The sequence below is a fragment of the Bactrocera tryoni genome, chromosome 4 (genome assembly GCF_016617805.1).
Source record: "Bactrocera tryoni isolate S06 chromosome 4, CSIRO_BtryS06_freeze2, whole genome shotgun sequence".
NCBI classification, from domain to species: domain Eukaryota; kingdom Metazoa; phylum Arthropoda; class Insecta; order Diptera; family Tephritidae; genus Bactrocera; species Bactrocera tryoni.
The window spans coordinates 12,396,663-12,685,020 of NC_052502.1; the positions used below are offsets into that span (position 1 = coordinate 12,396,663).

Below are 288,358 nucleotides of genomic sequence, written 5' to 3' on the forward strand. Positions count from 1 at the left end.
GGACGCCATTTTAAATATTGTTAAAATTTTTTTTTATTTAACAAAAAAATATTTTTGTACTTTTCATAAGTGTATAAATAAACTGTAAAAATTTTAGATCGATTGCTCTTTTTTTAAGCCTTAAACAAAAATCCAGAGAACACCCTTAATTTGAGGATGCTAGACCACCGGGACCCCTTATATCAATATCGAGGTTAGACGGTTGACATTAAACAGCTCCAATGTCAATCGATGGCAGATCCAAGCGCCATATTTTAGCAGCTCGTGATTGGTCGCTGCTTAATAAAAGTTACAGTGAATGCAAAAGCAAATTATTACTGCTGTCATTTTTGGTTCAGAACTTCTTAAGAATATTTGAAGGCTCTGGCCATCGGATTATAAATGTCGTAATGGATCAACTCTTAGAAGTAGGTATAAACAATTATTTTAGCATTTAGAAGCCTTTGGATAAATAAGCGAACATTCACAAATTTTTAGAAAACAAAGCGGCATAGCTAAGCAATTTGTGAAAATAAATAAAAATATATAAAAACATTTTAGTAACAAAAATTATTTTCTTGTGTAGCACAGTGTTGTTTATAGAAAATCTAGGCTTTCGATCAGCAGACAGTTTGTCTGAGTAACTCAGTCGTTGCGGTGCATTGCTACGAGAGAGTCGTTAATTTCAACTAGATCTCGTTTTCGCGAGTTTTCTCAAATAATTTGTGTCTTTGTTGCTTGCTGTTGTATATTAGTGCGAAAACGTGAAGATATAGTTTTGCAAATGTTTGAAGACCTTGAAAACGCACAAACAAAATAGTAATCAAACTTAAAGAAGCACTCATTCACGTCTATAAGTCGAACACTGGCGATCGATATATATAGTATATATGTATATATATATATATAAACAAATGCAAAATATATTCGGTATATTTAGATATACATATATACGAATGAATATACTTTGATTAGCGATGTTCTCCCAGCTTCAATTAATTCATAAAATCTGAGTAGGCGAGCAGACAGATCGCTGACATTGCCGACAGCGTATCTCGCCGCACGATCGCCGCTGGTGTATTGTATTGAACTGAGCATAAATAGAGTAAAAAATAAAAGTGAGCAAAAAATTTGTCTGAAGATCAGATCAGAGCAGATCAGATTGTGTGCAGTCTGTTGTGACAACAAAACTGTCTTGACTCTTGACTTGTCTTTTTGGCTTACTCGCGTGCTTTGTACTTAATTGCTTACTATCAATTAGTGCATTTAAAAAATGTTTACAACGCATAAGCTTTGTTTGGTGTTGAGATTGTGTTTTTGCGCGCATATTGCTCTAACAACATTGTCGCCGACAACCGCTGCCGAAATTGGTAAGTATGTTCAGTCAGAGGGATATGCGACATTATCAAAATATCAAAATCTGCTTTAATTACGCATTCTAGTTAAGGAATCTCTTTCATGCTCTAGATAGCGATCTTTAATCGACTTTTCTTTGTCAGTTTTCATTTCCAAAGTATTTTAAAGCGTCATTCAGACATCGACCTGACAGCCTTTGCTTTAATCACTCCAAGTACTACTATCGGAATTAATTCAAATATACTTAAACACGTGTCTTGTACCTAAATAAATCTGTATGGGTGTGCTACTTGCAGTGACTAAATAAGTGTGTATGTGCTGCCGAGCTGTTCTTGCAGTTATTTTTAAGCTTAAAAATCTATTTAATGAAATTCACTTCATACTACTAAGCAGTTTCCGTAACTCCGCCAAATTAACTAATAAACAGCATTGACGTGATGTGTTAATATGCATTCCATAAGTATATATGTATGTATGTAGATATACTTGTATATACTTGTATTATATTATTTCGACATCACGAACCAATTATGATGCGTTGTGAAATTTTTTTATTTCCTTAAGTTTTAATTGTAATGACGTGTTCTCTATTCATGTGATATGATTTCACGTGATTTTTTTGAAGTGAAGCAGAAATGGCCAACAGCTTGTTCTGTTATGATGAAAAAATGTTATGTGTGAAGTGTGTGTGTTGCCAATTTCTGAATTTGTTGTGATTGATTTGACTTGCTAGTGACATGAACTAATGTGATATAATTAATCTGACTAATGATGTGATGTTCTTAATTTGACTAGTTCTACTTGATATGGCTTGTTCGTAACTTGATGTGCTGTAATTACCTTGACTTGGTGATGAGATGAAGCGATGCGATAGATCTTTATTTTTTGTGACATGAGATGCGATGTAATTAACCGATTTGTGAGCGATGCGATATAATGTGATGTTTGACCGACTTGTAAGCGATGTGATGGATCTGACGTTTGAGTGATATGATGTGATATAATTAATCTGACGTTTGAGTGATATGATATGATGTAATATAATGAATTTAATTTTTTAGTGATATGAAAGTGACTTGTGATCTATATGGTATGATGTGACGTGGTTATCACGCGATATTTTTTTAAGTATAAGAAAGAAGCTACTAAAAACTGTGCTATATGTCAAACACGTGACGTGATGCAAAATTCTTAGAATGACGTGACTTATAATAATGATGTGACATCATCTGCTGATGTGAGCAACTTGGTGTTGTCAGAAACAGTAACAGTTTTTCAATAGAAACGCTACAAAGGACTCCAATAGGAACAGCAAACGACGCCATATTTTTTGCCGCTTTTTTGACATTTCTCTAAGTTTTGCCATTTCATCATGGAAAGATATACGATCAAACAACGAGCCGAAATTATTTAAATTTACTACCGAAATTCGGAGCCAGTGGACTCAACTTTAAGAGCACTACGTCTAATTTATAGTCGTCGTGTTCGTCCTGTCAGATCAAAATATTGAACGTCTAGTGAAAAATTTGAATCCACAGGCACAGTAAAAAATGTTCCCGTGCCAGTGAGACAAAGAAGTGCCCGTAGTGTCACGGATATTGCTGGCTGGCGCATCAATTGAGGAAGACCCAAATCAGTCTCTCGCATGTCGTTCTCAAGCGTTTGGCATCTCTATGACGTCGTTTTGGCGAATTTTGCGAAAAGATATCGGCCACCATCCTTACGAGATCAAATTGACGCAAGAACTGAAGCCACTTGATCACCAAAATTGTTGTTTGTTCGTGAATTGGGCTGAGCAACAAATTGAAAATGATCCAGATTTTCTTCGAATAATCATCTTCATTTCTGGCTGAATGAATCAATAGGTAAAATATGCGTTATTGATCAGGCAGCAATCCACACGTACTTCATGAGTCACCATTGCAAAAATTACGGTTTGGTGCGGCTTATGGGCCGGCGGCATTATAGGGCCGTACTTCTACCATGATGATCAAGACCGGCACGTTACTGTGAATGGCAATCGCTAACGCTCAATGATAACCGAATATTTTTGGCCCGAAGTGGATGATATGGATTTGGACAACATGTGGTTCCAACAGGACGGCGCCACAAGCCACACAGCGAATGTCACAATTGATTGATTGAAAACCAAGTTTAGTGAAAGTGTTATCTCAAGAAATAGCCCAATCAAGTGGCCGCTGAGTCGTGTGATTTAACTCCGTTAGACTGTTTGCTGTGGGGCTACGTCAAGTCTATGGACTATGCCAACAAGCCATTGATGAACATTGATGAATTTCGTACGAATATCGAAAGTGAAATTACAGCAGTATCGGCTGATTTATGCTTGAAAACCGCCGAAAATTGGGTTCAGCGTCTGGACTTCGGCAAGCGTGCACGTGGTGGCCAAGCAAAAGAAATCGAGTTCCATACGTACAGGAATTAAGATTTTCATTGATATTCCAAACCGGCATTGTTTTGTTTAAACTTTTGTAGTGTTTTTATTGAAAACCCGTTACTATTTATTGCGATGATGTGCATAATTTCAAATAACTTCTCTGAGAACATGTTTCTGTATTCATGGTGCCGCGGACAACCGTACTTCTAGACATGTTCTTGTTATGATTTTATCGATTTTTATAAAATCAATTATTATTTGTTACTCACGATTTTTATTTATAGATACACTTATTAAGTGCCTTTGTACATTAAAAAGAATATTTTTAGAAAATATAAGACATTAAAAATAATTCTTTATATGAAACTATGTCACATAACCTCAAAATATTTTCTAAATACAAAAATATATTTTTCCACTTACAGAGGGCAATCCATGTGAAATCAAAGGAGGAGTGTTTGGCAGATGCGCATTACCACGGGATTGTCCTGATATTGCAAAACAAATGCAAAATCTTGGACTTACGAAAGCCGATGTGAAACGATGTGGTTTTACGATTTATGAAGAGATCATCTGTTGTCCCCTGGCAAATGAAAGAAATTTGCTGGGAATTTTCGACACCAAAGAAGATTTCTTAGAAAGTGAAAAAAATTCAAATGATGACAAACGGACACGTGGTGACTTCGACGGTGCGCAGGAACGAAAAGCGAAAAAAGCTTGCCGCTTACTAGATGAATACGCCGAGCCTTACACTGTGCCACATATATTGGGCGGATCGCCGGTGGCCCCGGGCGAATATCCACATATGGCGGCCATCGGCTATGCGTCGATCAATCCACAAAGCTCACCTTATGAGTTTCGTTGTGGCGGCGCTCTGATCGATAAACGTTTTGTGCTCACAGCGGCGCATTGTGTTAATCGACCGGATAGCAAACCGATTATTGTGCGCTTGGGTGTAACGGATTTCAATAATCCCGATCAAATGAAAAACGCCGTGGATGTGCCCATCGAGGTAATATTGTCATGTTCTACCAAAATGTATGTCACAATAATTTTATGGTTTTCCATATTTCAGGCTCTTTACCCACACATGAACTATCGGAATTTGGAAAAGTATGATGATATTGCCATAATAGAGCTGAAAAATGATGTTGAATACTCTTCTCTAGTATTTCCAGTTTGCCTGCACACAGAACTGGCTGATCCGCCACCCACAGCGACGCTCAACGTAACCGGTTGGGGCGTAACGGAGTTGAAAAGTAATTATTGAAAACAGTAATTTCGTTAAATAAATAATGAATTTTTTTCTTTCTTTTCGGGCCATATTCCATATTCCACTCATATCAGCACGTCGGCAATCCAATGTACTACTAAAGGCAAGCGTCAAGGCTATTTCTGCAGAAAATTGCAGAAAGGCTTATGTGCGCGGCGGCGTCTTACCAAGTCGCGGTATTTTACCCACACAAATCTGCGCCAGCGATCCGAATTCCATCAGCGACGCCTGTTGGGGTGACTCGGGTGGTCCGCTAAACCTCATCATTGACGAAGCGTATCGAAAGATGCATGTGATTGGAGTGGTGTCGGCCGGTGATGGCTGCGCCAGCGTCACTCCCAGCCTGTATACTAGGGTTGCGTCTTATCTGGACTTTATTGAGGATATCGTCTGGAAGAATTTGTGACATTCTCAAGGAACTTTTCTACATAAAATATTTGTCGAAGCGCATATAAGTTGTATATATTTTATATATAAATCATACTTTAATCCAGACTGGAAGAGGGTTGCCAACTATCAAAAAATTCTGGAATTATAAACTCAAATCGTAATTAACCCTTTAAATGTAGGAGTATATCAACATCAAAAATCTTTTATATAAAACTTTTTTATTTTAAATTATATAAATTAACAGTTTAGCGTCGCTGTTGTTACGATAAAAATTTTCAGAACTTTCAAATATAGAAATATTTTTATGTAAATAAAACGCTACTATAATTTTTATATGAAACCTTCCTTATAACAATTTATATATTACATTCCCGTTTTCCACTAGAATTCTTAAAGTTGTAGAGAAGGTCTCTCTAGCACTACGTAGGTTATTAGTAGAATCAGCTAGTATTATCTTAAAATCTCACAAAAAGAGCGGGAGACCTCATACACTACTCTCAGTAGACGGTTACACGACTTTCAATTCGGACCCAAGGTTTAAAGAATTAAAACTTTCGGAAGCGCTGTAGGTGGGAAAGATAATTATTCGGCAAACGAAGAAAATAAAGGCTGAAATGTGTACAAGTACATAAGATTTTGTTATCGGGAAAAAGGTTGATCTAAAATGATTCTTCAGCATTCAACACTGATTATACCAATTACCAGACCATGAGAAAAGTTTGGTAAAGACAACGTACATCTCAAAAGATACCATCTTGTATTTTAACCGTTTCTGAGAGCATGAAAAGAATTGTTTTTAAACCGCTCACTCAGAGAATGTTTCTGCAGAAAATATGTGGGCCACTATTTGTTATAATGAACAAGTCAATTGAAAAGTTCACGACCACACCATAGTTATTCACATTTTTTTGGTCAAGTTCGTTTGTTTTTTATTCAACATAGTTCCCTTCAAAAGTGATACACTGATTATAGCGACCTTCCAACTTTTCGATACCATTTGTGTTGCTTCAATATAGACTGCAGTTTTTGAGATCTCTTCTTCCTTCGGTGAAAATTTCTTCCCAGCGAGCATTCTTTTGAGAGCTGTGGACACGAAGTAGCCACTGGAGGCCAGTTTTGTAAAATACCGTGGATGCGGAAGCAAATCGAAGCCCAATTCATGTCAAGTCTTGGTGAAACAGCATTTCTTTTTCTTCAAATGCAGCCGTTTTCGTCGATTTCATGCTTTAAACGATTTAATAACGCTATGTAATACTCGCTGTTGATAGTCCTTCCTTTTGCAAGATAGTCAATAAAAAATTATTTCATGGGCATCCAAAATACAGACGCTATGACAGTCGACTGTTGCGTTTTTCCACGCTTTGGATGGGGTTCATAGTGTGCAGTACACTCGGTTGACTGTCGATTGGACTTCAGAATGAAATGATGTAGCCATGTTGCAACCATTGTCAAATATCGCCGCAAAAACTCGGGTTTATTACATTTTAATATCACCAAACACTGCACCGAATCGTCAAATTGTTTTTGTTTTTAGTTAAAAGTGAGCTCGCGCGGCACCCACTTCCCACAGAGCTTCCTCAGACCCAAATATTCGTGAATGATATGATGAACACGTTTATTTGATATCGTTAGAGTGCTTGCTGTCTAGAACAACTTCACTTTACGGTCATCCGAAGTAATTTTTTGGACTTTTTTGATGTTTTCGTCGCTTACAACTTCTTTCGGAAGTCCACAGCGTTCATCGTCTTCAGTGCTCATTTCACCACGTCTAAACTTAGCAACCCAATCTTTGGTGGTTGACTTTCCCTGGACAGTGTACGGAAACACGTCATCAAGCCAAGTTTTGTCTTCAACTGTCAACTCACGAAATTTCTTTTTTTTCCATTTTTTTTCACAATAACAAACTAATGAGCAGAAATTTATACAAGCGCCTATTCTAGGTTAGGGCTATCAAAAAACCATATGGATTTATTTCTGGTAGTGCCATCTTTCATCATCTGGCCGCTGACTTTTGATTTGACCTATTATTATATGATTCATTGTCAATGACACCCACAAAGCTCAATGATGAGAGCTGTTAGAAACGTCGTACGAATTATTGCAAACTCTCTAAGTCTTGTGCATCTATAACAGCCGAAAGCAACAGTTGAAGAGCACGTATAGTGGTTCAATATCGGCGGTTCCGGCAAATAAGCAGCTTCTTTGAGAGAACATATGCAAAATTTACGATCCATATCCCAAAAGCTGAGAAACTGTTCGCGTATATAGCACAAAGGGATAGACAGAGGAATATGCCTGATATTTTATTTATAAGTATATATTTTAAAGCGCCTCTGACGTTTCTTTCAGAGTATAATAATTTGTACAGGTTGCAAAACAGTTGACGAACTTAAAATTTACTCGAAATGAGCAGTGAATTTTTTGGGTTTTCTATGATGTTATATAATTTTTACATACGGACATACAAGATGGGACACCCTGTATAGTTATAATCATTATACAAATACGAAAATCGTACTTTAGCCAGGTGAAATCCATAATCTCCAATATAAGTGACGTGTTTAAGTTGAAGACCATATCAGCTTGTCAAGTCTCACAAGTACTCACCAACAATAGAATTGCATTTGTAGAATAATACTATATATAGCAAGTTTTGAAAGTTCTCGCCAATAATAATTATATATATTTATATCATAATCTGAGTATGATTACTGTTTTGTTCGACAAGTGCTAATAATACCATCGACTTCAGACAATTATCTAGTTTTAACGCCTGGACTATCTCTAATTACCCTCCAGTTTAGTTGAGCAAATAAGCACATTGTAATTTCAAGTATGCACTACTCGAAAGTACTCGTGTTGCCATATAGGAAGCGGCTGCTAGATATACATACCTACATATTTATATATAGAAGAGGAACTCCAAAAGTCTGTGCGTTGTTATGCATGTATGTAGACAGATGGAGTACGGGCACGACGCCATAAAAGCGATTATCAGCTGTGATAAAGAAATATATTAATTTCTGAATTCAAATTGTAATGAATTGAGTATTTTTGCGTACTTACCGCAAGCGCTGCCGTTGCCAATAAAGTCGTACGACCGTGCCAATATAAAACAAATATTAACTTATTACCGTTTGATAAGAAAGTAATTATAAATTTGCCAAAGATAAGTAGAATCAACTGCGAAATTAGCGTACAAGTTTGTTGTCTAGAAAATATCTACAAACGCCCGAATTCAATAAATTTTCCATTTTTTTTGGTCATAGAACTTCTTTTAATTATAAATTCTGACTGTAATCTCTGGAATACGTCAATTGTTTACTGTCAGAAATAATAAGATTATAGCGAAAAATAGTAAACAACGAATAAAATTTGTCAATTATACCTTCCTCGGCAATAAAGCTCGACCACCGCGTATAATTTCAGAGCAGTTGGCAATTCTGTTGAGGAAATGTGTTATGAAAAATCAGCTTTATATGATAATATTCGGAACAATCTAATGAGCCCGAGATAGAGATAAAGATCGTTCACTAAAACAGATAATCTTACGATCAAAGTTCAATGGACTTTTTCAAAACTGATAGATCGCTTAATCAGTCCGTTAATTTTATGGAACAAGCTTATGAAACCAAACTATAGCATATTGGAAAACATTAGGGTCAATATTAAAGAGCGGGAGAGAGAGATAGATAGTTCTCTAAGCACAAACATCGTATGAACAAAAGTCAATAAATTTTACCAGAATTGATAGAAATAGAGATTGCGAGTGATAATTTTTTGGCGGGTTTTTCGAAGTGCGTTTTACTGAGAAGAACAGTAATTCGAAGTTATTGGCGAAAGAAAGAGAAAGCTTTGTATACAATTACTATGAAACTATGTCAGATGGTTTCGATTTTCGCGTGGTGCGTCGCAATCTTGCCTCTATTATACTTGGACTTTTAGATAAGCCCATATGTATGACTTTCTAAACGAATAATGATAATAAAAAACCAGAGAGGGGATAAAAGGACATATGGTATAAATATCTACGTATATTTATATACTTATCTCTAATCATAATATATACCAGCTTCGTTTTTTTCTCCTCCTTCTTTTTTTACTCCTGAAACATAAATTTCAGGTATTGTTTTTTTTTGGTCAATGTACTCTTAAATTTGATGTTCTACCACCAATAAATTATGAGAGTTGTGGAGGAAAAAAAGCACATAAATGGAATTGCTTAAAAACAAAATTTCAAAAATTCAATTTTGAAAGTTCGATTTCGAAATCGAAATTTTTATTTCGAAATCTCGAATTTGAAAATTTAGTTTCAAAAACTCAATGTCGAAATTTCATTTTCGAAAAGTCGGCTTCGAAAATTTGATTTTGAAAATTCTATTTCATTACTTACATATGTATGTACAATATACATACATACATACGTATGTACATCGCTTTATTAATTTTAGTGTAACTACGTTTAACTAATTGGCATTGTTCGAAAGCGACTGTGATCACAAAAAAAACGAAAATCGATGTTAAAATGTTTATTTCGAATTCTCGAATTTGAAAATTTAGTTTCAAAAATTAAATGTCGAAATTTATTTTCGAAATTCGGCAGTAGTTTTAAGAAAAATTTCAAATATTTAATTTTGAAAAGTAAACGTCGAAATTTTTATTTCGAAATGTTGAACTTAAAAAATCGACTTCGAAAATTCGACGTCGAATTTTTTTTTCGAAATGTCGAATTTGAAAATTACGTCTTTAAGATTCAATGTCGAAATTTCATTTTCGAGAATTCGATTTCGAAAACTCAACTTTGAAAATTCGGTTTCATTACTTGGATTCTATACGTATGCATTTTAGTACATCAATTCCTAACCGATTATCATTATTCAAATGCGTTCGTGATCACCAAACGTGATTATAATTTCATAAGCCGAACAAAAAAGGGAAAAAGTTTTCTGTAATAAATAGCAAGCCAAACCCATTATTATTTATATTATAAATATTGTTATTATTAGAAAATATTGTGGAAAACTCTAAGAACTTAATCTATATTCCAAACTTGTTGCTACGCTCAACGTAGCATCACTATCTTTTATTTCCATTATTTCAATTTTACTTAAAATCACAGTTTTATTAAGTTATCTTTGTTCTCTAAGTTTACCAGAGATAAAAATTTTTGCTCAACAAAAATTATTTCATGTATTCATTTTCAATGTAACGGCACACATTATGTACAGCTAATAACCATAAATGAACATCTCAAACTCGACATAACTTGTCTTATTGCCAGCGATAAGTATCTCACAAAAGGATTTGTTTATGCCGCCATCGACGAAGAAGGAGTCAGCATCTTCTGAGGATACTGCTGCGTAGATGTCCACCTGAGTTATGATATTTGTATCGGTACCCTTGGCTGGATAACGTAGTAGAGCTTCAACATCTTCACCTTTAGTGAATTGCGTTGAGTCCTGGAAGTTGAGTATCAAGCGATCGCCTGTAACGAATATGGTAGAAATCAAAAGTTACAAAAGTCATAAATTTTGGGAAAGCATTTTTAGAGCAAATAATTATAAAAGCTTACTCTCGATCTATCGGCGCTATTGATAGTATTGATAGTTCTATCGTTCACTAAGTAAGCTACTTGATTTTCGACATTTTCTATTGTAACCGTATTGAATTCTCGGGAAGTTACTTGATCTTAAAGTTCTTAACCGATTAGTCGACCCATAATTTATCAATAATAAGGTTTTATCAAGTAGTTTATGAATCTCATTTAATAATATTATTTTTTTATAATAATAAATACTTTGGCATATGCCTTTTGTATAGGAACTGTCTGATATACGTTTTTAAACAATTTTTCAAAATTCATTGTATTTTTATCGAGTGTGAATGATATATTTCGAGTATCGCCGACTGACATATGGAACGACTTGGCGCATTTTACGTCGAGATCTTAAATTGAAAGCGTACAAAATACAGCTACAACTGCAACAACTGAAGCCGCTTGACCATCCCAAGTGAAATCGCCTCAATCTATGGGCTCTAGAAAAGTTCCAAGAAGTTTCGATGTTTTCGAGCCAAATTTTATTCAACGATGAGGCCCATTTCTGGCGCAATTGGCATCTAAAAAGATTCAAAAGCTGCCATTTCATCCAGAAAAAACAATGGTTTGGTGTGGTTCGTGGACAGGGGGAATAATCAGTCGTTTTTTTTATTTTTTTTAAATGATCAGGGTGGGAACGTGACCGTTAATGCCGACCCTAATCGCGCCATGATAACACACACACATCGCATCAATCAATGGATTTATTGAGAGAACACTTCGGTGAGCAGATAATTTCACGTTTTGGGCCGGTTGATTGGTCACCAAGATGGGGTGAAATCTCACAGTTAGCCTTTTTCATGTGGCGATATATAAAGCCTAAAGTCTATACAGACAATCCCGCTTCGCTTCAAGCCTTGAAGCAAAACCTCACGCGTGTAAGTCGAAAGTTAACAGTCGAAATGCTCGAACCAGCGAAAATTGGACTCAACGGATGGACCATCTGAGACACGGCCAACACTTGAAAAACACAATCTCGAAAATAAATGCCACAGAATGTTCTTTCGAATGATAATAAACATTCCTCATTAAATTCGAAGTGTCTGTGTTTTTCTTTAAGAAAGTAGGGAGCCTCGAAATGGATCACTCCTTATATGGTATACTACTCTGATCAAAAATTAAAGGTGATTAACGTAGTGTGGTGTACTGTGAGTTTCTTTCGCCGGGCCAAACTGTCATTAAAGTATATTATCTGTTCGTTATGCGGCATTCCATCAACCTATTCGTCTGAAATGGCCAAAATTGTGAGCTAACAAATATTGGCAACCACCGTCGTCTACCTGATCTAACTCCGTACGTCTTCTGACTATTCAACAAACCCAAAAGGGCAAACCGGGAAGGCCATTTTGACATGATCGAGTAGATAAAAACCGAAGAGAAGGAGGCATTGAAGGCCTTACCAGAAAAAGACCGCTTCAACTGTTTTGAAGATTTGAAAAGCTTAGGCAAAGTGCGTTTTAACGGTCAGAGATCACTTTTAAGGGAATGAAATTGATTCACCTTACTTTTTGCGTTCAGAAAATGACGGAAGTTTTAAAATGTAAAATTTCGAAGATCTGGCGAAGCTATGGTTCGTTGGCTATTTTCGTTTGTCAAAGAATTTGTTTGGGAATTCGTGGGCAGCCAGATATGATATGCAAGATTGAGTGAAAACGCTGAAAAGGCTAAAGGCTATCCTAAAAATGGAGTTAAGAAATATAAAGAAAAGAATTTGATCCTCAAAAAAATTTCTTCGAATGCTTTTTCGCTATTTGTCATAATTTAAAGCCACCAATTTTGGGTGTTCTATGGGATAAAACAGAAAGTCTTGCCTCCAAAAATTTGTTAAGAAAAACACAATATGTATACATTAACTCAAGTGGACTTGAGCTACTTAACACATTGTCACAAAAATACTCGAAAATATGTCAACAACACAACACAATTTTTAGTTCAAATCTGTAACACTTGTATACAATTTCGTTCATTTTAGTTGTTTTAGAGTTGCCATAAAATTTCGGCGCGTAACAACAACCGCAACCAATGACACTCACCTGTGATTCTCTTGCCGGATGTGAAAACATATTGTCCGCCGACGTAATGGTTTTTATTGAACAAAGTCAAAGCGGCATCTGGATTGAGCACAATATAACGCGTTTCATTGTTAACCGTTACTATTTCCGAGTACTGCAAATCGACCGCTAAAGCACAAGTAAAACAGATTAAGACAATAAAGCACTTCCTCGATAGGTCAATCATCTTTGTAATGTTTTTTGTTTTCTGCTTGGGAAGTCGAACACACTTTCAGCACTTAAATTTCTATTTTTTTGGTTTCTAAAGCAATATTCGGTCTGTATGGCAATCGCGTCCGTTGTCGACTAAACGCTTTCCAAATCAATTGCTCCCCGAGTGGCTCTAGTGAGTTTTTATAGCAAAAGCTCACGTAGATAGGCAATTGCTGGGACTCAACCACAAATTTTGCAAATAAATCAACTCTTCTATGAACAGGTAGACCTTGCTCAATACACCTTCATGCATTTACAGTTACATGTATGTATGTACTATATACATATGTATCCATATCATCGCACGTTCTTCTATTATCAAACCACGTTTAGCATTCTACTCTTTATTTCCCACTCTCCATTCAGTGTTATCTTCATGCCATCGACCAGGAGTTTCCAGGTAAATTATTGTGTTATCAACGTGAAAATTATGACTCTCACTAATTTCTCAAATTCGGTACTAAATACAAATAGACGCATCTTGTGTATGTGTTGGTTTGCTGATAAGATAATGAAAATGATAGAAGAACTCTCGCAAGCACAGGTGAAAGCGTCGTTCATTCATCATAGTACGCATCTGTGCTCGAAAGCGGATGCGCTTTGTGGCTCGAATTTCTGCTTCAGTGAAAAATGAAGACGATTTTTCAACTCTTCAGTCTTATAGAAGCCTGAAGGTATCGCATTTGCGACGATAAATTCCAATAACAACATCCAAACCTACAACCAACCTTTAAGAAGCTCCCCATAAATCCCAAAATTCATAAAATAACTGAAATAACTGATTTTGACAACCCATTATTTGAAGCACAGATATTAAGGAAGTTAAACAAAGTCAACGCCATAATCGAAAGAAGAATCACTGAACTCCTAAAAGAGGTTTATATGAATTTTCTAAATTTTAAGCGAGTCAAGAGACCTCGAAGACTACTTAACTTACCTGTCATATAGCAGAGACGCATATCAAAATCAACATGTTTCAGCATTTTAATATGAGAGTATTTCTTCGACTTACATTTTTCCCTCCTCAGACTTTTTTATATTTTTCATACAAGTTCGAAATATAGCTTTAATAAGTAATAAGAACACCCCTAATATTGATTAAATACGAGCAATGATTTCTGTGAAAGCGTGACAAAACATTTTTTGACTTATTATAATCTGTCCATATCTTGTGGTGGAATATTATACGATCTAATTAAAAGATAACAGCATTCTACAGAAATATCAATTAAAGAAAGCGCAGCATTGCTCTTTTCTATTTGCGCAACTTTTTTTTAACTTTCTTTAACTGAAGATTATCTCTGTCAAATGTTGGCCGCGGCTACGTCCCAGATGGTCCAGCATTGAGTCCGATTTTCGATGACTCGTTCGAGCATTTCGACTGGTAACTGGCGAATGGCAAGCGTGATGTTTTGCTCCGAGGACTGCATCGAAGCAGGACTGTCCGCCTTGACTTTCTTCTTCTTCTTAATTGGCGTAGACACCGCTTACGCGATTATAGCCGAGTTAACAACAGCGCGCCAGTCGTTTCTTCTTTTCGCTACGTGGCGCCAGTTCGAATACTTTCAGAGCTGGAGTGTTTTCATCCATCCGGACAACATGACCTAGCCAGCGTAACCGCTGTCTTTTAATTCGCTGAACTATGCCAATGTCGTCGTATATCTCGTACAGCTCATCGTTCCATCGAATGCGTATATTCGCCGTGGCCAATGCGCAAAGGACCATAAATCTTTCGCAGAATTTTTCTCTCGAAAACTCGTAACGTCGACTCATCGGTTGCTGTCATCGCCCAAGCCTCTGCACCATACAGCAGGACGGGAATTATGAGCGACTTATAGAGTTTAGCTTTTGTTCGTCGAGAGAGGACTTTACTTTTCAATTGCCTACTCAGTCCGAAGTAGCACCTGTTGGCAAGAGTTATCCTGCGTTGGATTTCCAGGCTGACATAGTTGGTGGGTTAATTCTGGTTCCTAAATAGACGAAATTATCTACAACTTCATAGTTATAACTGTCAACAGTGACGTGAGAGCCAAGTCGCGAGTGCGACGACTGTTTGTTTGATGACAGGAGATATTTTGTTTTGCCCTCGCTCACTGCCAGACCCATTTTCTGTGCTTCCTTGTCCTTGACTTTAGTCTTTACATATACCCACAGGATATCACACAATCTTTGGTGGCGAAACGACCGGCCCAAAACGTGAAATTATCTGCTCACTTAAGTGTTCACTCAATAAATCCATTGATTGATACGATAAGTGGAAAGTGGTGCCGTCTTGTTGAAACCAAATCTCGCCGAGATCACGAGCTTCAAATTCAAGCATCCAACAGTCGGTAATCATAACTCGACAACGGTTGTTGTAGCGGCATAAAGCATTCCTGAAGTAGTTTCGAGGAATGGTGCCGATTTCACAGTCCTTGGGCGGATAATAATCCGGGTCCGTTCCGGTTACTTGTTTAACTTTATTAAAATTCACGTTCTGTAAAGAATGTGTTTCACGCTCTTTGCTCAACTTCTGGTCCACATAATCGACCTGCTGAGCGTACTATTGGCAACACCATCACCCATCTTGAGACCCAGCATTCATGATTGGATAATATTCGTCCGAATAGACCGCGTCCAGCATGCAGTAAAGAAATATAGCAGCTGTAGTTGAGAGTATACACGAAAACCATTCGACGCCATTTGCAGAAACTCGGACTGACTTATGGAACGACTTGACGCATTTAATGTCGAGATCTTAAATTGAAAACGCGCAAAGTAAAGCTTGTGCAAGAACTGAAGCCGAATGACTTTCCCAAGCGACATCGCCTCGTTCTATGAGTTCTTGAAATGTTCTAAGAAGATCCGACGTTCTCGATCCATTTTTTTTCAGCAATCAGGCCATTTTTTGGCTCAATGGGTAAGTAAACAAGCAAAATTGCCGCATTTGGAACGAGGAGCAACCTAAAGAGATTCAAGAGCTGCCATTTCATCCAGAAAAAAACAAAGACGAACGTGGTCGCTTTGGAAGAGTCGATTGGCCACCAAGATCGTGTGAGATCACACCGTTTGACTTTTTCCTGTGGGGATATTTAAATCCCAAGTTTATGCGGACCATCCCGCTCCGATTCAAATGCCCGAACGAGTAATTGAAAATTGGAATCAACGGATGAACCATATCCATTTGAAAGAAATCATCTTCAAATATTAAATGCCAAAGAATGTTCTTTCGAATAATAATAAACATTATCCAAGAAGTTTCTGTATTTTTTCTTTTAAAAAGTATTGGACCTGGAAATAGATCATCCGTTACATGTATTTTTAGATTCTGTCCAAAGCTGTATGGAGGGAGACAAGATGAAATCAGACAGTTTATTCTCAACTCTACAGCTTTTGCCGTACTGAAGTTTAAATATCTCAGTAGACACGCCTTCTGCGAAAATACCAAAGTGGCTGGGATTGTCATTAACCGTCCAGAGGACCGCTGTCTAATTGGAATGCTGCGTTACTTTTATTGCGTGGTTCAGCCCCACGACCTAACCTATGCCAAGTACTTTAGATTTTTTTTAAGCAGCCACATCTTCCCTACCCTCTTATCATGTCTGACCATATCTTACCTTTTCTACTTGAGATTTCAGAATAACACTTAAATATTTTAAAATTTTATAATCACTTTCAAATAGGGTTGAGCTCTATTGCTGACAAAGCACATGAGCAATTTCCTGCTCTACAATCCAAAAGTAGCGATTTGTCATCTCTTAATTATTTTGGGCGTGCAAGACCTGATACGAGTGGTAATAAATTTTTATCATTTCACGCATGCAACGGACTGCTGATTATCAGTTGGAATCTTAAACCGTGACATTTGGCTGTATATAAATCAATCATTCCTGCCAAATTGACTGCACTTGAAATATTCGAATAGTTTAATTAGAAATTGGCTATAAATAATAATTAAAATAATTTGGCGTGAATTTTTACCGAATTTTTTCTTATCAAATCTGAAGTGAGCACCTATAAATACGTTTTTAAGAAAGCGCTAATAATTATTTTTAGAATATCACCTATATCGGCGTACCCTCTACAAATTATATTGCAGTTTTGGCTCACATACTCCACGTAATCGAATTGGCTTGCGCTTTTGGAAGAGGAAATTTCGGAAATTTCAACAAACTCTCTGTTGAGAGGCACGTACTCAATCTTGAAAGTATAGTATTTGTGGAGGTGACCAAGCCATTTGCGAATCGGATCGGAATATATTAGAAGTATTTCACATTCATCGTAATCTCCAAGTATATCCCCAACAACTTTTTTTTATCTAAAGATTGAAAAAAGCACATCAATATTGAGGTCATTTTTTTCGAAAAAGTTCAATCGTACTACAAAATGGTATCGAAGAGTTGATCTATCGAGGGTGAGGCTGATACCATCGATGATATGCATAATATGAGGTAAGCTGGGATTGTCCAAAAAAAGTTCTAGATGCCATTCACACTAGAAAAAGTTTGTACTCAAATGGTCTATTAAATCGTCGTATTTCCCTCCACAAACGCCAAAACTCATTATTTATTTAATCTTCAATATCAGAAAACTTAAAAGTCAGCACCCAATAATTTGGTTGTGAATATTGACTTGCAATATTTACAGCCGTAGGAACGCAGGTGTGTCGTTCTTTCTCATGAAGATCTTAATCTGCAAAAGATAAAGCACAAGTGTTAGAGAAGATAGTGGCCGCACATTTCGATGACTTTGCATTTCCACGCCCAAAATAAATATGCAATAACACTCGTAAAATGATATATATTTTTATTTGTAAAATTTCCAGAACATTATCATATCATGTATTTGAATTTGAGGTTTAAAAATCGCAAAAACGCGGCATTTCCAGGATTCTGATACGAATTTATACCACTCTCCGAACCGCGATCAAATGCAAGAGCCAGGCTTGAGAGGGATCACTACTACGAAAGCCTTAAAAGATAGTTTTCTGAGTTTGAGCGGTATGTTGTATCTAACTCCCAAACCACTTGATTTAAATCTAGAACCATACATACATATGTACTTGTGACGGGAAATAGGAGGCCTTCCAGAATATGTCATATATCATATGATCAAATTTGATCCGGACTGAAAAAAATGCAGAAGAAATACAAAAAAGATATACTGCTGAATCAATGCAAACAACGCTTAATCCAACTTTCTGTAGACATACATATGTACTATTATAAGTCTCGGCTAAGATGGCCTTCAGATTTTTTCAATTGCGGGCCATTTTTAGAGCGTCATTCGATAAATTGGTGAACATTTTTGACGTCATATTTATAAACTCCCATCTTGTCATCAGTTATGATGTACGAGTAGTTGATGGATGTACGCTTCTCAGCTACGTTATCAAGCATCTCTTTTGCGGTCTCCGCTCTACGTCGTTTTTTGCACTAGATCCAGGGCTTTTGGAAGGCACTCTTGCAACATTTTCGGTTATTTGTAGTCGTGATTACTTGGAAACACAAAACCCCAAACAAGTTCGTTGTTATATTTTTTCTATTATAAAAATCGACAGACAAATTTTTCGCTCCGTAAAAAAAAAAACAGCTGCCAAACCCACAATACTTGGCATTTGGGGATCTAACTTTGAGTGAACATAAAACAGATTATCTCAAGCTAGAAAAATATTTTAAATTAGTTATATGAAAGTCCGCTTCAATCTCTAGAAGAAGCTACATGCTAAGCACGGAAGGTAATGAAAGGCAGACAAGTTCCTCCGTATCAAGGCTCACAACCTTCACACCCTTCGAATAGTCGAGTACGAGTTTTTGGCTGCAATACGTAGGAATTATCTTGATCAGACCTCAGAAGAATGGAAAAAATGTATCAGACTTTAGAGCACACGCTTTTGATAAACTATTCAAAAAACCATAAACCAAACCACCTAATATTGAAATATAACTGTCGATCTGATCAAATATAACTCAGCCTGACAAAAAACAACATTTCCACATATTTTAGTAGACTTTATTATCGCCTTTAAAATAAGCTCAATTTGAGCCAATAGAAGCATGAAAATCGTTAATCCATCATATGGTGCGTCTTTCGCTACATTTTTTAAGTCCGAGTCAAATTTGATCAGTTGGTATATACGCCATTCTGATACTCACAGAGATATATTACATTAAGAGTGTGTTTTATTATCAAAAAATTGTTAAACCAATGATTATGGTTATTACCAGTTCAGCCGGCTATAATCAGTTACCCCAACAGTTATTACTCCTCACAGGTATTTAATACATATACATTGTGAAAAGAACGTACCCGGAAATTGCAAATAAGACGCAAAATATTTAATTATTAATCAATATTTATTTTGTCGCCTTCAAAATAAATTTAAAGATTTTTCCAGTCCTCGAAATACTTTTCATAAGCACTTCAGCGAATTTTTTTTTATCTCATCTATCGACTGAAAACGAGCTCCATGGAGCGGCAATATCAGTTTGTGGAAAAAGAAAAAATCCCACGGAGCCAAATCTGGTGAATACGGTGGTTGATCAATGGTATTCATTGTGTTTTTGGCTTTAAATTCAGTGACAATTATGGCTCGATGCGAGGGTACTTCAACAATACCGGCCGTTTTCAACGGAGGTTCTCACGCAAACGTCTCAATACAGGCAAATAGAGCTTCTTATTGACCATCCGTCCCTCCGGAACAAATTCATGATGCACCAAACCATGAATATCGAAGAAAGCAATGAGCATCATCCTGATTTTTGATTGGCTTTGGCGTGGTTTTTTTGGATTCGGCTCGTTTTTCCCCTCCATTCCGATGATTGTTAACTTGTTTGCATGTCAAAATCATAAACTCATGTCTCATCGGCAGTTATAATACTCTCCATGAATGTGGGATCGGAATTCGCATGATCAAGCATGTTCAAAGAGACCTGTTTACGGTACTCTTTTAAAAAAAAATTCAATTTTATGTGAAAGAGTCAATCAAGTACGCGTTTCATACCCACTAAAATCCTTCGAACGGACTCGCGAGACTTGTCAAGCTCTCTTGCCATTTCTCTAGCACTTGCCCGTCGAGTTTCAAGCACCATTTTTTAATATTTTCATCAGTTGAAGAGTTTGAAGGTCGTCCAGAACGAGTCATGTCAGCAACTATCTCACGGCCCTCTTTGAAGGCTTTGCACCACTCATAGGCTTGTGTTTTTGATATAACTGAATCCCCGTAAGACTTTTCCAACATTTCCAATGATTCCGCAGACGAAATTAGATTAGAAATACAAAATCTGAGACAAATTCTTGGTTCAACAATTTTATCCATTGTAAACTGAACTGAAACTACTGAGATGTGCCGACTTAAGCAGCTGCTGTAAACAAACTGGTTGATAGATCGCGCTCATATTTGACATAGTAGTTAAGGACAGTCCTACCAACTTAGCAGAATACATTTTTTTTAAATATCTTTACCCGAGAATATTTCGGCGTGCTTTTTTGACACATTGTATGAGCGCAGAAACATGTTTCACCTATGGAAACGGCTTATTATAGTTTGTTAGCTTTTATCTACCTTGTTGTTATTTATTTTGCCATTATATTTGCCTTATCGAAAATATTGATTTGGTGAGAACAGATTTCACCGCGCCAACATAACGGTTTTGCATCAAAGATAAATCAAAATTAACTAGTTATAAACGATTTAGTGACGCATAATTTATACATACAAGTATATACAGGCATACAAATAATAAATGTTGTAGCTGAGAGTGTGCTCGAAGACCGTGGAGAGTTGATTCGGCGCGGTCGCAGCAAGTCGGACTAACGTATGGAATGACTTGGCGCATTTCAAGTTGAGATCTTAAATAGAAATACAGCTTGTGCAAGAACTGAAGCCGCTCGACCTTCTCAATCGACATCGATCCGCTCTATAGGCTCTTTGAAAAGTTCCAAGAAGATTCGACGTTTAAGAGTCATATTTTGTTCGGCGACGAGGCACATTTCTGACTCAAGGAGTATGTAAACAAGCAAGATTGCCGCATTTTCTTCGATGAGCAGATAATTTCACGTTTTAGGCCGGTTGTTTGGCACCAAATTATTTGATGATAGTCTTACAGTGTGAGACTTTTTCCTGTGAGCATATGTAAAGTCTAAAGTCTATGCGGACAGTCCCGCTTCGATTAAGGCCTTGGAACAAAACATCACGTGTGTCATTCGTCAGTTACCAGTCGAAATGCTCGAACGAGTCATCGAAAATTGAACTTAACGGATGGACCATCTGCCGCTTCCAACATTTGGAAGAAATAATATTCAAAAAGTAAATGCCAAAGAATTGTAATAAACATTCCTTTCATTAAATTTGAAAATAGAGTGTGGTTTTTCTTCAAAAAAGTAGTGAACCTCGAATGGATCGCCCTTTATAAGCAAATTTAATGCATAATGTTTCTATTACCTAAGCATACTAAGTGTATACCTGTCACGTGGTCTGACGAATTCGCTTCTGGTGAAGTAGTTATTTAATATTTACAAGCCAGATTGTGTTTTTTGAGATTTAATTCATGTGAAACAAATGAAAGAATACTTAGAACCACAGATCGTATATCAGCTAAACATTTTGAATATTTATGGTATCACTTGAAGAAATTAGTATTTTTAGACGTTGAGGAAAAATAACGTTAAAGAAGCACAAGTACTTAACCTCAGTTTTGTGTAGATAACATAAGCAAATAGGTACGTAATCAAATAACTTAGAATGTTACTGAGTTTAATTCATTATGTTTGGCGTCACATTTCATTATTAGAGTCCGCTTAGTTGATAGCAATTTCTTCGAAACACAATCAACGCTGGTTAGTAGGAAGTAGCCTTATCAATAAAAGTGTGCTAATCGCCGCTAACTTACAGCTAATAGTTTCGCTTCCGTTTTCGTCATATTATGGATGAATTCTAAATTTTGTCGTCAAGCTGAATAGTTTGTAGCCTGATGTGGACCTACCGGTGACTGAAAGTATTTTAAATGATTTTTTTCACTTGAAAACATTTTAAGAAGTGGTTATAGATATGAGCAAGGTTTTCTCAGAAATGATAAGCCTTTTAACAGTTGTGGAATATTTCGTATAGACGTTCAAAGCAATGGATATCCGAAAATTACCTTTATAAAAGAAAATATCAACAAATAATTCCAAAAACATATGCATTGCATAACCGTCAGATTGATCGAGTTAGTTAATACTCTATAGATAACTAAGAAACATAACCGATTCAGCATATCACAAATCAAAGAAAGAGATGGAAAAATTTGCTAAATATGCCTCCGAAAATCTAAACATCCATTACATTCTCCGGATCAGACCCCAGCGACTTTTACCTGTTCTCAGACCTAAAGAAAATGTTCACTGGAAAAAAAATAGGTACATACTTTAATTGGTGAAAATGCGATCTCCTTTGAACCAAATATCATATTGCACTTGAAAATGGTATCAAAATGTCGCAAGATAATCAAGAACTTATAATCAACTTGTAACTTGTGTGGGTGTGTGCTTTCACCATTCTTTCCAATATCAAAATAACTTGTCTCGACATAAAATATTAAATAAATTCTGATATATACCAATAAAAGCATACTTTCAGGCTAAGAACAACTTTTACGAGTATGCGCATGTATTGTTTGAAGAATCCGTTTGTCAATCTCTCTACAGTGGCGACCACATTATCAATACACAAGAATTTGCAAGAAAGAAACAAACTGTGGGATAACTTCTGTGAAAACAGACAATTCTCCCACGAGGCGATCTGCTTTACCAAAAACCGTAGTATGTATATGATTTGGTTTATAAAACTTGTGGCATAACATTTTTTATTGTAAATAAATGTTCCCATGAATTTGAAAACAGAGAAACCCCAAAATCATCAACCCCTTAAGTTCGACCTTGAAAATCTATCTGATACATTTTGTAGAATAAAAGGACGGGAGAAATACTTCATAATTGTTATAGAACTAGTATAATTACTAAACGTTTGGAGGTAGTTAACCCTGTATGTTTCATGAGGGACCAACCTCAGACATAAGGATAACTGCCCATAGATTTCGAGACCGGTATGCTTTTAAATCTGCAAAGAAAGACTGCGAGGAAGTTGGAATAGTAGAAGTCAGGAAGGAATAGATTAACTAGAGAAGAGAGGAGCTATTAAACTGAATTCATAAGTACTTATAACGAATATGATCGGAAAAAAGCAGAGCAACGATTAAAATATAATATTCCGATCCACTACGCATAAATTAAACGATCGGTAAATCGAAAAATATGATTTTCATTTTCGTTTCATCAAAAAAGGACACTTTATTCACTTATAATACCCTTCACAGGTGCATTTATAACATAGAAGGATATAAAAAGATATTTAGCTAGATTTTGTTCGGACTACTCGTATTATGTATATGATATAATGACCCGGTCTGAACAATTTTTTCGGAGATTAAAGCGACCCTTTAGAGAATAATCTGTGTCCAATTTCGTATTTGTCAAATAAAAATATTTTTAACCGAAATGGTGGTTTTTATAGTAGATATATCCTATGTAGTCTTGTGTAGTAGTTCACGTAAGTGAGGAAAATTCTGTGAGCACCATTCACTTGGAAGTGACCAAAAACGATTATTTTACATATGGCTCAAGCAGCTCACGGCTTCCGGTCTTAGACAAGTATCCTCTGGGTAGCCAAAGAACAACTGTTTGAAATTAAGCTAAAGAGTGAAGGCAAGCCATCCCTCGCCAGGGTTGTGCGCTGGGTTTGGGACCCGCCAATGACGAATACTCGCGACTTGGCTTTCACGTCACTATTGACAGTCATAACTTCGTAGTCGTATATAATTTCGTCTATCTTGGAAGCAGTATTAACACCTACAACAATGTCAGCCACGAAATCGAACGCAGAATAACTCTTACCAACAGATACTACTTCGGGCTGAATCAGCAATTGAGAAGTAAAGTTCTCTCTGTAAGTCAGTTATTATTCCCGTCCTGCCATGTGAAGGGGCATGGACGATAACAACATCTAATGAGTCGACGTTACAAGTTTTCGAGAGAAAGGTTCTCCGGAAGATTTATAGTCATTTGCGCATTGGCAACTACGAGTACCGCAGTCGATGGAACGATGAGCTGTACGAGATATATGGGGACATTGACATCGTACAGCGAATCAAGAGACAGCTGAGCTGAGCTGAGCTGGCTAGATCATTTTGTCCAGATGGATGAAAACACTCAAGCTCTGAAAGTATTCGACGCAGTACCGACGGGGAAGTAGGGCAAGAAGAAGACTGTTAGAGAGATCAGAAGGAGAAGGACCTGGTGGAGAAAGACTTGGTGGAGAAGGAAACTTTCTATCTCGAATCGGCGCCAAATTGCCAAAAGAAGAAACAACTGGCGCGCTGTTGTTAACTCGGCTATAACCGCGTAATCCGTTTCAAAGCCAGTAAAGAAGAAGAATATCCTATGTTGGTGCGATGTTGACGGCTCCGACAAATGTATAACCTTTTGGTGAGAAAAGGACTGAGGGACTAGTTCCCGTATATACAGATGTATATACAGAAGGTCATGACTAAATCGACTAAGCTCATTATGTCACACTAACCATTTAAATATACATCTTATATAGTCTCCGAAGTGTCCTTCTAGAATCTAGATGTTACAAACTGCTTAACAAACGTAACCTGTTCAAGCAGTACGCTGCAAAAATGACAGGCTTTGTAAAATGATGAACAGCAATACAGGGTGGAACCTCGCCAGGCTTCATGAAGACAGCTGGACAATTAAACGAAGTAAAAATTTACTGTAACGCTTGTAATAATAAGACCTTGAAATAGAGTATACTACACAGAATATAACCCTAATTCATCAGAAAGAGTACCAAAGCCGATTGATATGAGGATCCGAGTGTCAGTATAGTCCGTTATAACCACTTCAGTGTCTTTACGAATAACTTGAAACAAGACATTTAGAATTTGATTCTTTTAATACTTTCATGTATTTGTACAAAGTTTCCGCTTTAAAAAAGTTTATATGAAATTCGTCTAACTTGAGCCATAGAATTGCGCATTGTAGAAGAACGTTTTCGTTGAGGTAGACTCCAATACAATGGAAATAAAACGCTGACCAATACCGCCGGCAACTACGTAAGCATTGCCCTCAGTTGAGTCCGCTTCGCAACGGATTAACACATAGGTGACTATGCTGCCGGTGCCAGCTTGTGGGTAGGTCAATTGGACCGTCACATCCTTCGCATCTTCATAGTTGAAAGCATCGGCGATCTGAGCGACTAAAGTATCGCCTGAAATGTGAGAGAAAGAACCATAATTAATCAAATTGTTGGAAAGGGTTTCCTGCACAGTAAACTTACCTTCTACACGACCGCCTAGTTTATACTCGACTGTGGAGCCGCTTCTCGCCTGGCCACTCACCTTCTTCAATGCGACCAAGGACAAGCCTGGATGATTTTTCTTGAACTCATTGATATCCTTGACCACCGTTATTTGACGCACTTTCTCCGGCGCTATTTCACTGCTGCCATCCTTGACAATACCGGCACTCACAACACTAACAGCCCAAATGGCGCAGAGCGTAAAGCCAGTCAAAGCGTAGAAACGTGGCATTTTCGATAAAAAAAGAAAACTTGTTGAAACTTTTACAGTTACTATCACTGAATGATAAGTTAATGCGGGGAATTCGCCCATTTATACCACATCGATGAAGAGCCTACAATTAAAGCGACAGAAATCTTATCAAATACAACGAATGATAAACAAAAAAAACACCGGCAATAGCGTTGTCAAGTCTTCTGACTGTGCGATTTCGGGATTTATGGGGATTTTTATTGATTTTTTATTGATCGCCAGATTTTTAAGTTCTGGTTCTTTTTGTACGATCCATACACTGAACGATTTTTGGAGAACTAACGAAAAGTTTCTCTAATGGGGTCAGTACGGTAATCTGGCCTGTTTTTTGACATTATTTTCATAGAAATTTTTATTCTACAATAGAATTTTTTTTCACATATCATGAGGTATATCGTGGAATGTATAAACAAATTTTTTCGGAATTTTTTGATGGCATCTGTCGGAGAAATGGCTGGATGAATGAGTTGCGTTTTTTCACTGGCGGACACGATTTCTCATGTTGGGATCATCTGAAACACAAAAACCCAATTTGTTCTTCAAAAGTACGTGAATGGTTATCGTCGCTACTAGAATCATGAAAAAATATTGATAAATAAAAAAGTAATTAAATTTTTTTTTAATTTTTCCCCATATTTTTTACATAAATTTTGTTATAAATTATAAGAAATTATGAATCTAGTATGGCCAATAGCCAGGCGTTTTGTGCACATTAAAAAAAAATTAAGCAAATCGGTTGAGTAGTTCGACCGGAATCATGTCCGCCAGTTGAAAAAAGTGTGTTTTGAAAAAAACGCGTTTAAAGCTTGAGGTGTGCACTCCGAGCGCTCCGAACGTCGAGCGGTATTATTATTTTTGGACCTTTTTCGAAACCTTTCAATGGTAAAGTGGGTTTCTGCATTAATTCTAAGGGTATAAGGGAACAGAAAACACAAAAAAAAGATTGGAAAAATATTACCCTAATGATCCTTTAAAGAGTATTAGCTGGCCAACAGTACGGGAACACATCCCATACTGAGTTTAAGAGAGATCTAGTTCCGCTGATGGATTAGTTATTAGGTTTGCAGGTGTTCAAAGTATATAATAAATTTTCATAGTTAGTCCCGAAAATTCCGAAACTGGTATTTAACGATCTCCAGTTTTTTTGATTTTTAAGATGTTCGAGTTTGACAACCCTAAGTATAACCCAACTGATATGTAAAAAAGAAAGTAGTGAGCAAGACCTAATATAATATGTTTCAGAAATTAGCATTACACAGTCGGAAGTGATACAAATATTCATCTAATATGAGTTAGGGAAATACTATTTACTTAATAGACGAACTAAGATAATATTACCTCAATTTCTTACACATGAAAGTCTCATCTGCATAGTCAGAACAGCCCTGCTGAAAGAGATCTCGGATATGCTATAAGCTCTATACATACATAAGTGATCAACGTGACGAGCTGTATCGATCTCGCCGTGTCCGTCAGTCTGTCCGTATATACGCGAACTAATCCCTCGGTGAGATATCGATTTGAAATTTTTCGCAAGTTCTTTTCTTCCAAAGAGACTGATCATTTGTGGGAACTATCGATATCAAACCACTATAGCATATATGTAGGTGCCATAAAAACTAGCCGATCCAAGTCAAAATCACAGAATTTGGCATGGATTATTGTCCAAGGTAACGCTTCCATATAGCTGTCATTCAAACTGACCGATCAAAATTATTATAAAGCTATTTTTATACCGTATGCTATGATATAAGAGATGCACCTGTGCACTTCAGTACAACCGAAGTCAACGTTTTTTCTTATTTTGTGAAAAATTGTCTGCCTTTAAATCTTCTTCTGATCTCACCGAGTTTATTTGCAATAAAAAAGCTCATTTGATCACTGTGCGAAACTTTGATTGGCAGCTGTTCTGGGTAAATTTAATTTTTCATATCAATTAATAATATGTAACCAATAAAAGGTAATCTTGACCTATCATTGAAATTACTTTGATTTGTTTACGCATAAATGTATGGGGTAATTAAGTATTTCCAATTAGCAAGAACTCTTCGATGCGTAATAGTTTGGCCCAGAAGGGTGTCTTCATCTTACTTGAAAGGTCTAGAATTCGCCTCGGATTATTTTTAGAAATCTATTGAAATGTCATTCCTACGATGACGCATATTTACAATTCTAGGAAATCTTCAACCACCGTTAATCACAGTGAATGACTTTCGATTACCGTTACTGATTTATAGACATTATCTAGCTTATCAAGTGACTCATTACATACAAAGTTTAGTATTTATAAACATATGCACATTTATATATAATTTTAATGTGTACATACATACATACATATATTTAGTATATACAAATACGATCTTATCAATATTTTCGCTTATATTTGCACATAAATATGTACATACATATGTATATCAGTATGTATGTATGTATTTATCAGTTGTCAATATTTTTTATATGAAATGTACTATATAAGCAAGGGTAGATAATTTTTGAAAACAAAAAAAATCACAGTACGATGAAACCCCACGGAAACTAAAGATAATATAACAAATATTAAGGGAAGAATAATTTATGGGCGAACTGTGGGCCGAAAAAGGAAGAGCAGGGGCATGATTTCTACTACAAGTCCCTTAGAAAAAAGTTTTAAGACAATGTTGCAGGTAATGAAAAGATCCATAACCGCCGCCTGGCCACCTGAGGTCGGGAAAAGAAAGGGAAGGAACGGGGTTGAAGCTTAAGAATGATTTATCTCGATTTCTGGCAAAACTACGAGTCCTATAAAAAAAAATAATAAGGCAATGTTGTAGCTAATGGAAAGGTATATAACTTTTGTTTACAAACTTTTTTCACATAACCACAAATTTTCTGCAAAAAATTCAAATAACCAATTTTCTGGGTTTTTTTAAGTATAAAACATTTTTTTCACAAAATTTGGTGGAAACTTACTTTCTTATGTGCCAAATACTGCTAATTTTCATTCGAAAAATCGAATGTAAAAAATTGAGGTTATGTGAAAAAGTCTAGATTTCCATATGACTTACCACTACCTTTCCGTTTTTCCGACCTCAGACCGCTCTTCTTCTCCTTCTTTATTGGCGTAGACACGGCTTACGCGATTATAGCCGAGTTAACAACAGCGCGCCAGTCGTTTCTTCTTTTCGCTACGTGGCGCGAATTGGATATTCCAAGCGAAGCCAGGTCCTTCTACACTTGGTCCTTCCAACGGAATTGAGGTCTTCCTCTTATTCTGCTTCCCCCGGCGGGTACTGCGTCGAATACTTTTAGAGCTGAACTCTCACTCTCTTACTCTTACTTAAATTATTTTTCCTTTAATATTTGTTATTTTACTTTTAGTTTTCGATGGCTTTCAATCTACTATGAATATCTTTTTTTTTATCATTTTCAAGGACTTCTGCACTAGTCTAAAACATGTATGCCTGCCACTCCAGCTCATCAATCAGGCTTTCCGACTACTGTAATGCTTCTGGCAGCGATAATTGATGTCACAGGAACTGTGACATAGCTGACAGACATTGTATGAAGTGCTGTAGATAAACATACATGCTAGAGTTGTCTGTAAACGACGAATAACTTCCGTTCGGCTTCTCAAATGTATCTCAATTTTTAGTATTTAAGTTTTGGGTACTTTGTTTTATGTTACTTTTTTTTTGTATACCCTGAATAGAATATATAAAGTTTTATAACATCCAGAAGAACATGTCGGAGGACCTACTCAACACTCAAAATGAGCCTATAAACTGACCGATCAAAATTAAATTTTTGCATGGTCAACTTTTTCATTTGACGAGATATCTTCTTGAAATTTAGTATGAATTATTGCCTAAAATGATATTAAACTATTATTATTAATTTCCCAACCTCAAAAACAAAAACAATTAAACAAAGAACATACGTTAAAATCATTTATTGCATATTTTTTCAGACTTATATTCTATTTTTGCAATTCCTTTATAAATAAGAAATAAATAAAATTGTTAAAAGTGTGTAAAGAGGTACACACATACATACATAATAATTTATATGAAATATATATTTTCGTTTCAAGAAAAGAACTTTATGTATCACACGAAATATACACAAATATGATATAAATTACAAAGATACAGATTCAATTACATGATTTACTTAAATTATAGTACTGTTCCAGAAACTAACGTCCCATATGCTCTCAGTAATAAATTATAACAATTGGAAGATAAAATTTCTTAAAATTCTCTATGTATAGTTGGCAATGTTGAAGCATTTCATTATGTATCTATAAAAAAGAAAATACCTACATATAAAAAATGTTAGCATAGGCCTTTAGCGCCGAAAAGTCAGCGTGATCTCAAATGTTCAAGGCCATTTTCATATCCATCCACGTCAAAAACCAGTACTTAGTTAAAACTTAATAAACTTGAGCGCGTTAAAACGCTTGGAACGGTTATCGATGCATTGACTTCCACATATACGTACGCATTAATATGATTGTTTTTGTTTTTCTATCGTTTCATAACATAGTTACAGTTATTGCTTGATTTTTGTTTTCGTTTCGTCAGCACTTTTAGCCATAAGAATTAATATCATACTTCGTGTGCCCCCTTCGTAAGCTTCGGTTTTATAATTTTTCATTATAAATTCGCTTACATAACTAAAATTACGAGCAAGCATGCATAAACATACACAAGAGGCCGTACATTTCTATAAGTATGTAATACATACAATCAATCCAATTATAGACAAACTTCACTGCAATTTGCGTCTCTACTCACTTTAAAATCTTAAAAATCTGTTCAAATTCAACAAATACAATTCATAATTTCCTCGTTGCTAATGAAACCCGTGCTGCATTGCTGTTGAGGCATGCCGTTTACCACCTGGGCTTGATTGCTTTGAACCACCACTGCTGATAGCCATCGTTGACGTCGCAATGTGCCAAGAATAGCTGCTGCGATGTCGGATGCACGGCCATGCATTTCTTGTGTGTGCGATGCAGCAAATGCTTGGTGTTCTCATCATAATTCCACGGACCGTCCACTGTGCCCAAACGGCATACAGCTAATTTAATGCCCTGACGATCCGCTTCCACGCAACGCTCACCCACACCCAGTTGCCCGGCGGCATTTAGACGTATCAGTTGATTATTACCACCGCCGTGGCAGTGTGAAAGCGCCATGATGGCAGGTGGCTGATGACCCATCGAATCGAGACAACCATCTGTGGCGACGGAGCGCAATTCGCCCCAATGCAAATTGGCTGGCAGTGCGGGGAATTTGTCGTACACATCGTATGCTATATTATCCATAAACCACTGGAAGGATTTGCAATTGAGACGCTTCTTCAGCGCCAATTGTTCACTAATGTCGCCCATATCGAGATAGCGCGCCAGCGGTTCACGTGTATAGAAGTACTCCTTGTGTGTATCGTCAAACCATGTTTCGATGACGCGTTTGTAATTGATTGTTATCAGTGGTCCTTTCTTGGCTTGCGCCAATTTGCCGAAGTTGTAGGGCATGAAACCGCGATAAACGTGTCCAACGCGCGAGCATGGCACCCATTCAATGCTGCCACCACATTGCCAGATCTTAAAGCTCAATTCGAAGTTTTCACCACCCCAAACCAATAGGCCCGGATCGTATGCTCCCAATTCCAAGAAATATTCACGATTAATGGCAAATAGGCCGCCGGCATGTGTGGGACTGCGATACGGTTCAGAGTTGTGTGCGCGGCGGCGTTGTTCGCGTTTCGGCACTTCGTTCTCCTTATACAACATACCCCATTCGAAAATGCCACGGAAATGCGCATCGCTGCCATAGACTGGCCGATACTCGAAGGTTTTATGATCAATGCCATCAATAATGGGCACAGTCATCACCGTGCGATCACGATAGATGGGCGCCAGCAACGGTGGCAGCCAGTTCGTGTTCACTTCGCAATGTGCATCGAGGAAGACAATAACTTCGCCTGCAAAGCGAAAAGTAAATTGGTTAATATGTGTATTTTCAAAATTAAAACGTTAGCATGCTTAATATTTAGCTTACCACTCGCTTCTTGGGCGCCTCTCGAACGCGTACGAATTAGACCCTCTCGCTCGTCATTGCGTATAAGTTTTACTAAACCATTGAATTGTAGCAAATAGTTATCCAACTTTTCCCGTAAGTCCCGCTTATCCGAAAAATCATCCACTAGCACTATTTCATGTAATATATGCTTAGGCGAGCGATCGATCACCGAATGCACTGTGCGCATGAGAACTGAGAAACCCTCATTGTGGAAAACAATAATAACACTAGTTTTAGGTAAATCATAGGGATAGTCCCAATGCTTGCACTCCTCCAATCGTGAATCCCGCACCGAGCGATGCATTGATATTTCGTCTGAACATGCAATATTCATGCCATACTCCATTTCAGATTCATCTGCGAGATTTTTTTTGTCGGCAGACAGTTGATGTGCATCACCATTCTCGCCGGGTCCGACACGTTCTTCCACATTTTTTGGTTCAAAATTTCCAAGACCTAAAAATAATACGATAGTTAGAATTATATGGAAACAAGAAAAAACAATAAGGTCTAATTAAATATAAAAGCAAGCAGACGAGCGAACAAGAACGCCTGACATTGTATAAATTGTTTTTTTTTTTTTAAGACAATATTTGGCCACGCATTATTTTTGCGAGCACACCTTTTCAATTTCTTTGTGTTTAATTAATTTAATGCATACGTTTCGATAGCGCGTAAAAAAGAAAATTTGCAAAAATTCATTGATTTATTATTTGTTATCATTTGAGCGCTAAAATAGTTTTGGTGTTCGAAAAATTAATTAGTATATTTAAGATTGCTGTATTCTTTGCAACAAATATTGCTCATACGCGGGCACAAACTTGTACTTGTATTTAGTAAAACTGGTTGTTCATTAAGTATTTCCATAAAAAGTTGCATTCAACAATATTCGCCTATTGGGGAAAAGATTATCTACAGCGGCAGAAAATTTACATTTGGTTATAAAAACTGTTGTATGCGCTTCACTCATTATAATACCCAAGCATTGTATTAAAAATAAAACAAGGTCGCAGCTAGTCAATGAACTTTCTACCGGCGAAGTTATAGTAAATAAAACAAGTTTACAAACTAAAATGTTTACAAATTATCTTACCTTCCACCAATTTTGGCACCTCACGCGGCCTTCCCTCCAATCGTAGATGGTTAAATCTGGCGAATTTGCCGTGATAACTGCTTGATCCACGCTTTGTGTCACCCCATGTGACCAGTATAAATATTAGCGGCAATATAATGCAACAGCACAGCGCTATGCGACATAAACGACCTCCACGAATATTACTTACACGCATTTTACAAACAAAAGTTATATTGTAAAATAAATGCTTCCAACTGCTTTAGTACTATGTTACTTGATATGCTACAATTCCACTTTCAGCCGACATTAAAATCTGTCGACGTGTCGCAATAGCGGCTTAAGCTACCTACGATTTTCGCACTGCGGATTAAACTAAAATTAACAATATACGAGTAAAAAACACAACCGAATGCACTAAATTAGTATTTATAAATCGACGTAAACAAAGGGGCTAAAACTACAACTATTTTTTTTGTATTCTTATATAGCAGCAATATAAAAGATTAGTTTTAACAATACACTTGTATATCCATTTCTGTAAGTAAATATGCACAGCTGAATCCGAAATTAATTTCAATCAACATTTTCACCTATAGAATCTAGACAGTGCTCGAACTGTAAAATTATTTTCGGTGGTGAACTAATGTCTGGTAGATTTCCATTAACATGTGTTTATTGCTCAGTTAAATACATTTTTTAGTTTATATGATATAAACTTAAATAAATTATGTTAAAAGTAATTATTATAAATAATTTATTGTAATACGTCATTGATAATATATAATAAAAAATTGTAGATATATTTCTTAGTTTATATTTTTTTATTGTAAAAATCATAACATGGAACAAGGTAGTTACACAATAAGGAATATATTAAAATTACCCATTTCTTGACCAAAAAACTGCATTTCAGCTAATATTATTGCGTTTTGAATTCCCACCACAATTTCAAAGATATGTGTCAATATTATTGAGTTGATTCTCATTGTGAATTTATTTACGCAATTCAACATAGAAGAAGAAAAAACTATTCGAATTTTGTAAAAGCGCTCAATGGCGCAAAAGGAAGCATAAATAAAAATGCGTAAAAATGCGCAACTTCCTCGCACATCCCGAGTTAATGAGAAAATAATCGAATATTACTTAAAATTTGGACAGGATCGCGATTTAGAAAAGTATATGCGTCTATATTCACCATGTGGAAGTCGTAGTGATTGCAAAAGTCGTAGCAGTACAACAACAAATAGCAGTTGCCGTAGTGAAGATGAAGGACGCAGTATGAGACGATTGTTTCATCAAGAAATGGATACGACCATAGAAAGTGATTGTGAGCCGAAAGAATTTATAGTGCCAATAAAAATGCAGACTAATAACACTATTGGAAAGAAGTCGAAAGCGGACGAGGTGAGGCAAACATCAAAAATACCAATTAGTTTTCGACAATTACGTTTTTAATATTTAGTGCACATCATCTGCTCCTGACTTGCATACACCACCACCCAGTAATCATAGGAAAGGTCAAACTAAACAAACACAAACTCCTGAATCCATAGCAAAGTCACACAGACGTCTCGAATGGGATTCTTTAGGCGATGTCGGTTATAAAAAGTCATTATCAACTAGCAATATCAGCATTTTAGAACGTTCTGTGCTTAAAGAATATTTTCAAGAAATTTCATCTATCAGCAGTTCGAAAAAGGAAACCAATACTGTTGAGTGTTCGAAAAAAACGAAAAAACCTGTCGATGAACAAATTCAAACACAAAAACAGGAGAAAAATTCAAAGCCACATATACCCGAAAGTACTACACCGCCTTTAGCTTCCAGCACAATGATGCAATTGGAAAAAGGAAAGAGCAACAAGTCTCTACCGAAATTGGTCTCTAGAAGCACATCAATGTCACTACAAAAGAGATATGATCAATATGCGCAAACTTCTACATATGTACCGCCACAGCACATATCTCGGGAAGTGCAAGTGACATTGTCCAATACACCTTCTGTTACATCTTCGACCGCAGCGGGCACTGCAACTCCGAGCAGTTTCGATTACTATTCATCGCGTTCAGGACGATCCACCACAGACGAAGAAAAACGTTTTAAAAAAAGCGCTTTGAAAATTGTCCATCAAAATGTTGTGAAGTCCAAAGTAAGCGAAGAGTCCGTGCACCCATTCGTAGCTGAAATTAATGAAATGCTATCGTCTTGTAAAATAGCTGACTCGAGAAAACGCAGTACCAAACAAGAGAGTATAGTAGCGGACTTACAAAAAGTGCACGATACTTTGAAAAAAGCTCTGAGTGAAAATAAAGAAAACTCCTCTTCAACTTCGTCGATCGTCAACTCGCCACAACTTGATTTAGGCATCCAACTGCTGTGTTCGCTAATAGATGCACGAAGCTTAAGTCAAAAGCAAAAGAAAAGACTCGTACGAGATATCGTAAAACGCATATCAACTCTCAATGCCGACGACGAAGATGATGCCGCTGAGATTGCTGTCGCACATATTAGCGATGCATTGACGACACAAATGGAGAAATGTGAAACACGAAAGAATGAAAATGAAAATATGGAAGCAACTCCCCAAACAAGTTCTGCGGTTACGGTGGCAAGAACTGGAAAAACTACGATGGACATGAGCGAAATAGTGAGTAATTTACCTTCGAGTACAAGCAGCGAAGGACATGACGAACGTCTTATGCGTGTAGATGGTAATGCAATTGACATTTAAGCAAATTAATTTTTAATTCGCATTATTTTTAAGTTTTAAAGAAATCATCGCTGCCTACAACATCTGCCAAGGCAAGGGCTCAACTGGCCACTGAAAATACCGAGAATGTACAAAAGTTACACATACCGCACACGCGTATAAGTGCTGGCACGCAAGTGGAAGAGGCAGATGTATCACAACCGAAATACAGTAGTATGCAGGAGATTCCCGAAAGTGCTGAAACCCAGAAAAAATCACTGCCGAATGAACCAGTAAATGTAAATAAAGGCACGGACAAAGATTCTTCAGCCTCTAAAGCTAGTTCTACATCTAAAGATGTCACCACACAAAAGGCCTTAATAAATATTGAAAGTGGTGGCGCTTCTGACACAGACGTAGACGTCGCTGCGCATTCTACAATGCGCGAGTGGCTGAATCCTATGACGCAATCTGAAATTGAATATGAACAGAAGAAGTTAGAAATGGCTAAGGTGGCCGTCAAGAGAAATAAACTAGCCAAATGCTTTGCAAGTGAAAAAATCGAGCCGGAACGAAAATCACAACTGCAGTGGATACAATCGGAAATCGAACGTTTAGAAACACTACGCTGTCTCTTGCTAAAGCCGAATATAGAGCGTGAAAATTTTTTGGAAATGCATGAATCGATTCCACTAAATGTGGAAAAATTATACGACACGGTTTTTACGGACACAAAGTTGGCTTCAACGACCAGCTCGACGACAACCAGCGCACATAGCAGTGGAAACGACAATGCGATGCAGGAAATCGAAGTGATTATTGAGGAGTCAAACGAGGATGTTGTTAAATTAGATGAGAAAACGAAATCTACGAAACAACGCAAGCGGGAAACACAAATCATTTACGACAAGCCCGTTGAAACTATAAACACATATGACAACTTAGTGCCGGGCAAAGCGCTTTTCCGCACTATGACGGAGACGGTGACCACTAAAGAAGAACAAGTACTGCCAGCAGCTGTTAAATTAACGGCCGAATCCGCAGCGATTTCAGCTCCACCGAAGCAATTGGCAAGTGCCAAACAACGTCAGCAGCAACGCTCCAAAATTGACACGCCTTCCGGTGATAGTAACGACGGTGAGAGTGTTGGCTCATTCGCACAACAACGCAAGCGCGAGTTTTTAGAGCAATATCGCATGAAAAAACGCAGTCATTACGAGTCATTGCTACACCAGCAACAACAAATGTTAATCCAACAACAACAGCAGATTATACATGAGTTGCAGCAGCGTTGCAACACCATCACGCATACCACAGCAGCGCCAACATATTCGGTGCCCCGTAATATGCCCCCCAATGCCTATTGTCAGTGTGCCTCAACGCAGCATCCAGCGTATCATCAAGCGTATTTTCATCAACAGCACAACAACATGTGTACGGCGCAAGCGCGAACGAATATTAAGTGTTCGCAACCGGCACAACCACCCTGCCCACCGCCCTGTCCACCGCGTGTGCAGTCCCAGCAGGGCGCTGCCATCAATTACTCCCATAAAACACAAACAATTCACAGCGAGCAATCGACTTCGTCAATATTTTGCATTTCATCCGAGGTCTCCATACCGATGGGATCCAGCAGCACAACCAGTTCCACCACGACAACTACACACCAGTATGACGACGTGGCTGCCGTGACTACTGCTGCTCCAGGAGTGGCTATACAAACTGGTGATTCTTTACGTCGCTCACAGCCGATTTTCGGTAGACGCATACAATACAACTCGGCGCATATGAATGTACCACAGTATTTCGCTTATAATCCACAACCCGTTTGCTCTGGCCAATCGATTTGCGTGCAAGTTAAGCCGAAAGCCATTGCATATGTTATACAATTCGAAAAGAAAACTACATCGTCAACAACTACAACAACCACAACAACAACCAGCGCCACATCAATCGCCAGCAACCAATTTACACCGCATCCCAGCAGTGAGTCCAACGATTTGCTACGTGAAGATGCCGAAGCGTGCGCATTGCAGGACTATTTAGTACGTGCCAAACCGCAATTCATTGCGCACACAAAGGAGCGTAAGGCTATACTCAATCAAATACAAATGCTGCGTCAGGAGCGCGGTAAGGAATTGCGCGACATTATTGAGAATGCCAGTGAAAATTCGTTGGAGACGCGTTTGCAACATTTGCCGCCACCCGCAACTAGTAGGTGTCCTAGATGTGCATATAACTTTTTTTTTTTAAATTAATTTGACATTTCACTTTCAGAGCGTTTGCGCATTTTCGCCACGAAAGAGATGAAGGCAATGACACAGCGGCATTGTGAGAATTTGCCAGAGGTCTTGAAGCAGCGGGAGCGCAAACGTGAAGAGCGACGTCGACAAGGCAATCGCCTAATTAGAGATCTCTTTAATCAGGTGATTTTATTTGATTTGTTTACTGTTAATTAATTAATTGTCATTTATTGTTATATTTTTATTTTGTTTATTTTTTTGCAGCGTTTACAACGTCGTGTGCGTACAGGAAAATTGTCATTAAACCATAGTAAAACCGTTATTTAAAAGGAGAGGCCAAACCACACTGCATTTATTTGTTCAAAATATATTTATATAGTGAAATTAAAATTTAGTAAATAAAATATTAAAAAATGCAGTGCACGAACTTGTTGTAATGGAAGAGAAATTAAAATTACCGTTAATTCGTTGTGTTCAAATATTTTGTACAAATAACAAAAAGGGTGCGAAGAAATGCTGCTCTGACTGCTTACACGCGGTAACCAAGGACTTTTGTTAAGTTTCGTCATGGCAATAATAATGTTTCTACGGTTTGATGTTTATAATACCAAAAATTATTAATGCATTTCAAGTGCAAGCGCCCGAATTTTCAAAAATATGTATAACGATTTCAGCGAACTATAGGCGTATCCTGGCGTTTAAACGAAGTAATTTTCCAAAATTGTGAGTTTTTGTTATTTATTTTTGTATTTTGTTATGCAGTAGCATTTGATTATAGATATTTACGTTAGTTGTAAATTTTAATTACATACATATATTGAAATAAGTTGATGTTTTAACATGGTTTATAGGGAAGTCAACAGCATAATAACATTTTTGTTACATTTAGTTTCATTAATTAACTATTTAATACATTTTAACTTTTATGCAAACACTTTTCTCATAAATACCTTATTAAAAACAATACATGGATAAAAACATCCCTACCTTTTGGAGCATTATAACGCTTGCTTTCAAGTAAAATATAAAGCCAAATAACAAATCGCTAGAGCATATAAGCACAAATTATTCGTTTTAGTATTTCTGTCACCAAAAGAAATTATTACAATTAAATTTTTCACTTTCACCATACTATTTCAAAAAATTCTTTTCCTAACCTATAAAAAGTTAAATGTTTCATTTTTTGTTCAAAGCTTAAATAATATTTGCTAATAAAATGTTATTTAAAGGTTTACCATCCAAAAACCTCGCACTCAAACTATAGTCTTATAATAATTCTTAATTTTTGGACTACATGTTATTCTGAGAAATCTACTGCATATAAGTGAACAGTGCGATATTTAAACCTTTAGAACTCATAAATTTTTAGTTCTATTGTTTTGAGTGTAAACAAACTAGATTAGACCTTTAGAATGCATAAATATTTAGTTCTGGTGTTTGAGTGCAAACAAAATAAAATAATCATGCCTGTACTTCCAGCGATTCATCCAGTTTTTTTTTTCTAACAGCTCGCACGCGAGTTGTATAACAATATAAATTATATTTACACCCTATTAATAATATAAGAAATTTTACTACAAAGTGTCGTTGGTTTCCTTAATGCTATTAATTGAGGTTAAGTTTCTGCGGCCCTTGTACCGTAATTAGACATTTATAATAATTAACAGTTTTTATGAAAAAGCAAGCAAGCTATTATAATTTAGCCAATTGTAAAAAACACAAGTAAGCTTTCGTTACATAAAATTAATTTTTATTGCCAATAAATTAATTTCGCGAAATTGTGAATATGACGTGTGCCTTATGTGCAGACATTTTGACACTCATGCGATATTAATGCACTTTGTTTAGCTTTGCTTTGCTGGCAGCAAAATCCAACTGCACTATACAGTTATTCATGTGTATGTCAAAATTCTGTGATTTAAATACTTTTCATGGCTCATTTAGGCTAGCATACAAAGATTTTAGTTTGGAATGTAGGAATTCTGATATATATATATGTATTTTTTTTAACATTAATGCAAACATAACTAATTATAATATTTTAAGGAAATATGTTTGCTAGCGCCAATTGATAGTAGGACGGTTTAAACGATGCAAAGCTAACGATTTTTAAAATTGTGGTTTGGGTTAAATGAAGTATGCTGGTGTGTTTAGTGGAGCAATTTTGCAAAACAAGGGACTTAAATGTGCTAATTCATTAATTATTTAATTAATTTAAATTTTTCTTCTACAATTGCTTATTTTATCAACTATAAATCAATCACATATAAACCGCTGTCCCTTGTGCCAAATATTAGCATTTAATACTTTCACCGTTAATTTAACTATGTTTGTTAAAAAGCCTAGAAATCAATACTAATTTGTTCATGCTAAGCTTTACTCGTTTATACGCTTTATTTTCTTATGTACGGCTCGCTCAATAACCGCCCACCACCGTTGGTCAACAATTGCTTCACTTTTGCAATACTATTTACGCACCATTTTTCAAATTGTTTTGCATGCATATGTGCAGCTCTTTAGCATAATATATAATGTGTAATAAGTTAATTTAATGTTACGCAATTTTTCGTTTTTATATATGTATATATGCATTTTGTTAGTTCATACTTTTAACACAATGTTGTCTTTATATTCAGAAAATATCCTTAAGCTCCACTATCGACATGTTGAATTCCTTTCGTACTAGTTACTGATCCTTGGCCAATCCTAAGAAATTTTCTTCTTCCATTTTTGAGAGGAATTTGATGGCTCTATGCTGTGGTTCCGTTTGTCGCGCCATATCAATCAGACCGAGCAATGTTTTGATGCCAATGAATATCCTATGCAATAGTAAAGCACAAATGGGAATTAGGAAAAAAAAAAACATTTTTCGTTTTTTTACTCACTTTTTGCCAGACATCTTCTTGCCAATAGCTTGCAATTCGCCCTTGCTGAATATCTCGGCATGTTCGAGCACGGCTAATACATGTTCTGGACTAGACAGATTTGGTACATGCAAGATGGAAGTGAACGCCGTCAACATTTCCATTTCCTCCAAAACCGCACTGGATGCAGGATATGCAAAGTACACAATTATTTCAAAAAATATCTTAAGAAATAAACAATTGATGTAGCCTTACCGTCTGCTTGAAGTGACCAAAATGAGCAGTTTCCGTCCTTTTGGCGGCTGCTTCTTTAACAAAACCAACAACGCTTGCAGTGTCAAATTAGAGTAGCGTGGACCAATTGAACCGTAATCTAACAAGCGTTCGACATTGTCGACAACAATGCAGCTTAAAGTGGAACGGTAAGCATCATCGAATATCTATGGTAAAACAGTAGAGTAAAATGTTAAGAAAATATTTGTTTCATGCGATCAGCTGTTTTATATTTACTTTTCGAATGTGTAAGCATTTGGCTGATTCGGTATAGCCGACCATATCTTCGGGTGAGCACACTTTAACGAATGGAAAATCGGACATTTTTGCCAACTTCGCAGCTAATGCGGTTTTGCCAGAATTGGGTGAGCCCTCAATTAGCACGGACACCAAGCCAGAGCTTTCGGTTGCCTTCGCTTGTTGCACATACAGCATGCCGTCTTCAAGTAGACTGGCCACAGGCTGTCCCCAGTTGATTATGCCACGTGATAGCATGTTATCTAATATCTCTTGTGCTGTGCCAAAGGCCTAGTGGGATGCAAAACAATATTAGTTGGTAAAAAGTCTTTTATTTCTATCAGTTGTCAACTTACTGGCTTAATGTCATTCTCTAACGCGTGCAAGAAATCAGAGCGTGTAACTTTAAGCTTCTCCATCGCTTGCGGATCAACATGCACTTTCGCGTCGGCTTTAATCAGACGATTCATAGCGGTAGATTGTGCTGCACGCACTAAACCTTCCAGCTCAGCGCCACTAAAGTTCTTCGTTAGTGTAGCGATTTCCTTCGAGTCAACATCACCGGCAATCTTGTTGAATTCCCGCATACGCTTAGTATGTATATTCAAAATTTGCACACGACCCTCTTCATTGGGCAAACTAATCTCCATTTGTACCTCCAAGCGACCGGGTCGCAGCAAAGCTTCGTCAATCATGTCACGCCTGTTTGTCATGCCGATCACCAAAATGTTGTTCAGTTGTTCGACACCATCGATTTTAGCGAGTAATTGATTTACCACTGTATCGTGTACGCCACTATTGCCAGCGACCGAGCCACGGGCTTTGCAGATCGCATCTATTTCATCGAAAATTATAATATGCAAACCGCTGTTGGGACCAAGCTGCAAGCAAAGAGAAAGCAAAGTGAATTCTATCGGTTTTTTTTATTACAAAGTTTTTTTTTCACTTACCCGCTTTTCCTCTTCCTCAGCCTCGGCGAAAAGACGTCGTATATTGGCCTCTGATTCGCCTACGTATTTGTCCAAAATTTGTGGACCATTAACAATTTTCGGCTCGCGCGCATTTAGCATAGTGCCAATTTGACGTGCCATCAGCGTTTTACCGGTACCAGGTGGGCCATACAAGAGTATGCCTTTAACGTGTTTGCAGCCCAGCTGCTCCACAAGTTCCGGTGGGAAGACACGGGACGCGAAAGCACGTCGGAATATGGCATTGAATTCCTTATCCAAGCCACCGATGCCCATCTTGCCGAAATCCCAATCGGGATTGATAATTGATTGACGTACAATTTTACCCTTGGACTTGCCTTGCAAGTTTAGCGAGGAGTTCTCGGCTTTCTCAAATTGTACGATTGTATTGCCCAGTATGCGGCCAAAGCGTACATTTTTAGTACTCGTTTCTTTACCTTCGCCAAGTGATTTGGGGTCCACAGCTGTAAAGTGAAAAGAAACGTTATAATAATTAACTATTATAATTATCATAAGAAAACATGTATTCCAAATAAGTTGGTCCTACTCGTTTAGTAAATAAGAATTTCATCTTAAATATCGACAACTTTTGTATATTGAAATATTGCTTTCAAACTTACCTTCTAATGTTTTGACGGCAAGTCCTAACAGCTTTTTGCTCTGAAAGTCGAAGACCAAGGTTTGACCAACAGTTAATGGCATGCCAGCAAATTGCATTAAAAACTCTTTAGCCATCTGATCAGAGTCATAGGGTTCCTGGGAGGTACTGCAGATAAAATAATAAAAAAAAAAAATTATTTGTTCTTGTTGACGAAAGAGAACAGTGGATAAATCGATAATGTGAAATATTGCATAAAAACTACTTTACATTTTCTTCTGCAAAAAGTCTGTCTCGAAGGATACAAGTGTTATCACATCGGAATTGGCATCAAAACGATAGGGTCTCACATCGATATCCTGATTGATGGATAGTGTGGCCCATTTTCGTTGCACTAGCGAAAATCCAACATGACCCCGTGCCACCTCGTTGGTATGCAATAGTGCAAATATGTAATGTTGTCCAGGACCAGGCGATATGTCGGCATACCTTGAGAATGTTCCAAATTACCGTTATATACTTTGAAAATGATTGTATGCAGTTTATATATTATTTAAACATTTTTTTTCCATACGTACTTAACATCCTCTGGAAAATCGTTAATATTCACGATGGCCTTGTTTGTTACCGACAATTCGTCTGTGGGACATTTTGTTGCTTTCAAACGCTGTAAAAATAGATGGCAATTAATTTTAACACCGCAATTGACTTATGAAACTGTTATTCAACCTACGTAAGACATTTTGCTATTACACACTGCACAAATAGAATTCAATTATTGACTATCTTCTTAATTGCGAAAGTGTCTAGCCCGACTGCTGCTTTGGAGAAAAAATCCAGGGAAAATAAGGGTAGCTTCTTGTTCTTTCACTTCTATTCCGAATATCGATCCATAAAATGGCATGTATGCATTTACCTGCAAAGTAGAAATTTCTAAATAAACTATTCCACCGTAATTCTTATAATACTTGTTTGCTGATATTTGTTACAAAATGTTAAAATATAATTTCGAGATATTATATAAACGTTTGTAGAATTTTTATACAACATAAGAGCAGCAAAATAATAACGTACAAACTATACTTAATATTTGAATTACGGAAATCCACAATCATGTTTAATGAATATTAGACGGTTGCTTACTTTATAAAATAAATATGTTCGACATAATATTTTTAATTGATAATTATGCAATCTTATATTAAATTTATATAGTTTTAAAGTTTATAAATGTATTTATTTAATTAAAATATATCGTATATTACGTTTACGAAATATGAAGGTATAACATGATATTTGAAAATATAGCATGAAATAATTTTTTTGCATACTGTGTGAACTGTCAAAAGTTTGTTTATGTTTGCATGAAATGCGTCAACTACAAATATAAAAATCCTTTGCAACATGATTTATTCAATGACACACATATTAAAAATAACAAAAATAGCGTCAAAAATATAAAGTTAAAATGCTGACAAACTAGCCGCAATTCCAGCAATTTAGTGCATGAAAGAAGTTACAAAATAATTTTTGTAATAAATACTATGTACTATGTCAGTATTTATGGTAATTTCACAACGCCTATCATTGTTTCTTCACCGGAAGGGATTAGTAATGGTTATTGTACAAATCAGAGGCGGATTTGCTGTTAAAATTTTACTAATTTGCTATATCCCTTTCATCACCGAGTCGGTGCTAACTGCAGCCACGAAGCACTCACTGTTTAGACTCTTGGAAGTACACACAAATTGCAATCGTGTTTTATTACAGCTGCACAATTGTCAGTTTTAACTGTTTTATTTAAATGTCTTACCGCTTTTATATTAATATCATTTATTTTATCTAAATAGATTTTTAGTATTATTATTCACTCCATGAGCACTTTACTAATAATTGAAAACTGATTACGTCTGTATTTGTACGTGCTTTTTGATGACATATGCACATAAAGCTGCCAGATGCCGCAAATCACATTTATAAATAAACTTCTGAACTCGTATTAAGACAAATATAAATATGAGAGTTTTAAACCTCTAATTTCAAATGACCCATGTTTTCGGAAAAAAGGCATTTTACACAATTTTTTTTATATGTTGTATTTATTATATATTTTCCTTAAATGTATCAAATATTCATTACCGGGTTTAGTAGAACTCTTAATCCTTTTAAATCTGCTTTGCATGAATAGTCATTCGCGTTTAATGAGCAAATAAATCACATGTAATTACGTCGAGAATATTGGGAAGTTCCCTGGTATCCGTGCTGTGTACCCCCACCACTTGGTCCAGGTGGCATAGGCGGTTGTACATTTGATGGATAATGTGAATTTGTGTTCAAAGCTGGGCCGCCCCATGGCGCTGCTGGTGGCATATTATATGGTGCTATGGGTGGTGGAAGTGGTGGAGGTACGACATTCGATGGTCCACCAGGACCTGCGTAATTATGTGGTGGCGGTTGAGGTGGAGCAGGAACTTTTGAATTATAAAGCGAATGTATTGGATGTGAAGTTACTGAAGAAGGTATCGGATACATATTGTGATAAGTTGAGGCCATACCGACTGTAGGTATAGCGGCAGGCTCTCCAACTGTGGGTGCAATCGGGCCAGAATTTGCCAGCGATCTTATGGTCTGAATATTACTAAGCTCACTAGCAGCTGGTATCGCGGGTTGCGCATTTGTGACGGAGTTAAAAGTACTAGGTTGTGGTGGCTTTAGTTTTGCCGCGGGTGAACTCGTGTTAGCAGTGGTAATGACAGGTTTGGTTGGTGTTGGACTATCTGCGCGACTAGGTGGTTTTTGTGGTGGACTATTGGATTCAGGTGTCTCTTTCTGATTGGGTTGATATAAGTCTAAAACTTGATGGCATATATCCTCAAGAATCTCCATTGTTACATCTGATACAAACATGTCCCACCAACGGTTATGACTCGGCTGACGTCCAGCCCAGTCGGCGACGGTAAATTTGCTCAGCTTACTAGCAAGATGTATAAGTGCCACTGCGATAATTTCGGGTTCCCATTGCAAGCATACAACCGTGCTAAGGGAGTCATTTACGAAATTCCAAGCCATTTGCACCATTTTTTGTAATTTCACTTGATCGCCACGGAAACATTTCGCATATTTTAAAAGAAATGTGTAGGGGTGTTCCACTTGCAAGTCAAATTTTATAGTTTGCAGCAAAATGCGCTCCAATGTCATAACCTCCTACAAACAAATTTCAGTTACAAACTTCAGTTATTCATTAAACAAAATATAAATAATTTGCGGAACTTACTTCTTTGGGATCTTCTCCGAAGGAGTAAAAATAGTTATCGGACAGCAAAGTTCTTGCTATTTTTATTATGTCGCGACACTTCTTCGGTGTTTCTTCAACTTTACCGGCAAGAAAGAGGCAACAGCAAGCAGTAACATATCTTGGGAAGCTTTTAAAGGAATGGAACATATAAAAGCGATGAAAATACACTACACCGGTAGCCATAGTGTTATGACCTAGTCCCATTTCTGTGCCACAATTCATTATAAAGCGTGCACCTTCCTTTCGGTAGCGGCGTTCAGTCTCAAATGATATTCCATCCAGAATGGAAGGTGTATCACGCAGGTCCTTTTTATCCCAATACCAGCACGGCATATTGTTTATTTTTTTTGTTGCAGGAATATTATAAATTTACACTTTTCACACATAAAATTAGCTAAAACAACTGTTGACGAAATTGACAGCTAAATGTTTTTGATAAGAGTTGCCATTGCCTTTTATTTATTTACGACGTTGTTACAGAGTTGCTTTTGTTATGTTTAAGTTATTCGTAAATTTTGAAATTCATTGAAAATTTACGTGCTTCATTTATAAAGTCTGCTAGTTTCCGGATCCTGGGTGAGTTATGTAAGCAAAATATTTAAAAAAAATTTAAAAACGTGGCATGGCCGTGATAAATGACATTTGTGAAAAATAAATTTTTAACGCGGTTTTTTTATAAGCTTATTAATTCATACATATTTGAAAGTTAGTAATTAAACTATATATAAAAGCATTACCTAACTAATATGCTTAATTAGTGTACAGTGAAAATCTGCAATACGCGTTGCTTCACCAGGGAAATGAACAGTTTATGCCAGTTCGCTATCGTTGAACTATTGGAAGTATCTTGTTCAAATCCAAATATCAAGCACTTAGATTTGCGAAAATTAGATGCTGTGTAAGTAAAAGACGTTTGGATTTTCTTTATTTCGGATTTCATCAATATCTTGCTTTGTTGTTGATTATTTTATTTGTATATAATTTAAATTCATAAAATTGAATATATTAAGTTTAAAATATAAGTAGATGTATAAGTAAAAAAATGTATTCCACATAGCGTTTTCATAGTTGGTATTTCTTCATTCCTTTGTTTCTATAGTTTAGTAAGTTAAGTTACAATAGTTTAGTTAAGTTAGTTTAGTAGAAATGTAACTAGGTTCATTATTCATTAAATCAATATTCCTCTCAGCTTCACCATGTTGTTATATTTTTATGATACATATGATTTATTTTATTTTATTTATGTGTAACCTTATAATTTTTTTTAATGACTTCTCTTAGAAGAGATTGTATTTTAATTTTATTAAAGCCCCAATACGGAATGAATATTTATGCTATATTTTATACTGACTTCATTTGCAACTATATTCTTTTAATCCTCCTTTGTTTTGTATTAGCTAGGTTAATAACTTTTGTTCGTACGCAACTTTGCCCTTAAGGTTTTATTACTAAATTGGAAAGAGTTTGAGAAGTTTGCGTTTGTAGATTTTTAATGATTGACCTTAGAGTATGTTGAATTATGAATTTATTTGTGATGGGAGTAATTTTACATATGTATTTATATTAGTATGTATGTATGTAAACACTTGTAGTACAATACATGTTATGCATATATTATGTAGCTACATAATTGCCATACATAGTGCTCGATATATATAAATATGTAGGTGACGTAAAAGTGCTAATAGGTTTCAGTAGTGAACTTTTATTTAATAGTTTTTGTTTTTCTTTTGAGGAAATCGCCCAGCTAAGGAATCGTGATATTGGTGTTGTAGTTGTTGTTCAATGATACAATGCATGCGTGTACTCTTATATGTTTGCATTTTTATTATCTTATATCATAGACACTTAAAATGTAATTAACATTATCTTGCTTATAAATTACAATTTATATATGTATGTATATATATAATTTAATTATTTTATATATATTTTTATTAACTTTTAGAATTGCTTTAGTAGGCGAATGCTATTTGTAATCTAGGAGTTATTTTTTTAAATAATAATATAAAGGTCAACATTCTGTAAAATCAAAGTGGTAACACTAAAATACAACGGAAAATTGTTAATTATGGATCGTTTAAAATTTAAATTCAAATGTTATTAAATAATAACTTTTATTAAGAACTGCTTAACAAAAAGTATGGAATTAAAAAAAATTAAATTAAGATTATTTTTTGACACTTGCTTTTTCTGTACATTTCTTATTTAATCACTGGTAGTTGAAGTGTTGGTATAGTGAAGTTTTAAATAAAATACATACAAAACTCGTATACACAAATATGGCACGAAGCAGCTGGTTATTTAAGATATAATAGTTTACAAATAGTTGTGACGTAGCAGGAAAGAGTGTAATTTGCAGTGATAGATTGAAATATGAACACAACTTTCTTCAGAGATTTAAACAGTAAAGTTATTTCCACATAGAACAGCGGAAGAAATTTGTATGAGGAATACTTTCGTAGTGTCTTAGTTTGATCATTTACTTTAAGGTTATAGCAAATTTCAATTTCAAATTGTAAACAAATTCAACCTAATTTTTTACGTTGCTAATATATCGGAAAACTCGGTAATTGCTGATGGTTCGGGCCCACATATGTTATAGGTACATTCAAAAGTATGCATGAATAATAAACAATTTTTTTAACAATCTTAATAATAGTCAAAGGAAATTGTGCTAGAAGGTTATGTTATAAAATTAAGAAAATGTGTATTAATTTTGTATGTATTTACGTACATACATATATTTAATGTACATAAGTATTTATAAGTGTTTATAGTATTGTGATTGCGATATCTGTTAGTTTTAGAATTAAATGTGCTTTTGCTATATCTTTAAAATGTCGAATATTACCATTAGTACTAATCAATGATCTCGTTTTGTTAATATAATTTTTTTTTTTGATATTTGGATAATTTCATATGCGGCTTTACGCTAATCACATCTTAACGTCCTTTCAACTGTTGCGAATTTAATTGCTGCTTACGCTAGATTTTTTTTTAAATGTTACAAAGTGCAGTTTTTTTTATTATTTTTTAACAAATCTCTGGCAACAATAAGTGTCAACTCTATTTATATTCCATTTCACATTCTAATTTATATTTCCATTACAATTTCGTAGTGCTTGTACGAGCGTTTAGAAAGGTGAATAATGCTGCTTCAATGGTCACTGTTTAACGTATGGTGTATTTAAATTTTTAAGGAAACTTTACATTGCATATCTATAATTTTTAAAATTTTGATTGTGTACACCTACATATATAAACGTGTATAAACGATATCAGCGTTGGAAAAATGTTGGGCGCGGATCAAAAGTTGAGCGTTAAGCGAATTTTTTTCTTTCCCTGGTATTATTTGTTTGCTTTCACACTTGCAATCTGATATATTATTATTTTTTGCAGTTTCGGCTTAATACTCAATATTGAACAATGGAAATATATTTCAAAACCACTATCTAGTTGTTAGCTTTGTACGCAATCCTACAAACAACTATTCTTTTTAATTTATACCCGCATTTATGTATATTTGTTTTCAGCTTTAACTATTTTTCAAAAACCTATGTATGTCATTTGAAAACAATTGCAATGCGCTGAAGATGCCAATATATTTTTGGTTCAATGTGATTCGATATTTGGTAAAGGATGATTAACTGATGTTTAATTCTTCATAACCGTATGCCATGTCAAAGAAGATTCTATTACTTTTCCCTATTTTGAAAATTATGTTATAAATATTAAAACTCAATGCTGCTATACACATTGAGAGTGCGTAAGAAATAATCGCTAATTAGAAGTGGCACACTTGACACACTGTGTCTCTTTTTGTTCTAATCAGTTTCTCGGTTTTTTAAAGATGTTTTTAAATTTCATCCATTTCAGCTATTCAATTCGCATAATTATCGGCTCTTAATGAGTGTGCGAACAAGTTTGTTTGAAGTGCAGGTTCTACCACGCCAAAACAATTTCAATTTGTTTTCAATTTCAATTTCATTCAAGTTTAACTTCGAAAATCCAATTCTTCAACTCTGTGTTTACACTTTATCTTGTTGTCTCTTCAATTTTTTACTAAATTATGTTTCACTTTTTGAGATATATTATTCATAATTGCTAGTTTATTATTTTTTTTTATTTAGTTTATGCATTTCATATTTCCTATTAAATAAGTACATGTAAATTCATTTATCGAACAAATAATTTAATTATTAAAATTGTAAAAAATTAAATAAGTTACAATTATTCGATTTCATTATTATATAATTATCTATGTTTAAAAATTCTTTTAAAATGGCATAACATAATGACAACAGTAGTTAAAAAAAAGTTTCGTTTAAGCACAGAGTACAGCATTTATTTATATACAATAACATAAAAAATAATTTCATTACTTACACTTAAATAGATATTACAATACATGAAATGCAGTATATATTTTTTCATATATATCTTGTAAGCATTAATTACATTTATGTTGATTTTGTTTCCATGCCATTCCTAGTAGTTTAAAATTCTTTATTTATATTTTTGATTTAATTTCACTTGTTGCTCTTATTTTATTTTCAAATTAAATGCGCTCAAATGCTATTTGCTTTAAACATTAACTATACATTCACATAATTTTAATTAATTTGATTTTGAAATGTAAAAATACTTCTATAATTTGCCATTAAATTGAAGGCAATGTTTATTTGTTATATTGCAAAGGAAAAACACATAAAACCAATGGTGAGTTTAAATATTTAAAATGCATTTTGCAGCGTTATTAAACACACGTTTATATAAATATGTATGTTGCTTCATTTTTAATTTAATTGATTTTAAGTGTTACATTATAATTATTATTTAACATTTTCACGACTTCCATTTTTTACATGATACTTGCACTGGTTGTAACACTGTCGACGTGGAATTTAAATTGCTTTGCAGTTTGGAGAAATTCAGTGTGTATTACATTCATAAACATTTTTGACTTAGTGTTATTTAATAATTATGCTGCTTAATTAGTGCTTAGCAAGCTTGGGACCTTATACTATATGTATTGTATAATTTTTAATTTGATTTGGCATCAAATTTATATTAATCGTAATTATATGAAGTTTTTGTTATTAGCCTTTTGACATGAAACACACTTAAATGTAAATCCGTTTACTTTGATCTTTCGTACAGCTCCTTTTAACTATAATTTAAATATTTATGTGTGGTTTTTTTGTGTTTGTTGTTTTTCTTTTGCGAGTATATGTATATGTTTGCATTGTCATTATACATTGATTATAACATATGTTATGCATTTGTCATTCGCCCGTACGCCGTAACCATTTCATTGAAATATTCATACATACAGAGGTGACATTTGTTGCCGATAGCGCAAGTTGTCAAAGTTTTACTTAAAAATACAAATTTGAAGTTATGAAAGCAAAATTTTACGAGCATTTTCTGAAAATATGTGACCCTTTCTAACTTATAAAAGTGGGGGAAATATGATTGTAAAACTGACATGGTTTGTTTCGCCATCAGCAACGTTATGTTTTAACACCATAAATATTCCAACTATAAGCAGTTTGCTTTGCCAACTTTTCGGCCATTCAATTATGCCACTCACAGTTTTGTCGTTTTACTGAACATAATACATAATTTTTGTAGTTTACACTAAGCTTTTTCTTTGCCCTCTTTGTTGTTTTCTGTATAAAACATATGCAAATATTTTTATGTTACAAGTGGTTTGCAAACATTATAAATAAATATTATATTAAAACGTTCCAGTTCGAATCTAAACGCAACTTCACTTCCTTAATGTTCGGAATGGGCTTGGTGAATATTGAACAAACGATAAAAATGTCACTGGTTTTTAATATGCCCTGTTCCTTTCATTCAAAAGTTGACAGAACATACTTATATCTCTTAAAGAACTTGTACTTGCTCAATACAATACGACTGTTTTTAATACCTAAGCTCCATTATATATTCATCATAATTTTCTATTTGTAACTATTTTAATTTTTTATGTCTTTATCTAAGTTAACAAATTTTCCCCATGTGTGCAATTTATATGTATTTAAAAAGTTCTCCAAAAACTTTCACCAACTTTGCACCCTGCTTTCTTTCCTATGGGGCATTGCAAAAATGTTTTAGTACCAACATACCGTTTATAGAATTCATTATAAATGATCTTGTATTTAATGATGACACCAGAGAACATAACAGCTTGACTGATCTAATCATGCTGTAGAAAGTTGAAATATAGAATGCATATGTTTGTATGGGTTTCACACCAAAAAGAGCCAAAATCAGATATTTGGTGGCTTTCCAAATTCAAAAGTATATCAAGTGAATGGTAGGTAAGATAATGTTGGAGCAGCAAGTTTCAAGGAGCATCACTGGTTTTATATTTTGTGAAAAAATATTTTTTCTGAACAAGTCAAAAAATGTAGATGGAGTACCAAAATGGAATGCCATTTTAAATAAATAAAACTCAAGAAATTTTTACAGGGTCCTTAATTTTTTTTTATATATTTTTAACGTCGCTTATTAAAGTTAATGTATGTTTACATTAAAATGTAGTCCATAACTAAAGATAGTATTATAAAAACAGTAATGACTGGCATATTTTTCTTGCAATTTGTTTTTTCAATATTTTAGAACAACAAAAGTTGTAACTTGCAATAGGTGCTTGGCTTAAATAATGCTTTATTGTTTATTTTATATGTAATTTCTTTCATTAACTTTAAACTTGAATGAATTAATAAATGGTATTTAACATTTTGCATAATTTAATTGCATTGCACATTTTGAACGTATGTAGGTATTACACTTTCAAAGTTTTATGCATCCCTCTACATGTCTCTTACATACATATATCATCTACTATTGTATATGAAATATTCACAACTTACACACTTTAGTCTAATTACCCATTATGCGTAGTTGTGCCTCCTTGACTATTTATATGCTCTTCACTGGGTGTTGGCGGTTGATCTCTCCGCGGCGGCATGCGCTCGTTCACAGCATCCAAGCCCTTGGCTTCGGCAAATGAAGTGATCTTATGATTGGGCGAGAAGCCTTGCATCGCATTCTTCAATGATTGCTTACCACCGGATAGTGCGCCCAAAGGCAGTGCACCGGTTGGTGTGAGTCCCTTCAATTGCAGTACAGATTCAGATTCTTCACGCAACACTGAGAATACACGTGCCATTTTACCGATGGCACGTATCTTATTTCGAATGACTTCCTTGCGTAACGCCGCTTCGTCATCGGACAACGGCTCTTCACTCTCCTCGGTCATGAGTTCATCGTCCGAGCAAATATTCAATACATTCACCAGCATCTCAGTCACTTTCTCGCCTACGAACGGCAACGACCAAGTAAATACATCCATGAAATTGGGAAGCCAGTAAGGATGTGGAGAACAGTTGAACTGTCTGATGTTCATTACATTATTTTCATATTTCAACACCGCCGCTTTGTTGTTGTACACATCCAAATAATTCGGTGCCGAGAAGATGGTAATTAGCGATGGGAACCCAGTGGTTTGACTTTTGCGATACATGCGATAGCCGGCGTCCTGCGCCTCGTGTGCACGTATAATCGATAAAAGATTGTTATTTTGCAAAAAGTCACAGCATGCTGCATAACTGTAGAAATACGAACAGCCACGCACTGAGTTGTGCGAGTAAAAGTCTGAATTTTTCTCGTTACCGAAATCTTCCAAGGGATCTGACCACAACAAATCGCACATAGGTCCGAATGCTGGTGGCTCCTTAAATCTATCCAAACGACGTATATCTTCCAATTCGTGGATTTCCGGTGACAAACCACCATGGACACACAGAAATTGTTGATTCATTAAAGCCGCTAGAGGTAAACAATCGAAAGCATCCATGCATGCATCATAAACACGTTCCGAGTATTTGATCTTACATTCTTGTTTGAAAGTGAAGTACTCTGTTAAATGCCGGCATTCGTGATTGCCACGCAATAAGAATAATGTATTCGGGTATGTGATTTTCAATGACCACAAATACAAAACACACTCAATACTAAAATAACCTCGATCCACATAATCGCCAAGGAAGAGGTATTTAGTAGAGGCTGGTGACCCTCCTACTTCAAATAATTTCATGAGGTCATAAAACTGTCCATGTATATCTCCGCATACGGTCACTGGCGCCTCGATGTCTATCATAGTTTTTTCTTGCCGCAACAAGGCAGCCCCCTCTTGAATAATTCGTAATGCAGGTGCCTCCTCTATGCGACCTTCAAGAATGAAATGCTGTTTTAATATGTCATGATTAGGTTTGCCAGTTCTCAGATCAAACACTTCGGCCATAGTTAACTTATGGCTGGGTGGAAATGGAACATTATCAATAACACGTTCCTTTGTATTAACAGCAGGTGTTTTTGCAACTCGAGTTGGACTATCTGCTGGTCCACCAGCAGTCGTTGTAGTGGTGCTGCCGCCAGCAGCAGATGGAGAGTCCGTTGGAGCATTGCGTTGATCTGAAACCGCACTTGTTGCCCCACTAGCTGCATTTGCAGTATTTGAACTGGGGTTTACACCCTGCGCGGCGGATGATTGATTATTCGAAGACATTTTTTTCTTATACAATTGTTTTTACTTATGAGCCTAAAAATAAATTGCTCAGATTTCGAGCACTTATCTTGATCACTACACCACTATATAGAGGTATTACCTCTGAAATTTTTAATATTATATGGTGCGCGAATTTGTTTGTGATACAATTTACTGTGTCTGCGTAATTTTGATTTTTTCCGTATTTAGTGATGTTTCATTTTTTTCCGCACTGCTTTATTGATATTCCTCTTTCCGTTTCTGTACGTATACTCCTTTTCTAGGTCTCTTTTCAATCACTGTTTTCTTGCACTGTCTCCCTTTTTCACTACTTGCTTGCCTTGTACCTGTTTTGCCTTTTTGACTGCTGCTCGCCACTGCACTACTATTGCTCTTTGCCTTATTTTTTTTTTACCTATCGTTTTCTTGCACTGTGCCCACTGCCAGGTTCTGCAAAAAAATCTATTCCACTGGCTACCTTAGATTCTCTAGCTTTTATGAAAAATTCATCTTTGCATCGTTTGTGTTTAAACTTCACTATTTTATATAATTTTCTCAACGATTTTTATCAACTTTTGTGCTAATTTGCTCAAGTCCTAAATGGTGAAAAAATTTTCATCTCTTTTCTATTTGACAATCCAATATTACAGTGTTGCCTAACTCGCTTTCTTACTACATGGTCGCATGTTAAGGTAGCTTTTTGTTGTAAGGGTGGTTTTACAATAAAAATCGTCAATATAAAAGTATATATCAAAAAGAACAATAACAATTAAAAGATATAAAAATTAATTCATTCATTCATAAGGGGTTCTTATTGTTTCTTAATTATCTGACATTTCAAACATATAAGGAAAATCCAAATTATAAGAGTGTTTAATCAGCTGATCTATGCATATTGCCTATTAAATAATTCAAATTTTTATTTTTGTATATTTTCTCTCATGTTTCTAGTTGTAATTTAATAGATCACCTGAATGCTACTTGTCGAAGTTTTTCATTGACCTTCAAAATTTACTAATTTCGTGAAACCTTGAAAGTTAAAGCTTATGGCAAATATCGTAAAATTAATTCACGTTATCTGAATTTTCCACCGGAAATTACGTGCCTACGAATCTAATTAATAAACGTAGTAATTATAAGGTAAATTTTATTTACAATTGAATCATAAATTAGCTTTATGGCGCAGCATCCAATTGGTTTTTTGTTTCTAAGGCGATAATGAAAATACGTTTTGTTTGACCTAGAATTTATTCATGTGCAATCGTCATGACTCTAATAATAACGAAAAACAAAGCTTTTAACCGCTGAATACTCTAAGAACTTTTATCACTTAATCAAATATTTATTTATTTCTACCTTTTTCTACTCGTTTGAAATGGGAAATAAATTAAATGAATAAATATAGGCACTTTTATACAAATATACGAGCGATTCGGATTACACACCCAGAAATCGGTCAGTTTGTACGAAAGTTAAGCCATAGTGATCCGATCTGAACAATTTCTGCGGAGATGGTAGCATTGTCTTTGGCAATAATCCAAGGCAAGTTTAAGATATCTCGTCAAATAAAAAGTTTCTAATTATCATTTCAGGACCATGGAATATCTATTGAATAATTCTAACATCCAAGTATTGGATGAAGTAAGTTAATTTTGTAACTAGCACTCAGTGAGTCATAGTTTCGGAATCCAAATACGATGAATTTCAGTGTTGCTGCATTTTATTTATTGGCGATCATCACTCAAAGTCCCGATTATGTACATATGTATACCTGGATTAACAAAGCCCGTAACCTTTCGGAAGGTGAACAAAACTGCAGAGACTCGATATTTTCCGAAAGCAACTAGTCGATAACCTCAAGAAATGACAGTGCTACAGTCAAACACTATAAACTCCAAACTATTGTTATACTTACACGTTCCAAACGATTTTTGGGTGCCCTTGTTAATTCACTCAAGTGTGTTTTACAGCAAAATGCTCTAACTGTAGACGTTGCTCCGACTATTAACTGTCTAGTCGGTCACTGACCTTTTATTATCTGAAAAACAACCAGCTGTCAAAGGGAAATTTACAAAAACACATACGACTTGAAATTTTCGAAAATTGAAAATTGTAACAATATTTTAACTTAGAGGTGTAAAAGCGGAAATGCAGTAACGTTAGAGAGTAATGATTGCTAGAGAATATTGCAAAGCAAGTTTAGTTAAAGATTGTATAAAAAGAATTTTAGAATCATCGGAAGAAGTAAACGCCCAAATTTTAGATTAATTTTTTTTTTTAAATAGCTGATATTGCAAGAAACATAAAATAGTTTTAGATATAAAACAATCGTTTGAAAAGAAATAAATAAATGTGCGCATTTTATTTTGAGGATAGGTACTTATATTTTGTTTTGTTTTTTGTTTCTTTTTTTATTGTTATTATTTTTTTGTTTTCAATTTTGTAGTCTGTAAACGTTTGGTTGTTTTTATTATACTTTTTATTTAAATAACATTGATAATTTGGTTTTGTTACTTAAATTTTTAAAAATTTTATAAGGGATTGCATTAAGATTTGTATACCGTTAAAAGGTAATTTCTTGCTCGCAAATATTTTTTTGTTTTCTTTTTTGTTTTCTTTTGGTTTTGCTATTTGTTGTTTTTATAATAATTGTTTATTCCTTTTTGCATGACTTTTTAATGCTTTGCAATATGATTTGGATTGTTATTAAGTTATTTTTGTTTATTTTTTTACGATATACGTAATTAATATGTAACTTTTACAATAAAATTGAAAAATTTTTAAGATTTATCTAGAAATGAAGATGTGCTCTCTGCTACTTTGCAATTTTTGTTTTTTTTTTTATTTATGGCGTTCTCGATTTTATTTTTCTCACAATATATGGGTTCCCTCACTCAAACTACCTTTTTGTGTATAAGTTTTTACGCTTGATGCTTAAGCGACTCTTTTTTCGCAACATTCTCTGACGAATACACACTTTTTCATAATAATTTCCTAATATGTATATTTGTTATATATATGTATGTATGTATGTATGCTATATTTTGATATTATGTGTTTGAATTACTTGTTGTTTTACTTTACTATAGAGACTTTCACAGCTGCTTTTTGCTATAAAAACGGTAAAAAAGAAAAAATATTTGAAAATTAATGAAAATATGTTTTTCCGTTAAATTGGAAACGTAATTAATACAAATGTTAAATTTTGAGGCATTAAATTAGTTAAATATTATTTTATTATTCATATGTAGTGAACAAATGATCCATCATGTGTAAGTAATGTATAGCAGAAAACAAATATAAACTTTTCCTTGGAAATTTTCATTAAATATGCAAAATTACTATATTTACGTAACGAAAATATTGAGATTAGATTTCTTGGAAATGAAATGTAAGAACTCCTTCATGGTACTTTTAAAGATAATATCTTGAAGAAAGGAAATTTATCATCTTTATCACAATATTGTTAAGTTTAAAAACTCGAAATTTCTACTTTCTAACAAATTAAAAAAAATATATTTGTTTTAACCAATTTTAGCTCTGTTCTTTTACTCCTTTTCATAAGTTTTATAATTTACTTTTATTTGACATTGATCATCGATTATCTTATGTACATATGTACAGCGTTAAATTTTCTACTCGCGATCTAAAAAAAATAATAATAAATGTACCAAGAAATGTAGTATCTCTGTCACAATATTGTTAAGTTTTCAAACCCGAAACTTCTACTTTTGAACAAATTAATAAAAATTTTGTCTCAAACAATTTTAGCTCTGTTCTTTTACTGCTGGCTATAAGTTTTTCCATTACTTTTTCGATTCGCAAATCAATTTATTTGAAATTGATCATTGCAGTTTGTTCGCTCATTAGTTAAATCTGAAATGCATCGTTAACTTTTCTACTCGTGATCCAAAAAAAAAAAACAATTTCTAAAGAATTTTTAAATATTTTGAAAAACAAATTACGTTAATTTAGAAAGAAAATAAATAAATAAAACTATTAAAATTACTTTGGCTAAAGTAATTATGTATTCTATTTGGACAGACAAAACTTGCGAAAATTTATTAGTCAATCATCACTGTTCACAAATTGAATTTATAAAATGTTTCTTTGAAAATAAATTGGGCCAATTTAGAAAAAAAAAAATTAATACAAAATTTATTTAAATTTCACTCTCTAAAGCTATTATCAATAACAAAATTCAAAAAAATTTGTATCCAATTATCACTGATCACAACCTAACCTTATACGTAGCTGTGTTATCGCAACAACATTTCTTGCCATATTGCTTTATCAAACTTACGATCAAGATTTATGAGTGCCATCAATTAATATATTCATAAATCAAAACTAATTTAAGTAGCTCGTAAATTAGCAAATTGAAAAATTTTTAATTAAATACATTGCTATTTGTTTAACGAATTGTAAACAAAACAAAAATATTAAAGTCGATAACGATAACTTAACTGCATTCTTTTGCCTGCGTACACCTCGTGATTTTTGACAATAACAAAATAAAAATTTAACAATATTAAACAAAATTTGCGAAAAACCAGACACTTAGATTTTTTTTGTAAACTCAAAAAAAACTTTTTGCAGCGCTTGTATGCCGAAAGTCTCTGGATAATTTTGTGTATTCGTGCAATGGGTTTAAACTGTTATATCTTTGCTGTACTTTGGGCGATATTTAAAGTTATATGTACGTATTTCTATAATGTAAAGTACTTCAAATTGCTATAAGTTTTATATTTATATTTAATAATTATGAATTAATGAAAAAGTATGTATGCATGTATTTTGTTTTTATTAACTTAGCATTTGCTTTGCTGATTGCGTTGATAGTTTCAACATATTCTCTTTGTTTTGCAAATATTTTTTTTTTTTGTATTTTTGTTGTATTTAACTTATTCATTTATTATTTATTTGATTTTATTTATTTATTTAGCTTTAATCTTAATTGTAAATTCACATTTCAGTTATAAGTAAATGTAATATTATTTAAGAAAAATTTCATTAAATTCTTATAGTAGATAGTTACATTTCGCTTACATAGAAAGAAAATTATACAAAACCAAAAATGATAGTCTCTATTCATTGATTAACAATTAACTAAACAGTTTTTAATGCGATCTGCACACAATTGGTTAACAATCATTCTTTATTCATATATTCATATTATGCATAGTATTTGTAAATATTAATTTGTAGATCAATATAGATTACATGTAATCATTATAAAAATACCAAAATAAAAATTGCTAAGCTTTATGATTATTTCGAGATTCTTTTTCGGCTCGGTCTAAGTAATTGAGAGTTAGATAGATACAGAGAGAGAGAGAGAGAGAGAGATAGTGTGTGAGAGTTAGGCAATATGCAGTTATACATGTATAGAGCGTAGTGAGTGCCGTTGGACAAACTTCTTATAACGAGAGTATGCACTGTTTCGCTCCGCAAGCGCTAGAAAGTAGAAAATTTGTATATATGTATCTTATAGATACTACATATATACTACGTATGTATGTATGTAATCAATTTTAGCAACAACATCCCTGCCAGTTTAACGGGGTGTACACATACTATTTCTTTAACTACATGTTAACTAAAATATATATATTTTTTTACAATCAATAAATCGCTTTACAAGTACGTTTATTCTTCTAATTGTTAGGCATTTTTGGAAAATGCATACACATATGACTTAGATAAAATATTTATGTATTTATATGTAGGACCGAGCGAACAGAACGAATAAAGGCAGCAATTACATATGTATGTATGTATGTATGACTATACTGAAGATGGCACGTATAAGACCACAAAACGATCACCAGATGAGTGTGCACGGCGCCGACGCCAACAATGCGTGAAGCTCCCTCCTGCACACACACGCCCTCCTGTCCGAAACAAATACATCCATGCTTATGGCTATGTGTCGGGCGGGCGTGTATGCACTTGAACTGTTCGTATTACATACTAACGGGAAATACAACATATTACCATTATAGCACGGATCACCAATGCAATTGTGCATCGCCGACGCATGCGTTCACAGTTTCAGTTACATTGAAGAAATTAGCGTACGACCGACCGTGCATCGAAAGTAGGACGAGATGAAATAACAACGACGAGATATTTATTAAATTTTCTATGTACTTCTTTCATTTCCTTTTTTCTGCTTTTGTTTTCATTTATATTTAATTTAATTATGTTTAATATTTTCTTCTTCTTCTTTTTCTTCTGTTATACTTTTGACACAACTCCACGCTTCATTCAATTTGTATTTTGATATTTCATTCTTTTCAACTTTTGAATTGTTTCTTAACTTAAGAGTTACGCTCATTTCATCGCTTCTTCAAATATTTGCACCACTCGTGACTGGGTGGCTAGACCGCTCGTTTACTCGTATATATGTATTACCCGTAGTACAACAAACACAATGTTATTATGAAACGTAACGTTGCAATCGGCCGCTTAGGCTAAATACAGACATACATGGCTACTAAAACACTACGGACTTAGAATTATCCATTGATTGCATTCGCATTGGCGTTGGCATTGGCATTCGCCGCTGCTGCAGCGGCAGCCGACAACGACTTTTGTCCCTCCTCGGCGGGCGATGGCGTCGAGTCGCGTCGCGGCGGCATGCGCTCGTTCACAGCATCCAAACCCTTGGCTTCGGCAAACGAAGTGATCTTGTGATTGGGCGAGAAGCCTTGCATCGCATTCTTCAACGACTGCTTGCCACCGGATAGTGCGCCCAAAGGCAGTGCACCGGTTGGTGTGAGTCCCTTCAATTGCAGTACCGACTCAGATTCTTCACGTAACACTGAGAAGACACGTGCCATTTTACCGATGGCACGTATCTTATTTCGAATGACTTCCTTGCGTAACGCCGCTTCGTCATCGGACAACGGCTCTTCACTCTCCTCGGTCATGAGTTCATCGTCCGAGCAAATATTCAATACATTCACCAGCATCTCAGTCACTTTCTCGCCTACGAACGGCAACGACCAAGTAAATACGTCCATGAAATTGGGAAGCCAGTAAGGATGTGGAGAACAATTGAACTGTCTGATGTTCATTACATTATTTTCATATTTCAACACCGCCGCTTTGTTGTTGTACACATCCAAATAATTCGGTGCCGAGAAGATGGTAATTAGCGATGGGAACCCAGTGGTTTGACTTTTGCGATACATGCGATAGCCGGCGTCCTGCGCCTCGTGTGCACGTATAATCGATAAAAGATTGTTATTTTGCAAAAAGTCACAGCATGCTGCATAACTGTAGAAATACGAACAGCCGCGCACGGAGTTGTGCGTATAGAAGTCGGAATTTTTCTCATTTCCAAAATCTTCCAACGGATCTGACCACAACAAATCGCACATAGGTCCGAAAGCTGGTGGCTCCTTAAATCTATCCAAACGACGTATATCCTCGAGTTCGTGGATTTCCGGTGACAAACCACCGTGGACACACAGAAATTGTTGATTCATTAGTGCCGCAAGCGGTAAACAATCGAACGCCTCCATGCATGCATCATAAACACGTTCCGAGTATTTGATCTTACACTCTTGTTTGAAAGTGAAGTACTCTGTTAAATGTCGGCATTCGTGATTGCCACGCAGTAAGAATAATGTATTCGGGTATGTGATTTTCAATGACCACAAATACAAAACACACTCAATACTGAAGTAACCTCGATCCACATAATCGCCCAGGAAGAGATACTTGGTGGAGGCGGGTGAACCGCCGATTTCGAACAACTTCATTAAATCATAGAACTGACCATGTATGTCGCCACACACTGTTACCGGTGCCTCGATATCGATCATGGTCTTCTCTTGGCGCAACAAAGCGGCGCCCTCTTGTATAATACGCAAAGCGGCGGCCTCCTCGATGCGTCCCTCGAGTATGAAATGTTGCTTAAGTACGTCATGTTGTGGCTTACCGGTGCGTGCATCAAATACATCGGCCACTGTTAGTTTGCGACTCGGCGGAAAGGGCACACTGTCAATCACGCGTTCTTTGGTCGAGAGACCTGTCTTTTTGGTGGGGCTTTGTTGTGATGGCGTGTCTGAGTTCGCACCACCAGCGCCATTGCCCGCTGCCCCATTGCCGCCGGCCACTTTGTCGTGTATGTTGTTGTTGGTGGCGGTTGTGCCACCTACGTTGGCTGCATTTGGCTGCTGTTTACCATTCTGTTGCGCCACCGGCTGATTGCCCGTGTGCTGTGTAGCCGAAGACATGTTTGTTGCTTCTATTTAAATTCGCTTTGGTTATACGCTGTGACTTGGTGAGCGATTTGCCAGAAACTGTCTGCGGTGCGGCTACTTTTGGCCGTCGCTAGCAGTGGTAATGCACAATCTGCCTGCAAGTATACAAATTTACATAGTATTTTTAGTTGATATGCTTATGCAAATGCCTGCACACTAAAGTAATATTAAAAAATAAATTAAAAATAAAAATAAAAATTAAAAAAATATTATCTTAAATCGCTTCAGAGAAATTAAATTAAATAACTGTATTATAGAATCATAATTGTATGCAGTGGCTCAGCCAAAGGGGTTTTGTTGAAATGCTGTATGGACGCCTCTCAGTGAGTTTATTGAGGTGATGGTTTTGGTCGCCATTTAGTCTCTCATTTTATTTTTATTTGAACTAAATGAGTAAAAAGTATTTTTTTTTTATTTAAACTCAGAAATTTAACCTTCGAATATAATGCTTGCACATCTATGTTTGCAGAACTTTATATATTATGCTGCCCCTTTCTAAAATCCTGGTGGTGCCTTTGCTTTTGTGTATATTATATGCTTATTATATATGAACAAAAAGCTCTGTTTCAGAGGGACCCATAATTTCTACCTTAAGCGTGTAATTTAAACATTCACCATATGAGTAATAAGCATGTGCAGTATGTATATTTTCTTTTTAATTTTTTATTCAATTTCGATTTAAAGCAATTTACAGATAAAGTTAAGTGCATTTGTGGTTAATAAATAAATCGCAAACAGATGAACTTTTCCAATCACAACGGCTACATTTGTGTACGGATCGCTTTTGTGGTCGCGATGTTGCTGGCTTGGGAGCCAGGCAAGTAAGCAAAGGCTTTTACTAAGTTTGAATCTATAATATAATTTAAATGATTCTTTGTAAAATTTGCTGAATAATTATTATCAGAGAAATTGTGAAACTGATAGAAAATATACATATATATTTCAGAAATGTTCATTAATGTCATCGATCATTGAGGCTAATTATATATTTTGTGTGAGGTTGATATAATTGATGTTCTTATATGGTTTTTAAGTAAGGTTCGAAATTGTCTAAGCTGCAACATAGTATGTACCTTCATCTCATACACCACAAACATTTCAAACATTTTGTTATCCATCAGCTTATTTGATTTTGCAGAGAAAATAGGTCATAGCCCCTATAAATACATTTAACATTTGCCTTCTTATATAAATATAGCGGGCAACGAATAACGGTACCAAAAATAGATAAGAATAGGACTATCGATTCTACTTAGCTCGATATAATGATATAATGATGAAGGATATTTATATGTTTACCTAAAACCAATGGGCAAAACGAAATATCTCCTGTCATCAAACAAACAGTCGTCGTACTCGCGACTTGGCTCTCACGTCACTGTTGACAGTCATAACTTTGAAGTTGTAGATAATTTCGTCAGCCTGGAAATCCAACGCAGGATTGCTCTTGCCAACAGGTGCTACTTCGGACTGAGTAGGCAATTGAAAAGTAAAGTCCTCTCTCGACGAACAAAAGCTAAACTCTATAAGTCGCTCATAATGCCCGTACTGCTATATGGTGCAGAGGCTTGGGCGATGACAGCAACCGATGAGTCGACGTTACGAGTTTTCGAGAGAAAAATTCTGCGAAAGATTTATGGTCCTTTGCGCATTGGCCACGGCGAATATCGCATCCGATGGAACGATGAGCTGTACGAGATATATGATGACATTGACATAGTTCAGCGAATTAAAAGACAGCGGCTACGCTGGCTAGGTCATGTTGTCCGGATGGATGAAAACACTCCAGCTCTGAAAGTATTCGACGCAGTACCCGCCGGGGGAAGCAGAGGAAGAGGAAGACCTCCAGTCCGTTGGAAGGACCAAGTGGAGAAGGGCCTGGCTTCGCTTGGAATATCCAATTGGCGCCACGCAGCGAAAAGAAGAAACGACTGGCGCGCTGTTGTTAACTCGGCTATAATCGCGTAAGCGGTGTCTACGCCAATTAAGAAGAAGAAGAAGAAGAAGAAAACCAATGGGATTTCGTTCGGAAGAATTTTATGGCAAAGATGCATCAGGCTCTAGAAGTCATAGTAGTCTCCAGTGTTATCGATAATACTGACAAAATAATATAAATCGTGGAGTTCGTCCGTCATATAAGCAACGTTTCGATTGCATGAGCGCTAATCACTATAAAATACATTCATTCCCGAAGCTGTTGGTTACTGACGATGAAAAGTCGGTCACTTATGACACTGAAGTTAAAATGGTCGCGATAAGCCGGCGGAAACGGCGATAAGCCAGGATTAATAGTCAGGAAGGTGTGTGTTTAGTGGGATTGGCAGGGAATCATCTACCATGAGCTGCTCCCTATGGCCAAACTCTTAATTTAGATCTGGTTTGTCAGCAATTGGAACGTTTAAAGTAAGTAATCGCCCAGAAGTGGCCAGGTTTGGCCTATAGGAGTGTTCCGTCTGTATAACGCTTGGCCGCACACATCGATATGGACTCGCCAAAAGCTCCGGGAACTGGGTAGGAATAACCTTATGCTTTCATCAAAGGATTACTATATGTTTCTCTTTACGACGCATAACTTTGCTGATGAAAAATTCGACTTAACGGAAGCTTTTGGAAATCAACTTTCCCAATTTTTTGCAGATAGGGATAAAGTTTTATATGCGAGTGACATTATGAAATATCGAACAAAACGGTGCATTTTTCACCTAAATTCGCTAAAACAAACAACTTTTTAGTAGACCTAATATTAATAATTTCGCCTAACAATAATTTTCCGGGCTCTGTCTTTATGATTGCAAAATTAAGTATCTCATAATTATTATAATCGGCGGATTCGTGATAAAATCGGTACCGGCCTTGGAATTTTAAAGCTAATGAGCTTGCGGCAAATGCACAGCGGTTCCTATGTCTTCCTTTGATTTATTTGATTTGCTACTGGGTGGTTAAACCTCACGTGATCTAAGCTACCAGTGGTCAACCGCTACCACACGTCTCAGATGGTCCATCCGTTGAGTCCAATTTTCGATGACTCGTTCGAGAATTTCGACTGGTAACTGGCGAAGTACAAACGTGATGCTCCAAGACCTGAATCGAAGCGAGATTATCCATTCGCTTAGACTTTACACTTTACATATCCCCACAGGAAAAAGTCTAACGGTGTGATATCACACGATCTTGGTGGCCAATCCACCGGCACAAAATGTGAAATTATTCGGTGAGCAACGAAGTATTCTCTTATAAAATCCATGAATTGATGCGATGTGTGGGAAGTGGCGCCATCTTGTTGAAACCAAATGTCGCCGAGATCACGAGCATCAATTTCAGGCATCAAATAGTCGGTTTCATGGCGGGATAACGGTCGCCATGGATGATTACGTTCTCACTGGCATCATTTTTGAAGAAATATGGACCGATGATTCTACCGGCCCACAAATCAGACCAAAACTTTGTTTTTTCTTGACGAAATGGCAGCTTTGGATCGCTTCAGGTTACTTTTCATCTTTTCATCCCAAATGTGGTAAGTTTGCTTGTTTACGTAGCCATTGAACCAGAAATAAGCTTCATCGGTGAACAAAATTTGGTTTGAAAACGTCGGAACTTTTTGTAACCTTAACTTTTTACGAGCCCATTGAGCGAAGCGATTTTGCTTGAGATGGTCGAGCAGTTTCAGTTCTTGCAAAAGCTGTGTTTTGTGTGCTCGAATTAATATGCGCCAAGTCGTTCCTCAGTTCGAGTTGCTGCGAATGGCGCCGAATCGACTCTCCGCGGTCCTCGTGTACGTTTTCAGCTACGGTAAACAATACGGAACAAAAATAACTTGACAGCTTGATACGACTCACACATGATCTGACAAAAAAGTCTTAAAAAGTACTCGTACCTCTTTTAGGTTCACCCTCTAGTGGTCATACAATCAATGCACATGTGAAGGGTTTCTTCTTATTTTGTTATTAATTTGGCAGAGCCGTCGAAATGTTTAGAATTCTTTGTATCCTTTCAATTTTTGACAATTTTTAATGTACCACTTCTCTGAGACATGACACTGTGCATACACTTGACATAAGTTAATTAAATTGGCAACACTGCCTAATATTTAGATGAATTAAAAAGTGTCAGGTGTTTCAAAACAATACAGCAAAGTGATGTCGCAATGACAGTCCCAGTTCCCGTTCACCATTTGTAGTAAAACTCAACGGCGTGCACAACAAATAATAGGATAGATAAGTGGTGCGGGGCGCTGCCCTTGTGCCTTCCTGCCAAAGTTGTTTGCGGCTCATATCCCTTATTAATTCTAATTATTCATTTAAAAACAGCAATTGCAAATATTTCTTTGTTTGATAAATGCACCATCAATTAGGCGACGCTGTGTGCACTGGCGTCGCTAAGCAAACATATTTGCGATATTTCTCATTAAGCGGTCGCTTATGCAGCGCGACGCTGACATTCGGCATATTTACAATGGCAATGCGGTGTCATAGGCGATTGCATTTTAATCCCGCAAATCCTCTTTAAAATTCACACACACACACACAACCGAACAGCGCAACGGTGGGGGGCAAGGGGGTGGTGGAGTGAGGTGAAATGCAGCAATGCATATTCATTTGCACAAGCCCAAGTAAATTATTTCAATTAATTTAGAACGTAATGAGAGAACGATTTGCTAAAGCACACTTTCGCACATACACACACAAACATACATATGTATGTGTATAGATGAGCACATGCATGCAGTTGCACGAAGGCGAGCGCACACTTGTTGGCAAATAATATGCACTGCCTACCAAAGTATACAAACTGCTACATATTAATGGACTTATGTACGCATGTGTGTGTTACTGCTTATTTGCTTGTGTGTCTGTGCGTATGTATGTTTGTATGCAAATGTGTTTCTTTTAAACAAATGTGTATTTGGCACCGTTAGCGTTTGCACCCGCATTTAGCGTGTCTATCTATGCACATATGAAATCTATATGAGTGAGTGTGTGTGTTTGTGTGCATATTACTTATACGACATGTGGCCCGCAGCTGAGTAGAAACTTCCATTGTTGAAATTCTCGCAAAACAATTGTGACTTTGTTCTTCGTGTTTTGGTTTTTTTTTTTAATTTTTTTTGGTTTTCTTACTTTTACCGTATAATTTTAAAATAATTTATTTTACTGTTAGTTTTTGGTGGTGTGTTTTTGTCGGCGACATACCTGTGTGCCGTAAAGCCTAACAAACGATGCGGCAACGACTTTCGAATGCACATACAAAACTACATATGATTACCTTGCATTTTCATATATACTTTTCTAACTTTTCTAGGCCTTTGGTCAAGCTGGTCAGCCAACATTCTTTCCGCGCGTGTTGAAATTACACCACAAATGACTCGTTAAGTCGGCCTGTATGACAAGCAAGATTTTTATGATCACATTACGGTATGATTATGCCCGGTCAGGTGTGTCGGATATATACACATTTTTTTTATTTTTAATATTACTGCCGTTGGGTTTTCAACTCAAATCACAACGTTTGCTTGTCACGCACACGGTTATGACGCTTTAATGCATACATGAGTGTGTTTCATACCTCCAAAAGCCTGTAAATTCATAAATTGTTTATATGTATGCGTATGTATGTCTGTCTGCATGTATCTATGGTGCGTAAGACTGCGGTGGAGACGCATAAAAGGTGCAAGATAAATATTTGCTGCTAATTTATTTGTCTCCGGCACAGAATGCAATGTAAATTTTAAGCAAGCAACCATATATCTGCATATACATACAATAAAAGTGCAATGTAGATGGATTTGACGCACATATTTTCAAGCCTATTTGTATACCAAAACAAATGTGCATATTTTTCTCCATGAAGACGTGTGCAAGAGTGCACAAATTGTTTAACTTTCGCACTATTCAATGTAAAACAAAAGACAACAATATTATTGCACAATATTTGGACTATTCGGCAGCTGCTATATATTTTTTATTGTTTTTATACCCTCAACAGGGTATATTAAATTTGACAAGAAGTTTGTAACACCCAGAGGGAAGCATTGGAGAGCCAAGGAAGTGTGTATTTAAGTGATCAGCGTATCGGGATGCGTCGATTCAGCCATGTCCGTATGTCTGACTGTCCATGCTCATATGCCATGTAATGCCAATATAAAATTTTACACATTTTCTCTCCAAAAAGCTGCTCAGTTGTCGGAACCGCGATTATTGGACTACTATTGAATATAACTGATACAGCTGATCTATCTAATTCAAGTTCTTGTACGCAAAATATTTAATTATTCATCAATATTTACTTTGTCGCCTTCAAAGTAATCCCCACCAGATGTACACTTATGCCAACGATTTTTCCAGTCCTTAAAACACTTTTCATAAGCACTTTTTGGGATGGACTTTAGCTCCTTCAGCGAATTTTGTTTTATCTCTTCGATCGACTGTAAACGGGTTACAAGGAGTGGCAATCTCAGTTTGGGGACTAAGAAAAATCCATCTTTACCTCCAGAACAAATTCATGATGCACCAAACCACGAATATCGAAAAAAAATTATCAAGCATGTCCAAAGAGACCTGTTTACGGTACTTTTATTGAAAAAAATGCATCTTTATCGAAACAAGTCGAGCAAGAACGCGTTTCATACCTAAAATATCAACCAAACTCATTCGAACGGAGTCGCGACAAATGTCGAGCTTTCTAACACTTGCCTGACAATTTTCAAGCACCATCTCGTTCACTTCTTTATAATTTTCATTAGATGAAGAGGTCGAACGTCGTCCAGAATGAGACATGTCTTCAATGACCTCTAGACCGTTTTTGAAGGCTTTGTACCACTCGTAGGCTTGTGTTTTTGAAAGAACTACATAAATCACCGTAGGCCTTTTCCAACATTCGCAATGATACCACACACGAAATTTGGTTAGAAATTCAAAATTCTTTGATAGATATTTTTATCCATTATAAAAATCGCAACGCACTACTGATGTGTACCGACTTACGGGGTTACATGGGTTTCTAAAAATCTAATCATTTTTAATGTCTTATTAAATTTTACAACACTTTTGGAATATTTGTCCAAAATTTTAAGTTGATCCGAGTAATAGTTTCGTAGATACAGCTTTGAGAACTTGTGCGCCGAGGCTAGCTGGGCTAAGTGCGCCGTCTTTAAGCACGTTTTTCTCGAAACTGTGTTTTTGAAGTCGATTGGCAAGATTCCTCGAGAACTACTCAACTGATCTTCATGAAATTTGACTCAGGTCTTTGAGATACAATTCTTAAAGGCTTGGGCGAAGGATACTTTTTCGATTATAACTATTATATTTGAAAAAAAAATGTCGCGAAACTTTCATATTTTTGTAAAAATGTCTGCCTAAAATCCAACGCAGGCGCATATTTTTTCCGAGGGGTCAACGGGAATGGCGTCGTAATGGCTGTGTTTAAAGTATTTTTTCCAAAAGTTTTAGAATTTCTTTGCAATAATAAAGATTCTAATAAAATATTGAATTTTTTATATGAGAAAAAAATTTTGAAAAAATTCTGTTTTTTACTCGGAGAAACCCATGTAACCCCTTAAGCAGCTGCTGTAAACAAACTGGTTGACGGAGAATTTAATTACAATTTTCAGGTGCTTTTTTGTCAAAATATTTATTATTCATACATACAAAATACAAATACATACAAAACTGAAAAACCGATCAAAATTAAGATAAAGAGCTTTTTATGCAATTTTATGACGTGAAGGGTATTATAGTTTAATTTACAATTCTTTCTTCTTTTCTTTAATATAATATTGATATTTAATACATTCATCTCAACTTCCGCTCAAATCAAAATGTCAGGCATTATATTTCCTACCGCTAACCCAATAAAGTGCAAAATAGTTTGTCAAAAATGAAAATAAAAAAAAAATATTTTTGATTTTTTTACAATTTCGTCAATCATAATGTTATTATGTATATACATATACATATTTATATGTATGCATCAGCTTCACATCTCTCGTCTACAATTATTTTAAATTGATTCAGTTAACAATAGTTTCTCAAATTTACTCCTTTCAAAAATGTGCTTGAACATGGAATTCTAGTATTTGCCTTCGAAATAAGCGACTTAAAGAAATCAATTAGAATGCAATGTCATGAATTTGAATTGATTGTTAATTTATGTGTAAACACGTCTGTACATATATGCAAACATATACACAAATACAAATGCATTTACGTATGTGTGAAGTGACTTCAATAAAATCTGAACAGAAGTTAAACAATTCATTTATCATCTTAATAGTTTGATGATTTTAATTTTTTGCACGCGCTTACTTATTCTTCATGTACAGTTGTGGGCATAATTAAGTTTCCGAGGCAAAAGATGGAACAGCATTTATAATTGTCTTTTCGGTATATCAATATAAGAAATATGTATATATAACTAATAAAGAATTAGTTTATCGTCATATATAAGGTGCGTTCCAAAGTAAACAGGACAGAACAAATGGTGTTTTCGGCAAAACCAATTTATTTTATTCAAAATAGTCTCGTTCTGCTCCAATACAGCTCTTTGCACGGTCCAAAAGCATGTCGAACGACTGTTTTAGCTCGTTGGCCGGTATGGCTGCCAGTATGCCGGTGCAAGGCTTTTGAATGGCCTCTACGTCTGCATAACGCTTTCCTTTCATAGGCAAATGCATTTTTCCGAAGAGGAAGAAGTCGCACGGTGTCATATCAGGTGAATACGGGGAGTGGTTAATCGTTAAAATTTGATTTTTGGTCAAATAATCGGTCACATTCGGTACTTCAAATGTTGGATTCTGAGCAATTTTGGGTCGTCAGTCAATTTGTGCGGAACAAACCGTGAACACACCTTTCGTAAGCCCAAATATTCGATAAATCGATGTTTTGGAGATGTTCAATTCCATTTCCATGAATTTCAATAATGATTTCGGCTGACTTTTGATGAATTCACGCACAGTTTCGATGGAATTTCCGGTGATCACGGATTTTGATTGGTCCACATGTTGATCGCCATTTATGTCCTCACGACTACTTTGAAAACGTTGAAACTACTCGTGCAGTCTGCTACGGGGTAGACAATAATCGCCATAAACTTGTTTCATCAATTGAAACATTTCGGTAAAAGTTTTACCAATTTTAAAACAAAATTTAATGTTGGCTCTTTGTTCGAAGCTCATTTTCGCACCAATAACACAAACCTACCGACACTTAAAACGCAATAACTTCACTTCCAATCCATGAAATTCTCCTGGACAATCGATAAAGATAGCAAATTCTAACGCATCAGTCGACATATAGATGGCGCCACCAGGGGGCGCTAGATTCAAAAAGTCCTGTTTACTTTGGAACGCTCCTTGTAGTACTGTCATTTCATTACTAAGAATGTTTTCATCCCTGAATTTGCATGAAAAGTTTTCTCTTTTCATCGTACAATTGTTAAGAGTGCAGAAAAAATGTTTCTCTTGTTATAGAGTAAATTGACTCCTCAGAAAAATGGCAGAGGATTTCAACATCTCTAATGAATTGATTCAATACACTTTGGTTAATGTTTTGGATACGAAGCGTGTTAATAATAGAATCGTGCCAATAGACTACAATGTTTTGCAAGAGCGATGTCGAGTAGAGGTCGTTAAAGAGATGCTTGACCACGTATTTGATAACCCCACATTCATCGAACGCATCCTTACTGAAGACGAGATGTAGGTTTATGAATTTGATGTCGAAACTATCCTACAATCTAGTGAATGGCATTCCAAAAATGCGCCGAAACCGAAATTCGCTGAAGGCATTGATGGCGATCCCAGCCGAGGCTTATAACAATCCTTTGAAAATTTTGATTAAATTTTGACATGCTCAAAAGCCTGAAACCAACAATAAAGATTTGTATTAAAATACTAAAAAATGTGGTCCTTTTTGTTTCTGACCTGATCATATTTGATATATTGTATGTATCATATAATGAAAAGAGAAAATTTTTGGTAAAACTTAGTTTAAGTAAGGTTAAACTGGTAGTCCGATAAGCTACGCATAGATCAGTTTTGGTCCTTTGCAATGCCAGATGGAGTTCAGGTACTAGGTCCAAGAGATGTAGTCATCCATTAGGATACCTGCGCGAATTTTAACAGACTCTGCGGCCTCACACTCGGTACCTCCTCCAGTGTGTCCTACCGTGGAGACCCCAGATGCTTACAGCTTTGTAAAACTTAAACTTAAAGTTTCCATCAGGCGTGCCTTCTTAGTCTTCAAGAATGATTTTATTCAATTTACTTAAACGAAAAAACTTTGAAACTAAAGAAGTGGAAGTCTTTGTTTAGAATTACTATGAACGGTCGACAGTTCCCTCTTTTTACGCTGTGTTTCACAATTACTCTACTCGATTATTTTTGGATGTAACAGACCGGCTGGAGGGTTGGTTTGGTTTCACAAAAAACCACATTATTGTGTGAAATTCGATTTAATTATTCATCATCGTTGTCATCGAAGACTATACGATTATAATACCGATTTGCGATACCGCTTTTGCAGTAGAATTGGAGTTTTACTAAAAAAAGTTTTTGTCTCTGTAATTCTCTGTTATTTCTAGCGTCAAAAGACCAGTTGGCAACTGTACGATGTGTGCTTAAGTTAGTTTTAAAAAGATATTGAATTCAATATTCAAAAAATGCATAAGTTTTTACATAAAAAAGTGTATTATTAAACACCAAACCCACACGGGTTGATGATCAACATGTCCATAAAATAAAGAAATTGGTGCTTGAGAATCGACGATTAACAGTCAGAGATCTTACTGGAACCGATCGTTAGAATATCGGAAAGATCAGTGAAAACTATTTTGAAAGATCAAATTCACTAAAATAACAAATTCAAAAAAAAAAACAAAAACATCGCGTTTACGTCTGATGAAGAATGTTTTCCGACTACCAGGTTTTCATGAAACATATTATTATATTGGCGATGAATGTTGGATCTATGCTTACGACTCGGAAACAGACGACCAATCGGCCGAATATCGTGGCGAAGGTGAACTGAAGCCGAAAAAATACGTTAAATTAGGTAAAAAATCAAGGCTATATGGACAGTTTTCTTCGATTATCGAGCTGTGATGCACTCCAAATTCCTTTCGACCCACCCAACTGTGAACAAGGAATACTATTTGAGTGTTATGTGAAGCTATTCATAAAAAGAGGCCGGAATTATGGGCCAACAACTCTTCTTTTTTGCACCACGATAATGCACCGTCGCATACTGCATTGATTCTTCGTGAGTTTTTCGCCGAATTTTCAACCAATATCATGTCGCAACCACCGTTTTTTCCTGATTTAGCTCGTGTGACTTGTGACTACTCAGTAAACTCTAACGTCAGCTTCGGGGAAACCGTTTTAAGTCAATTGAAGACATTAAAAGTGAATCGCTATTCTGGAAATTAACTTTAACAACTGTTTCGAGGATTGGAAAAAACGTTGGCACAAGTGTATTGCGGCCAAGGGAGACTACTTTGAGGGGGACGACAAAGATTTTGAAGAATATATTAAGAAGTTTAAAATTATGAACAAAGTCTTACTATTTTTTTCTCCTAGTAGTATGTTTGTTTCGGTGCCTTCTGAATGTCATATTACAAAACATGTGTATACGGCTCTCTCGCCGAGAAACAATACGGACTTTCAGCCTTTCAGTTGAACTTTTAATGACAGCTAATTGAACACTTATTCAATATTTATGTCAATTAGCACACAATAAAAAAGAGATTTTAAAATGAGAAGTGTAAATAATTAATATAACTAAATGCTTCAAGGAATTACTCACATCAACGGCACCATTAACTTGAGACGGAGTAAATGTAAATGTTTTAAATTATAAAAATATACGTATGTATACCGGTACATATGTTTCATTTACATACATTTACATACATATGTGCCTTTTTTAATACATTCACATGTGTTATTGATTTAATTACTTCTCAACAAATTAAAACTATTGAAATTCTACAATATTTTATTGCTGTTTTTATTTCGCGTAGTCGCATAAAACTAATTTGCCGCGAAACAAGAATAAATAAACGAAAGCAAAATAAAACTTCCCTCTTGTAAACATAGGTAAGCAGCAGTAGATTTTAGCTCGATCATGCGAAAAAGTCAGCGAAACTAAATATATGTGTATATATAAATAATTTGGCTCCGAAAGACTAAGATGCCAAAGCTAAACAAGAACTAAATTTAAATAATGCTACTCATACATATAAAATAAAGTTTTTGTTTACCATTTCCATTGAAATATGATTTCAACAAGTTGCCACATGTTTGACAGGTGGTATTATATTTTGAACTGACACATGTTCGCCGTGTGGTATGAGTAACTTTCAGAACACTCATGTCTCCGAAAAGTCACAGATTTATAAAAATAGCGAACGCAATTATATACATATAATACAAGGTAACGAAAGATTTGACAGTGAAAACTCGTTGAATAGAATTTGAGTAGGTTCGACAGATTATTCGTTAAGTCTATAGTCACATACACTGTATTTGTACTATGTGTGATATGAACCATTTCCGTTCATTTTCGATACCAAATGTCCATATACCAAGTATAATATTTACATAATATAATATTCATATATTCAGATAATTTTATTCAGATATATTATAAGCCATATATGAGGAAAAGGAAATTTAAAGGCATTGTATTATCCATTATACTTGGACAAAAGTCCCAAGCCTTTTATGTTACCAACTCAGTTTGTTCAAAGCGAAGTATATAACATTTTTTAAGGGGTTACATGGGTTTATGGGTTTCAAAAATCGAACTTTTTTATAGTCTTACTAAATTTTACGACACCGCTATAATATTGTCCTAAATTTTCAAGTTGATCCGTGTAATAGTTTCGAAGATACAGCCTTGAGGACTTGTTCGCTCGAGGCTAACTAGCCTAAGGCGCCATCTTTAAACGCGTTTTTCTTGAAACTGTCTTTTTGAAATCGATTGGCAAGATTTCTCGAGAACTACTCAACCGATCTTCATGAAATTTGACACAGGCCTTTGAGATACAATTTTTAAAGACTTTGACGCTTACAACTTTTTGAAAAAAAAAATTTCGCGATTTTTTTTTTTTGTAAAAATGTCTGTTATAAATTCATATTTCATTTTTTTCCTCCATCTAAGTTATGGTTTTAACCAAACCACGTATTTTTTCACTTCAGAAGATCCTGTAAGGAGTTATTCTTCCAAAGCGGGCGCTCTTTTTTACGAGGGGTCACCGAAAATGGCGTCGCAATGGCCGAGTTTAAAATATTTTTTTCCAAAAAATTACATAATTTATTTGTTAATAGCGTATGTTTGTAAAAATGAAACATTCTAGTAAAATATTTAATTATTTATATGAAAAAAAAAAAAATCAAAAAAGGCTGTCTTATACCCGAGGAAACCCATGTAACCCCTTAACCGTCATATTCAGTACAAATTTAAACAGAAATTAGAGGATCCTCATATTTGATACACGTGTACTAGTTTCTAGTTCGCACCGACTGCGACCATTATTTAACACATATTGAAAAGAAGTCAGTTACACTATTTGTTCGTTGACTTTCGTTATCTTTTGGTGATTTATAACAAAAAAAATTATGTTCTGTGAAAAATAGGCAATGTTATCGTTCATATTTACCCATTGTCTGGACCAAAAATGACAAGTCTCACAAAAAGTGTCGTATAAAATGCAGCAACACTTTGGGATCGCTTAAAAATATTAGTTCCCTTCACCAGAAAGAAAGCGAGATTCCCAAGGAAACAAGATTTTTTGACCTCTGATCATTATATTGAGGTTCCACTGTACAAAGGTGTACAAAGGGTGCGTACTCAGACATATGTAGCACATAACAAGTGGCAATAGCAGCAACGAACTCTGAAGAAGCTTTAGCAATAAAGTTTTTTTTCGGCGTGCATTCCAGCATTTGAGCACTTTTATCTGAGCACGAGTGTAAAGTAGGCAAATAAAGTTTATAAATACATATGTATGTATATGCGCGTATTTGCACAATTAATTTGCACCTACATTGTGCACACACATACACATGCACATGTGGGGGGTCGCAAGTAAACTGCGCCTTCGCGACTACAACGCAAACGATCTTCAATTGCGCACACACAAACATATGCAAACTTCCACAAGTGTATAAATATGTTTGTATGTAAATACATACATATAAGTGTGAGCATACTCTTCTTCGCGCAGCACCATCTCATAAGCAATTTATGTCGCATAAAAGCTCAGGCGTTTGTAAAATACAAATTCTTCAGATATCTAATTATTTTTATTCGCAAATATATAAACATACAACACATACATACATATGTATTTGTATGCACTTTAATTACTCGAACACATGTAAGGAAATACACAATTATCTGCAAGACACCGTTATACGGCCCGCTTATGTGTGTTCGCTGTGCGTGTGTTTGTGTGTGTGTGGGTGCGTGTGCCAACTTATTGTTTAGCTTTTGTACAAACACCTGCAATTTTCTTTTATTTTCATTGTTGCTTTGTTATTATTTTCGCGAGTACACCGCGCATTGGTCAGCAGTTTGGCATTTCCTTCGCTTTCGTCCATCTGTGATTGATCGTATACATATGTATGTATGTATGTACGTATATATACAGCGAGTTTATTAGAACGATCGCATAACCATACAAAATTTTCTTTTGAACACATTATATGCGTATGTGTGTATGTTTCTGCTTGTTCGAACGTCAACTGAGATTAGCTAATCCTGTCATTTTAAAATTAAATAAAGTTGTCAAATAACAATGATGACAAAGGTTGTTTGGCAGCCTATTTACTTGGTAATCGACTTTTTAGCAAAATAACCGAATATTTTTTCTCAGTGATAAATATTTTTTTTATAAACAATTTAAGGCCGAAATTTTGGTCAAAAATCAATTTTGTTTAGAAACCGCCATTTTGTCAAAAAATTTTATTTTTCTTATTCTTTCGTTTAATTACTAGATTTTACATTACTTTAACGAATTCTGTTTGGTTTTTTAATTTCAAAGGATCCAGTTGAGAGATATAATGGTCACCGCAAAACGTCTTTTTTGATAGGAGCTCTGAGAGATCAGCGGTAGTTCCTTTCCAAATAAATATTTTTACCAATACTAGGACTTAAAATACAGTTAAAAGATACCAAAATAATATGTGTACAAATTTTTGGATCAATGAACTTAAAAGTTTTCTCAGAAAAAAATTCTGGAAAATTCGGTCTTCTAATTGCATATGTATAACCCCTTAATGCTTGTTATCTTATCTTTTGTTTTCAATGGGCTTCATCGCACTATGTTTTTTTTTTGTTTTCCACCATGGTCTATAAAAGTAATTCGAAAAACTTTTATCGTACGGATTCTTCTCTGTATACATATTAACAAGGTTGTTTTTTTGCGAGAGCTCAGCTTTAACTGTTGCTTACAGACCGCGGTACTATTTTTCAAGTAAAAGTGATGCCAATAAAATTACCAGTAGATGCACTGTTTCGAAGTGCTGCTTCATTCAGTATACCCCATTTAATCTGAAAGCAGAGCAGCAATGCTGGCCTTGAGCTCACTGGCAGTGCGCTCAATGTTAGTCAATAAATGTCGGACCTCACTACAAAAAGCATCAAGTTACTACAAATTATACAGGTTCGGTTCTGGCCACATCGCAAACACTGAAAGCTACAAAGCTGATGAGCTGAGAAAGAATACACCTACCCCAATCTCATCAGACTGGATCGGTGCATTGCTGAGCTCGCGCATTCCAGCACTGGATTTGTGAACTGTGAGCTCAGTAAGCATTAGTTAGCAAGCAGCATCTGAGCGAAAGCGAGACTTTTCTAGTCCGAAGAGTAAGCTAAGAAATCTTGCTTTTAGAAAGGTTAATTTCAACGCAATGAGAGGAATTCTTATTGGACACTCTCCTAATGTACAGCTGAGGTTAAAGATTTTGGCGAATTATCAAAGCTATATAAAGGAAAGTTAGTTGGAATATTACAGTTATTATCTTCTGCAAAGTAAGGTTGAAGCAACTTGATATTAGCCGTCTCCAGAAATGTGTGACGGGCTCAAGCCGCTTTACCGATATGCGACGGCCGTTTGATCCCAGCGAACCGTTCAAGTGGGATCATTAATAACCAAAGAATATCACATCAATCAATGGATTTATTAAGAGAACAATTCGGTGAGCAGTTAATTTTGCGTTTTGCGCCGGTCGATTGGCATCCAAGACTCTTTCCTTTGGGGATATGTAAAGTCTAAAGTCTAAGTGAACAATCGCTCTCCTATTCCGGCCTTGTAGCAAAGCATCACGCGTGTCATTCGCCATTTACCACTCGAAATGTCCGAACGTGTCATTCAAAATTGGACTCAATGGATGGACCAACTGAGACATAGCCGCGGCCAACATCTGAAAGAGATAATCTTCAAAAAATAAATGTCAAGGAATGTTCTTTCGAATGATAATGAACATTCCCCATTAAATTTAGATTTCCTGTGTTTTTTCTTCAAAAGAGAAGGAAACCTCGAAATAGATCACTCCTTTTGGCTCAATTAATGCCCTTTTAAATTCCCTGACTCCTTGGGACCTTTTTGCCGGTTTAAATTTTTTTTAAAGAACTCGAAATTATTCTTACGAAGTAAAATTTTCGAAATTTTATAAAACTTTTTAGAATAGTGCAAAAACCTTTGAAAATTATAAAAAAAATTTAAAATTTTTAAGGATTTAGAAAAGCTTATCTTGATTTTCGGCGAAACTACGAGGCCTATTGAATTTAGTAATATTGCAATGTTGTAGGTTAGGTAACCTAAAAATTTCTGTTAAAAACTCAATTAAGCAAGATTTTGTGTTTATTTTTTCTAATTGTATCTTGTTCAAAACAAAAAAAAGAACTGTTCAAATAAAAATTGCTCTTAATTGTTTCTCGTATTTTTTTAAAAATGAGTCTTGAAAGGCTAAAAACAATAACAACTACCGCAATCTATTTTCATATCATTCAACAATTTGGATATGTACATATCTACATACATAGGTGACCGAAAGCACATCTCTCTAATTACTTCACAGTCCGTTTTGTTTTAGCGAAAAACTTTTACAGTTGCACACTTTCGGCTTGTTGCTGTTGCTGTTGCTGCTGCTGTCGCTGTCGCTGTTCGCCTGCGCGCTGCAGTGTGCAAATAAAGGAAAAGTGAAAAAACACGAATAACGGCAAACTTGCAAACACTTGCGGGTTGACAGGTGTGGCAACAAAAAGGTGGCGAACATTGTGCCAGGAAAAACAAACGCGTACGCATGGCAGACTTAGCGATTGGTCGCCAGCAGATAGGTAGGCTAGCTAGCAGGCAGACACTTTGTCTAATTTTATCGTTTTTGAAGTAAAGTGTTGCTCTACTGTTGCATGATGACATGAAAGCACACACACACACATACATACAAACACTTGCATAGCTAGTCACATACACACATACACACATATGGATGTATGTTTGTTTCTTACATGCTTCATTGTGTACTCATTTGTTGGTATGTATGTATGTATGTACATCGCCGCTGCTATTTGTATGCATAGAAAGTATATTATATATTCCTTGTGCCTATACTAGTGCGAATATAGTAAGCTACTTGTTTAGCTGTGCTCATTCCAACGCTGACACGTTAGTGGGAAGTTGGGTGGCCAACGTTCTGTGTGCCGCCGACACTCTGGCAAAATATCTGGTACATACAGCACACATGTACGTATGTACATATGTATGTGTGTGTGCGCCTCACTTGCATATGGTGTCACGGTGGCTGTTGTTATGTGCGCGCGTACTGTTTTATACTTATTTTTAAAAAAATAATAACAAAAGCTGTTGGCGCGTTGTAAGACAATTCGAAACGAGACAACAGCGTCAACGCGCAGCGTGTAAGCGTTTATTAGTGGCACACTAGCCGCTTTGTAAAATCGAAATTTTTTTAGTTTAAAACAAAAACTCGCTTATTAGAACAGCTGTAGATAAAAAGTTTTAACTAAACTATTTTTTCAGTATGAAACATGCATACAGCTATTCATATACACACATATTTGCGCATACACACACAAGGTCACTCTAATAAAACTATTTTGCCAGCTTTACCGCTGGCTATTTTGTTAATCGAGTGGCTTTATTCGAAAGTATGAGCCAAAATGGCAGAAGTTTGTCAAAATTGTTTGGAATTTCGCTATTTGCTAGCTAATTATTTCAAGCTTTTTTAGCGTGCTTATCAAATTTCTGCGCTTTTTTCTCTTTGCCTGTTGCTTATTTGTGCAAAAATCAATACGAGACACACTTATCAAAGTAGAAAGCAACAAAAAAGTGTCTAAACGCTTTATTTGCGCTACATCTTCGCTGAGCGTTAATTTTCATATATATTTTTTTAACTAACTTGAAGATTGTTGCGATAAAAATATTAGATAACGCTATTTGTTGAGCGAATTAAGCTAATTGTATTTAACTAAATGAGTTGACTTTGTTTATTTTTTAATTTTTATTTATTGTTTATTTTTTTTTATTTTACCTGCTGAAGAATTTAGTTGTGACATTAGAAATTTGGGGCAACGACCAAAGCTATAATACCCTTTACATGTGCATTTTTTATAGCATAAAAGTGTATAGAAAGCGCTTTATCTTCATTTTGTTCGGTGGGTTTGTATGGCGGCTACATGATATAGTGGTTCGATCTGAACAATTTGCTCGAAGATAGTACCGTTGCCTTAGACAATAATTCATGTCAAATTTCGCCAAGATATCTCGTAAAATAAAAAAGTTTTCCGTATAAAGACTTCATTTTGGTCGAACAGTTTGTATGACAGCTGTATGCTATAATTATCCGATTTGAACAATTTCTTCGGAAATTATGGCATTGCCTTGGACAATAGTTGTTGCGGAATTTCTTAAAGATTTCTTATCAAATAAAAAAGTTTGCCATACAAGTACTTGATTTTGGTCGAACAGTTTGTATGGCAGCTATATGCTATAGTTATGCGATATCAGCGGTTTTACAAATTGGCAGTTTCTTGAGGAGAAAAACATATGTGGGAAATTTCTGATTGATATCTCAAAACCTGACCGACAGATAGAAGGAAATGGCTAAATATACTCAACTCGTCACGCTGATCATTTATTGTTAATATATCTTATGGGGTCTCCGAGCTTGAAAAACCCTTTTCAGGGGTATAAACAGTATAAAAATTTACTCTTCGTATCTCAAATTAAAAACTATACATATGTATGTAACTATATGCGTGTGTACCATCCCATACATTTTTTTAACAAAATATCAACGTATTAACGCTAAAACGTTAATAAATAATACTAAAAAAAAAACTAAGTAAACAACAGAAATCCACACGTTTTCAGAGTAGAGTAGGAATACACGCGCCTATGCCAAGCTAATTTGACAAACTGGTTTCAGTGTTTCATAAATGTTTATCAGTGCGCAGCATAATTATCAAACTTGTTGCTTTCGAACGCGTAAAAATATTCAAAACACATAGCCTATGTACATATGTACATATGTACGCATGTATGTATGTGCACAAGTTTTGAAAATTCGTGTGGATATTCATTGGATATCGAAGCGACTTCAGAGCTGCCGATAAGCTTTTGTATACACACACACATATACATATATATTTACGCCCGACCTTAGCAAATAACTGCGATATTTGCATAGCTGTTGTTGCTTTCAATACTATTTATAGCTATGTACACTTTTTACCTGGAAGCAGCGCGTATGTTGGAATGTGAAGTTATAAAGCATTTGAATTTAAAAAAAGCACGTTACTCCTGTTCTTCTAACGCAAAATTACTATGTAGCGCCATTAATTTGAGCCAAACCGTGTTTGATTTTCTAATGTTCCTGCTATTTTTAGCGTGTTGTAGCAGCAACAGCGTCGGCCACAACGCAGTAAGGTTGAAAAAAATGCTCATTTGTTTTCGTTTTTTGTTGTGTTTTTTTTTTCTTGTATTTTGTTTGAGAAATTTTCACAAGTATTTAGTTTAGTTTTCTAATTTTACTTTACTTTATTTTATTTTTATTTTTTATTTTTAGTGCTGTTGTTAATTTCTTCAATTATTTTACGATACGCTTTGCTTACTTTCTGCTCGCCAATGCCTACTACAGCAGCAGCAGCAGAAGCAGCACATTTGTATTCATGCCAAATTCTCAGCACAGTTACTCGTACCCGCATATGTAGTGCCATACATTTAGCGAAAATGAGTATGTGCGTTTGTGTGTGCACATTAAATGTATATCTACATATTTTTTTGTATTAAAGTATGTACTTTGGGGCCATAAAAGTATTACTTCACCGACATTTTTCGCACATTTGGGTGGCAGCCACTTTTTCAACGCCACAATAACGCAGACACGAGTATATATCCGTATGTAGGCATCTAGGTGCTTAACAGAAATATTTGTAATTAAAATTTTATGAGCCACACACATATGCTTTTACTTATGAATATGAAAAAGTTCGTGCAAAATTATTTGTGCAGCAGTAATAATATTGTATTTGACAACGCGCAGCCGAAACGCACACATTTCAGCCAATTTTTTCCAACTCTAGTGTCCTGCTTTTCAGTGTGTTGCCACATTGTAGCCCCTTAAAACATTATTACCTGTTACCTGCTTGTATTGCCTTACTTTCGTGTCAATATCGGTGCTACTACTATGTACATACCTATGCGGTCAGCCCAGACATTTTTTGCTTCTTGTTTCATTTTTCTTCTATGAGACGTTGTTCGTGCTTGTACTCGTAAACAATAACAAGCACTGCAATAAGTAGCAAAAGTAAAATAAAAAAGAAAAACAGAAACAACACAAGAATATGAAAAGCAAATATAAAGGCAACGGTAATTTGTGCGCATATCGCCATACACCAATATGTACTTCGTCTCCCACTCGCAATATTAAGAACCACATCCAGGTCACTGCATTGCGCGAGTAAAATTTTAATCCTTGCGCTCACTGGGTATGCGCACACAAAATTGGGAAGCATTGAAAAATTCCTGACTGACTAACTCTGCTTTTAACGACCCACCTAGCGCAGCTTACGGGGTGTTCTCCTACTTGCAAACACACAAACAACATACGATTGCTTGCAGCTATGTACATATGTGTGTATGTACTATGTATGTTTGTACATATGTATATGTGAGGCACCACGCAACCCATATTTCATTCGGCAACCACCAAGCAACCGTTGGCTAGCATATTCAGTCGCAGTCGCTACACACCAGTCAACCACCCTACTAAAAGGGGGCGGCGGAGGGCTGTAATTTTCGAAAATGTCCCTTCACACCACCACAGTTAAGTAAAGGAAAATCCAATCTCCTGTCCTAAAATGTATCTTTTGTGTGCTTCTTCTCGTTCACCGTTGCTTTTTCGAACTTCAACTTTCTGCTAATTTTTTCTGGAGCCTGCTGATAAATTTTCATTGCATTTCCTGCAAAATTCAAATCACCAATACACACTTGACCAACTTAAATGTACTCACATTCAACACTGTTAGTTGATTTTATTTAGTTCTTGTTAATTTCCAATTAGAATTTCACAAAACAAAAAACTATCAATTTCACTGCGACCAAAAATTTTCCCCGTCCGCGACAAAATGATGTGAAAGAAAAACTAATATTTTTCGTTCTCTGCTAATACATGACTAGCTCTCCGCGGTGCTGCCAAGTTGAGTTTACAACGAAAAGGCACACAAGATGTCGCCCACTTTGTGTTACGTGTAGCGCATGTCAGGTGCCGCCACTGACGGTGTTGTTGTCTTGAATATGCGAGCGAAGCCTACATTTCCTCTTAAAATTGCCTGAAAAGAAAACGCAAAAATATTTATATTTTTATTAAGCAAATTATATTAATTGTTCATCTAACAAATTTAACTTTCTATTTTTACGAGTAAATATGCATGTTTTGTCATGTGTATTGTACAGTTAAAAAGTATTTTGTTCGTAAATGAATCGAATGAAGATCGTTTTCCGATTTCCCAGCGCTAGCCAGAGAACGTATATTTAAAACGTATATATATAAATATACGTTCTCTGCGCTAGCATTGCCGACCACCGACGGATGTCGCTCATCGTTGCATGCTTGAACATGCTTGAAGCACCTACCAAATAAAAAACAAGAAAAAACAACAATTTTGTTGTGTTATTCACCTCGCTGGTGAATAGATTTGTTAATTCTGTTGTGGAGTGCGGTTGTGTTTTCCGAGCGGCATGTCGCGATTTCTTTGGCATTAAATTTTTGATTATTATTTGCCGTGCGCTTTTGTTGTTGTTGCCTTGTTTGCTGTTAATTAATGCTGATTTTTAAATTAATTTAATCAGTTGCTCTAAGCTTGCCATTGAATGAAATAAAGCGTGCTGTGAAATATGAACGGAATATGTCGGCAAAACACCGGTAAAACGTGATTTATCGCGCACCATCGATCAGTGCAGAGTATTATGCTTGTGTTTGTGCCAAAAATTAGAAAAAAATTTAGAGATAAAGAAATTAACAAATAAATAAGAAGCAGCACATGTAAATAGTGACACAAAAAAAAAAGAAATAAATAAATTACGATTTTGCAAAATAAAAAGTGTGTAAAGAGTGGCGTGACAGAAAAAGAATCGGCAAAATATCTTTTGCTGGCGCATCCAATTGTCTGTTTAATGTGTATCGTGTTTTTGTCTGCTGATTTGTCGATCGGTTTGCGTCTGCCGGTTTGAGTGCTTCTTCGCCTGTTGCGTGCGTGGTTCGCTATTTGCGCGTGTGTTTGTGTTACAGCGTGATAATTATATGCATGTGTGCGTACGTGTGGTGCAACGCGTGGAGCAAGTGGCAAGCTTCATTGCCAGATCAACATCTTGCGCTGGCGTTCACCAAGCTGCAGATACAAAAGTGATAGCGCACACTTTGCTGGCAGCAACAGCAGTTCATCGCCAATAACAGCAGAAAAAAAATTCTACATTCATACATACCCACAGTGCAGCCTTTAATTGTTCCTCGTCAAGATGATGTTTACGCCCAACGTTTGACACCTAACATAGTTACAGTTAGCTAACTATATTGTGCTTTCAAATTGCTGCTGTTGCTCCTTTCCGGTAGCCTCCTTATTGTCCATCCCATCACCATCAAATCAGCTGTTATACTGCAGCACACTGTCGTGCCAATTGGATTTAATTATTTTAAAATTTCACTAAATTGATCATGCGTAGATCAGCGCTTAGCCGAAATCACTACTTCGTATTCGGCATACTCGTGGGTTTGGCGTTGAGTTTCTATTTGCCGGAGGATGTTTGGGATCTGGTGCAAAAAGAGGAATGCCCCCAAGAGGCCGCCGAGAATAGTCTGATAGAAAAATTCGGCGAAGAATTCGAGCCACATTTGAATTTAATTAGCAAACCTTTGGCGGCTAAGAAACCGGTAAGTGTAAGTGTTGAAGATTGGAATTAGAATTTACATAAATTACGTGTTCGTATGTGTAAGATATATATTTAAGTTCAGAGGTTTTTTATGAATATGACACCGTCAAATTAACTACTCGCGCGAAGGCTTTCAAGTTAAGAAAATTTGGTTAAAATTGAAGAATTCCAAGAACGGAATTAAAAGCTTAAATTTTTAACATTTAATTTCCAAAATTAAAAATTCCGGAATTAAAAATTGTTAAATGTTTATGAGGCCCTATGTCCACCTAGGAACTACGGGAAAATATGTACATACATATGTATGTGAAAAATTATGAAATAATTTTTAATTAAAAAATTGGAGTAACAAATAAAAATTTTCAATTCAACACAAAATAAAATAAAAAGATGTAAAGGAAAGATTTACATACCTACATACATACATATTTCTAACTGAAACACTATAATTAAAAGTAATTAAAAATAAATAATGCAAAGAGTGCATTATGTTGAAATTAATTAAAATAAACTTGCCTTTTACAAAAATTACCAAAATAACTATAAGTATTTTAACACGAAGTAGGCAAGCCGGAAATTATTTTAAATTAAAGAAAACCTTATTTATGAATTAAAATTTTAAATCCGGTACTTTGGATTTAATTTTTCATTTGAAATTTTTTAAAGCGATTTTTGCGTTTAAAAATTAATTTTTAATTTCTTTTTCGATGGGTTAAATTTTTTTTTAATTTTTTCGATCAGGTTTTCGGAATTAGCAATTATAATATTATTTTTAATTAATTTTTTTTCGGAATCATAAAAAAAAATTTAATATTTATTCAATTATCTCTTGGACGCGTTATTTAGAACCCTGCTTTTGGGTCGATATTGCAATTACTTCAGCACTCGAACATATTTATTTCCAATTCAATTGAGTATTATAAATATTTACACATAAAATATATAATTAAATGTTTTATTAACATTTTGTCGTGGATTTAGATAATTTCTTGTATTGTCTTACAACTCCTTACTCGCTTTTGTGCTTCTTTATTTCGACTTTACTTTTGTTTTAATGGATTTAATATTAATTGATAAATAAAAGCCACTTAAATATTCATACATAGTTATGTATGCACATAAATACATGTAATTTCTTAACTCACGCTATTAAATTTGCCGTTTGAGTACTTTTCTAATTGACTTGATTTTCTGTTTGTGTGTAAGTATGTATGTCACCATGTGCTTTAGTGCCATTCAGAAGTCTGCCTACACAAATACGAATAGCTATGTGCAGTACTTATGTATGTACATACATGCCATGTACGATTGTAGGTATGTATGTATGAAGGCGAAATGCCACTTGTTCTTCGTCTATTTGTTTACTTTCTTAAAATCTTAAGACAAGCGACTTGGTTGCTCTGCGTTCTGCCCCATTGGTAGACGAAGTACGAGTAAAATATAATATTAATGCTGGTTGTTGTTTTTATTGCAATAATTATAATTTTTTATAATTACTAATTAAGAATATAGAAATATGCCGTGTAAGCGTATAGCAGTTATTCAATTTGCTTAAGTGCCTATTTATGCAAATAACAATTATCCTCCTTGTTAATACCATTTCCGTTATAAATATGAATATTGTGTGTGGTTTGTTGTTAAGAGCATTGCAAATAGAATGACGCCGCTATTTACAACTCTGTAATACACCTGCATATGTACATATGTACATAAGTATGGGTGTGAAGTTCATTAGGCGAAAAGCACGTGTTTTGTTAACAATCCATTACTCGTACTCGGACTACTTGAGAAATACAATGCGGCACCAAAGTTCACAAATATCGACGCATTACTTTTCAGTTGAAACGTTTCACGCCGCGAATGTGTACATGTGTTTCACAAAAAAGTATAGACATAAAAATATCATTTAGAATTTTATTTTTATTATTTAAATTTTTTATTCTCTTTTTTATTTTAATTTTTTTATTTATATTTTTATTTTTATTTTTTTTTTTTTTTTATTTTAATTTTTATTTTTTATTTTAATTTTTTTTAGCTTTTTTATTTTTTTATTTTTTTTTTTTTTTATTTGCTTTTTGACCTTGCGCTTATCTGCCTTATTATTGAACACGTCACACTCCGTCTTCCTTCATCGCTTCATTGCAATTACACATGTACATATGTACGTATGTATGTATGCCTGTGTGTATGTTTGTGCTACACTGTGCCAATTTCCTTTTCAATTCAATTCGCCTGTTGAACGCGTTAATATTTTTATTTTAGCTCTTCGCTAGCTTTTTTAGGTTTTTTTTTTTTTTTTTGGCGGAATAGGTGACTATGAACATGAACTATGAATGCGTATGTGTGTGTGGATATATAGCCAATATTGTGCGCGGTAAAGATAAATACCGCATTGTTCGTTGTGTGGCCAAACGCCATGTAATTATCTATAATGCAAAGCCACCTTTATTTTGTTCTTCGGCTTCCACACAATTTTGCGTTAAAAACGATCACCACGATATATATACATATGTACATACATACATATTTATGTATATAGGCTAGTTAAAGCACTTTTCTTTTATACATTCATACATTCTACATTCCATACATACATGCATACACATGTACATATTCGCACATGGTTACGTCAAAACGCCGCGCATTCATTCATCGCTGTTATCATTGACAGTTCTGCTGTAGATTAATATATGATCATACATACATATGTATGTTCATAGATTATATGGCATATTTTAAACATCGCTAAAACTAATACTTTGTGTTTTATTATTATTAAGTTAAATGCTATAATAAATAACTTTATATTGCTTTTTAGTTAGATTACTCGTATAAATCCATTCTTTTCATTTAATCAAAGCAAAAATAGTTTAGTAAGGTTTTCCCAAGCACACCACCCAATCAAGTGTCGTGATTATGGCAGATTATATAGATTATTGCTTCTTGGTAAGATTAAAGATTTGCCAGCAGACAATATTTTGTGCCAGCTATTTAAATACATACTCAAAATATACAGTGGTGATTGTTTAAACTCAAAATATAGATTGGTGCTTGTTTAATTAGAAACGATGTGCCGGGATCGAAATATCCTCACTGTGTGTCCCTTCAATTGTATGAATACAACCAATAATGGATCCATTTCAATATATCATTTGAACAAATTTGACTCGGAATAAATCAAAAAATCTTAGATTGGGACCTTGTTTTATGTTCGTGTGAAGTTTGATCTCCATATGGCAATTACTGTCTGTTTGGCACCTGTTCGTTTAGAACGCGAAAAGTTTGTCTGATGTATTTTTACTATTTTGATTTCCAATGGAATCACGGCTATCGCTGAAAATGTTGCAGAAGTTTTTTGGGGAGCCTACGTTATTAGCAACACCAATATTTGAGTGTCACAAAGCATTCACCAATGAAAGTTATGAAGCCATAGAAAACTTGCCTCAGGCGAGTCATCCATCCACCTCCGCTAATGGCAATAACTTCGAAAAAGTTAAAGAAACACTGTTTGAAAATTGTGTTGTTGGCATCCGAGAGGTAGCATAGGACGTTAACATTTCTTGTGGATCCACACATTTTGCTTAAAGGGTTACATGGGTTTATTCCTTTTTTCAACAATTTTTTTCTCATATAAAAAATTAAATATTTTATTAAAATTTCTGAAATTTTTGGAAAATAATTTTTTACACTCGACCATTGCGACGCCATTCCCGGTGACTTCTCGGAAAAAAGATAACTTCTTACCGGATTATCTAAAGTGAAAAAATACGTTTTTTAGTTAAAACCTTAACTTTGAACTTGGACGATTCGGATTTAATTAGATTTTTGGCAGACAGTTTTACAAAAAAATTTAAATTTCAGAGAAAATTTAGCGGCATTGTATCTCAAAGACCAGTGTAAAATTTCATGAAAATCGGTTGATTAGTTGTCGAGAAATCTTGCAAATTGGCTTCAAAACACAGTTTCGAGAAAAACGCATTTAAAGACGGGGCAGTTAGCCTAGCTAGCCTCGAACCCACAAGTTCTCAAGACTGTATCCGAGAAACTATTACTCGAATCAACTTGAAGATTTAGGACAATATTCTGGGGGTGTAGTAGAATAAAGAAATAAGACATTAAAAAAAATCGATTTTTTGAAACCCATAAACCCATGTAACCCCTTAATGCTGCGGATGTGGAGCGTTTCAATGCTGAACTCGTATCGCAAACCCTGAATTTTCGCAAACACGTCGCCGGGTAGAGCATCATTACTGGTGACGAGACGTGGATTTTTTAATATGACGTCAAGATTGTCCAATAATCTAGCGATTGAGACTCCAAAACTAAGCCGAAGCCGAAAAAAACCCGAATGTGCCTTCAGCGAACCATCCGATTCGAGGCTTAATTTAATGTAACCGTGTTCTTTCGAGAATATACCGATAATTTACAATTCAAGCATGATATGAGCCTGTTGAAATTTTTGTTTCTGTAGCTGAGCAGCTTAAGATCGCAACGCTTAAAACTCTCTTGCCTTTTGTGACTCGGCTAATTCCGCTCGTTCGCGGATTGCGCCCCTCGCGTCGGTTGGGCGGGAGGAGGGTAATCGTTGGGTATTATAATTATAAATACACTAAGGTTAGAGAAATGTTGCATATGATGTTTTGAACTGGCCTCCACAAAGTCCTGATTTCAAGTCAATTGAAAACACAGGTCCAATTATCAATCCCGACACAGAGGAAAAGTTCCGTAAAAGAATTAGGACTTGTTTCAAGGATTCTGGATATTTGTGTTATCATTCCATAATAAAATTGAAAGTGTATCGAGAAGACTGGCATATATTATGAGAAATATTGGTTATACACCAAAATATCATTGTTTCTAATTATGAGATCAAGCTGTTTTCGGTTTTCTATTATATTTATGTTCAGTTTGTTTTCTTCAATATTTCGCTAGTTTCATGTTTTTTTTTATTATAACATGCTTACTTTTATGCAACTATGTATATCTAAGTTCTAGTTTTATGGTTATGAAACTTTCGATATAAATATGTAAGCCGATAAATAAATGGTTAAGTCTTTCTTAATTATAAGACCACCATTGTATATAATTTTTAGTTCCCTTGTGCCAATAATAACTCTAAGGTTACTATCAATACCTCGACTTATGCCTAAAATGACATTAAATACATTGAAGAGAGCTCAGATTTACTTAGCGGAACTATGGTATTTAATAGTTAAAATATCTCTGTCTCCACTTGACCTATTTCTGTAAAATTGTCTAAATTATAAATAACATTAGCAGTCAAACTAAGTATATTAAGCATATGAATGTGTGTATGTCTGTGCCACCCAGTTGAATTACTGTGAGATTTCCCTCATTGCTGCTCATCTTATACGATCACAGACAGTTGTAGATGTAGCTAAATTCCAGCTTAAATATTTCTTCATCTAAACGCACTCACGCCGAGTAAATCGCTCAAATTTCATTATGTTAAGTGTTGTACGTCTGATTGCTTCATTTACCATAACTATAGCAACTAAACTACATGTGTATGTACTATATACACAGTCTACAAATCGGTATGCCAGCTACTGGCAAGTAACAACCCTAGTCACCGATCTCCTTCCTTGTCGCTTTTCGAGTCAAAGTCCATCATAATTTATGCGCAGTAATTTGGTGTATAACTGGCGTACTAACGACTAGATATAAATAGTGTGACAAAGTTATTTCTGTAAATACATTCGACGCCATTCACATAACTCTATCGCGAAAACACTTCACTATTTACTATTATACATATGTACATATGTATGTGCGTACTTGACTTAGTGAGGAGTAACATCAAAAATACATAGTAACAATGTAGCCGGTAGGGCCATAAGTCATTTATGTCATTACCTCTAACAAAAGGGAAAATGTGGAGTAGCAATTCAAGTTTTGCAATTATGTAAAATAATAATAAAAATGGTTACGTATGCATGTTCTTTATTTAATTAGGAAAGCTATATTCAGATATAAAAAACGTGAAGTTTTTATTATAGTGTTTACTAACTTTTCAATTATTTCAACTGGTTATAAAGGGTGATCCAAGTAGGTATTTTTTTCAACAAGACAGATCTTATGGTCAACATAATCGGTCTACTAAGCGTATTATTCGCAACACCATCAACCATCTTGAGGCCCAGCATTCATTGTTGAATAATTTTCGACCGAATAGACAAGCTGAGAATGTACACGAAGGACGTGGAGAGTCGATTCGTCGTCGTTCGCAGTAAGAGCGCAATCAGCGAATTCCGCAAAACCGCAGCCCGAATCAGCTGATACGACCTATCTTATGAGAGCGCAATGTAAATGATCAGCCAACACCGCTTCTACCGCCCACTTTACCGTAGGATACCGTAGATTTCCACGGTATTTGGATTTTTCCCTTAGAAACGTGTCAGCTGATTGCTCTCTGACAACGCAGGGTTGCCAGTCTCAATATATTGTAGTAATTATAAAAATTGTCTTCAATATGTTTGAAATTTTCTTAAACTAACTCAAAATCAGAGTCGAATGCTATTATTTATAAATATATAAACTATTTTTAATAGTTCAGTTTTTATATTTTATATTATGAAAAATTGTAATTAAAAACTTAGATGTGTACAAAACTATATATGCGTATTGAGCAATGGTAACATTGTTGAAATGAAAACTGAAAAAAGATGTCTGATGTCTGCCGGCTCAACTTTTGACACAATCGAAGAAGGGAGGAGCGGAATTGGCTGTTTCTGCTATAAGTCGGACTGACGTATGGATTTTTTTACGTCGGGATCTTAAATTGAAAGCGTACCAAATACAGCATGTGCAAGAACTGAAGCCGCTCGACCTTCCCAAGCGACATCGTTCCGGTCTATAGGCTCTTGAAAAGTTCCAAGAAAGTCCGACTTTTTCGAGCCAAATTTTGTTCTTGATGAGGCTTATTTCTGGCTCAATGGGTACGAAAACAAACAAAATTGCCGGACATCCAGAAAAAACAACGGTGTGGTGTGATTTGTGGGTCGGTGATCTTTGGTCCATATTTCTTTAAAAATTATTATGCCGGTGCCATGATAACACGCTTATTGATGCTTATAATTTAAGCTCGTGATCTCGGCAACATTTGGTTTCAACAAAACGGCGCCATTTTCTACACATCCTATCAGTCAATGGATTTATTGAGAGAACACTTCGGTGAGCGGATAGTTTCACGTTTAGAGCCAATCGATGGACCACCAAGTTCGTGTGATATCACACCGTTTGCCTTTTTCGTGTGGGGATATATAAAGTCTAAAGTCTATGCAGACAACCCCGCTTCGATTCAGGACTTGGAGTAAAACATTACGCATGTCATGCGCCAGTTACCAGTCGAAATGTTCAAACGAGTCATAAAAAATATCATTATTTTTGCATTTAACTGAAGATTTATATCCAATTTAGATGAAATGGGCATCGTTTTAAAGTTAATTTCATAATGTCACTTTCATAACAACTCTTTCCCTCTTCGCAAAAACTGGGACAATTGATTTTAACAAGCTTTTCTTTCATTCACAATAGACAGAAACAGTTAGTTATCATTTTGTGCTCGATCCTGTGCTTAAGGTAGATTCATATAAAACTTCTCAACCGAGCTCCTGGTGAGTCACTACCGATATGTGTGGCCTACTATTGTGTGAATTGAGCACCATTTCTCTTCTATTGGCCAAAGCTTCACACTTCTGGGCGATTGCCTTCTTCAGCCAGTCCAATTTTTGATACGACAAACACATGAGAGGAGCAGCTTATAATAAATGATACCCTGCCAATGCAACCAAACACTTGGAAAAACCTCGCATGGCATGGACAATGCCATCATATGATTAGTCGACCTTATGAGTGTTCGAGAGAAAAATTTTGCGGAAGATTTATGGACCTTTGCACCTTGGCAACGGCCATACTGCAGTCGTCGGAACGATGAGCTGTACAAGATACGGATATATGGCGACATTGAAATAATTCAGCGAATCAAGAGACAGCGGCTGCGCTGGCTAGGTCATGTCGTCCGGATTGAAGAATATACTTGCAGAAGGACTTGGTGCGCTGTTGAAAACTCGGCTATAATCGTGTAAACGGTGTCTACGCCAGTAAAGAAGAAAAACTATCGTCTTCAGAAGTAGATCGATTTTTCTGCAATTCATCTCCCGTTTTACAGGTTGAAATTCGTGAAGTCTGTTTTTGCATAAACTCTTTGAAACCCATACATTGCACTTCTACTTATACATTATACTGCCTTAGTTATGTATATGGTTCCAAATGGATTTTTATGCAATTTTTAATTCCAAAGCAACCGAATAAGTGATTAGAGGTCGGTCGGACTCTAGATATTTTCAATAATTTGCCTTTCAGAACGTGTCGTATGTAAGCTTATCTTTGATGTAACCAAATTGCACTTATACTTGTATAATATATTTTTGTTTTTATGTACAAGAGAGGCAATATAGTTTACAATTTCGGCATTGAAGCTTTTAACAGTGATCTATACTATTGATCTATAGAATAATAGTATTGATGGGATCAGCACTGCCGGTTACCGATGGTTAGGCTACTTCAAATTCGGTTTGCAATTTTGAAATCATCAATGAAATTTTACAAAATCATAAACGTTTTTGGGGATTTAGAATGTTGCTATGGCCTCATATGATCCATTCTCGATGAAATTCTTTCCAATATTTTTGGACTCATTAGCTTTTCTTTTTGTGCCTTTGATAACTTGCAAAACACTTAAGCACTTGGATATTTCATAACTTCTCCGATCAGAACTGAAATTTTGAAATTGAAGTTTTTCAAAATAAAACATCATTTTCTGGACCTTCTGTAAAACTTATGGACTTTAACATACATACATATGTAGGAATTTTGTATCGATAACTAAACTTTTTTTTACATACATATAGGCGAGTCTTTGAAAAATTACGTCAAGCGCTCAAATGCTCGATTTGCTTCATCAGTTACTAACCACAAACAGTAACAAATCCGATTCAGATTTATTTTAGCAGCAAGATGAGTGTTTGTTGTGCTTTATTGTTTGTTATTATTTCGTGTTTTTGCACACACACACGCATACAAAACTACGCAATTGCATCCATGAATGCCAGAATATTGAGCTTTGTGCACTTCACATAAATGTTTATATGTGTGTGTCGTGCAAAAGCACACCGATCGCAAGTACAAACCGTCGATCGTGTCGCCTCCGGCACTGTGCACTTGCATTCAAACACATACTCATTCACACACAAATCCGTTGGGGATCCGTTGAAGAAGGAAATTGAAATACAGTCGCAAATTGTACGGCATCGGCAGCGTTGACTGGCTTTATGAATGGGTATTCGAATTTTTCAATTACAAACAATTCACGTAGATTACAACTGATTGCTTTGCAGGCTGCACGGATTTCTGTGCCATTGTTTACTTATTTGTTGTTGTTTCGCTGTGTGTGTTTTTTTTTATTTAAGTGGCCGCGATGTGCGAACGAGGCAATTGCTATGCAGCGGTTAATTGATATTTGCATAAGATTTGTAGACTGCAGATCACTTTCTGGCGCGTGTTCTAAATGCAACAATAAAATGTTGCTAAGCGTCGTGTTGCATGCCGCATAAATATATGGTTATTTTAGTTGCAAATTCACGCGTTTATGCGGCAGTCATCAAAGTGTGGCCGTAAAAATAGAAAAAATTCACTAAGAACTATATTTTTAAGTAAAGAAAAATGAATGACTTGATACCGTGGTGTTTATGTATTTTATATGTGTGTATGTATGTACATAGTACATATATGGAATTCACCTTAACCTTGTCCATTGTTTATATGTACACATAGAGGTGTGATAACTAAATTTATGGAATTTGCTCTTTACCCACATTCATACTGCATGGAACTAGTAAGTACACACGTACATAAATACATACATACATATATCGCATTTGTAGAAATTCCTAAATAAAGCGGTTTTCTTTTTGACTGCAGCTGTCTTAGTACTACTTTGTCGATAAGTCGTGCGTTTACTATTTCGTACATTTACACATATGGTCAAAATAATAAGTACATTCCTTTAGGCCGCAGTCATGACTGAATTTTGAATGTTTGGTGAAGTACACGAATACTACTATGGGTTGATTTTATTAATTTCGATATGGTAGTACTTTTTATATTGAAAAGAAAATGCTGAATCCACTCTTTGTAGTGGGCGTGGCAATTGATTGTTGATTCGTTGTTGTCGTTTTCTAAGTGGTCAAAATAATAAGTACACTGTTAATTATTTTCATATTTTCATCAAATCGAGTGATTTATTTTAATGATTTGCTCTTTAGGTTGTATAGCTCCATGTTTAAGACTCATTAAAAACTAAAAAAATGTATATATGGATAGAAAAAAGCATTGCAGGGCGGAGGAAAAGGACATCGTCTTAATCCTTATAAAAGACGGCCAGAGTCTTAGGAATACCGCGCAGAATGCCTTAAGGATGAAAAAGAATGTTGAAACTCGCGGTTGATCAAAAAAGACATAGGACAACCGTATCGTCACTCTTGGTAAAAAGGACCCATTGGTATCTTTAAGGACAATATCAGCCGACATTGGTAGCATAATATCTTCCCGAATGACCCGATGAATACTATATCGAGCTAATTTACCTACCCGGATAGCCAGAAGAATACCATTATTGCAAAAAAAAAAATTACAAATAAGATTACAATTCGCGAAAAATCATGCAAATTGGTCCCGCCCAAGTGGTTAGAAAAAGTGGGCGCAATATCTTGTGGAACGACGAAACAAGAAATTAATTTGTTCGGAAATGATGCCTGAGGAAATGTTCGTCGTCCGAGAGGCAAAGAATTGCATTCACAGTCTACAAAAAAGACCGTTAAACACGGTGATGGCAACATAATGGTCTGGGGCTGCTTTTCGTGGTATGGTGTAGGACCAATACATCGTATTTCGGGCACCATGAATAGGTTTCAATATAAAGATGTCTTGGAAAACACGATGCTGCCATATACTGAGGAAAGTATGCCACTAATATGGAAATTTCAGCAGGATAATGATCCTAATCATACTTCGACGTTGGTAAAAGATTGGTTCCAGGACAATGGTGTGAGTTCTCTTATATGACTATGTCAATCTCCCGACTTGAATCCAATTGAAAACCTTTTGGGGGAGCTAAAGCAACAGATTGGAAAGCAATCGTTCCAAAATAAGGATCAAATCAGAGAGTTTTGTTGAAAAAACCTGGTATGAGATTACAATTGATACGTACCGCAAACTTATCTCCAGTATGCCAAAACGAATCTCAAAAGGAACTGAAAATATGGCAGATATACTAGATACTGATGAAAGAAGTAAATAAAAATCAAATAGGAGACAGAAAACTCAAACTAATACATTTTTTCATTCACATATACCCGATGTACTTATTATTTTGTCCAGCCATTTTTTTAGTCTTTTTTTATTTGCTAGAAATTTAAGTTTATATTTCAACTATTATTACAAATATCTTTATTTTTATTATTTTAGTCATATATGAAATGAAATATGATATTATTTCACTTTAAACATTAATAAAAGAAAATTTATTAGTCATTGAATGCTACACGGACGTATGTACTTATTATTTTGACCATATGTGTATCTATGAAGCACTTTTTATCAGAAAACAGTAGTGTGTGATGCCGGCTTATTATACCGAGCTATCATAGAACTGTAATTAAAGTTATCGTTTGAAAAATACTCACTCCTAACTAATTAAACACACACAGTGCTAACTTATATACATATTTGATATCAGTCAAAATTTTATATATGTACATATGTAATTTGATTCATCTTTTCAGGGTAACGATATTACTAATACAAAATGTTTTCTTTGAGAAAATGGGTTATTTCGCTGTCTCATAAAACTATATTGACATGGACAAAGCGACCACAGTCAATATTTCAAGTAGGCTGAAAAGTTCAGATGAGAGGAAGGCACTAGGTTGATTCCAAATGTTTTGTGTTTAGATCTCCAAAAGACACGTCCATAAATTTCAAGTTTTTGGAAAATTTGTTTTGACATAGAAATAGTTAGAACTTTCGTGAGTAATCAAAACACTTTACATATCCCCACAGAAGAATGTCTAACGGTGTAATATCGCACCATCTTGGTGACCGGCTCAAAACGTGAAGTTATCTGCTCACCGAAGTGTTCTCTCAATAAATCCATTGATTGATGCGATATGTGAAAAGTGGCGCCACCTTGTTGATACAAAATGACGCCGAGATCACGAGCTTCAATTTCAGGCATCAAATAGTCGGTTTCATGGCAGGATAACAGTCGCCTTGGATGATTACGCTCTCACTGGCATCATTTTTGCAGAAATATGGACCGATGATTCCACCGACCCACAAACCACACCAAATTGTCGTTTTTTTTCTGAATGAAATGGCTGCACTTGGATCTCTTCAAGTTGCTTTTCTTCCCAAATGCTGCATTTTGTTTGTCTACATACCCATTGAGCCAGAAATAAGCCTCATAATGAACAAAATTTGGCTCGAAAATGTCGGATCTTTTTGCAACTTTTCAAGAGCACATAGAGCGATATCGCTGGGGAAAGTCGAGCGACTTCAGTTCTTTCACACGCTGCATTTTGTAAGCTTTCAATTTAAGATCTCGACGTAAAATGCGCCAAGTTGTTCCATACGTCAGTCCAAGTTGAGGCGTCGGCGGGAACAAATCGATTATCCATGGTCTTCGTGTACACTCTCATCTACGGCTGCTATATTTTCTTCATTGCGTGTTGAATGTGTTCTATTCGGACGAATATTATCCAATAATGAATGCTAGGTCTCAAGATGGGTGATGGTGTTGCGAATAGTAGGCTCAGTAGGCCGATTATATTGACCGTAAGTTGACACGCCTAACGCGTAATCTATCAAAACAAGGCTATTGAAAAAGTAGCTCTATTGGATCACCCGTTACAAAAGTTTTTTTCAATGGCAGAAAACAAGATTAGTTTTTCCCCTCAATAATTGTTATGCAAATTTATTATTCATTAAATGAATAATTTTCTTAATAAAAAGTTCTTTTACACATGTGTTTCCATATATTTTATAAATAAAATCGAAATGCAAAGTACTTTTATTATATGTATTCTTAGAACTAAAATGTGCAATTTAAAGAGAATTCCCCTCGCAATCTATTCATTGTCTATTTTCTAGTGTGGTACACACATGCAATACATATGTATATATTTGTTTACAAATATAGGTATACTCATGCCAGCAGATACGTAATAGCGCACTTCAGCCTCTACCCGATCAGCGTAATGTCTGCCCCCGTTGCATTAGATTTGTTATCATTGTTCTCAAAATCAATATTGTTTCTTCGATAGTTCTTAATAATCGTTAAGGCTTTCGTGTGTGTTCGTAATCATCTGATTCACAATGCAGCGACTTAAGAAGCTCTTTCAGCAATTATAGCGGCATTTGGTTTTATATTCAATAACTGTATGTTTAAACACTTGAGTGCACTCATACCTCTGTGGACATACGTCAATATTCTCATTTTCTTATACTTAATGGATTAGTATTAAAGTACTTGAAGCCAAAGACACACCTTTTGCTGAGTTAGATTCCGAGTGTGATACCTATTCGTAGCCTTGTAGCCGCGTGTTTGTGTATTTATGGCGTCAGACATGCCGGCAAGAGCCTACGAAGACACTCGTATTTACTCATTGGATATATACCTATGTGCACATGTCATTGAGGTGAAGTGTTTCAGCTGGAATTTTGGCGTCAGACGATTCAATTTCACTTGAGTGGGCACTCTTAAACATTGTTTTCGAAGAAATTTGTTAAAAACTTCAAATTTTTGGGAATATACCTTTATAGCCATATGTTCTTATGTATTTAAGGTTAAGTGGTAAACTCTATCGTATTAATTCGATGAATGGACAAAATTGAAATAAGGCATACCTTAAGAAACATTAATCTGATTAGATGTTCTTTTTTTTTAATTCAATTACTGAAGATTCCGGATAAAAATGGGAAGTAGGTTGATATGGGTTAGATAATGAGAGCATTCTGAGACAAATGGTGACCGATCTTCCTAGTTTTCGCGGATAAATATGGAGATTCCAGTGGATTATTTTGATTTTTTTGCTTTGAGTTATCATCATTGTCTGAAACGCAGTAATTGTAATAGATTATCTTGGTTTCGTTTTGTTCTTTCTTAGAAGCTGAAATAAAGACGTCAGATTGTTAGAAGATAATTTTGGAAACCCACTATATTTTGTCTCCAAATTTGATGGCCGCATAGTTATCGTATTTTGTCATATTGGAAAGGGTTTTAATAGTTCTCTACTTAACCTGCCTCTTACGTTATAATTATGTTAGTCGGTGATCCCTCAATTCTGGTTCTGGAAAGCGATAATTACAAAGTATATGTGTGTCTAGGTGGTTAGAGCTAGAACTTTCCCGAAGTTATCGTGTTTTTCCAAAAAAAAACTAAAGTTGCTTGAAGGATCAATCAAGGCACTAAAAAATAGATGGTAGGAAGACGGTCTTATAAGGGGTCCTGTTGGGCTGGTAAATGTAATTTCTTCTTCTTTATAAGCGTAGACACCGCTTACGCTGTTACAGCTGAGTTTACATACATATACTAGCGCGCCAGTCGTTTTTCTTTTTTGCTGTTTGGCGCCAATTAGAGATTTCAAGAGGAGCCAGATCCTTCGCCACCTGCTCTTTCCAACTTCCTCTTCCTATGCTTCCCCCGGCGGGTACTGCGTCGCATATTGTTAAGAGTGTTTTCATCCATTCGGACGACATGACTTAACCAGCGGAGCCGCTGTCTCTTAATTCGCTGTACTATGCCAATGTCGTCGTATATCTCGTACAGCTCAATGTTCCACCGACTGCGGTATTCACCGTTGTCAACGCACAAGGAACCATAAATTTTCGTCATCGTCCATGCCTCTGCACCATATACTTAGCAGGACGGAAGTCCGAAGTAGCACCTGTTGGCAAGACTTATTCTGCGGTGGATTTCGTTGTTGTTGGTGATAATTCTGCTTCCAGGATGGAAGAAATCATCTACGACTTTGAAGTTATGACTGTCAACAGTAACGTGTGAACCAAGTCGCGAGTGCGACTACAGTTTGTTTGACGACAAGAGATATTTCCTCTTGCCCTCGTTCACTGCCAGATCCTTTTGCTTCGCTCCTTATTCTTCTTCTTCTCTTTTTAATTGGCGTAGATACCGCTTACGCGATTATAGCCGAGTTAACAACAGCGCGCCAGTCGTTTATTCCTTTCGCTACGTGGCGCCAATTGGATATTCAAAGCGAAGCCAGGTCCTTCTCCACTTGGTCCTTCCAACGGAGTGGAGGTCTTCCTCTTCCTCTGCTTCCCCCGGCGGGTACTGCGTCAAATACTTTCAGAGCTGGAGTGTTTTCGTCCATCCGGACAACATGACCTAGCCAGCGTAGCCGCTGTCTTTTAATTCGCTGAACTATATCGATGTCGTCGTATATCTCGTACAGCTCATCGTTCCATCGAATGCGGTATTCGCCGTGGCTAACGCGCAAAGGACCATAAATCTTTCGCAGAACTTTTCTCTCGAAAACTCGCAACGTCGACTCATCAGTTGTTGACATCGTCCAAGACTCTGCACCATATAGCAGGACGGGAATTATGAGTGATTTATAGAGTTTGGTTTTTGTTTGTCGAGAGAGGACTTTGCTTCTCAATTTCCTACTCAGTCCGAAGTAACACCTGTTGGCAAGAGTTATTCTACGTGGGATTTCTAGGCTGACATTGTTGGTGGTGTTTACGCTGGTTCCAAGATAGACGAAATTATCTACAACTTCAAATTTATGACTGTCAACAGTGACGTTAGAGCCAAGTCGCGAGTGCGACGACTGTTTGCTTGATGACAGGAGATATTTCGTCTTGCCCTCGTTCACTGCCAGACCCATTTCTTTTGCTTCTTTGTCCAGCCTGGAGAAAGCAGAACTAACAGCGCGGGTGTTGAGACCGATGATATCAATATCATCGGCATACGCCAGCAGCTTTACACTCTTATAGAAGATGGTACCTTCTCTATTTAGCTCTGCGGCTCGAACTATTTTCTCCAAAAGCAGGTTGAAAAAGTCGCACGATAGAGAATCGCCTTGTCTGAAACCTCGTTTATTATCGAATGGCTCGGAGAGGTCCTTCCCGATCCTGACGGAGCTTTTCGTGTTACTCGTTTTCGCTCCTTATCCAGTCTGGAAAAAGCAGAACTCACGGTGCGCTTGTTGTGGCCAATGTTATTAATATCATTGGCTTATCGGCTGTCATAGATGCGCTGCAATCGCTTCTAGAAGACATTTTTGGTCACATAGTCGTTCTCTTCCGTACGGGGCGTGGACGCAAATCAGCAATATGTTGAAGAACTTCGCAGCGCACAACCCTGTGGAGGATGTTTTTTGGCTACCCAGAGTATACTTGGTGTAAGATCGGAAGTTGTGAGCTGCGTGTGCCATATGTAAAGAATCGTTTCTGGCTAATACCAAGTGAGCGGCAATCAGAGAAATAAATATAAACACAACTCTAGATTAATAAGCCAGCCAGATAAACCAGAAATAATTTAAAAATGCCTTCTACAAATTTTCACCATATTATAATCATATAATAACATAAAATTAGCTATTTATTGCACACCATGAGTATATTTCTTACTTTAATCATCTTTTTTATAACATTAACTATAAATTTTATATAAACTGATCAATTAGCACTTGAAAATTAGCTCAACTTTAATTCAATTTTCTTTCATGGTTTTATTTTATCCTTTTACTTTTTCTTTCTTAGTGTTGCCAGATGTTACTTTGTGTTACTAATTTGTATGCGCACCAGTTTATTTATGAGAGAAATATTTCAAATGTTTATTTTTCAATTGGTTTCAGTTTTGAAAATTTTTGCACTACTATACATGCACACACATATATATTTGTAGAAATATGTAGGTATACTTACTATATAGTACATAAAAATGTTCAACAGTTGTGTACGCATGCGGCGTTTATATGTTTCGAACTCATGATTTTCAATATAAATAAATAAATAATACATAATAAATGGCTAGTATTTGTTGTTCTCCGCAGTAGTATTTTGTATTGTGTATGTATATAAGATGTATGTATATACTATAAATATGTTTATTTGCTTTTAATCAAATGAGTTCACCTCATTTTTTCGCCTTAGATTTATTAGCTTACGCAAATTAGTTTATTTATGCAGTCATTAAGTGGAAAAAGTACAATTGCTGCTAAAAATTACTAATACTCTGCGGCGCTGCTCTTAACCCATGGCTAACACGCGCTTGTGTATTTGTGTACTTATCACATTTCATGCGTCGGCCTTGAGTTATGATTTGGCAATGTGAGTTTTGCAATTGAAAAACATCTCTATTCTTCGATAATGCTGCGATTAATTATGTAGATAATGTTGCATATATATACATACACACACACATATTTACAGACGTCTGTAAATTTTCAGCTAAGTTTTGTTTATCCTTGAAGAAGATTTTGCCCAGAAGCACAAATTCGCCGAACATACATACATACATAGTTGGTCAATTTGCAAATTTTTTATCTTATCTTTATTTATAAATAATAGATATTTCGCATGTTGCTCAGCGAAATTCCACGAAACCCACATTACGAGACTTTGCTCATGTATATTTGCTTTGGACCTACTTTACGTAGCGCGTGTACGAAAGAATCACTTGCGCTCAGGTGGGAAAAATGGAGCAATTGCTGAAAGATGTATGTACATACATATGTACTTACTATGTGCATATCATATATTAATGTACATATGCATGTATATTCTGTTTCAATTTGTGAATTTAGAATACAGTCGTGTTACAAACAATGAAATGTTCAATTTTTCAAAATTTTTTCAGTTATATATTTTTTAAAATAAAATTTGCATATTATACTAACTGTACGCCTTTCTATAATAATTATTATTTTTTATTTTAACAATATTTTGCTTTTGTTGTTTACCGCTTTAAAATTGATTGATCATGACAGTCTTGACATTTGCATACTAACTAGTAAGGCTACTGAGTATACTTGAGAATTGAGCTCTGACTTATTTTTGCGCCAATAAAAGTATACATTGTAACAAAAAAGTATCCGGAAATTGTAAATAAAACGAAAAATATTTAATTATTATTTATTTTGTCGTATTCAAAGTAGTTCCCACCGGATGTACTACACTTATGCCAACGATTTTTCTAGTCCTCGAAACACTTTTTATAAGCACTTTTTGAGATGACCTTCAGCGCCTTCAGCAAATTTTGTTTTATCTCTTTGATCGATCGGTTTGTGGAACAAGAAAAAATCACACGGAGCCAAATCTGGTGTATACGGTGGTGGATCGATGGTATTAATTGGGTTTTGGTTCGATGGTGCATTATCATCGTGTAAGATCCATGAAGTGTTATTCCACAATTCCGGTCGAAATACGGTCAATACGGCCAAATAGAACTACTTTTTGACCGTCCGGGACAAATTCGTGATACACCAAGTGACGAATATCGAAAAGAATAATGAGCATCACCTTGATTTTTGAGCAGCTTTGGCGTAGTTTTTTTAGTTTGGGCTCGATTGTTTTGCCCACCATTCCGATGTTTGTTCACTTATTTGCATGTCAAACTCATAAACTCATGTCTCATCGGCAGGTATAATACTCTCCATGATCAAGCATGTCCAAAGCGACGCGATTCATACCCAAAATTATTCGGACGGACTCGGATGTCGAGCTCTCTTGCCATCTCTTTAACACTTGACTAACGATTTTCAAGCACCATATCCTTCCCTTTTCATCAGTTGGAGGTCGCCTAGACGGAGGCATTTTTTCAACGATCTCTCGACAGTATTGGAAGGCTTTGAACCAGTCGTAAGCTTGTGTTTTTGATAAAACTGAATCACCCTAGGCCTTTTCCAACATTCGCAAAGATTCCGCAGACGAAATTTGATTAGAAATACAAAATTTGAAACAAATTCTTTGTTCGATATTTTTATCCATTGTGAAAATCGCAACGCACTACTGCGCACTTAAGTAGCTGCTGTAAAGAAACTGGTTGACAGTTCACACCCATTTTAAGGACAGTTCTACCAAGTTTGCAGAATACATTTTTTGAAATAACATTTACCCGGGAATTTAATTACAATTTCCGAATGCTTTTTTGTCACAATGTAGATGATAGCGGGCGCTGTGATATAAACAAAAAACAAAAAAATAATTAAATAAAATCTTTCTTAATTTGCTGTAATTTTTATAGCTCCTTATTCTAAAAAAAGTTAAAATTATCCATCACTTTGAAATATGGAAAAAAGTAATTGAAATAGGAAAAAATAAAATTTATAAATGGAGAATTAAAACTGGTTTCATTCATTCATTTTTTATCATCTATATTCATTGATTTATTTTGAAATGAAAAACAGCTTGCTTAGTAGATGATGTCAGGACTTGTTTGTTAATGTAAAGATCCATCAAATATTTCACGTTCTAAGGTGATTAAAATCAGTTTAATTGTAATGCAAAGTCATATTCTACAATTAAAGAACGGGATTTTAACACTCAAAGGTGCTTTCGAAATTGTCACTTCCAAGTGTCATAAGTAGCATTACTAGTCTATAAAGTTTAGCTTGCAAAAGGCAACAAAAATCAAGCGGCATCAACTTGATACCAGTGAAAAATTGATTAGTAATGACAAAAAAATTTGTGGTTTTTGTGTAACCTTTTCATATTCTTGAAAAATATAGCAGTTCCAATTGAGATAAAAAGTTCGTAGTGCCTACTGTCTCAAGTGAGCGAAACTCACCTAGAATTTGCCTGAAAAAATATCTCGGCCTTACCATAAACTAGTCAAATAGTTGTCTTCGGAGCTACCATAGCGGACTGGTGAATGACACGGGGGGTGTTTTACTCCAAGGCCTGAATCGAAGCGGGATTGTCCACACAGACTTCAGACCCAAACGTCGGGACTTCTCGGATCGATGTTGTTTGAGAAGGTCGAGCGCCTTGCACTAGCTGTATTTTGTACGCTTTCAATTTAAGATCTCGACGTAAAATGCGCTAAGTCGTTCCATACGTCAGTCCTAGTTGCTGCGAACGGCATCGAATCGACTATCCACGTCTTCGTGTAGACTTTCAGCTACGGCTATATTTTCTTCATTGCGTGCTAGACGTTGTCTATTCGGTCGAATATTATCCAAAAACGAATGGTACGCCTTAATTCGGGTGATGGTGTTGCGAATAGTACGCTCAGTAGGCCGATCTCACGCGTGATCTGTCAGAAAAAGGTTAATGAAAAAAGTACATTTAGTTGGATCACCAATTATTTGAAACTTGATTCAACGCCACTTTTCCACTTATTTGAATTTCTATTTAAACAGTGCTTCCCAAAAATGTAAACTCAAGGTTGTTATCTTCGTTCTCAAGTTCACTGTCTTCAACCGGAGTAAAAGAGAATAATATAGTTAGTATCCAACAGAAGTATACCAAGAACTATAATCGAGTTTTAGGGGGTGTTATTGAATGCCACTCTTGCATTAGTAAATCTTACTAAATTGTTCATCTTGGTTTGGATATTAATTGCATCGGTATTTTGTAGGCATTCCAGTTCAATCATTCTCTATCAAAATTTTTAAAGGTTCAAAGGTAGAGACATATTTAAGAAGGGTTTCATAGGTATTTCATCACGTAAAAAATTGTGGTCCTTGCTTTGTTGGTGCGTGATCGGTCTGCCTGTTATTAGCGTGATTTTTCCCAATCCCAAAAAACCTTTAAAATGATCTTGATACCAAGCATACCAAACTAACACAAAAATTTCGATGTGCTTAAATACTCTGAGTAACACGTGGCGCGCGGGTATAAATATAAACCAATTAAAAAATTATCTACCTTCAACACTTTTTATAAAAAGCTGCAAATCTACTTATATTATACGTTTGTTTTGTGACATTGCCGGTTATCCCCACAAAAGGCATAAAAATCATTGTATATCTCATTATCATCTGCTTGAAACCAGATCCGTGCAAGTCGGATTATACAGAGATGAGAAGGGCAAGCACTACAGAATTCGTACCAGAATTATTAAGTATGGATTTTTTGATGCTTTGGCACTTTTTATATTCTCCGCTTGAGCGCAATAAATTATAGCGCACTTTTGGTTTTTTCTTACTTTCCAAAGAAGGTACATTATTCTTATATAATTTGATATAGGTATATTCATATATGTCCATTATGTTTACACTTCATTACACATATGTATGCTTTATTAAATAATTATTAATCCACTTACAGGCCACGAATGTCATTCGTCCGCGCTATTACTCCTCCGAGCTGGGTATACGCGAGAAGATCTTCATTGGCGTGATGACGTCACAGGACAACATCAATACTCTAGCGACAGCGATAAATCGCACCACAGCGCACTTGGTGAATAAAATTAAGTTTTTCATTAACGCCGACAATGTGAAAACGAACTATAAACTCAAGAATATTGTCGGCTTCACAGACACACGCGAGAGTCTGCGACCATTCCATGTGATAAAATACATTGCGGATAATTACCTCGATGACTACGATTACTTTCTGATTATGCCAGATACGGTGTACGTGGATGCACGTAAACTGAAAGCGCTGCTCTATCACATCAGCATCACTTTCGATCTATATATGGGTGCCAGACTGGAGCAGAATATCGTGGATGATGGTGACAGTGCGGCGGCGGCTGCGGCTGCGGCTGCGGCGTCCAGACGTATCTCGAATTCCAATGGTGTTGATGATCTCGGCAGTCAAAGTGATCGTAATTACTGTGATTTAAATGCCGGCATTTTGCTCAGCAGCAGCGTCATACGCAAGATGCGCAACAATCTGGATTGGTGTGTGCGTAATGGCGTCAGCAATGTGCATAGCGTCAATATCGGTCGTTGTGTAAAGTATTCAAGTAATTTGTCCGGATGTCAGACAAGCTTTCAGGTGAGCGCATACTTGACTTCAATAGATCTACTAAATAGTAGTAGTTAAGTGAATTTGTAAATATAGTACACATACATATATTATACATGCCTGTTTACCTTTTCCGTAATAATCGTATGTATAACATTATGGCAACTAGCTCGTGATTGAAAATATTGAAAATATTTAAGCAAAATCGGTAGAATTACGAGTATACGAAATGTGCGAAATACTACGCTAAAAATATTAATGTTGATCTTCTGCGCATTGCAATCGAAAATCGGCGATGACATAAACTTCAAAACGTAATTCAAGCATGCAAACGTCGTACTAAGCAGTAACCTTCATAGAACTCAGTGAAGCCAAATTTAGTTGACTACAAGGAATAATTGAATGTTAACACGAGTTAATGATGATTGCAGCAAATACATAAGTACTGAAGACAGGCGTCAGTTAGACAGCCGGAGAATCATAAGTATTTAACTATAAATGCAGACTGCGTTGAAGCGCAGAAGCCTTATGCTATATAATGGGTAGTCAAAAAAGGCGCGAGTTGCTGCGAAAAATATACAATATATCGCAAATATAAATAGAAATATACGTCATAAATATACATGTACATATTAGTTTAATTTCCTTGTCAAAATAATCGATACGCAATTTATTTCAAAGATAATAAGTTGCAATGTCATCTTGTTTCATTTTATATTATTAAGATAACAACTCAACTAATCAACATAATATCAACAAAAATCCTCACATCACTTAGTGGCGCTAGAGTTGCCGAACTAAAAGTTTGATGTCAAAGAGATAGCAGAAAAGTAAATAATTTTCTATTTTTTTGATTTTAAACGCTAATTAGGCCGATACTGTAAATACAGTAGCGTACACTTACTTTTAAGGCTCGCACGTTCAAGTGAAGGTATAATATTGACCCTTAACAATATTCCCACAACACTTGGCGACTTAGCGTCAAGAAAGTCGGGAAATGCACCTTGCTTTTTATAAAGGGTGATAACTTAAATAAAAGAAAAAATCAGAAACTTCAAATTTAATGGAGAATGTTTATTATCATGCGAAAAAACATTCTTTGGCATTTATCTTTTGAAGATTATCTCTTTCAAATGTTGACCGCGGCTACGTCTCAGATGGTCCATTCGTTGAGTCCGATTTTTGGTGACTGATTCGAGCATTTTGATGGTAACTGGCAAATGACTTGCGTGATGTTTTGCTACAAAGCATGAGTCGAAGCGGGATTTTCCGCATAGACTTAAGACTTTCATGACGGTGTGCTATCACACAATCTTGGTGCCCCATCGTCCGGGCCAAAACGTAAAATTATCTGCTCGCTGAAGTGTTCTTTCAATAAATCCAGTTATTGATGCGATATGTAGGAAGTGGCGCCGGTGTGTACCATGGTGGTACGTTAAATACGCCAAGTCGTTCCATACGTCAGGCCGATTTGTGGCGGACCGCGCCGAATTGACTCTCCGCGGTCTTCGTGTACACTCAGCTATGGCTACGGCTGCTATATTTTCTTCACTGCTTGCTGTTCGTAGTCTACTCGGTCGAATATAATTCAATAATGAATGCTGGGTCTGAAGATGAGTAATGTTGTTGCGAATAGTACGCTCAGTAGGAGGATTATGTTGACCATAAGTTAAGCGAAGCCCGCGAAACACATTCGATCAAAGAAAGGCTATTGAAAAAAAGTACCTCCGCTTGCATCATATACTTTTGCATGCGTTTGAACCAATTTTCGAAGCCCTTTTAGCACTCTGATTGCGGTATCTCCAAAACATGCGTTCTGAGCGTATCAACCGCCTCTCAAAAATGCAGTTGTTTCAGTCGATGTGTGAGAGTGAAGAGTGATCCGTCTTCGGTGGTTGATTTTCCTGATTTTTTAAAGACAACTGGCAAACAGATGATTGTGTTTCTTTCAGAGGTTGTTGTTCTGCGTGGTTCTAGTGGTATGGTTGTGATATATCCCGTTGTACCAAAAGGACAACCATTTGCTTCGAAGTGCTTCATACGCGAACAACTTTTGTTGAAGTCGGCTTATCTTGAAACACCTATGCAGTCGACAGATCTTTATTTTCGGGCGTAAATCCACGTCTAATCATCTCTCTCGATGATTAAACGTGTTTCGAAGTGTGGCTATTGTATTTTTTAATATTTCTCCTGACCAATTGTATGGGATCCAACTTAAAAAAAATTGTTTACGTCAAATGTCAGTGCAATATTTAATGTATGCTAGGCCCACTAATGCCTAGTTTAATAGATATATAACATGCTACTGCGATCAAATTGAAAGGTAAATTTTTAATTTATACTTCTCGTGTTTTTCGAATCGTTTTTTTCTGTAAGTTGGTACGGTTAGTGACATCTATGCTGAATTTCACGTCAAAATATTCATTAGCGTCGTTTTGTAATGCTCTAAAAGTGAATTCTTCGATTTTTACTGTTTCCGAATTTACGCGATCATTTCGTCGCATTTTCAACTAATATCGTGCTGCAACTACCGCATTCGCATGACTTACCTTCGTGTAACTTCTGGCTATTCAGCAAATTCACATGGCCACTCCCAGGACACTGTTTTGATTCAATTGAGGATATAAAAACTGATTTGAAGAATGCTCTGATGGCTATCACGACGAAGGATTTTTCCAAGTGCTATGATGACTGGAAAATTCGTTAAGTGTATTGCAGCGGGAGGAGATTACATGGAAGGAGATGAAATGGACAAAATTCACCTTTCGATTTTATCACAGTAATATATATTTTAAAGGGTCACCGACGTTTTCTTCTAAGTGTTACAAACTTAAAATATTCTTCCTTTGGTTCCACGTAATGTCGTTTTTATTGATAGTATACAAAATCACAAAAAAAAAATATATAGACTGAACTTAATAATAAATAATACTGTCTGTCATATTAAAAATAGCAAAGAGTTGGTCTGATAAGAGTGGTGTGACGTTTGAACTGTAATATCGTCACGCGGTAGCCTTGAAGCATTGATTAAGAAATATCACTTTGGCGAACACTTTTAACGTTCTATAGTGTTTCCAATACTGTCATAACGGAACTGTGAAGTAGCCATAAAAAATGTAATTCATATGTTTAGTACGACGGAAGTATAAAATTGCAGGTATTTATAGATTTTCATATATAATTTAATATATGTACCTATAAATCCAGTCATTGTGTATAGATGAAGTGAAAACAAGAAAAACACAACTCTCATAATTGTAGAATTTTTTAATTTTTTTTTTTAAGTTTACCATATTGCCATCAGATTTCGTCGATTTCTGCTGCCAACTTCCTTACCAGCAGATTTTCGGTTTTATTTATCCCCTCATTTGGGCAATGACCTGTTAACCATATTACCACTCAAATTTTTTCATTCAGAATGTTTGAATATTTTTTAAGCAAATATTTTTCTGTTATCTTTTAATCGAAAATAAACGGAATGGGTGAAAAAACTGCCGACATGTTCTCCGCATGGTCATACGCGCAGCCCATTGAAAGGCGTTAATCAAAAAGCTCGATCGGCAATCTTCTGTGTGCCAGCGACTGGAAAGTGTGATGACAGCAGAATTTTGGACGCATGCTCTTGACTTGTGCACATCTACACATTTACATACATACGCCAATGTGATTATGTAAATCTGTGTATATGCTAGGTGTACATTAAAAAGTTGCTCGTGCCACGCTTTTGCGTTTTTTCGTTTATCATCAGCTATATTTCGGTTTTAGTTGCGCTTTAATTCAATTTTATATTTTATTTGTTCTATAAATTATGTGTTGACTTCCCGACTAAGCATACACACGCAAACCAGCAGTGAAATTACACAAGCCTAATCAAACAGTCAGGCGAACAGGCCAATGGACGGGCGCGTAAATCAAGTCATGCCACTTTGCGACCACTCAGTTTAACGTAAATACTAGTACATACATCCGTATATATGCCGTAGTGTGCATAGTATGTACTTATAGTTATGCATATACTGTTAACAGACAAGAAAATCCGATACCGTTCCGAAAATATGAGGTGAGAATTCGTTGGTGATTTTTTATTCGAGTTCATTGATTTATTGCTGACCCTGAAAATATGTAGCAAGAAGCAACGCCACCAAGCATTTCATTACAAAAATAAATATTGCAAGTAAATATATATACGTAAGTACATACATATATAGGTACGAGGGTGGACCAATAAGTACTTATATTCACGACCCGCGCAATTATCATAAGAGATACTGACTATCAGGAAAGGATCCGCTATCTAAATTTCCACAGAAAGAGTTTGCTCATAGTTGTGTACTGTCCACTGGATCGGACTCGGGGTTTTGTTTTGACTTCGGGTCCTTACATTTTAGACGAATTCAAGAAAATTCCATGCGCCAAATCTTGAAAAAGAATCGTGAAAAGAAAATCGACATACACCACCTCTTCGTCGATTTCAAAGCTGTTTTTGACAGCACGAAAAGGATCCGCCTCTGTGCCGCGATGTCTGAATTTGGTATCCTCGCAAAACTAATATGACTCTGTAAACTGACCAAAAGTTCCGTCAGGATCGGGAAGGACCTATCCGAGCTATTCGATGCCAAACGAGGTTTCAGACAAGGCGACTTACTTTCGTGCGACTTCTTCAATCAAATTGGAGAAAATAATTTGAGCTACAGATCTAAATAGAGAAGCTACCATCTTCTATAAGAGTGCCGATGACGTATGCCGATGATTGGATAAGGAAAAAAAGCATATGGGTCTGGCAGTGAACGAGGGCAAGACGGCAGGAGATACATCAAACAAACTGTCGTCGCACTCTCGACTGTTGACAGTCATAACTTCAAAGTCGTGGATAATGTCAGCCTCGAAATCCTACGCAGAATAACTCTTGCCAACAGTTGCTCATTCGGACTGAGTAAGCAATTGAGATCTCGATGAACAAAGACCAAACTCTAAACGTCACCCATCCCCGTCCTGCTATATGATGCAGAAGGATGGACGATTACAACATTTGATGAATCGACGTTACGAGTTTTCGAGAAAAAGGTTCTGCAAAAGATTTATGGTTCTTTGCGCATTGGCAACGGCGAATATCGCTTTCGATGTATGAGATACACGACGCTAGCTAGGTCATGTCGTACATATGGACGAAAACACTCCAGTTCTGAAAGTATTCGACGCAATAACCGTCGGGGGAAGCAGAGGAAGTGGAAGACTTCCACTCCGTTGAAAAGACTAGGCGGAGAAGTACCTGGCATCGCTTGGAATTTCCAATTGGCGCCACGTTTTGAAAAAAAGAAACGACCGGCGCCCTGTTGTTAACGCGGCTATAACCGCGTAAACGGTGTCTACGTCAGTTAAGAAGAACAAGAAGGAAAAGCAATATTGGCCGGTGATTCGATTCTTGTTTTTCGAAGGGGAAGACTAAACGGTCACAGTTTTGGAGAAGAAAAAATTATCTTTCACCTTGACAAACCACCGGATCATACATCCGTCGTTGTCAGAAATCTAAAAACTAGCATTTTTTAAACTTAATTTTGAAAACTTGGACCATCGCCGGGTCAAGTCTATCGAGTTGAAAGAAGAAGACCATCTTAGGCATAAACCACGATTTTTCCCAAACATTTCTTTTTTTCTTTTGCAGACCAAGTATTTATCGCACCGCCCTCGTACGTGCAAACGTACAAATGTATTTATAACAGTAATTTCTTGAAATTGTATCCCAACAGAGTTCCCTACTCATCCACACTGTCGGTACATTAAATTTAGAATTTGATAGCAGAGAATTTTGTGTCTTTCTCCTCTGAATTTCCAAACGGCTCTTAAAGACGGCATAAATCGTTAGGTACTATAAACGACTAGCAGACGCGAGGACAGACTGATAATGTACGATTCAGTCAAGTGCCGGCGGCCGGAGCCGCTCTACTCAACGAATACTTAAATCGAGGCCGACTGGGCATTTGGCTTCGGCTGTTCAATTAAATGTTAGAGTACTTAACTAATTTGCATCTGACGTTTATTATTATTCGTTTTCTTCAGTTATTTCTGTATTTTCAATTAATTTTGATTGCTCGAATTGCCGGCGTTGATAACGGTTTGGTGTACTGCTGCTGCAGTGCTGGTGAGTCAAAAGCGCGGGGCAACATCCTCGGCTGTGGAGGCACGACTGCGCATCTTCCGCGTGTCTCTCGAGTGCGCGCATAGACTGGAGCAATACCGCGCTCTTTTGCGCGTCACTCGCGCTCGGAGCGCAATCGCCAATCGTCTGTCACTCGTTCGCGCATTAGTTAATGGTGTTTGCTTTGGCATTTGACATGCTTAATGTAATTATCGTCAAATGTATTTGCACTCTACAAATTGTTCAAGCGAAATTGCAATGAGCCGTTAGCTGGCGAGCTGGTGCGCTTAATTAAAAAGCAAGCTGCTGATTGCAAGTTTTATTGCAACGATTGTGATCTCTTGAACTGCGCCAACGGCTGCGCGTTCATCGGCAAAGGTCAATGAAATGCATACTCGGCGGCAGTAAATATTGATTACAAAACAATTTGTTTAAAATTCATAATAATTCAACTTAATTGTATTACTACAAGCAAGCTTAGATCGGACTTGATATAAGCGGATAATGAATTTTAATTTATTATTGCACTTAATTCTTGAATCGTTAAATTTTAATGGCGCAAAATTATTGTTTGTCCGAATAGCTCTATACTTTTACGAGCGCATTTACTCGTTGAAATGATTATAGGTATACATATGCATATGTATGTGTATAAAGTATTATTAAATCTTCTACAATTAACGTGTGGATTTGTGCATCTCGAACAAAGTGCGAGACTTCTTTGGATCGCCTTGGAGCACTTAACGCCATTCGGCGCAAGGCGAATGTAATGACCGAGCGTTGACTCTTTACTTGCCCTGGTCGCTGAAAAGAGTTAACCGACACGATTTTGACCTTTTTAATAAAATTTATTCATATACATACTATATGTATATATGTATGTCTCGCATATAAAAAACTTATAAAGTCATGGTAAAGAAAATTTGATATTAGTTCCAATTCCGGATCTTTGGCATTTATTTTTTGAAGATTATTTTTTTCAAATGTTGGCTGCGGCTACATCTCAGATGGTGCATCCGTTAAGTTCAATTTTCGATGACTCTTTCGAGTATTTCGACTGGTAACTGGCGAATGACACGCGTGATTTTTTGCTCCAAGGTCTGTATCGAAGCGGGATTGTCCCCATAGACTTTGGACTTCACTTATCCTCACAGGAAAAAGTCCAACGGTGTGATTTCACACGATCTTGGTGGCGTATCGACCGGCCCAAAACGTGAACTTATCTGCTCACCGAAGTGTTCTCACAATAAATCCATTGATTGATGCGATGTGTGGGAAGTGGCGCTATTTTGTTGAAACCAAATATCGCCGAGAACACGAGCTTTAATTGCAGGCATCAAATAGTCGGTTATCATGGCGCGATGACATTGACGGTTGCGTTCTCACCGGAATCATTTTTGAAGCAATAAAGCCAAGTCGTCCCATACGAGGTCGGAGTTACTGAGACTGTCGCCGAATCGACTCTACGGTCTTCGTGTACACTCTCTGTTATATTTTCTTCAATACTTGCTGGACATCGTCTATTCGGTCGAATATTATCCGAAAATTAATGCTGGTTATCAAGATGGGTAATGGTGTTGTGAATAATACGCTCTGCAGGCCGATTATATGGGCCATTAGTTGAGCGAAGCGCGCGAAACGAATTTGTTCAGGGGTAAGTCTTTCCATGATGCAATTCGAAATAAAACTGAACAAAAATAACATGATAACTTGACACGACTCCCTTGTGATCTCTAAAAAAAAGGCGATTAAAAAGTACATCTTCTTGGATCACCCGTTACCTCCGTAATGTCAAGCTACCAAGAGAGGTATCGTCACGATGCCTCGATTTCTACTGAATTTATCCTACACATGTAAGGTCGAACGAGAGATTGGTCAGTAAAATTTAAAATAACTGCATTCTTCATTTATTTTCAAATAAGAAACCACATTATTTGTAGAAGAACTCATTGTTCTAACAATAGGTTACAATTTTTTGCGGTTAGGGCTCGTTATGTTGGTTGAAAATGTTTACAAATACGCAAAAAAAAAAGTTGCTTTTCCACGGATGGAGAGCTTCGCTTAAAGGGAAGGATAGAAGGGAAGTCAATGAACTTCCAGACCACTTTAGTGTATTTCAAGCAGAAGTGGCAGCAATTGTACTTCACTGAAGTGCGGCTTCTTTTAAGGAGGTTTGCATCCACTCAGACAGCAGAGATCCTATACAGGCCTTGAGCTCGCTGACAGTGAGCTTAAAGCTAGTCAAGGAATACATGACCGCACAAGCCTCAAGATACTTCCATATTAAACGTACATGGTTACCTGGCTGCAGCGGAGTTGTCGGAAACTGTATTCCCGATGAGCTAGTATGAAAGAACACCCTTACCCAAATCCCATCAGGATGGAAACAAGCAGGTATTCCCCTCGCTTCGTGCACTCGGTTGCTAAATATATGGACCTTGCAGAAGCCGTTTGGTCCGGAATCGAGTATGTAAGGTCTATGGAACTACTAACTCTTACTGGTACTCACCGGAGAGACCAAAAATTTTGGAGGACGAAACTTGTCAAAGCTGTCGGGACGAAGGTGAGGTGGAAACATCTAGACACCTTCTCTTCCACTGTACAGCTTTTGCCAGACTACAGTTGAAGCGTCTCGATCGCCATACTTTCTATAAACCCAACGAATTGGTGGGAGTAAGTTCTAGGCACTTTGTCGATATACGACGATGTGTTTAATCCTTAGCTAGGAATTGTGGGCATTGTTGTTGTTGTAACGGTTATCAACTTCTCGTTAGGGGTGTCAGCTGTGTAGGGTTAGCTGGGCATGAAAGAGGTGGTTAGAGTCATGCGGGGACTCGTTGCATGCGGAACATATATTTTGTATGTCATGGTCCATTCTGGATAAATAAGAGTTTAACCTGCTACAGTATCCATAACGAAGCTGCGCAAAGATAACTCCCGATTTTCGCGGCAACTCGAGCTCGTCGTCTGCAATGGGTGGTGGTTTGACTTCAAGTACGTCATACACTGAGAGAGAGTCAGTGAAAGTGTTTATGGCTCCACTGCGAATGGCGGTCAGGGCATGTCCGAAGTTAGTTGCGCCCGAAGCCTGGTCGGCGTATTGTCTTATGTCGTCGACGTAGTTACGAACGTTGCTCCTACGAGGCGGTTCCGCTTCTAGCAAGCGATTACAGGAATGGTTTCTAGGAAATCAGAATGAGAGTCATGCTGGCTGATTGAGCTACTATGGACCGTAGGGGTCTTTTATTGGCCACTCGGGGGGAGTGGCGGCGCAGCATGGGTCCATGTAAATCGTGGTCCACTCCCAGTGTGTCTTAAGGCCTGAGCAGATCTTAAGATGGCTCCATCCATTGCATATATTAAACCTAACCGTGGTGGAGTTTGGATGGAGCCTTTTAGCGCATACGCAGCTGAAAAATTTCTCCAGGGTCCAGTTGGACTCAATGCCAGCACGAGTCAGGAGGATACGGAGCAATCATGCTGCAAGGAGTTACTCCAGTGATGACAAATTTAGTCTAAAACTTACCGATCAAAAGGGGTTGCAACTCTGAAAAAACAGTCCTTGGCTGGAAAAAATCCGTGTCAATTCCGGTAACATAGAACCGGCTGTCGTGGGAACGGGAAGCTCTGGAAGTCACATATAAATACGGATTCCTTACGGTATCTAGGGCAAAAAAGTTATTTTTATTATGCTTCTCACTTAACACACATCCTTGAAAGCATAATAAATGGGTCAGAGTTGCCAAGTCATAATATAAATTCAACATTCGTTCTCCGGTTTGTTAAACTCAAAATTAGTGGCCTTAGACTCACTACTTTTTCAGTGGAAAACAAACAGTAAAAATGCCTGCACGCCACAACCGAAAACAAATATTCAAAAGCAAACACACACGATGCATAATGTTTACCATAAACGCATTTTTATTTGTATTTTTGCAAAATCATAAAGGCTTCCTGCTGACTCATTATTAAAATTTGAAGTTTACGCCTTTTGATATGTCCACTACCCCGCACACCCCTAGCACTGTTATTTGATGATTCAATTCTTCTGCCAAAATGATCACGCACACTCACACTTGCATACATACATACATACATACCCGTGTGTACATGTACATGTGTATGTATGAGTAGATATTTCTTAAGTTATTAGATTCCCAGCATATAACCTAGCGTTCTACTTTGGCTGTCTAAACAATACAACTTCTCTTGCGGAAAATTTATTAAAACACAAATTCGAAATGGTAATATGGAGCTACCAACAACAAGGCCCCCACGTGTGTGCCTAGAATATTGACTTCATAGTTGAGGCATAAACATTTGTAAACAGAAAGCGATTGCTTTTGTTGTTGATTTTGATCTTTCGCGCATCTATTTACTTTATGGCAAGCATAAAATAGCGCGAAAGATGAAATGCGAAGTTGAAGGCACACACACAAATCGTACACAACGCATGAAGATTCTCCAAAAAGCGCTATCGTCAAGCGCAGCAGCAGAAGAAACCACACAAAAAGGAGGATTCTTGGAAATCATTAAAGGTCTGTCGCCTAGTAAAAAGACAGAAGACCAGTGTCGCGGCAGCATTTAACTCAAGGTTAACATAAAATGCTCATAAAGCGTGCACAAAACTCGCAAAAGTTTTCAATTCATTGCTTTAAAGGCGGCTGAGCTGGCGCAGATCTCACCAACCCACTAATAAAGCACAATTGTACTATAGAGAGTGTGGGTATGTATTTGTTTTGAAGCCATATGTAACGCAGATGTATGTACTCACATATGTATGCCTACATTATGTATGTATGTACATATATACTTAGCTCACAAGTACCACAAATTTGTTAAATAATACAATTATAGCATCGGACTGATTTTTTTTTTTTGATAATTGCTACTTAAGTCCAAAGGCGTAAACGAGATCAGCTTATGGCCCTTCACTTTTTTTTTTTAAGTTCTTCCGGTTTTGTTTAAATAGAGCTCACTTCTCAGATCATTCATAAAAAGTGGTTACATGTTACGTCAACAAATAAATAGCTGCTGAATTGAAGCTGGAAAAATTGTAATTTCTTCCCCCTTATCATGATTTAGGTACTATATTAAATGGTATGCAGATTGACAAGATGATTTATATATGTATGTATGTATATGTGATAAATGGTGACCAGATCATATTATTTTGAAAGGATTACCATAACTCAGAATAAGCTTTAAAGGGTTAGGGGTAGTCAGAGGCACGAAAAATGAGAATTTTCAGTATATTTTTTTTGCTATTAAATCGTGTTATTTTACAAAAGTAGTAATTTGGCATTATTGTAGAATGTGTTGACTTGAAGTCACGAAAATTTCAAAAAAAAAAATTATAGTTGTTTGTGTTGACCCAGTTCCAAAAAAGGTACTTGCCATAAGTCCTTGGAGATTCATCTAAAATCAATCGGCCAAAAAAATTTAGTTTCATAAATAGATAAACTCGGGCCTGATCGAAGGATTTTTTTATTTCAAAAATTAACAAAATGGCGGCCTAAGGAAATTTTTGTCTAATTTTTTGTGAAAAAATCAACAGTTAATTTGTCTTAAAAATCGAAATTAAAAAAAAATCCTTCGATCAAGCCCGAGTTTATTATGTATTCTAAAAGCTGTATAAATTTCATTAAAATCTACTGAGCGGTTTTCGAGTTACAGTTGTCACCAGTTCAAAAGACATAGTTTTGAGAAAAACGCGTTTAAGGTTTCACACTAGCGCTTTGAAGTGCCCGAGCTCTCTTTGTTATTTGTCGAATAACTCAAAAACTAATTATCGGATCAACGTGAAATTTTCAGAGAATATTTTTAAGATATTACACTTAACGAAAATGCAAAAAAAAATATAATTTTTTGAAAATTCTGATTACCCCTAACCCCTTAAGCAAAATAGACTTTTTTCTATGTATTGAACCAAGCTATTTTTTTTTTTTTTGTGAAATTGTGTCTTAAGTAAAGGTTGAATTCGAGTGCAACCGAACATTTTATACTCTTGTAACTTGCAAGAATTAAGGCTAGAAAAATACTTTTTGGAAATACTCTTAGCAATTTTACATAAGTATAATTTTACTACATATAAATAACTCATACACTGACCGACATATTCGTCCTAAGATTTGTTAGAAAAACGAAATTATATGTCCTATATAGGAGTAGGAGGTAGTATCGATCCGAGTTTATCTTTTAACTATTATCATGTCACATACTTAAAAATGTTCATAGGATTTCATTAAGGTACCACATACAATTACCAATCACATGAAGTATAGTCAGACGGATGTTCGAAAATCCTGATATTAGTTATAGGTCAAGTCCAATGTTATCTATTTTAGGCCCAAAGATACACTGTTATGAGTAAAACACACACTATAATTTTCATTGAAATAAGTCACATATTGGCCGATGTATGTACATATGTATGCAATATAAAGTCACCTCGAAGTTCGAAAATCTTTATATTAGGTATTTGGGGGCTCAGGGAAGTATTGACCCGATTCAACCCATTTGCGTTACACTGAGATACTATAGACTGGAAAGGATTCTCTCTGAATTTCAATTGTATATTTTGTACATTGATCGATATTTTCGGTCAAAAGTCAACAATTGATACTGGGGTCCACATATTCGGACTCAGAGGCTTTAACGGTTTTGGTTGGAAATTATTAGTGCAAAACTGTATGCCGTTATATTAATTAATTCTTGATTTGTGCACTGGAAAGTCAAAGGAATCAAGTGGAATTTAAAATTGTGTTATGTGGGATGTAGGCGTGGTTGTAGTCCGATTTCGCTCATTTTCGCACTGTGATATAGGAATGTGAGAAAAATGCCGCGTACTAAATTTAGTTTAAATCGGTTCCTGAGATATGTGAGATCACCAAAAATAAACGCTGCCACGCCTATCATCCAATTTTCACACCGCCTCCTATAAAGCCTTCTCATACCATCTCGAAGGTAAAATATAATGTTTCTGGCGTCGTATTTAGTCATTGGTAACAGCACCGTTATATGGGCAGCGAGCGATTTCAACCATTTTCATCTGTCGGTAGGAGTTTTTGTAACATTAGAATATATAACCATTAAACTTATTAGAGGGCGGGGACGCCCACTTATTCAAAATCGACTAAGCTCTTCAAGCTGATAATTTACATATGTACATCCACTAACGTTTCCTTTTGGGTGTAACAATCTGCGTGGCAAACTTAATGTACCCTGTTCGGGATATTATGATAATCCCGAATTTCGAAAGGAGTAAAAAAGTACAAAAGTACAAATTTAGACATGATCCACGATTTCGTCTTTTTTCAATGATGTGTAATATTTTTTGGTCAAGATTATATGATTGATGCTACGAGTATAAGTGGTCAAAGTCGGATCTTCGAAAAAAGTAAAAATTTTATATTTCAAAAATACTGGTGCGATTTTGAAATTTTATATGCAACAGCTGTCATATAGTCTTTACTTTTATAGAAAATTAATTTCTGTATTTTATAATAACGTGTTCAATAAACTAAATTTCGAAATTCAAAGGCAAATATTTCGATTTTGGAAGCTATCTTCGAAAAAGGCGGCATTATTTTTTTCTACCTAAGACTCAATCTCCCGAAATATTGGTTTAGTCCAATAACCACCCTAAGCTATTCGAAAAAAGGCAACAAGAAGTTGATCCATGGCTTCAATTTGCTCCAATCAAATGAAATTAAGCGTGTTGTGTGGGACGGATAACTCATAATTTGCGTCGACTACCGCGGAATCAGCGTACTTAGTATTACATTTAATGTTCTATAGAAACCTAAATACCTATAATTGGTGTCTATACCTTTTTAAGCGCTTTTCCGAGAGTATCAAACGTAGTAGAGTCTAAGAAATTGAGGGACCTACAACATTTTCGGCTACCTTGAAAGGTTACTGAATTTTATTATCGTAGGGAATCGCATTCAGAAAGAAGTAGATCTCGGTTTTAACTATGCATATGGAGATAACCGTTTACGTAAACGTACGTCTAAAGAACGTTCACATCCACACGTTTCAGTATCATCGAATCGCTGTTTGAACTTCGGGTTTTTCAATACGAGCGCTACAAAAGTTTTTTTAAATATAACAAAAACGTTTTGTGATATTCGTGTGAAAGTATATTCCATGCCATTATGCAAGGAACTCGAATCCTTTTGTAGAAGTCCAGACGCTGTAGCCAATTTTCGACGGTTTTCAAGCATAAATCGGCAGATACTGCGCAATTTCAAGTTCGATATTCGTACGAAGTTCATAAATCGTCGCTGGCTTGTTGGCATAGACCATAAATTTGACGTGGAACCACAGGAAATAGTTTAACGTGTCATTTTGCATGACCGTGGCGGCCAATTGACTGAGCCATTACGTCAGATAAGACGTTCACCAAACTTGGTTTTCAATAAATCGATTATGACATTCGCTTTGTTGCTTGTGGCGTCGTCCCGTTTGAACCACATTTTGTCCAAGTCCATATCATGCAATTCGGGCCAAAAATATTCGGTTATCATTGAGCGGTAGCAATTCCCATTAACAGTATCGGTCTTGTTCATCACGGCAGAAGTACGACGCAATGACGCCGCCGGCTCATAAGCCGCACCAAACCTTAATTTTTTCGGGATACAATGGTGACTCATGGAGTACGTGTGGATGGCTGCCTGACCAATAACACATATTTTGCTTGTTGCCATTGTCAGAAATGAGCATCATCGCTGAAGATGATTTTTCGATGAAAATCCGGATCATTTTCAAGTTATTGCTTAGCTCAATTCACGAACTTACGACTATTCTGGTGATCAAGCGGTTTCAGTTCTTGCGTAAATTTGATCTTTTAAGGATGTAGGCCGTGATCTTGTCACCAAATTCGCCACAAGGATGTCAAGGGTGTGGCCAACGCTTGAGAACGGCATATGAGAGACTGATTTACGTTTTCCTCAATTGATGCGCTAGTGGCGGCAATATTCTCGACACTACAGGCACTTCTTTGCCTTACTGGTACGGGAACATTTTGTACTGTGCCAGTGGGTTAAAATTTTTCCACTAGACGTTCAATTGTGGATCTGACAGGACGAATACGACGACCATAAATTGGACGTAGCGCTCCTAAAGTTGAGGCCACTGACTCCGAATTTCGGTAGTAAATTTTAAAAATTTCGACCCGTTGGATCGTATATCTTTCCATGATGAAATGGCAAATCTTATTGAAGAGAAGTGTCAAAAGAACGGGAAAAAATGTGACGTTTTTAGCTGTCCCTATCGGTCCACTTTTGTAGCGTCCCTCTCGAAAATCACTTAAGTCCCTATTCTCCAATAATAAAGAAAGGAAATAAATAATTTAAATTTTGCGAATTACACTGTGCAGAAAAATTCACTGTACAAAAAATTTAAATTTTCCGAAATTCTTAAAATCCAGCTTTTAAAGATTTTATTGCGCGCCAAATTCGAGTCTAAAGCCTAAGTCGCCAGGTAAACTTAACTGTTTTCGGGCTTAACATATATTTTAGTATTAAGTAAAGTTTTAATACAATTTTTTCAGCAATGAGCAATTTAACCACAATTTCACCTAAATTTTTCAGGGTGTACATGAAGACATTTACGGTTTGCAGCCACACGTGAAACTTTTCAAGGATTTAAATATTCTTGCCAGAGACGAAGCCTTCCGAAAAGCGACTGCTGTATACCCGGTGACTTCGATGGACGATTTCTATCGACTGCATGCCTATTATTCGCGGGTAAGCATTCTACTTCACATGATTAAAGCAGCATCAATGTCAACAACGAATATATGTACATATGTGTATACAAAACGGATATAATTTATTTACTTTTTCCAGCATCACTTAGAACTGGTGCAGCAGCGCAGCTTCGATTTGGAGCGCAAATCATATCAAATAGCTAACGGTTCAATATCGAATAACATACTCGAAATACGCTGGCCACTCGGTGTGCCGCTTGGCTCAGCGCCCGAAACGCGGCATGACATCATAACATGGCACCTCATCAACAGCACACACATCTTCCTACCCAACGCCGAAAATATCGTCGAGCCGCTGAGTCACACCGACAAGTTGGATTTCGACAAAGTGCTTGAAATTGCAATTGCCTACGGCAAGCGGAAACATCCACATTTGCAATATGTTGATTTGCATACGGTTTACAGGAAATTCGATGCAACGCGTGGCATGGACTATCAGTTCCATTTAAATATGCGCGACACCACACGCTACTCCGACGAATTGGTGACGCAGAGCTTTCAAGTTGTCAAACCGCTCGGACGCGTCGAGGTGATACCATCACCATATGTCACCGAAAGCACGCGCATCGCCATAATGGTGCCGACTTTCGAACACCAGGCGGCGGATGGTGTGAATTTCATAACGGAATATGAACGCATTTGCATGCAGAATCAAGACAACACATTTCTGCTGATGGTAAGTGTAAAGCGAACGCATTGACTTTGATTGTTGTTGTTGTTGTAACGAGTACATAATACCGTTATGACGGTACTTGACTTTGATAATTATTTACCGCTTTACTTTACAGATTTTCCTTTATCGCTACGACTCCATAAGCAAAGGTGAGCAAGATCCCTTCAAAAGTCTCAAGACGCTCGCCTTGGATCTATCAACAAAGTACAAAAGCGATGGCTCGCGCATAGCTTGGGTGTCCATACGGCTGCCGCCAATGCTTAGTGATAAGCCACCGCCACCGGAGGATATTATGCTCAACTCCATATATGGGCGCAATGATATTTTAAGCGTGGCAGTCGCTGATCTGGCGCTGCCAAAAATCGGCCTAGATAGTCTGGTACTAATGGCCTCCACAGATATTAGCTTCAAAGCGGACTTCTTAAACAGAGTAGGTTTACAGTTACATACCGGTAATTAGTATGCATTACATTAACATTTCCATACTGCCCGCAGGTGCGCATGAATACCATACAGGGTTTCCAAATATACTCACCCATCGGCTTCATGATGTATCCCTGCCGACTGGCGCACTTTTGTAAACAATGCGAGAGCTGTGATGTGAGCCAAAGTTCTGGCTACTTCGACAAGTGGAATTATGATCTAATCGCCTTCTACAGTCGTGATTACGTGCAAGGTATTTTTCATATATAAATACAATAACTCAAAATCACTTATTACCTGCTCTAATGCTTCTAACCATTTCAGCGCGCAAATTGATTGAGTCAACATTGCCCATCACACGCACCGACAATGACATTGAGCTGCTGCTCAGTCGCAGCGATCACAAAATCAACACCATTTTGGATATGTTTGTGGCGTCGCAGCTGTCGGTGCATATACTGCGCGGCACCGAGCCCAATTTGCGTTATGGCTACGCGATCAGGAATCATATAAGTAAAGGTGGCGAGGTGCTAACATGTCCGGCGCTAAAAGCGAATGTCGCCGTATCGCGTAATAAGGAACAACAAGAGTTATACAACGAAATACCACAACGTTACGATGCGTTGCGCGCTGAGCGTGACACGGCGCATGCGTACGGCCTGGACAGTCGCAAATGCATACATTTGGCGTCGCGCAAACAGATCGGCGACGCGATCATACGTTTCGAGGATCGTAGTATTCTGCATAAATAGTTAAATGTACAGTTGCACAAAGCAATAACGGGAATTTTAGCGAGTTAAAGAAAATGCGCACGCACTCATTGTGAATGAGCGTGTGTCTGATTTTATTTTAACTTTATTTTTAATGCCAGCTTGGCTACTGCGCAGTCAAACTGCGCGCGTCAAATGCATGCTAACTCTTTAATGCTCAAACATTTGCATGATTATGTAAATATTAGTTTAATACTTGCAAAGCTTTCGTTTAAGCATATTTTATGTTTATTTTATTAAGCAAGGAAAAAAGTTAGTACTTTTTTATCTTAGTCTACTATGCCAAAATGCTTGCACAATTTTTTTTAAATTATATAACATGTGAGTTGTGTGTGTATTTTAGTTTTAATTAATTTATTATAATTATTATTTTATTTTTCGTATTTAAACGGCTGAGCTACAGTTGATTCCTATCGATTGAATGTAACGAAATGACTTTTTTGTATGTAATTATGTAATTTACCAATACATTAGTGCTAGCATACAAAAATCTAGTGTAAATATGTAGTATGTAGTTTTGTAAGTGGCGCAGGAACTGTTTGTATATATATTTTGTTTGTATAATGGCTGTTGAGTGTGTTTTATCTACGTCAACGAAGTAGAAATATGCCCAAACTTGTCCTTTCCAATTGCAAATATTTATATATTTACATAACTACGCATACATATACATATACGTGATAATTTGTAAGCAAGCATTTTCGAGTAGTTTGGTGTTCAGTTACTAATATGCGACTTCCAAATTGCACCCTATTTGTTAGCCTCTCGCATGTATCCTATCATTTTAGTGCCTTAAGTATTGTATATTCATCTCGCCATGACTGCCAAGTATTCAGTTTGCATGAAACGTGTAATTTTAAAACATATAATGTATGCACATACAAACATACGTATGTATGTTAATATTTTTGTATAACAGTTTGTAATTAAATATTGTACGTAAATGAATTTCATTCCTTATGTAAAATGGAGAGTGCTATATACATACATACAAACTCATGTATGTATTTGCAATTTCCGGTGTATTTAAGTGAATTTCCGTTTCTTTCTACCTCTTTCACATTTTCCATAGGAAACTACAAAAAAAAATATATAAAAAAAACTAAAAAAATAAAGAAATTTGTAAATAGTTGTATGTCTAGTTTTAAAATTGAATATTTTAGATGTTATATGATTAAAGGTGCCAAAGCTTTTAAATTTCGATTAATTTGATATGCGCTAATTTGTTTTAAGAAAATGAACAACGAAATATAAAGTATTATATTTAGTAATAGACGAATTATATTAACAGGGCAGCAAAAGTAAACAAAACTCAAAGATTTCGGGCATAAAATAGTTATATAAATAAATTTTTTTATTTAAAACTCATTTCACATATAAAAGAAAATATATGTAACTTCACATAATGTTTGTGTGCGAATTTTTTCAATATTTCGGCCATCTAATCTACGAAAAGATATTCGATATTTGTTGTGGCAGTTAAAAATATTGTGGCTAAAATTTTTTAGTATAATCTATACGATTTATAAAGAAAAAAAATTATTTATTATAATTTGTACTCATTTTTATGCAAGAAATTACGTGTTAAACGTCTGAAGTCATAATAACTCATAAAATCATATGTAAATGTACATACATATGTATATTGATTTGTCGAAGTTTAATAAATTCATAAATTAGACTTAAACTTAAAAAAAAATAAATAATAAGCTGTTTAAATTATTTTACATGTGTATACCTTTAAAATAAACTTTGTTATACATGCATACATTTGTATGTACATAAAACGCAGCTATAATTTCGATACAAGCTAATAAAATAATATTAAAAACCAACAACGAGCATGTTGAGTAAATGCCTTTTATTTGTCCAATATTGTACGTTAAACATAACAGTTGATAGCAGCAGCACAAATGCAAGAACAATTCATACGTACAATGTCAGTGCGAAACACAAGAAATGCATTAGATGTAAACTCTTCAGTTTGACGTTTAAATTTAATTTAAAAAATAATGTTGCTTACGCCAATACAATTTAAGATTGATTTAAAAGAAAACTCAGGTCGGTGTTTGGTGCAAATTCAACTTGCTCCTTATTGCTGCAAAAGAAAAGTGTAAAAAAGTTAATTTATTTAACTTTACAAAGCTGCAAAAAGATACGTTACTTACGCCATAAACAATTTCGCATTGCGATCGCCTACTAAAACGGCCTTATCACCTTCCACCAACAAAGCGGTGCCCTCGCGTAAGCCCAATACCGGCTTTTTATGGTACTCAATAAATTCGTTAATGCGTTCGTCACGCGTCTCACCTTTATGACGTGTCGCTGCGTCGGGTTCCAGATAATGTGGATTGATGTTGAACGGCACTAGACGTAAAGCGTCAAATGTGGGTGGAAACGCCACAGGCATATCGTTTGTTGTATGTATGGAAAGTGTGGCCACATTAGTGCCGGCACTGGAGCCAATATACGGTATACCCTTTTGGAGTACACGTTCACGTATTATAGGTATTAGATTTTCATCGTAAAGCGCTTTAAGCAATACAAAAGTATTGCCACCACCGATGAACAGCGCCTCCGCCTGCAGCACTGCTTGTATGGGATTCTGTTTAACGTGTAAACCTTCAACTTTAAAACCCCATGGCGAAAGTGTATTTTCGACAAGTTCTGTGTATTTATTGTAGTCGTTCTGTGCGTAAGGCACAAAGAGCACCGTTTTCACATTGCGTCTACACAAAGAGTATGTAAAAATGTATTGGTTAAAATGTATAGCGTGTTATGAACAACTTGTACTTACTTAGTTAGAAATTCCTTTAAATGTTCTTTTGCGTGCTCCAAAAATTCATAACCATGTACGCGTGAAGAGGAGAGCAAGAAAAGCGAACGCGGTGACATTTTTACTAGCAAACTTTCGAAATTTTGGAATTACGATTTGAGACTTCGTGCAGAGCAAGTGCTTTGTGCTGTTTGTACTGGTGTTCGCGAAACAAGTTATTTATGTGCAGACAAGTTTACTATACACCTAATTTACGAGAAATAATAAAAAAATACTTCTAAAGATAAGGCTTATTATCGATTTTGTTTATACGATCAAGAACAACAATTAACAACAAGTGTAGTTGTTAAGGGTTGACGAGTGAAATCAGCTGTTTGCATATCTGAACTGATAAGAGAAAAAACCGATTGTCTGTGCACCCGGTAACCGATGCATTGATCAATGTTGTTTCTTAATTGTTTTTTTTTAGAAAAAATTATCTTTCCAACAAACAAAATATTTCGTTCAAATTTTATATTATTTACAAATAAAATAATTTCTTTAATTTTAATTACTGGGTTTAAGGACAACTATACCATTTTTAACCCTGAAGTCGGATATTATACTTAAGCCGGGACTTAAGTATTAATATTTCGATATTTTTTAATCATAGTATTTTTTTTTGTAAAACAGAACGCTGCCGAAGGTCATTTTTAAAAATTTTCTTTTAGGCCATTGGCATTTTCGTCCTGAAAGCATTGGCTTACAGAAATATACAGAATAACTTATATCTCTTTTAAAAGTTAACTGCAAATGATAGATAAATTTACTATTCGTTTTAATTTTCGTTTTATTATTGACTAATTTCTGCTTTTAACATATATTTTTTATAGTTTTTGCAATAGCACACCTTACTATAACTTTTACCATCAGCTTTTCTTTATATTTTTCTCATCAAAATAAGAGTGCATAATTGACATACATACAAATAGATGTAATAACGATTCAAGCACAAATTTAAACATAAAATTTGCGTAATATTTGTTAAAAGATATATTTTCACAGTACATATCACAAAATTTTAATATAGGTAAACATAGGTAGCGTGTTCAAGCAATACTATGCCTTTATATTCTTTTTTCACCTTAACATTCAAATATATTAGTTCTTCTTTTACGAAAAATATTAATTTGTTTGCACTTTGATTTTGTATTTTAAATACTTTAATGCATATCCTTGCCCTTAATATCATTATCAAATATATGCACACCCAATTCTTTTTCACACCTTTCAATTTGAGTTATATAATCGGCCAACTGTTTTTGTGCATCCACTTGTTCAATAAGGAAATTTGTTTCTAAAAAGTCACTTAAATGTGGATCGTTGTGCTCATTTGCCAATGCATGTAACGCCAACAAGGACTTGACGAAGAAAAATCAAATATTATATTACAAATACTATATGCACAGGTTCAATTAGTATGGGAGCTCACCTCGTTAACCGTCTTTTCCATATCCAAAGCTTCAATTAGCGCCGCTTTGACGGTTGTAAACTTAAACTGCGGCGCTGGTAACTCCTCCAAGCATATGGTGCCGCCTCGTTTGTTCATGTATGTCATCAATTGAGCTGCGTGCTCACGCTCTTCCGAACTAGCAGATTTGAAAAATCCATAAAGTCCAGGTAAAGCGACATCGCTGCGGTCGAAATGGTAAGCCTGTAAAAAATTTATATTTTCATTAAAAAAAAAAAAATTAAATTAAACACTATGCTTACCATAGCCATGTAATCGTAGCTTGACTTTAATTCTAAATGTATTTGTTTGTTAATAGCATTTTCGCATTCGCTGGCAAAATTTTGTCGCACCATCAAACACATGAGACGCCGGAATTGTAAACGTCCGGCAAAATTCATATTTCCAATTGGAGCTCAAATGACAATTTGATTTTCTTACTTTCAAGACAAATGAAGTGAAAATTAAAGTTGATTTTTATAGTTTTCGTATTTTGTAAATTTGTTGGTGCAAATTTCCTGCATATGTATGCAGTTGCATAAAGTGACAGATAATTGACAGGACACGCTGCAGCAGATGCAATGCGCCGGTGCAAATTTTTTTGTTTACGCAAATTTTACAAATAAAAATTTGATTTGCGTGAATGTTTAACATTTTTTACTCCCTTAAAAATAGAACAACTACAGAGTTTGAGGCGATTAGCACACATTTTATTTCAGTTTTTCATGAATTTATGCGCTTAGTATTATTTTACTACGCTGCATCTTTCTTTCGTAAATATGTAGGTATTTTTTTTTTTTGATTATTTGCTTCGATATTATTTTTATTTTCAGCATATACTTGTAGTATTTTATGCGTTTTTATTACGGCATGATTAACAATTTTTTATTAAAATCTAAATAGGCACACTTAATTCTCCAAGATTGAATTTAAAATATTCATAGATCTTTATATTTTATTAATAATATGTTATTGGTGTTTGAATGACAAATCCCTCATCATTACGCATTTTGTTTTTATAAAACATGTATGTTTTTTCTCTTTATAAGACAACAGTTTTCAAAATACTATGTAACAATTATATCTTCACGTCTTACATAATGTAACAACTGATACACTTGTTTCTAAGGCATTATTAGTAAGTATCGTTTTTTTCATTTCGTAATGTAAGCCTTTTATATTTTTTAACTCACTGCGCTAAATTTCTTTAAAGCGTTTATAGGAAAGTTAACTGTTTATTATAAATCGTTTACTTAACCACTATTTGCATTTTTTCTTCAATAATTAATATTTTACAGTTCTGTAAGGAAGTAGCCAATGTACGAACCCATTACTCAGGCAAATCCAATATTCTGGACACAAATTCTGAAATATCCGTGTCGCGTTCTATGTGTTCCTCAATGAATTCGTGTTTCAGCAGCTGTTCGTAATTGGGACGTGCTTTGTAATTTTTCTGCAAGCACTTCACTATAAAGTCTTCGAATTGGGGTGAAAATTTACCAGGTTCGAGACGCGGTGGACTCTCATTCACCACCTGTAATTGTTTCATCAATTTTAAAATTTTATAAAATTTATTTACAAAAACAAAAAAATACCTGTTTCAATTGCTCAAATGGTGTAGTCCAGTGATTGTATGGAAATCTGCCGGTTGCCATTTCAATCATACTGATACCCAGCGACCAGACATCAGAGCGTATATCATATTGAGCAGGATTGCCTTGTGGATCGATGCGCTCGGGTGCCATGTATGGTTTACATCCAGCATCAATCGTTTTTGCAACAGAATCAACCAAGTAACCTTAAGATATAAACATATAGTAAAAATTATTTCAACATATGTGACAATTAGAAGCGTTATATAATTGCTTTCGTTTCAACAATGCTGTAATAATGTAAAACATATTTCGGACCCTTATGGGCAAGAGCATTAATTCCATTAATTTTTTCTGCTTACCTGAGATACCAAAATCACACATTTTTACTTCACCGCTTCGGTTGATCAAAATGTTTGATGGCTTTACATCGCGATGTATAACTTTTAGTTGTGCATGCAGATAATGCAACGCATTCACCACCGACATGGCAATCTATAAGAAAACTTACTAAAGAAAATCTTTTTAACAAAAACGCATTTAAGTACATACCTTTCCCAGCACACTTTCTTCCATGGTTAGATTGTTTCTAAACACCTTTGGGTAAAATTTATCCAAGCTTGTATCCATTACTTCCATACAAATCCAAACGTCACCTTCCCGGAAAAGTGCACCATAAAAATGCACTGTGTAGGGGCAGTCGCTTGAACGCATAGATATGTCCAAGTCCATAAGTAAGCGTTTCTGTTCATTCCGGTTTACTGTCGCTGTTATGCGTTTCACAGCCATTACCGTGCCTGTCTGTTCATGCCTCATTTTTTCCACAATACCATAAGCTCCACGCCCCAAATCGGCAATTTTTTCCAAGCTGTCTGCATTGATTTCAAATTGTTGATTACCTATATTAATTGTGGCACTCGAGTCTAAATTTCTTGGCGGCATACTGCGAGTGAATACATAGATTATAATCAAACATAACAAGATGAAATGAATATAAATAAACATATAACATACATTTCCGGCTCGGGTTCCTTCTGGATAACGAATTTGAAACCAGGTCTTTGCCTTCCAGCCATTTTTTAAGTTATAAACGATTACGGCGTACAGGTAGCCAAATAATTTTTTACCAAGGATGTAGGAATTTCTGCTCAATCGACCTTTTTCGACCTAATGCGAGTTTTGGTTGGACTTTTTGATTTCCAACTATTTTTTCTGTGGTAATTTTTGATGTTTTACCCTCCTAAGCCTATTTTGAGTTTTCCCAAATTTGGAATTTTCGCGGCTCCATACACATTTACCTATTATTTTCTGATTGGCTTTCTACCTCGTTTCGTGTGGGCTCGCGCTCGCAACACATTAACTTACCCCAAATGTCACTTTTCTCCTAATTTGGTAATCTTTTCTAAAACATTTTAAAGTGCAAATATTCGACACACTTTATTATAATATTTTCATTAAAAATTTGCCGCTAATATAAACCGATCAGTATTTCTTAAACTTATCCTTTTCCAATTTTTTCGCCGATTCTCGGTTCCTATCAAATAAAATCTTGCAAAATTTTCTCGTTTTTCGTTTCGTTGTCTCGTTCGATATCTGCTTGACTGCTATTTTCGTGCTGCCATATTACTACGTAGAAAATAAATAAAACAAGGAAAACGACTTTAACCACAAGGGTTAATTCTGAAGAATAAAATTATATCTTTATAGATAAAAATTACACGGAAAATTGTTATTTTATTTGATTAGAAAACATAATAATAAGAAAAAGTAACAGTATATTAAGTCTTATTATAATAAACTCATGGACAAATAATTTACATCTTAAATTCAACTAGTCTGATACCATAAATTTTATATATGTATATATAGACACGGATATAGATTTATGTACTAGCTGATTTTAATTTTAGCTTTTAATGGACAGTCCACTTAAATTTAAATCATCATTATTTTCATCTAAAACAAAGTTAAATTTAAAACCACCGCCAGTTAAATTTAAGTCTTTTGGTATGTTTGAACTGTTTTCGTTTTTGATATCCGTATTGTTTTTGGCACTCGTACTGTTTTCAGCTAATTCAGAAACATCACTACCGTTGGGAGTTGAAAAATTAAAGCGGAACTCCTTCCCCGTTTGGATAATGGCAGCTTTTTTGAGAAAGCTTGACTTATTATTTGCTTCAATGGTTTGTGTAAATTTGATTTGTTTGGCCGCTAAAATAAGAAAAAAACATAAAATAAAGTGCAGAAACATAAATCAAATGTATATTTGCATACCAAGAGCCATCTTTTTTTCTTCTTCTTTCATTTTAGCACGGTAATCTCCCAATGCGGCCTTCATAACCTGGCGCTTTTTAACAAGCGGCGCTGTTGAACTTTTAAGCACCCTTATATTCTTCACCGTGTCGTCGGCTGTGATAGTAATCCAACAATATATTGATATTCATATGTTCTAGACAGATAAATACTGACCTACTTTTTGGGACAGCTTTCCTGAATTAAGTGCATTCTCCAACTGTTGAACACACCAACAAAGTTCCAATTCTATTTGTGCCTCATTTTCCAGTGTATCTCGGCGGGGCGCTACTAATGGAGGAGGCTTTTGGAAAGATTTAGGCTTTTTTATTTTGCTCATCTCTTTATACTTATATTTTTAATAAAATCAAAAGATAATCTTGTTCGAAGTAAATTAGACGACTTGTACGGATATTGTGGAAATCAAAACAAATTATTTTGACGTTTTGTTATGTCCCAACACATGTTGTAAAGAATGTCATTTATTTGTGCTACTCGAACAAATTGCTTAGTTATCGATTTTAGTGGCATATTTTATGCTCTATGCTTATTACCTTGTCTATCATATTGACATACTTTATACAAAAATTTTATTTATTTTTAAATATTATATTACTCTATTTCCGTTTGATTTAACAAAAAAATTATAATTATTATAATCACTTCATCGAAAAGTATTTCAATAGGATTTATATTATTGAAACAAAATACAACCCTGCGGTTGAAGTTTTCCTGACAGCTGTCAACTCAATTTTCCTTCTTTTCTTACAAATCGTCTTTGGAGGTGGGTGCATTTTTCAATTATTCCGAAATAATTCTAAAAATCTAATCAAATTTATTTTAAAATATTTTACAGACATCCATCTGACTTTGTATTCATAACTAGAGATCAGCAAACATGGTTGCCGTAAAGAAACAGGTATAAATTGATTTGCTTATTGACACGTGGTGATCTATCCCTACGCCTTTTTTGAACATAACCTAACAAAGTGCATTTTTCTTCTGTTTACAGAAAAAGGCTTTGGAAAGCACCAATGCCCGTTTGGCTTTGGTAATGAAATCGGGCAAATATTGCTTGGGTTACAAACAAGCTTTGAAGACCTTGCGTCAAGGCAAAGCGAAATTGGTGTTGATTGCCAGCAACACACCAGCGTTGAGGTGAGCCGCACATGCATCCATTTGCAATGTAAAAGTAGAATTACTTGCTGGAGCCATATGGAGTCTTACGAGACTGAGAAGTATGCTCCCACACAAGTTTCCCATATTTATTTGCATTCTTTTAATTATTTGCAATGGAAGCTATGGAGTGGATACTCTCAGACCAATGTTGCATATAAATTTGCGGTTTAAAGCTTGCAATAACACAGACATCCAAATGGTTCCAGCGTGGTAAAACAGGTAATGAAATTTTTTAGTTTCATTAGCTTTTGATTGCTTTTAAATGATGAATGTATTAGAATCAGACCTATTGTGTTGATATACGATTACTACTAGAGACTCTTTCTGAGATGGCTTAATGCTTAACGCTCAGATCAATTGTATATTATATATTTTACAAAGTGAAATTATTTATTTCTTTTAGGAAATCTGAGATTGAATATTACGCTATGTTGGCCAAGACCGAAGTGCAACATTACAGTGGCACCAACATCGAATTGGGTACCGCTTGCGGTAAATACTTCCGTGTGTGCACAATGTCCATCACCGATCCTGGAGATTCGGACATCATCCGCTCATTGCCAGATAACTAAATCCAATGATTGTAGTTTTATAAATTAAAAAATAAAATTTTTAAAACAATTCTGTTTGAAATTTTTTATTGTTGCATGGTTTAGGGTTTCTCTGGATTAGAACTTGGTAGTAAACACAGAAAGTAGTGGATTTCCAATAGCAAATTTTTTGAGTTTTGAAAATGAACGATAATGCAGTGTAATAATTTTAAGTTTTTTTTTACTGTGGTTACTTTATGATCTCGTAACCGGTATTTAAAGGTACCTAAAATGTCTTACTAAAACTACCATATAATTTACATCTGTGTGAATACGTCTATAGGTTTCTATAAAAGTCAGTGCATTTTGATACAACCCTGCGCAAATGTTATTTTATGTCTTCTCCTTGGAAAGCTAAACAACAAAATTTTACAAAATTGTAATAAACAATAAATCGAAAAAGATGTTATGCCGATTGTGCATTAGTGATTGTGATCACAATTCTTTAGAATTATTTGATTCTGGTGGAAAAAATACAACAATTTACAATGTTGTTGCGAAGTATTTTGAAAACGAGGTATGTGCTTGAAAATAATAGTTTCCACTTGTATTAAAATGTTTTTGCAAATAAAATCCATTAGATAAAAAATATGGACGAAGTAAAAGCAGAATTAGATGCTGAACAGCACCAGGGAACGACACAGCATACGTCACAGGTGATTTGCGCGAACTGCTGGCGGCACATAGACGATTTTCATCAATGGCAAAAGGAATTAGTAATCTTAAAAGATGAACGCCTGAAATTACTGCAGCAACCATATCAAAGGGAACTAGTTGAGAGTGTTAAATTGGAAATGGAAATAGATGTAAACAACTTAAATATATATGAAGAATCATTTGCTGATGACACATGTGATAACGACGACTATTTCAATGAAGACACTGAAGATCCTGTAGCTATATGTGAAGCCAAACTCTCAACGGCGCCAAAGAAATTGCCTCCCAATAAAGGTATAGAAAATGTTGCAAATGACGATGATGACAGTCTCTATGACGATATGCCATTGTTAAAAAGAAGGAATTTGAGGCAAACCAAAACATCGGCACCAACTAAGAAAAAGGCCGGAAGGCGGAAAAAATTGAAAAAAGTTGTCAAGAAAACTTCCGATGTAGATACTGATTTGGATTATAATGAGAATGAAGATAAGGATGAAGCTAATAGTGTTGAAAAAGTTAAAGAGAAAAGCTCTAAAACCAAGGAGTTTGATGCCTTTATTGCTCAGCATTTCAAGGATAAGTTACCATGTGAATTGTGCGGTCATCTATCTGCTGATTTTACAGAACTACGCACACATTTCCGCGAAGTGCATAACAGTAATAAAGGCTATGTATTGTGCTGCAAGCACAAATACAGCCAACGGTTTCACTTCGTTGAACATTTGCAAGTGCACTTGAATCCACAAAAGTTTCAGTGCGCCGAATGTGGCAAATGCAGTGCTAATGGCAGAAGTTTAGTGGCGCATATGAATTCTATGCACAAGCCTGAGTCATTAGAACGGCGTTTCGAATGTGAAGTTTGCCATAAAAAATTCGCAAAATTACCTATACTGAAAACTCACATGGAGACACATGCGGAGGGCAATCCCGATCACATTTGCAAGGAATGTGGAAAGGGGTAAAAATATTTACTATTAGTCATTATGTATTTATTTATTATTCGAAATATTCTCTTTTCTGCAGCTTTATTTTAGAGAGCCGTCTTAACATTCACATACGCAATGTGCATAGTACAGCTTATCACAGTGTTTGCGACCAGTGTGGTAAATCTTTCCGTGGACGCTATGCACTGAAATATCATCTGCTAGAGCATGACGGTGCGGGAAAACAACTTTGGCCTTGCGATCAATGTGATGCCAAATTACATTCCAAATTTAGTTTGAAACGACATAAACGCATAACCCATCATGACGGTTCCACCGTGTACGTGTGCGGCGAATGTGGAAAAGTAGCTTTAACCGAGGATGCACTAAAGTCACATAAACGCTACGTACATCAACGGGAGCGTATACACAAATGTACGGTGTGCGATAAAGCGTTTAAGGCCTCAAAAGTGTTAAAAGTATGTACTCGAAATATGTCAATTATTTTTTGTAATTACTAATATTACACTCATATAGGAACATATGACAACGCATACAGGCGAGGACTTGTATCAATGTCCACATTGTCCACGCACATTCAAAGTGAATGCTAATATGCATCACCATCGGAAGAGGAAGCATCCGAAGGAATGGGCGGAAAATCGCAGACACCGACCAATGTCATTCAAACATATGGACCTTAACGCCATTTCGAATGAAGTGGTGCTGTAAACTGAAAAAAAATACAAATTTTGCATTTTCATAAAAAAAAAATATTTTTCTTATCATAATTTTATCAAGATTTCTTATTTAATTATGTAGGTCCGAAAACTTCAAATTGCTGTCAAATTTTCTAATATAATTTATGTATACTATTATGATTTCAAATAAAAATAAACCAAAGTATTTTCATCAACGTAAATCAATAATTAATACAAACAACCATATTTTATTATATTTTATGCTCATTTATGATTTTATGACTATAAAAGAACTTTAAGAAAATAAAATATCCAATATCTCGGGTAAATATGTTTTTTATTTATTATTTTGTACAAAAATTGAACACTAAGGCCTCTATCTTATTGTTGGATATGTTAAGTGCAAATACTTTTGTTTTGTAAAATGATTAAGTACATAAAATGCTTTAGTATAAAGTTTAACAGGTTAAATACTTGTTAATTTTTCATTAAATTTATAAAAATCTTGATTTTTCACTAAAATTTATAAAAACACTTTGCTATAAATTGCTTTGTATAACATTTTAAAACAGTTCTAGAAGCACACACGCACATGTACGTTTAATTTTGCTAATCCACCTTGTAGTAACACTCATGTGCATGTGGCGCGCAATTCTCATACTCCTTGAGCATCACCTCAGTTGTGTCCAAGTCCTTGTCTTGCACACAAGCACAGCGGAAGTTGTTAGCACCAATTTCGAACAACTGTCGTGGATAGCCCACCCATTCACGCTGTTTGCCACCACTAGTTGTAGTGCACCAAACATGTGACCCCCGCTCTACTGACCACTCAATATTGCAGTCTGGATACACTTCGCGCAATTGTTCGGCTTGCGCTTTGGCAGCTTTCGCTTGCTCCAAAAGCATCATGTACTTGTGATTGTATGCCGTTGGTTCACCGTTTTTATCATAAAAGCGTCCTATTAGTTTACCTTTGTATACATATTCTCTCCTGTAAAATTGTTGCCAATTTTCTAGACTGATAAGATCACTGGGTCTTAACGAGACGACGTCATCGGCCTCATCTTCGTCAAACTTTTCGAATTGACCATTTATAAATGACACAGAAGCATCGCGTCCCACGAAAAAATTATATGCACATCCTGGCCCATAATGCTTTGCACCTTTAGTCACGTCGAATACCGTGCCAATTATGGCCAAATATAGTGGTGCGTCATTTTCGCCATTGAATTGTGCCAAATCATCACGCGTGAAAAGCCGCTCACTTAACGTTGCCTCTTCGGGATTTTGGAATTTAATCGCTATACTTTCACTTGCTGAATCCGCATATTTGTTCACCATCCAATTTATAATTTCATTGTAATAAACACCGGTAAAAATGGCGATCACTATTAGTAGGAATTGTAGTTTAAAAAGATGTTTTACAAACTCGAACATTTCCAGCTGGTCCAAATGCAATTTTATTGTTTACGTCCTGAATGTAAATAGTCAATTACAGCGTTGCCATATATATGTAGATGTTTATGCTTTTGTACTTGAACAATTCAAAGACATGCCAGAAATATAATTTTGTAAATAAACTTAATTGAAAATTAAGTAATTGTTGTAAATGACATTACAACAATTATGCTAAAAATTATAAAAATTAAGAAAGAATAGATTTGGCATTAGGAAAAAAAGTCATAAAACAACTAGAGTTGACTCGAAGGTCTCCATAACTCGAACACTTGAATTGGCAATATTACTCTAATTTCATAAAAAAAATTCCTTCCATAACTCGAAGCCTCCCTAACTCTACGAGCTAGGACGGTGTACACCTAGTATCGGAACCCGCGGAACCGCGGTTGGATGTGTGAGCTTGGAGAATCATAATTCTTTTCGATCATCTAAATTTGAAGTTTGATCTTTCAGTTCTGAAGAGATTGAAAATGAAGAGAATATACATATCTCGTTTCATATCAGAGATCAAGGTCCATTCTACGGAGGTCGCATCTTAGCTAGGTCCAACTGATATGCTCCAAAGTATGATCAATTGCACTGATCTTATATATGTATGTATGTAACAGTAGTCTTAAAGAGACTCTTATAACTACTACAATTAACCTCTAGGATCACTATAGGATCTTCGTTTTAGCCGAGTTCGATTTACCCCAGGAAAGAAATAATAGAAATATCGTTTTAGGAAAATATACCTTTTTTTCTTATCGTTAGTTACTCAATCGTGTACGTCATTTCATATTGGGAAAATTTTTATAAAAGAAACTTTGCTGCCAAGAAATTTCGTCGATTTTTTCATTTTCAGTTAATTTAAATAAAATATATTTTAATTGATTTTGCTGTCCAAATTAAACAACATTTTTACCAGTTAGAGCTATTTTTAATTCAATTCTTAGCTGTAGAAACCTTTTCAAATGGATAAACCCCTGAATAAGGTAATTCAGGTAAAATCATATAAAGGCATTTGCCCATCGTCGAAAAGACAACTAGACTACAACTAGTTACGTATTACAGAGCAATGAGTCGAGCATTTCCACCACCGGTACCACGGGTTCACCACAGTTTTCCGACACATTAGAGAACAATGTCAAGTACATGAAGTGAGTAACTGCTGAAACGAATTAATTCCAATTCAAGGGAGCTTACACTCCGTTACACTCTTCTTACAGCTTAAATTTCGTCGACAATTCCGAGTCTTCAAGTCAAGCCAAAGACCAAGGCATTGATTTCCAAAAGTTGCCACGTAAGTTTTCTCCCAATCAACTCTGCATTTTAGCTGTATTCTTCTCGTATTTTACAGAAACCTTCGACGGTGCCGCGTCTAAGGCCGCAAAACCACCACCCAGCAAGATACTGCCGTCCAATATTCCACTACCGGGCAAATTTGAGAGTCAAAAACCGAAAATAGTCTGCACGCTCAAAGAAAAATCTCTACTCGAAATGGGTTTCAAAACAAATGAGATACAGGGCTGGGAAGACATAGTCCAGCCGCCCAAAGAGAATCTCTACAAATTGCTACGTAACATGATTGACAACCACATCAAACCGAATGTGCAGATACGTATTGGTGGTGTGACCTTCAATTGTCACATGATGGTGCTGCAGTGTTACTCGGACTTCTTCATGGAATGCAACAATGAGGTATTGATCCAATTGCCCGAAGAGAAGATAACACCCGGCGCTTTTATGATGGTCTACGATTGGATGTTGGCTGAGGAGCCGTTGGTGCAGCGTGAGGGCATACTGGAATTATTTAATGCGGCCAATTTTCTGCGCATTAAAAATCTGGTGAATCAATGTTGGCTCTGCTTGGACGATGATGTGCGCTTTCGTGAAGATACTGCATTCTTACTCTACCTTGAGGCACGCAATTATGGTCTAGAGAGTTTGGAGCAGCTAATGCTGACACGCATTTGTAAATTTTTCCTGACACTTGTCGCCTCTAAAGAGTACTTGGAGCTGGCGACGAAGGAGATTTGCACGCTTTTGAGTTCCAATACAATTGGCGTGAATTCGGAAATCGAAGTAAGTCCGATGATGTGCCTTATATAGATTTTTAGACTAGGAATTTGTAATATATTTCACGCGACCAAATAACCCCATGTCTAATGAATTTGCTGGAACAGTTCTTCTAGGGTATTCGTGTGCTTTTTAAGCCTTTCAAGTTGAGATCCAAATTAAGGCAAGAATTTTTACGCCAGTGATAGTCAAGAAAGAGCAATTTACCTTATGTGTAGGTCTAGTAAATATTAGGTACAGAACTGAGTACAATAACCATACTATCATCGACAGTCTTCTATTTAATCGGGTCATATTTAAGCTATTAAGTACATGGTGCATGGGGGTTTCTAGGTACTAGACCTTTTATTGGGAACAAACATACTTTCTGCTTTCTTCTGGGACTATTTTTACAATAAATAATAGATTGACTAAGGTTCCAGACAATATTACTGGTAACTGCAGGGCCTTATGAATATATCCTATAAAGCTTCGAATGATCCACGGATTTGTTGCAGCTTTTGTTAAGCTCATCAGGGCTCCAAATTAGTTGAACTTATATAACTTGCCCCAGAAAAACGTGCTAATCATAACTAGATACAACAGTTGTTTAGTTCCGTGATCTTAGCCAAGCCACTAATAACTCCATTTTCCTTTACTCAAGATCTTCATGGCGGTTGTGCGTTGGCTTAACTACAATTGGGATGAACGCGAGGCGGATATGTTGCAAGTTGTCAAGTGCGTACGTTTCAGCTTGATGCCACCGTGGTTCCTGGTGACACTCAACAAAAATATTGACTGCGTAGAGATCGATCGTATTGCCAGTCATCCGGAGGTGAAACGCATGATCAACGACGGCATATCGTAAGTGCGGCCGCCACTGGCACTCATAAACTCCACACAACTTTTTTATGTTCTGCAAACCTTTCCAGTTATACGACTACTCAATTATACTATGGTGAAAATCGTGAAGAGTTCTTGCATTTCCTGGAACGCTACCAGCTCGTTGCACCGGTTCAACGTCAGTGGGTTTTCGACAAAGAATGCAGCTACCATCATCGGCTCGAATGCCCGAATATGCAGTATGTGACATACAAATCGTTTCTGGAGTATCTGGAGATGATCCATACGATTGGCAAGGATTATTGGCGCTCGCTGGAAATGGCTAAGGGTGTGGAGAAGTCGATGCAGTGTTGCGTGCGCTCCGATTGCCGCAAATTGAACGAGCAAAATTTAGTATGTTAATCTATTTTCTAGTCACTTACCAACAACACCAAATCACCTATTTTAGAAGACTACTTACGCGTTTACGAACTAAATATATACAGACTGCAAGTACATATTGTTAGAAGATTTGATTTATGAAAATTTTTGTTGAAATCTGTGATTTGGCATTTATACGAAAATTATTGTGACTCACTTTATATATAATTAAATCGATGAAAAAATTTAAATAAAGACTACTGATGATTAAAATTGAGACCGAGATTTCATTTGCTTCTCTTTTTCTTTTGTCTGCATTCCAGGCCACCGTTTTCACAATGCAATGTCGCGATCAGGGCGTACAAGTTGAGACCAGTTTAAGGCAACGCAAGCCGGTTCTTCGAGGTAAATATCCATAGTTTAATTACATAAGTTTAACTTATTGACGGAAGTATTGAGGAATAATTGTGCAGCCAGAGCTTATGGAAAGTCTTGGAATTAGTAAAGCGGAATTAGCTATGCTCATTGTAAAAATTATATAAAACTTGTATTAATCCATAATCTTCTAAACTTGTCGAATTTGCCTCTACAGAGTAGGTACTTATGAGATACAAATTCTATTCATATCGCACTCCGCACTCTGAACAAGTGAAACGGTTGTAAAGGATAATTCATTTCGAGGTTCCCCACTTTTCTTAAAAAAAAAACACTGAAACTTCGAATTTAATGAAGAAACGTTATTTTCAAAGGAACACTTTTTGGCATTTATTTTTTGAAGATTATCTCTTTCAAACGTTGGCCGCGTCTACGTCTCAGATGATCCATCCATTGAGTCTAATTTACGATGGCTCGTTCGAGCATTTCGACAGGTCACTGGCGAATGACACGCGTGCTGTTTTGCTCCAAGGTCTGTATCGAAGCGGGATTGTCTGCATAGACTTTAGGCTTTACAGGAAAAAGACTAACGGTGTGATATCACATAATCTTGGTGGTCAATCGACCGGCCCAAAACGTGAAATTATGTATCTGTTCACCGAAGTTTTCTCTCAAAAAATCCATTGATTGATGCGATGTGTGATAAGCGGCGCCGTCTTGTTGAAACCAAATGTCGCCGAGATCACGGACTTCAATTTCAGGTATCAAATAGTCGGTTGTGTTGGCGCGATAATGGTTGCCATTGGCGGTTACGTTCGCACCGGCATCATTTGTCATCAAACAGTTGTTTTTTCTGGATGAAATGGCAGCTCTTAAATCTCTTTAGGTTGATCTTCGTCCCAAATGCGGTGATTTTACTTGTTTACATACACATTGAGCCAGAAATGTGCCTCATCGCAGAACAAAATTTGGCTCGAAAACTTCGGATCTCCTTAAAACTTTTCAAGCGCCTATAGAGCGAGCGATGTCGCTTGAGGAGCTCAAGCAGATTCAGTTCTTGCATATTTTATACGCTTTCTATTGGACATCTCTAAGTTCTTCCATACGTCAGTCCGAGTTGCTGCGAACGGCGCCGAACCGACTCTTTACGTACACTCTCAGCTACGGTTGCTATATTTTCTTCACTGCGTGCTGGACGTGATTTATTTGGTGGAAAATTATCCAAATTAATATGGGTGATGGTGTTGCTAATAGTACATTCAGTAGGCCGAATATGTTGAACATAAGTTGAGTACCTCTACTTGGATCACCTGTCATTTATCCAAAATGCTCGTAAAGCTCACTTTGTCTCAAAAAGTACTTTGTCAAAGTTGTTAAACTCCATTCTAGTTTAATTTTCTTAAAGCAAAACTACTCTGAGGTGGTTTCAAACCACAGGGAGCTGATTCTGTCTAAACTAAGGTTTAAGGTGGTTTGGAGACAAAATTTCCAACTTACAGCTCAAAGTCGTTCGTTTTTAGAACGCATTTACATATGTATATTATTGATTTAGGTTAGCTGGCAGTCACGCCATGCATATGCTTACTGGTCCTTAGTAATGCCAGTACCCCCATCTGGCTAATCTAATTTGAGTTAAAGTATTCAACATACACGAGGTCAACGCTTTTTGCAAACCTTTAGAGCGACTTGATAACTAATTTTGATCGAAACTATTGCAATGATCTAGTTTATGCTGTGATTGAATAGGAAAATGGATCTATTTGACTAAGAATATTTAGTTCAGTATTGAAATTTTGAGGGACTTATTAAAGTCAATCCCAAAGATCCATCGATGGCTTAAGCAATGCCTGAAAAAAAACTATAGGCTTCTTACGCTAATCACATCCACACTTCGCCAGAGTTCCAATCTCCTATTTATATGATAAAGTCTCTCATAAGAACTTGAACGACTCTCGCTTTATTGCTCAACAGCTGCTCAAATATGAGAATAAACTCAGCTAAGCATGCAGTAAAGGCCTACTATTCATCTAGAATATACTTCTACACTTTTCAGATCAACGTTGTTTTGGCGACCACATGACCACTATGGTGAATTCGGCAAGTCTGAAAAACCTCAGCAAAATAACCACCAGTCAAGTGTTGCCTTCCACCGCGTCTAGCTGCTATGAGTTTCCCTACAGACTGCAACAGGAACAGCAGCACCACAAACGCCATCGATATCCGCAACGCTATGCACAGTTTCAAGAACTAGATCCACAGCCATTTAAGTACAGTTATCAATGCAGCAATGCAAACAACAACACGAACGAGGACAAAGCAATTCCGAGTGAGTTGCATGAGATGAAATATGACGTTCACCGCACACTGAATGATGATTTCGAACAAAACATTGAAGTACATCATTGTATTGAGGATGGTTGCATGCAACGTGGCGTCAGTACCATCGCCGATGGCACTATCGACGGCCCTAAGACAATGGCACAGACGACGCGTTTGCATACGAGGCGGTCACAAAAGCCTTGCAACAATGGCGGAGACTCGAAGACGACAGTTCTGCCACGGCTAGAATGTCGCAACGAGTCGCCTATGGGGCAGCAGGAGCGGCAGCAACATATGACACAAATAATGCAAGCACCACAGTTTGGTTTGCCCACAGTCGAGGAAGTAGAGTTTAAAGCGTGAGTTCCATGAAGTTCCGAAGTATTGATGTTTTACACAACTATTTTATTTTACTATTTTAAAGCATCAAGGGTCGCAAGCTTCTCATATTTGGTGGCATTGATCCGTACTGTCAGCATTGCCAGCATGACAAAGTTATGGCGCTGCAACAACAGCAACGCAAGCGAATACAGTCGTTGGGTGGCAGCGATGCTGATATTTTGGATCCGTTGCATTACCATAACGGTATGGGCGGTTGTAGCGCTTGCGGCGGTCTTAATCCGCAGATCAATCAGCTGGATAATTTTGGCGATCGTGTGCTGTACTACGATGCTGGCGCTGTGCAGTGGAAACATTTGTGTTACCTGCCCTTTGGTTCACGTCATCATCACTCAGCTGTTGTTTGTAATGGACTCATCTATATTATAGGTGGCACCAAGACGGCGCTAGGTTGCACTAAGAAGTCGGTGAGTTGCATATATTCCGCCTGAATATTCTTATATTTCGGGTGAATTTGTGGAAAGTGGGTTAACGGTGAAAAGCTGTCCGAATCTGATACTGCATAATTTTATGTTCCGTTTGCTCTCAAAAAACTGTGGACTTATCGATATTAGCTTTATTAGATTCCAGTAGAGCAATTCATATCTTTATCTTGAATGTTTTGATTCTGAATCCAAATCTTCAATCAAGATTTGGATGAGCTTTGTGTTCGGAAGGAAAAATAATGGAAATATTGAGTTTGGCTTGATACTGCGACCTTAATTTCTAATGCAACATATGCCTTTCTTATCCATTATTTAAATTCGTCTTTGACGACATGTTTTTCCTGTTATCTCCAAATTGTGCCTTATAGACGGAGTCGTGACCACCGGTTGTATATTTTTCACCGCATCGGAATTTTTTCTAGGAACTATTGAGATGGGGGTGGGATTCTATGATTAATGAAAGAGTAGTCACATTTTTCATATAAGTAGAGTCGCCCGCGGATCCAGTTTGTGCATCCTGCTTTAATCTGATAATTTCTGTCTTTAAAGTATACCACATTTTGATTTTTTATGAACACTTTTAATATCCAGAGTTGGTCGAAAGTACTTTCTACAGGGTTTGTCCAGAATGTAATATGACTGATTTTCTTCCGCAGCGACTGTACTTCCGACTGGAATCAGAAGAAGGCATAGAGCTAACGAACCAGGGGCTGGTCAGTTGTCTCCGAGCACCTAGAGAGTCAGGACAAACATTTTTGAGCGACATATTTCTGTGAGTGTTTCTGTTGAAAATACTGCGTTCGCTGGAGCAGAGGTGCGATTAAATTCTGTATGAAACTCGGTAAATCTGCGACAGAGGCATTTGATATGATCAAGCAGGCTTACCCAGATGTTGCTTTAGTAAGAAGTGGTGTGTTTCGGTGGCGCCAGGCCTTTTGGGTGGCCAGGAAGAGGTCGCTGTTGAAGAACGGAAGAATCAGCATATCCAAAGTGATGCTCTTTGTCTTTTTTAACATCAAAGACATCGTCCACCTTAATTTGTTCCTCCTGGATAAACTGTCAACGCCAAGTTTGACGTTAGACGTTGTTACGTCTTCAAGAGACTTAAGCAAAGGGTCAATCGGATCCGACAAGACATCGTAGCTGATTGGAAGTTGCACCTAAACAACGTCCCGGCTCACACCGCCAACTACCTAATCAAGGCCGGCATCCCAACGCTTCCGCAGCCGCCCTACAGACCAGATGTGGCCCCTCGGACTTTGTTTTTGTTTCTTTGCCTGAAAAGGCCGCTGAAAGGCAAGCATTTTGAGAGGACAGAGTGGATCCAAGCAGCATGCACCTCGGCTCACAAGGATATTCCGGAGAATGCCTTCCGTGACGTCTTCAATGCCTGGAAATCCCGCTGGCAACGCTGCATCGTCGTAAAAGGAGCCTATTTTGAAAGTTTTTAAAGAATTGTAACGATTACGATTGGTTCAACACATTTTTTTAAATTGACTCAGTCCTATTACTTTCCGGACCCTGTATGTTTATCGAATAATATTAGAACTCGCCCGTGATAAAGGACGAATGAGATGAGAAGTTAGTTCGCTGGTGCAACTGATAAAATCCTCTACTTTCTTTAACTAGATTATCTTGAATGATTCCTTAGGGGACTTAAGAGGATACGAAACGTATATATGTATGTAACTGTAACCGAAAAATTGCAGAACTAACCTAAACGTTCGAATTTAATTTTGAATATTCCAAAATCTTTATAATTTTATAGATTTTCGAAAAATCAGTCTGGAGCTTCGATCCGCTGACTCTGAAGTGGACATTCGAGAGCAATTTACCAGAGTTGCGACGCGACTTTGCGGCGATTGTGTCTGATGAGTATTGTGGTGGCGAGGTGGCGTGCGAGCATTGCAAGGGCATAAGAGAACAGCACAAGCAGAGGAATGTCAAAGCAGTTAACGGTTTCTTCGTGATTGGCGGCGAAGGAGTGAATGGCACGGCTTTGCGCACAGTGTGGTACTACAATGTTCTGCGCAAAACATGGAAGAAGGTAAATAAACTATCGAAGTCCCTTTTTTAGTCGAAAAAGAGAAGAACTACTAATAATCATGGAATCATATGTAGAAATATGTAGAATATGCATTGCGACAGGTTGATCTTGTTACTATTTTGCTTCGCTTCCACAGAAAAATACGTTAGTTAGTGACGTCATAAGCGACGTGAAAGCTCTATTTACTTATGCTATGGAAGTTTGACAGTTCGTTCTGCCTATGTTGTGGCATGACGCAATCTTAACTCTATTATTCTTCATAATACTGAAATTAAAAAAATAATAATAACTAAATATTAGGAAAATCATTTTATTTTCGGTGAATGACTTTGAATTACTGAACCCATCAATTGCCATGACAAATAACCTCAATAATTTAATTAAAATACAACCATAATACATATAGACTCTAAATATCGACAAATATACGAGTGTTTGCTCATATCCGGCCCGCTCTTCCGCTCACAGAACACAAACAAACACATATGCACACTGCTTTATAACTGTTTAACTACATTGCCCGTCATTTATGGATTTTAGAAAGCCCCTTTGCATGTGGGTCGCTACGGCTTGATGGCTGCTATGGTGAATAACGAGATTTGGATAGCTGGCGGCATAATCGAAACCAAAACGAGAGCATCCGACAACTATGATGGCTTCGTCGCTACTTCAATGCCGACCGTCGATGGTAATACTCAAGGTGGCAGGGCTGCTGCCATTGATGGTGCCGCTGAAGATGGCGGGGCCAGAGATGACAATGGTAGTGGTGACAGTTTTGCTGTCGAGGCAACAAAAAGTGCAGTCGTGGATGTAATCACCGATACGATGGAGTATTACAGTTTGAAGTGTGCTTACAGCGACGAATACGTTACGGATGTGCCAATGGCTAAAGTCAATGATGTGAATGGTGATGCTGTCGCTGTTGCTGGTGCTGGCGCTCAACCCACTATTGGACGGATGGGTAGAAGCTTTGAGAGTGGACGTTGGATTAAAGCAAAGCAGCGTTTGCGCATACCCCGGTAAGCGGTTTAAATTTCGATTTTACGACAAAATACTCTTGTGGATTTCTGCGAATATTGAGTGGCATTTGCGCTAGATTAACTTTGATGTGAGGTTGGTGGGAGTCATAGAACGGAACGCATTCAATGCTGACATTTGTTCAGAGCGGGAATTGTTGATTTATTGATGACGGGTTGGTTCTGTGAGCGCGTAGGTTTATAAAGATATATATCAGGGGTGAGAGAGAGAGTGGTGGATTAAAAAAGATCTTGACGATATTAAAAAATCTCTGGAGAGGGTCTTCTTTCCATTACATCCATCTTATTAGAATGTTTGATGAAGACAACAAGAAATTATATATAGGATACAGAGTAGAATAGTTCAAGCAAAAAAAAGGGTCGATTACATTTTGTGTTCTAGAAGGAAATTATATTCTGATAAATCGGATTTTTTCCCAGCGACCATTTTTTTGAGATCTGAGCACAAGAAATGTAACTCACATCTAAATATTCAAGAACGATATGCTCAACACTGCACTGGGTGTCTTTAGACTATCAGTTCATTATCAATTATGTCGAAAACGTGGACTTTTTCATCGCCTTCGAGGCTTATGAAATTACGACTAGTACAAGCCATGAGAAGGCTCTAGAGGAGGCGTGGTCAAACTTGGACGATGAACGTGACACCGTAAACTTTCAGGAGAAATCACATATTTCGAGATCTGCTCGACAGATTTCAACAAAATTCAGCAAATTGCATTCCTCTGACATTCCTATGTTACAGTGTGAAGATGAGTGAAATCGGGTTATAACCACGCCTGCTTCCCATATAACACAATTTTAAATTCCATTTGATTCTTTCATTTTCCAGTATACAAATCGAGAAGCAATTAATATATCTCGATAAAACTTGACACGAATAGTGTTTATGACTAAAAATTGTCTAAATCGATCAAAACTACTGTGCAAGCCCTTAGGTATTGAATATGTGAACCCAGTGGTTACAGTTGACTTGTTGCCGAAAAAATCGGTCAGTGTGCGAGGTATATAATTGAAATTTGGAGAGAGCCCTTTCCTGCTCAGGATATGCCTGTGTGTTAAAAATGGGTTTAATACTTCCCTTAGTTCCCTTATACCTAAAATAAAGGTTTTCGAACTTCCGGGTGACTTTATACCGTATATATCGGCCAATATGTAAGTAACCTTAATAATATTCAGAGAGCATGATTTTTATTATAACGGTACCTCTTTGTGGTTAGAAAGAATAAAATAGGGTAAAACTCGCCCTAGACCCCATGTAACTAACAAGCCTTATGTACCTTAGGTACTTTCTGGCTTTAATCCTTGCAAGTTGCAGGATTATGAAACGTTCGGTTATATCGGAACTTAACTCATTCTTCCTAGTTTTTCCTTTATTGGTTATGGTAACGTGAGTCTATGAATATGACGACGAAACTGTCTAAAAATCTAGCGAATGGGGCTCTAAAAATGAAAAAAAAACAAACTTCCCTGCATCGATAATAAAGATTTGTATTCAATACGTGAATATGTTGTCAGTCCGGGTCAAATTTGATCAGATGTTATCTCAAGAACTAACTAACTATTTATCCGAAAGCTGTGAAGTTTGTGTAGGAATGGAAGATTTCGATCACCAATTTGTATTAAATACGTGAATATGTTGTCAGTACGGGTCAAATTTGATTAGATCAGAACTCAACTAATTATCCGAAAGCTGTGAAGTTTGTGTAGGAATGGAATATTTCGACCACCAATAATACTTTAAAATCTTTTAAGGATGGGGTCATGTGTAGAAATTCAAGCAAGTGAGGAAAGTTCTCTGATCGCCATTCACTTGGGAGTGGCCAGAAACGATTCTTTTACATATGACTCAAGCAGCTCACGACTTCCGGTCTCTGACCAAATATCCTCTGGTTAGCCTAAGAACATCCGTTCGAAGGTGAGCTAAAGTGAGAAGGCGAAACATCCCCTGCATAGGGTTGTGCGCTGGGTTTGGGACCCGCTACGTAAAAAGCCTACCCCAATGAACAGTAACAACCAGCCTCGGATGAGAGACCCCCCTTTTGATGACGACCACGGCAAACGAAATAAGGACTACGATTTAAGGGCATGCACCTGGAATGTTCGGTCCCTTAATTGGGAAGGTGCCGCTGCGCTAACTGGTTGGTGTCTCGTGAAAATAATAAAGGCTAACATCACCGCCGTCCAAGAAGATGCGATGGACGGGACAAGGACAAAGAACCAGTAGGTCCTTGCTGGGCATTTACTACAGTGGCCATATAAAGGAGCGCAAGTTTGGTGTGGGATTCGTGGTGGGAGAGAGACTCCGTCGCCGAGTACTATCATTCACTCCGGTGAATGAACGTCTAGCCGCAATCCGCATCAAAGCGAGGTTCTTCAACATATCGCTGATCTGCGCCCACGCTCCGACGGATGAGAAGGACGATGTGACCAAAGATGCCTTTTATGAGCGCTTGGAGCCGCGCTTGAAAGATACCCCGCCACGATGTCAAAATCATTGCTTGGCGACTTTAACGCCAGGGTGGGCAAAGAGAAAGGTATCTTTGGCACTATGGTCGGTAAATTCAGCCTCCACGAGGAAACATCCCCAAATGGGTTGAGGCTGATCGACTTCGCCGGGGCCCGAAATATGGTTATCTGTAGTACTAGATTCCAACATTAAAAAATTCATCAAGCTACCTGGCTGTCTCCGGATCGAAAAACTACCAACCAGATCGATCATGTTGTGATAGACGGAAGACACGTCTCCAGTGTTTTAGATGTGCGTGCGCTCGAGGTCTAACATCGACTCGGACCCACTATCTTGTTGCAGCCAAGATTCGCACCCGCCTCTGTGCGGCAAAAAACGCACGCCAACAAACACAAGGAAGGTTCGACGTCGAGAAGCTGCAATCACAACAGACAGCCGAACGATTTTCTACTCGGCTTGCCTCCTGCTCTCTGAGAGCACTCACTCATCAACAACTCGGTATAAGGAACTGTGGGACGGCATTTCAAACTCCTTACGTACAGCTGCATCCGAAACCATTGGTTTTCGGAAAGTGCAAAGAACAACTGGTACGACGAGGAGTGCCGTGTACCGCAACGGAGAGAAAAACAGGCTGCCTACCTCGCAACGTTACGATCGACCACAACACGTGCGGGATGGGATAATACCGAGAGTTGAAGAGGAGTGAAGGAAGAGACGCATTTGCAGACAGAAAAAGAAAGAGGCGGAAATGCGTGAGTACGAAGAGCTTGATAAGCTGGCCGACAGGGGTAATGCTCGAAAATTCTACGAAAAAATGCGGCGGCTTACAGAAGGTTTCAAGACCGGAGCATACTCTTGTAGAACCCCCAAAGGTGATCCAGTGACCGATGCCCAGAGCATACTTAAATTATGGAGGGAACACTTCTCCAGCCTGCTGAATGGCAGTGAATGCACAACGCCAGGAGAAAGCGAACCCGATTCCCCAATCGATGACGATGGAGCAGACGTTCCATTACCCGACCATGAAGAAGTTCGAATAGCAATTGCCCGCCTGAAGAACAACAAAGCGGCGGGGGCCGACGGATTGCCGGCCGAGCTATTCAAACACGGCGGCGAAGAACTGATAAGGTGCATGCATCAGCTTCTTTGTAAAAATATGGTCGGACAAGAAAGCATGCCCAACGATTGGAGCGATTTAAGTGTGCTATGCCCAATCCATAAAGGGAGACCCCACAATCTGCGCCAACTACCGTGGGATTAGCCTCCCTCAACATCGCATATAAAGGTTCTATCGAGCGTATTGTGTGAAAGATTAAAGCCCACCGTCAACAAACTGATTGGACCTTATCAGTGTGGCTTTAGACCTGGAAAATCAACAACCGACCAGATATTCACCATGCGCCAAATCTTGGAAAAGACCCGTGAAAGGAGAATCGCGACACACACCACCTCTTCGTCGATTTCAAAGCTGCTTTTCGACAGCACGAAAAGGAGCTGCCTTTATGCCGCGATGTCTGAATTTGGTATCCCCGCAAAACTAATACGGCTGTGTAAGCTGACGTTGGTGAGCAACACGAAAGATCTCCGTCAGGATCGGGAAGGACCTCTCCGAGCCGTTCGATACCAAACGAGGTTTCAGACAAGGCGATTCCCTATCGTGCGACTTCTTCAACCTGCTTCTGGAGAAAATAGTTCGAGCAACAGAACTGAATAGAGAAGGTACCATCTTCTATAAGGGTGTACAGCTGCTGGCGTACGCCGATGATATTGATATCATCGGCCTCAACACCCGCGCCGTTAGTTCTGCTTTCTCCAGGCTGGACAAGGAAGCACAGAAAATGGGTCTGGCAGTGAACGAGGGCAAGACGAAATATCTCCTGTCATCAAACAAACAGTCGTCGCACTCGCGACTTGCAGCTCTCGTCACTGTTGACAGTCATAACTTTGAAGTTGTAGATAATTTTGCGTCTATTTAGGAACCAGTATTAACACCACCAACAATGTCAGCCTGGAAATCCAACGCGATTGCTCTTGCCAACAGGTGCTACTTCGGACTGAGTAGGCAATTGAAAGTAAAGTCCTCTCTCGACGAACAAAAGCCAAACTCTATAAGTCGCTCATAATTCCCGTCCTGCTATATGGTGCAGAGGCTTGGACGATGACAACAACTGATGAGTCGACGTTGCGAGTTTTCGAGAGAAAAATTCTGCGAAAAGATTTATGGTCCTTTGCGCGTTGGCCACGGCAAATATCGCGCATTCGATGGAACGATGAGCTGTACGAGATATGCGACGACATTGACATAGTTCAGCGAATTAAAAGACAGCGGCTACGCTGGCTGGTCATGTTGTCCGGATGGACGAAAACACTCCAGCTCTGAAAGTATTCGACGCTGTACCCGCCGCGGGAAGCAGAGGAAGAAAGGAAGACCTCCACTCCGTTGGAAGGACCAAGTGGAGAAGGACCTGGCTACGCTTGGAATATCCAATTGGCGCCACGTAGCGAAAAGGAGAAACGACTGGCGCGCTGTTGTTAACTCGGCTATAATCGCGTAAGCGATGTCTACGCCAATTAAGAAGAAGAAGAAGAAAACCTGTTCAAAAGGAGTCTAAGTCGAAGAGTTGAATACTTCGGCTTACTTTTCCGAAACAAAGTTATGTACCTCTTCTTCTCAATACAGTCGCGATTAGTCAGATCTATTTGGCTTCCGAGAAAAAATAGAAATGTATTCTTATCTAAGGGAAGTAACTATCATATACATTTTTGAAAATATTTGCCATCCCTAATAAAGAAAGAAGATCGTTCGAATGTCAAGAGAAGGTGTAAGCGTTAATGTATTGATAAGAAACTAAAGAAGACCACAGATAAAAACCCGATGACATTTTTCGAAATTAGAATGAACATTTTGAAAATTGATATTCTAGTATAATAGATTGTTGTCTAACTTCAAGTTAGATAGTGACCCTAGTTTATATTTTTGACTTCATAGTCTATTGATAACTCCGTTCTGAATATTATTCGAATTATTTTAGATTATTTGGAAAATTCTGCAGACCTTCGGACAACGAACTCTACCTAGTCGGTGGCATAGGATTTGATTCTAATAATATACTCACATCGTTATCCTCCGTTGACCACTACGACTTTGGCGAAGGTCATTGGCATCATTATGGTGATATTAAATGGGCCAGGTACGTGAAATATAACTAATGAACGGCTTTAATAGGCTTTTGCCTACATAGTAAACGCGGTTATAACCTGTGAGCAGCGTAAGTTGGTCATTAAAAAACAATTAGTTATAAAAGCAGACTTTTACTTCGTTGTTACTTGCGTTTTGTACGAAACACTTACTAACTTTTGTACTTAACTCTTTTTTATTATGCAACAGTCACTTCATTCATTAATATCCGCATTTCCCTAACTTTAGACATGGCCATGATATTGCCACACTTAATGACCGAATTGTTATTGTTGGCGGCGTCTCGACCATCAAGAAGTGCACGCTGACTAAGGTGGAAACGTTTTGCATGAAAACGCGCAGAAGCTTCAAGGATATGCCGGAGTTGCCGTGGCCGTTGTCTGGTTGCGTGGTGCTCGCCTTGGATTAATTATTTTAGTGGAGGGTGTCCAGGCAGATAGAGGGAACGTACTCAATGACACAGCATATTATTGACATACTTTGGTTTTCGAGTTATTTTTTATAAAAATAGATATATTTGCATTTAATTGTTTACAGAAATATATATTACACATGTTCTAAGTTGTATTGGCGGTAGTTTTTCTTAAAAACGGAAGCTTTTCAAGCGTTAACTTTACACAGTAATTAAAAATCTTCAATAAAAATGACAGTAGTCATTGACAGCTCTCAATGGTTCATCGAAAACTGTGTTCGTGAGCTCATTCCGTGGATTGACATGTTAAATATCCAAAAAAAAAAATTAACCATTAATCTATTTTATATAAATTATATGCGTAAAATTTAATACCTTTTACCCCCACTCTCTGAAATTACTGAAGCAATTCGACTCCGATTTAATACTTATTTTTTTATTTCTTGCACGCAATGAAACCGAACTGCTGCCTCATTTATCTTCGCTGTTGCGCCACAATATTTCATGGTGCCTCCTGTTGCCTCACGGCATCAAAGTGCGTTGGTTGTACGCGCCCACGCAGGGCTGTTTTATTTTTACCTCTTATTTGTTAACTTATTCGAGCATACCCTGCAGGGAAATGGAGTGCTGAAACCGATAAAAAACAAATCAAATTGAATATACTGCTGGCTTTCTTCTTCTTCTTGTTTCCTTTTCATTGGTACGGCTTTTTGCGTGGCAAGTCCCAAACCCAGCTCACAGCCCTGAGTAGGGGATGTTTCGCCTTCCCACTTTGGCTCACCTACGACTTGAAGTCGTGACCTGTTTGAGCCATATGGTGCGTATCTTTAAATGGCTCGGGCGGCAAACCATCTGCTTTGTTGTTCCCCAGACGACTAATTGCTATTCAGACTTCTTAATGGTCGGGACAATGGAACGTGTGATCCATCGATAGGGGAATCAAGTCCGCCATCTCCTGATGTTATACCTTCACTGGTATTTAGCAGGCTGGAGAAGTCTTCCCTCCATAATTTTAGTATGCTCTGGGCATCGGTTACTAGATCACCTTGGGGGGTTCTAATAGAGTAGGTGGTGGTGGTGGTCAGTGGCACGAAATTGAGCCATTTTGCATATAACGCTCATAGATATCGGCGGAAGGTGTATGGCCGCAAAAGTTGCTATTAGACTCCGTGAATCTGATTTTCTAAATGAACACATGTCTGATTTTCGGAAATCGTCACATTTTTTGAATTTTCTGATTACATTCCGCATCTTTTGGATCATGGAGAGAAACTCTGTCGGGTATTTCTCTGTTTGAAGGAGTTGTGGAGGGGTAGAAGTCATTGGAGGAGATGGGCAGTGAGTTTATTTACGGATGAGCCAAAGCTTGAAGGACGAAGGAGTTTATATGCAACAACTCGCCATCAACTTCAATTTCAGATTTTCTGACTATTGTAGAGTTTTTAAACGAAGATTGCTGCTATTAAGATATCAGTAGATGTAAAGCTCTGGAGTGTAGCCTCCTTCAGAGAAGTGACTACTCACTCTGATAGCAGAGCGACAATGCCTTGTGCCTACTACCCTTGCGGCAGGCAGGTTAAGGAAAGCCTGACCTCGTTATCAATGACATCGAGTCACTTTGTGATAAGACTGCATGCTAGACCGTAGCAGAATCGCTGTCAACCGTAAAGCTGATGAGTTGGTAATGAAGGGTATCCTAACCCCGCTATCAGTCGAATGGAATGGGTTGGTGCTCCTTTCTCATCATGTGTTCCACTACTGGATAGCTGCGTTTCACGAGAACTTGGCTGCCATAGGTTCATATGCTGTCGCAACATAATTTATCATAAGATGGATCCCAAGAGATCCAGTGAGCTCTTTGCCTTCAGTAAGGCTGGTATCTCCCTAGTTTTGGGCGGTTCTGATTGGTCATTGGCAGTAAGGTTCGTGCAGTAAGGTAGATAATCTTATCGGTCGCCAGCTGCAGAAGCTGTATGGTAGCAGTCGAGGAGGAAATACTTAGGCACTTCCTTCTTGATTTTCCCACATTTGCGAGATTAAGACTTAAACACTTGGGAGCTCATGCCTACAAGGCGCTGAAAGGTATACAAGAGGTGTTTAGCAAACGTTCTAGTAAATCCTAACCTTAAACTCGTCTGTTGCTTACATCGAACAGCGCATTTTCCTTTCGGGTACTTCTGGGAATATTTTTTTTATCTACATATTTACTTATGCAGATACTCAGTTATACATATGTACTTGTAGTATAAGAGCAGCAGCTGTTTGTTAAAGAGGCAGATGAAAAAAATACAACTAACAATGTCAGCATCAGTGTTGCAGCGCGCCGGTAACAGTCGCCGTTTCCGTATCCTTTCGCTTCCGCTTAACACCATGTTGATGATTGTTGCCCTGACAGCATCATTTATTTAAAACACTTTTCAAGTAAAAATGCTAAAATTGACAGCTCTGATGTTGAAGGCGGCAAATATTGGTGGAGGGAGCGAGAAAAAAATACAATAAAAAGTAAATAAAACAGCTGCCAGGAGCAAAAAAGTTACATGCACGAATACATAAATACAAATATTACACTTTGCGCTTGGAAGTGAGAAAGACAAATGTAAATATGTATGATGCCACCTATGTAATATTTATGTACTTATGAATATTATATATATGTATATGTGTAAGTGGTCTATGGAGACTGTGGAGCAGGGGAAGTCCAAATTCTCATGGTCATTTGATTTGACAGATAACAGGAATAAAAGAAAAGTGCCACGCTGAGACAATGAGAAAAGCAAAAAGCTTGTAACAATAATTTGTGTTCATCATCATTAACTAAAATGGCAACAACGTTAACAAAAAGGTGGCAAGATAGTAATGTAGGATGCTTGAATGGAGGAGAGCAGAAAGTAAGAATGTGCACATCAAATAAACGAGCAACTATATGGTTTTTATTGTTAGTATTGACGTCAAGGTGACTAAACTGGTACGAGGAAAGTGCTTTAGATAAGGTGCCAACAATAAAATGAAATTAGAAGGGATGAATTTTGATATTATTCGCTAACTGATAACATCAACTTTTCTTCGGCTCGAAATTATAAACGTCGCTTTTTGGGAGAGAACGAAAAAATAAAAAAAAATATACATACATATATGAAATTGAGACATATTTTTCCGACTAAGAAACGATGACTACCATAAACATCGTATAAGAGTATATCATGTATCCATAGGTGATATGTGAGATACTATCCATTCACTCAAGGTTTTTAGGAACATGAAGGAATATCTAGAAAAGAAATCAATGCCATGATAGTAGAAAGAAATTTGGGAATAAGAAAGGAAAAATCTAAAAATTTGTTCCCAAAATTTATAGAGTTTACAATATTCACATGATTTTTTCAGATATTCTCACTAAATTCATTTTTATTCATGGAACGCCAGTTTAAAACTAGCCCACTGTAAGCTTACCATCTTACTTTGTCAGAAAATTGTGTAGGTGTCCAATTAAATGGAACGAAAAGAAAGCAAACCTCTGAGACGGTCGTTTTTATGGCAATAGCAGTAGCATAGTCATTAATTTTGCAATTGGCTGATGGTGCAGCTATAAACCATGCCGGTCAATATGGTTTCCCTGTGGCAGGAATAGAAAGAAGTTCTCATAAAACCCTTTTGGATAAGAAAATAAAACCGATTATGAAATGGATGCATGGAAATATTAAGTAACAAATAATTGTATCATTATTTTAAAAAAAATTTTCATTGAAGTCAGATTTTTTAATAAGTGGCAGCCCTTAAAAATAATTTTATACAATTATAAGCTTTCATTCATTTAGTTATAAGTTTAGTTTCAAAATTTTTTTTACTAAAATTTTCGAAAAGGTGGCAACCCTTTACAAAAAAAATTCAAATTTTTTATCTGCAGCTTTCTTAGTTATTTTCACATGGTAATGTTTTTCATCCCAGCAGCATTTAAAACTCAGCAGTTTCAAACAGGTGGCAATACCTCCATAAAATTAGTTAAATATTTACATCTACAGATTATTTCGACTTTTCAGTGTGTAAGATATTTATCCAAATATTTTTTATTACTCAGCATTTTCAAATTGATGGCATTATTGACACTATTTTCCTACAAATTATACAGACAATACAACTAAAATTCCTAAAAAGTATACTGAAATCATTTCAGCCATTTTTAAAAATATTGGCAACCCTTCATACAATTATTTTCAGCTTTAATACCTTAGGGAACTTCGTAGTTTGATACCCATTTATTTCATTAATTTATAAGCTTTAAACCTATTTACTTTTTTGTTATTAAAATATACGAAAAGGTGGCAACCCTTTACAAAAATTTAAGTTTTTGATCTGAAGCCTTCTTAGTTATTTTCACTTTGTAATATCTTTCATCCCAGCAGTATTTAAAACTCAACAATTTCAAACAGGTGGTAAATTAAATTTTTTTTATAAGTGGCAACCCTTAAAAATATTTTAAAACAGCTTTAAGTATTTAAACTGCACAATTTCAAACAGGTGGTAAATTCAAATTTTTTTATAAGTGGCAACCCTTAAAAATATTTTAAAACAATTATAAGCTTTAATTCATTTATTTATAAACTCTAACCTTAATTACTTTTTTGGTTTTTTGTTACTTAAATATTCGTAAAGGTGGCAACCCTTTAAAAAAAATTTTAATTTTTAAGCTGAAGCTTACTTAGTTATTTTCACATAGTTATTTTTTCTTCCCAGCAGCATTTAAAACTCGACAATTTCAAACAGGTGGCAACCTTGACACTATTTCACTATGCTTTATCCGGATATTACAACTAACATTTCGAAAAATATATGGAAACTATTTCAGCCTTTCATTTTGACGCTTTGGCTCCTGCCAACGTGACGGAATTTCGTTTCGTAACACGATTACGTTGCAGTTTAAAGAAATTTTGCTTCAAAAATAAATTTTGTTTAACCATTTTTTAAGTAAATACCTCTTCATAAATAATTTCAGAATTTTAATATTCGGTTCTGAAAGTCTCGTTTTCCAATTTCGAATAAAAATTTTTTAGAAGTTAGAAATATAATCTTTTCCTTTTCAAAGTGTACATTATAATTTAAGTCAGCAAGACTTATGCATATGTTTTGTTACGCCACATATAAACATACACATATATATACGCTAAAGATAGCGATTTAACAACTCAAGTCAGAGAAAGGCGAAAGATGAACACAATAAACGGCTGCCATTTTGCACGTGTAACCACTTCAAAGCTTGACCTGCCATCATATGCATAAATATTTACCTAGGAAACAACAAACACATACAAACATAGCTATTACTATGTGAACCAAGAGTTTTTAAGATGTGTGTAAGTTGCTTGTCTAGCAACTCATGAACTGCAAAAATGAGATTAGTTATTTTAGTCGGTTTAACTAGTTTCAAAGTGACAATATTTTCACTGAAAAAAATAATTTTATGAAATATGAAATTTATTGAATGAGTTTTACTGACCTGTTTCATGCTATAACTCATCCAAGAAATTAAATAACAAAAAATCCAAATTGTTATAAAAAATTTGTGTGATATTTTTGCACTAAATTGAATAATTTCCTTTAAAATTCTGAAAAATAATTCGCCAAGCTTAAACTCCACCGGCTGAAACCAGTTGCATTTACTGCAGGATATTTAATCCGATGTCTATATACACACACGTAAACAAGAAAAGCTGTCCTCCGTAGCAGTTGAAGTGCACACATACTCGAACACATATGCGCAACAAAAACAATATTTATTCACATGTATTTATGTATGTACCCATAAATATGTCCAGCACTTTACGCTTGCATACATAAATAAGATTTACTTGCGCTGGAAATTGGTGAACCCTTTTGCTTGCTTATTGTGCGCCAGCAAAATATTCAAGGTCAGTGCTGAAATTAACAGTGAAACGAAAAAGTATGTGCCACAGCAATATTAATGCATTTTATTATACGTACATATGTTTATACATATCTCACATACACGAAAAATGACAAAAACATTTGCTGTCGTTGAGCGAAGGCAAAAATCGATGAATCTTAAGTGCAACCCCTTAAAAAGCTCTCGAAGCACTTCAATGCTTTTGTATAGAAGGAAGTGATTGCTAAAAGCAAATCCACGAGTGCTAGATTGCTCGCTGCAAGTCCTTGTAGCGAAAGTATATGGTTGAAATAAAATTTTTACTGCGACGAAATAATTATTTTTAGTTTAGTTGTTTATACGAGTTGCTAGCATTGATTTTTTGTTAACGAAGGTGCTGGATAAAATAAATATAAGAATTTTTAAGCTTTCACTTACCACCAGCTTTTGTTTTAAGCACTTTGTCGCATTTTGATCCGCCCTAATGTGCATTTACTTGTAACTGGGTAGCCAAGGCAACGCACACCCGAAAACTTTCACTTGTGAAATTAATTAAAATTGTTTGGTGGCTCAAATAGAGGCGATGTCAAAAACAAAAAAATAACAACAAACAAAAGTTGCAGCTGAAATCTAAAATTGCACAAAAAGTTAAAGTTCAAAGAAGCAGAAATAAAAAGAAAAATAAACAAATAAAGTAGGGCAAGATTCGGGCGCAAACGAAATGATTGAGAGATATACAATTTTTGAAATTAATTTCCCATAATTTTACGAGGTTAAGCTTAAAAAATCCGCTTTAATAAAAATATTTTTTAAGGGAGGATGCCACTTGTTTAAAATAGTAAAATTTTTATTTTATCACTGTGTGCAGGGCATAAAGCAGATATATAGCAGAGCTATATTTAACAACAAATAGCTGAAAAAATGTTCAGCCAAGCTTGCCACCTGCTAAAAAAATGGGAATTAATAATGCACTATATCTTTTAAAACAATTTCAATTCAATTCCAAATTGAAAATAATATTAAATGGAATATTTCAGAGCAAATTTTATATGAAAAACATTTCAACCAGAGATGCCACCTTTTTTCAAACACGTTAAATTCAATTCCAAAGAGAAAAGTATGTACATATATCAAGTGGAATATTTTAGACATATTTTTCATGGAAAAATATTTCAAACAGAGATGCCACCTTCTAATGAACATATTTAAGGACTGAAATATGTATGTATATACAATATATAAAATATATGTATGTACATCTGAATATTGGCGTCAAGTACTATAATATGTCCAATTGGCGAAGATTTATGCTAAAGATATTTGGAAACAAAGTTACCACCTTTTCGCTATTAATAAAATGTTGCATTGAAGCGCGGATGCTAGTTGCAAGAATAATATTTTTTTTGTATGTACATATGTATGTATGGTATGGATTTCATATTTCAAATTTAGGAAAGATTTATAATTTTATAGAACAAAAAATATATCAACCAGCAGTTGCCACCTTATGTAGAAAAAATTAAGTGCTAAAAAATAAAATAATGGCATCAAGTTCTATAATATGTATAATTGACAAAACTAAAGCAAAATATTTTTTGAAAGAGGTTGCCATCTATTTAAAAAAATAAAATGAGGTACACTGGGTAAAAATGTTATATATTATATAATATATGTATGGTATGGATATGAATTTGTAAATAGAAAATATTTATAAAATATAGAACAATAAGTATTTCAGACAGAGTTGCCATATTATTAAAAAGACTAAGTGCTAAAGCAAACAATAATGACATCAAGTACTTTAGTATGTTTAACTGACAAAACTAAAGTTAAAAATATTTTGGTAAGAGTTGCCACTTATTTGAAAAAATAAAATGTGGTAAATTGAGTTGTAATTTGTCGAACTTTCATTTAACCACTCATTTTGCCTAACTGTACCTGAACTGTACTGTAATATTTAAACACGAAAAATATTTCAACCAGAGTTGCCATCTTATTAAAAAAATAGTGTTAAAGAGAATAATAATGACGATAAGTTCTAAAATAATATATATATAATTAATAAAAGTGAAGTTCAAGATATTTTCGAAAAAAGTTGCCACCTATATTATAAATTAAAATAAATTAAAATGTGTCAAAATGGGTTGCAATTTGTCGTACTTTCATTTTACTATTCATACTGCTTAACTGTTCGAATTAAATAATTAAACTCACCATTTCCAAACTTTATTTTCTGCGCTTTAGTTCATAACATAAAATTCCCTGCATCTTCCTGGCCAAAGCCTTAAAAATGTCCAAGAAAATATGCGTTGAAAATCTCGTTTTCAGGCAGCTCGCACCAAAAAAGTTGTTAATACTCATTTGAACCGTGTTGTGTTTGGGTATAATAAGCGCAGCCAAACAACGAAACTTGTTGAAAGATGAAAGAGAATTTATTTTTCTACGCCAAGGCAAAGCAATAACAACACACATACGCGTACAATACACGCACCAAGCTCCCGGAAAATAGCGTTAAAAACTTTTTATGGCGAAAATAAATGCAATTAATTTCACGCGCCCAAGTGCGGATGGAATTTTGTATGCACGCAGATATCAGTATATACTTGATGCCTTGTATATGCGTAAGATAATTTATTTGGTATTCGAAAACGAATATTTTTTAATGCGAGTAATAAACAATAGTCGTGCTAACATTAAATAATTAAAAGTTTGAAGAATTATTCTTATAAAAACTGTAACAATTAATTTTATTTTCGTATGAAAACTTCTGAAAACATTTGAAACATTTTTGAAGATCTTTGCAAGTATACCAAATCTCCTACGATTCGTCAACATTTCGGAAATGACGAATCGATCACCCGCTGGCATATATCGAATAGAGCTATGATCACAACCGTTTATGCTACTTGAATAAGCTATACCCAAACTCTCTTGGCTTGCATTCAACAGACTAAAAAAAAAGAGGTTGATATAATTTATGGAGGATATGTGCAGAAGTTCACGAAAGTGAAAATAGTTCTTTTAGCGCCATTCACTTGGGAGTTACCAGAAACGATCCTTTTACTAATGGCTCAAGCAGCTCATGACTCATCCGGGCTTAGACCAAGTATCCTCCGGGTAGTCAAAGAACATCCGTTTGAAGACGAGTTCACTGTGTTCGGGACCCGCCACGTGGAAAAGGGTATTTACCTTGAAAGTTCGGTCTCTTAATTGGGAAGGTGGTGCTACCCAGTTGGTTGATATCCTTGTAAGAGTAAAGACTGATATCACCGCCATCCAAGAAGTGCGATGTACGGTACAAGGACTGAGACGAGTAGGTCTTTGTGGTATTTACTAAAGTGGCTATATAAAGGAGCACAAATTCGGTGTGGTATTCGTAGTGGGAGAGAGATTCCCTCACCGAGTCCACCACGATAGATGAACGTCTAGCCACAATCCGCATCAAAGGTAAGTTCTTTAACGTATCGCTGATTTGCGCCCACGCCCCGACGGAAAAGAAGGATGATGTGATCAAAGATGTCTTCTATGAGCGCTTGGAGCGCACCTTTGAGTGCTGCCTTCGCCACGATGTCAAAAAAAAAGCCAGAGCAGGCAAAGAAGGTATCTTTGGCACAACGGTCGGTAAATTCAGTCTACACGAGGAAACATCCTCAAATGGGTTGAGTCGGATCGACTATGCCGGGGATCGAAATATAGTTGTCTGTAGTAGTAGATTCTAGCATAGAAAATTTAATCAATCCCCTCCCGATCATGAAGCCATCGTTCATGTTGTGATAAACGGATGAGACGTTTCCAGTGTTTTAGATGTACGTACGCTCCGAAATGGGTGGGTACTCCGTGGGTACGAAGGCCGCTGGGCGACAGAGGTAATGCTCGAATATTCTACGAAAAGATGCGGCGACTAGCAGAAGGTTTTAACACCGGAGCATACTCTTGTATAAGCCCCAGAGGGGATCTAGGTACTGATGATCAGAGCATATTGAAATTATGAAGGCAACACTTCTCTAACCTGGTAAATGGCAGTGAAAGCTTAACACCAGAAGATGGTGAACCCGATTTTCCAATCGATGACGCTGGAGCGGACGTTCCATTGCTCGAGCATGAAGAAGTTCGAACAGTAATTACCCGTTTGAAGAACAGGCAAAACTAAGCTGTGTCATAGCTGTGTTCCGTAAAGATCTATTCGTAGCACGTTCCATTTGATGAAATTAATCTGAAACAGAAAGTGATTCACTTTTAAAACGATTGTTGCAAGCAAATGAAGTCGATGGATCCTAACATCCAATAATGCTTCTACAATATGAAAATCTGCGCTTTTAGAGTACCATTGCATTTCTTGCGATACTAATCATAACTTGTATATACGTTTTTATAGACCTAACCCACCCACATCACTACGTTCCATTCCTTTCTCCTGCTTATACGCTTGTTTCATAAGTAAACTTCCGCATTGTATGCTTTTCCAGCAATTATTGCTAGCTTGAACTAACCTCACTTAATTTAACTTTATCTACTTTAATGGTATCATAAGCTAAGAAAGCACAGCTGAGTGCTAGTTCCTTGCTACAAAGTGGAGGCCAACTTTAATACTCTCGATAAAACTACGCAATACTAAAACAATGATTTCGCGGGCACTGCGAATATACTATATACGACTTTGTAGGGGCACAACATATCCATATATACACATGCACACTCGTAACATGGCCATGTATGCGCCTTGCTGCGTGGGCGTTTAGGGTGCATACCATCTCCTGGTAAGGAATTTCCTTCACGCAATTTAACATCCACGGTTAATATCAACTTAGCTTTATGCCTTACACTTACATACATACGCGTAAACACTTCCTGCAATGTTTCGTCCCACATTGCAGCTAAAAACGGCAACAGAATTTCATATCTGCTATTGCAACCAAATTTAAAACGACGCGACGAGCTGCAATGCAGCTTTGCAATTACACGAGCGCATCGCTGTGCGCGGGCGGAATGTGTACGGAGACGATGCGCTTCAAGAGCAGCACGTGGCGCAGCAACAACGTCAACTGTGCGTAGACGAGCCCGGGCAAAGCTCCCAGCATAGAAATGTCAGAGTTCACGTAGCTAAGGCAGAGTGACGGCGAGAGCGGAGAGGGGGTGGTCTGCTGGTGGTAGAGTTGCGTTAGTAGCACCGCTTTGGTATGATGACGCCAACGCGTCCTGTTGCATATCCGTTCGCGTGTCATCCAGTTGACTGACCAAACGGTAGAGTCACCACCGGCCAGTGAGCTCAACAGATATGGTCAACCAGCGGCGCCCAGGTGTATGCTACAACTTCCAATTCACTCAATAAAGGTGGCGGCTTAAGTGCATTACATATATAGCCATACGCAGATGTATATATACATACATAGATGTTTGTATGTTTATACTTCTATGTGTGTTTGTTATATAAAAATGTACACCCTTGCAATAAAATCGTATATTTTGTTGTTGTTCTTTAAAATCTCGGCGTAAAATCACAATCACAGTTGAAGGTCATGCGCAAAATTGCAGCTCGTCGACAGTGACGCCAACAGCGACGTCAGCATCGAGGCACTCTCCTGTGCGGCAAGGCCCTGTTATTGCTCTACTCATTGTCGTCATTATTGCAGTATGCAAATATTTTACGTATACATACAGCTTTGTATATATATATATATATATATATATATATATATACATAGTTATAGTATGTGTGTATATATTCGACTTTGTACATTTACATTGACAATTTTATATACCTAATGTGCCAATATATGTATGTATGCATAAAGTTTGGTGATTATACGTACAAATATTTTAATAATGAATTGTTACAAAATGATAATGGAATATGAAATTTATAAAATAAATTTTGGTTGTAAAATTCTTGCTGTCATAGTAGTTAATATATAATTTTATATGTGTGAGTGCGCTAAAATAGCTTATGGGGTTATATGGGTTTCTTCGGGTAAAAAACAGACTTTTTTCAACAATTTTTCCTCATATAAAAAATTAAATATTTTACTAGAATTTTTTATTGTTAAAAGCATACACTATTCATAAAAAAATTCTGAAATATTTGTAAAAAACTATTTTAAACTCGGCCATTGCGACGCCATTTCCGGTGACCCTCGGGAAAAAGAAGCGCCTGCGTTGTTAGGATAAATCCTTACAGCATCATCTGAAGTGAAAAAATACGTGTTTTAGTTAAAACCTCAACTTAGAACTTGGGCGAAGGAAAAAATAAACTGAAAATTGAATTTTTGGCCGACATTTTTACAAACAAAAAATGAAAACTTCAGCGAAAATTTCTCGACATTTTTTTTAAATAGTTGTAATCGAAGAAATTCCTTTATCTAAGTCTTTAAGAATTGTAACTGTATTTCATGAAGATCGGTTCAGTAGTTCTCGAGAAATGTTGCCAACCGACTTCCAAAACACAGTTTCGAGAAAAACGCGTTTAAAAATGACGCACTGAGCCTAGCTAGCCTTGAGCGCATTAGTTCTCAAGGCTGTATCTCCGACACTATTACTCGGATGAACTTGAAAACTTAAAAAAAATTGATTTTTTGAAACCCGTAAACCCATGTAACTGCTTAACTAAATTTTGTGAAATTTCGAAAATCAGTTTCTTTTACTTTTTTCTAGATAAGAATCAGAGTAAAGCCGGATTTATGACCAACAAAAAATGATCAAACCTTATAACATATAATTTTCTATGTGAATATCAAAAAAATTACGACGAAAAATCAAAGCACCGTTTCTCAGATGCAATATTTGTTGAGTTCGGTTAGTGATGTTGGGCTTGAAATAATTTCTAAAAGCATTAAAATCTGCCGATTCGGTTCATAACACATTTGGATCACCAGCTCCGCATATGAAATAAGCTACTCGATAGCTGGCGATGAGGCTCAAATATTTGTATACTATATAAACCATCCCGTTTTGATTGATATATGTATGTCAAATTAATCACATAAAATACAATATTTTTTGGGCCGTCAAAAGCCGGGAAAATGTATTTAAAGTACATTAAAGTACAGTCATTTCATTGGTGTTCATGAATTTTATCAATATTTACTATATTATGATGATAGAAATACCAACTAATGCCCGCCTTTCATAATGTCAAATTATGTCAAACTAAATGACACTAAATTAATCTTAGTAAAAATGATTGGAATGTAACAAGCTGTCAATTTAATTTTTCTTTCATATTTACATACAACCAACTTGACAAGCAAACAGTGCTGTCACTTCTCGCTTTAGTTTGCCGATTTGACAAGAAAATCATTGTCATTAAATTTGACATTACGAAAACAGCACTTAAATCTGTAACTTTGCAAAAGTGCAAAGGTTTTATTGCATTGGAACATGAAAGACGTTACTATTTTAAGTTCATTTGGAACATTATTCCACATGGTCCCAAAATATGCAAATGTCATTGAAAATTTAGAAACAAATATTTTCAAATGTCATCGTTTTTAAAATGACAATAATGTGTCAAAAATAATTAACAATATAGAAGTGACTTTTCTGGTTGTTGTTAGGTTTGGTACTTCATGGCATTAAAGCTTCAAATTATAGATTTAACCTGACTAATCGTCAAATAAACTAGCCCATGGAAACAAACTTTAAGTTTATAAATAGTTTATTAATTAACTACTTGTTTGACGCGAAACAGATCATCGAATCTCTAGCGAACGTCAAAGTTTGCATATGAAATACTTCTGCCTTTCTATTCTAATATAAAATATCTAGATGTCTTTTGGTTAATTCAAAAGTCAAAAGTGTTGAGTCAAAGGCTGAAAATTTGTAAGTCTCTCACCTGCGCAAGTCCTTAGTAATATTTGTCAATAAAATGACTCTCAAAGTTAAGTATAAATCCTGTACTACCTTGACTCAAACGGTTTCAGCATGTGCGTCGAAATCTGAAAAACTACACCAGTTATAGAGTAAGCATTACAAAACATATATATTTTTCTGAAGTTTGTAATCAAATCATTCATGTAATCAAATATTAAATATAGCAATCTTCTTCATTATTTTCACTCATTTTTGAACAGCTGTAACTTCTCCGAATTTATTTTTTTGTTAAATGAAGCTTAAAATAGCACTGGAGATATACGACTGTAACTATTGACAAAATACGGAAAAACGTTTTCGACTACCTAATATTACACTAGATATGATACTAAAAAGTTTGGTGGGAGTTTTCAGTAATTTTTGTAGAAAAAATTTACGAAACTAATATGGAAGGTGAAAATTTAAAAAAATAAAACTCTGTCACATATATTTCTCTGTTTAAACTGGATGCAGCCTTCTGAGTATGAGGTGCAAGCATTTTGTTATAAACTAAAATTATTCCTATATACCAATTTTTTTATATTTAGAAACTCATGCAGCACATACATTAGAGCGGGTCGATTTAAAAGGAGCCGAAAAAAACGTAAAAATGGCGTAACGGAATATATTCTACGGATCATTCTGAACAACTTTGTCTAAGAGAATGTGGGTCTACAACTGGTTTCGCTTTCGTTGCGTTTATTTAAGGTTTCTATTTTAAGGCTTTCGATTTTTAAGGCGCTTTCTTACAAACTTTTTCTTCAGTTTTTGAGATATCGCACTGAAAGTTGGTATGTAGGTGCACTTTAATATTATATTGGTCATTTGCCAGAATCGGGAACATCGGCAACTATATCACATATCTACCATACAAACCATTATTCAAAATTTTTAAAGTTCGCCTTAAGAATCGCTGGCTTGAAACGGGTTTTCGACCTACACTGCCCTAGGCAAAGTTGTACAGAATGATCCGTAGATCATTACCCGCAAACGCAATTTTATGGTAAACGAAAATGAACCCGCTCTAACCTACATAAATGCAAATATATGCAAAAGCTCCAACGACAGAGAGGAAACATAAAATTTACGTGACGGCAGATTTATTGTGGTTACATGTCACGTGCCACATTTAGGTCAAAATTAAATTATCCTGACCCTGAAAGGCTAACAAGACGAGGCAGCGTAATGTGTTGATGTAGGTGCCTCCCGCATACAATGAAGCAAGCTGAAATTCTAATAAACCAAAACAATGCGCGCACAAACATGTCGCTACAAATTACAATGCAGGCGACGCATACCAAAATGAGCCTTACGCAGCTGAAAACAATAACTCACATCGGAATACAATAACAATTTCGTACTGTTTATTAATAAATTACTTAATGGAGAGGAGCCGTGAGCGGGTAGAAAATAGTCGGGCGGAAAAAATCTAAAATTCATCTAATGAGTTTGGGGGCTAGGAGGGAGGGAAGTGTAGCATCAAATTATGCCAACGACAGCAGCGTACGTGTTCCGCATAAACTCATTAATAATTTGGCAAATAATATTTTTTTTGGAGAATTTATGTGCAGAAAAAATTGATTTCGCAATCTGTGGCGCTCGTGCGAGGCTCGGAATGCGTTGTCAAGCGAGATATAATGCGTTGTGGTGCTATGTATGTGTGTGCTTACACTTGTACGTATATATGAGCTTATATGTATATGTATGTATGTATGTGTATACATATGTATGTATGGTTTGGGAGAGAGAGCTAGAAAAGCTATTCAATTTTTGCGGCCAGTAGAATTTGTAATATATGTTGTTGTTGTAATAATTCCTGGAAATTTTAGCAGCAATGATTTAACCACGAACAGCAAAAAATTTGAAATTGCCAACAGCATTTGTCAATAAAACGCCAATACTACCCAATAATAGCTGTGGTTGTGGTGACACAGCTGCAATTTTCCAATTTTCAATTTACAGTTTTGCTATTTATTTGCTAGAAGTTAAACAGATGCACCAACAAAACAAGCACCGAAATGTAAATGTGAATTGTTGGTTATGGTTGCGGTTGAGGCGCATTTAATAGGATTTATTTTAAATAAAAACTTCAATATATCATGGATTGATTAACAAAGCGTGGTGCTTAGGTAAATGAAATGTAAATTTCATGAATAAATTTATTTGCGGATTTTCTGATTTGGTAGTATGCAAAATATTTTTTTTTTTCAATTGAAACCTAACCTCAATTTTATGAAATATGCAAGATATGTGATTTTTGGTATTTATTATTTTTTAGCTTTTGAATAATTATTTGTTCTATCAAAAGTATAAAAATTGCTGGAAAAATGTAAGTATACTATACATACTTACATATATACCATACCTCATAGTATACCCAAAAATTAATTTTCTCTGCTTACATATAAGCATTTGGTCTTTTCATGATGTCTTCAATGCTTTTCATGTGTTTTCCATTTCACTGATATCTATTTAACTTTGCTTTTCTATCGCCTTTGCAATATGTGTGGGTCGTACAGTGCGTATGAGTGTCATTTTATATGGCCAACATGTGTATTACTCATTAAATATCACTCATACGCCCAGTGCCACTGTATCATTTCAATGTGCACATAAATCGGCAAAATACTTATGTGCGTTTTGTTGGAGCCATTTGTCATTTAGTTGTGCCTTAAGCTGAATGATTTGTTTCTATTGCGGATATCCTGTCCAGCGGCATGAAGTACAGTTATATACAATGCTCGTATGCGAACAAGCGTATAATTGTACATATGACGAGATACTATATTATCACCCAGCAGTAAATTGCTTTAGGTAAGTAGAAATATTAACTGTAATTTGAGTAATCGATAATATTATATACAAATATATTAAATTTTAACAATCGATAATTATAAAAAATATTTTCTTTTGATTAATGGAAAATATTATATAAAATATTTTGCTGTGTGTAATCGATAAAATTAAATACAAATATATTTTCTTTGAATAATCGATAAAAATATATATACTTTTATTAATCGATAATTAAAAATAGCATCGGTAGTAGAAATAGAATAGAGTAATCGAAATTTATTTTGAGATATATTTTCTTTGAGTAATCGATAATATTATATAAAAATATTTCTAAATTTTTGCGGCCAGTAGAATTTTTTTAAATTTTAACAATCGATAATTATTAAATGGAAATATTACATAAAATATGTTTGATTTGAGTAATCGATAAAACTATACAAAAATATTTTAGATTTTAAGAATCGATAATTATAAAATTTTCTTGTGATTAATGGAAAATATTGTATAAAATATGTTTTCTTTGAATAATCAACAAAATTATATAAAAATATTTTTGCTCTTAATAATCGATATTTATGAAAAATTTTTTTTTTAATAATCGATGAAAATTTTAATCGAAATATTATATAAAATATGTTTGCTTTGAATGAATCTAAAATGATGTAAACATATATTTCTTAAATTAATCGATAAATTATATAAAAATCGATTTGCTTTTATTAATCGATAGTTAATAGAAATTGTATGACTAGTCGATTAAGTAAAAAATGCGATTTCTTAAGATTTTAATTTGAATAAATGCCACGTTATGGCTACGTAGACTAGAGATATACATCATTTGATCATAAGAAATGTCAGTTATTATATATTTGATATCAAATTTTCCACATTTTTACAAGAAAATTTGGTCTCGTGGCTTTAAATATTCAATGAAAAAATAAGTAAATTATAAATCTAACATGATTAAATACATACCATGCTTTCAAAACCAAAAGTTAAAAAAAAAATTTATTTAGGGTTGCCAACTAATGTTATTTATGTGCCGATAAATACACAAATTGTCGTTAAAATTTAGGGCTATGCTAACCCAAATTTGAAATAATGCCAAAAAGTTGCTTTAAAAATTTTTGGTTAAATTATAGGGTTACCATGTTTTTCTGATAAAAATTCTGAAGCAATCATAATTTTGACGAAAAAAATAAACAAAGAATATGTTATAAAAATACGCTTGTTTCTTAACATAAGTAAACTTCTATGAACTATTGTAAAAAAATTATTGTAGGGTTGCCAACTGTTTACAAATATTTTTTTATTTTTATTTAATACGTTTTTTTTTTTTGAAATATTACACGTGTAAGGTGTTTCATTTATAACAAGTTATTAAAGATAATTTTGTTAATAGTTTGAAATATTTTATTCAATAATACAAATTGATGCTAGAGTTTATGAACTGTTATGCTATAGAGTAGAGTTTCTATAGTGCTAAAAATAGTTTTTCTAGGCAAACGATTTCACTAAGAATAAACGCCTCCTTAAGATTAAAAATATTTAAGAAAAGGGTTGCCATGTATTAGTATAATAATGTTAATGCCTGCAAGCCATATTGATACTTAGATGAACCGCTATAAATTTTTAAATTTTTGTATAAATAAAAGAGATGAAAATATACGTGAACGAGGGTTGCCAACTGTTCTTTGAACAATATCTTAAAATATAATATTTTTTTTAATATATGCAGTGAACATAATATGTATTTATTACAATAAAAAAAAATTAAGTAAAATTTTTATTGAAAATTTTCTAGTTTTCCTTGCGTTTTAAAAATTAAAAATATTCAAGAAAAGGGTTGCCATTTGTTAATGTTATGGTAATGTTATTACTAGCAACCCATATTGATACTTAGATGGGCCCCTATAAATATTTATATAATTAAAAGAGACGATAATATACGTGAACAGGGCTGCCAACCGTTCATTGAACAGTATTTTAAACTATATTATATATAATATTTTTTATTATAATAAATGCAGTGAACATAACGTTCATCACAATAAAAAAATTAAGATTTAGTGAAAAATTTCCAGTTTTCCCTGCCTGGTATCTATTTGCCAAAACCATATTCATATGTATAGCTCAGTATTCTCGTATTAAGAAAAGTATGTATAGACCAGTTAGCAAAGCAAAAGTGATAATTTTGCAGCAAAGCAGCTAAGCTGACATAGAAAAGAGATAAAGTGCTTTCATTTCCAATTCATTTTCCTGTCAGCATATTTACTAATGTCACCCAACCAACCACTGATTGAATGCTTATGTATAACCAACATTTGTATACACACATAGATACATACATATGTGAGCATATTGTTGCTGGAGCAATTTATCACATACGCTTTGAAGCACTTTTCTATGAATACTCATTTGAGTTATTACTGCTCCTTATGTCGCTAGAGCACGCATAGAAGAAAAAACAAAAATAATACAAAAAAGAAAATAAAATAATAACTAAAAAAAAATAAAAAGGATAAAAAAACGCAAAAGATGAAAACATCGACAAAATTCGCAAAATGAAAGGAAACACATTGAACTGAGTGCCGTTTCTGCTCTCCGTCTCGACTTAATTTTTCTAGCCACCATTGTTGGTGGCCATAGATTATGCTCGATTTTTGTTTCCTACTTATTGTCAACCACTTCTCAAACTGTTTATGGTTAGCACTGCTATTTTATTTTATCCTTCAACATTTTTTTATGTGTTTTTGTTTCTGTTTTTGATTTTTCCAGCGAACCCTTAGTGCTTTGATTCGCCCCAAATATATTCCACTTCATTTCATATTGCCGTTTGTTTCGTTATTGTTTTTTTTTTGTTGCTTTCTTTTATTAACAACAGTTTTTTATGCGAGGGTATTGCTATTTGCCGGACCTTTTCATGATTTTCGATTATGTGGCACAAACCCATTTGACATCAATTCAACTTTGTTTGACTGCTACTTATACTTACACTCTAATGCATTTGCGTTTGTATGTATGTGCCTGTTTGTCTATATGTATGTATGTGGAGTGTATATAGCTTATATACATTCTCATTTATTCAATGAAGTGTGGCAAATTCGCGTCTTAGCGCAGCAATACCATTGGCACAGGGGCTAACTTTTTATTTTACCATTGTTGTTCTTGTTGTTGTTGTTGTATGCATAGTTGAAGTACTTATTGCTTGGTCGTAAAATTTACTGTGCTACTTTTTAAGTAGTAAAGATGCTACAAAACTTATTCGTTCGCTTGGTTGGCTACTGCCAGGCCAGAAATCAATAGTTTACATGGCGTGAGTTCATGTTGGGAGAAAATTTAATCGCTGTTAAAATAGAGATGTTACTATTGAGTGGTTTTCCGACGACAACAGTTTCATAACTACATGAATTCGCAGCGATGACGGACCATCATCGAGCTTTTCAGTTTTTAATTCTCTTTGATTGGCTCTGTAACTAACTTATTGTTGTTGGTAACTTGGGAACGCCAAGCTGAACTCTGGTTCAGACGCTATTTCGCCACAGCAACAATAAAAATAGTTAAATTGATTCTAGTGCTTCTTCTTTTCGTCTATCTAATATTAGAATTCGTCTTCTGTTACCGTCCGTATTTGGGACGAAATGCAACCTGAAAAGATTCTAAAGCTATCATTTCATCCAGAACAAACAACGGTTAGGTCACCATTGGCAACTAAGATCGTGTGATATCACACCGTTATACTTTCCCTGAGGAAATATCTAATGGTTAAATCCTATGCAGACAATCTCGCTTCGATTCAGCCCTTGGAGCAAAGCCTCAATCATGTCATACTCAAGGTAGCCGTCGAAAAGCTCGAACGGTTCATCAAAACTTGTACTCAACGGATGAACCATCTGGAACGAATCTGGAGAAATTTTGACAATTTGCGTCTGACTGGATTTTTAACTTTTGAATGTCTATTGGACAATATCCAGTAAGAATTTCTACAGTTGTGGCAGTATAAACTTTGCTAAGAGGACGTAGTTCAATCGGTTTTCTACGTTTTACTCTTGGCCAGAAAGATTTCGCCGTCGCGCAGAAGCGGGTTGTCAACCGACGACGACTGCTAAGCATACGCGAGGTTCATAGGAGCTCCGCTATCCCAGTGCTATAGCGAAAGATGACAACGGAGATCCATTCGTTCCCACTTCGATGTGAAGGTGGCTTGCTAGCTCTCGGTTATGTATTTTTTAGCGATTCCCTAATGAGTGTGAAGTAGCTATTTCTTTATCTAGAGAGGATAGACACTCTTTGACTCACTTTGAGCGCACAGTTTGCGAGTTCAAGACTAGGGTTGTGGCTCTGCTGTGATAGTGAATGCTTACCTCCGCGAAAGAAGCTGCTCTTCGGAGCCTAAAAACACTATAGCATAAGAGACAGCAGCTACGCTGGCTAGGTCATGTCGTTTGAATGGATGAAAACACTCCAGCTCTGATAGTTCGACGCAGTACCCGCCGGGGAAAAAGAGATAGAGGAAGATCTCCACTCCGTTGGAAAGACCAGAAAGACTTGGAATCTCCAATTGGCGCCAAACACAGAAAAGAATGAACGACTGGGGCGCTGTTATAACCTCAGCTAAGAAGCAATAAAGAAGAAGAAGTTCGGTAGCATAAAGCTAAGCTTGTTGGAGAGCTCCTTAGGGAGACTTCCCTACCAATATTTTCTCTTAACTACGATCCATCCAGCAAAAAGTCCACTGCGCTTCTTCTTCAAGGACTTCTCCAAGTCCAAATATTGCTCGTTGGTTGGCGCGGAGAAACAGCCATCAGCTTCTGCGACGTAGTGGTCCAAGTTTCCAGGAATGAAATTGCTCCAGAGGAAATGGTTTTGAAATTGAGAAATTATGAGAATTTATTTCTATGAAAAGCGTGTAATGATGCCTGGGTCTGACCTTGTAGATGGTCTGATCGGTAGATGAGTCTGAATAGTATTATCCAACTCTAAGCGGTTTTTGTTTTTTTTAGCAAATTTTAGCTGGAATTCAATAGCATTTTAGAATGTTATGTGGAAACTATATATGTATATGAACTTCTTAGGCACTATTATCGGGTTAAGAGTAATTATGCTTTCTACTCACAGGAAATGTCGAAAAAGTTCCTTACTCTCAGAGTCCTTAACTTCACTCGAGTCCGTAAATAGCATGAAGTAGTCAAAGTAGGTTAAGCAACTAAATTCTACTGCCACTCTAAGGATACAGATCACATGCCGCACAACCACTTACGACGACATTTTCGTCCCCAGCTGCGGTAATTTCTGTCATCTGCATAATGTGACAATGTATGTGTGCCAAGGTGTGAAATTCAATGCGCTTTTCAAGCCAGGCACATTACAGCGTCCACGTCAAAAGAACAAATACTACATTGAAATTTTATATTTATGCATATGTATATGTGTAAATGTATACGTGTGTATTGCAGGTGCTTATGTGTGCGTTCTATAAAAGCATATTCTTTAAGGTGTTAATTTCTTTGGTGTTTTGACACAATTTTCTCGTGCTAAAAAACGATTTATTCACTTGAAGGTTGTGAGAGTTGAAAAGAGCAGCACACACACGTAAATACCAAGCTACATACATACATATACACAAACATACTTACATACATATTTCGAGTATGTATGCTTACGCGGTTGTGGGCCAATTGTGGGTGCCAAGTGTATCGAATTCTCAGCTGTTTACATTACACCGCACACACACAAACCTATTTATATACGTTTATATAGTGCATACACGAACCGTAACACATACAAAGTGCTGCTTTTAGTTCCGTTTAAGTGAGTGCATTCGTTACGGTACATTAAGCGTCGTCGTCGCCGTCATCGCCGTCGTCACACAGCACGTCGGCATATCCTGCAGCAGAAGGTGTCTCTAAGCGGCAACTTAACGGCCATGGGAAGTTGAAATTATACAAAGCGACCGACGTTAAAACAAAAGCAAGTAATTTTCCTTAATGTGTCCATAAGTATGTGCTGCTTTCAACTTACGAACTGAGGAATGTCCACAAATATATACAGAGTTGTATATGTATATGTGTGTATATTTATGCTTATTTTTCTCAGTTATTTTAGTTCCATTTTGGCCTAACTTTTTTCTATCCATTTATGATTTTTATTTGTGTTTTAGGCATTCAGTGCAGTCCGCCTTAATTTCCGTTCAATCATTGCGTGCTCACATGAAAATCGGTTGGAAAACGCATTTCTATGCATAATTATACCAAAAATTACCCTAAGGCTTCATATACTATAGTTACTCTATATGTATGTACTACAAATATTTCCATTGTGTGCTGACTGTGTTTCTAGTATTGAATAGTAATTTTCTTAATCGATTTCCATTCGATTTAGGTGGTGCTAATGGTGTTCACATTCCATAAAATGATATTAAGTTAAGTTCAAAGTGTGGTATAGAGGAATCAATATACACTAATTGACGTTAGGAATCGAAGAGTCCAATTTATTATTCAAATTAAATAAAATTAAAAAAATAAATGTCTGTGTTTAATGAAGAACTAACGAATAATACTTCAGTGTCCTTATTACGAACCGCAAACAACTCGAAGCAGTATAAAATCTGTTTATATATTTTAAAATTTTTAGATCTGATTTTCAAAGCTGGATATGCTAGCAAGATAACTGACCAGATATTCACAATGCGCCAAATCTGGGAAAAGACCCGTTAAGAAAAGATCGACACACCACTTCTTCGTGGATTTCAAAGCTGCTTTCGACAGCACGAAAAGGAGCTGCCTTTCTGCCGCGATCTCTGAATTTGGTATTCCCGAAAACTAATACGGCTGTGTAAACTGACGTTCAGCAATACCAAAAGCTCCGTCAGGATCGGGATGGACCTCTCCAAGCCGTTCGATACCAAACGAGGTTTCAGACAAGACGACTTCCTATGCAACTTCTTCAATCTACAGCTGGCGAAATTAATTCGAGCTGCAGAACTTAATCGAGCAGGTATAATCTTTTATAAGAGCGTACAGCTGCTGGCGTAAGCCAACGATATTGATATCATTGGCTTCAACACCTACGCCGTTAGTTCTGATTTCTCCAGACTGGATAAGGAAGCGAAGCAAAGGGGTCTGGTAGTGAACGAGGGCGCAACTTGGAGCACACGACACTGGTGATAGTCATCACTTCGATGTCGTAGATAATTTCGTCTATCCTGGAACCAGCATTAACACCAACAAACGATGTCAGCCTCGAAACCCAACGCAGAATATCTCTTGGCAACAGGTGATACTTCGGACTGAGTAGACAATTGAGAAGTAAAGTCCCCTCTCGACGAACAAAGATCAAACTCTATAAGTCACTCATTATTCCAGTCCTGCTATATGGTGCAGTGGCATGGGCGATGACAACAACTGATGAGTCGACATTGAGGGTTTTCGAGAGAAAGGATTTATGGCCTTTTGCGTATTGGCAATGCAGAATATCGCATTCGATGGACCTATGAGCTGTGCGAGTTATACGACGACATTGATATAGTTCAGCGAATTAGGAGACAGCGTCTAAGCTGGCTAGATCATATCGTCCGAATGAATGAAAACACTCCAGCTCTGAAAGTATTCGACGCAGGTCCCACCGGGGGAAGCAGAGCAAGAGGAAGACGGAGTGCAGAGTTGGAAAGACCAGGTGGAAAAGAACTTGGGTACACTTGGAATCTCCAAACAGCGAGGAGGAAGAACGACTGGCGCGCTGTTGTTAACTCGGCTATAACCGTAAGGTTTCAAAGTAAAGGTTAAGCTTCCTTCAATTTGACACATTAGCTTAAATTCCCGAAATCAGGATCTATCAACATTTGTAAATATTTTTCTATTCAGTTCGAATATCTTACTATTGAGGCGTTTCCGTTCTTTGTTCTAATATAGTAAGTGTAAGTTCTTCTGTATAGCTACGGTATTACGGGTTTCCTAAACTTTTCCTTAGATTCTCATGTTGCAATATCTTCAAAATACCAAAATTTCCATCACTCGTAACACTATATCTCAGTAACAAATTATTCGTAAGCTATGAGGCATATCACGTGTGTTTTCAAGGTTTAATCTTCTCTCAGAGAAACGATCTGAATTTTTCTTACTGCCTGGTACTTTGTAACTGATCCTAAAAAAAATCCTTGGAGAAATTTTCTCAGTAGTTTAGCTGATAGACTCTTACGAGAACGCTATTGTTAAAGATTTTCCACAAAATTATTTATTTCGAGGGATCTAACTAGATAGAAGACGGCAATTTAAGCCCAAAAAAAGCTCATTAGGGTTGGGATATCAGATCAATAAATTATGCAATTGTCAGTAAGGAAACGGGCCTGAAAACGAACAAGAAAGAACAAGTAGCGAGTAATGATTCTCATTTCCAAACTCCAAACTCATCAAACTGTTTCAGTTCTAAAACGTTTTGCTGCAGGGTGAATTTACAACAAACAAACTTACTAACAAGTTTACATATGTACGTCTAAGTAGAACATATTAAATGTACATACAAGTATGTGTTCACATGAAGGGGAAAATCAGGTCAAATTGAATATTCAGTAACAGAAACCAATTTGTGGTAAATATTATTTGAAAGTTCACTTTTCTGGCTTTGAATGCCAAGTAATTTTTGTTGTTTATGTAAATAGCTGTTTGTTTTTGGGGTTATTTGTAACGGAATTTGCAGGGCATAAAGTGAGTACACATGAGGGCGTTGTAGATATTTGTTTTAGAGTTCGTATTTGTGTAAGTTGTATGAAGTTGTATGTGTGTCGAAAACCAAAGGTTGGTGTGATTGTGAGTAATGACCCAAAAAAAAATCAAAATCCAGCAAGCTTACCACAAAATTTTATTTTCAAAAAAAAAGAAAATATAACCAAATATTAAAGCAGATTATGTTATTAAATGCCGTAACAGCTAAAATTAATTTTTTTTAAGTATTGTAACAAAAGTCCTTTTTACAAAAATAATTGCATGATTTATGTCGAGGATTATTTTGATTTTTCAACAATAAAAGTTGATTGGAATCGAGAAGAAGTTCGAAAAAAGTTCGTGTGTTTGAGATAAAAGATTTTTTGTATACCTTGTACAGAAATAGAAAAGAATAACTATGTAGTATACATACATAGAAAGCTGGCTTCGGTTAGGTTCCGCGTTGGTACCTGTCACACCTGTCCTTTGTGTTGCTAAAAACTCCTAGGTATGGACCAAAAGATAAACACAAAGAGTGTTCGACGTCCAGAAGCTGAAATCACAATAGACAGCCGAACGATTTTCTACTCGACTTGCACACCTGCTCTCTGAGAGCACTCATCAGCAACTTGGTATAAGGAAACTGTGGTACAACAGTTCAAGATCCTTACGTACAGCTGAAAACGAAACCATTGGTTTTCGGAAAAGGCAAAAGAACAGCTGGTAGATGAGGAGTGCCGTGTTGCAGCGGAGAGAAATAACAGTCTGCCTACCTCGCAACGTTACAATTGACCACAACACGAGCAGGATGGGATAGATACCGCGAGATGAAGGGAAAAACGAGACGCATTTGAAGACAAGAAGAGACAGAGGTCGATATGCGTGACTACGAATGGCTCGGCAAGTTGGCCGACAGGGGTTATGCTCGCAAATTCTACGAAAATATGCGGTGACTAAGAGAAGGTTTCAAGACCGGAGCATACTTTTGTAGAACTTCTAGGGGTGACCTAGTGACTGATGCACAGAGCACACTAAAATTATGGGGGAAACACTTAAAAGCGAAAGCATAACACCAGGAGATAGCGAACCCAATGCTCTAATCGAGGACGATAGAGCAGACGTTCCATTGCCTGACCATGAAGTAGTTCGAATAGCAATTATCCGTAGGAAGAACGAAGAATCAGTGGGGCCGATGGATTGCTGGCCGAGCTTTTTAAACACGGCGCCGAAGAACTGATAAGGAGCATGCATCAACTTCTTTGCAGAATATGATCGGACGAAAGTATGCCCAACGATTGAAATTTAAGTGTGCTCTGTCCAATCCAAAATATGCGCAAATTACCGTGGGATAAGCCTCTTCAAAATCGCATATAAGGTTCTATCGAGCGTATTGTGTGAAAGATTAAGCGGGTCTGGTAGTGAATGAGGGAAAGATGAAATATCTCCTGTCATCAAGCAAACAGTTGTATATCTTGGAACCACTATTAATACTAACAACAATGTCAGCCTCGAAATCCAACGCGTAATAGCTCTTGCCAACAGGTGCTACTTCGGACTGATTAGCAGATTAATGTTCCTTTGCACTTTGGCAGTGAATTTAGTATTCGATGGAACGATTAGCTGTACGAGTTATACGATGACATTGATATAGTTCAGCGAATTAAGAGACGGCAACTACGTTGGCTAGGTCATGTTGTCCGAATGGATGAAAACACTCCAGCTCTGAAAGCATTCGACGCAGTAGAAAGAGGAAGACAATTACTTCGTTGGAAAGACCAAATGGTGAAGGATCTGGCTATACTTGGAATCTCCAATTGGCGCCAAACAGCTGGAAGAAAAAACGATTGGCGTGCTGTTGCAAACTCGGCTATAACCGATAATGGTTTCTACGCCGCTAAAGAAAAAGAAGATGGATCAAAAGACCCTCATTTATCGATGAAGTCTTTTGGTCCTATTAAAAATCTATGGATTCCAGCCGATTTGCCCGGTTTCCCGAAAATATGAAATCTAAAATTTATAAACTCAATCTAGCGAAAGCTGGACAGTCGAGAAGTACTAAAAGTGTCGGCATACTCGTACTTCTATTTAAACTTAGCCTTTCTCCCGACGATTTTGACAATAAGCATCCGTATAGGTTTTAGCTTCAATACTGAAAACAAGTAGTTTAACAGGGTGTGAATGGTGTTAAATTTTAATCGAAATTTGGCTTTCATAAAATTTGGGGATGTATTGAAACTGTGATTTTTGAATATATGTACATAAGTAAAAGGTGAATTTTATTATTGGACTCTTTCCTTTTTGAATCCACCTAAATATGTCATTTGGTGTATATTTAGTCGTTAGTATTTGTAAGTAGCTTACATAAATGAATTTGGCATTTGCTCATCTGTCCTACTTACGCGTGGAGTGTCGCACGAAATGTTAAACCCGTAAGTTTGATACACCAGTTTATTTACTTATCATAGCTTGTTATAGAATTTCAGCATGTCAAGGATTTTTCTATTCCGCAGACAATCGCCGCTGCCACACACTTTCGAAATCGTCGCTGTCGTGTGATAATATCATAAATAAGTTTGGTGAAAATTTTCAGCTATTTCGCGACAGTTCACCCGCAATGGGGCACGCTTCGTAGCGCCGAGTGGCTTGTATGCGTGTGAAATGCATTCAATGGGTGGCACTCGCCTGCGTGGCGCACAATGTGGTGCAGAAAAGGGAGGCACAAAGGGAAGTAAAACATGATAAATGTGAAACGAACTTTGACACCACTTGGGAAATAAATAAAAACAACAATTAAACACAGTGGGTGATTTTTCGTTTCATTTATTGATGTTTTGATTAATTAAGCAAGTTTTTCTGAGGACTTTTAGCAAATATTTTCTAATGCTAGCCCTTAGCTTGGGTTACTAACAAAGAAAATATGACTCAGATTTGTCAACACAAGATAGCAAGATGCTCTGAAAATATTGGGAAGAACTATAAATTTGGAGAATCTTATGAGGAAGTACAGAATTAGGAAATAGTTTTTATATCTTCTGAGAGTGCACATCCAAAGTGGATTTTCTGACCTCCCCGAGAAAAGGAGGCATTTTTAAACTTTCTCTGAAAGTGCTCATCCCTTGAAATTTAAAAAAAAAAACGGAAAATTGTCCGACTCGAGTTGTCGCACTTATGTCTCTTGCCTGAACATAATGATTGATACCAAAAAGAAATGGCCGATATTGTGTGACAAAAGAGTCCACGTCTGAACGCAGTCAAAAAAAACAGTTTTACATTTTCTCAGAAAGTGTCGCTCTCTTTCTTGCGTATCTCAGAGAGACTTAAAATGTTATCATATACCTGCTTGCAATCAAAAATAGATACAAAGTTCCAGTATAGTGCTCCAAATGGAATTTCATGCGTTACTTCGGTTTCGAAAAGAAATTTATTAGATTAAAATAATCTCGAAAATTACCTGAGTCAAGTTATATATTTCTAATATCAAATTTTAACCAATTGTTTAAGTTCTTCGCAGCTCGAACAGACAGGAAACTTTTAGAAATAAAAACAAGAAAGCTTTCGCAAAGGTATTTTTCTTAGTCGCGAGGTTTAGACTTATTCAAACTATAAGACTCTGGACTGCCACATTCTTGTATATTCTACATCTCTTTTTGCTTAATTTTTCCACCGTGCACCAACAACGTCAATGAGCAACACCGAAAAAAAATATAAACACTTGTAAAAATACCGTTAAAGTGGCAAATGTGACAGAGGGTTAGCAAGTTAAAGAGGCGTGTGAGAACCCAATTGAATTTTCGTCACATCTGCATAAAACCACACTTCATGACTTACAAATGATGTACATATATACGTTATGACAAATAAGTGCCAGAAAAATAATTAAATTCTCCAGTTAAATAACAGTTCAAAAAAAGTATTTTGCTAAGTTGATAGGACTGTCCTTAATTACTATGCCAACTATGAGCGCGATCTCTTAACAAGTTTGCCTAAAGCAGCTGCTTAAGCTCTCAGTCCACCTCAGCAGTGCGTTGCGATTTTTACAATGAATAAAAATATCGAAAAAAGAGCTTGTCTCAAATTTTGTATTTCCAACTAAATTTCGTGTACAGAATCGTTGCGAATGTTGGAAAAGGGTTACGGTGATTCAGTTTTATCAAAAACATAAGTATACGAGTGATACAACGCCTTCAAAGACGGTTGAGAGATCGTTTGAAGACATGCCTCGTTCTGGACGACCTTGGACCTCTTCAACTGATGAAACTACTAAAAAAGTGAAAGATATGGTGATTGATAATCGTCAGGCAAGCGTTGGAGAGATGGAAAGAGAGCTCCACATCTCTCACGAATGATTTTGGTGAATACACGGTGCGTTCCAAAGTAAACAGGACTTAAAAAAAAACATAACAAATGGTTTTTTCGGCAAAATCAATTTATTTTAACGAGTGTTTTGACGCGTTGGCCGGTATGGCCGCCAGAATGCCGGTGCAAGCCTTTTGAATGGCCTCTACGTCTGCATAATGTTTTCCTTACATGGACAAATGCATTTTTCCGAAAAGGAAGAAGTCGCACGGTGCCATATCAAGTGAATACGGGGAGTGGTTAATGGTTAAAATGTGATTTTTGGTCAAATATTCGGTCACAAGCGTTGCCGGATTCCGAGCAATTTCTGTTCGTCAGTCAATTTGTGTGGAACAAACCGTGCACACACCTTTCGTAAGCGCAAATGTTCGGTCAAAATGCGATAAATCGATGTTTTGGAGATGTTCAATTCCATTTACATGAATTTCTATGATGATTTCGGCTGATTTTTGATGAATTCACGCATAGTTTCGTTGGAATTTCCGGTGATCACGGATTTTGATTGGCCCACATGTTGATCACCATTTATGTCCTCACGACCACTTTGAAAACGTTGAATCCACTCGTGCTCTCTGCTACGGGATAGTTAATAATCGCCATAAACTTGTTTCATCAATTGAAATGTTTCAGTAAAAGTTTTACCAATTTTAAACAAAATTTAATGTTGGCTCTTTGTTCGAAGCTCATTTTCGCACCGATAACACAAACATACTGGCACTTAGAACGCAATAACTTCACTTCAAATGGATGAAATGTCATGAAATTCTCACTGGACAATCGATAAAGATAGCAGATTCTAACGCACCAGTCGACATATAGATGGCGCCATCAGGGGCCTGTCTACTTTGGAACACACCTTGTATTTTTGGTATGAAAGGCTTTCTTGCTCGACTCGTCCCGTAAAGCTGAATTTTTTCAAAAGGAATACCGCAACAGGTCTCTTTGGACATGCTTGATCGTGCGAATTCCGATCCCACATTCATGGAAAGTATTGTAACTGTCGATGAGACATGGGTTTATGCGTTTGACATGCAAGCAAGTCAATAATCATCGAGGAAAAAACGAACCCAAACCAAAAAACAACTTTGTTTGACACATCATGAATTTGTTCGGGAAGGACAGATGTCAATAAAGATTTCTATCTGGCCATATTGAGGCGTTTATGTGAAAGATAAAACAAAATTCGCTGATGGAGCTGAAAGTCATCGCAAAAAGTGTTTATGAAAAGAGTTTCGAGAACTGGAAAATTCGTTATTTACAATTTCCGGGTACTTTTTTGTCACAATGTATGTCCAACTGTTTCAATGTGCTTGCGATGTATGAACAAGTTGCAAGTGTTGCTGCTGCGTGCGTGCAACATTGCACCAACACAATGGCAATGGTGGTACGCCACGGCGCTAACAACTGCTATAACGGCAATACAACCGCGCTATTCAGCACCACAAAGTGATGAAAATGCAAACGCATACACACACACATACTCACACGATTTATGTGTATCCTTGCGCCTGCAAGCACACACACACAAACGCATGAATGTATCGTTTTTAAGATGTATCAGCACATAAGTGCGTAGTACATCATACATTGCTCATTATATACACACATACATATATACACATATACACAAACATACATATATCCACACGAAAGCAAAAGAAAAAAGCGTGCGGGTTGCGGCAGCATTCATTTGTGTGCTACATATATGTACATATGTATGTGCGTTTGCTTCTCATATTGCCTCCTGACCTATTTTCCCAGCCACGCCAGCCGACGAGCTATGCAGCTGTCAGCTCTTCAGCTCGACGCCCACGCAATCAAATGCATCCCTGGGAATGTGCAACACATTGCTTGCAACGCGCACGGTTTGTCTGTTGCCCGCCTCCCCCCTTTACCCGCGACGCAGTTTCCGAGCCATTGTTGCCGCGTTGTTGTTTGCGCGTTCGTTATAACGGTCGGTCGGTCGGTGGGTTTGCGATATCGCCTTTCGCTTCGCATAATTTTGCGTCAATTCCGCTTGGCGGCAGCGCCTTCGGCAATTTTATTTTACAGTTTATTGCAACTACAATAAACATATGTATGTACATATGTATATGTCGGCTTCATAGTGGTTATTATTTTAGTGTTATTTTACATTCATTATTGTGGTAGATTTCATGGTGTGGCTTGGCAAATCTAAGCGCATTTGAAAGAGGTTTTCATTTTCTGGTGTCGTTAGTTACTGTGACGGCAAAGGCTAAATTTTACTTTTGCATAAAATTTAAATCACGGTAAACTCGTAAGGTTGCTGATTTCCGCTAAGCGCCTCGTGTCTTTTGTGGATTTATTCAGTTATACTGATTTCGTAGGAATAACTTGGCAGCTGTTTGGTTTATCAAGGTTTTGATCTTTTAACTGAGACTTGTTCACCTCATTTCTAATGGAACTATCTTATGTTTTGTACTTGGTTTTATTTTTCCTACCTCAAATGATCATTATATTACGTTTAGGTAACTTGTTTGCCTAAAATGGTTATATCCTGAACAGGCTATATTTAGTTGACCATGATGCTTGGAACACCCATAAGAAAATGCTATACCGGAGAACCTATCAAATATGTATATATGTTAGGGTGATTCAAAAAAAAATTTTTTTTTTCGTTTGGTACTCGGAAAAATAGGTTCCAAGATACGTCTAAGAAAGCCTCTCCAAGCATGAGTTCTTAATTGTAACGGGAAGGTCCTCCTGCATACAGTTTTCTATTTTTTCGTATTATCAGATAGAAAAATTTATATCTCGCTTCCAACTATTTGAAAAAATATTTTTTTCCTTAGATTTTGTAGGAAATTTACTGCTCTATAAAAATGGTCTCAAACGATTTTTCGATTAAGTTATGCGTTTACGAGATATTCATCGTCAAACATCAATCCATATTAAGTTGGATCAAAAAAAAAATTTTTTTTTTCGTTTAGTACTCTGAAAAATAGGTTCCTAGACACCTCTAAGAAAGCCTCTCTAAAAACCTATGAGTTTCATCATTCATAATGATTTTTTTCATTGAGTTATAAAATTCATAAGAAATAAAAAATTTCCCAAAAATAATCAACCGTTAATATCTTTTAAACGGTTGGGTTTATGAAAAAATCGTGGAGACCTTTTTTTAGAGAATTCAATTTCCTACAAAATCTAATCTAATCTTTTCTATCTGATAATAAGAAAAAATAGAAAACTGTATGTAGGAGGACCTTTCCGTTACAATTAAGAACTCATGCTTGGAAAGGCTTTCTTAGAGGTGTCTAGGAACCTATTTTTCCGAGTACAAAACGAAAAAAAAAATGTTTTTTGAATCACCCTAATATACAGATGTATGTAAATGATCGAGATATAAACTCAAAATTTCGCAAAGATTCTTTTCACCCTAAGAAGTTGCTCATTTGTTGGAACCTCCCATATTGGACTACTATTATATATATCTGTCATACAAACTGATCTATCAAAATTTCTTGTATGGGAAAACTGTTATTTTGGCAAGGTAGCTCATGAAGCAACACTACAATCTTATTCAGATCGTAGCACTATAGCATATAGCTACAATTTAAACTAACTCATAAAAGTATATATTAAAATCTTATTATATCATGTTATGTTATAAGAAAAGCATCTGTGTAGGGTATTTTAGAGGATTGTAAAGGCAAGTCAGTGGATACTGCCCTGCATACTATCGTGTTATGGCTTGAGAAAGCCAATAGGCTTAATTAATTCGCTGTTGGGATCTTCCTTGATACTGTGGCAGCTTTCAATAACGTCCTAACGGAAGCAGACGTAACTGCACTGGACGTTCTTGGGGTTGAAACAAACCTCAAACACCTCATTTTCAGTTTTATGTGCGACAGAGTGATTGGAACGGAATGTGAGTAGGGGAACCCCATAAAGTGAAGTTCCCTGTCCTTTTCTATGGATCTTGGTTGCTAATGACCTGCTTAAAAAACTTTGGGAGCGTGGAGGCCGGGGATTTCCTATGCAGACGAGCACTTATGATCAAGAGAAACTTCCTAAGCACGGTGTACGACTTGACGCAGGGTTATCTCAGCGTCGTAACAAATTGGGTAGTCGGAAGTGGTCTCGCCATCAACCCAAATAAAACCGAGATGGGTTTATTCACTAGAATAAATGGGAGACATCCGTAAACAATCAGCGGAAACAGCGAAATATCTAAGGCTAATCCTAAATAAGAAGCTTTCATGGAAGCCGAATATCGAAGAAAGAACAAAAAAGGCATCGATTGCCTTATACTGCTGCAGAAAAGCCATTGGAAAAAGGTGGGGACTCTCTATAGCGTCTTTATGTGGTGGAGGGCTGTAGAAAAGACCACACTTGAAAAGGAACTCGAGAGCGTTAAACGGTCGGCGCTCATTAGCTTGTCGTCTAAGGTCCGCTCCAACCATGGCACTTAACGCCATCCTTAGACATTGTCGTAAGGTTTATGGCTATGAAAGTCGCCAACACACTCAGAGAGTCTGGGTACCTAAACGAACACGTGTCGGAACACTCCGAAATAATCAATCACTTTGACTTCATACCGGATCATTTGGATCATGGAGTCGCTACACCGAATTCTGGCAGCTCCTTCTCTACCCATATGGCGCCGAGTGAGTTGTGGGCGGTGAGAAGCCGTTGGAGGAGAGGGACAGTGAGCTTCTTTACGGATGGGTCAAAGCTTGGGGGAACATTGGTGCAGGGGTTTACTGTCAGGAACTCTCTATCAACTCCAGCTTCAGACTTCCTGACTATTGCAGTGTCTTTCAGGGCGAAGTTGCAGCCATTAACGTAGCTGTAGATTTACTGCTCCGGAGTGCAGCCTCCTTCAGAGAAATGACCTTCCACTAAGATAGCAGAGCGGCCATACAAGACTTGAACTCATTAAAAGTGCGTTTAGAGCAGGTCAAAGAGTGCCTAACCTCGCTGTCAGTAGCATCGAGTGTCTTTGTGATAAGTCTGGTATGGATGCCAGGCCACTGCAGGAAACTGTAAAGTTGATGAGCTGGCAAGAAAAGGCACCTTAGAACTACTATCGGTAGAATGGCGACAAGTAGGTACTCCCGTATACTACTCTCTCTTACTACTCTTATGCTCTACTTCTAGATAGCTGGGCTTCGATCGCAATAGACATAGTGATCTCTTTGCCCTCAGTAAGGCTGGCTTTTCCCTAGTTGTTGGGCTTTTTACAGGCTATTGTCCCATTAGCGTCCATGCGGTAAACGCGGGTATTCTACCAGACGCCATCTGAAGAAGTTGTATGAAAGAAGATGAGGTGGAAACAGCTCAAAACTTCCTTCTTGAATGCCCCGCGCTTGGGAGGTCAAGACTTAAACACTTAAATAGCTTTACCATGAGAGAGTTATGGATTTGATTTTTTGCCATAGAAATTTTTCAATATTAAAAATAATAATTACTGTTTTGGGATTTACTTGTCATCATAAATAAAAAATAAATTCAGTAAAACAACTTGTTCGAGAGCTAAACAACCGTTAGTTTTTAATCAGCTGTCAAATTTGTTCCAGGCTGCTTTGGTCACTGCAAGAAGTTTTATAAATTGAATTCCCCTAAACGTTCTAGAGTTAATTCTATCGTTTCCTGCTGTGCTGAGGAATTTTCATTTTCCCATTTAAGTGCCTCCATTTTCCCATTCTATTTCATTTCTATTTTGTATATGCATAATTTTATTTCATTCTATTTTTTGATTTTCTTCCAGAACACATTTATAGCAAATCGTGGTATGACTACTTATTTCCACTTAAATCTACACAATCTCAATTTTATTGTCTCTGTTATGAGGGGCCGCCGCGGCCTCAATGTCATTTAGTTGATGCGTAACATTTCAATATTCGTTCGCACATAGCCAACGCAACGAACGCAGATGACGGAAGTACGAATAGGCTGGAATGAAAAATAATAAACATAAAGCTTAGCCTTATACGATATCTATGTTTATAGCCGTGTGCGAGTGCGCTGCTCATAGGCGTTGCTGTAGAATATTGCCAACGTTGGCAAACAACAACGACGTAAGTCAGCGCCATTTGACGTATCTAAATTCGTCTGACGTCACAACATTGAGGAAAATTCAGCGGCAACAAAAACAAACCATTCGTTACCCTTCGTACAAGGACTCTACCGAGCAACAACAATAACAATAACAATAACGGCAACGGTATGAACACGAAGCAGCCAAACCAAACAGTCGCGGAAGGCCACACAGATTGCGGAATGAGTGTCGTGATGATGCGCATGAAATATTTTGGAGCTATTTGACGTCATCATGCTTCGCAGATTATGTAAAAGCTTTAGTTCCGGCTAACAAGCGCAAAGGATAACTGAGAGAAAGAGCGGAGAGCGTATACTGGTGTGAGAGTAGTGCTGAGTAGTAGTAGCACGAGTCAATGTTAACCAGAGAGAGTGTGCGTTATTTAGAGACTGGGAGAGTGATGAAGTAAAAATATGTATATATAATTTTTTAGAGAGAATGAGAGGAATTTGATTGGTAGTAAACAGTGTTACCTGCAAACAAATATTGTTAGCTAAAATTTCCATTACAATCAGGTTTCATACTGACATGGTTTTGTTGTGTGAAAAATACTTTGATGTTGTTAATGTTCACAGTTGTTGTAGTGAGGCTTATTACTTCGGAAAATCTTCTTTAGGTGGGAAACTGTGGATAGTTTGAGAAGAATAAAGTGATACAATCTTATTAAAAAAACAAAGAGGTTCGGGGAACCAGAATATATCCACCTGTCATTTCCAACGGAGTGGAGGTCTTCCTCATCCTCTGCTTTCCCAAGCGGTTAGTGCGTCAAATATTTTCAGAGCTGGATAGTTTTCATTACTTCGGGCGACATGGCCTAGCCAGCGTAGCTGCTGTCTCTTAATGCGCTGAACTATGTTAATATCATCGTATAACTTGTAGAACTCATTGTCCCATCGAACGCAATATTGCCAATACGCAAAGGACCATACATCTTTTGCACAACCTTTCTCTCAAAAACTCTTAACGTCGACTCATCATTTGTTGTCATCCTTCATGTCGTAAAACAGGGCGGGGATTAGATTTTGGTCTTTGTTTGCTGAGAGAGGACTTTACTTCTCATTTGAGTACTCAGTCTGAAGTAGCATTTGATGGCAAGAGTAATTCTGAGGAGGGTTTCGAGGCTAACGTTGTTGTTGGTGTTAATGCTGGTTCCGAGATAGACGAAATTATCTACGACTTCGAAGTTATGACTGTCAACAGTGACGTGGGAGTCAAGTCGCGAGTGCGACGACTGTTTGTTTGATGACAGAAGATAATTTGTCCTGTCCTCGTTCACTACCAGACCCATTTGTCTCGCTTCCTTATCTATTCTGGAGAATGCAGAACTAATGGCGGATGTTGAGTTCAATTAAAGGTTGAGGCCTATGAAATCAATATCATGCCAGCAGCTGTGCACTCTTATAAAAGTGGTACCTTATCTATTCAGAACTGCAGGTCGAATTATTTTCTCCAAGAGTAGATTGAAAAGGTCGCACGAAAGGGAGTCGCTTTGTCTGTATCTTTGTTTGATATCGAACGGCTCGGAGAGGCCTTTACTGATCCTGATGGAGCTTTTGGTGTTGTTCAACGACAGTTTTCACAGCCGTATTAGTGTTGCGGGGATACTAAATTCAGACATAGCGGGATGAAAGCGGCTTCTTTTCGTGCCGTCAAAAGCAGCTTTGAAATCGACGAAGAGGTAGTGGGCGCCGGTACACTTTTCACTGGTCTTTTTCAATATTTGACGCATGGTGAATATCTGGTCAGTTGTTGACTTTCTAGTACTGAAGCCGCACTGATAAGGTCAAATCAGTTTGTTGACGGTGAGCTTTCATTCTTCACATAATACCCTCGATGGAACCTTATATGCGATGTTAAAGAGGCTTATCTCACGGTAATAGGCATAGGCTGTGGGGTCTCCTTTTATATGGATTGGGCATAGCACACTTAAATTTTAATCGTCGGGCATGCTTTCGTCCGACCATAATCTACAAAGAAGCTGATGCATGCTCCTTATCAGTTCTTTGTCACCGTGTTTGAATGGCTCGGTCGGCAATCCATCGGCTCCAAGGTAACCCCGGTAAAATTCTTTCCAAATGGCAACTCTTTTAACAATATATATTTTTAATAAGCGCTGACTCGTTCAGGCTTTCGAAATCAGCTGCGTTCACATATCCTACAAATGTATACCCCCTACGCCAAGCTGTCTAAACAAGTTTCAACATTCAAAGCATACTTTTAGAGCTACGCTGATTTGATCAAAACGAAAGGAAACGAAAGGAGCAAAACCTGAAATATGAAAAATAAATGATACAAATTTGAAAAGGTTGAAAAAAGAACTTTGGTAAAACAAACAAAAATCGGCAGCAGAGCAGCAGGATGAGCAATCTGGCTGCCAGGCTGGCTGGCAGCCATGTGTCTTAAAGCTGCATAAATAAAATTGAGTGTAGGCAGGGAATTTGATTTGGTAAGCTTTTCGCTTGAGGGCAAAATAAATATTATGTAAAAACCGGTGGCAGGGATGAGACTATTAGAGGCCTCAGGCTGTAAACAGCATATACAATTTCAACGTGGCAATCGCCAAGCCAGCAAAAATAGCATGCAGCACGAAGCATATTTAGATATAAATCTAGGTATGTGTGAGGGTATGAGCTTTAAGGCATTGTAAGCGTGTAGCATAGAAAAATATTATTTCTATTTATGTATGTACATACATATATATACGTACACATATTTTTTCATAGCTGAAATATTGTTTTCTGTTTTCGCTGCTTTATGTTGACTCTTTTTGCTTTTTTTTTGCCTCCCTCTTTGCTTTTTTTTGCTATTTGCTTTGCTTTTATTATAATTTTTACTTCTTTTTTGCTTTGTTATCTAACTTTTACTTTAGCTACTCTCGCAAATCTGTTATTGACATTTGATATGCTGGCGGTCTCAATAGAGTAAAGTCATCTTAATTGCTTGCTTAAGTTTTATACCGTTATATATGACTGGAATAAATAATTAAAGTAATAAAACGGTAAATGGGAGCATGACATGCAAAGCACATACATAAATAAACAAATAGTTTACCGTTAAAGCAAAGGAGATGGATTGACTGCTGTAGGAGCGCTGGGTAGCTGCAAAAGAAACGGTTAATGACACGAAATATCAGCTTGCTAACCGGATATTAGAAAATAAAACTCAATATTTTATGAAGAAGCTTATGAAGACGTGTGCGCCAGATATACATATGTATTGAGCTGGAAAACTATGCACAAACATACATATGTTTATTACATACATATGAAAAAACTAGAAACTAAAAGGCATATGAGGGAATTGAATGACTTAAGCTTGCTGAAGTTCTAGTTTGTGGCACATTTTAGTACTGTTATTGGACAGAACTTGTCAAATTCGTACCGGATTGCTAAAAAAGAGAATTTTCACGGAAATTAATATAACTTTAATATTAGTAATTATCGCCTTAAAAAAGGTTGCTGAGCTCACGCTTAATTCAATTTTCCATACACTAGTTAAAAATCTCGGCAGGGCCTTCAGTGCCTTCAGCGCATGACTTTCAATGGCTTCAATAGACTTATGATGCCCTTCTCGAAGCAGATTTTTCATTTCCTAAAAAAGATACTACTCACAGAGAGTCAAACCTGGCACACTACTATGGGCAAAAAGTTAGAAAGACTTTGTTCATAACTTTAAAATTCTTAATTAATTCTTCAAAACCTATGTTGTTTCCCTCAAAATAATCCCCATTGGCCTCAATACACTTGTGCCAACGTTTTTTCCAATCCCTGAAACAGTTGTGCATGGCAATTCAAGTGTAAAAATTTCAACTGACTTCAAACGGTTTCCTTGGAGCGGTCCTTTGAGTGTGCTGAATAGCCAGAAGTCACACGAACCCAAATCAGGCGAATACCATGGTTGCGGCACGGTACTGGTTAAAAATTAGATGAAAAACTCACGAAGAATCAATGCAGTATGCGACGCTGCATTATCGTGGTGCAAAACCAAGAGTTGTCGACCCATAATTCCGGCCTCTTTTTACAAATAACTTCGCGCCAACTACGCATAATACACAAAGAGTATTCCTTGTTGACAGTTTGACGGATCGGAAGGAATTTGGAGTACACCACACCTCGATAATCGAAGAAAACTGTCGACCTAACCTTGATTTTTGACCAGCTTTGACGTGGTTTTTCGGCTTCGCCTCACCTTTGCCACGATCGAAAGTCTGTTTCCGCCTTGTAAGCATAGATACAAGACTCGTTGCCAGTAGTAAAATGTTTCATCATGTTCTGGTAGTCGGAAAGCATTGTTTCACGCGATCCTGATTGTTCGAAAAAATTGAGTGATTTTAGAACCAATCGTGCTTTCACTTTTCTTAGGCCAGACTAATCTTTCAAAATGATTTTCACTGATCCTTCCGATATTCCAACGTTGCCAGCAAGATCTCTGACTGTTGAACGTCGATTCTCAAGCACCAATTCCTTTATTTTATTGACGTGTGGATCATCAGTTGATGTTTATGGCCGTCCTGGGTTTTCGCGCGAAATTTAGATTAAAAAGTCTTACTTATTTTTTGCCCAAAGTAGTATACGGTTGCTGAGCGATGACTCTGTTATGTGTTAGGTCTAAAAGTCAGTCACCATCATGTTAAAAAGTGACGGTAATTACTGGGATGAAAAATCTATTAATTTTCTGGCCACAAATTCACTCATTCTATAAATTGCTTCATGCATGTGCCTCAAAACGGCCATGTAGTATACCTTATTGACCGTTTGACTTTGTGGAACGAATTCACAGTGAACCACATCATGGTAATCAAAGAAAACGATATGTAACACAATGATAATTGGATTGTTTTTCGTTAGATTTCAACAGTTTTGACGTCACGTTAATAAGCTCAGATCTCGTCAGCAGCAATTATCTATTTTGACGCCTCTACTCGACGTCACTTTTGCAAAAGTTTCAGGTATTTTAGTGTAGCAAGAGACATGCTTTCAAACCCAAATATTAAGCAAAATGTGTTGAGTCGATTCTTAAAAAATCTTAAGGTCCTCTACTATCTCCAACACCACAATTTTCAAGATCTTTTTCTTAAACTTTTTCGATGTTACAAGCATTAACAAAGATGGATAGATAACTCGCATAACACATGTCCTCGATGGGTTCACCAACTCCTTTGAATGTTTTTTAAAATGCAAGTACTTATGTTTGTGATAGAGAAGACTCCTCAAAATATTTCTGCAATATATTCAACGATTCCGCAGCAGTTATTTCATTGGAAGTACAAAATTTCAAGCAAACTCCATAAAAAATAAATATTTTATTGAAAACCTTTTTTTTTATTTTAAGTTAATTTTTACAGAATCATCAGCGAACATGCTTTTCGTATTATAAAGATGCCAAATATACGCTTTTGACATATGAAGATCAAATTTCACATGAACATAAAAAAATCGGTTTATGGGCGCAGTTTAAATGGAACAATCCGGTTCAAATTTGATCATGTGTTATGTACAAGTATGTATATCATCACCTAAAATGCAAAACAACGTATCAACAAAAAAAAAAAATCGAAAATAATTGTCAAATGTAATAACCAATGTATAACCATTTTATAACCAAAACTTAGGTTAATAAGAGTGTATGATAACCAATATGTAACCATTTTATAACCGAAAAATCGCTGACAAATATAATAACCATTATATAACCATTTTATAACCAAAATTAAAATTATCGATATGAATGTATGATAACCAATATATAACCACCTTATAACCGGAAAATCGCTATCAAATATAATAACCAATATATAACCATTTAATAAACAAAATTCAAATTTTGTTTCACTTTGAGTGGTGTCCATTATACTATAGATTTTCTTTCGCCAGCAAACTTATGACAAGTTTTTACGGTATTTTGATTTTAAATGACGATATATTGTTGTCGATTTATTGGCGGTTTTTAATGAATTTGTTTTTTTGTAATTTTCCAACCTTATCAGAAAAGTAAATAAATAAAGGTATCTCTTGTCAGGATTAACCACAACTTGAAGACCTTTAAAATTCGTTGAAGTATTAGAAAATATGTCCTTTGCTTTGTGAAAAATTGCTTTTATTTGAAAGCCATTGCTTCAGAGCAGCGTCAAACAGTGAAACATAAAAATACTCAACAAATGTCCTCCGCGGTTTTCTATACTACACTTTGTCAACCTTCTTCTCAATGTGTATATTGTCTTAATATTAACTGAAGCTAGTTAAATCCTTGTAGTTTGCAAGTTTACAGCGCATAAAAGCTATGCTTTTAAAGTACTTTAAAATTGATATTAAAATAAGTGCTGAAAACTTTAAATGAAACATGCTATATATCAACTAAATATATAGCAGCCAACTATGTATGCATGCACATATGTACAAGACATGCTTGACTGCCACAAGAGCTTCGCAGCCATTGCAACTCTGCGCAATGAAGTCGCAAAGAGTGAAAGCGAGAGAAAGCTCGCTGGGTGGAGTGGTGAATGGGGAGCTAAAGTTTGAGTTATTGCATGAAGTAGATAGACCATATCTATATACAAATATATATATAATATATACACTTATAGCTTCAGTAGACTATGTAGTTTACCGGCAACAATTGCATTATGTGCCTGCAAGCGTGCAAAGGTGTGTGTGTGTGTGCAAACTGCAACAACATTCCAGGCATGTATATGCTTGAATCGTATTAATGCGTAGGCTGAGCTGGGCAATATATATACAAGTATATAACTAAGGCATTATGCTATGTGCGACGGTGTGTTTGAGCTCAAATCGCTGCAACTTGCATTTTCTGTGTCAGTGGTGCGCGCTTTGTAGCTTTTGTTGTAGCCGTGTACACAATAACTGTTTGCATGTAGTATATAATAAAGTAAATGAGATAGTTGTTGCCAATTGCAAGCATGTATTTACTTTAAGCACTCTAATGCTGGCAAAAAGGATACACTTAGTGCATTTGTTGCCATTTCTATTGGTATTTACTGCTAATCCAGATAGATGTGCATATTTATAGTGATATGTGTGCGTTATTTGTATATTTCATTTCAACTATATGCATTCTTATATATGTTTTGACAGTTAAGTGTATGTGTGTGCCCTATTTTCCGTCAAAATATAATTGTGTCGCCAAGTTGCGTATACGCACTAGTGGACATGCACGTCTGAGCGAGCACCCTATAAACGCAAATGCTTGAAATGGGCGATGGCTGTATTGCACCAGACCGTGCTTTTCTTTGTCATAATTAATTTCAGTTGTGTGCTTTTTTTAATAAATTATTTAGAGCACATGTCTGGATTATTTCTGGAAGTGCTTGCAATTAATCGAAGTAAATGTAGGTATGTATGGGAAGTTGAGTGCAGTTGAGCGTATATATGGTAGTAATATAATTTTTTATACAGTTAATAATTAAGTTGGAAAATTTTATAGAATTTTTTAATATTTTTTAATATTCTTACTAAAGATCTTTCTCAAGGTCTCTATAAATTTCGAAATATTTTTGAAACTGGTTTATAAAATTATTCTTTTATAAAGTGCCTGCTAATAATTTTTAATGTTATGTTAAGAAAAATGTACATTTTTATTGCTTTTCTGGCCAATAGCATTTAAAATATAATAGTAAACGTGTTTTCTTCCTTCAATTTTTGAGTGAGACACATCCTATGACTAGGCAACGTTCTCATTCAGTAAATCCAAAATCTTTTGAGTACATATTTCTCTAACTGTAAGTTAATAATTGTTTATTATATGCAATTGTTACTAATAAATTCCACCTAAAACCTTCGCATTTTAGTTGCCATAAAGTGTTCAATTTTGTTGATCCTTTTCTTAAAGCAATAATTAATATAATAAAAAATTTTGAAAAGATAGTCTCAAATCAAATTTAATACCAGAAAATTGCCATAAAAATAGAAGATATATTTAAAATATGAATTAAAGTTTTTGTAAAATAGAAAAAAATGCTCAAAATGACTTCGGACGATGTCTGCCTGTAAAGCAATAACATACGTAATCAAAAATTTTCAGCAAAGCGAACACAAAGTCATACAGAAAAATTTCTAAGAAATATAAAAAATAAATATTAATTAAAAAAATTTTAAAATTTTTTGAAATAGAAAAATTCACTTGAAATGTTGCCTACTTTTATGCGCGGGCATAATTTATAGAAATATTACATAGTCAAAATTTACGTAAAGTATCCATTTACATATACATATGTAGGTATGTATTGGAATTCTCTTCGTCAAAGGATATGACTCAAGGTTGCCACATATATATTTTCAAAATTATAAATTTTCAACAATATGCCCCAATAAGTAATTTTTTTTGGAAAGAAATTAGTTTTCCTAAATTCATCGACAGTATAAAAGGTTTCGGATTATTTTTGGATTTTTGATTTTTGAATTTTAAACACACATTTATTAACACTAAAAATAATTTTAAATCTACCAGAAAAAGTTGGGATATAGTGCGGGTTGTTTCCAAATTGGTGAATTCTGGGTAACTCTAAATGACCTGCGGCCCTCACGGTTTTTCAACTCCTGAACGACTTTAGTTTTGAAACTGAATTTTGAGTAGGATTAGCTCTTTAGAAATACGTAGAACCCTGGGCTGGTGGTTCCAGCAATCTAACACCTTAGTACGATTACGAGTACGTACGGGCTAATGTCGCAATTGCCCCAGTCACGTTAAAACTCTGACAAGCCTCCGAGTACTTCCTTGCTGTCGTCGTTAAGTTGGCATAGTTGGTGTGAGTTGAGATGGCTCCTTCTTTGCGTTGGTTGGCTCTAAAGGAATAGCCTCGTAAGGGCGTGAGTCAACTATTGCCTTGGCCTTGTTACTGAGACAACCTTGGGACCGTTAAAGGCAACTACTTTTCCAGGGGATAGATAGCGGCACTGAGTGCGGACCCATGGAAATAATGTACAGAAACATAAACGTTGACGGAAAGGTGAAGAAGGGAAGTGAATATCAAAACCGACACTCAGATCTGTCCCGGGTAGGACACTGCTGCTCCTGTGGCAACGAAACTCTCGCTGGCAAACTTCAACAAAAAGACCGAGACTCCAGTAGATATCACTTCGTCTGGCTATTCTATAGGATAGGGGAAGCGACGTAGGTAGAGCCTTCATAAGTGGCTGAATCGCTAACACTAGCAAAGAAACCTCTGCTTAAATTATGAAGGGCAGAAGCAAGTCAGCAGTAGCGAGAAAGCTGGAGTCAGACCGCCGCTTGGCGGCCAACATCGTGGAACGCTACAGTGATAAGCATGCTGGTCAGGTGTCTGAAGACAGAGGAAACCCTGGGCCACCCCCAAAATTTGAGAGTGCTGGATGACAACGTTGGCTTCATAAGCTCATCATGTTGCTACTGAGTATAATAGTTTCGTTCACCTATCGGTTGTTTGTATCGCTTAAAAATAAATGTGTAAGATATAGGTTTATATATTCTATAAAAATGCTCATGATGACGAGATGAGTTGAAATCCGCGTGACTGACTGGCGATCTGTCCATCTGTGCAAGCGATAAGTGAGATATCGTGATGAAACTTAGTACATCTGCTCTTTGGCACCCAAGGTGGGGTTGGTATTGCGGATGGGCTTCACTTTAATAGTAAAGCATATCTTCCAAGCCACTAAGGTGAAAATAGATTAAATAGAAACTAATACACCCGCCCCCAAATAACGGTTTGTTTAAGACTATTAAATGTGCGATGAATGAATAAATAAATGCGTCAGGGACATTAAGTTTTACACTCGAACTGGTATGAGATGATTTCATAGGAGTCGGTGTAAAACATGAACGATGGGCGTGGCGCCGCCCACCTTAAGGAGAAATCACATATATCCGGACTAACTCGGCCAACTTCAACCAAATTTTACTTTTTCACTTTTACGAATAGGGTGTTTAAGATTTCTCACCTCATGACCGAAAATTGGACTACAACTATTCCTGTCCCCCGATATTGTATATGGAGAAGCCTGAACAAAAACACAGTTTCGAAAAAAACGCGTTTAAAGATGGCGCACTTAGCCTAAGTAGCCTCGAGCGCACAAGTTTTCAAGTTCTGTATCTCCAAAAATAATACTCGCATCTACTAGAAAATTTAAGACATTATTCTAGATGTTGCAGATGTTGTCGGCACCGAAGCTAATATATCCTTCACAGGTGCATTTCTTTTAGTAAATATATGTTCAGTTTGTATGGAAGCTATATGCTATAGTACTCCGATCTGAACAATTTTTTCGGAGATTACATTGTTGCCTTAGAAAATAATCTATGCCAAATTTGGTGAAGATACATTGTCAAATGTGAAAGTTTTCCATACAAGAACTTGATTCCGATCGTTTAGTTTGTATGGTAGCTATATGCTATAGTTAACCGATCTGAACAATTTCTTCGGAGATTACATTGTTGCCTTAGAAAATAATCTATACCAAATTTGGTGAAGATACTTTGTCAAATGTGAAAGTTTTCCATACAAGAACTTGATTCCGATCGTTCGGTTTGTATGGCAGCTATATGTTATAGTGGTCCGATATCGGCCCTTCCGACAAATGAGCAGCTTCTTGAAGAGAAAATGACGTCTGCAAAATTTCAAAAGGATATCTTAAAAACTGAGGGACTAGTTCGTATATACAGACGGATGGCAGACAGACAGACAGACGGACATGGTTAAATCGACTCAGCTCAACATACTGATCATTTATATATATCCTTTATAGGGTCTTCGACGCTTCTTTCTGGGTGTTACAAATATCGTGACAAACTTAATATACCCTGTTCAGGGTATAATTAATCGCCGCCGAAAGTACGTTAAATTCTATAATAATTAATAAAATTGTATTAAATAAAGCGTCAAGTAAAAAAATTGACAAATTAACGCCTTATTACTGACCCTAAAGTGGATAGCATTCCTGCAGTCTTCAACAACTCCATACTATTATTAATTCAAACAACGGTTAATTACCTGCAATGACTAAGAGAGATGTGAAAATACTTTCGCTATGAATATTTCTGAGTTTAGAAATAATTCCATCTACCTTAACCCCTTACCTGAAAACTTAGACAGTGTGGATAAGCCAAACTCTTTTGCTTTAAAAAGTGTGACAACTACAAGAAAGTTTCTAATCCAGAATGAGTTTAGCTCTGTGAAACATTGCGCAAAGGCAACTAAAGTAGTTAAATATCTTTTTTTTTGCAAATCTGCCAGAATTTCGGCACTTTTTGGCATATTCACCGCAATCCTCTACTTTAACGCAGTAATTCCTTGCAAGCAGCAACACACCCACACATGTATGTAGGTACAGCTGTTGACAGCGAATTAGAAACGCTCCCTTTTTTGATATACCGTTATTTATATTCCCAAAAGTCTTGCTTTGTTTGTGTTAAACATATACAAAATTTTAAAACTATTTCCAATGTTGCACGTAAAGAAAAACCCGAAAAACTGCAACAGAAATAGACCGTAGAATTAATACTATCTCGCGAAGAGACCCAAAAAAGAGTTCCACTGACATTCTACATGAAATTTAAGGCGAATATAATGTCCAAATATTCAAGAGAACAACTGCCCGGCGTTTGGTCGAATCTGGACTTCACGGTAGGGAAGCGCGCGGGAACCCACTGCTGACCCAAATTCGTAGAAACGACGCCTAGACTTTGCCAACTCTTATTGGCCTAAGACAACAAATCAACGCAGGTATGACGTTTGGAATGATGTAGCAAAAATTAATCGCTTCAGTCCTGATGGTCGAAGGTATGTTCGCCGTCCAATGATTCAAGAATTTGATCCTCGCTGTTTTCCACGCGTAGTTGAGTATGATGGAGGACCAATCACGGTGTGGGGACTTTTACCTGTAATGATATTGGTCCACTCCATAAGATTACTGGAATTTTAAACAAGGAGAAATACGTCGACATCCTAAAAAATGTCATGTGGTCATGAGCTGCGGAGAATTTGCCTGTTATAAGGAAGATAACAATTCAAAGCATTCGTCTAAGTTGGCACAAAAGGTTTTTTGAAGAAAATTCTATCAATGTTTTGGAGTGGGTATCGTCCAGCCCAGACTTGTACCCTATAGAACATCTCTGGGTGATGTTAAAAGAGCCGTATGCACCAAAAATATCCCAAATATGGATGTTCTTTGTGAGGAAATTGGTACGGCATGGTAAGCTACACCATTGGTGCGCTGTCAAAGTCTTATAACGTAAATCGGAATCGATGTGAAGCAATATTAAAGTAGAAGAGATAACCAGCAAAATACTAACTGAAAGTAAGCAGGTTTTTGTAATATCATTGTTTTTTGTTGATAAAATATTTAAGTTGTCATCAGTTGTCGCACTCAAAGCGTTGATTCCACATGTTTTTGTTAAAATCTCCAATACAAAAACGAGTCTTAAGGGGGTTTTCTAGTCTTGAAATGCTATTTAACGGCATTGTTTAAAGACCAATGAACAAAAAACTAAGAACATTTTTATTATCAAATTTCATATCAGATATTTATTGATATTTTAAGAATACAAAAAAAAAATAAAAAAAAAAATTTGTGATAATTTGATTAATTGCGGCGTGGTGGCGTGGCGGGGGTTGAAAATAAGGGTGCGCCCTTCCTGACACGATTCCAACACTTTGGGTGATCTGAAAAAAAAAAAATTTAATCAGTACAAATGCCGCTATCGTCTGAACTAGGATAAATAAAAAAAGAATTCAGTAAATGGCGACTGTTTGAATTTTTTGCCCGTTTTTTGGCAAAGATCAAAATTTTTTAAAAATAGTAAAAATAAAAATTTTTTAATAATCCTAGTTCCAACCATAAAAAGATATATAGAGAAGATCCACACCAAATTTCAATCGGTTTATTAGAACTTGAGAAATCATTTCAGAAGTGTTGAAAATAGTAGTTTCGAGAAAAACGCAATTAAAGATTTGAGTCTAACTGCAGGCAGTTTGCACGCTGCGTCACTAAAATAGCTATAAGTCGGTAAATAATTTTAATTTTTAAAAATCCTTTGAAGGATATGTTCTTAAGGGTCTACACTTTCAATATATGAAAAAAAATCGAATTTTTCAAAATTCTAGAGTAGAATACCACCTTAAGCAAAATTTTAATTATTAAATTTTAAGTTTAACATTGGTTACAATAAAGTAAGTGAAAATGCAATAAATATACGTAATTTAATGGCAAATAACATTATTTACTTCAAAATAGGTGTCGTTGCTAATTAGCTGTCAACAGCTGTATATACTCATGTATGCACTTAGCAATGATTTTGTTATTGCACGCTCTGCGCCAGCTTCGCCAGCTGCTATTACTTCACCTACTTCGCAGGCCAACAACAGCAATAACAGCAGCAGCTTAACTGGCATCTACCTGTGCAACGCAGATAGCAGATGCTGGGTCTGACCTAGTAAATGGCGTTTTCGGATACTTTTTCAAACACACGAGCGCTTACACACTTGCAAATACATGTAAACATACATACATACTCAAACCAGTATATGGTGAAACTATCTAATGCAAAAACTTAACTGTGCATTTGGTAGCAAGCGCTTGTATGTACCATGTGTGTGTTTGAGTATGTGTGTGTGTGTGAATTTTCGTTTGCGTTCTGCGCACATAAAGTGCCTTTAGATAACTGCATGTGTGTGTGTGCGTGCGTCTGTTTCGGCATATGTTTTATGGCATTTATCATGTCCTGCGCACTGTTGGCCATGCAACAACTCACAAGTGTTCGCCATCGGTGGAGCCGCAAAATGGCAAAACTGAGCAACGCTTTGATATTCTTTGTTTCATATTTTGCTTGTGTATTGTTTTTGCTCCCGAAACGCAATCTTTTGTGCAGGGAAAAAGGTTACTTTTCTTTGTTGCTTTGTTGTTGTTGGCAAAATTCGGTTACCTTTCAGTTGAAAATTGAAATTTATTAACATGAAAGCGACCTTTTTCACTTGCCGCATTTATTTTGCATCTTAGACTTTTCACTTCGGCTCCTCAAAAATCTTATTGTAATGTTGTTATTGCAATTTTTATTGTTGCGTTGCATGGTTCTGTTCTTGTGCCCTTAATTACACGAGTAATGTGCAAAAGTTGTACCGTTATTTTGTTTTTGGGCAATTTTTGCATAAACAGAGAACAATAAGTTTGCTGTAGAGATTTGTGTTGTATACTTTAGGGCGTTGTTGCGCACCTTAAGTGGGATTACACATAAGTAAACATGTAAATATGTATGCTTGGAGACCGTCGGCAAATTAGAAATTTATTTAGTAGCCGAAATAACCTCAGATTTAGTTGCACGAATACTCTCAGTTGCTGTTGGGAATGTGGTTAAATTGTTATATTTGGCTGATGCCATAAGTGAACACACAAATCAGTAGATATTTGTATATAACATATCAGTAGATATTTGTGTATAAGAGTAAACAATTATCTGCAAAATACACACGCTTTGGGATCTTCAGTTCCTACACACACTATTGTGGCACGTTATTGCCAGTCCACCAAATTAAATTGCAAATTGTTCAAAGGTAAAATTGCTCTGATGCGAATCTTTATTGTCTTCTGCGAAATAATCTCACTTTAAGTCGGCACAAGCATGCCACTTTTTCTTAAATATTTTATAAAATTTTAAAAGACATTGACCGCCACCCCGGTATTATATGGCTTCACTTAAGTCTTGGTGTTTTTCTGCAAATGAATTTTAGATTTTCGACGTGAGTGAAAAAGTCCTAGGGATACAAAATCGGGTGAATAAAGAGCCTTTTTCCATTTTAAGGGGGTATTCTGGTCTAGAAATTTAAAAAAATCGAAATATTTTTTATATTTTCAAAGTTTATCTATTCAAAAATATGTGTACAAGAGGATTTTTCAAAATTCAAATTATTTTCAGAGATTTAGGCATTTTTCTAACCCGGCATCCAAACTGGTTCGGCCGGAACTAATCGAACAAAAGACTTTACGCGAAACTTTAAACACGTTTATCTCAAAACTGACTTTTTCGGAACGATACCCATGATTTCTCAGGTTCTACTAGACCGATTTATTTGAAATTTTTATAGAGTCTTCTTTATAGGCTTGTCTCTGGTTGGAACTAGCCCCATCCTCAAATTTTTATTTTTATTATTTTTAAAAGATTCGAAATAGTCAGAAAAAGATATCCAAAAAATCTTTTTTTTTTCACTTTTGCGTAGTTCCGGCCATTGGGACATTATTCTAGATTAACAATCTTTTGTTTTTTGGTTTCAGATAACTAGAAGGGTTGAAATCATGTGTATGATCACGTGTAAGAGACCCCCACTTCGTCAGCTCATAATTTTTGAAATTTTTTACTTTTTTTTGGTTTTTAATTTTTTTCTGTACTCTTCTAAAATTAACAAATAACTAATAAAAAAATGGATGGTAAAAATATTAATTTGCCTTTTATTACGACACTTTAAAAATTCATGCTTCTAGACCAGAATACCCCCTTAATCAATCAATGCAATTTTTGCCAAAAATACCTCTTACTGGTCTGAGTCTCTTGGCGATTATCTTCATGACTTATAAAAATCAGTTAAGCGATCAATGAGAAATGGGGTATTCTCAAAAATATCCTTAATTTTGTATTTCTTAAGAAAGCTTTAATATACTCAAGCATACACATTGTAACAAAAGGACACGGAAATTGTAATAAAATTCCTCTGTTAAATGATATTTCAAAAAGATGAATTTTTCTCAGTTAGTAGTAATATCCTTAATTACCATGCCAAATATGAGCGTGATCTGTCTACCAGTTTGTTTACAGCAGCTGCTTAAGTCGGTACACCTCAGTAATGCGTTGCGATTTTTATCTCAAATTTTGTATTTCTAACCAAATTTCGTGCGCAGAAACGTTGCGAATGTTGGAAAAGGCTTACGTTTTATTAAAAACACAAGCCTATGAGTAGGAAGAAGCCTTCAAATACGATCGAGAGATCCTCGAAAACATGTTTCGTTCTGAACGCCCTTCGACCTCTTCAACTGATAAAAATATAGGGTAGTCGAAAAAGTCTTTTCGTATTTATAATAAAACTTCAATTTATTTTTTTTATATATTTATAATGAACTTTAATGAACCAAATATTTGCCATCTTGGTCAACGAATTTTGCCATTTTTCCACAAGAGACATTATTCCATCAGTGTAAAACTTTTCTGATTTCTCGGCAAAAAAGCTGCGATAAGTAATTTTCACAGTCTTCTCTTGAAGCCAACTTTACTCCATTAAGGAAGTTCTGCATTGAACGAAAGAAATGGTATTCCGATGGCGCAAGATCAGGGCTATATGGTGGATGTGTCAAAACTTTCCAGCCAAGCTCTCCCAGTTTTTGCCGAATCATGTGTGTGGTCTAGCGTTGTCCTGATGGAAGACAAAGCCCTTTCGGTTGATCAGTTCTTGTCGTTTTTTTTCGATTGCTTGCTTCAATCTCACCAGTTGTTGGCAGTAAAATGTAAAATCAATCGTTCGACCAGACTAGAGCAGCTCATAGTGGATGATTCATTTCCAATCACACCAAATACCCAGCATAACCTTTCCAGGCGTCAATCCTGGTTTTGCGATCATTTGTTGAGCTGCAATACGCTTGAACCATGATCTTTTTCGCATATTATTGTCGTATTTGATCCATTTACGTCTCCAGTTACCATTCACTTCAGAAATAGTTCGATTTCATTTCGTTTCAGCAAAGAATCGCAGATGTAAATTCAGTCCTACAGCGTGAATTTCCTTAGCGATGTCATGGTTGCTTATGTGACGCTCCTGATCAATCTTTTCTATAACTTCATCGACTTTTTCAACGTTATGTCGACCAGAGCGAAGTGCTTCTTTCACAACGAGGTTTCCAGAACTGAAGCGAGCGAAGCATTATTGCCTACACGAACTGATAAAGCATCGTCTCCGTAAACTGCACAAATTTCCTTGGTGGCTTATGTGGCATTCTTCCCTTTTTTATACAAAAATTTTAAAATGAAGCGAATTTCTTCATTATTTTCACTTATTTTTGAATAGCTGTAACTTTTTTTTTAACTTCCCCAATTATTTTTTTTTTGGTTAAATGAAACTTAAAATCTCAGCTTTCTAACACTATATGGCACAATGTGAATGGTAGCACTGGAGATATGCGACTACAACGACATCTATTGACAAAATACGAAAAAACTTTTTCGACTACCCAATATAATGAAAAAAAACCATGACTGTTTTCATTTAAAATGATTTTGCCATTAATTTTGTAGCTTTCGAATTAAAACTTATTCGCAAACTTGGTTTCTAAGTAAATATTAATTGCATATGATACTGCTATCCTAGAAATCTCGATAGTCATTGTTTTCTAAATTTTTACTGCCAACTAATAAAAATTTAAATAGAAAGCATTTCATCATTACTTATTAATCCAAAACAACAAACCTCCATTATATTTCAAACATGTGGGAATACCATACATATCTACAACCATAAATAATTATCGAAAATCAACAAAAACAAAGAGAGAATTAGGTATTGAAAATATAGAATCAATATGAAAAGTAATGAAAGAAAAATTACAGCACGAATAAGCATTCGTAAATAATTGGAAATGAAAACAGAAACAACTCAATTAACGTGCGCAATAAAAATAATTAATAACACATTGAAACGATGATAAAGTGGCCATTAGACTTATGCAAATTAAGAGCTACAGACAAATTGCCGCCCACACATTTGCATGTCAGTGCGCGAAATGGAAAATAAACAAGCTAAGCGAAATGCTAAACGACGTCTAAGCAATGCATGCAGGCGTTTTCCACTTCGTTAGAGGCCCAATATGAAAAATTTTACTTGCAAATAATTGTGTGTGCTTTGAGCACACTTTTTGCGAATTATGCGATTATTGGCGTCTATACATTTATTATGATAATTAAAATTTTGTAGAGCCAGTTGCTTATTATAATGGTTCACAAGCAATTTTTTACTACTTAGTGGAGCATTTCTGATATTAAAGCTATGTTTGTTGTGGAATCAACGATATTTCTGCAGTTACTGTAATCAAGTGCACTGAGCATGTGACTATCATGCGGCGAGTTGTGAGCTTAAGCCCCGTTTAAGGTAACATGTGCTTACCTAAAATTAAATAAAATGTGTTTTCTAATGACAGTCGGAAATTATAAATAAATTTATATTATTAATAGTATTTCGAACTAAATATATCTTCATAGAAACTGTCAGAGGCTGAAAAAGTGATAAAAGTAATACCATATATGGGAGCTCAACCACTGCCAAAGTTGTAATCATTAATTATTTACTTACTTACTCTCTATATATAGTATTACTTAAAGCAATGTCGACGCTTTATTATAGCATTAAAATTTCCTATAGGGTAACAAAACATGCAAGCTTTTGAGGCATTGGCATGTGATATGATTTCAAATTTATAAATCATTTTGCGCTCATAAAAGTTCTCCATATATGTAAATCGCTATGACTTCGAAGTGCACTTCTTAAAAGGAGAAAATAATAATATTGAATAAAGAAAAAAATAATAAAGAAAAAGTAACAATACCTACAGTTAGTCGGGGATAGATACGAGGTACTGAGAGTTTTGGCAAAAAAACAACATACAGATATCATTAAGTTTATATATAACTATATAAGAGTATTATAATCAATATCATAAACAATGAATTGGCAGGTATTTTTTAAAAGGAATACTCATCACGCTAGCTTTCATATCAAACGGAGCTCTTTAATCCACTTTATTTAATATATGAAAGTGGTAATTTTATTGTGAATATTAATTCAGAATTAATTCAAGATCGTCGCATCACCCGTAAATAAAATGCTGATGAATTCAACACATCGATTGATCGCCGCCAAAAACTGCGCACTTTCGAACGAAAACAGTGTCGCGTTTGCATTGCGCCGGATTGTTGGGCTCAGTCCGCGACGACACAGAATATTATCTGCAAGTTATGCGTAATTTGCGCTAGGCAATCCTACAGAAACACCCGGACTAATGAAATAACATAAATTGGCTTTTGCACCATGATAACAGCCCTACTTATGCATCGTTGTTTCTTGAGAATGGCTTGGAATCGACAAATTGTGGACTTCAGCAATACTTGCCTGAACGGCAGCAATATTTTCATTACTTCGAGCGTTTTTGCGTATATCTTTCCATGATGAAATTGTAAACATTACAGAATATCAATGAAAACAAGAAAAAACGTTAAATTTGGCTGCACCGAAGCTAATATACCCGTCACAGGTGCATTTCTTTTAGTAACTCTGTCTTCAGTTTGTATGGAAGCTATACGCTATAGTAATCCGATCTGAACAATTTTTTCGGAGATTATATTATTACCTTAAGTAGTAATCTTTGTCAAATTTCGTGAAGATACCACTTCAAATGCAAAAGTTTTCCATACAAGCCCTTGATTCCAATAGTTCGGTTTGTATGGCAGCTATATGTTATAGTGGTCCGATATCGGCCGTTCCGACAAATGCGCAGCTTCTTGAAGAGAAAATGACGTTTGCAAAATTTCAAAACGATATCTTAAAAACTGAGGGACTAGTTCGTATATATACAGACAGACGGACAGACATACAGATATGGCTAAATCGACTCAGCTCATCATACTGATCATTTATATACTTATATCCTTTATAGGGTCTTCGACGCTTCCTTCTGGGTGTTACAAACTTCGTGACAGACTTAATATACCCTGTTCAGGGTATAAAAATTATAGATCATGACATTTAAAAATCATATCATTCTTATTGGAGAACCCGGTTATTTATAATTATTATTTATAGAACACGGTAAAGCTTTTTTTGTGAAGTCAATCTCGTTATTAGAACTTTAAAATTTAATGTATCAGTTAAAAATTTTTAATAAGAAAATTTACAATCCTTCTTGGCAGCAATTAAAAATTGAAAACATAGTTTTAAAAAATAAGTTTTTTTTAAAGGGAGAACAAAAGCAAGTGCAAAATAGTTCGAAATTAAAAAAAATTAAATTATATAAATTAAATTAATTTTTTTATTTTAATTAAAATTAATTTTTTTTAATTATTAAATTTAATACATTTTTTATTGGAAATTATATAAATAAAATTAATTTTTTTTCCAAATTATTTAAATTAAATTAATTGTTTTGAGTCAAAATTTTAATAAGAAAATTTACAATCCTTCTTGGCAGCAATTAAAAATTGAAAACATGGTTTTAAAAAATTAGTTTTTTTTTGTAAAGGGAGAACAAAAGCAATTGCAAAACAGTTCGAAATCAAAAAAATTGTAAATTATATAAATTAAAGTAATTTTTTATTTAATTAAATTAATTTTTTTTTAATTATTTAAATTTAATAAAAAATTTTTTAAATTATATAAATAAAATTAATTTTTTTTCCAAATTATTTAAATTAAATTAATTGTTTTGTGTCAAAAACTTTTAATAAGAAAATTTACAATCCTTTATGACAGCAATTAAAAATTGAAAACATAGTTTTAAAAAATAAGTTTTTTTTTTAAAGGGTGAACAAAAGTAATAAAGTGCAAAATAGTTCGAAATTAAAAAAATTGTAATTATATAAATAAAATTAATTTTTTTAAAATTATTTTGATTAAATTAATTTTTTTTAAATTATTTAAATTAAATAAAAGTTTTTTTTAATTATATAAATAAAAAAATTTTTTTTAAATTATTTAAATTAAATTAATTTTTTTACTAAATTTTTTTACTTTTCTATCCGGTATTTACAATACAAATTTTTAATTTTTATTTTTTGATCCAGTTTTTGAGATTAAAATTTATTTGCATTTTTCCATTCCTGTAGTTAGAATAAATTTGAAATTTATTTTTATTTAAGATTTTCACGATTATCAAAAAACAGAAACAAAATATGATACTTGAAATGTCAAATCAATTGCATTTTTAATGCATTATTTGCAACCCTGATGCCAACCGCTCTGCTGCTCCGGAAGTTCGGGTAGTTTATAACAGAATATGTAAGTTGAATTGAAAAAAGATAACCTCAACTAAAGGATAACCAAACAAAAAAGCGGTCACGATTCGAGGCAAGATAAACGGTCAAATGGAGATAATCTCAGATTAACTGCCGGTTGGTATTGTTGCGTCAAATAGAATAGATAGATGCGATTACCGCAAACAATTTTTCTCTACTCTTTCTATATTTTTTTAGGCCTGCCACCACAACCTTTACACTCTAAGCCGCTACGTGAACGCCACTTGCCACATACACACACATTCGCAAATTGCTTGTTAAGCGATAGTTGATGTTTAGAGTTATATAATATAACATTCATACTCACATAGGCACAGTCATGCACTCATCTACATATACATATGTATATTGAGGCGTTTGTTCATGTATGTATGTATGTATGCACTTTTTACTCTGGTTGCAAGTTTGCTTGTATAACGGCGTGCACTAGCACTTAACTCGTGTCCGTCCGACCGACTCTTCCATTGGCACAAATAAATTACTAGCTAATTTAGTTGCCCGCCAGACATTAAACTAGCAACTAGCAACTAGCGAAGAGTGTAAAATGTGCCACAGACGAGTACTCGAGCACTAAACACTTCTAAACTGTGCCAGCAAGGCACCATATAAGAGGAATATATGTATATATGTATATGAAAGTTAGTTCTAATATAGTTCTATAAAATGGAAAACAAAAACAAAGGAACTAGTTCAAGTTTGCGCATTTCAGTTCATGCAGCGCTACTCGACCGACTGGCTGCTTCGTGGTGGACTTGCACTATTCGACTTTGCGGACTTTATTTGCAATATTAGAAAGGCATTCTCATAGCGTATATACATATGTACATAGAGCGATTGGATACATATGTAGATATGTATGTATGTGTATGTTCAGAAAAACCGAGAGTTCAACTAGACAATTGCAAGTTCTTGCTATGCTTGTGTTAATACACGAGTTCGAGTTCCTGCAAAATTAACACAAGATTTTGTCAAATTTACGGATATATGTACTTTGTTTAGCTCGATACACTTGATGCCAAGTTGTTTTACCGGTCTGACAAATACCTGCCCAGAATACGTCTGAAAAGTAGGTCACCGTGCTGGCCATAACTTTTCCAAATTTGTAAACAAAGAGAAGTCGTACCTTGAGGATACGGTGGATAGCTTCTCTTCATCACCTCGTCACCTTTCCGGCCGGTAGGACAATCTTTGTCAAGTGAAGTCCACTGTTACGCCATTTTCTTGGTCCCTGAAAGGTACCAGTGGATCTATGCTATGGTGACGGTCATGAAACAATACAGCAGGTGGCTCATATTGTCTTTAAAATTCCTCAAATACTGCTGTGAAGTGGTCTCATAGTTCCGATCGGTTAAACATTTCTTCAGCCCAATATTTCAACCCGGATACGTACAACATCAGCCGGCATTTCGATATAATTCCAATGAAAAAAACACGAAAGCTTGATCTTCTCGAAAGTTGACGACCACAGCAAACTCCAAAAGGTACAAGATTACCCAGAGACTACATCGCTGTAGGCAGCTATAAATTTGAAAAAGTGAAGAACTGTTGGTCTCGGAAAGCATAAATGCCACCAATAATCTAAACCAGGAGATCAAGCGCACTTTGGGATCGGTAGACAATTGGGTGGCAAATCCCTCTTATCATTCCGCCCTATTATGCCGCACAGAAACATGGACGATGACGAATCGAGATGAGCATACAAAAGATTTGTTCTCCGCAAGGTAGAAGATGGAACCACGAAGATGGGACCACGAACTCCATGGGCTCAGTGGCGATCTGGACATAAAAAACTCAAGTGAATGCACTACTAAAGCCACGTCGTACGCATGTAAGACGATGCTGCGACGAAAAACTACTTCTATTCCAGACCCGTGCATCGATAACGAAAGGGCTCCTATGCATCCAATGGAAGGATTAAGTACCTAAGAACCCGTCTCCACTTCGATTGTACAACTTTTGTGCCAAATAAAATTGATAATTGGAGCTTCCTAGTGTAGCCAGGTTCTTCTTCGCCTGATCTTTCCATCGGAGTGGAGGTCTTTCTCTTTTTCTGCTTCGTCCGGCGGGTAAGGCGCGAATACTCTTAGAGCTGCAGTGTTTTCATTCATTCGGACGACATGGCCTAGCCGTAGGCGCTGTCTCTTAAATAATTTCTTGAACTATATTAATGTCGTCGCGTAGTATATCTCGTACAGCTCATCGTTCCATCGACTGCGGTATTCAAAGTTGCTAATGCGTAAAAGATCATAAATCTACCGCAGAACACTTTCGAAAATTCATAACGTCGACTCATCAGATGCTCTGATCCTTAATGCGTCTGCACTATATAGCAGGACGGGGATGATAAGAGATTTATAAAGTTTGGTCTTTGTTCGTCGACAGGGGACTTTACTTCTCAATTGCTCACTCTGTCCGAAGTAGCCCCTGTTGGCAAGAGTTATTCTGCGTTGGATTTCGAGGCTGACGTTGTTGTTGGTGTCAATGCTGCTTCCAAGATAGACGAAAGTATCCACAACCTCGAAGTTATGACTGTCAACGGTACGTGGGAGCTAAGTCGCGAGTACGACAACTGTTTGTTTGATGGCAGGAGATATTTCGTATTGCCCTTCTGCACTATCAGACCCATTTGCTTCGCTTTTTGGTCTAACCTGGAGAAAGTAGAACTAACGGCGGGGTTGTTATGGCCCATAATATCAATGTCATCGGCGTACGCCAGCTGACTCTTGTACACTCTTGTGGAAGATTGTACCTTCTCGATTCAGCCTCAGTTATTTTCTCTAGCAGTACAGAAGGGATGTTTCCAGTCAAATAATTCTCTGATTTCTAGAAATTAAAACTGCCTTCCTTCGGTACTTATATCTGACCTCATTAATGTTTGTTGCCTTTCACAAAAAGTCGCTTGCATTTCTCCCAGTGATATATTGCCACAATTTGTTGCCTTCAACGCTGCAACCACAGCCGCGTGCACAATAATTTGTAAAACGACTGTAGCTCGTTAATATGGCCGCGTATGCGACATTAACTACTTATGATTATGATTATTGCTTTCATTCAGCGGTTGCAATGTCCATGCACATATCCTTTATTGGTGGCATGCTACAAAAGCATTCACCAACACCACAAAATTACATTTACAGCAATCCTTACATGCAGCATGTGGCACATTGCCGCGCTCAAGTGCATGAAAACCGCACTTAGTATTGTGTTGCATGCCTTGCACTTGCATGTGTGTGTGTGTAGTTGTAAAAGCATAAAATCACACACTCATGCATACATACAAACCTTATTTATACTGACATGCTTTTATGTGCGTAATCGGCAGCATTACTGCTCAGCAGCGCGCTGGCGTTGTAAATGATGAAGGCATGATAGTATGCGCGTGTATATGTGTGTATGCCTGTGCAGCATCATCGGCAATGTCACCCACGCACGCGGATCGCTTCCATCATTGTCATCATTACATCCATTATTAACAACATTATCATCATTGGCCATCAATCCATCAGTCGGTCCAGCCACCGATTCAACCCCAGCACGGCCAGCCGCACAAAATGCATCGTGTTGCAGTGTTGCCACTCGCTGCCAGCGTGCCACTTGACTCATGCAATGCATTTATATACTCATTCCTGTAATTTTGTGTGCATTTCTGATTACATATGTGCACCCACCCATACAGACACATTGACAAGCAGATACACCACACTCACAACAACATTCCAACAAAATTCGCTGCGCCAGTTTATCTGCCCGTTGACCTAATTATTTTAAATTCGTTAAATGCACTGTTGCATTCAGTAATGGTTATGAATTCTGAATAATAAGTACTTATGCCGACACCCTCTGCTCACTGGTTATTTATGCAAATACACACAGAGCCGTAATGGAGGGAGTAAATTTTTCAATATGTTTGCATTTAAATGAAATATTCATTTGCAACAATTATGGCAGCGCAGTTCCTGAGTGCATTCCCGAGAATTTCATTACTATTTATTTACAATTTGCATATTTCAATTTTGGCTTGCTTAAAGCTTTACGCTATTTTGACAGCTCACGTTCTAAAGAGAAAGTTTGACATTTTTACTTTTTGCTTGAAGGATGTAGCCAATTTTAGAAGTTCACGCCAGTAAGGAAAATTCTTTGAGCGCGTTTCACTTGGGTGTGGCCAGAAACGATTCTTTTATATATAGCTCAAGCAGCTCACGACTTCCGGTCTTAGAACAAGTATGCTCTGGGTAGCCAAAAACATCGTTTGAAGGCGAGCTAACGTGAGAAGGCGAAATATCCCTCCCCAGTGATGTGCGCTGGGTTTGGGACTTGTCCAGCTGGTTGATGCCTCGTAAAAGTAAAAGCTGACATCACTTGATAAGACAAGGACTGAAACAAATAGGTCGTTCTGCCATTTATTACAGTGGCCTTATAAAGGAGCGCAAATTCGGTGTGGGAAACTAAACTGAAGGTTAGGCAGGCTGATATTTATGGAGTTCCGTTTAATTCTTGCGGAGGTAAAAACGCAGGTTCATTGTGCTGCTGCCGAGAATGCATCGAAAAGTCCGTCGCTTATCGACTAGTTTGTTGACGAGTCTAATATTAATTAAAATCTGGTTCGTATAAGGTATAACAACCGAGATGCTTTACTTTTAGTCTAGTGATATCTGTACAGCCGAGGAGAAAGTGTTTATATGTTTTCACAACAGGCAATTTGTCAACTTGCGTCTTTAAAAATCGTTAGTCTCACCGCAGAAGTTCCAATAGTACGCTGCCCAGTTAGAACTCCTATTCTTACGGCGAATAATTCGATTGAACTTTTACGCTCTGTAGAAGGACGCCTGCCAAGCTCGCGCGAGGTTCATAGATCTAGCGTCAGAACTCAAGAGGATAGAGAAACATCGGCTCGTTGCCAAGCTGAAAGGATTTGGGTAAGTATAGCCTGTCAGGCTCATCGGCCTTGCAATTCTCAGCAATTCCGCTGTGATCAGACACCCAAACGAGTTTAATATGAAGGATTGTAACTTGTTGGTATTGCCGAAAGAAGGCCTCCAATATTCTCTTGAGCTTGGATTCATCATTGAAAGAGCACAATACACTTCTTTTTACCGACTGCCCTTTATTATGAAAATTTTGAAGGATTTCTTAGAAAATCATTTAAAAATAAATGAGATTGTAAATCGCTCTTTTTATACGTCTCTTTTACAGGCTAAATACTTAAAAAAAAATTGGACATTCAAATATTATTTTTAAATGTGTGAAAACAAAAAGAGTCTTGGCAAGATTTTCAAGTTAAAAACCGTCGTTTTGAGAAAAATGCGTTTGAAAATACAGTGTTTGAAAGGGCTTAATGGTTTAATGCTGGCTGCAGGAGAGTTTACATATAGAACCTTAATGGCGGTATGGCAAACACCTACTACATGATCCCACTTTTCAATTAGGAAAGAAGATTTAAAGTAAACATAGAAAAAATGGAGGATGAATCTGGTGCAGGGATATACTGTCAAAGAATTAGGCATAAGGTAGCCTTTTAAATTGCCGAACTACTGCAGTATATTTGAAGCTGAGGTCTTTGCTATTGCGAAAGCCGCGGAGTAATGATAATGAAAATCAAAATTCAATGAAAAAAGCTACCTGTGTGTAAAACTGCAAAAGTCACGTACAAAACGGTAGGTCGGAAATGCGCAACATTCCCATTGGCAGTCGATAGAAAAGACTGTAGGAACATGATCGGAATACTAACTGGTCACTGTAGGGTGGCGACACATGCCTGCAGAATGGGGCTGACAGATCGACAAGAGTGCATCGATGAACTAAAATCTTTGTATGGCTATGAAGCACCATCCTATAGCACTGTGAAAAACTGGTACAACGAATTCAATCATGGCCGACGCTCGCTCAAAGACGAATTCCGTGAAGGTCGTCCAAAAACACCGGTTGTGCCAGAAAACATCGATGCCGCACGTGAACTGATAATGCAAGACCGTCATGTAACATACCTTCAGATAGAGGCATGCCTATGCATTTCTCCCACCAGCATACATTCGATATTGCATGAACACCTGGCCGTAAAACGGTTTGATCTCGTTGGATCCCGCACAATTTGACAATGCTCAAAAAAGGCTCGTGGGGATTGGTGTAAAAAAATGCTGAAAAAATACGATCGCAGTGCTTCAAAAGACGTTTATAAGATTGTCACAGGTGACGAATCATGGATCTATGCGTATGAGCCCGAAACAAAACAGCAATCGACAAAAAAAAAATTTAAAAAAAAAACCATTTTCATTGATAAATATGCCTATTTACATTATTAGGCCAGAAATATATATAGCAACCTACGTACCCTAGCCTAATCTAATCTCACCTTGTTGCATTGGTCCAGTGTAAATCTTTTCACTTTGTTAAAAAATACAGAATATACATAAGTGTCAAACACCTGCGTTTACTTTGACAGATGGCTTAACAGCTATCTCTCCCGGAAACTTTATACCATTAAATATCACCTGCTATTAAATCCATATAAATGGTTTGTATGTTACAACTGGAAGTACCTACTTAAATTAACGTAATAATAATACAAGTTAGGTATTTACAGTAGCAATATTTCCAGGGAGCATATGTATTTCAAATCGTGTTGCTAACAAAAAGTAAATGCTATCAAATCACATACTTGTGTGTATAACAACCAATTCAACTTTTATTTGCACCAAATTGCTGACAATTTATTACAACGCTGCAAGGCATCGGTCACGAAGTGGACCTCTACACATGCGCCCTACACAAGATGACATGGAGAACGCATACGCAGTAAAAAGAACCGAAGGAGCAAAAGGTTGGAAAGATGGTCTACCGTAAGCTCATTCAGGGCTGCCTATATGGGCTCTGAGTGTGGTCTACTGGGTATCGGCGAGCACCGTTGTGGCTTGCAAGTTCAAACTTATTGCAATTCTACAACATAAGTAGCCTTAATGGTGTCATTAGAGTGGTGAATAAGCGAAAGTGTGCGCTTGTGGTGGCAACAGGATGCAGGTAGTCAGCGAATGGCGAGTACTCAAGGGGCTGAGATTTAAATAGTTTAATAGTTTAAGGAAAAGTTTGAGTCGGTAAAAATATGACAACTAAATGTGTTTTCTTATTAGAGACTTATTTTGTGTATATAAAATGAGTATGACGTCGCTGCTTTGCTATATGAATAACCTTGAACTTTTTGGACACAAAATTAACTGTGAACAATTCAGCAGTTTCAACACGAAAGCACGAAGCGTGACGCACTAAGTCAATGTTGTCACAATAATTGTAGGTTATGTTGTAAATGGCATTTAAATATTAAAAAGCAAAAAGAAATTAAAAAGTTTCTTCAACGGTGGTGTGTTTATTTTTGGTATAAAAAGTTATAATTGCTATCAGGCAACGTATTATAGTATTTCAGGATTCTCCGATCGATTGATATAAATAATATAACAGGTCGTTTTGTTCTGAAGTGAGCTTCATTTTCTTAACTTTATGTTACCTAATAGACATCAAAATTACTTGGCTTCTCTAGAATACTCTTTATCCGTTCCCAAGATATTATAGGACTAAATTTAGTTACCGAAGAATTAAAAACAAAAATTTCGTACAAAGCAAAGAAACTATAATACAATGCGGCGACCAAAAGAAAAATTTTTTCGAAGTCTTAAAATAATTTTTCCTAAAAAAACTGACTTTCTTTCGGCAACTTATTTATTACCTATGGCGGTCCAGATCGCGATCACATCAAAAAATGGTCAGAGAGACAAAAAAGTTGTTCCTTGAAAATTTTGCCGTTCATAGGTTACCTTAGAATATTTTTATTAAAAACAAGAAGAAACGTTAATTTCGATTTCACCGGAGCTAAATAACTTTCACAAATACAAAAGGTTCCATACAAGAACTTTATTCCGATCGTTCAGTTTGTATGTCAGCTATGTATGTATATGCTATTGGTCCAATATTGGCGGTTCAGAGCTTCTTTGGGAGAAGAGGATGTTTGCAGATTTTCAGATCGATATCTAATGAACTTAAGGACTAGTTATGCAGAAGGTTTACACACAGACGGATATGAATTCCACGACAGGCGGGTCTACCTAACCGGAATGTACCCGGATTTTTATCCGGTTAAGGACTGTCAACTCGGTAGACTTCTGTCACTCTAACAATAAGAACAGAAACAACGGATATGTATATTTCTATTTTATAGGGTCTCCAAAGCTTCCTATGGGGTATTACAAGCTTCGGAGAAAACTTAGTATATTAGGTGATCAACTAAGTTCCCGCTGTTTGCCAATAGATGGTTCCAGCAGTTAGTGATGATCGATTTTGATATATCCAAAGCGTGATAAACCTAAACTAGACATTTGAAAAAGTAGAAAAAGTGAGTTTGTTTATGTGTCATATACCTTTTTGTTATGTGAATCTGCCCAATTTTTTGCCAACTAATCGTCCTTTGCTGGAAGTGTTGATTTCCTTCTTTGAATCAAAGAAATCGGAGGCTGTTGCACAACAGAATCTCCAAGAAGCTTACGGAGGTGCTTAAACAAAGTGCCGTGATTGGTTTCGACAGTGCAAAGGCGGCGACAACGACCGTCCGCGTGATAGAAGGCCACAACCTAGGCAGACGGTGAGTTGAAGATGTTGCTCGATGAGGATCCATGTCAAACGCAAGAACAGATTGCTTCAGCATGCAACAACATGCTCTGGGAATTTCGTAGAAGTAAATAACTTGGGTTCCTTATGAGCTCAATTCTAGGGGTGGCACGAAAAAGTGATTCTGCTGTATTCAACGTTGCCTCATCCGTTAACACTTACCTTTAAACATTTATATAAGAAGTTTTAATCTATCCGCCATATTTCAGAGATACTGCACCGTCCGATTATTATTTGTTCCGTTCGATAGCACATTGTCTGGCTCCGAAGCAGTTCCATTCACAAGACGGCAACGAAAAATGGCTTGCTTCTTCGATAGCATCACAAAATCAACGGTTTTACCGCAATAGTATTTCAGCTTTGTCAAAATATACTTGGCCTCATTTATGTCGGGATCGTACAAAATACAGCTTATGCAATAATTAAAGCCGCTCGACCTTTCCAAGGCATATCGCTTCGCTCTATGCGCTTATGAAAAATTCCGAGGAGATCCGACTTTTTTGAGGCAAATTTTGGGGTCCGTTGGAATCATCGGTCCATATTTCTTCGAAAATAATGACGGTGAGAATGAAACTGTCAATGGCGACCGTTATCGCGACATGATAACAGACTATTTGTTGCCTGAAATTGAAGCTCGTGATCTCGGCGACATTTTGTTTCAACAAGACAGCGTCACTTTCCACAAATCGCATTAATCAATGGATTTAATGAAAGTGAACAGTTCGGTGAGCATATAATTTCACGTTTTGGGCTGGTCGATTGGCCACCAAAATCATATGATATCATAACCTTAGACTTTTTCGTGAGAGGATATGTAAGTCTGAGCGAACAAACCCGCTTCGATTCAGGCCTTGGAGCAAAATATTACGCATGTCATTCGCCAGTTACCAGTCGAAATGCTCGAACGAGTATTCGAAAAATTGGACTCAGCGGATGGACCATCTGAGACGTAACCGCTGCCAATATTTGAAAGAGATAATCATCAAAAAATAAATTCCAAAGAATGTTAGTCCAGAGAATGTTGGTAATAGACATTTCTCATTCAATTTGAAGTATCTGAGTTTTTTCTTTAAAAAAGTAGGGAACCACGAAAATGCTTTTTATTTTATAAGAATTTCAAGCCCCTTATATGACTTGACGACCTTAATGGTTAAATATAAAAGCGAGTACTGAATAAGTTGGACAGAAAACCTTAAATTACCATCATTGACGTAAGTCGACTTAAGCTATTTTAACATAATGAATGCATTATTACTCAACAATTAAAAACGATCAAAGTAAACAGACTGTAGATAAAAAACCAATAATATAACAGTTCTACGCTTGGAACACATTTCCACGTTTAACTGTTATTGACACTGAAAGCACAGACAATAATCAATGTTATTACATAACAGCCAAAACGAATTTGTAAACATTTATCTGCATAATTAGCCGGTAATTACGGGGCATTTGTAATTCACCACTTTGCGCATTTAAAAAGAACGAGCACTTGCGATTACCTTCACATTAACTGCCGCTCGTGTTTGCATTTTCATGCACATTTTCCACGCGCTCAGCGCGAAATCAAACCAGGAACCTCTTTTCAGGTACAAGCGTGAGCAAAACACAAATTCATAGCACTGGAAAATCGGTGTAACTTCACCAAATAATTCACAAAGCATGTTTAAGTTAATGGCGAACGATTGTAATATGAACAGTTATTTGGAAAATTGGCATGAAGTTAAGCACAGTGGAGCAAAAGTTGAGTTGTTTTTTTAATAATTGTAAGCAGTTGTGACTCAAGGTCTTTGAAATTGAATTTTGAATTTTTAAATTTTGATGATCAAACTTATTACAAAAAACGAAGTTGGGTAAAAAACTTTTGGAAAAAAAACTCCGAAATTTATTAATTTTTTTTTTCAAAAAACTAAAAATTGCAGACTTTTGAAACATAAATTTTCGAAAAAAAATTAAAAAATTTTGAAAGAAAAAAATCCAAAAATTTTAATTAAACAAAAAATTTGAAATTGTTTTGAACTTTTTTTCCAAAAAATTAAATCTTTCAATTTTTAAAACCTAATAAATTTTCAATTTTTAATAAACATATATCAACAAAAAAAAGAATTTAAATTTTTTAACAATTTTTTTTTAAATTTAATTTCTTTTTTTTGAAATTTTAATTTTTTTTTGAAAATTTGACTTTTTTGAAATAAATTTTAGTTGAAATATTGAAATTTTTTTAAAATAAATTTTCGAAAAAAAATTGAAAAATTCTGAAATAAAAAATTTCAAATTTAAACAAAAAATAGAATTTTTTAGAATATACTATGTATGTACACACGTAAATTGAATTTTTTTTAACTTTTGTTCCAAAAAATTAAGTCTTTTAATTTTTAAAAATTCAAAAATTTTCTATTTCAAATTTTTAATAAACACGAATCCATAAAAGAAAGAATTGAAATTTTTTAAAAATTTTTTATAGAAAAATTTCATTTTTTTTTTAATTTTAATTTTTTAATTAAATTTAATTGATAATGAAATATTCCGATCTAATTCAAACTTTTTCGAAATTGAAAATATAAAAAAATTAAATTTTTAAAAATTCAAAAATTTTCAATTTTAAATTTTTAAAAACTAAATTTTAATTTTTTTTGAAAAAAATTTTAGTTTTTTAAAAAACAAATTTTCAAAAAATATTGAAAATTTTTTGAAATTTGTAAATATAAAAGAAATACATTTTTTTCATAGGCTTCATGCATTGCCTATGTTCTCTACATTTGTATAACGGCACTGAGTTTAGTCAATGTCACTAATTTCGAAATTATTGTGTAAATGTTTTAAAAATTAACTAATGATAGTAGTTTTAACATAAATTGCATAAACAAATGAATATAAATACATTAATAGCTCTCACATAGTCATTTATACACATTTTGTTTTTCTTTCCATTTACAACATTTTGCCACTGTTCGCTGTTGCACGACTTGCCCAGTGGCGTGGAAAAAAGTGCTGAAAAAAGTCCAAACCGAATGCCATTCTGTGCCGTCAATGTGACTGTCTTCGCTCGTTTCAGTTTTTGCGCTTTTTTTTGTTTTCGTCATTTGGTTTTTCTCCTCAGGTGGGTGGGTACATTTATTACGAATATAAATGGAAAATTAGTGCCATCGATTTTGTGAGTCGGTCAAGGTCAACTATTCACGGTTGAGAGTTGAACAAAATACCGTGATTTAATTGCGGGTTATTTACCCATTTCATTTATCATGATCCAATTCATGCATATATACTATACATACATATGTACATATGTATATGAGCGATAGTATCTAAGTACTTACAATGTTACAAATGTGCCTAAAACTAGTATATGTAATGTTATATGGGTGGAGGAATTACTCATTTGGAGCAGTGAGTCGTAAATGACGTATGAATTAGAATACTAATGGATAGCATAATAGCTTATTAGATTAAACTTCATGAAAAATAAATGAGGATCTGGTGATCCTCCATGGTGATTTTAAGAGTTTAGGCCAACACAAAAGCTTCGATTACCTTATACTGCTGTAGGGGAGCCATTGGCAAATGGTGGGGTCTCTTACTGAAAGTGGTCCCTTGGCTTTGCGACAACATAGTCAAGCCCATTATGTTCTATAGCGTCTTTATGTGGTGGAGAGCTCGAGAGCGTTCAATAGGCGGCGCTCATCAGCACTCAGTGCACGAAGTTCCAATCCAACCATGGCACTTAACGCCATCTTACACTTAGTGCCCGTAGACATCGTCGGAAGGTGTACGGCTGCAAAATTTGCTATCAGACTCGGAGAATCTGGGTTTCTAAAAGAACAAGTGTCTGAACACTCTGAAATCCTCACACATTTTGACTTCGTTCTGGATCACTTCGATCATGGAGTCGCTAAACTGAACTCTGGTGACTCCTATTCTGTCCATATACCGGCGAGGGAGTTATGTGTGCGAAGAAGCCGTTGGAGAAGAGAAGCTTCTTTAAGGATGGGTTAAAGTTTGGAGCTCCAGCTTCAGACTTACAGACCATTGCAGTGTTTTCCAAGCCGAGATTGCAGCCATTAAGATAGCAGTAGATTTAATGCTCCGGTGTACAGCCTCCTACAGAGAAGTGAGCATCCACTCAGAAAGCAGGGCGGCGATACTGGCCTTGAACTCATTAACAGTGCGTTCAAGGTTGGTCAAGGAGTGCCTAACCTCTCTATCAATAGCATCGACTGTCTTTGTGATAAGGCACGTATCAGCGCCAGGCCAGGAATTCCAGGAAATTGTAAAGCTGAAGAGCTATCAAGGAAAGGCACTCTAGAACCGTGTTGAGTAGAAAGGGAGCGGGTCGGTACTCCTATATGCTCTTGTGTTCCACTACTAGTTAGCTGGTCTTCCCGGGAGCTTGGCCAGCGCTGGGCGCCATCGCTACATGCGCTGCTGCAAAAGCCTTTTACTTTCATTAAGGTTAGCCTCTCCCTAGCTCTTCATTTTTATGACTTCACAAAGGACTACAGATAGCAGTCCACGTGCGATCTCTCTAGATCAGCCATCTAACTCAACCTAACTTCCATCCAACTTAACCTAACCTCTAATATTGGAACTTTTACTGCGTAGTTAGGGCGAAGAGTATATACATTTCTTTGATAGAGATTTTTAGAGCTTTAACTATTTCTTCTTCAACGACACTACAACAACTTTCTCAAATGTAATCATCCACATGGTTAGCAATGTATGTACATGCTATAGGTATATATATAGTATATCATATACATAAATTCATTCATGTGCATTGAATTACAACACATTGTCACTTTATACGCTCGACTTGGCATAATTAATCGGACCGAAGCCGAATTTTCAGTGTCTTAATTAAATGTTGCATGACATGCAAACGAGTGCATGGTTCAAACACAACAACACACACATACACACAAACATTGTTTGCAGTAAACGCAGTGAAGGCGTCAACCACGCCACCATTTGACAAATGGCCACGGCACGCGAAAAGTGATCATGGGCGCATGCGCCGCACCGTGCAAAACCACAAAAGTGTAGTGCCAAACTTGACCTCAACGGTGACAATCAGTCACTTGGGCGACCTCTAAAAGTGATCTGGAAACGCACAATGCTTGAATGGCGCGAACGCAAAGCCAATTTAAATCAATTTAATTGTTCGCACACATTTACCATTTACCGTTGAGAATTGCACGCTTGCTTGTGTGTTTGTTTGTGTATTTGTTTGTGTATTTGTTTGGTAATGGGTTTGGCTAACACTCACCGGCTTATTGGCGCACAACACGCGCTCACCAGCTTGTGTCTTGGCCGCTAACTAGGCGAGTACGCACTGTTGCTGTTGGCCATTAGGCAAATGCGTTAATTTCCATTAAATTTATTTGTATGTATATCTCATTGCTACTGACTTTATGCCATTTTCTTTATTTCGTTTTTCGATTTTGTGGCGTGCTGAGCGCGTTTAATTGATTTAAATGTGGCGTTCAAACAAGTTTCCCGACAAAAAAGTGTAGCAAATCCATTGTTGCGGCGTGCGCATGCGTTCACCTAACGATGTATGTGTGTGTGCGTGTGTGGCAAAAAAAGTAAAAACCTGGTGGCAAAAAGCGCCTGTCATATAGCGAATCTTAATGGGATCATAATTGTGATCTTTGTGATCTTGAAATGATCGCTTAATTTGTATAAAATGAGTATATAATTTTTTCAAGCTTTATATACATATATATATACATATATGCATGTATATTGAGCTTGATACATGTACTTATAGATATTTTTAAGCCCTTTTATGTGGCTTACTGGCGCTTACCGGCCTTTACTGCTTATGTTTTTGCCTTCTCACGTTTTGTTTACACGAAATGTTTTTGTTGTTTGTGCATTGGGATCGTCTTTCCAGCGGATACAGTTGTTTTTTGTTATTGTTTTGGCGATTTTGTTTCGCTTTCATCCGTGTTTTCGCTTGTTTAGCTAAAATGCTACGTTGATTGGCGATCAGCTGACGAAAGAGCTGACGTAAGAGTAACGCATGAGTCAATGGCAACAAATTCATTGAAAGACACTAATTAAAGTGGGGGAGTAAATGTACTCTGTGTTTGTGTGTGTAAATTTTATTATCATGTAAATTTTTATATAAATTATATTTGTAATCAAGAGAGGGTTAACCGGCATTAAGCGGCTCTAAATCAAATAAATTTTTGCTACTAACCGGCCGCATTTTTATGATTTTAGATCAGCTGACTTGGCAGACTGAATTGACGACTATTTTATTAGCTAAAAATAATCACGAGTTGAGGAACTGTACAGTTAAATGTGAGAGTAAAGAATAATATTATCGGAAAAATATTTATAAAAGTCGAATTAAATAATATCTTTGAAACGGGGTTTTCAATACACGCTACAAAAGTAGACCGATAGGGACAGCAAATGACGCCATATTTTTTCTCGTTCTCTTCAAAAAGTTTTACCATTTAATCATGGTAAGATATACGGTCTAACAATGAATCGAAATTATGAAAATTTACTACCGAAATTCGAAGTCAGTGGCCTCAACTTTATGTTCGTCATAATCGTCCTGTCAAATCAACAATTGAGCGTCTAGTGGAAATATTTGAATCCACAAACACAGTACAAGGCCCGTAATGTCGAGATATTGTTGCTGCTGGCTCATTAATTGGGGAAGACCCAAATCGGTCTCTCGCACGTCGTTCTCAAGTGTTGGTCATCTCTGTGACGTTGTTGTGGCGAATTTCGCGAAAAGATTTCAGCCTACATCTTTACAAGTTCAAATTGACGCAAGAACTGTAGCCGCTTGACCGCCAGAATCGTCGTAGGTTCGTGAATTGGGCTGAGCAACAACTTGAAAATGATCCGAATTTTCATCGAAAAATCATCCTCAGCGATGAAGCTTATTCTGGCTGAAAGGCTTCGCCAATAAGCAAAATATGAATTATTGGTCAGGAAGTAATTCACACGTACTCCATGAGTCACCACTGTATCCCGAAAAAATTACGGTTTAGTGCGGCTTTTGGGCCGGCGGCGTCATTGTGCCGTACTTCTTCCGTGATGATCAAGACCGGCACGTTACGGTGAATTGGAATCGCTACCGCTCAATGATCACCGAATATTTTTGGACCGAATTGGATGATATGAACTTGGACAGTATGTAGTTCCAATAGGAAACCAAGTTTGGTAAACGTGTTATCTCACGAAATGTTCCGTGCGATTAGACTATTTCCTGTGGGGCTACGTCAAAGCCAGCGACGATTTATGAACTTCGTACGAATATCGAACTTAAAATTGCTGCAATATCGGCCGATTTGTGATTGAAAACCGTCGAAAATTGGGTTCAGCGTCTGCATTTCTGAAAGCGTGCCCGTGGTGGCCATGCAAAAGAAGGTGAGTTGGGTCATAATAGATATGTGCCAGACTCATCCCCAGTATTAATATGGTTCTGGGCATCCTGGTAGTCACTGACAGTCGTACCAACCTAGAAAAAAGAAATATTTCGACGAATGAGGTTTCACAGGAAAAATAAATTAAAAATTCTTACTATTTTTTGCCCACAGTAGTTAATGAGTACTTATTAAGGCTTCTTATATGTATATCTGTAGATATGTATACACAAATGTTTTCGCCATTGTGCCGCCCGCTTAGACATTGACAGTCGCCTTGATGTTGTTCACAATGTCACGCTAATTACGGTAATAATAATACGAACGTAAAATTAAACAAATAGAACTTAATAAGAATGTAAATGGTAATGGAAAATGCTTACGTATATGTATATATGTACAGAGCTGAAAAGTGGGCGGTTCATAAAGTTTTTTATTTAAAAAAATAGTTACTTGTTATATATAGTTTTTAGTTAATATGGGCTTAAAAATATCTTTCAGAAATTATAGTGGAGGTTAGGTACGCTCTACTTAATTAACATTATAAAACTTACCAATGTTGTTTCTAGTAAAATCATGAAAATATATTTGCTTGATAAAGCATATTATTAAATTTCAAGAAAATCACTTAATTTAATAATATAATCTGTTGGAAAAGGATATGGCGAATCTCAATTATACTACAGAACTCAGAAAGAAAAATTTGCGACTGATGAGCTAAGAAGTCTGTGGTTATTTGAGGGTCCAGAAAATGAATTTGAGTTGAAAAATTTTTCTTCACGTACAGTTATTTGTGCCATTTTAGTAAATGGTAATGGTTTGACCTCTAGACAGCTTGACTACACCACAAAAGGGCACTTTGTGTTAGAAGATTTGACCAACATTTTCGGTTTTATCAACTCAAAATTAGCTTGAAACAGCCTCCACATTGCAGTCGCAAAATGACTATCAGCTAGTGCTATTTTTCTGGTTAATTTATTGAATTCGGAATACAATTTTTATAAAAAAATATTAAAATTTTATCAAAATTAATTTATTCTTCATTTTTGTTCAAAAACTTATTTTTTAATTTTTTTTGGGAATTAATAATTAAAATTCATACTAAATAACGTAAAAGCTCACCTAAAAATATACTTGTAGAGCCTCAGCTTGAACGTTATATGTGTCAATATGAACTGTGTAAGTTTTTATTTTTGTTTATTTCATTACAACTTTGCTACCGATCTGCTTTTGCGCTAATTAGTGTGATATTTCACAGTTTAGTGAAAAGTTATTTGTTGTTTGTGCCAATTTGTCAATTAGTCAGCAACGTGAAGTTGATAATTTATGAAATCGAGAATAGAGATGGCTTCAGAGGGAATACCGAAAAATAAATTTGAGAAATATTACCAAAAATATATGTATATGTATATACATATGTAATAAAATTAGGGTGTTTTTTTTTAAGTATTCAATTTTTTCGCTCCTGTCATGAAAAAAAAAATTCTTGTTTTTATAACATATTATCTATGAAAATCCCATAAAGCCTTACTTAAAAAGCCGAATATCTCGAGAATTATTAATGATAGCGATTTTGCCTTCGAACTTTTTTGTAGCAAATAAAATTTCCTACAAGTTTGTCGTCTAAATTTTTTCTATAGCTCCTGTCATTTACGAGACATATACAAAAAAAGGGCGATTTTCGTGAAAAAATCAGGTTTGGAGCCCCCTACTACCTCGGCGGTGTGAGTTTCGACTTTCTCGCAATGAGCACTTTTGTAGAGTGTTTAATTCTGAGAAATATGAGCCTAAACTCAAAGCGATGCCATAAAATGCCTTTGAGCTATTGAAATTTAAAGATAAAAAATCACGACTTACCTGTATTCTCAATGGAAAATTTTTACATGCCTTGGTCCAGTCCATTATGTAAATATTAAGGGCTCAAATTTTCAGAGAATTTTTTTAGGGTATTTCCAAGGAAATTTCATGACGGGAGTGAAAAAAATGAATACTTCAAAAAACAAAAACACCCTAATATGTATGTATATATTATATATGAACAGAGCTACATAGAAGTCAAAAATTAAATTTCAAATAGCGCGTTCAGATTAATTAATAAATTAGTGTGATAACTATTAAAAAAATTTATTCAATTTCATCAGCTGGATTTATTAAAATATTTCCTAAATTAGATCTACTTGCGACAAAAAGTACCCGGAAATCGTAAATAAAATGCAAAATCTTTAATTATTCTTCAATATTTATTTTGTCGCCTTCAAAGTAACTACCACCATATGTAATACACTCAGCTCTTGCACTGAACATTGTGTCTCTTCGATCGACTGAAAACAGGCTCCACGGAACGGCAAATTCAGTTTGGCGAATCTGGTGAATATCGTGGTCGGTCGAACACAATAAATTCGTGTTTTGTGCTTTAAATTCGTTCAGAATCGTGGCTCGTTGTGATGGTGCTTTATCATCGTGTAGAATTCACGACGTTCACAGCCAACTAGAACTCCTTATTGACAGTGTGTCCTTCCGGAACAAATTCATCATGCATCAAACCACGATTACCGGGTTTGGGACCCGCTGCGAGAAAATTTAATTCCAATGCAAGGAACATGAGAGGCTCAAATATTTAATTCCATGAACATTGACGACTACATCAGATTCAGAAAGGGAACACGATTTACCGATATACACTTGACATATCCGGGCCCTTTGTAGGCGTCGCTATCCAGCTGGTGAATGTTCTTGAAAAATACAAAGTCTACATCCCCGCAATCCAGGAAATGCGATGGATGGGACATGATTTTACGAAATACATATGTATGTACAAATTTCATGAAGAATTTATGGTTGGTCTTAGGCTTCGTCACACATCAACCTAATTTGTGCACACGCCCCGACAAAAGAAAAGGACGAGGATAACAAAGAGCGATTATATGAATGCTTGGATGTTAAGATCGTGCCCGGCGACCCCAACGCCAAGGTGGGCAAAGAAGGCATCTTTGAATCGGAGATTGGAAAATTTAGGTTTCACGATGTATCTCCGACAGCGGAGAGCGGCTAATTAACTTTGCCACGGCTCGAAAATGTTATCAGAAGTTAAGGTAGCAAAAAAGTGGTTTCAAGTCCGGGGACAGGAAAACAACCTGCTAACAGAACCACCTTCCTTCTCTTTGTTCCCCTTGGAAGCAAAGGCGCCTACGCATCTAATAAAGGGACCAAGTAAATAGTGACCCATCTGCACTTGGGATGTTGGGCGTGAACTCGCAAAGCATTGAGGCAACTGGCAAAGCTACGTGTTCTCGGCCGAGACCGACCCTCGGTTATAGTGTCAAAGAAGAAGAAGATTTCCTTTCTATAATTTCAAATTTACATGGCAACTTTGTCCGTATTATCTTTCCATTCCATACAAAAACTCCTTACAGCAAGATGATATTAAAACGAAAAAGTTTGCGAACTGGGTCAATCTCAAGTAAAAAAGCAATTCTAATTAGAGACATTGCATTAAAATTGGACAAATTGAAAGTCATTAAAAGTGTGAGCAAAGAGACGCAGAGAGCACAAGTCAAGCTGGTACTTGGCACTCAAATAAAAGAAATAAAAGAATAATAAATATAAGCAACAACAACAACAGTAAATTCTTCATCTCTATAGCACAATGTTGCCGATAAGACTCTTACTTGCAACTAACCGCTTCGACGAGAGCACACCTCTGAGTAACGCACTCCGCTAAACGGTAGTTAAGTTGGAAATCGCTGCCAAACGGCGGAAAATTTTAAATTTCATGCTACGGCTCTTCTCATGACAACCATAAGCATACAAATGTATGTAAAATCTTTGCTGCTGCCAATCCGACTCACCGGTCCACCACCAACCCGTGACCCACGCTGTCGAGTGAGACTGATGAAGATGACGAAAAACAAGGGAAAAAAAGATAAATAAAAATGTTATAATTAGTAGTCACGACAAACAATTTGCAACGCACAGGCGCAGGAGAGGCGGAGACGCCGCAGAGGGGTGGATGGCACGTGTGCGGGGTAATGGAAAATGTGATTTGGCCCTTGCTTGTGGCAAAGGAATTGAAATGTACACGTAAATACTAACGTACCAAGTAACCTTGGCCTTAACTTGAGGGTCGCTTCAATTCAGCTTTGCACTTCGGTTGCTTCTGCTGCTGCTGTTGTTGTTGGCCGGTTGTTGTGACAAAAACGTGTGACTAAGCCAACAACACACGTCTCATTCTTTCCTTAGTGCAGCCGAGGCTGTTTGCTTCTGCGGGCGCTGTATCTATTGTCAACGTTACGGTAATTGGCATGGCAGTTGAAGTGTGAATTACTCGGAGAGGGCGGTGCGGAGAGCGCATTACGCAAATGTAAATTAAAATAAAGCCGGAAAGTTGCTGCAAGCTAATAAAGTTTATTTTGCCTGTGTTACTAAGTTGGGCCTGGCATCTTAAGTGCACCAGTTTCAAAATGTAAACACATAAATATAGTGGAACGAGTTTAGGAATCAATTTTACTTTTTCCTCTCTTCTAATTTTCGTGTTGAATTTATTTATCGTGTGTAAATAATACAGTTTCTAAAATAATATTATTTCTGAACTTGAGCTTATTATTCTTAATAAGTGAAAATAGGCGAATTTTCATTGTTGTTTTCAGTTTTGAAGCAGTAAAAAGCTTTTAGGTTTGATTCTAAGTTTCGTATATACAATTAATGCGATCGAAGGATTCGCATAATCCATTAATAATATTTTTAAGAGTAAAATTTACAAAATATTATGTTTTGATGATGTTATCCGTTATATTCTTGATTTCATTAAACAAAGCTTTGGCTCGAATGTGGTAATCAATTATGAATACAAAGTTGCAAGAAAGCTTTTATATTTTCGAAACTTTTAGAAACTCTTTACCGAATCTGAGTTATTTTTGAAGCTTTCAAAGCTCAGTCAAATAATAGCTAAGCTTTCACATGATTTTTATTATCATTAGTGAAAGCTCTAAAATGATGTAAAAACTTTATTCCGAATCCGAAAGATTTCTGGTAATGAAATAGCTTCCACAGTCCACTTCAAGTAACTGAAGAAGCTAAGTCAAATAGTTAGCTAAGCTTACACATGATTTTTATTATCATTAGTGAAAGTTTTAAAGGATGTAAAAGCTTTATTACGAAGCCAAATTATTTCTGATGATTAAATAGCTTCCATAGCTCGAGTAAACGTAAAAGCTCTGCAACGGTTAACTAACCTTTCACATGAATATTATTAGTGAAAGCTCTAAATGGATGTAAAAACTTTATTCCCAACCAAAATATTTTTGATGACTAAATCACTTTAACAGCTTAAGTGTATGTAAAATCTAAGTCAAATAGTTAGCTATGCTTTCACATAACTTTCATTATCATTAGTGAAAGCTCTAAAAGGATGTAAGATCTTTATTCCGAAGCCAAATTATTTCTGATGATTAAATAGCTTCCATAGCTCAAATAAACGTAAAAGCTCTGCAAAGGTTAGCTAAGCTTCACATGAATTTTATTATTATTAGCGAAAGCTCTAAATGGATGTAAAAACTTGGACTAGAGTCCAAGAATTTCTGATGTTTATATAGCTTCCTTAGTAAGCAAACTTTCACATGACTTTTATTATCAATAATGTAAGCTCTAAGCGAATGTAAATATATATAATTTCAAATACGGTAGAACATTTATTTCCACTAGTTTTCATAAGAGATTTTAGTTTTGCTAGAAAAATTTAAAAACCAAGATAAACCTAATATAATTTACAATTTCATCATTAATATATAATCCATTGTGGATATTAAGGTGCTTCAAAAAAAATTTTTAATTTTTTTTTTCAACTCTACCCCCTCATATGTTAGTGATTGACAAACAAAAAATCCTCCCTCAAGCCAGGCGCTGTAGCTTAACTCTAAGGGGTCGCTATTTTTGTTTTAGGTTCCCATACATTTTACATAGGAATTTTCTTTTTTTCATTCAAACTAAAATTTCACCAACTATTTTTCGTTTCTCAAAAATAACCATCATATATTCAGAAAGTTCACTTTAGTAGTTTATACTTAACTAGAATACTTACATAAATCTAATTTACCTTCTTTCTCCAACAAATCACAAAAGTACTGTTGGTGAAAACAATTTTCCTTTTATTTTCGTTTTCACTTTCATTTTATTTGCATTCCACATTTCTTATGTTAATTTATGTAATGACGATTCTCTACCAAAAACGCTTTATCTTCGAGATAATGCTAGTGCTCTAATTTTATGGAAGAACATTAAGTAAGTGTCTGTGAGAGAAGTGAATGCGAAGTTCCTAAACATTCCACTACGACGACTTCATTTAATTCGAAGTAATGACTAAAGTGTATTAGAAATTTGGGCAAAACTCTTCGATTTTGTCTTTAATTTGGTCAAGTAACAGTAAAAAGTTTCAACGAAGGGAATTTGTATGCAAATTCGTTGCAATAAATTATAAAACAGGAATCCATAGCTCGGCTATAACCGCGTAGGCGGTTTCTTTTCCAATAAAGAAATAATCCATACCTCAATACGTATAATTTATTGAAACTGAAATGTGTTTCTGAGCAATTTGATAGAGAGATAAATTTAAAGATTCACTCGTTTGTGCTTTGCACTATAATATTTTACGATGCAAAGGAGTATCTACGAATTTTAAATTGACCCAGAGCATTATTAAATAAATGTTCTACGACAAATTTAAAGACAAATGTAAGTCGTTAATCTCTTGTTGTTCTATAACAAGTTGACGATGGATCTATCAGTTTTACCCATTAATCAGAACGCCCAGGTTTCAGCTCTAACATTTCGAATTTGAAAAATAAATGAATCGGGGTTCATAGTTTTCTTGTTAAGTTCCTAAGCATTGACCAGGACCGTTACATAAGCAGCCATGACATCGCTTAGGAACTTAAGATTCATCATCAAACGGTTTTGAACCATTTTAAAAAGGCTGGCTAAAAAAAGAAGCTCGATGTTTGGGTACCACATGAATTGTTTGTGAAAAATTTAATGGACCGAATTAACATATTCGATTCCTTGCTGAAACGAAATGAAATCGAACCATTTCTGAAGCGAATGGTACCAGAAGACGAAAAGTGAACCAAATACGACAAGAATGTGCGAATAAAAATCATGGTCCAAACGTGGTGAAGCTCAACAAATGATCGCAAAGCCAGGATTGACGCCTCGAAAGGTTATCCTGAGTGTTTGGTTGTATTGGAAACGAATCATCCACATTGAACTGCTCCAGCCTGGTCAAACGATTCATTCTACATTTTACTGTCAATAACTGATGAAATGGAAGCAAGCAATCGAAAAAAAAACGACCAGAACTGATCAACAGCAAAGGGTTCGTTTTCCATCAGGACAACGCTAGAACACACACATGACTCGACAAAAACTGGGGAGCTTGGCTGGGAAGTTTTGATGCAACCACCATATAGCCCTGACCTTGCACCATCAGACTACCATTTGTTTCGTTCAATGCAGAACTCCCTTAATGGAGTAGAGTTGGCTTCAAGAGAAGGCTGTGAAAATTACTTGTCGCAGTTTTTCGCCGAGAAACCAGTATTTGTATTCTCCCTGTTTAATACAGGTATTATGCAGATCGGTTCAATTTTGATGAATGTTCTGTGCCGTTTCAAGGGTATTGCAGCTAGTTTTGTAATCTCTCTGTGTCACCATATGATTTGATTTTTTTCTATCTCCACTCTTTTCATTATTCTTTCCTTTTGCTGTGTAAACAAGCGAATTCAACCATCCAATATTTTGGTTTTCACATGTACCGTTGAAACTGCTATATGTTCTTAAAAACAAATTTCATAGATGAAATGAGGTTCCTGCTGGGACCAGGTTCACGCTCATTTCCTTTATGAAAACTTTATCTATTATCACTTCTGTGTAATATACCTTTTCCTAGAAGTTACCGGTGTACAAAATTAATCTTCCTGACACTTCTACTTCATTTTAGTAGTTTTTTCTTGTCAAATCTTGCCTGCTGGGATTCAGATTCCCGTTCTAAGATAAAATTTCTTTCCTTTAGATACTTTTTCAATCGTGGAAGTGGTCAATGAAGCTGAACTCTCCCCCTCTCTACTGTCTCCTGTTGATCGTCTCTCTGAACTTCAAAGCTTATAATTTGAATTAAGTCCATTTCAGTTTATTAATTTCGCACTGTCTCTGAATTGAATAGGCACCTTTTGCATTAAAATTTCAACAATAATCATTAAGACGAGCTTTCGCTTTTCGCAAATACCTGTGTTAATGAAATAAGTCATCCTTTCTTCAAGGAAATTATTGATGTGTGATGATGCCAGATCTCGAACGGCAGGTATTCGCAGAGTCAGACGCTTTATCATTAATTCTATCAATTTCTCTTTGCTCGCCACCGCGTTTTTTGCATTCTCCAGCGACTTAATTGAATAGCCTGCCTGCCAGCTAAGCACAATTTATATTCGCTTTCTTCGAGGCCATCAGTGGAATGGCGCGATTTCACGCTTGATTATTTGGCTTCATCATATTTGCATCGGTTTTTCTTGCCGCATTCGCTAATTTAATTAAATTTCATTCTTTTGCTCCCTGTTTTGTGGCCCGTAATCAGCCTCAACGCATTCGCTTTGTTGCCAGGTGTATCAGACTTGATGCCCCAGCCCACCTATTAGTTATAAGTACGAATGTATTTGTGTTCGTTAAATTGTGAATGTATGTACAATTGTACTCGATTGTAGTTACGCACAAATTTCATACATTTTTTGTGAGTCGGTATATAAGTCGGTATATATAAATATATAATTAGCTGAGAGCTGGAAATTGGATATCCTTTTTTTAGCCATGCGTCCATTTACCTGCTTCAACTTTAATTGGCTGGCTGATGGACAGCTGTCACAGCTTTCCTTTCGCAGCGGAGAAGTGAGTCAGCTGATTTCAGTAGATCTCTTTACCTGGCTGTTAATCCTTTCAGGAATTATTTAAATATAAAATGATTTATTTGTCTACACTGGGGGCTTTTAAATGAGTTGTGAGTTTTTGTTTGAAACAAAGGCAGATTGATTAAGAGAGGGTTGGGTTCGGAGCAGAAGAGTAAAAACAAAAAGACGCAAAGTATTTTTTTTGCTTTCCATAGTGTCAACATTTTACAAAAAAAGCATGATTTTGATCTTAGATACGCAATAGAATAAAATCAATCAACTCAGCTCAATATGCCTGGGTTTGAGTTTTTTAGCTTATACATACAATTAGCACTTTCGAGAGCAGAAAGTTTATAAAACAAGATTCTATGCTAAAATTGTTGATGTACAATATTATATCGAATGTAACATAATGTCAAGTATGCAAGTTTGGCCAAATTTATGAATGTATATGCCTTGCTATAACAAGATTTGAATATATCTCGAGTAAAATTTTTTAAAGACGCCAATAGGCAAAGTTGGAAGAAGACCATGTGGAAACATCTCGAGATTTTCTCCTTGACAGTTAAGCTTTCGCTAGACTGAGATTGAAACTATTTTTGGTGAACCGGGTATATGTAAATGATCAATGTGACGAGTTGAGTTGATTTAGCCGTTTGACTGTTTGTAAATAGACGGACTCTCACTTTTTGCGTGATAGATTTGATAAGTTTTTGAGATATCCAAAGAAAAATTTTTTTTTGAAATTTTTCACATGTCGTTGCTCGTTTTTCGAAAAACCCGATTCACCGAAGCAATTGTTCAGATTGGATCCGCATAGCATATAATGGGTTAGAAAATGCCATCCACATCATCAGTGCTGTCGTCAGAGCAGCAGTATGTGCCACTTGGAGCCCAGCCTGGAACCACATTTGCATTAATTAAGGGTGACGTTCCATTTTTCTCATTGAGGGATTTGCATATACCACCTGTATAGCAAAATTGTTGCGAATTTCTGGATAATCCTCCCGATTCCGTCACTCTCCAGTACTACACTGATTAATTTGACCGTGTTTTTTGGGCCAACCAGGTCTTTCACTGTGGTGCGTTCTCGTTACCATCGCACACAACCAAAGAATGTGTGTTCAGCGTCGTCTTTTGTCGCGTCATTTTATTAGCAAGACGGCTGTTCGACTTTTCTCTACTGTAGATGTACTTTTTGAAGCATTCGTGGCCGGATAACAGCTGGGTTGTGTAAAAGTCAACTTCTCCGATTTTGCGGCTGTCGCCCCTCTCATTCTCCCATTTTCGTTGCCATGTTGTTATTGTATCTTTCGTTATTTATACTAATGCGCTCTTGTTATTTTCCTACGTCTCCTATATGTAGCTCCCACAGCCTTTTCATTTCGTATGCCAGAAGGTCTATTGAAGCATTACCGCTTATAACTAATATTGCATCACCTGACACTGTTCGGTAGGCTGATACAACTCTGAGGGCTCGGTCCGGCCACAAACTTCTGCCGGTTTTCTTTTTTAAACACATCTGCACAGATCTCATTCTGGACTCTGATTGTCGTCGTCATTAGGAACTTTCTCTTTTCTCGGCTGTTGGCCATTAGTCTACTAAGTTAGGAGGTGGTTTTCGCTGCCATTCCTTCGACGTGCTGGACTTGTACCCAGAAGTTTAGTCTAGGGTTGAGTCTTACGCCTAGATAGTTTAGCAACAGTAGCTCTGTATTTTGCATATAGAGCTGTAGGTTGTATGAGTCGAGCCATGCTTGCGTCCGTATTATGATTCCTGATTAAGCTTTCTTCGCGCTTCTTCTGTCTTTCGTGCTGTAATTATTGCTGCATCGTCGTCCACATAGCCAATTAAGTTCGATTCGTCTGGTATTTCGAGTTTTAGTGTAGCGTCGTTGCTGATGTCCACAAGTCTGGGTTTAGAATGGATCCTTGTGCTGCTCCTGACGTAACCGCTATCTTTGATCCCTCTGGTAGTTTGATACAGCAGTTTTCTCTTAGTAAGGTAGTCCCGCACCACAGCTCTGAGGTAGTCGGGGATTTTAAAGCTTTCTTCAACGGTATCGATCATATCCGCTCATATAGGGCTGTGGAAGGCGTTTCGGGCATCTAAAGTCGCCAGCAACAACATTTTTTGTATTTATGTCATCTACGCTGTGCGACTTTTACACTTTCAATGACGCATTTCATGGCTCCTAGTGTTGATATGCCGGGTCTAAAACCGTGTTGTCTTGGGGTGAGTCCTCCAGCTTCGTTGTTAGCCGCTCCGAGTCTGGGTTTAAGTAGCCTTTCATAGAGCTTTCTCTCTGTGTCAAGCATACATAGTGGACGGTATGTTGATGGCAAGTTGGAATCTCGTTTGTCCTAACTAATTAGCACCAGCCGTTGATTTTTCCAGGATTCAGGGAATATTCCGGCTTCGAGGCAGGCGTTGTACTTAGTACATATTCAATAATATTGCCGGACACTTTGTAGCGATTATTTTCAGGATTTCTGCATCGGGTCGGTTGATTTTTGGCCTTGAGCTTGCCAGTGGCTAATTGCAGTTTTTCGAGCGTGAACTGGCGAATTTTGCGGAAATCTTAGAGTCTGTTATGAATCGCTAACCAAGTTGTCTTATCAAAATCAAGTTCTTGTATGGAAAACTATTTTACTTGTCAATGTATCGTCACGAAATTTGACAGATATTATTATTCAATATATTACTACAATCTCCGAAGAATTTGTTCAGTGTTGGGCCCTCTCTTATGGAATCTCGTGTATGATGGGGTGCTAAGAATTCATACGCGGACGAGCTTACAGTGGTAGCAGTAGCTAAACAATTCGATGACCTCCAAAATAAATGTAATGAAGGCACAAATGGTCTGCGCCAATGGTTTTCTTCCATGAGTTTGGAACTGGCTGAGCACAAAACAGAGGTATTGCTCATAAGCACCAGGAAAATTGAGGAATAAATAACTCTCACTATAGGGAAGTGCGTGATTACAATAAGAGTAACATGTGCTTTCCGAACTATTTCCAGCGAAGCAGCTGTGGTACTAGCTAGTATGCCGCCCATAGACATCCAGGGGGACGAGTTCAGGAGATTATATGAGCTATCAGCGCCAATTACAGAAATCCAAAAGAGAGAAAGAAGAGCATAACTATATGGCAGCAACGGTGGCAAGCCTCAACTAAAGGACGGTGGACCCACAGACTTATACCTGACTTGCAAACGAGGATAAGTAGACAACGTAGGGACCTGGACCAAAACCAAATATTAAGCGGGTATGGGTGTTTCAGAGGCTATCTATACAAATTTCAAAATGACGTCAGTCCGTATGGTTCAATGTGTACGGAGTCAATAGAAGACCTTGAACACATGTTTTTCCATTGTCCTCGGTTTCTAAATATAAGGGAAAAGTTAGAAACAGCACTAGGTGGTAGTTTAACGGCGGAAAGTTTGACTGCATTTATGTGTCAGTCCTCTGAGAAGTGGAAAGCTGTTCGCGAAGCGGCAAACTCCATCATGAAAATACTAAGGCAGCTACAGCAGAATAGGCGTCAGTCCGTTCGTGCTATAGAGGAGACGTCAAATGTCTTCTCACTACCATGAAGCAATACCTTATCTGGTGGTTCCGTGGGGGGGTCTTGAGTTGAGAGTAGGTTATCAAAATCAAGCCATTTCTAAACGAACCAAATCACAATGAAGATCTTTTTATACCCTCTTATGCTACACGGGTAAAGGGTATTATAATTTCGGTTCTGATTTCAAAAATATTCTTCTGTAAAAACTTCGTAGTTTCCATTAAATATTGGCATTACTTACTTGGTCAAACCAACTGATTCATAACAAGCACTTAAATATTTTACTACTTATAATAATAGGCACACACACATACGTGCTTGAGTGCCCAGTCACACATGTCAATTATCTTTGTCTAATTCTTCCATCAACAAATGAAGCAGTTTAATTAAGTCTTTTGACATTTCATTACGCGCACTCATTCTTCTTTTCCTTTTACTTTCTATGAAAACATTATCGCGCAAACCGTTAGCTAGCCACTTAGCAATGAAATTTTCTTTTGTCGAAGAAGAAAGAACTCAAATCAATGTCAATTTGAACGTGTTTTGTCTAGTCATAACTGTATATTCGTAGATTTATTTAGCCAACTATTTATTAGATGTGATTTCGCTGACGCATTTTGGCCATAATATTTATTTATTTTTTTCATTTTAGTATTATTTTTTCATTTTATTATTTTCTTTTTCAGTTTATATTCTTTTTTTCATTTCATTATTATTTTTTCCTTATATTATTATTTTTACTTTATTTTTTTAATTTCTTTTTAATTTTATTATTTTTTGGTTTTATTATTAACTATTATTTTTAATTTTATTTTTTCCATTTTAATATTATTTTTTCTTCACTTTATTTTTTACGCGAATTCATTGCTACAATTGCCATATTCATCTTCTCTCTGGCGCTCGCTTTTATTCGCCGATAAGTGAAAATTCTTTTGCGAATTTCGGTCATTAGTTGAATGCGGCGTTGTAGGCGAAAGTGTGTATGTGAGAGCGTGCGTGCGCGTGCGAATGTGTGTGCGTGTGTCGCTCATTGGCAACACTTTCATTAACATTGATGACATTTTCACTAGCACTATCATCGCTTCAATTGCCATTCTGATGACCAAATTTGCGCCAAGATAAGTTTTGTGTCTGTCTGTCTGTCTGTCTGTTCGTCCGTCTTCACACGTCTGCTTATTTGCCAAATGCGATTCGCCACTCTCATCAATTGAACAATTTCATTTGCTACACTTTCGTTTCATTTCATTGCGTTGTTGTTGTTGTTTTCGCTATTCAAGCGCCAGTGCAAGTGTTCTAAATTTCTGCAATGAAATTTTATGAATGGGCATTCGCAGTTTGTGAATAAATTGAATTTTGCCTCATTTAAATTGTGGAAAGTGTGTCAGAGAGTCGACGCTTTTATATGTGTGTGATCTATTGTGCGCTTGTTAGCATATTATTGGCTCTTAAGTAGGCAGAGAATTGAAGGTTGCAATATCTCATCGATGGCTTCAGCAGATATTTTTTTGATGTTTGCAACTTAGGTACCGAAGTGTCTTAAGAAAAATATTAAACAAAGCAAAGTTCAGTCTAAACTGCAGTTAGAATAGCAATCGTCGCACAGAAAACAAGTATTATAAGTATGCTTGCTTCATAGACGAGCTTATAGTCCGTTTCTCTAAGCCGATTCATGTGCTGAACTTGACATACAAGTATGTATTGTATGTTTCATTCTAGATTTGCTTCCCCAACTTTTTTCCATAAAATTTATAGTTTGTCATCTGTTCCGTTATACTTAAAAATAGTGTCTAATTCGTGTAGAAAATACTCCTCTTCGAGACATTGCTAGTTGGTGTATAACAGAAGTCTTATAGCTAATATATGATTTTCATTACCGCAACATCCATAAAGTGGTAACCTATGTATGGGTTTCAAAAAATCGTTTTTTTTATTATCTTATTAAAATCTAAATACCTCTAGAATATTGTCCTAAGCTTTCAAGTTGATTCGAGTAATAGTTTCGGCCCTGAAAAAATGTGCGCTCGAGGCTAGGTCTGCCGTCTTTAAACGCATTTAATTCGAAACTGTGTTTTTGAAGTCAATTGGCAAGATTTCTCGAGAACTACTGACTAGATCTTCATGAAATTTTACATAGGTCCTTACGATACAATTCTTAAAGACTTGGACGAAGAATTTTTTTTGATTACAACTATTTGAAAAATAAATCGCAAAATTTTCACGGAAATTTTAATTTTTTTGTAAAAATGTCTGCCAAGGTTCAATTTTCTGTTTTCTTTTCTTAAGGTTTTAACTAAAACACATATTTTTTCACTTTAGATGATCCTGCAAGGAGTTATCATGCTAACGCGGGCTCATCTTTTTTCCGAGGGGTCAACGGAAAGGGCGTCGAAATGACCGAGTTTAAAATATTTTTTTTTTTTCAAAAATTTCAAAATTCTTTGTTAGTAGCGTATATTTGTAACAGTAAAAAGTTCTAATAAAATATTTCATTTTTAAATGCGAAAAAATTATTGAACAAAGGCAGTTTTTTCCCGAGGAAACTCATGTAAATGCTTCTGCTAAAAAGTCTGTGTTTTAAAATGCTCTCACTATTTTTTAAACCATTTTCATTCGAAACTCTAGAGCATGTCCTCCACTAGCGCTAATTTAAAAACTTATTCTGGCAAACAAATTTTTAGTGTCTCTTCTTTTTCAAATTCCACAGAAACCTACCTCTGCATGCTAATTATGTAGAAACAATAAAAAAATCAAGTGAAAAAGATAAGCAATTTATCAATGCTCGGTGCACAAACGGTACCGCCATATAATTCTTACTAAAATTTTCTTTTCAAGCCAAACCAGAACCAAAGATGCCACTCTGTTTAATACGTCACAAATTTCTATCAATTTCTGTCTATCTCACTTATCTATAGCATATGTCACACAGTCAAGAACCAGAAAAATTTAAAAATTTCTCAGAACACCCTTCATAACACATGCGTACAAGCAGCCACTCATCTTATTCACCCACAACATCGTTTCCGTGGTATTGCGAACGATACTATCAGTTTTGCATTCAAAGTCAATGTTGAATTTGCAATGCAGATTTCCACACTTCCACAATATATTCATTCATTCAAATCATCCGTTTCGCTTTTTACAAAGAAATTGCACGAGAAAATTGAAAGCAATGAAAGCTTGACCAAAAAGAAGCAAACACACAAAGTCATAGAAATTCTTCAATTTATAGAAATGTTCAAGATTTCTTAGAAATGCATTACGACTGTAATAAATTCTGGAGAATTTTGTAAAAAATGTTCCTGTAACTGATATACATACGTATACTTTACATATACTTAAGTATGTACATATACATATATGATTGCCGATTGAGAAAAATTGAAAAATTTATGCCAGAGAAAATGTTTCATAAATATTCCATTTATTTTAAGGTTACATAGAAATATATTTTTAATAAGCTATTTCAAGTTTTGCCAGGGTTGGATGTAAATAAATTAGTAACGAAAGTCTAGGTTCTGCTACAGCCTCATTTCCAAGAGAATTAAATGTGTAAAATATTTGTAGTTATCTGCCAAATTTATTATAAAAATGTTTGTATATGAATTTAACATTCATTACTTTCTGAATTTCGAATTCATTTTCTACTTTGTTTCATTACGATAACAGATCAATTGCAAAGTCCTTGGCCAGACAGCTAAATGGCGCTAATAGCATTAAATCCAAGTTATCTTTAATTAGCCATAACTTTCAAAAGGCGCATATATAAATTTGACAGCTGTCAGACCTTAAGTTTGCGGACTACACTTGTATAATTCTGAGTGAAGCAAATTTTGATATTGTGAAAAAATGCGGAAAAAGGTATTTTGCTTGTTGAAAAAATAATGTGTTTGAAGGGAAACCATACAGTTGTAGCAAAAACTTGACTTGATGACGAGTTTCTGGACACTGCCACAGGAAATTCAACCATCAATGATTGGTATGATAAGTTTAGATGTGGTGAAAGGAGCACCGCAGATGGTGAACGCACTGGACGTCCAAAAGAGGTTGTTACCGACGAAAACATTTTTTGATCCACAAAATAATTTTAGATGGCTGTAAAACGAAGTTGTTGCAGGCAGTCAAAAGATATCAACTGAACGTGTACATCATATCAATCACGAATATTTGGGTATGAGAGAGCTCCATCATTTCACTTCGAAGCCCAATCGACCGTCATCCGACTGAACGGCACAAAGGGACTGCAACCGTGCAGGCAAGAATATGGAATATCTGTATTTTGGGATGCGCATTGAATAATTTTTTAACGACTATCTTAAAAAATTTAAGAAAAAGAAAGTTTTGTTTCAACAAAACAATGGCAATGTCACAAGTCAGTGAAAACGATGTCAAAAATTGATGAGTTGGACTTCGAATTACTTCTGCATCCAACGTATTCTCCAGATCTGGAGATATTTCTTGTTCTCATATATCAAAAGAATGTTCGCTGGGAAGAAATAGTCGAATGAAGAGGTGATCGCCGAAACTGAAGCCTAATTTAAAGCAAAGGTATAATCATAATTCAAAGATGTGCCACCATTGAAAGGAATTATGTTGAATAAAAAAACCGTTTTTTGGCAAAAAGATGTGTTCTATTGTGGTAGGCCTGGGGGCCTCTCAATTGACCTGTTAGTATGGAATTAAAAAATAATTATAATGTTTTAAAAATCTCACACCAGGCATGAAAGTTCCAACGTACTAACGCATATTTCAGCTCCTCGTTAGGTTAGGTTAGGTTAGATGGCTGATCTAAAGAGATCGCACGTGAACTGCTATGTGTAGTCCTTTGAAAAGCCATTGAAAAGAAGAACTCCTGTGTTCTAACTTATAGATCAGCAAAACGTTTAGTAGCCAATATAAATTTGCACAGGTGTTTAATTTCCGTTCCCGCCAGTTCGGTGGGATGTCCGAAGGAATGGGCTGTCAATTGCTTAAGTTGTGACCTCTCAAACGAGGGATAGTCAAGAAGGAAGTGTTGAGTTAGCTTCTGCAGATGACGTATGGTAAGATCGTGGACGCCAATAGGGCAATGGCCTGTGGCCGCAATGGCCAGGCACTCATACCAGTTTTATCACAAGGACACTTGATGCTATTGATAGCGCGGTTAGGCAACCCTTATTAACCCTGAACGCAGTATTAATGAGTCCAATGCTAGTAGCGCCGGTCTGCTATCTAAGTGGGTGGTCACTTTTCTGAAGGAGTCTGCACTCCGAAGCAGTAAATCTAATGCTACCTTAATGGCTGCAATGTCGGCTTGGACACACTGAAATAGTCAGGAAGGCTGAAGCGGGAGTTGATACAGAGCTTCTGATAGTAAACCACCAACCTTACTCTCAGCTTTGACTCATCCGTAAAAGTTCACTCTTCCTCTCTTCCAACGGCTTTTTACCGCCCACAGCTCTCTTGCCGGTATGTAGGCAGAGAAAAAGCCTCCAGAGTTCGGTTTGGTGACTCCATCATCCAAGTGATCCGGTATGAAGTCAAAGTGTTTGAGGATTTCCGATTGTTCAGACACGTGTACCTTTAGGAACCCAGATTCTCTGAGTCTAATAGCAACTTTCACAGCCATACACCTTCCGACGATGTCTACGGGAAATATGTGCAAGATGGCGTTAAGTGCCATAGTTGCAGTGGACCTTAGTGCACCACACTTGCTGATGACCGCCGCCCGTTGAACACTCTCGAGTTTTTTTTAAGTCGATGCCTTTTTTGGCTCTCTCCGAAGAGACGAGAGAAACTCCTAGTCACTAATAGAGGAGTTTCTTTAGATTGGCCATTATGGTCTCCCAAGCGAGCTTCTACTTTTGGCGATACTGTATGGCACGATCAAAACGAAGTCTATGAAATCACCATAGCATAGTACTATTGAACGAGTTGATCATCAAACAAATTCAAACGCTATTCTTAGTATATGACAAAATAATGTTTAAGAAGTGAAATAAAGTATTAACTTTATTTTTCTTTTTGGGAGAAAATTAAAAAATCGGACATATCAAGTCCTTATATCCGTTGTCCATTTTAAAATGCTATACGTATCCCATTTAAAATTTTAACGAGTATTTAATGAAGAGAAGGAAGAAGCAGAAATGGAGAAGTCGAGGTATAAAAAAGATCAAGTTAATTGTAGCGTAGTATATTCTTCACCTGAACAGACCAATACCAACGTTAATGTTTTTATGAGGATCTACTCTCGCTTTAGATGGCTTGAATCAGCCAGCGTAATATTCGCGTTTTAATAGCCTAAATTATAACAGTTGTTGTAAACATTATACTAACGAGCTCATAAAGATGGATTGAGCTGAACACTTTCATTATTTCCTAGAGGACCCGCCCACGTTTTACTATGGCTGATACATAGGTTGTACTACTAATACCATCTATATGTTTTCTATTAGTTAGATTATAAGTATTAGTTAAGGAATAATCGCATTTTTGGTGAAGCAACTTGTGTTAGTTTACAAAAAAATTAATCAAAAAGCATTTCGTGCGTTAAGAAAGAATTGGGGTTTGAGGTAAAAATACTATTGAATTTGGCTTGTGCATCACTGAAATCAATCGAATCCAATCGATCGTCAGCCTAGTGGACTGCATATTAAGAAACGGTTCTCAAGCGTGGAAAGACAAAAAAATTGGCTGGAAAGGTTTTGGCATCAGTCTTTTGGGATGCCCGTGGTATATTATTCATCGAATTATAAATGAGCCAGTGTTAATTCATTGCACTGTGTATTTGATTGCAGTTCTATTCCACCATTCCCAATATTTAGCAATTTTATTATTTTTCAGAAAGGATCAGTTTGAAATTGTACGCATATAATTATGTACTTCATCATTCCCGTTTAAATATTGCATTGCTCTGTGCAATGACTCGAAAAGATTTCTGTATATCTCAAATTTTAATACACCTTTTTATCAACACTTCAGTTATGCCGCTATTTTTTTATGTCAGATCTTTTGCAATTTTAAATTGCCTGTCAAGATACCCCCTCCAATAGTTAGCAGTTATGAAAAAAAATGTTATAGCTACCCATAGATGGATTGAATCACCCAATTTATTACTTACGAACGAACAACTCTGTCCACATTATGAAAACTTGTCTACAGATGTCGCCTTTTACTTTGGCATCGTTTTTTTTATTGCACATTTACGCCAATTTAAGGTTTGAATATTGGATACTGCGATGGTAGCGCAATCTATCGGATCCAATGTAAAACATTCCAAAATTAAATGAAATGAAAAATTAATTTTAAAAAACATTTTCCAGTGTACCAAATTGTGAATCTAAACCATCCTCGAATCTCGTTGAACACACACAAAAAATTTCATCAAAATCGGTCAAGCCGTTTAGGAGCAGTTCACATACAAACACACGGTCAGAAGATTTATATATATAAAGATTATAATTAATTTTTGTAACCAAGGCCCCTGTAATGGCTCATCAAGTTTTTTTTTCTTTTCTTGTAGAACATTTTAACCCTCGAGTATTTATTGTAACCTAACTGGTACTAGTTTTCTAAAGCGAGTCGGTGTCAAGTAAAATAGTTGTTGTAAAAAATGTTTTATGAATTTACAGACATAGTTTGATTACTGTTTACCTAGTGATCATTAATCAACTAATATCTTCGACTAGCTGTTTTGTACAATTGGATAACCTAAAAGTTGTTGTCGGTTGTTTGAAAGGATTACGTCGTTGGAAGCACATATACCAATTGCTTTCCATGAAGCGAAACAATTGTGACAGGTTGCTTACTCAAACTAAAATAAATTGATGTTTCGTGGAAAATATTTTCATAAACAAAATTTAAGTAGTTTTTGTTTAACTTTCTGCCAAATAAATTTAACTTTATGCTGTAATTAATTTCACATTAACTTAAGCAAACAAATCCATGTTTAAACTGTTAAGAAAAACAAGGTATACTGAAGTGTTCTTAATAAATAGTGGATCCTTTGAGGTTATGGTTTTAGTAGCACTTCAACTATATTGTCGAATAGGTCTTTGGAACTGATTAATTTCTGTTCAAAATGAACATAACGCAATTGTACTCGAGCTATTACAGCAGATCGGGCGAACAGCATGACGAGGCGAATCTCGTAGCCGCACATGCTACAATACAAGTCATACACAATCATCTTCTCCAGGTGGGCACATTCTTTACGCTCATTTTGTGCTGTCGTGATCGACACACATGTAATTTTTACAACAACCTCATGGAAAAGCTGTTCCACATGTGGGGTATATCTATGGTGCGGTTTGTGGTGTTCCACAAGCACTCTATGCGGCGCGTAAACGGCACAAAGCGTTTCAATCTCATACTAACGGACTCATTTCAGGCATTTCGGTGAGTCGAAACTCTATGGAATTTTAGTTTACATATAATATAATGCACTAACGATTCCAGTGAGATCGACATTGCGTCCGACTCGCGTCACAACAACTACAACGAGTATTACTATATCTTTCTGCAAGTGCGCGATGCAGAGATGCAGTCCAATCTACAGCAGATCTTTGCGTATTGTTGGGCGAACTCGATGATTAACTGCAGTGTACAGACACAAAATGCTCGTGGTGAAATAATGGTCTACTCGTATTTTCCCTTTACGGACCACTTTTGCGGTAGCGTGGAGCCGACGCTTATAAGTCGTTTCAATGGCACGCATTTCCTGAACTCGACACTATTTCCACGCAAGTTAAAGAACTTCCATGGCTGTGTCTTGCGCGCCGCTATTCGACACATACCACCTTTCACGTTCTTACATACGGATGAACGGGGCGTCAGCCATGTAGTGGGCGGCATCGAGGGCCATTTGTTGCGTCAGCTGAGCGAAATATTAAATTTCACAATAGAAGTTAAAGTGCCACCCGATAATATAGTATTCCAGTTTGGCGCTATTAGAATGGTAAATACTAGAGGAATTTCGTGACTCCAAAATAATGCATGTTTGTCTTCTTTTAGCTACAGCACGGCGAAGCCGATATGGGTTTGGGTGCTTTCAGTCAGAGGCCCGCACTGCTGGATGTTGTTTCAGCCGTCTCCAGCTATTACCAGACGCGTCAGATTTTATGCGTCTCCAAGAAGGCATATAGTTTAAATTCCTTGGAGCTGTTCATATTTCCCTTCGATGCGATTACATGGTCACTCATTTGGAGCACGTACCTCCTATGCTGGGTGTTGTTCGCTGTATTGAGCAAATGTTATAAGCAAAGTTTGGAGAAGAATGTGCAGCCGTTCTTGAACACCCTATCCATTCTACTTGGCATGCCAACAACACATACGCCAATGTGCCATTATGGACGCCTACTATTCATCATTTGGTTATGCTTTACCCTGCTGATACGTACCGTCTACCAGGGAGTACTCTTCACTTACGCACATCATGATACAATCGCGCCTGTGCCGTCGAATTTGGATGAGCTTGTTGCGCGCAATTTCACAACCGTTATATCGGTTTTCAATCGTGGTTTACTAACTGATGTGGAGCTTTTGAGAAAACTACCAACGATTACGACAACGGGTTTGGATGGTTTGAGCGTCTTTGATTATGTAAGGCACGTCTCCAAACGGAATTACGTCGCGATTGAAACTCAAGATTTCTTGCGTTACTACAAGAAGCGGCACAACAAAACGGATTATTTTGTGATTTTGAGCAATGATTTCATGAATTTTCAAAGCACCATGTATTTGGCAAAGCATTCATTCTTGATTGATCAGTTTGAGCAGGAGATTTGGTGGATACGCTCGGCGGGCTTGGTGAAGGGCTGGTATCAGGTAGAGTTCAACTATAGAAATGAAGATCCAAATCAGGTTGATGTCATCGTTTTGGGAGATGTCTATGTCGTCTTTGTAATGCTTGGTATAGGCTTAGGTTTGGCATTGTTGGTTTTTGGCTTGGAGATTTTGTCACTTCGTGTAAGGATTTTAAAAAGCCTACTTTCTAAAATATAGCAAGTCCTTAATAAGGTGCTTCGGCAGTTCTTATACATAGCTTTGGGACATTAAAAGCTTATGCATACACAAAATTAAATATTTTCTTTTCAAAATAATGCAAATCAAAGCTAAAATATTGACAATTTTCGGTGTTACTCCGTATTATGTAAAACTAGTACGAAACAAAGAAAAAATATACTCCTTCTACGTTTTAATAAGCAATAAAATGTAACAATAATTCTGTGGAATAAAAACTGCCTTTCTTAACTTTCCATATCTTAAAAGAAACCTGAAAACCTTATAAATTTTGTTCGGATCCGATGAGTCCTAATCCGCCGGTGTACTTAGAGTTTGTCAGTCAGAGTTGATCCGCTTTTTTGTCTGTGGAGCTTTATTTCTACATCGTTATTTTAAAAATAAAACTATGATTTCAATATTCAATTTCTCCCGTCGTTATAAGTGATGTCAGCGTGTCGATGTGTCGATGTTTTTTGAGATCTATCAGTAGACCATATTGTACGATGAAGTTAACAGCAATGATCGCAGACTGAAGATCAGCTATGATGAAGGTTCATACGAATGCTCTACGTAGACCAAGGTTGAGTCTAACTGGTTGACGGTCGTATGTGTTGATGCTAGTTGAGTTTGCTGCGTAGATTTTAAATTCTGAGAGTTCCAGCTTTTGCTTGGCAAAAGCTCGTGGTACTATAGAGACCACTCTGCCAGAGTCAACGAGGAATCTCTGGTGTCAATATCTGTCATGTACATGCAGGCGATACTCCTTGCTACATGAAACATGATGACTGCTGTCGCCAACCACCTTGACTGAGATCCACAGCCTCGTTAGTTTCCTGCGAGCTTGTGGGTGCAGGGCTGAAGGCATCGTTAAGCGCTCCCACCGAATCTGCTGCGTTAAAAACAGGAGTCTGATGGTCCCGGAGTTCGAGATCGTAATCGTGGCCTTCTGTCGCTGCTTTTACTGACTTTGCTGGTCAGCTCGGAGAGTGCGGCTATCAGAGTCTCAATGGCCCTCTCCAGATTGTTCAGCCTGTGTTCGACAGAGTACTTGGTGTCGTGACTGAGATGTGTTTGGGAATGAAGACCACTGTTCGCCGCGACCTGGACATTAGCTGGAAGATGCATGCTGGTTGACATGACTTGAGAGTTGTTGTGTGTTTCTATGGTACTGTCTACAGCTTCGGCGAGTTGGTCAAGCGTGTTGTTATTCTGGACGGCCTTGAGGATTCTGCACACAGTATAAGCTGGCAGCACCAACCATTTACAGCGAAGAAGTTCTTCTGATGCTCTGGTGTCAGCTAGGGTTCTCATCTTCCTAAAAAGCTGGCTAGGCTTCCGATTCCCAAGTTCAAGCTCTGTGAATAGTTTATACTGGCGGTGAACTGAATCGGTGAAACGTTTAATGAGGTTAGTTTTTAGATAGGTAAACTTATGTTCTGCTGGTGGTGCCCTGATGATGTCGGCGCCCTCCTTGAGTATTTCAGGCTTCAAGGCACTAACAACTGGTACATGGCTTTGTCAGTCCTAATGTTTCGCGATCCAAGTTGTGCCTCCACCTGAATGAACCTGAGCTCGGTATCGTTGGTCCAGAATTCAGGAAGTTTGAGTTGTGTGACTGCCATGTTGTGTGCATCGTTACTGGGCTGGACATTGCGGTAAAGATGGTGATTGTTGAAGTTGCCTTGTACGGCATTGAAATTTATGTTTGCACCAGGTGGTCTGTTGTCTGTGATAGGGAGACCAGTTGCTGTGTCGCTGAAAAGCAGCAACACGTCGTCTCGCCGATGTTGCTGTATCTCCACTACCCTTTGATGTGGTTGATTTTGCTCATGGCGAACGGATGAACAATCAAGAGTCATTGTTGTGACACGTGGATGCAATTTGGGTTAGGTTGACGCAATCCGCAGAGATCAAGTCGGGGTCACCAATTTTAGCGTCTATGTATATATCCCCCTTATAAACAGCTTTCCTTGTGATAAATGCAATATTTATTCCTTATTTAACTTTACCAAAACATCAATCAATCAAATATAAAGTGTTCCACTTGTTGCGCCAAATGTTTCTTTGAAAGCGAAGGGGAACCCTGGACCAACAAAAAAAGGTCCATTAGAAGAAGCAGTACAGTTATGTGAAAGATAATTGAATGCTTTTTCGATGGTTTTGTGTGGGAGTGTCAGTCAAACCGTTACTAAAATGCGGCGTTTAAGAAAATATTTGTTTTCTTGAGGCCTCTAAAAATCATGATTGCTTTTACTTTAAGGTATTGGTTCGACCTTCTTCGGGACTTTTGTCTCTAAGGATCAAGAAAAGACCTTGAATTTCAGTGTAGTTGAGAAAAAGCTGCAACAAATGAAGTAATAGACGGTCATAAAAAGCAAAAACTCATACTTGGTTGTTTGAAAAGAAAAGTCGTATGGCATCGTTGCATGAATCGTTAAGGATTTATGAATAAAATATGCAGGTTTAATGGTGTCACCTTCACTAAGCAGCAATTTATGCGGTTCCATACACTTGCTCGCAGCACAAATGGTTTATTTTTATTTATTCACATTTTTTCACAAAAAATTCGTCACAGCCATCGCAGCGACACGTGTCAACAACTCTATCGTAAGCCACGCCCTGCAACAATCAATTTCAGCTCAAAGTTGAAAACTAAATGCATTGAATATCACACTCAAATACCACTACGTTTTCAAGGCGAAAATCTATACTATAAGGCGGAATAAAAATAGCAAAACAAAATGTATACGAGTGTGTGTGTGAGGAAAACAAAAGACAAGTGAAGAGTTTTGACCTAGAAAGTATGCTTTTTTCAGTATCACGAAAAGAAAACGTGCATTTAAAGTGTTTAACAACACAAGCCATACACTGGCATGCTGAGCGTGTGTTTGTGTATTTGACGCTTGTTGTTGTTTGGTTGTGTGCGAGTCCGCACACTTTGCTGTTGTGCATCCATAGAAGAGGTGCACATTTTACGTTGCACTTGATTCAATCATTTGTGCCGTGCATGACGACGTTCTACGATGCCAATTTACGAGTTTACGCCTCCTTCCGGCGCCCACCCGCCTTCACTTGACCGTCGCGTTAGCCGCTGGAAATGTGCACGCGTGTGCGCCTACTTTTCCATCAACCAGCGACCCGCATGCCACCTTGAGCTCGTTGCACATCGCTTTTCTTGCTATTGTTGTTGCTTTTGAGTAGAACCCTTTCGACGCTGGTCTTGCAAAAATCCAACGGCGCCTCATTAGCAAGTTATTTGTTGTGCTTGCATAATTTTAACGCCTCGTGGCAGTAAGGTGCATGCCCTTCTCGTCCCCTTAGCGGGTTCTTGTACAGCGGAGAAAAAGAAAACACAGAGAATGTGGAAAATAATGGGTCTAAAATGTGTCGCCACTCGTGTTGCAGAGACGCATTTGAATGGCTTCGATGGCCTGCCAATTGCCTGCATTTATCACCCTGCCGCTGGTGAGCATATTGTCTCTCTGGTTTTGATATTGCTGGCATTAATTGGACCGCATAATTACATACGTGGATCAGGGGCAGTGTCTAGGTTGCGCATCTGTAAAATATATAGAGAATATTACGTTAACAGTTGAAGCAAGCTAAGCTTGTCAACGTTAATATGTTTGAATTCAGATAAAGAGATTTTAACCATATTAGGATAGGTTTAACATAGAGTTTTATCCGAGAGTTAAGATCTCACTTGGATAGTTGAAACACCGGTCCTTTATAATAACAGAAAATACTAAATATAGTAAAAGAAACCCTCATTTACATATAGGTTAGGTTAGTCTGATAGGCCAATAAGACACGCATAGACTAGTTTTGGTCCCTTGTGATACCAGATGGAGTTCTGTTAGGTCCATGAGAAGTTTTTTGACAACAGACTCTGTGGTCTTACTATCGATAGCTTTTTCAGTGTATCATATCATGGGGACCCCAGATACTTTCCGTGTAGTATTGCCAATGCGGGGCAAGTGCACAAGAGGTGGTCCATTCTGCGGGCGTGTGTCGCCATCAGACAGTGATCAGTTAGTGTTCCGATCACGTTCCTACACTTCCTTCTATCGATTGCCAATAGAAATTTTGTTAGCTTTCGATCTACTGTTTTGCACATGACTTTTGCAGTTTTGCAACCAGGTAGCACGTTTCATCGGATTTTGATCACGTTCCCGGGTGTTAGTCCACTATTTCATTGCCCTCGATGCCTTTGTGACCTGGCACCCAGGAGAAGTGAAGTTGTTTGCTTCTGCCAACACTTTCTACTGCTGCCCTGCTTCTCCAGACACTTCTGGCCGATATGGCAGTAACTTCGGCCTTGAATGCATTTACATATAGACAAAGCGCTTTGAGCTTAACAACTTTCCACTTTCAGCCAAATTTGTCAAGATGCCGGAGGATAGGATATACAAGTTATTTAAACATTAGCATCTTGTAAAATTTGTAATCATTTGTTGGGCAAGATGAATGTTGTTGAGCGCAAGTAATTCAACAGAATCCTATCAATTCACTCCGAGTTCAACGAGGGCACACGAAACCCGTCTCAAGTACTGAGCAGCTCGATGACTACCAAAAGTAATTGGACAATAACTTTTAACTTCCTTGCAGCTCCGCACTCTACAATAGTTGAGAAATATAAAGCAGTGTCTGTTAAAAACTTCGTCACGCATATGTATGTGACAGAGGTAATGAGCCAACATCCACCAATACTGATTCTCAACGATGCTACAAATGCGAGTCAAAAAGCAAATGCAAGTATAACTATACTTGAAGCCCTTAGTCTTATTCAACACTCATAAAAACTACCTGTGGTCGAGTAGAATTCTATGATGCAAGTATTAACTCGGGTTTAAAGCTCAAGCTCTTTATCCACAAAGTCCTCTACGCCCTTACCAAAGTTCCATAGCTGATGTTCGGTCGGCAAAAACCTTGTATATACATTATAATATAATCCACTGAGATTGATAAGTAATCGCTAGACATTCAGCAAAGAAGTAAGTATGTGAAGGATAAACACGAATCGGACCAACTAAGTCAGGCAGTCTAGTAGGTGTGAATTGAATAAGGAGGAAGCTGTTTTTTATCTGGCTACACTTAGAATTGACGCCAAACAGCGAAAAAGAAAAGCTTCTATAAACTCAGCTGTAATCGCTAAGCTAATAAATAAGAAGAGGATTGAAATTTTTCGCCAATGCCCCCTTCAATTTTAACTTTTTTCATGTGGGATGATCACCATGCAAAAAAGTATCTAAATTTTAAGAATCCTAGAGGCGCAGTGAGCTTTTTCATAGATGGATCGAAGCTCAAGGTCGCAGGCCGAGTATTCTGCCGGGAGCTCTCAATCAACTCTTGCTTCAAACTGCCAGACCATTTAGTGTCTTTCAAGCAGAAGTGGCAGCCATCGAGGTAGCTGCCGATGAACTTCTCCGAAATGCAGCTTCTTTTAGAGAGGTATACTAAATATCCACTCTGATAGCAGAGCGATAGTAAGGATGGGAACGAGCTGGGGCTCCCCTGTCTTCGTGCATTCGGGCGCTTGACGTAACGGCTTCGCGTGAGCTCAGCAATCGTTGGTAAGCAACTAGCACTTGTGGGGTTGCGAAAGTCTTCTGGTCCAGAGTGGAACACAAAAGGACCACTGCACTGTTATCTGTTAGCAGGGTTCATATCGCGATAATGATAAGCTTCCTAACTGGATACTGTTCCATCGACACCTTAGCGTTAGCTAAAGATCTTCTAAGCAAATTTCGTGTGCGGAATTGGTGCGAATGTTGGAAAAGGCTTACGGTGAGTCAAAAATTCAAGTCTACGAGTGGTACAAAGCCTTCAAAGACGGTCGACAGATCGGTGAAGACATGTCTCGTTCTGGACGACCTTTAATCTTTTCAACTGATGAAAATATAAAAGAAGTGATGGATATGGTGCATGAAAGTTGTCAGGCAAGTGTTGGAGAGATGGCAAGAGAGCTCGACATCTCTCGCGAGTTCGTTCGAATGATTTTGGTGGATATTTCGGATGTGACATGCTTTCTTGCTCGACTCATCCAGATAAAGCTGAATTATTTAAAAAAAAAGTACCAAAAACAGGTCTCTTTGAAACCCATTTTAAGTCGATCGAAGAGATAAAAAAAATTCGCTGAAGGAGTTGGAAAAGTTGCTTCTAAACAATACCACCGATTCACAAAAAAATAATTTTTGAGGTTAAGGTCCCTAATGCATTGGCAATCTATTTGATTGACATTTCTAACGGCCAGTTATTAGCTATCAACCGCACATGCCCAAACCAAGAAAAAAACCGAAATGTCATAATTTGCATTTACGCTTTCCGCTGCAGTTAATTATTTAATCATTAATAAGGTTGTCAATGCTGGGGGACATGAAGACCATACTCGTATATGGTAAATGCGCAGCACTCAAAAACGACACCACAACCGCTACCCTCTTTGAAATAGACATGATTTCACATCTATGTGAGGGTGTTTGTGAACACGTTTAATGTGTGAAATTAAATTTAAAACCGACGTTGAATGGTTTCCGCCGATGTCCACGAATTTTCGACGTAGTGGCAGGGGAGATATCTACATGTAACAATGTTGTGGGTGTATTGGAAAAACGGTCGGTTTGCCGTTGGACGTTAAACGGAATATGTTCGAGGGCAACACGCAAGCACACACAAACACACACTTATCGGCGGATACATGACAGGTCAGTGGATCAAGTGCTTTAATTGCCACCATGCCCCCACCGTTTTCCAAAGGCCACACACCCGAAGGCCGCAAGTGCGAGTATGCGAGTACAAACATATGGCGATGGTGGACTCGTTATACGAGCATTGTTGTAATTTGTAATTTTGGCTCTGTGTTTTACTTCCACGTTTTTGTTTGCCTTTTCTACCATTTGTTTTTTTGGTACTTTTGGCTGAGTTAAGCTGATCGAAGGGCGTAGATACGTATGTATGTATGTGGGTATAGTACATAATTTTTTACTTCCGCTTTCGGACTTAATCGCCCGGAAGACTAGAATGCCAAATGCATGCAACTGGGTGGGGTTGTAATTAATTTGAGGCTTATAATTGGTGAAATAAAAACGGAAAAACAAAAGTTGAAATGGGGGTGTTACTCATATATGTATATGTTTATTTTATATTAGGGTGGCCGTAAGTTTTTGAGGATTTTTTTAGAGACGGTCAAGTATTAATATTGAATTCTTTAAGTAAATATATTCATAATTTTTTTAAAGAGGTGGAAAATATTTTCGTTGAAATTATTTAAATCTGCGTTATATTCTCTTCACTTTTTCCCTTACCGTTCCAAGCAGAGTTAGATTTCCGAACAGTTCTCGGTCGAAAAAAATTCGGATCAATTCTGGAAGAACAACCTGTTATGAAAGTAATTTCTTTTTTATAATTTTTTTTCATGTATATCGTGTGATAATTTTCAACTATCACTATTAAATATGTGGCAACGCCATTCATACTATTTTAATGTTTGTTTAAGAAGTGTCAAATATATTTCATTTAAAACCAATTTAAATTTTTTTTTAATACATATATTCCCACAAATAGTTAGAATTAAATTTTTGAAAAGGTGGCAACCTATTTTTAAAAAATCTGTCTTAGATATTGCTCTCAACGTAATTTAATTTAAAGTAGATTATTTAATATTTTATTAAAATTAAATAATGCATTGCATAAAAAATTAAATAGGTGGCAACCTTGCTTAAAGAATGTTTTCAGCCATCATTTTTTAAAATTCTTTAGTTTATTGACCAAGTTTTTAATATATATTGTAGGAAATATTTGCTTAAAATTACCAAAACTACTAAAAAAAAATGTTTCTTTTAGTTTTACTAGGTGGCAACCTTTCTTTAAGAATATTTTTAGCTGTCAGTTTTCGTAAATATCTTTTGCTTGATGCTCACATTGTAGAAATGATCACTTTAGTAATTTTTAAAGCATAAAGTTATCAAACATGTGGCAACTTTTTATGTAACTCTATTCGTTTTAAATCAGCGAATTATGACACCAAAGTACATAAAATACTGAAATTGGTTCAACTGTTTTCTCTCAGTGTCCTGGGTAATGCTCGGTAACGCTAACAGATTTCGTGGCAGGTGAACGATTTTTCTACGGAACAACCCTAATGTGCATACTACAGTATATGTTTACCTATATCAGAATGACGCCAAAAGTAAGAATATATTTGAGTGCAGGAGTGCCTCAAGGTTGCAGGAAAGTTACGTAAATAAAGGAGAGTTGCCTTCGAAAATATATTGAAATACATTGAAAGGAGTCATTGAAATGAAATACAACGGATTCAATAAAATAGTCGAATATATCGGGTGATCCAAGTAGAGGTACTTTTTTCGATAGCTCTTTTTTGCCATGTTATTTTTGTTCAATATTGTTTGGCTTGACATTCACCTGAACAACGTTTACAAATCGTTCAACTTTACTATGAAAATGAACGTTCTGTAAAGAATGTGTACAACCATCTTGAGACCCAGCATTCATAATTGGATAATATTCGATCGAATAGACCACATCCAGCACGCAGGGAAGAAAATATAGCAGCCGTAGCTGAGAGTGTACATGAAAACCGTGGATAGTCGGTTCGGCGCCATTCACAGCAACTCGGACTAAACATTTAAAGACTTGACGCATTTTACGTCGAGATCTTAAATTGAAAGCGTACAAAATACAGCTTGTGCAAGAATTAAAGCCGCTCGATCTTCTCAAGTAACATCGCTTCGCTTTATGGGCTCTTGAAAAGTTCCAAGAAGATCCGACGTTTTCGAGACAAATTTTGTTCAGCGATGAGGCCCATTTCTGGCTTAATGGTTACGCAAACAAGCAACATTGTCATATTTGAGACGTAGAGTAATCTGAAAAGATTCAGCAGCTGCCATTTCATCCAGATAAAACCACGGCTTAATGTGGTTTGTAGGTCCGTGGTCATGGTTCCATATTTTTTCAAAAATTACATCGGTGAGAATGTAACCTTCAATTGGAACTGTTATTGCGCCATGATAACCGACTATTTGAAGTCTGAAACTGTAGCTCGTGATCTCGGCGACATTTTGTTTCAACAAGACGGCGCCACTTCCTATATGCCGCATCAATGGATTTATTGGGAAAACACTTCAGTGAGCAGATAACTTCACGTTTTGAGCCGGTCGATTGGCTACCAAGATCCTGTGATATCACAAGATAAATAAACTCAAGTCTTTTTGTAAAAAACTTTCATCATTAAATTTGAAGTTTCTGTGTTTTTTCTTTAAAAAAAAATAGGGAACCTCGAAATGAATTCCGCTTTATATTCGTGCCACTTACATATTTGCTAAAAATATAGACAAATAATTTCACGTACTAAGTTCTTCAAAAAATTTTAAGCTTTCTCCAAAAGACTAATAGACAATAAAGGATTAGAAGAACCTTCCCTAGTAAAAACAATTTGCAACGCTACTCACACCTCAGACCATGGCTCAAATAAATTTGGTTCGAAGTCACCATCTTTAGAGCCATACATCTGATAGTTTTTAGTTTTTCAGCAGCATCACACCCGGCCATAAATAACAGCCTTTCAAAAATACTGTTGTTTTCAGTCAAATTCTAAATATAGCTTATAATTATTGAAAATATTTATAATGTCACAATGCTTATTAATGAATGCTTGCCATTAAGTATTTGAAGCGTAAACAGTAGATAACCCCCAGAAGTCTAAAAAAAGAATTTCCATAAGAAATTCATTAACTCAACACAAATTTTGATGACAAAAATTAGAATTTTAATTCTAATGTATGAAAATAATTTGTCTAAGAATTTTAATACCAAAATCGCGTGTCAAACGCCACCAAAGTTTGTTTTTATTATTATTTATTCTATTTTTTCTATGCTTGCCGGAAGAGTTTAAGTACACATAAAGGCGCCAAAAACGATTAAAAGATATTTCATAAAGCACGTTATGGGTGGTGGGGGAAAATACCAAAGAAATGTTGATGTGCAAATAGGCAAGTGCACACAGCAAACCATTTGGGGGATATTTGCGGGAGTACGAGCAGAATTTATGATTGATTGCGGTTGACAGGGTATTAAAGCCAAAGCGGCGACATTCGAGCGCCGAAAATTACCGCAAGCGAAATTCGTTCGTCATCCGTTGACATTGAGGGGTCTGAAATTTCCCACTTTCATGCACCGCATCTAATTGCTTTCAAATGCAAAGTGATGGTATTAAAAAGTTTTGATCGATGAATTTGAAAATTCTTAAATGGATTAAATTTGAAATGAATTGTTTACACAAAGTGCTGGGATCATGTTATCAGTATTCCAGAAGGTGTTATTTAACCGACACAAATGATGAAATAATTAGGCTTGTACTGCATTAATCAGTACAATGTTTCAGCGTAATTAAAAAAATTCTTGGGTGGTGAACTAATGATTAATTTTGGGTTATTTTTGTGATGTGTTTGGTAAAAATAAATTTATATAACAAACCTTACTAGACTTTTTTAATTTTCTGCATAACTTTTGGGAGCCAAATTTTTCGTTTTTTTTTGACATCCGTTTGAAGTGCACTTTGATGTTCCATTGATCATTTGTCGGAATCGGCCAGGTCGGAAAACTATATCACATATCTCCATTCTCATTATTCACATTTTTCAAATTTCATTTAAAAAATCGCAACCGGTTTTAGACCTCTATTCTCTTAGACAAAGTTGTTCCGAATAATCCATAGAACATTTTCCCAAGAAGCATCCACTACAAATGGAGAAAAAACTCTTTCGAGCAGCTAGTACATTTCTAAGCATTAATTATGTATATACGTACAGTGTTTGTCCGGAAAGTAATAGGACTGAATCGATTTAAAAAAAATTTATTGAACCAATTGTTACAATTCTTTAAAAACTTTCAAAATAGGCTCCTTCTGCGTCGCTGCAGCGCTGCCTGCGCGCTTTCCAAGCATTGAAGGCGTCACGGAAGGCATTCTCCGGAATAGCCTTGAGAGCCGAGGTACATGCTGATTGGATCCCCTCTTCCGTCTCAAAATGCTCGCCTTTCATCGGCCTTTTCATGCAAGGAAACAAAAAAAATCTGGGAGGGCTACATTTGGGCTGTATGGTGGCTGCGGAAATGTTGGGATGCCGGCCTCGGTAAGGTAGCCGTTCACAAGAAAGGCGGTGTGAGCCGAAGTGTTGTCGTAGTGCAACTTCCAATAGGCTGCGATGTCTTGTCGGACTCGATTGACCCTTCGTTTGAGTCGCTTTAGGTCTGCCATGTAAAATTTGTAGTTGACGATTTGTCCAGGAGGACCAAATTCAGTGTGAACTACGCCTTTGATGTCAAAAAAGACAATGAGCTTGTTTTCACTTGGGTTTCATTCTTCCGACCTTCATCAGTGACCTCTTCCCGGCAGACCAAAAAGGCCTAATGCCACCGAAACTTCTTGTTAAGCAACATCTGGGTACGCCTGCTTGATCATAACAAACGTCTCTGTCGCAGATTTATCGAGTTTCACACAGAATTTAAACGCATGTCTCTGCTCTAACGAACGCTACATTTTCGGCTTGCACCCCTCACAGAAACACGCCGCTCGAAAATGTTTGAAAGTATTATCAAAAATCTTAATCCTTTTATCATTAACTCATAACTATATATAAAAGAAGGCCGTATGAATTTTTCAATCGGTTGAACCGTATCGGCTAAATATTACTTACCGAATCTGAAAACGATTCTTACCGAATCGTCTAAAGTTTTGGGAGACATTGTTTGGGGATTATACTAAGTTGAACTTCTTTTTAGAAGAAGTGAGGTTAGCTAGTTTCCTTTTATCATAATGAAATAGAAGAAAAACTCGGCTCTATAATTTCCAAGTTAGTCAAACGAAGCATATTTATTTCCTGTTACATTTCACATATTCCATTAAACATTCTTGGCCTCCCTGCTGACTTGTTATACCCTGAACAGGGTATATTAAGTTTGTCACGATGTTTGTAACACCCAGAAAGAAGCGTCGGAAACCCTATAAAGTATATATATAAATGATCAGTATGTCGAGCTGAGTCGATTTAGACATGTCCGTCTGTCTGTCTGTCCGTCTGTCTGTATATATACGAACTAGTCTCTCAATTTTTAAGATATCGTTTTGAAATTTTGCAAACGCCATTTTCTCTTCAAGAAGCTGCTCATTTGTCGGAATGGCCGATATCGGACAACTATAACATATAGCTGCCATATAAACTGAACGATCGGAATCAAGTTCTTGTATGGAAAACTTTCGCATTTGACAATGTATCTCTTTTCAAAGGCAGTAATGTAATCTTCGAAGAAATTGTTCAGATCGGATTACTATAGCATATAAACTGAACACATAGTTACTAAAAGAAATGCACCTGTGGAGGGTATATTAGCTTCGGTGCAGCCGAAGTTAACGTTTTTTCTTGTTTTTATTATATTTCAGTGCATACCTAAAAAATATGAAGGAAAGCGCTTCATTTCCACTTTGCTCAAGCGCTAAATGTCAGTGCAGTGCGGAAAGATTGCCTTCAACATAATTGCCCAAGTACAACATAAATATATATATACTGAATTACATATTCATACATAAATATTTGTTTGTTGGCACATTGCTAAACATTTCACTTGCAACACCGAAAACATGTGGAAACATCGAGACACATTACTCTGGTACGTGGGAACGGTAGCGTCTGCTGTCTAATATGTATTTACATTCTATATATAAATACATATGTACAGACTTGACTTAATTTAGTTTCAGTTCTCAATATTTCAATTAACTTTTCGTTTGTTCTTCGGTTGGCATCTGTAGGCAGCGCATATTGCGCTGCCATTGACATGCAAACAGACAAATATTTCGCTGAGCGAACGCATTTGGCGTTTTGAAAGCACGCATTTCGGTGCACACACATGCATACATACATGTCATTATATAACAGATTCATATGTATATATCATATGTATGTATGTGTATACATATTAAATAAAAATCTGTTTCAATTGGTATACATTATACAAATCTACGAGTGCAAGTTGTAAATAAGTATGTCCTACTATGGGCAAAAAATAGTAGAACTTTGCTCATAATTTCCAAACTCTTAATTAATTCTTCAATATCTATGTATATGTAAGTAATCTTCTTGGTTCCAATACACTTGTGGCAACGTTTTTTCCAATCCTCGAAACAGTTGTTAAAGTCAATTTCAGGAATAGCCTTCAATGCGCTGAGCAATTCACGTTTAATGTCTTCAATTGACTCAAAACGGTTACTCCGGAGCGATCGTTTAAGTTTGTTGAATAACCAGAAATCACACGGTGCTAAATCAGGCAAACACGGTGGTTGCAGCACGATATTGGTTGAAAATTTGAGGAAAAACTCACGAAGAATCAATGCAGTATACGACAGTGCATTATTGTTGTGGAAAAACCAAGAGTGGTCGGCTCATATAATAATTCCGACATCTTTTTACGAATAACTTCGCGCAAACAACGCATAATACACAAACAGTATTCCTTGTTGACAGTTTGGCCAGTCGGAAGAAATTCGAAGTACAACACACCGCGATAATCGAAGAAAATTGTCAGCATAATCTTGGTTTTTGACCTGCTTTGACGATGTTTTTTCGGCTTCGGCTCACCTTTGCCACGATATTCGGCCGATTAATCGGTTATTTCCGGTTCGTTAGTATAGATCCAAAACTCAACGCCAGTAGTAATATGTTTCATGAAAAGCATTGTTTCACAGACGTTAATGCTATGTTGTCTCGAGAAAAATTTGTGATTTTGGAACCAACAGTGCTTTCACTTTTGACCAAATGATTTCTCAAAATTGGTTTCACTGATTCTTTCGATTATCTAACGTTGTCAGTAAGATCTCTGACTGTTAATCTAGAGCACCAATTCCTTTATTTTATTGACGTGTTGATTATCAGTCGATGTTAATGAACTTCCTGGACGTGGTTCATTGTCAACCCGTTCTCAAGCTCTTTGAATAATTTGTACCAATCAAAAAAACTTGCTCGTGTCAAACAATTTTCACCGAAGGCCTTTCCAACATTTTAAACGTTTCGGCACCAGAAATTTGATTCCGCAAATAAAATTGAATAGGAATTCTTTGCTGAATAATTTCACTCAACGTCACAATCGCCGAATGGACTTTATGTACTTCAGAAAGATGTTTGTTTACTAAACACTAATTATTATTTTGATGTGATGTCACTGAGAGTTTGGCGCAGATGTCACTGACAGTCATACCAACATAGAAAAACAAGTAAGGAAGGGCTAAGTTCGAGTGTCACCGAACATTTTATACTCTCGCATGATAAAGTGATAATCGAGATTTCATTATACGTCATTTACATATTTTTCAAATACCGTATTTTTGTAAAGTTTTATTCCGCTATCATCATTGGTTCCTAATGCTTATACTCGTATTATACAGAAAAGGCATCAGATGGAATTCAAAATAGCGTTATATTGGAAGAAGGCGTGGTTGTGAACCGATTTCACCTATATTTTGTACATGTCATCAGGGTGTTAAGAAAATATTATATACCGAATTTCACTGAAATCGGTCTAGTAGTTCCTGAGATATGGTTTTTGGTCCATAAGTGAAGCGAGGCCACGCCCATTTTCAATTTTTTAAAAAAAGCCTGGGTGCAGCTTCCTTCTGCAATTTCTTCCGTAAAATTTAGTTTCTGACGTTTTTGTTAGTCGGCTAACGCACTTTTAGTGTGATTTTCAACATAACCCTCTGTATGGGAGGTGGTGGGTTATTATCCGATTTCTTTCACGTTTTGAACTGTATATGGAAATGCCTGAAGGAAACGACTCTGTAGAGTTTGGTTGACATAGCTATAGTAGTTTCCGAGATATCAAAAAACTTAGTAGAGGGCGTGGGCCACGCCCACACTTTTCCAAAAAAATTACGTCCACATATGCCCCCTCCCTAATGCGATCCTTTTGTGCCAAATTTCACTTTAATATCTTTATTTATGAGCGACTTATAGAGTTTAGATTTTGTTCGTCGAGAGAGGACTTTACTTTTCAATTGCCTACTCAGTCCGAAGTAGCACCTGTTGGCAAGAGCAATCCTGCGTTGGATTTCCAGGAACACAAATTATTATTTTGATGTGATGTCACTGAGAGTTTGGCGCAGATGTCACTGACAGTCATACCAACATAGAAAAAAAAATTATTCGACGAATTGGTTTTCGTGCGAAATTTAAATTAAAAAGTCTTACTACTTTTTGCCCATAGTGGAATTTGTATGTACATATATTAGTACTTAAAAAAAATTGTTTACTAAGTATAAATGAGAATTGTTTTACTAAATACCGCGCTGCCACATTATTTGAACTACTTGTGTAGATATATAATGTTTTATTTGTGTATTCATTCACAATTTTTTCGCGTGCATTTCACTTGAATGTGCAAATTAATGAAATGTTATGAATATTTTTCCCCAGACGAATTATTTTTGGTGTGGAATAAACATTGTATTTTGACGAGTTTTGAATTGATTTTGTTTGTGTACAGGTGAGCGCTATATTTAGTTGTTCATTCTGCGATATTTGTATACTGGAAACTAAATTCGCTAAAATTTTCAAAATTTCCAATAAATATGTTTAAATGTATTTGGTGAGCTTAAATAAAGATTTTAGTCATTACGGATGATTTAGGAATACTCGTAAAATACCTTGCTGTATCTCACCATCCCTTAGTTAAACCAAAGCCCCTTGAGACTATGCGCAGAGAGTGTTCTCAAATTTACTTCGTGCCATTATCATATGTCATCGAAGTAACCCTGGCCCCGAATTCCATTGTTTGAGACCAATTTAAGGAGCTCATCCACCACTCGGTTTCATAGTAGGAGGATAGAACTCCTGTCGGCAGCTCCTTGTAGTACCAAGACGAATCTTGCTCGATATCAAAGTGGTTTCAGTTCCTAGTACATAAGTACGCACACTGGAGCCGCCACACTGCTTTTCTCCATTATCTAGATGACTCTTTCGTTGCACGAATTGTCAAAAACAGCTTCGATGTCAAGAAAGGCAAATATCGCAACCTCGCCATTTTCCAACGAATTCTGGAATTCAGCCGTTTATTTGTAAAGAGCAATGTTAGTGGATCTGCCTGACCTGTATGCGTGCTGACTGGTGCGTAGGGGTCTGATTTTCAGCGTATTGCACCTTAGGTAGTTATTTACAATATTTTCCATTCCTTTTAGCATAAAAGAAGTAAGATGTGGCAAAAGATCTTTTTGAGCTATTGTTCGGGAAGGAGTTCAGTGCCCAGTTGATTGAGTCTGCAGTGAATAATTTCCAATCCGAGCGATCTGTGCTCTGTGCGAACATTGGTGGGATTTGGTCATCCCGAACCGTCTCCGACAAGTGCGCAAGCAAGAGTGCCGTAAAAGTCATGTCTTTTAATGAATAATGCTGTTTCCGTCTTGCCTCTAGACAAAGCCTTGTGTAGTCTGGCTGGCTCTGAGGGCGAGGAGACGTTGTCACAGAATCTACTGAAACTGTTGTTCTTCGCGAACCTAATTTCTTTGTTATGGGTTGTTAGGTTGTGGTTGTATTCCTCACAGTTACCAGTGCATTTGGCTTTGTTGAAAAGCCGGCGAACTGACTGTCTAGACACTGAAAGTTTACTATACTACAGGTTTGTTTCTCGGTTTACCTTTAGTGGACAGGCGTACTGATAAGCATTCATCATGAACTGGTTCGTTGCAGCCAGTCTGCTCTCCAGTCCAGCCGTGAAGGAAGCACTGTCTGTCTCACTTTAGATTCCAGTTCGTATTTCTAGGGATACGAATCGGCAGTCGGTCCGTGACTTTCGCCTTCAGTGCAAGTCATATGATCTGACTATGATCTGATCATGATCTGACATTGAAGGTTATTGCGACAGCCGCCTCTGTGAGATCAGAAGCTACATATAAGGGTCCGATATCGGCATTCGTGGAAAATTTCAAATCGATATCTCAAAAATTGAGGGACTAGTTTGCGTATATATCGACAAACGGGCAGAAAGATGGACAGGGTTAAATCTACTCAGCTTATGATGACGTTTAATAGGGTATCCGTCCTTGTTCAGGGTGTATAAAGTACTGAAATGTTTATGTATTCCTACTCAAAACAATTATGGGTTAATATACACGTGTTGAAAAAAACACTGCATCAGCTTCAACTGTATTTCTTCTGTTATTGTTTTATTTATTTTTCTTTCTTGCTTAGTGTTATTATTAATTATTTGGCAATCAGCAGAGCGAACGTGCTGTTGTTATGATTCAGACCATTGCGTATTCGCCAACAAGCAGAAGCAGCAGCTGGTACTGCTTGATAGCGCCACAGCCGCACTCGCGCTTACTTACACACCTGCTCCCATCTGTAGTCTTCGTTCTTCAATCTCCAACCTGTTTACTAAACGCTCCACGTTGTTGGCCCATTGTTTTTGTTCGTGGCATTCTTCATTTATGATATGCGCCAATTTGTTTAATTGCGCAGTCTTTTTTCCGAGAATTATTTATGCGCCCACAAATCGCCGACCTGTGAGGCACTTTTTGTGTGGCCATTGGCCAAACATTACAACTTTTATTCATGTGTTTATTGAGTTATGTGGGTGAAGTTGTGGCAATATTTTTGCATTCATGATTCGCTTAATTCCTAAATTCCTAACGATATTCCGACTTATCAAACTTTGTATGAAATTAATTTTGTTGACTTTTATTTTTTGGTGCGAACCAAAATCCATTTATTATTTGAATTATTAATGACTTTACGTTTATCATTTGGAATTATTTAACTTTGATTTCAGCTGTAATAAATAAAATTTTGTGATAGAGCGTTTTTATGCGACTAAGTTAAAGCTTTTATCGGTTTCATAAAAACACTGAAACAAATAATTGAAGAATTTTTTTTTTGCTTTTCAAGAGCTTAAAATCACATTTGGCCGCATTGGTATGTTACTCGTTGGGGGTTTTACGCCATCAACTGAGTACATTAATAGCTTATCTGGGTCTTCTTTTAAAGCATTTATGTGACTCAATGATTTTGAATGTTTTTTTTTTGTTGCTATTAGTTTGCGGTTATTTTTTGATAACTTGAATTATTTGAAGAATATTTAATCCATATAGACTAGTGCAAAAGTTTTTGAAAAATATAAAAAAGAAAGAAGTTTATAGTACATACTATGTTGAAAACCATCGGAAACGAAAGAAAAAATAACAAATATTAACGTTTTGAATCGTTTTTCAGAAAAAAGTCCGGGGCCACATTTGGCCTGTAGGGCGGCTGCGGTAGCGGTGGGATGTCGGCTTCGGTTAGGAAGCTGTTCACAGGAGAGCCGGTGTGAGCCGAGGCATTGTAGTGGTGCAACTTCCAATCGGCTGCGATGTCTTGTCGGACCCGATTGACCCTTCGTTTGAGTCTCTTGATGACTTCGACGTAAAGCTTGGCGTTGACGCTTTGTCCAGAAGATGCTTTTAATGTCAAAAAAGTGTCAATGAGCATCGTTTTCGCTTTGGATTTGTTCATTCATCAGCGACGTCTTCCCGGCCTTCCAAAAAGGCTTTAAACGCGTTTTTCTCAAAATAGTGTTTTCAAAGTCGGTGATCAATATTACTACTGAAAACGGCTGAAACGATTAGTCTCAAATTTTTACATGAATTTCTTAAATACATTTTGTAGTAACTAAGCGAAGATTTTTTCTCTTCGATAAATTTGCTTTTACAAAAAATTGAAGGTCGAAATTTCGATCAAATTCAGCGGATATATTGTCAAAAAATTTTATTTTGCTTATTTCGTTGATAAATTCCTAGGTTTAACATTACTTAAACGGAGTCTGTTTCGATTTTTAATTTCAGAGGATCCAGTTCAGAAATATAGTGGTCACCGCAAAACTTTTTTTGGGGGAAGAGCTCCCGGAGATCAGCTGTAGTTCTTTTCCAAATAAATATTTTTACTATCACTAAGTCTAAAAATACAGTTAAAAGATACCATAATACGTGTAGATATATTTGGAATAATAAATTTAAAGTTTTCTCAGAAAAAGTTGTGGAAAATTCGCTTTTTTCGGCCTTCTAACTGTTTATGACCACTGGAAGTTGTGGTTAGTTACATGCGGAGTTTGAATACCATCACATACCATTCTACGTTAACGAATTTAATTCGAATATTATCCACTCAAAAGCTTTTTGTGGCGCTCCTTTCCAGACCAACAGGTTGTGTAACCATATTTTGAGGTGGATTCTTTAATAGTAACCTTGATAAACACTTAATTGCACCCTCTTCGAAGCAAAAAATTCAGCGAGAACTATTTAGTATTCTACTCGAATTTTCGGCTTTTCCAGGAGAGTTCTGTAGATTGATCAATTAATTGCTCGAATAGTCCGTTTACTTACATATGTATATATGTATGTATGTATGCGTGTATGTATATTTGCTGATGAAATTAGTAACTACAATATAACCAATTTAGCTAATAAATTATCATATACAGTACATATGTATGTATATTTCTGAATAATGCAAGTTTATTGATTAATTAGGCCAATTTAAAAATCACATGCGACCTATAAACTGCAAGCACATGTTACAATGCGCTTTTCTGCACTTTTGTGGGGTTTCCTCATTAAAATGATTCAGCCGTATTTCACACTTGATTGCTTGACCCAGTGCAAATAATAAAAGCTCATTGACTAACCGTCGGTACACATATACGTATGTATGTAGTTACTTACCCATATATAAAGCATTTACAACTACACTCAATTGCGGCTGTTATCAGCTGATAAGCAATGCCTAGTCATTTGGTGAATCACGCGCTATCATTTGCGTAAATAGCGATAACAACAACAAACATAACATAACGTATAGTAAATATATGGTAAATATCAGCGCAAGTACTGATATACATAAGTAATCATATACTTACATACGTATGTATGGTATGTTTGTAAACTGTCTAGGCACCCTGTTGGAAAATAGTTTGAGTTTTATTGAGATGATTTCATAGTTAGTTTCATTACTTCTTCGTTGTATATAGTAAATACTATCCGAGTTGATCCAAAAATAATAAGTTCTTATGACTTAAAAGGTTGATCTGAAAAATTTCGATAGAAAGATATCCTTTGCTTGAAATTTGGTGTGTTTCAAGAGATCTGCCTCTGTACAATCCATGAAAATTTCGCAAAAATGTAACGACGTAGTTGCCAGTCAGTCATGCAGATGAGAGCCAGTAGCTCAGAGAACATTATGGTGAAAGTATATGATTTAGGTTTCGAATAGTTTCCATAATGTCAGAAACTGGCTCCTGAGGCTTTCTACTATTCTCAGAATTCTTCCAGAAATCCCTCGAGACTGCGGTCTCCTTTGAAGCAATAAAAATGATGTCTAAAAGTTGGAAGATCACCACAATTAAGAAATAACCCTTGGTGGTTTCTCAAAAATACTTGGATCTACATATATTATTATATTATATCCTCTTAACATACAAATTATGAAATCCAGCAACTCCAACCTCAACTGAACTTCACTTTACTTAGCAAGATATAGAAACCCCAAAATAAAATAAAACCAATTCTTTGAAGAAATTTATTGTTTTCTGCACTGGGTTAACATACATATTTACTAATCTACGAATATGTGTGACCGTCTGCATTCTAAATTTTGTGTATTCGAGTATATGATTGCTATATTGTGAGGTAAACGCGCAATTGCGATGTACGCACAATTACTTGCCAAATTATATAGAGTTGAAAGAAGTCAACGGAAATTTTGCGAAAAAGAAAAATAAATAAATACCGAATAGTAAGCATCGCCAAAAGAAAATAGCAAAACATAATAAATCGGGCGTGAAATCCTAAAGTATTTGTCAATAAACATAATTTCGCAGGTAGCAATAAACGAAGCAGGTCCATAAATGGTTATGGAAATCTATATGTGTGGATGTGTTTTTATGTAAACATAGCTGAATTGTACATAAATTAATATGTACATATGTACATACTTGTATTTAGACAATTTTCTGATGTTTTGCTTACATTATTAGAAGTTAAAAAATTGTTTGAAATGAAAGTTTTATTATTTGGAAAAAAAAATGTTAAAAAAGTACACGTCATTCTTTGTGGAAACTGTTTCCAGGTATGGATTTTGGTATTAAGTTTTTTGAATAACATTTGTTCTCTTCCTCTGGTTGAGCTTACGATAAATATGCAGTATGAGTATATTACATTTCAAGCGCAATAACTTATTTATATGTATATTTTTCCGCCATAAGATTAACTGTTATCAAAAAGACGCAATCAGCTCAGAGTAAATCTATTAAATATTTCCTTATTTTTATAAAAATTTTACTTCCGAATTTTTTGTACGAACAATATAAATTTCTCGGTAAACTTCATCGAAAGGAGGTCTAGCATGTACTTTGAATATTTTTCTGAACTTTTAATATATTCAAGAAAAAAATGTTAATTAAAAAAAGTATTTCAATTAAAAAAAATATTTTTTTTGAAAAATATTTAAAAAATAAATTTGAAATTAAAAAAATATATATTTAAAATTAAAAAAAAAAACATTTATTACAAATATTAAAAATAAACATTAAAATAAATTAAAAAAAATAGTTATAAAATTAAAAAAAATTTTTATTAAAATATTATGAAAAGAAATATTTGAAATTAAAAAAATATGTGTTTATAAAATTAAAAAATATTTATTACAAATATTAAAAAATGTTAAAAAAAATTAAAAATATATTTATAAAATTAAAAAAATTATTTAATTTTTAATATTTTTAAGAAATATATAAACATAAATATTTTTTTAATATATATATTTTTTTTTAAATAAATATGTATGTTTTCGTAATATTAGAAATATTTTGTTTTTTAACTTTATAAATATTTTAAATTAGTTTTTAATTTTTTTTTTAATTTTATAAATATTGTTTTTTTTTTCTAATTTTAAATATTTTTTTAATATTTAAAAAATTCAGAAAAATATGCAAAGTCCTTTCGAAGAAGTTTACTGCGAAATTTATATTTTTCGTACAAAAAAATCCGGATGAAAAATTTCTATAGAGTGTAAATAAAACGAGATGCTTTTTATTTCTAGTTTTATTGTGGAACCATGGGATTTAAAAGAAATAAATAATAAAATAAATTGCATACATTTTTTATCCAACTCAATGTGTAAAGTCACGTATACGCCCTGTATAACGATATGTAGCGAGTGATTTCTCCATAAATAACAATATTAATAAGTCATCCAGTAATAATTATACAACGAACTCGGTATTTGCCACGAAGTTTGTAACACGCAAAAGGAAACGTCAGTGACGTCAGATATATATATATATATACATATAGATGTATAATTGACCAGCGTCACGAGGTGAGTCGATTTACTTACATATGTCCGTCTGTTCGGTCGTCTGTCCATCCGAAATTTTGCATACGTCCTTCTCTCACCAAGACGCTGCTCATTTGACGGAACCGCCGTTATCAGATATTTGAAACTTATAGCTCCCATATAAGCTGCACGATCGGAAGTGAGTGCTTGTATGGAAAGCTTTGTCATTTGACGAGATATCTTCAAGAAATTTTGCATGAATTATTATCTAAGGCAATCATGCAATATCCAACGAAATTGTTTACATCGGACTACTCAAGCATATAGCTGCAATTTTTACTGGAGACAGTTTATGAGGCACTGTAAAAGAGTCTCGTTACCACAACAGTCGGGTCTACGTAATCGGAACGGACCCGGATTTTTTATCCGGTCAAGGACTGTCAACTCGGCAAAATTCTGCCGCGACAACAACAACAGTTCGCATAGAAATCTCTTCAAAATGCTTTGAGTTGATGATTTTTCAGAAATTCCTCAGCTTGTAGCATAAATAACTTTAGACATAATAAAATTAAGTTGAATTTTCTATAAACAAATAAATATTATTGTCACCAATTTTTTTCAGTGGTAGAGTAAATACTATCAAAAAATTTCTATTAAGGGGGGGTAAGGTTTTAAATATTTTTGAGCTAAAATCGCGCTTTTTAGTTCCAAGTGCTGCAAAAAATGGAAAAAAAACTCTTTCTGATTACCTCGAGAAATACATCACCTTTAAAATGCTTATTACACCGGTCAACAAAAAAAAAAATTTTTTTTTTTGGGGTTTCTGTTCTCATGCTTGAATTCTGATTCTAGACATTGAAAAACACTTTAATATTAATCTTTAGTTCTTTAAGTTTGCCTTGGGCTGATCTACATCCATAAGTATATTTGGGGTTTAATACGAGAAAGCTGATATGAGCATAAAAGAAATACAAAAAATATTCACTTTTAGACAGTAATTTCTTGTTATTTTTCATTTATATATGTATTATTGTTTATCACACATCTTGAATAAAAACGACTCTTGTCTCTAAAAAAAAGTTTTCTAATTATAATCTATAGTGAAATTGTAGAAAAAATATAAAAATCAGCGAAAAATTGCTCTAATTTCTACGAAAGCAAACTTTAACCGGAAAAAAATGTTTTCGTCATTTTTGTCATAGGAGAAACTAAAATTTAACATGTAGATGTCAGACCCAAAAATCGTGTTGACCGGTGTTATTAATATTTTTCATTGAACATTTTTTCTAATATACTTCAAAAGTTTTACAATAATATGTCATTAAATTTAATAAAATTGTATTACTCATGCCGCCGCAAAAAAAATACAAATATATCCTTTTTTTGCCTTTAAAACCTTACCCCCCCTTAAGCGCTTAACAGCTTTTGCTTGATTTCGGGTTTTCTATAAAATAATACGCTTCCACGTTCTCTCTTCCTTGCAACTGCGCTGTTCATTACAATTTGCAATATTCTGTAACTGTACTATATTATACTATACAAGTAGGGAAGGGCTAAGTTCAGGGTGTTAAGAAAATATTATATACCGAATTTCATTGAAATCGGTCTAGTAGTTCCTGAGATATGGTTTTTGGTCCATAAGTGGGCGAGGCCACGCCCATTTTCAATTTTAAAAAAAAAAGCCTGGGTGCAGCTTCATTCTGCATTTTGTTCCGTAAAATTTAGTGTTTCTGACGTTTTTTGTTAGTCGGTTAACGCACTTTTAGTGATTTTCAACATAACCTTTGTATGGGAGGTGGGCGTGGTTTGGCTTAGTTATGACACTTTATAGGTTTTCGGTTTTCGCCATTTTGTGGGCGTGACAGTGGGCCGATTTTGCCTATCTTCGAACTTAACCTTCTTATGGAGCCAAGAAATACGTGTACCAAGTTTCATCATGAAATCTCAATTTTTACTCAAGTTACAGCTTGCACGGACGGACAGACAGACGGACGGACAGACAGACATCCGGATTTCAACTCTACTCGTCACCCTGATCACTTTGGTATATATAACCCTATATCTGACTCTTTTAGTTTTAGGGCTTACAAACAACCGTTATGTGAACAAAACTATAATACTCTCGTTAGCAACATTGTTGCGAGAGTATAAAAATGTTAGTTAAAGCACAGAGAGCACTTAATCAGCACTTCAATGGCGCTATTTTACTTTTATTATGTATGTACACCCGCGGCCAAGCGTAACTTACCATTAAGGAATTTCTAGCGAAAACGTGTTCTATCACTCATTGTAACGGTACTTGTTGCGGTAATGGAATTTTTCCGTTAAGTTTTAACGAAGTGATCTCTGACTTACACAAATATAAAATATTAAAAAAAAAATAAGTTCTGTCAAAAAAGTAAAAGTAAACCAGAACTAAAAAAAATGTTAGAAAGTGTTTGGGAGGAGGAAATTTCAAGCAGTGTTTTGGAGAAACTTGTTGGGTCAATGCCTGCTCGTATCGAAGCTGTAATATCCGCTAGAGGTGGACCGACGCCATATTAGATTTCCCGTTATTCTTTTTGAATATGTTGTAATTCCATTTTCAATTGAAACAAAAAATGTTGTTAAGTTATTACAAGAATTAGTAATAATGAAATCAAAGACTTGTGTGCAAATAAAAAAAAGTTGTCTCAATTTAATTTTACAAATGGGCCAGATTAAAGTCAACAGTTAACCAAATATATTCGAGCCATCGATATATTCCCCGTATTCTATTAAATCCATAAAAAAGTTACCCAAAGAACGAAAAAAATTTAAAATAGTGAAAAAATATCAAGTGGTAAGTTACGCTTGGCCGCGGGTGTATTTGTATATATTAATATACACAGAACTTAAATATAAAAATATGATTTCCCCACTTCAAATTATCTTGTCTTTTTAAGGGCTTACGAAATGTAGCAAGTCTCATATTTTATCTACTCTCAGCAGGCATCTCTCTCAGATTCATATTTAAACTTCTTATTTGCTTTTATCTCGCAACAAAATATTTTTTATGTATTCACTTTATATACTTTTTTACATGTTATCTTCTAACTCACTTTGTCTATGCGCATTTCCGTTGTTGTAGTTGTTGTTGTCGACGATCCTCATTTTTGTGCTTCATTTACCACACAAAGATCGTAAGATTCATTCTCAGCTCGTGTTTACTCACTAATTTCAATATAAGTGGTTATGTGTGTATGTGTGTGACTTTGCGTGTTGTTTAATTGCTCTTGAATGTAATTTATGAAGTTTGTTTAACTGCTGTTTATCATTTAAATATTGCAGTTAAGTGATTTAATTATTTGCTCTGAGCAAACATGCTAAATTACGTAGTAAAAATGATGAAACTATCGTAAGCCCATTTTTTGCCGAGATGAATTTTTTAATTCCCTGTAAATAAAACAATTCACGAGCAAATGACAAAACGTTCTGAGTGATGTTATGCTAAAAAATGTCAAACTTTCCAATGGAAATGTCAGATTGCACCTGGCAACACTTAGTGTTGCCCTAGGCCAGAATATATATAGCAGCCCTCGTATTAAGCTAGTTATAATTGAGTGCATTAACTAGTTTTCTACCGTTTTTCCAGCTCCTCACTAACTACTTACCTAACTTTTATAAATATTTGCTTTGTTTGAAGAAATTCACTCAACTGTAGATTTGTTTTCTAATCAGTATGGCGCGTCATCGCTCTCGGGCTATCAATGCGTTCGATCTATTGCGCACTAGGTGAGGTTATCGCTCCATCAAACTATTTGATAACGCCAATTGGTCACTTCAAAGTTGTGATTTAACAATGCTGGCGTTATTTTTAGTTTCAAAAGAAATATTGACGATGATCTTGTGATAATAAAACATTGGTTTTAAACTTCTATTATATAGTACGTGACCAAGTTAATTACTTGAAAAATAAGTTTATGCAAGTCATGATTGTCACTATTTGCTGCAGGAAAGGGTACATTTAAATTTAATGATATTTAAGCGAAAGTATTACAACTTTTAAACACGAATAAACGTTTGTGGAATATGTCTCTAACTCTTTTAGAAAAACACCTCGAGTAAAATTAAGAGTTGATGGATTCTATCTGCACTAGAATGAATGAAATTGAATGAAAATGTTTTGTAGTTAGAATTTACCTTAAAAAGACAATTGTGTCGTAGTTGTTAGTTATCAGTTTGAGTTTCATGATGAAAACCAGTTTGGAGGTTTAATAAAACATCAAAATACTGATAAGCAACAAAGACCTTTATGAGTATTATCCAGCCACTACGCTGAAGAGAGCCCTTCGTAAGGAGAGCCCTTCGTAAGGAGATATACATATATTGAGGGATATAAATATGCTGAGTTGTGTTTGAAGAATTTTTAAAGGTTGTTCAATCGTAGTAAATCTCTAACTCTTTTTCAGCAATCTATGAAGCATGCTAAAATGCAACATTCAGTTAACAAAGATATTTTAAGATCTTAGCAAAGAACACTATTGACTTGAAAATAGACTTGAAATAGAGTTTAGACTAGACTTGAGACTAGGTATGAAGAGTGAGCATTGGACTTATAATTTAGGCGTTTCACATAGTTTCATAAAGTTATAAGTTATAACGATCCGAAAACGAAGCGTTCAGAGTTGTATTTGAGTAAACGTATTTTAGTATGCAATCCAACAACAAATTAAAAAAAAATTATGAAAACTATAATTATAATTATATAATTTATAATTTATAAAAATTTAGGAGTTTATGATTTTACGATGCTTTAGGACACGTTATGAGTACCACAATCGTCTCCGCAGCCTTTGTATTCTCTGGATATAACCTCCTTCGCTGTCTTCAGAGCTCAAAAGAGACAATCAAGAAAAAAAGGCTAATCATAGGATAAAAATTGTGGAAATATATGAATTTTCATTACTAAGTTTATATAACTTCCAACTTTCATTACTAAGTTTAAATAATATATGCATATATATGCGAATTTTTGTAGACATATTAAATATGATTTTTATCACTTGAAAGGTGGTTAATGGGTCCCAAAGCCATTATGGAAATTTTAAATCCTATCTAAAATTATACATAAATATGTTTTCGGAATTTAAAAAATTAATAAAAAATGTCTACCATTTTAGCTGATCAAATTTGACCCAGACTGTTTCATTCACTGTGCTTGGTTTTTTCGGTTTCGGTTTATTTTTGAGGTCCCTTCAGCTAGATTGTTGTCATTAAAATACCGTTTATATGTTTGATGAGTGTATTTCAGCTACGTTCTCTAGCATCTCATTGGCGACCTCAACTTGACGTCGGTTTTGCAGAAGATCCAGGTCTTTTGTTACCAGTTTATTATGGACAAACGTCATACCCGAAACCTTAACCATAATAGGTTCGACGAGATGCAGGCCTTTAGTACGAGTTTACACACACTTCATATCCGAAACCATAAAGTATTGGTTCAATCCATAAGAGATGTAGAGATCTTCGCCTATCTCTCTAATGCCAACATGAAGATTTTCAAATATTGTTTCTTTAACTTTTTTATGACTACACTGCATTCACTGAACAATTTTTTTTTTTTTACTAAAATACTCGTTATCGTGGAAAAGTATACTTTGTAGATCCCTTCTGAACGAGTCCGTGTCCGTGATTTCATAGGAAGCACAAAATTTCAAGTAAACTTGTGGTTCAACTATCTTCCGTGGTAAAAAATGCCAGACAAACTTTTTGCGCCGTCAACAAAGAGCTGCCAAGCACGCACTTATTGATTAAGGGAAATCAATGAACGAACTTTACATGAACAAAAACGGTTTTCGCAAACTAGGAAAAGTCTAGTAGCTCTATCAAATCACTTTGCGTATGCAGTTTATATGGACCAGTCCGAGTCAAATTTGATCAAATGGTATTTTAAAATTTAATACAATTACAAGGTGAGCTCAAAAAGAAAGACGCCTACTCGGTTTATTAAAAGTTGCTTAACTTTCCATTCCTCTTTCTTTCCTGTCGTATTGATTTTAAAACAAATTACTCAGCTTATCTTCCAACCCTCAAGAATTTTTTAGAAGAATATTCGGGTATTGTCACGAACTTTTTCTGATGAAAATAGAAAGTTACTTTCTTTCCAACTGCAACACATCGGTTTCAACACCTTAAAATTTCTTAAAACGGAACTGACCCTTAAGAGACACCATTAACAATTGCTCCAACACAAAACAACTATACAAATAGCTAATTGACTCAATTGAATTTCCGTCAAAAGCATTAGTTACACAAGCATTATGCATAAATGAAGAAAAAATATATTAATTTTAGTCAAAATTGGCAACACTAGTCTATGACACACACACACTTATGTACATGCACGCTCTTTTGCGTTTGGAGGTCGCACACGTGAAGGCTTCTAAATTCTCTCAAATTTCGTCAACGTACCATATAATTGTGCTTATGGTATAACTGTGTATTTCATCAATGTCAACATTGGCGTAGTCAGAACGTTGACGCGCAAAAAGCGACAAATTTAAGCGCCATTCGCTTGCCATCTGATAAGATAAGCGCCAGGCCGAAAGTGGTGACTAGTCGCCATGATAAGATACTTGGGCGCTAGGAAATTCACAACAACACTTCAAAGCATTATAAAACATAAATACAGACACATACATATATACATATACTATATATATACATATGTATATGGCAATTTCAATGATAAGATTTTAGTTTCGCCTCACGCAGTGCGCGCCTCGACAACTGAACTATCATGCGCTCACGGCATTATTTGCAAATACAGTAATTCCCACAATAATGATGATAATGATGATTATGATATAATTAAAACTGCGTCACGCACGCTGAAACACTAACTATTTACAACAACAACAACAACAACAACAAAAGCGCATAGTTTTGAAAAAGCAGGAAGTGACTACATTTCAGCGGAGAGCAGACAGAAGGGGTGCTACAATTGGGCAAAATAAACAAATAAACCGCAAAAATTTTGTGCACACAACACTATAATTTGAACATGCAAACATATAAGTATGTATTAACATATACCCATTCATACAAACATTTATCCACACATACATTCACAGAGTACAACTGAAGTGAACAAATGAAATAAAAGTGCGTGAGTTGCTTTTGTTGGCCAAGCGGTGGTGGGCGGTGTGTTTTATGAAATGTGAAATTATATTGAGCTATGCGAAAAACTAAACCCACACACACATACGTAGGCATACACATACATTTTTCGACGCTTTTCTAAATGCGAAACTGCGTCATTTTAGTAGCGTGTAAAATGCGATAACAAATGCGAGCGATGAGCGGGCTTAGCCGAAACAAAAAAGGGGAAAAAATAACAAAATTAATAAGTAAACTAAATATTGCAAAGGTAAACTATTTGGTTTATTTATTTATCTTCCTTAATACACACATATACCATTACGCATGCGTGTGTTGGTGTAGTAAGCTGTTAGCATGTTGTTAGCCTTTTTGTTGCTTTTTAAATGAACTGCACTATTTTCATTCACTAATCACATAAGCAATGACGAAAATCAACAAATTAATATTTTTGTAAACTATCTGCCCACACATACATATACATACATATTTTAAGTATATTGTGGTGAACCTGCGAATTTTTCGCGCATGTTTACTTTTGCCCTCTCATTGAACCAAATTCAAAAATTCTAATTGTTTCACTTCATTAGCAGATAATAAAATTACTAATAATAAATAAAGTATACAAATTTTTAAAAATTTATGTATATTCAAAGCCGCAAATGAATTTGTTTAAATAAATTTTATATTTATAAATATTAAGTAAGTAATTTTCAAATGAAAAATATTTATAAATATGATTAGTGTTATTGGAAAAAAAATTATGAAAATTAAGTACTTAACGGATATTGTTATTATAATGGGTTGTCAAAAAAGTCTTGCGGTATTTTTATTGAATTTTTTTTTTTTTAAGTGAAATTGAAATGAATTTTTGATGACTCATGCCCAGCACTTGACCGATGCTACGGCTGCTACTATGCCGGTCTCTTTCGACCAATTCAGCGATTTTATCGCAATTTTCGACGACAGGCCTACCGGAGCGTGGCACATCTTCGACCACCTCTACACCTGAACGAAAACGTTGAAACCATCGTTGTGCGGTGGAAATGGAAACTGTATCGGGTCCATGAACTGCACAAATTTTATTGGCGGCTTGAGATGCATTTATGCCTTTATCGTAGTAGTACTGTAAAATATGCCGTATTTTCTCTTTATTTTGCTCCATGTTTGCGACGCTATAACTCACGAACGACTTAAAAGAAACGACAATCAATCAAACACGTGTTAGCGCATGAAATGAGCTTTCCAAAAAGCCCGACGAATGATGCGACGAATAAATCTAGAACTACGCGCTTTCAGCACCAACTAACGAAAATACCGCAAGACTTTTTTGACAGCCTAATATGTATTAAATTACTGTGGGCACAATGTCGAAAACATTTGAGTATATACATTATATATCCAGATATACTATAAGAAAACTTTATAAGTACTCATTAACTACTGTGGGCAAAAAAAAATAAAACTTTTTTATTAAAATTTCGCGCGAAAACCCACTCTTCGAAATATTTTCTACTAGGTTGGCATGATTGCCAGTGCCAAACCAGTCACATCAAAGTAATTATTAGTGTTTAGTATCAATTGTCTTTCTAAAGCACATATAGTGTATAGGGCGATTTTTTCAATGAGTGAAATTATTCAACAAAGAAGTTTCATTAAATTTTGTATGCGTAATCAAATTTCTGGTGCAAAAACAATCAAAATGTTGGAAAAAGCCTTCGGTGATAAAGTGTATTTGATTGGTTCAAATTATTCAAGGAAAGTCGAGAACGCGTTGACGACGAACTATGTACGTCCAGGACGACCATCAACTGATGATCAACAAGTCAATAAAATAAAGGAATTAGTGTTTGAGGCTCAACGATTAAGAGTCAGAGATATTACTGACATCTTTGGAGTATCGAAAGGATCAGTGAAACTATTTTGAAAGATCATTTGGGTCTAAGAAATGTGAATTCGTGCCAAAATCACTAACTTTTTTCGAAAAACAGTGTTACGTTAACGTCTGTTGAACAATGCTTTCGGATTACCAAGATGTTATGACATATTATATATTACTACTGGCAATGAGTCTTGGTTCTATAATTACGACCCGGGAGGAGAAGATCAATCGGCCGAGTATCGTGTCAAAGGTGAGCCGAAGCTGAAAAAAATATATCAAAGCAGATCAAAAATCAAGGTTATATTGATAGTTTCTTTCAATTATCGAGGTGCGGTTCACCCGAATCCCTTCCGACCGGCCTAACTGTCACCAAGGTATACTATATGAGATTTATGCGTCATTTGTGAGAAGCTATTCGTAAAAAGAGGCCGGTATTATGGACGGACAACTCTCGGTTTTCGCACCGCGATAATGCACTGGCGCATACTACATTGACTCTTGGTGATTTCACCTAATTTTCAACCAATATCTTGCCGCAAACAGCGTATTCGCCTGATTTACTTAGCTCCATGTGGCTTCTGGCTATTCAGCAAACTCAAAGCACCGCTTCGGGATAAAATGCTTTGAGTCGATTGAAGAGATTAAACGTGCATCCCTACGCGCATTGACTTTGGGAAATTGACTTTAACAACTGTTTCGAGAGTTGGAAAAAATATTGGCATAAATGTATTGCAGCTAAAGGGAATTACTTTGAGAGGACGACATAGATTTTGAAGAATAAATTAAGATTAACTTCTTAAATTCGAAAGAGAGCGCGCTCTCAGTTTATTTTGCGAACCACTGTTGATGTTAGGCCATTTAAGTGAAAGACTCTAGTCACAGTCTCCTCTTAGACTCCGACTTCTCAGTAAGTATAAAGTTATCAGTGATTCAGTAAAGTTTTGCTTCAAAATACAAATATGAACAATTTTCGTACAAATTTTATCAAATGCATTGATTTCTCAATAATTGACCTAAGAGTTACCTAATGGAGGTTTAATAGAAAATAACAGAGATCGGAAATATGATAATAGAAATGGAGGCACTAGATTATTAAACATATTAATCCACATTCAAAGGCACAAAACGGTCCACAAGTTATTGACCTATGTACATATGTAACATAATTTGTTGACGTCATTTTGCCATATGACTTATCTTTTCTCTTTTAAGTAAGAACTTTTTGCGAATTTGTTTTTTTTTTTTTTGCCACCATTATTCGCTATACCTAAATCAATCATTGATTAGTTGTTGTTTATACATATGTAAGTATAACAACAAATTAGGCATTTATTTTCAGCTTACTCTATAGGCTAATAAGGATGGAGAGAACCAAGGAACCATGTCGGCAAGTGCTGATTCTGCTAAATGCGAAATACGTCGGTCCTCTTAGCAAAACCAAGCGAGCCATAAGCTATGGGTTCCAAGTCTTCAGGGTACTAACGATGGATGCCAAAGCTGATGGCGCTCAAGCTGCAGATGCGATGGGTCGCCAGGCGGTGATGGTGATGGTCAAACGACCATGGAAACGGCCTGATGTCTCTCGGTCGTGGCGAGAGTTCTTGGGGGCGATTCGTCCTCAAGCAGTGTGAGTCCTGTTCAAGGAAAACCCTGAAGGGTAGAGGGAAACCTCTCTTTTGGACTATGGAACTCTCGAAAGTCAGAACGTCCTGCAGACGTTTATTCAACAAGGCCCGTAGGAGTGGGTGAACTGACGACTGGGCGTTGTATAAAACGTAGCTTCCAATATGCAAATCCGAGTTAAGAAAGACAAAGAAGGCCATTCTCGCAAAAAACCTCGTTTCTCCGGGTTGTCATAAGGAAGTGAAGATACCCTTCAGATGCTCCTTGATTGTCACTTCCCGCGCAATACGTCCTCTTGGGGGATATCTCTCAGAGTGCTGCAAGATGAATGCGCGGTCTTTGTCGATTTTCTGGATGAACATCAAATTGGAAGAACTCTTGCCCTAGTTTCCATTTAACTAGTAACAGGATTTTCGAACATCCCGCTGATTGATGAGTGTCTTTTTATATGATTTTTTCTTGAACCAATACTTTTTATACGATTTTCTGCCAGCAGCAAAGATATTCCGAAACCTCATATTTCTTCTACTAACTATTTTTCATAAAAAAAACTACAGCCCATTGATAACCAGTTAGAACTTGTGGCCCAAAGCAAACTGACTGATAGCTATGGCATGGAAATTGGAGCGAAGCGCGTGCTTGACAACGACTTAAAGAGGTGACACAGTTTCGAAGCTATCGCCATGCGCTCCAACTTGTCTGCATGAATGTATGTATATACCCTTTATATGTGTATTTGCATCTATTCTTGGTTGATAAGGTGTTTGCCAGTTCTTTTCCCCAACCGCTTCCACAATTAGCAAATGAGTGTCTTCGGTGTTTCACGCGTTTTATTTGCATTTGCGGGGTTCGTGTTCATTTGTTTGTTTATTTACCATTTTCGATATGAGCATGACGTCTATTGTGTGCATTATAAACTTGAATGTGCGTCTTGTGATCGAAGGCGTGATGATAGCGCCGACGCCGAGTAGAGCGTTATTGGTGGCCGCGTCAAATGTTGAGTAGATAAGTGTTAAATGTTACTTGGCCAACATATGTTGCCACCTGCATGTATGTAATTTATATACTATGTACATATGTATGTATGTGTGGTTTAAGTACAGTTACTCTGACGCTGGTGTTAACCGTTAGCACACCGCACATCACCGTTTTGGCCTTTGTGGTCTATGGTTAGAACGTCTTCTGGGCGCTGACGATAAGCGGTTTAACAGTTCGACTAGCTACTGCTATTCTCAAGCGCTTGATCAATGCCAAACACGCTGCGCAGCGCATTGTTCACCTGATATGTCTGACGCGCCAACTGCATTGCGTTGCAACTCGCTGGCGCGCTGGCATGTGCGCGCGTTCGTTTGGTATTTAGAGCGGCGGCGGTTTATTAGCCACCCACCCGCCCTTAGCCGCTTACATACGCTGATAGCGCGCGCTGGCTAACAGCCCTTTTGTATGTCTCACTGACTGACTGACTGTCTGTCATTGGCATTTATTTGCTAATTTTGTTGTTTGTCCACCATTCCAGTTGTATTTGCTGGCGCGCTGCGTGTGACATAACAACATAACTTGCGACGCGAGCGACAGCAGCAGCAGTGGCATCGGCGTTGTTGTGGGTGTTGATGGCGGCAGCGGCGGAGAGGGGCGCTACGAACGTTGGCGTGTGGCGAGTGCGGCTGCAATGGCTGCAGTCACACGCGAAAACGCTAATTAAATGAACTTTGTGTTTGTTAAGTGTGCAGCGCTGCACGCGCATCACGCCGCCGCCGCCCGCTAATCAGCATAAAATGCCTACACAATCGCTCGTATTTGCATCTGTACAACCACATGTCGGCGCGTACGCGATCAATTAGGCTATTTGTGTTGTACAAGTGTATGTAGGGTGGGACGGACATACACTTGCATTCCACTTTATCCAATTATCGATTCTATTGTGCTGCAACTGTGACATTGCGCTGCCCGACTTCCGCACACAATCCAATAAATCCCTCAATGAAATGTGAAATGGAAATGTACATACATACACATACTTGCAGAGCGTTTAGAAATATGTAGATGTGAAATGATAGGGTGGTCCTTTTCTGTTTAATGGCTTTATAAATATTTTTAAATTACAATATGTGAGTTATCTTAATAAAATTATGCGAGTGTGTTTATCTTATAACGGTGCATATTTGTACTTAGATTGCATAAAATCGGGGGAGAACTCACTTAATAGACTTTATGTACCTGAAGGCACTACTTTTAAGTTGCAAGTGAATTTCGTGTTCGGTTGCACCCGAACTTAGCTCTTCCTTACCTTTCGTAAAATTTAAAATGACTGACAACGCATTTATGAAAACTTTCTAATCTTCCAAAACTGTGTGACTGGAACTTTTTAATAGTAAAACGTTAAGTTTTTTAGTAAACTGCTGTTTTAAGATTTTAAATGGGAAATTCCCGGATTTCAAAGTCCCCACTTTTTCATTTATATGGAATATAAATAGTATATTATTTCGTTTCAAACTCGTTTCTGCACTGGTGGCATTCGGCTGAACTTTAAAATAAATACCGTAGTCGGTCCAAAATCCGGGTATCCATGGTTGATTCGTATCGAACTCTTTTCTGTAATGAATTTTTGGAGGTTTCGAACTTAATCTATCATATACAGATTTCTAAATCGTGTTTTATTTCTATATACATAAATTTCTAATATATATTAAAAATATTAATATTAAGTTGTCAAATATTCCTTTCCGCCTTTTTGTCTTTTTGAATTTCGCGGCTATGTATAAAAGCGCTACAGAGCTCGTATTCGGCTATACTCTACAGCTTTGAAAGTTCTTGACATAACCTACAAAACGACGCTATGCATGATCAGTTTGGATATTGCGTACACAAGTTATAGACGTGTAAACATGGAGTTCACTAACGCCGAAATTCGTGCTATTTTAAAGTTTTCCTTCATTAAAGGCAAATCCGCTAGAGAAACGTTTGTGGTGTTTTGGGGGATGGTACTCGACACCATGGATAAGCCAGCCGGCGGAATGCCTGTGACGACGTATACCGATCAAATCATGGAAAACATCGAATTAGATCGGCATGTGGCATCTCGTAACATCGCACAGAAGATGGGAGTTAGTCACAAAACCATTTTTAAACCATCCATAGGAGGCTGGATACACAAAAAGCTTGATATTTGGGTGCCACATGATTTGTTACCAAGCCTTCTGGACCCATTTTCAGACGGATGGTGACTGGCGACGATCAACGGATCACATGCAAAATATCAAGCGAAAATGGGTCGTGATCGAAGGCCAGTGGAATCGTTCCAAACAGTGGCCAAGTCGGGATTGACTTATTAGGAAGGTTTGCTGTGTGATTGGTGAGATTTAGAGCAATCATGTACTATGAGCTGCTACTATCGCCAGACCTTATTCTACTATCTACTACCAACTTTGGTGTGCTTGACTCAGGCGATCGACCAGTTGCGTCTAGGTCGGCTAACCTGGAAGAGGTGTAGTGTTCCACCAGGATAACGCTAGACCACACACTTCGTTGATGAGTCGTCAGAAGCTTGCATCCACCATATAGCCCGGACATAGGGCCAAGTGATTGCCACCTGCTCCTGTCCATGGTGAGCGCCCATATTTAGTAAAGTTATGGTCAAGGAGGCTTGTGAAAGTGACGTAGGCTCTTTATGAAATCGGGAGCTTCTACGAGGGGCCGCTAAGTTGCGTCTAGATGAAAACAGTCTATCGAACAGAGCGGCATATTTGAACCAAAACATTTGGTAAAAGAGCAAAAAGCTGAAAGGAGATATTTGACAACAGCCTGTTGGAGTCGAATAACTCTTTCGTATTTTACATCAATAGACGCCATTGCAGTCGTCTATCTTCTAGTGAAATCACATTACGTCATACCATGGTGTTAAGGTGAAGTTCTGAGTTTCTATTGACAACAAAAAGGCCAGAATTGGAGAAGTTGGGAACCGAGGTGAAACTGTTCAAAAATGAGTGAAAAAAAAATGAAGCTGCTGTTTTTAAACTTTTGTATAAACAAGTAAGAAAGTTCGGGTGTCTGAACATTTTATCCCTCTCATGATAAAGTGATTATCGAGATTTCATTCATCATCAATCTCAAATATATTCTTCAAGTTTTATTCCGCTATCATCATTTGGTTTCTAATATATATATTATACAGAGGCATCAGATGGAATTCAAAATAGCGTTATATTGGAAGAAGGCGTGGATTTGTGAAAAGATTTCACTATTTTGTACGTCATGAGATTGTTAAGAAATATGATATATACCGAATTTCAATGAAATCTATTTCTTGAGATAAGGAGTTTTTGGTCCATAAGTGGGCGAGCCAC

The 288,358-nt window shown here is 36.4% G+C and overlaps 20 protein-coding genes and 1 long non-coding RNA gene across 23 annotated transcripts; 8 read left to right on the forward strand and 13 right to left on the reverse strand.

Moving 5' to 3' along the window:
* The first annotated feature begins 642 nt into the window (after window positions 1-642).
* On the forward strand, window positions 643-5,674 carry LOC120775611 (serine protease Hayan-like). 2 transcript variants are annotated; one of them, XM_040105851.1, is made up of 5 exons: window positions 643-871; window positions 955-1,349; window positions 4,156-4,742; window positions 4,806-4,989; window positions 5,078-5,674. In XM_040105851.1, the coding sequence occupies exons 2-5, from the start codon at window positions 1,253-1,255 to the stop codon at window positions 5,407-5,409; spliced, it is 1,200 nt and encodes a 399-aa protein (XP_039961785.1). In that variant the 5' UTR covers window positions 643-871; window positions 955-1,252; the 3' UTR covers window positions 5,410-5,674. The 2 variants fall into 2 exon arrangements, with proteins under 2 accessions (XP_039961785.1, XP_039961786.1); XM_040105852.1 differs by having other exon boundaries at window positions 643-798.
* A 4,751-nt stretch (window positions 5,675-10,425) lies between these two features.
* LOC120775374 lies at window positions 10,426-13,339 on the reverse strand. Its single transcript, XM_040105536.1, has 2 exons — window positions 13,023-13,339; window positions 10,426-10,878 (listed from the first exon to the last, which is right to left on the reverse strand). The coding sequence occupies exons 1-2, from the start codon at window positions 13,225-13,227 to the stop codon at window positions 10,622-10,624; spliced, it is 462 nt and encodes a 153-aa protein (XP_039961470.1). The 5' UTR covers window positions 13,228-13,339; the 3' UTR covers window positions 10,426-10,621.
* An 11,872-nt stretch (window positions 13,340-25,211) lies between these two features.
* Window positions 25,212-25,921, reverse strand: LOC120775027. Its single transcript, XM_040104984.1, has 2 exons — window positions 25,615-25,921; window positions 25,212-25,545 (listed from the first exon to the last, which is right to left on the reverse strand). The coding sequence occupies exons 1-2, from the start codon at window positions 25,865-25,867 to the stop codon at window positions 25,289-25,291; spliced, it is 510 nt and encodes a 169-aa protein (XP_039960918.1). The 5' UTR covers window positions 25,868-25,921; the 3' UTR covers window positions 25,212-25,288.
* A 4,026-nt stretch (window positions 25,922-29,947) lies between these two features.
* LOC120775139 (N-acetylgalactosaminyltransferase 7) lies at window positions 29,948-33,587 on the reverse strand. Its single transcript, XM_040105169.1, has 3 exons — window positions 33,050-33,587; window positions 31,936-32,412; window positions 29,948-31,858 (listed from the first exon to the last, which is right to left on the reverse strand). The coding sequence occupies exons 1-3, from the start codon at window positions 33,243-33,245 to the stop codon at window positions 30,765-30,767; spliced, it is 1,767 nt and encodes a 588-aa protein (XP_039961103.1). The 5' UTR covers window positions 33,246-33,587; the 3' UTR covers window positions 29,948-30,764.
* A 490-nt stretch (window positions 33,588-34,077) lies between these two features.
* Window positions 34,078-38,583, forward strand: LOC120773429 (Alstrom syndrome protein 1 homolog a-like). The gene is made up of 5 exons (XM_040102309.1): window positions 34,078-34,435; window positions 34,494-35,742; window positions 35,796-37,934; window positions 37,998-38,146; window positions 38,228-38,583. The coding sequence occupies exons 1-5, from the start codon at window positions 34,112-34,114 to the stop codon at window positions 38,288-38,290; spliced, it is 3,924 nt and encodes a 1,307-aa protein (XP_039958243.1). The 5' UTR covers window positions 34,078-34,111; the 3' UTR covers window positions 38,291-38,583.
* Window positions 38,584-39,691: 1,108 nt separating this feature from the next.
* Window positions 39,692-44,810, reverse strand: LOC120773430 (vesicle-fusing ATPase 1). Its single transcript, XM_040102310.1, has 11 exons — window positions 44,717-44,810; window positions 43,637-43,819; window positions 43,482-43,570; window positions 43,174-43,392; window positions 42,926-43,071; window positions 42,288-42,769; window positions 41,694-42,218; window positions 41,338-41,628; window positions 41,083-41,267; window positions 40,849-41,007; window positions 39,692-40,782 (listed from the first exon to the last, which is right to left on the reverse strand). The coding sequence occupies exons 2-11, from the start codon at window positions 43,643-43,645 to the stop codon at window positions 40,650-40,652; spliced, it is 2,238 nt and encodes a 745-aa protein (XP_039958244.1). The 5' UTR covers window positions 43,646-43,819; window positions 44,717-44,810; the 3' UTR covers window positions 39,692-40,649.
* A 179-nt stretch (window positions 44,811-44,989) lies between these two features.
* On the reverse strand, window positions 44,990-46,619 carry LOC120775738 (cyclin-K). The gene is made up of 2 exons (XM_040106056.1): window positions 46,178-46,619; window positions 44,990-46,107 (listed from the first exon to the last, which is right to left on the reverse strand). Exons 1-2 carry the CDS (start codon window positions 46,529-46,531, stop codon window positions 45,118-45,120), a joined length of 1,344 nt encoding a protein of 447 aa, XP_039961990.1. The 5' UTR covers window positions 46,532-46,619; the 3' UTR covers window positions 44,990-45,117.
* Window positions 46,620-52,845: 6,226 nt separating this feature from the next.
* LOC120773582 (serine/threonine-protein phosphatase 2B catalytic subunit 2) lies at window positions 52,846-55,390 on the reverse strand. The gene has a single exon (XM_040102569.1). The coding sequence runs from the start codon at window positions 54,780-54,782 to the stop codon at window positions 53,100-53,102; it is 1,683 nt and encodes a 560-aa protein (XP_039958503.1). The 5' UTR covers window positions 54,783-55,390; the 3' UTR covers window positions 52,846-53,099.
* Window positions 55,391-57,261: 1,871 nt separating this feature from the next.
* Window positions 57,262-84,701, reverse strand: LOC120775717 (serine/threonine-protein phosphatase 2B catalytic subunit 3). Its single transcript, XM_040106029.1, has 2 exons — window positions 84,568-84,701; window positions 57,262-63,132 (listed from the first exon to the last, which is right to left on the reverse strand). The coding sequence occupies exon 2, from the start codon at window positions 63,008-63,010 to the stop codon at window positions 61,283-61,285; it is 1,728 nt and encodes a 575-aa protein (XP_039961963.1). The 5' UTR covers window positions 63,011-63,132; window positions 84,568-84,701; the 3' UTR covers window positions 57,262-61,282.
* Window positions 84,702-85,270: 569 nt separating this feature from the next.
* Window positions 85,271-127,910, forward strand: LOC120775716 (chondroitin sulfate glucuronyltransferase). Its single transcript, XM_040106028.1, has 7 exons — window positions 85,271-86,483; window positions 107,858-108,535; window positions 124,238-124,393; window positions 124,496-125,092; window positions 125,205-125,519; window positions 125,585-125,765; window positions 125,837-127,910. Exons 1-7 carry the CDS (start codon window positions 86,268-86,270, stop codon window positions 126,262-126,264), a joined length of 2,571 nt encoding a protein of 856 aa, XP_039961962.1. The 5' UTR covers window positions 85,271-86,267; the 3' UTR covers window positions 126,265-127,910.
* A 216-nt stretch (window positions 127,911-128,126) lies between these two features.
* Window positions 128,127-129,414, reverse strand: LOC120775931 (probable alpha-aspartyl dipeptidase). The gene is made up of 3 exons (XM_040106338.1): window positions 129,080-129,414; window positions 128,451-129,011; window positions 128,127-128,380 (listed from the first exon to the last, which is right to left on the reverse strand). Exons 1-3 carry the CDS (start codon window positions 129,175-129,177, stop codon window positions 128,317-128,319), a joined length of 723 nt encoding a protein of 240 aa, XP_039962272.1. The 5' UTR covers window positions 129,178-129,414; the 3' UTR covers window positions 128,127-128,316.
* A 455-nt stretch (window positions 129,415-129,869) lies between these two features.
* Window positions 129,870-131,105, reverse strand: LOC120774010 (ferritin-2 heavy chain). The gene is made up of 3 exons (XM_040103289.1): window positions 130,811-131,105; window positions 130,530-130,751; window positions 129,870-130,458 (listed from the first exon to the last, which is right to left on the reverse strand). Exons 1-3 carry the CDS (start codon window positions 130,946-130,948, stop codon window positions 130,261-130,263), a joined length of 558 nt encoding a protein of 185 aa, XP_039959223.1. The 5' UTR covers window positions 130,949-131,105; the 3' UTR covers window positions 129,870-130,260.
* Window positions 131,106-131,235: 130 nt separating this feature from the next.
* On the reverse strand, window positions 131,236-133,735 carry LOC120774007 (dual specificity mitogen-activated protein kinase kinase 6). The gene is made up of 5 exons (XM_040103287.1): window positions 133,154-133,735; window positions 132,692-133,082; window positions 132,502-132,634; window positions 132,143-132,345; window positions 131,236-132,081 (listed from the first exon to the last, which is right to left on the reverse strand). Exons 1-5 carry the CDS (start codon window positions 133,213-133,215, stop codon window positions 131,878-131,880), a joined length of 993 nt encoding a protein of 330 aa, XP_039959221.1. The 5' UTR covers window positions 133,216-133,735; the 3' UTR covers window positions 131,236-131,877.
* A 282-nt stretch (window positions 133,736-134,017) lies between these two features.
* On the reverse strand, window positions 134,018-134,928 carry LOC120774009 (UPF0488 protein CG14286). The gene is made up of 3 exons (XM_040103288.1): window positions 134,609-134,928; window positions 134,414-134,548; window positions 134,018-134,350 (listed from the first exon to the last, which is right to left on the reverse strand). The coding sequence occupies exons 1-3, from the start codon at window positions 134,769-134,771 to the stop codon at window positions 134,046-134,048; spliced, it is 603 nt and encodes a 200-aa protein (XP_039959222.1). The 5' UTR covers window positions 134,772-134,928; the 3' UTR covers window positions 134,018-134,045.
* A 267-nt stretch (window positions 134,929-135,195) lies between these two features.
* Window positions 135,196-136,232, forward strand: LOC120774011 (60S ribosomal protein L30). The gene is made up of 4 exons (XM_040103290.1): window positions 135,196-135,215; window positions 135,288-135,350; window positions 135,444-135,589; window positions 136,014-136,232. The coding sequence occupies exons 2-4, from the start codon at window positions 135,330-135,332 to the stop codon at window positions 136,180-136,182; spliced, it is 336 nt and encodes a 111-aa protein (XP_039959224.1). The 5' UTR covers window positions 135,196-135,215; window positions 135,288-135,329; the 3' UTR covers window positions 136,183-136,232.
* Window positions 136,233-136,532: 300 nt separating this feature from the next.
* LOC120775632 (zinc finger protein 708-like) lies at window positions 136,533-138,689 on the forward strand. Its single transcript, XM_040105886.1, has 4 exons — window positions 136,533-136,717; window positions 136,782-137,815; window positions 137,881-138,259; window positions 138,318-138,689. Exons 1-4 carry the CDS (start codon window positions 136,604-136,606, stop codon window positions 138,510-138,512), a joined length of 1,722 nt encoding a protein of 573 aa, XP_039961820.1. The 5' UTR covers window positions 136,533-136,603; the 3' UTR covers window positions 138,513-138,689.
* Window positions 138,690-138,833: 144 nt separating this feature from the next.
* LOC120774422 (neuferricin homolog) lies at window positions 138,834-139,959 on the reverse strand. Its single transcript, XM_040104051.1, has one exon. It carries the CDS (start codon window positions 139,916-139,918, stop codon window positions 139,091-139,093), a length of 828 nt encoding a protein of 275 aa, XP_039959985.1. The 5' UTR covers window positions 139,919-139,959; the 3' UTR covers window positions 138,834-139,090.
* Window positions 139,960-140,803: 844 nt separating this feature from the next.
* Window positions 140,804-143,382, forward strand: LOC120775150. 2 transcript variants are annotated; one of them, XM_040105185.1, is made up of 6 exons: window positions 140,804-140,922; window positions 140,993-141,078; window positions 141,148-141,221; window positions 141,279-142,003; window positions 142,641-142,840; window positions 142,909-143,382. In XM_040105185.1, exons 1-6 carry the CDS (start codon window positions 140,893-140,895, stop codon window positions 143,219-143,221), a joined length of 1,428 nt encoding a protein of 475 aa, XP_039961119.1. In that variant the 5' UTR covers window positions 140,804-140,892; the 3' UTR covers window positions 143,222-143,382. The 2 variants fall into 2 exon arrangements, with proteins under 2 accessions (XP_039961119.1, XP_039961120.1); XM_040105186.1 differs by having other exon boundaries at window positions 140,804-140,913.
* Window positions 143,383-143,517: 135 nt separating this feature from the next.
* On the forward strand, window positions 143,518-155,886 carry LOC120775722. The gene is made up of 7 exons (XM_040106035.1): window positions 143,518-143,584; window positions 145,608-146,232; window positions 146,298-146,679; window positions 148,466-148,744; window positions 149,285-149,763; window positions 155,284-155,442; window positions 155,679-155,886. The coding sequence occupies exons 1-7, from the start codon at window positions 143,518-143,520 to the stop codon at window positions 155,857-155,859; spliced, it is 2,172 nt and encodes a 723-aa protein (XP_039961969.1). The 3' UTR covers window positions 155,860-155,886.
* A 35,531-nt stretch (window positions 155,887-191,417) lies between these two features.
* On the reverse strand, window positions 191,418-192,296 carry LOC120775986. Its single transcript, XR_005705370.1, has 3 exons — window positions 192,202-192,296; window positions 192,026-192,121; window positions 191,418-191,970 (listed from the first exon to the last, which is right to left on the reverse strand). It is a non-coding gene; the product is annotated as an uncharacterized LOC120775986 (long non-coding RNA).
* Window positions 192,297-249,105: 56,809 nt separating this feature from the next.
* LOC120776197 lies at window positions 249,106-251,036 on the forward strand. Its single transcript, XM_040106823.1, has 3 exons — window positions 249,106-249,422; window positions 249,483-249,981; window positions 250,038-251,036. Exons 1-3 carry the CDS (start codon window positions 249,106-249,108, stop codon window positions 251,025-251,027), a joined length of 1,806 nt encoding a protein of 601 aa, XP_039962757.1. The 3' UTR covers window positions 251,028-251,036.
* Window positions 251,037-288,358: the final 37,322 nt, after the last annotated feature.

What these genes read in the sequence shown, in the direction of transcription:
- LOC120775611 (XM_040105851.1), top strand. Translation starts at nt 1,253, where the DNA reads ATGTTTACAACGCATAAGCTTTGTTTGGTGTTGAGATTGTGTTTTTGC. An exon ending in GACAACCGCTGCCGAAATTG is followed by an intron (nt 1,350 to 4,155) that starts GTAAGTATGTTC and finishes TTCCACTTACAG; the next exon opens with AGGGCAATCCATGTGAAATC. An exon ending in CCGTGGATGTGCCCATCGAG is followed by an intron (nt 4,743 to 4,805) that starts GTAATATTGTCA and finishes TCCATATTTCAG; the next exon opens with GCTCTTTACCCACACATGAA.
- LOC120775374 (XM_040105536.1), bottom strand. Translation starts at nt 13,227, where the DNA reads ATGATTGACCTATCGAGGAAGTGCTTTATTGTCTTAATCTGTTTTACT. An exon ending in ATCCGGCAAGAGAATCACAG is followed by an intron (nt 10,879 to 13,022) that starts GTGAGTGTCATT and finishes TATTCGTTACAG; the next exon opens with GCGATCGCTTGATACTCAAC.
- LOC120775027 (XM_040104984.1), bottom strand. Translation starts at nt 25,867, where the DNA reads ATGCCACGTTTCTACGCTTTGACTGGCTTTACGCTCTGCGCCATTTGG. An exon ending in ACTAGGCGGTCGTGTAGAAG is followed by an intron (nt 25,546 to 25,614) that starts GTAAGTTTACTG and finishes CTCACATTTCAG; the next exon opens with GCGATACTTTAGTCGCTCAG.
- LOC120775139 (XM_040105169.1), bottom strand. Translation starts at nt 33,245, where the DNA reads ATGCGTGTAAGTAATATTCGTGGAGGTCGTTTATGTCGCATAGCGCTG. An exon ending in GGTGCCAAAATTGGTGGAAG is followed by an intron (nt 32,413 to 33,049) that starts GTAAGATAATTT and finishes TATTATTTTTAG; the next exon opens with GTCTTGGAAATTTTGAACCA. An exon ending in AGGCGCCCAAGAAGCGAGTG is followed by an intron (nt 31,859 to 31,935) that starts GTAAGCTAAATA and finishes TTCGCTTTGCAG; the next exon opens with GCGAAGTTATTGTCTTCCTC.
- LOC120773429 (XM_040102309.1), top strand. Translation starts at nt 34,112, where the DNA reads ATGCGTAAAAATGCGCAACTTCCTCGCACATCCCGAGTTAATGAGAAA. An exon ending in ACGTCTTATGCGTGTAGATG is followed by an intron (nt 35,743 to 35,795) that starts GTAATGCAATTG and finishes ATTATTTTTAAG; the next exon opens with TTTTAAAGAAATCATCGCTG. An exon ending in TTAGAGATCTCTTTAATCAG is followed by an intron (nt 38,147 to 38,227) that starts GTGATTTTATTT and finishes ATTTTTTTGCAG; the next exon opens with CGTTTACAACGTCGTGTGCG.
- LOC120773430 (XM_040102310.1), bottom strand. An exon ending in GATTTTCCAGAGGATGTTAA is followed by an intron (nt 43,393 to 43,481) that starts GTACGTATGGAA and finishes AACATTCTCAAG; the next exon opens with GTATGCCGACATATCGCCTG. An exon ending in TTGGTCACTTCAAGCAGACG is followed by an intron (nt 41,008 to 41,082) that starts GTAAGGCTACAT and finishes TCCTGCATCCAG; the next exon opens with TGCGGTTTTGGAGGAAATGG.
- LOC120775738 (XM_040106056.1), bottom strand. Translation starts at nt 46,531, where the DNA reads ATGCCGTGCTGGTATTGGGATAAAAAGGACCTGCGTGATACACCTTCC. An exon ending in TCGGAGAAGATCCCAAAGAA is followed by an intron (nt 46,108 to 46,177) that starts GTAAGTTCCGCA and finishes ATTTGTTTGTAG; the next exon opens with GAGGTTATGACATTGGAGCG.
- LOC120773582 (XM_040102569.1), bottom strand. Translation starts at nt 54,782, where the DNA reads ATGTCTTCGAATAATCAATCATCCGCCGCGCAGGGTGTAAACCCCAGT.
- LOC120775717 (XM_040106029.1), bottom strand. Translation starts at nt 63,010, where the DNA reads ATGTCTTCGGCTACACAGCACACGGGCAATCAGCCGGTGGCGCAACAG.
- LOC120775716 (XM_040106028.1), top strand. Translation starts at nt 86,268, where the DNA reads ATGCGTAGATCAGCGCTTAGCCGAAATCACTACTTCGTATTCGGCATA. An exon ending in CTTTGGCGGCTAAGAAACCG is followed by an intron (nt 86,484 to 107,857) that starts GTAAGTGTAAGT and finishes ATCCACTTACAG; the next exon opens with GCCACGAATGTCATTCGTCC. An exon ending in CAGTCGTGATTACGTGCAAG is followed by an intron (nt 125,766 to 125,836) that starts GTATTTTTCATA and finishes TAACCATTTCAG; the next exon opens with CGCGCAAATTGATTGAGTCA.
- LOC120775931 (XM_040106338.1), bottom strand. Translation starts at nt 129,177, where the DNA reads ATGTCACCGCGTTCGCTTTTCTTGCTCTCCTCTTCACGCGTACATGGT. An exon ending in TTAAAGGAATTTCTAACTAA is followed by an intron (nt 129,012 to 129,079) that starts GTAAGTACAAGT and finishes CTCTTTGTGTAG; the next exon opens with ACGCAATGTGAAAACGGTGC. An exon ending in AATGCGAAATTGTTTATGGC is followed by an intron (nt 128,381 to 128,450) that starts GTAAGTAACGTA and finishes TTTCTTTTGCAG; the next exon opens with CAATAAGGAGCAAGTTGAAT.
- LOC120774010 (XM_040103289.1), bottom strand. Translation starts at nt 130,948, where the DNA reads ATGAATTTTGCCGGACGTTTACAATTCCGGCGTCTCATGTGTTTGATG. An exon ending in GCTACGATTACATGGCTATG is followed by an intron (nt 130,752 to 130,810) that starts GTAAGCATAGTG and finishes AATTTTTTACAG; the next exon opens with GCTTACCATTTCGACCGCAG. An exon ending in TGGAAAAGACGGTTAACGAG is followed by an intron (nt 130,459 to 130,529) that starts GTGAGCTCCCAT and finishes TTCTTCGTCAAG; the next exon opens with TCCTTGTTGGCGTTACATGC.
- LOC120774007 (XM_040103287.1), bottom strand. Translation starts at nt 133,215, where the DNA reads ATGGCTGGAAGGCAAAGACCTGGTTTCAAATTCGTTATCCAGAAGGAA. An exon ending in AAGGAACCCGAGCCGGAAAT is followed by an intron (nt 133,083 to 133,153) that starts GTATGTTATATG and finishes ATTCACTCGCAG; the next exon opens with TATGCCGCCAAGAAATTTAG. An exon ending in AAGAAAGTGTGCTGGGAAAG is followed by an intron (nt 132,635 to 132,691) that starts GTATGTACTTAA and finishes GTTTTCTTATAG; the next exon opens with ATTGCCATGTCGGTGGTGAA.
- LOC120774009 (XM_040103288.1), bottom strand. Translation starts at nt 134,771, where the DNA reads ATGAGCAAAATAAAAAAGCCTAAATCTTTCCAAAAGCCTCCTCCATTA. An exon ending in AAAGCTGTCCCAAAAAGTAG is followed by an intron (nt 134,549 to 134,608) that starts GTCAGTATTTAT and finishes TTACTATCACAG; the next exon opens with CCGACGACACGGTGAAGAAT. An exon ending in AGAAAAAAAGATGGCTCTTG is followed by an intron (nt 134,351 to 134,413) that starts GTATGCAAATAT and finishes TTCTTATTTTAG; the next exon opens with CGGCCAAACAAATCAAATTT.
- LOC120774011 (XM_040103290.1), top strand. Translation starts at nt 135,330, where the DNA reads ATGGTTGCCGTAAAGAAACAG. An exon ending in TGGTTGCCGTAAAGAAACAG is followed by an intron (nt 135,351 to 135,443) that starts GTATAAATTGAT and finishes TTCTGTTTACAG; the next exon opens with AAAAAGGCTTTGGAAAGCAC. An exon ending in AGCAACACACCAGCGTTGAG is followed by an intron (nt 135,590 to 136,013) that starts GTGAGCCGCACA and finishes TATTTCTTTTAG; the next exon opens with GAAATCTGAGATTGAATATT.
- LOC120775632 (XM_040105886.1), top strand. Translation starts at nt 136,604, where the DNA reads ATGTTATGCCGATTGTGCATTAGTGATTGTGATCACAATTCTTTAGAA. An exon ending in CGAAGTATTTTGAAAACGAG is followed by an intron (nt 136,718 to 136,781) that starts GTATGTGCTTGA and finishes AAAATCCATTAG; the next exon opens with ATAAAAAATATGGACGAAGT. An exon ending in AGGCCTCAAAAGTGTTAAAA is followed by an intron (nt 138,260 to 138,317) that starts GTATGTACTCGA and finishes ACACTCATATAG; the next exon opens with GAACATATGACAACGCATAC.
- LOC120774422 (XM_040104051.1), bottom strand. Translation starts at nt 139,918, where the DNA reads ATGTTCGAGTTTGTAAAACATCTTTTTAAACTACAATTCCTACTAATA.
- LOC120775150 (XM_040105185.1), top strand. Translation starts at nt 140,893, where the DNA reads ATGGATAAACCCCTGAATAAGGTAATTCAG. An exon ending in CCCTGAATAAGGTAATTCAG is followed by an intron (nt 140,923 to 140,992) that starts GTAAAATCATAT and finishes TACGTATTACAG; the next exon opens with AGCAATGAGTCGAGCATTTC. An exon ending in ATGATCAACGACGGCATATC is followed by an intron (nt 142,841 to 142,908) that starts GTAAGTGCGGCC and finishes AAACCTTTCCAG; the next exon opens with TTATACGACTACTCAATTAT.
- LOC120775722 (XM_040106035.1), top strand. Translation starts at nt 143,518, where the DNA reads ATGCAATGTCGCGATCAGGGCGTACAAGTTGAGACCAGTTTAAGGCAA. An exon ending in TAGGTTGCACTAAGAAGTCG is followed by an intron (nt 146,680 to 148,465) that starts GTGAGTTGCATA and finishes ATAATTTTATAG; the next exon opens with ATTTTCGAAAAATCAGTCTG. An exon ending in TGCGCAAAACATGGAAGAAG is followed by an intron (nt 148,745 to 149,284) that starts GTAAATAAACTA and finishes TATGGATTTTAG; the next exon opens with AAAGCCCCTTTGCATGTGGG.
- LOC120776197 (XM_040106823.1), top strand. Translation starts at nt 249,106, where the DNA reads ATGAACATAACGCAATTGTACTCGAGCTATTACAGCAGATCGGGCGAA. An exon ending in GACTCATTTCAGGCATTTCG is followed by an intron (nt 249,423 to 249,482) that starts GTGAGTCGAAAC and finishes TAACGATTCCAG; the next exon opens with TGAGATCGACATTGCGTCCG. An exon ending in AGTTTGGCGCTATTAGAATG is followed by an intron (nt 249,982 to 250,037) that starts GTAAATACTAGA and finishes GTCTTCTTTTAG; the next exon opens with CTACAGCACGGCGAAGCCGA.